Consider the following 288,358-nt stretch of genomic DNA (forward strand, 5'->3'; position numbering starts at 1 on the left):
GATAAGCAGGAGGTGGTCCTTCAACTAGTCACTTTTCCAGAAGCATGATAATATCAAGAAAAAATGCAAAAACTCTGTCTAAGTTTGTTCCCACTGAGTTTCAGTCAAAAACAGCATTTGTTCTTCAGCACAGTTACCTTGGTGAGTTTGGATGGCAGTAACTCTGCAAAAATAGAAGTTTCATAATAGCAAATATATAGGCCATCAGAAATTCAGGCGAGCGAGTGTTATCTTTCTGTACATGTGCTAAAGCTATGGGTAGGATTTTAAGAAGTACATTGATCACTTAGGCAAAAAAAATAATTGCTATTGATTTCCAATGGAATTTACACCTGTAGGTCATTCAGAGAGAGATTTTCAAGATGTATTTAAGTAGGTAAACATCTAACAGGATTGAGAGAAACGAGGAGGTTATATTCTCAAGGGCTCTTTGGCATCTGCAGTGGCCAGCATGAGCTGCTCTGCCACCTAGTCCAACCCTTGTCCAGGCTTGGGGCTACCCCAATGTGACTGACATTGAGTCAGGCCACTTGTGTAAGGGAGCCCCAGAGACCGAAGAGCAAGGGGCAAGGTAAGCAGAGGAAAGAAAGCACCTACCCGAAACACTCATGAGGTGCCCACCCATCCTCCTTGTTATCCATAGTGCAATCACCATTTTATACAGAAATCAAGGACAATGGCATGAAAGGCAAAATATTTTCTTTTTAAAATTACTTTCGTAGGGAAACAGGATTTCCTTAGAATATTTTCCTTTCAAGGGTACATTCCTACCGTCTTCAAATACAACTCAGTTATGTCTCAATTTGTTGTGTAAAATGGTACTTAATTAGTACCATTAAAAAACATACATTAAAAAAACCATACATTAAAAACCACCTATAAAACACCTATAAAACATACATTAAAACCACCTATAAAACTTACTGTACATAGAGTTAAAAATTTATTTGTATCTGAGCTTTAAATTAAGGTTTAGCAGGCTTCTATCATCTGTCAAGCAATGTTTATAGAAGAAAAATACTCTTTCCAGTGCTGCATTTGAGGCTGGGCATAAATTCCACAATGCTTAAAAAATGTCACAGGACTAAGATTTGAAAAGAGAACATGAGCCCATTTCCTATCACAAGGCTCCTAAAGTGCCCACTCACATCTCTTACTAAATCTCTAGTTCGCAAAACTCTCATCAGACATATGAATATATTCATATCCAACTTTTCTTCAGTTTAATCACATCAATGAGACTTAATGTTTCAAAAAATCAACACCTTATCCAGGGAAAAAGACTGGATCACAAGAAAGTCTTTGTTTGCTGAAAACAAAAGGATGAAAACTTTTTCAGACTTAACATGAGATATCTCCCTGTTTTGTCTCCTTTGCCATGTTATGATTAAGGAATATGAAGTGTTTTGTTGCATTTTAATGTTGGCAAAATTAAGTACCTCATGGAAATTTGATACTCTGGGCAAATAAAAAATTTGACACAACAGTCTAGATCAAATGGTTCTTCTCTATAGTTGTTTGCTGCATCATGCAGTATATGATAAGCAGTCCCACAGCAGGATTATCCAACCTTTTTCAGCTTGTATGTCCCTAAATATTTTCAGTGGAGGACTATTACCAAACAAAAAAGTATACAGAACAGTAAACATAATGATAATTACTTTCCTAATTTATGTTTTTGGGATAACCAAGCTATTCTGCCTTCAGAAAGACTCTGTTTTTCATTCTTCTTGAGGTTAGCCACACGGTTCCCAACTTTCCTTTGACAGCCTCCTCAGCTGCACAGAGCAATTTCTCCCCCACCCAGGGTTATCCCCCTTGAGCAGCTCCAATTCTCAAGTTTAGGCTCAAGCCTGGATGGAGAATTCCAGAAAGCTGAACTTATGCCTTTGCTTATAAACCTGGTGTACAGCCTGTTTTGTAGCCATGCTAAAAGGTTTAGTCTACACCTACTCCTTACTGAGCCACTGGGAAAAAACCCATCATGTAAATGATCATATTTAAAGTATTATTATTTACTTGCTAATTATTTCCAGAAGTTTGCTTCCTTTCATCTTATTTCATAATCTGGGTTATGAGTGTAAAAAAAAGAAGTATGTATAACATTTCAGTGGGGAAGTCTCGAAAGTGTAGCCACATCCATGATTTTTATTTCAGATGGGCAATTCAGCACAGCTTTAGGGAGAAAACAAAGGAGAGCACTGTTGGGACACCAATAAAATTCAAGGCTGAGGTCTTCAAAATAGAGCATCAGCCTTGTCAGCTTACCAAATCCAGGATCAGGAGTTGCACAGCTGTATCTTTTAAACGAAATTGTCAGTATTAATTACTATTAAATATCATAATAGAAAAACAGGGCAAAAAGGGACTACCTAGTCCCTCTCACTTCAAGGTAGGATTAATTATACCTGCGAGCTTTTACTCACATCAACCCCCGATCTTCCTTGCACCAATTTAAAGCCATTGCTCTTATCCACCATATTTGAAGAAATAGCCTCTTCCTCTCTGAAATGGTCTCTATAGACTTGAAAACTGTGATCATTCCTTTTCTCCCACTCCCAGATTTTTCTTTCTTAATCTAGATAACCTACAAATAAAAGATTTTTTTAAAAGTTATGTTCTTTACTAAGGAGAACATGTTATTCTCCTCTGGATGCTCTCCAAGTGTGCCACATTGCTCTTAAAGTATAATATCCAAAGCCAGCCACAGTGCTCCAGCTGAGACTTGATCAAGAATGGGTGGAAAAAGGATCTTTCCATGTGTCTTGCAATCTATATTTCTGTCTGTATTCCCCACTCTGATGAGATTCAGGGGGAGTGTTGGCAACAGCACAGTTATGATTTATGTTTAGTATATTCCCAAGACCCTTTTCTGAAAAAATGCTACCTATTTATTTTTCATCCTCTGTTGGGGAGGAATAATCAACTAACAAATGTATCCCATCTTATTTATCTTTATTGCATCTCAGCCAGCATTTTTAATCCATTTTTCCAGATCTTTTAAATTCTAAATAACCCTTGTGTGCACTTGCAGTCCCGCCCACATTCAAGTCATCTTCACGTTTAACTCCCACTTCCATTGCCTAAGTCAGAGACCAAACGGATCTGCATTGAAACAGCCAAGGTGTCTCTGATGCTTCATCCCAGCTAAAAGGTCTGTTTCAGTGTCAGAGAAAGTCAGGTGGCCCGACACCTGCACAAGGAACCAGCATATGCTGTTACTTATTTCTTTGCTGTTCCCCCCATTACTTACCAGTCTTTTTATGTGTGGTCTTTCTAGGAACTGGCTTCAGGCTGGGCAATCTGCAGCAACCACAATCCTCTGCTTTTCCCATTTTTTTTCCTGAAAGACTTATCTCATTTGTCCCTTTTCAAGAGCTTTACCCATCTTCAGAAATATTCGTGGTGTTGTAACACAATTTTAGTCAGTTTTTAAGTATTCTAGGCCCAGCTGATTTAAAAATATCTAACTTAGGTTAAGAGCACTTAGCTATCCTTACTCTTGGAGGAGATCAGTACTTCAACTAACAACTGCTTTTACAACACATTTTGAAGTTATGCAAAAGCTATACATTACTCATGAAATTTGATGTTTGACTTCTGTAAGCATACATTATATTTCCAAAAGTACATAAAATACTGGTGGGACTCTATGCTTTCACGTTTTAGATGTATTCAGCAATTTATTAGCGAGTGAAAGGCACAACATAGGATTGTTCAACAGCATTCCTAAATTTTGATCAGACCTTCCTTGCAAGAATTAGGGTTCAGAATTAGCTGAACACTATTCTGAAAGCAGAAACCCAGTTGTTTACTGCCAAATCTATAGGCTATTGATGAGAGCAGAGAGATTTGTTACTCCATAGCTTGTCCTTCCTCCATATTTATTGATCAGTATCTAACAGCTGTATTATCACTCAGATTCCTTGCTTTGTGAAATGACGGATGTCTGCAGCAATTCTATCAATGTCTTTTATTCCAGTCATGAGAGAAAGGAAACCGGGGATGCTAGTCAAAGATAACATCAGAACTCAGTCTTAATTTAAGCATGTAATCTCTAAAAAGCTGTGCTTTACCCATTTATGAGGGTAAAGAGACGAACTTGGCACACGTTTCTGATGACCATTACTACTGCCTTGTTAGGTGACTGCTCCGAATACCTCCCTGCAGGTGATCCTGCTGCCAGCGACCACTGAGCATTGGTTAAAGTCTGGTGAAGTTGCAGCTATAGGATGCTCCAGATCCAGGGAACGGGCATAGCGGAGAGAAGAGGAAAACGTGAGTATTAAGCAGTGCCATCTAGTGTAGTGCACTCACCGCAGGGGAGGGAGCTGGCCTCCAGGCGTGGTTTAGCCTTTAACTGCAAGAGACTCACAGGACTAAACCCATACACACCACAGAAGGGTTTTGATGGCAAATACACGTAGAAGATGTTAGAGTGGTTTTGTGCCTTTTAAGTTCTGCCTGATTTGCACCCTGGCTACCCAGATCCTTTTTTTTTTTTTTTCTTTTTTTGATCTTTGCCTGAACTACAAAAAGGGGGAGCATGTCTGCATAAGCTTCTCTATAGATTTGAGCGTTCATGCTGCTGGCTTAAAAGACCCGTTTGAGCACTGCAATGACAGATGGTAAGAACTTGGTTGGAGGGAGCTACCAAACCAATTTGTGTACAGCACCTGGTACTGCAACGCTTTAAGGAAAGCTCTAGCAAGATTTGAAGCCCCTGATGGTACAGATGCTTTCACTAGTGAATTAGAAGAACGCCTACAGAAGAGGTTAACACACTCCCTAGTTTTAGGCACTGCCTATCCTATACAGAGCTCTGCATTGCATGGTGGTAAACTCTCCACGTTCCTTATTAGAGTTTACAGTTGCAACATAGCTCAAAGACAAAAATAGAGATAAAATACTCTATGAAATCACATCAATTGCTGTTAAAAGACAATGGACACACACCACAATCAAATCTTTCACATAGGTCAGCAAGGATTGCTGTAGTAGAATAACCTTTGCATCATCTGAACGTTTTCCACTCAGCAAGCATCTCCTCAGTCCTCTGTCTCCCTTGAGCAGACTGGCAGACTAGGAAACGTTTTCTGAGACTCTTCGTAAAGGGACTGAATCAATCACAAACATAACTCAAAGCCAGGGAAAATAGGTAAGCCAAATCTTACCACCTTCCAGCCCTCTACCATTACCTAGATAGCAGGCAGATCACCCAGTTTTGTTTGACAGAGCCTTATCCTTAACATGACACACTCTCTTTAGCTCTAGCACACTCCCTCCCTTAGGTAAGCTGCTTGTTAGCCTCATCAGCTGGGAGATAGCTGATTAGTTACAGGTAGAGGCTAAACCCATCATCTGAAAGCCCCATCTCACATATGACCTGATGAATTATTTTTTTTTTAAATGTGTGGAAAACGCCCATCTTCCTAAGCACATACTTTGAGAATTACAGGTTACTAAGAAACCGGGTGAAATTACGTGACCTGTGTTATACAGAACAATGGGCTAGATGAGAAATTGGCTTCTTCCTTCTTAAAAACTATTGGTTTTACTGGTATTTTTGTTTGAGCAGTACAAGAAATGCTTCAACTTGTGCCTGAGTTGTAAAACTATGTGCCCTACCACATGAGAGCATTATTGTCACAAAGAAACTGTCTCTTTAAAGGAAGTAATTTCTTTGAAAATGGTTATCATCTATGGAAACGGGCAAATTAAAGCTTTTGAAGTTTTCAGTTCTCAGTTTGGGCTTCTAAAGTAATCACCTCTGCAGATAAGTATAACTGTATGTCTGTCGCTATTCACAAAACAAGTATTTGGAAGTGTACTGAAAAGTAGAAGAAAGTGGGAGCGTGACACTCGAGGTAGGACAAGGGGATGGGAAGGGCGAAGCATGCAACGCCCGGTCGCTCCCCACCTGCTGCTTTGCCCCCAGCCCCACCTCTGCCCCTGCAAAGCGGGGAACTACGGGAGAGATTTCTTCTCGCCCCTCTGCTCTTCTGCTCCGCTATCCTGTATCTTTGCAGATTGGCCTGGTCTCCAGAGGGGCTGATCTTCGGGTTGGAAAATGCTGCCTTAACACTTCACCGGCCTTGGGTTGGGGAATGACAGCGTCACCGATCCTGGGAGAAGGGAGTGGCTGGCGCCTGCGTGCTCTGCAGCGGGTTTTCCAGCAGGTCGCGGGTGCCGGTGTGCGACCTGCCTCCCTGTCCCCTCAGAGGAAGGTGCACCCGTGCCCCTCGGCCTCGTTCGGCTGGGAAGCTGCAGGGGAGGAAGCCGCCAGGCTCGTTACACCCGGCTCTGGCTGAGGCGGGCAGCAATTATACTAAACCCCAGAAGAAAACGGCCTGACTTTATGCTGCCCGATCATTAAGATCTTTGAAGAGCGCATGCCAGTATTTTTGAAAATATGTCGTTTATTGAGAAATCTGGAAAAGATGTCCCATGTAATTCCATCATGGATCCCCTGTCAAATACCTCATGATGAGGAAACAGGGTCAAGTATCCCACTGTGGGCTCTTAGAAGGTGCTGCTAAGAGGAGGTAGCTTTGGCCATCCTGATGCCTCAGGGACCGCCTGGTAGACATGCCCTTAGATTTGCCTATAGACTCAAGGTGCAAGCTAAATGTGGTGGTGATTCCCTCATTTTATCGCTGTGTAATTGCAAAAGGCTTCTTCAGAGCCTGTGTAAAGCAGGCAGGCATAGAATCCCCCCAAGAAATTTTTCTGTACAATAGGTGATTTTTACCCATATTTGCTGGTGGCAATCCAGTTCCCAAGGCAGGTATGATAGTGGGGGTGGAGGTCTCAGAAGAGGCAAATCCTCATACCCGGTACCCGCCTCACACGGCATCGATAAACCTAAAGTGTAGGTTTGTCTAGCAACAGTGATTCACATTAGAAACTGGAGCAAGCTTCGGGGGGGCGGTGGTGATTGCAAAATTCCCATATAAAAAAAAGTTTTTCAAAGTTAAATGTGAAGCAGTTAAGTGTTAGCAGTGCCAGAGTCCAGCCTAGCAGGAATCTGCCAGTATCGCCCTGCATTGATGGTTTTTTCCCACTAACTGAAGGGTTCTGAGTGAGTTTATCTTGAACGTCCAGACCGCATTCACCTCATTGAGCACCCTTCTCAAAGGAATGGTTGTTCCTTCCTATTAGCAAGATTTCTGACTAAATATTTAGTGATCGCTATCAAAAAAATTCAGCTGGAGAAATAAAAAAATCAGGTCATTGTGGATGTCCTGAGCAAAATTACGCAGGATGTCATGTCAAACGCAGGAACTGCCCCAACAGCACCCTGATCTGGGCTCGCTCTCTAATCGCCTAATTGACCCAATATTGCAAATAGGTGAGGTTCTGAGTGCTTTTTTATTCTTCCAAAGTTGCTGTTACCTGTTAAATTGCACAGCAGATAGCAGCAATTTTCCCTCCTTCTCCCTCACCCTCCAAAAATCTCTAATGCTTTACAATGCATCGCCACTTATTGCTCATTTTGCCACCCGAACACTCGCAGAGAGCTGACTGACTAATCTCCCCTGTTAATGCACATCAATGGTAGTCAGATCACAAATATCGGAATCATTCGTACCCTGTGCAAGCAGAGTCTCATTCAGGTGTTTAAAATGCTAGTCCAAGTGTATCTCTACATTACAGTCATTTAGTAAATGAGCGATTGTTTTGGTCTTCAGAAAGGAAGGTGCGAGAGGGGAGTATTTTTGTTTTCTGTTACAGTGTTGCTGCCACCTAACTTGAACAGAAAAAAAAAATGACACCCAGTGTCTAACTTTTTTCTTCTCTTACTTTTTGTTTGGTTAAAATGGAAGTGTTTTTTTTTCTTTTAAATTATTTTCATTATATCTTGATATGAAGTTAAGAAAAGTGATTATGAGTTGATCTTTCTTCAGAAAGAGATGGTGCATGATTATAGCAAATAGATTCAACTTGATCATGGATAAAATTCACAAAAGGATATCTTCTGTGAAAGAAATAACTGACATCAATAGTTCAACCTGCTGATTCTTTTAACTATATTTTACTGCTATTTCTACCCATTTGAACTTCCAGACCTAATGTGGAAGGAGAAGGCATCATTTTTATAAACATTTTGTTTAAAAAAAAAAGAAAAAACAGTAAGAAAATCTAACAATTGGTTTTCTCACCTTTGCTTTAAAGTGCATGTTTTACTGTCTATGATCATTGCTTTTGTTTTATTTCTCAAGTACTCTGTGCTGTATGTAAAATCAGTTCTATTAACAATACTGTTTATGCAGAAAGAGTGGTAGCGCTGTGGCCACGGCAGTTCAAAGACACAGAGTTTGCAGGAAAAAGTAACTAACCTCTTTGATTAGAACAACTGTTACATTCGTTTCTCCAGCTGTAATAAAAGACACTCCTTCCCCTATCTTGACTCTTTTATATAGCTACGTATGTTGTAATGGCTTCAGATGAACTATACAGAACTGCCCAGAGCTACACTTTGAAGTAATGTTTATTTACAGTTCCCTGTATAGTCGGTCTCCGTGACTTACCATCAAAATATCGAAAGGGTTCTCTTTTTCCTCGTGAGCAGTAATTTTCTAGGTCAAGTAACATTTGCATTGAGCACTGCTCAGAGACAGACACTCTGCTGGATTTAGACCATACGGTTGGGAAGATCTTGGACAAGTACTGAAACAAAAATGCTTTGCCTATTTTAAAGTAGATTTTTCCTTCTTATTTCATACACTTCAGTGAAAGGTGATCAGGAATAGAGAGGTCCTGGTCAGAGAGGTCCAATCGTGTCTTACTTTACATTTAGTTCTGCGTAACAAAATCCACGGAGAACTATTAATTGGTATTTTTTGATCTTTTCAGTGTGGCAAATGCAGCATCATCTTGGCTCATCCAGTGGAATTCACTGAAATCCCGGTCAAGGTGTCTGCTGGCTTCAGCAGCGGCAGGACCTCATTCTTTAAACTGGGTCTGGGGTGTAATTTACAAAAGAGCCTGGAAAAATCAGGAGTTCACATTCCACCGAGAAGGACAAGGAGGGACAAGGCATCGCGCTTCCCCCTGCACCCCCGTGGCGAACTATAACCTACGCGCCTTTTGGAAACGGCTGCTGTCAATTAGACGTCAGCTCCTCAAGCAGTGGAGGAACGGTGGGGTGAAATGCGATGCTCTGTGCTGGAGGTACCCAGGCTAGGTGATGATTAGGGGTTCCCCAGCCTTAAAATCTTTGAATCCCTATGTCAGACAGAATGTCCCACCTGAACAGCAAGCATGTAGTTTATGTTATAGTCCTTCACTGTAAATTTCCCAAGGAAATGTAAATGAAGGGAAAAATGTTTGAATCATACTCACTAGTTACAGTAGGAGAATATAGGACATTAGCTATGTGGTGCAAGTTTATAGATCACAAAGCTGGAAAGATGATTTGTGATCATCTTTTTTTTTCCTGTATTACACATATTACAGGACTTTCTTGAATTAACTCCTGGAGGAACTAGAGCATTTCTCTGAGAAAATCAATCATTTTCAACTTTAAAATGTCTAGTGATGGAGAATCCATTACAATCCTTGGTAAATTATTCTAATAATTAATTACCTTCCATGTTAAAATGTGACTAGTTTCAAATTTCACTGGTTCTTGTCAGAATTTTTTCCACTTGACTGAAATGCCATATATTATCAAATTTCTACTCTTCTATTCTATTTCTACAGGGAGACGGGAAATTTATAAATTATAACCAATTCTCCCCTTAACCTTGTCTTTGTTAAGCTAAATAGATTGATCTACTTAAGCCTCTCATTGAAAGACATCCATTCCCTTCTTGTAGCCCTTCTCTGAACCCCTGTCTGTTGGCCACCAGACCCCGATGAGGGACCCCAGAAGCGAACACTACTTCAGTCACCACCGCACCCCTGCCGATACAGAGGCAACACAGCTTTACTCTGAGAAATCCTGCAGCAGATGCAGGACATTGACCCTTTGACTCACACCCTGGGACTGAAAATTTACATTTAGCAGATTGTTCACCATAACTCTTGATTTATTTTATTTTTTTTTTAGAGAGCTTTTATACATATGGACGAGACCCCAATACTATAAATATATATACCGAGCCCTGACATGAGTCTGGCTATCCTAAGCATAGTTATGCTCAGTCTGAAACGGGGCTGATCTGGCAGGAGTAGTGTGCAACAGAGAAAATGATTTCTTTGAAGAAAGGGGGCACGTCAACTGCTTCTCTAGATACACTAAACTGTGCCTCAGACATGGAGAACAAAACACAGCAACCCCCTTAACAGACTATTTTTCATGTGTACTCCAAGATCTATGACCATTGCTCTGTTTCCCAGATGGAATTTAAGATATTGGGATTTTTCTACAACACTCCACATAGTCTTTTTGGATACGTCTCTCTTCCTGTTTGGGAATGGTACCTACCATGGCCAGGACACCCAGCAATACCTGAGTTACAGACAACTGATATGTGGAAACGTCTTTTACCTTTAGTTATCCTTTAGAATATATTTCAAGCTCACCCTTTAAAATGGCCGATGAGAGAACTTCTTGTGTTGTGTCTGTGCTTTGGGAAGGTTTTGAGAACAGAAGCAATACAGTTTGCCTTCAACACACCACCATTTTTTCCTGCAGTATGTTCGCAAACCTGCTGTCTGTTTTCTGCATCTACAGATGGATTTATTGTATTTTAATTCATTCTCAGAGGCCTGTAGCAAGTGATGGGCTAAGGGATCACCTCTTTCATGAATCCAGATGTGTAAATAAAAATGATAGAAAAAACCAAGGTGAACAATTGGGCCAGCCAGCATGAGCTAATGTATGATGGACAAGTTTTGGTCTAGCCTGTGTTCTTTTTCTGTTTCCTCTGATTAATAAGCAAAATGAATGCACAAAATAGAAAGTCACTAATATGCCAACAGGTAGCTTTCTGCCCATGCTAAGCACAATAGAGTGGGTGGTTACAGAGCGAGGAGTCTTGCAGGTTTGGAGGCAAAGGCCGAAATGGCCTTTTCCTTCCCATCAGTACTTGACCTTACAGAGAGAGCATATAACCTTTTTTTAAAAAAAAAAACAGCAAAAACCAAAACAAAACCACAGCAGAAGCAGTAGAATAGCTTCCTAAGCTATCCTGCCTATGGCCATGCACATCTCTACCTCCCTGGTCTCTGGCAGGACTGGGAGTAGTGAAGGAAAGTTGTTGCTTATGAAGTTGAGTGCGTTACGTGATGAGTAAAATTACCCTACTGAGTCATCGTTTCTCTAGCATGTAGTATCTGTATAACAAGTTGTCCAGAATTTTAACACTGCATATGGCTTTTTCACACATGGACACATTTTTTATCACATATTTGTTTGAATGGGGATATCAATTTCAGAAAACAAAGTACACCTCTGGTTCAAAAAATGGCTGTGGGAAGTACAAGGAGCTCCAGTTTACTTTCTTTCATAAGAACCATTATGGAAAGTTCAATCAGAAGTGTATGAAAATATATAGAGCTTAACACTGCAAAGTTCAGTACGTGTTAAATAGAGTGAGGATTTTGCTAAGGCAGCATTGTTCTCTGTAGGCCAGTGGTCATAAATACAAATATTCATGCAATCCTTCACATTTCAGGCATACTGCTGTCACTGTCGAGGTTCTTCCCTAAGCATTTTTTTCTGTTTCAGAGCCCTGAAGCATTATCCAATGGGCTGTTTTTTTTTCAGATGGTCTTTTCCTTTTGGGAAGAGAGAAATCAAAATTATATAAGAGAACATACTGGTTCAGGTGAATCACTCAGGCTTTAGCAGCAATGGACAAGCCTCAGAGGTACCATGGAGACTTGTAAGTATCCAAAAGAGAAGGCACCAGGATCATTTTTGTTAAAGCCACTTTTGCATTGCTTTATATACTAGAGAGTGGTCATTAAATGGTTGGGGACAGCAGGTGGAGAAATGCCACTGCTTAAAAGGAGTTCTTCCTGAAACAAAACAGGCATTTTTGCCGCCTCGTGCTCCATCTCTACCTCTCTTTCCATATCCCAGCTCAGAGTGAGGGGTTGTATCAAAGGGGTGCCTGGGCAGAGTGGTCACGGTGATGTCTGGCTCCATCTACACTGTTGTAAGACTCTGGTTGTGGATTTTGTTCTGAGTAACACAAATACGGGATTAAGGAAACACACAGGCACACTGAGGTCTAAATAGACCTGCTTCTAACAGCAAATAACCTGCAAGGTCTTGGTATAGATAAATGCCATCATTCTGGCAGACCTCCACAGACAGAGCACAGAGGGGCAGTCCTGGGCTTATACCTCGTTTAATTCCTGAGTGCTGTCATCTTTCACACTTAGTGCCTCCTTGCCGCACTGCTTGCGGTAGGGCACAGCTGGTTAGAAATCAGAGAGCCACAACTATTTCCCTGCTGTTGCAAACTATAGTGGATTTTTGTCTCTTTCTGCAGGTTTCCAGATTGATATAAAGGGTTGGGAGAGCCCTGGATTGTGGGGGAAATATGGAATAGGCGTTTTGTAGACCATCCTTGACTAAGCGCTACAAGGTACCTACAGTAGGTGGGACCTGTGAGGAGGTCCTCTCCAGGCCTGTATTCCTAAGCTGGGAGATGTGCAGGACACAATGACAACTATCTCCAGCTCCCTGGGCGTTTTCTACATATAACGCCTCAAAATTCTCTACCTAATTGATTTGTGGCAGTGTCCCACTGCCCTACAGGTGGCAGGAACCATGCTTGGTCAGGGGTCCTCTCCTCACTCCTGAGGGGTGAGGGGTAACCCAGTCAGGCAGAGCACACAGAAAGTAGCAGACCGACAAAGAAACCAACCCAACCAGCCAGGAGAACCCTCCAAACCAAACCAAAACTGCTTCTTGGGTCTGAACCAATTTTATTTGCCGTAAACTAATGGAGATCTGCACCCCACTTCTATTTATAAATCCTCAGTTGTTCTGAGAATTCTTTTTATTTAATCAATTCAGTTGTTTGTGTCACTTTTTTAAATTAATGATCTTTCTTTTGTTGGTATTGTTCAGAATGGGGTTATACTGAGTAAAATTTATTCAGTAGTTTAACAGGAACAGAGAGACCAGCGTAAGGAGTGTGCAATAGATGAGCTGCATTTGGGGAGCGGGGAAAAGTCACATGAGGGCAGATACTATTTATACTGTTCTGCTGCTTAAAGTTGATGCTAATGGCACTGACTCGGTGTTTGGTGATAACTTTATTCAGGACATTGAAACGGCGCATAAATGTTACCAAGTCAAAAGCTACAGTCATGACAGTTTCTGAAAGGGCGCTTTTTTAATGACCGTTCTGGGACTCTACACATATAACCGCAAAATGTGCACAGTGTTTTCATTTAAAGAGTGCGGCCAGCTTATAGTAAAACTACAGTGGCAAAAATTTGGGAAGTACTTTAAGCAAATTTCACCTGTGAAGCAAGATCAATTAGGTTAAGGAGCTGAAACCCATCAAATAGTGAAGAAAGTAGTATCTGCAAGGAGGGGTGACACTAGTTTCTCCTTTTTTGGTCTTTAGCTAGCAATCTCTTTTATGTTGTGAAGTGGCAGGATTTTGGATTTTACTTTTACATCAGATGCAAAAGTAAAATTTGAATGGTTTTTTATACCAGGGAGGGATTAATGTTGTATTTTGCCAAATATTTCAGATTGAGTAATTCTCTTCTTCCTTTTTTGTTCCTCCACAGTTTCCTGCTGTTGTAAGGAGGACGGTGCCAGCTGGTTAACCACACTCCGCTCCACTGTTGGCTTTGTCTAGTAGTGCCGGACACGATGACTGTAGAGCCGTATCTGGAACTTTCTGGAAAAATTTCCAATTATCACATCTTCCTCCATGGCATAAAGTTGAGAACGCTAACAGAGATAGGCTGCTAGCATTTTCAGCACTGCCGTATTAGCCCTGGCTTGGTTACACAGCACACTGGGTGATATTCCAGTAGCTGGTTTATATTAGTGTTGCTTTAGCTGAGAAAGATACATTACCTGTAGAAAGAATAAAAAATCCTACACACAAAAAAAAATGCTTTGTGCACACCTTCTCCTTTAGGATAAAAGCAAGCAAAGTTGAATGTAAGGCATCAGTATAACATTAAAAAACATTCGATGCCCATATACAAACCTTAACACATTTGAAACGTTCTTTTTTTTCCACTGCATGTCCTCCTTTTCCTTTCTTTATTACTAAGGAAATGAGAACATTTGCATGAAAACAAGTTCTTAGATTTGTTAAAAATCTAAGTTTCTTAAAAGTTTGTCTATTCCTGCTTATATTTTCCTGCTCTGAAGGGATCAGAGCCTTCTGCAGAGGGTACCATAATTGCTTCCAACCCAACGAGCTGTGATGAATAAGAAGCAGGAACTTTTAAACAAAGACCCTGTTTTCATGCAAATATTCTGAGTAATAAAGCATAGAGTAAAAGAAATATGTGAAGTTATGTTTTGCAGAACTGCTACTTAAAGCAAAGCAGCTTTGTAGAACGAAGCCGAGTCTGAATTTTTCTAACTGCAGTAAGGGAAAGTGAGTTTGAGTATTTTCCATAGGAGATTCCAAATGTCTCCAAACAAGATCGTTAAAAGGCAAAGATGGACTATATCCCGATATTATTCTCATCAGCATCATCGACATCACTCTATGTGAACCGATCCTAACCAGAATCATGGCACCATTCTCTCATTTCTTTATAAACCCAGGAACATACAGCCTCTTTCCCCTAAAGATTTAGCAATCTAGTATGTTCTTATAATCCATCGCTGAGCCATTGCCTTGGTCTACCCCTGTTTAATTTTCCAAACTCAGCGGTTACCGACCAAAACCTACTGAAAAAAATAGAGAAGAATATTGGAATTGAAAACAATAGAGAATTTGTAGGAAACAATAATGAATAGTTTAGGCTTTGCTTCACCATAGCTCACTCCATAGATAAATCAAAAACCAAGAGCCGTTCATTTGCTTGCAGTTCTCATACGTTAATACCACCAAGTATCCACCTCTCTAGTTTCTGATCTTCTAAGCAGCAAACGCCTTGGAGTTAATCATTAAGAACAACTTTCTAGAGTGGTCCTTTGCCAGTAATATTAGTAGGTGGAAAGGTCACTACTTTCTCCTCACGGAAGCTGTGTCACAGCAGAGTCCTACCTCCCCAAATGTAATGAGGTGACTGATTATCGGGGGATTTTGTCAGGTACCCGAGACCAAAGGAAGACAGCACAGACAAGCCCATGCAGTGCGTGAACACCAGCTTCTGCCTCCACAAGCGTTAGGGCTGGCAGTGCTCATTGTTGCCGTAAAGGACGCGACAATAGAATTCCACTGAAATTCTCTCCAGAAGAGAGGAAAAGCGCTAGCAGGTACTCAGTTTTAAAATAAATCATTTGGAGTTGTGGTTTCTTTATTCCTCAGCACATCTTCTCTCAGTTCAGCAAGGATGATTTTCAGCCTGCAGAGAAAGCGGACTTTCCATCGTAACTCATGGACATGGCAAGTTAGAAGTGTCATTTTTCCAACTATGTCGGTGAACAAAAAAACAAGAGACAGAAAATTCTTACCCTCAAAGGCTACCCTTAACCATCCAATAACTCTGTATCAAGCACTGTGCTGCAATACGGTGCATGTTTTCTAAACTGGCAGAAGTCAGATGATAGATTTCAGCCAAAAGCCTTCTCTTTTTTTCAGCAAGTTTTAAAAACTTGAAAGTGTCTTCTCAGCTTTTTCTACGGACTCAGTGCTACGTCACCACAACGCTGTAATTTCATCTAGAAACATTGGTGACTTCAATGAGAGACATCAGGCCCCATTCTGCCTAAGTCTTCACTTTCTATTGCCAGTGGACTTGTTAGAGCTGATAATTCCAAAAATACAATATTTATAACTTATTCATGATTTATTTTAAACCTCTTTCACAGCCTGATGCACATGAGGCAATTTAAATCGCCAAACCTCTGTTTTGCAACTAACACTTCATTACACTGAATGGAAAAGTTCACACATCTGTTGGTGCTGTATTGTTTCGGGCTGGCTGCAGAGCAAACAATCCAGCAAGGCACAGATTTGCCGTAGGAAGGCTGTCTCCAGACCAGAGGAGAGAAGCTTTCCTTTTCTGACAAAGGCAAGCGAGTTCTGCAGAATGCAGAACGCAGAAGAGCCTCAGTCCATGGCATCGAAGAACCAACACAGCCCATCTCCCCAAGGATGCTAAGGGAGCTTCTTCAAGTTCAGCTGAGCAATGGAGTGTCACTTGAAGTCTTGACAGAAGGAGGGTCTGTGCAAGCCCTTTTCATTGTGAGGAGATTCCGGTCTGTGTTATCAAACCCTGTTAATTCTGATACCAAAAAACCAGAACGGTGAAGCTAACCTCATGTAATTTTCCTTATTTAATCTTATAGTACTAATTTCAGAGTCTCAGATGATTTAAAAATTGGAGATTAAAAAGCTGCATTCTAAACTCACCATATAAATTCTGCTGAAATTACTATAGACATATATATATATGGACATATGTAATGAGTATAGGTTATGCAAATATAGTCCACAATGTATATTTATATAAAAGTGAAGTCATGTACCATGCAATTGGCCTTATTTAGATCACCAATTCTTTATGGTAAGCATCATTTTTGTGTCCTATGCTGATCCATTGCCTGGCATGGTGGGGTTCCAGGACGCTCCCAGGACTTCTGGCCAGGTGATTAACGGAAGCAGTAATAAAACATTCATACCTTCCACCAATGCGAATCAAAAATCCTAACTGTAAAACAAAGAAACAAATCCAGCTGAATTAAATATTATGCTAGTTTCTACTCTCCATCCCCACTCCACACCACAGTTGGTTTTCATCCGCTTTTCTTTGTTCTCTCTCCTGCCATTAAACAGTTTGAAAAAATAGTGAATATTTCTGGTTTTTTTAAGGCATGGTCCAAACTCGACTGAATTTAGGAATTTGTCTCTGCTGAGAAGGCATATGGCTCTTTACATGATCCAAAGCGGTATTCCTGGATATGGAATTATTTTCTCATATACTAAAGCACTCCTGCTTATTTCAAGCATTTCACTCATCCACGCTATAACTGCCTGGATCACCACTCCTGGCTACATCACATCTTCCTTTCCCCCCCCTTGCTTTGTGAGCTTACTTTGGATTCAGGCACAGCACAGTATCAGTGTGATATGGAAGTTACTCAGAGACCCTCAGCAGGAGGTTGGTTTGAGAACAATCATCTGACAGAATTGTTTAGCAGTGCAGCCCAACCTACGTTATGACCCTTTCTCTAAATGTAGATATAATGGCACATTAAAGTAATGTTACATCTCATAAAGCCTGCTGGGTGAGGGAGCAGCGAGGTTCCCCTCGTTTCCCTTCTGCACAGCAGTTCCTTTGTTACTGCCTCTCCTCCAGATCCTGTGATGGACGGGAGTCCCGTGCTCCTCCAACACTAAAACGGGGCTGCCAAGATAATTTACGGGCCCTGTGGCCGACAAAAAGTCTCAGGCCTCCTTGGGTTATCTCTAAGTCCTACTTTTCTCCGCCCATGGTGCCAGATTTTATAGATGCCAGGAAAGGTTCTGGCAACACAAACATCCTTCAGCGCGCTGCTTTTAAACAACAGTCTTCTCCCGGCTTCGCCTGTGTCTGCGGCGGTGTTTCTAGACAGCAAGCAGAAAAGCAGAGAGTCAACACAGGACCGGGGTGGGGGAGAGAGGACAGGAGCAGAGCAGAGATGGTGGGCGCGAGTAGGATCAGGCGGGGAGATGGAGGCCGGGCTGAGGTGCCCACACGGGAGGCCGGCCGGATGGACGAGCGTGGTCTGGCTGGGGCGCACGAGGAAGGGCTTCTCCCGCCTCTCTTAGCCCCTTCCCTTTTTGCACTAGAAATCCAGGCTCGGCATAAACAGTTTTGCTGGCACCGCAGCCCACGGCAGCCTTTTCCTGCGGGGTGCGTGGTGGTGAAAGTGGAGGGTGCTCGTCCCTGCCCAAGCCTGGGCAGGAAAAATTCACAGCTGCCTTTGCAGCGGGTCCTTCCAGGCCCCGAGTGGCTGGAAACCCGGGCACAGGCAAGGTTTCTGCCACGGAAAGCGAGTTACAGCTTGGGAACCCCGCAACCCCCTTAATTTCAGCACAACCGAAGAGAAAAGGGCACGTGCCCGGGTTTAATTTGATATCGGCCTCCCCTTCCAAACAACCCAGCGCGACAAACGCCGAACCGTGAGGCGGCCGCCCGCGGCGGGGAAGCAGGGCGCGGTGCCCCGGCGCAGCCCGGGGTGCGATGCTGCCGCTCCGGCCGGCCCGCCCGCCCGCGGGGCCGCAACGCGGAGCCGGGTAGCGCGGAGGGTCCCGGAGGCGAGAGGCGATGCGGGAAGCGGGGGGGCGGGGTGCCCGGGGGGAGTGCGGCCCCCTCCGCCCCGCCGGGCGGGGGCCGGGCGGGGGCCGGGCTGCGGGGGAGGCGGCCGCCGCGGAGGAGCTTCGCTCTCCCTTTCCAAGGGACAGCCCGGCCCGGCGGCGGCCACGTGTCCCCGCAGCGACCCCCGCCGGGACCGCCGCGGCCCCGCCGGCCGGTGCCGCGCAAAGTGCGCGGTGCGGCCGCTCCTCCCCCGCGGCGTGCGCGGGCCGGCGGCTGGGGGGGGTGTGTGTGCGCGTCCGCCGGGGGCGCGGAGGCCGCCCGCCCCCCGCCGCGGCCCTGCGCGCGTTTCTTGCTCCAATAAGCAATAATTAGGTCCTAAGCTAATGATGTGTCAGCTGATCCGCTCGCTCCGTCTGCGCGCGGGGAGGGGGGGGGCTGCGCCCGGAGACATCGCCATGGAAACGCTGCCCTCGCCTCTCCCCTCCCCACCCCGGCGGCCCGCGGCCGGGTCCGCGCCGGCCCCCGCGCCCCGCCGCGCCCGCGGAGGCGGGGGCGCCGCGCGCGCCATCCCGACATGGGACAGCGCTGCCCGTCACCGCGCCGCGCCGCCGTCGCCACAGAAACTTTTGTCCCGGCGGCCAATCAGGGCGCGGGGGGGGCGCGGAGCGGCGCTGGGCCCGGCCCGGTGCGCCGCCGCCGCCGCCGCCGCCGCCAGCCCGCCGCGGAGCGCAGCGCAGCGCGGGGAGCGGCGCAGCGGAGCGCAGCGGCACGGCGGTGCGCAGCCCCCTCCGGCGCGCAACCCGCGGCCGGGCCCGGGTCGGACGCGTGCCCCAGCCGCGGAGGTGCCGGCTGCGGGCGGGGGCGCGGAGCCGGGCGCTGGATGGCGGAGGCGCGGGCGGGCGCGGCCGCGGAGAGGCGACGAGAGGAAGCGCCGCCGCGGCGCCATCCCCCCGCGGAGGGGGTGTCCTGCTTGGCGCGGCGGGGGAGACCGGGGAGAGCGCGGAAATCTCCGGCGTGAGCTGAAACTGTGGCAAAGGGAGGGGGGAAAAAATCAAGATTGCTTTTTTTTCTTCTTCTCCCCCTTTTAAAAAAAGGGGTTTTGCTCAGCTTCCGCACGCAAACTTACTTGAATGCCTTGTAGCCAGTTTAGCCCAGAGAGCAAAGGATGCCCCGGACCCGAGGAGTCCTACATGTGTGAGCACCATCATTACACTGGCAGAGCAACGGAGAGCCGCCTCCTTGCCTTTACCAACATCCTCCTGGGACTGATCTCTCTCTCCTCTGGTCCAATATCCGAGCCTATCTCGTATCTATCTGGTTTGGTGTTTTGTTCTTTTTTTTTTTTTTCCCCCCCCTCCATCTGCTGGGATTGCTAAGTAAATAAATAGAGGAAAATTCCTAAAAGGGCATCTGAAAATTCAGTGGGACTGAATATGAGGAAGTGAAATGCTCACAGACCGTTTTTTTTTTTTTTTTTAATTAAAAAATATGTACTTAAAACGCGGATCGGATGTATTAGGCTTAGAAAATAGCAGGTAAGAACTTTCTTTCTTTCCAGTACCTTCATGCCCGGAGCGGGGATATCTAAAGCAAAGCCGCCCAGCCGTGGAATAAAGGGGGAGCAAAGAGACCAGTTTGCCCTTCAGTGCTTCCTCCATCCTGCGCGGCGAGGCTGCTTTGGGGAGAGGCACAGCCCGCCAGGACAGAGACAGAAAGCCTTTCGAGAAGGCAGCCGAGGGCTGCCGGGGCGGAGGAGGGTGGGCTTTTTTTTCTTCTTTCCCTTTTTTTTTTTTTTTCCCCCCTTCACCTGCACTATCCAGAGTGAATCCGGGTGCAGCTGATGTATGGAAAAGAAGAAGGATCCGAGTCAATATTTTCTCTTCTCTTCGCTAAGCCGAGGGATAGGATTTTAATTATTTATCCACCCGAACCCTCTCCGGATAAGACGCTGCTGGAGCCAGTGGGATAGTCCTGCCTTGCACAATTATTAAAGAGACTGATCACGTACAGTGGAAGGATAAGAGAAGCCTCCACCAGACCCGTTTTGCCTCCTGTGAAAAAAAAAAAAAATGACGGCGAACATTGCCACACTATTGAATTGATTGCTGCCCCCCCTCACCCATCCCCCTCCGGGCCCCCCCACCCCCCCGAACCACCACCACCACAACAACAACAAAAAAAATCCGCTGGGATCTGCCTGCACCGGGACCTCCTTCGCTCCGGCTCGGAGGTGGATGCATTTTTCATGAGCGCTGGGTGAACAGGTGCAAAGTGCGGCGGGGCGGCCCGGCCCCGCACCCCGGCCCGCTGCGGGGCGGCGTGTGCGTGTGTCCGTGTGTCTGCGTGTGTCTGCGTGTGTCTGTGTGTGTGTGTGTGTGCGCCCCGGCGTGTGCATGTGTGCGTGTGTGTACTAGGAGATTATGGAGAGCAGCGACCGGGACATGTACCGCCAGTTTCAAGACTGGTGTCTCAGGACTTACGGGGACTCAGGAAAAACCAAGACGGTGACCCGTAAAAAATACGACCGGATCGTCCAGCTCCTGAACGGCTCCGAGTCGAGCTCCACGGATAATGCCAAATTCAAATTCTGGGTCAAATCTAAAGGCTTCCAGCTCGGCAACTCGGACGAGGTCAGTGGTGGTGCTGGAGGAGGGAAGCAAGTGCTGTACGTGCCAGTCAAAACCACGGTTAGTAGAGAATTGTCTTCCTTGTTCTATGTCGGCCGCTGCAGCCCGCTCCGGGAGCGAGAGGCACAGGGGGAGCCGCAGCCACAGTTGGCTCCTTCCTCCCTCTTCCCCCAAGTCATCATCACCATGTTGCGTTTGCCTGTCACATTATACACCGCCGAGGTCTTTGTGGGTCCTTTTATTTAAAGCGATCGTGCGCACAACACACCCCGCCGGGTCGGTGTCCTTCTCCTCCCCGTCCTCCTCCTCCTCGTCCCCCCGTCCCCCCTGGGCCGCCGCGGCGGGTTTGGGGTGGGCCATTGTCCCGCCGTCGCCGCCGCCGCCGCCGCTCCGGCCATTGTGCCGGGCCCCGCCGCCCCGGGCAGCGGCCCCCCGCCGCCGGCGGGGCTGATCGATGGCGCACGGGGGGAGCCTGCCTGGCACAAAGCCAAGCGCGGCGCCGGGCGGTGATTTGGGGGGGTTTCCCCGGGATATCAGTTGGTTTTTTTTCTTTTTTTTTTTTTTTTTTTTTTTATTATTGTTAGCCCGCAGCCCTTGAGCCGCCGAGCGGCACGAACGCGCCTGGCTGGCTGCGGAGCGCCGGCTGCGATAGTAACGGCGGCGGGGAGAGAGGATGCTCCACAAAGGCAGAGAGGGTTCCCCATGACCGAAGGAAGGGTGTATTTTGTTCCTCTTTCTGGGCTTGCAGGAATCTCGCAGTCATATCGCTTAAAACTCCGTTCGATGGTGTAGGGTAGCGTGGCATCCCCCGGCAGGCGCTGGAGCTGCAGAGCTCGGCGCAGGTCTGACAGCGGGAGAGCTATTATGCTTGGTGGTGGCAGAAGCGACAGATTTTCCTATTTAAGAAGATGGGGACTGTTGGCTGCAAGTAGGTTTTGCCTATTGAACTCTCTTAATGTATCATTATTCTTACTTCTTATGCTCTGGGTCACGCAAGCTAAGCCTCTTTTGTCTGCGTGGGGCGGGCGGGGAGGGGGAGGCGAGAAAGGAAACCCGGCAATTAAAAATACTCCTGCCTGGGCATTTGGCTTGGATGAGCAATATTCTCTCTTTTTTTTTTTTTTTTTTTTTGGAGTGGCAGGTTATTCTGACCTAATGGGAAGGTTGCTGGGTGGCGCAGCAAAGGGGGCTTCTTGGAAAGTATTCTGGGTTGGGTTGTGACGTAGGCTGCCGGGGAAATCTGCCTCTCTGCCTCGCTGAAGTCATAAACCTGGGCATTCCCGGGGGCCGGCTTATATTTGCCCCCTTGTCATCACCGCTATCATGGCTGTGAGGAGGCAGAGGTGGGAAATTAATTTTAAGGAGTTTACAAATATAAAGATTGAAAGTGAAAGAGAAGCTCTGGACAGAGTTTGTTCCCTCTCTATGGTTTTTATTCACCAAAGCGTTCTAGGTCTGCCTGTCGATTCAGGTTATTTGGCAGATTTCTGTTCTACTGTTAGATGACAGATTGCTAATCTCTGACCCCAGAGGGTAGATACAATTTATAATGAAAACGTTGTCTAAAGCAGAAGTCTCCAATTAGGTCAGTATTTTTTAATATCTCTTCTGCTTACTGGAATAATAATTTTGGAGAGCCAGTGGGCACGATCTTTTATTCTTAAGACTATCTTTTTCACTGCAAGTTCAAAACTGTAAGCAAATTCAGTAAAATTACGTTGACTATGCTACTAAATAAAAAGGCTAACCTTAATTTTACAAGATAGAATTTAAAAATGAAGTACTGTTCTGGGCCTCTGAAACACAAGACTCAGTGATGATCAGCTTGTCTATTTTCTCTCACCTTTGCTAGGCCATGAGAGCCTGGAGTCCCACCTCGCATCCCCTCTTCTATTTTATTTTCAGATCAAATAATCAAAATTTTTCTCATTCTTTTTTCCTTGAGAGATTTCAGTCAGAGGTCAAGCACCTTGCTGGTCTTACCTTTGTTCATTTGGGGAAATCATACCCTCAACTGTGAATGTCTATGTCCCTATATATGTATTTATATTCATACAGAAGTAACTATCTTTAGATAGCTTAAGCAACCAAGCAGGCATCCTAATAAAATAAGGATGCCTACTAATAAAATAAAGAAAGGAAAGTTAGCATGACCTATCTATAAGCAATTCCTGAATATCTGTACATTACTTGAACAATGACATATAAGCCCTTATGGAAAAGATCTTGCATGTAGGTAAAATTTCCTCCTGCTAGCCAACATAAATCTGTTGTCCAACATAAATGAAACAAGTTGATACTCAGCACTCTTACACAACAGCCAGCTCTGAGAAACAAATGCGTCCCCCCTCCTAAACCCATGAATCTGGTGTCACCATCCCATCACAAAAGGCAGGGGAGTATTTAAGTAGACCTGTGGGGTGGCAATGGTTTGTATGAGCTATTGCCAGGGCAGGGGCAGTGCCTGCCAGGCACTGAAGGCTCTGAAAGAACCTGTGTGACAGAACAGGGATGCAGCCCCTGGCCTGGAGAAAGCCAGCGGCAAAGCTCCTATTGACTTCAAGAGGCCTAGGATTTCACCCAGCCAGGAATGATAAGTTACAGAGGGAAAAATTGGATTTTCATCAGACAGTAATTGTTGGTAAGCCTTAAAAGCCCATTCCCTCATTTTTTTAACTCTTACTAATTATTTAAGAGTTTATTAATTTATGACCATTTAGAAACATCCCCATTGTTTTGTTTTGTTTTCCCTTTCTTTCTCGTCGTTATCCCATACATTTGAGCTCGTCCAGTCTGCAGAGAGAGCCATAAACAGTAACAGATTCCCAAACTGTGAATCTCTCCCTCATCCTCTCCCTCCTCCTGTCCATCGCTTGATCTCACCATAGGTAAAAGTAATTTCAATTTAAAATTAATCACTGCTGGCAGCGTGAGCACTCCCTCTGCAGTAACAGGATGGATGAAATTACAAGTTGGACTCTACAGTCACAAGCAGGTCAAAAACAAGCAAATATTCAAATACTTTGTTAGGAATTATTCTCTCCTTGAAGCTTTAAGATTTGCTGCTCAGCTTTGCTGTCAGCCAGAGAGATTTGCTCCTGATGGTGCTGTAATCCACTGCTGCTGGTAATTAGACATCATTACTGCTGCGTTAAAGGGAAAGAGAGAAGGAGAGAGGACAGGCTGGGGCTAATTAACTACTTGATTCTAATGAAAGAAAGAGAGCCTGATAGCAACTGGGAGGTTGCACCGGAACAGGCTAGATGTACAACACAGACTTAATTGAAGCAGGGGTGCCTTGCAGTCTCACAGTAGCAGAGGCTTGGTCTACTTTCATATTCTGTGGGCAGCAGCGCGCGAGGTATTATCCTGTTTTTCCCTTGCCTGGTTGGTAAGTAGCTCAAAATCACAGGCCTATCTTCAATATCAAGTTTAAGCATGCCAGCAAAGAGAATGTATAGATGATTATGTGCTGGCATAATCTGTTTTACGGGTAGGGCCTCCTCAAGAGCAACAGGAACAAATCAATTTCTGAATGTTCACATCCCTCTGTGACCTAGGAGATGCACTTTTGGTCACCAGGCAACAACATCCCCTGCAAAACAGCCATTTTAGGTCCAGAGTAGGACAACACACAGTAAGGTATTCCTATATGGGAATATTCCTATTCCTATATACCCAGTGAGTATCTGACTTCTGCAACTTTTCAGATTGCTACTGTTATCGTCCTAGGTTTTCTTTCATTAAGCCCAAGCTGCACTTGATGAAAAGTAGTGAAATTATGCCTAGCCTAGATGCACTGTATAAACGTGTTAGGCCAACAAATATGCCAAATGGCTGACGGTATCGACTTTTAGTGGTTGGTACTCACAATCCATAGGGATGCGTGGAACTAATATTTCTAGTATAATATCTTTTCCAACCATATACATGATTTTTATGGTGGATTTTTTTGTGTGTATTTTCTGCATAGATCTTTAACTGGAACTATTTATTGATCGGCAACTTGAAAACAAATTTCTTTTTACCATTTTTCTTTCTCTTGCTTGATGTTGTCCATAGACACAAATATGGCCCCTAAAATCAGTCTTGATTTAAAAATAAGTTACAAAATAATGGCCCAATGTATCAGTGGGTTCTAAGCAGAACTTTCGTTTAAAAAAGAAGGGCCAAAATGACTGCAGGATACGTCTCAAATATAGAATTTACATGGTATTAGCAAACTAATAGAATATAATCTTAAAGGCCAAGTTTGGATTGCTTTTATGTCATTATTAATTTGGAACAACTCGACTGACTAATGAAATCACAAACCTAATGTATGAGTTTTCCCATGTCTTCTTTTATATTTTCCAATTATAAGCATAGAATAAACTTTCATTCAGAAACCAAATTTTGTTGAGTTTAGTTAAATCTTTATATCCTCCAGGAGGATCCGGTACCTCTTGGATTGCCCCTTGCAGACCAGCGAGGCTCTCCCCAGGTGCAGGCCTGTTCTACCAAATCTGATTAACAGGATTTAGGGCTTAAAATTACAGGCCAGTCAGTTCTATGGAACAGGCTGTATCCCAGCCCACCTCTTGTTCTGTTAGTGATGAAGAATAGTAGATGGACGTATGAGTTTATGGTTCATTTGATTTTATATAAATTACTTTGTTTATGAACAATAGAAGAAACAGATCACAGTACAAATAGCTTATCTATCAAAATATGGTGCTTTAAATTATCTTATGTTTTAAATTGTTCATTATTTTAGGGCATTTTATAGCAATCTGAAAATATGCAGCTTTGCTTCATTGCGTTTCTCCCCATTTTTGTCACCATCAATATAAAAAAGGAATAAAAGAGTTTGTCAAATATATATTGGTAGCTCTGTAGCCTACTGAACTGCCAACACATAATGGCAGTAAGTACCACAGAAAGGTGATGCTGAGGGTGAGCTATAATTTATCCCAAGGTACAATTCTGCAGTAGTTTACAGTCCCGTTAAATGCACCTTCCAGGCTCAGAAGCGGTATTCGAGCCCTGCCGTATCCGTCCCGTTTTGACAGCTCACCACATTTTCCTTAACCCCTGTTCAGGTCTGCAGAGCGTCGTCTCCTCCCGTTACCCGCGGCCTCTGCCCTGCCGTTTGCAGACCTCCCGATGGACTCAGTGAGGAGGGATGCTGGTGAAGCAGGCAGACAGTGCTGGAAAATGGTCATAGCAGATGGAACAAACCCCATTTAGTTGGCACCTCTTAATGCAGGCATTCAGTGACGTGTTCATGAATAAAGAGAGTAACTCTGTCCTGAAATTGAAAAATGTTAAAGCGGCCATATGTAAGACGCCGTCTCCACATGCGTGTGTGCGAGAGAGAGGCAAAGGGAGACGAGGATCTGAGATTTCTTGGTAGCAATGTTGAACTAGAATTTTCCAAAGAAACATGAGCCAAAGACAGCAAGTTTTTAAAGAGGGAGCATTTTAAAGTGCTTCTTCTGTAAAACTAGAGACCGTTAATGTTACATTTAGAAACATTAAATAGGGTGTAGCAATACTGTAACAAAAGCTACTACTGATACACCCATCCCATGCATATAATGAGGCAGGATGACAGATTCAGTGCTATACCCTGGTAAAGGCCAGGCTCGTAGCTCGAAAGCCCAAGTCTTTCCAGTGATCCAAAATAAAACCTCCCAGTTTAATTTTCATGCTGCTGTGAACCTTTGCCGAGAAGACTGAGGCGATAGCGAACGTGGTTCTTCGGCGTCTCACCCTCAGCCTCTTGTCGGTGAAGGGGCACTGGATTCAGTCATGCTGCAGCGCGGTAGGGCCTCCAGCTCAGACACACCAGCCCTGATTTTCTTCAGAGGTGCTGCGTGTTGTTTCTGTGGCTACGTAGCTGCGTGATCAGTGAGAAACAAGCAGGCATTTGCTAGCAGGTTGGTGCTAAAATGGGCTGATAGGCATCGGTACAGCATAATGGGACTTTTTCTGATCTTTTTTATGGAGACAGTTTGTTTCTTTCACTAACTTTTAGGGTGATCAGGATTGTTCTTGTTCAATCCTCTAGACAGAAAGGAGACACAATCCAGAGAGACTACACACGCATATACACAGAAAGACTCTGTGTGGAGAGGGCTTATCATGAACACAGGCCCCTGTGAGAAGGCGGCTAGTGCTAGTGCTGGACAAATGTAGGAGTTAATGATTCAAATTTCATTTTACACTACAGAAATAAATCAAAATTGGCTGACACTGAACCATGAGTTTTGGTCTGCTGTTGAAAGGAGGCAACCAGCAGCTGTTGGGTTTGGTCTGAAGGAAGCTATTTGGGTCCTGATCTTTCCCCGTTGAGAGTTTGCTGGTAAAAGAGGAACAAAACAAGCAGGGCAAATGTTGAAGAGAGATATAAATGAAGTAGATGTGGAGAAAGATCATGAGACAGCGTGGCAGGAAACCCTCTCCAGGAGGATCCTACCAGATTCTGCAGCCTCCCACGCACCACAGAGCATCATAGGAATCTCTTGATTGTTCCTTGTTGAGTAGGTTGACCCTGATCAACACAGCCTCCAAAATGAGTAGAGCTTTCCAGGACATAAAAGATGTCTTGATCTTGTCTATGTTGTTTTAAACCTGCCAGAAGCCTCTCTGCCTTTAGAAAACTCAGGAGATACTAGCTGGTGCATGCGAGTTGTTTGCATTGTCCTACGGCAGCAGTAAAAGTGATCCTGTAGCTTTCTTAAATTACCTTTTTGTTCTGTTTAAATAGATGAGCCTCAAAACCTTACATTTCTACTAGCAAGGTATTTTTTTAATGGTTTATAAACATAAAATATCCAGGTAGGCATTGCCAATATCCAGGAAAGACTTGCTACAAGATATGGTGTTGAACATTCTTCTGGATGCAAACGGATTTTCTTAGCGATGATCAACTTTATCACAGATAGTTGTACAGGCTTCTAACTGCTTATTCAATAACTTGGCAAGCTGCAAAACCTGACAGTTACTATGTGCATCTGCAGGGATTAAAACTAGTTGTTGAAATTGAATTGTAGGGTTTGAACCATTTAGTTGTGTATGTGGATACTCTTCAACGTAAGGGGCTATCTGTAGTGAACATTTTACTTAATAAATCTGATCTATGTTAGACTTAACCTCAAGTAAAGACTTTTTTCAGCAATAAATATTCTGTATAGACTTGGAAGGACAATTTTTATTAAATGACCTATTTGAGCCTAGGATGAAACTCATTCAACCTTTTTCACTTGAGAGCCTGTAATTAAGCTCCTCTGGGAAATGAGAGGTTATATATATTATATTGCCAGTAAGATCTGTGTGTCTGGAAGTTTTGTAAATTTTGTTACCCCAAAGTTTTTAATACAAGAAGAGATGGATGCAATAACATTTTGACTGTACTTAGGAAAATTTAGGAGGTGAGATCACTTCCACTTAAGTGACTTAGATGACTCTAACTCACCATACAGTTCTCAAATGTGTACGTCTTGTGATTGCGCTCTTTGTTGCCTCCGGACTTAGGCATACCACTACCAATACTGCCAGGTGGGTTTTGTAGAAAACTTTTGTTCAAGGCAGATCCGGAGCTGAAGTAGCTGCCACTAAATCATGACCTATCTGTAGGGTAACGCAGCATGGCGTTGGCATGTGGGAAATCAAACTTGTGAATGGACTAATGCTCACTACCCTGAGCTGATAGCAGATGAGTAACAAGCAAGTAGTTATACAGGTATTTAGATACAGTAAGAGAAGAACAGCTAAGGTATGGCCAGAGGTTTCAGCAGACAGGAAAGACAAGGAGTATAAAAAGGTTTCACAGAACTTCATTTTTCAGCGTGTATCTTCTTTGTTGTGGGTGATGAGGAAATACCTGTCCTGGGATTACATTTTTCAGATGATGAAACTGAAGAAGGGTCAGAAACAGAGGAATAAAAAAAGAGGTGATGGCAAATCAAGATATTAAATCACAGTGCATCACCAGGACTAATACAAATCCAAGAACACTAAAGAACTTAAGAATGAAGTAACTAAAATATTATTAAAATATATTTAAAGTAATTTAAAGTAAAGATAGTTTGTAGAAATGACAGACCAATGAACCATATTTCCACACCAGAAAAAAAAATTAATACGAAAATCATTAAAAATAGAGTTGTTAAGTGTTGATATGAACTATACCTGGTTGGTGCAACTAGTTTGGATTTTGTAAGGGTTAATTATGTTCCTCTAACCTGTTGTGTTCAGAAGTCTTTTAAGTAATTTTCAGGTGCAAATTTGGTTCTAGCTTCCTTCTGAAATGAAACCAACCTGATACTGACTTTACTAAAGCAGGGTTGAAACTTCGGCTATGATGACAAATTAAAGCTGGTGAAGAGTTGGGAAGCCACAGGAAGCGTTTGAGAGCAATACAAATGCAGTCCAATCTGCGTATGTACACACAGAGAAGTATATATGTGTACATATATACACATAAAACTCAGACAAATGAAGGGGTTTCAACACTGAATGGAAATGCAAATTAATTAGCTTAAGCAAGTCAAGAAAGAATTGGGAGGGAAAATAGAAATATCATAACAAAGGAAAAAAGGAGAAATCATGGCAGGCAGAATTCCCTATAGACCATTGCCAGATAATTTACATTTTATGCCATTGTGACATTAGCTTTTTGAGAGGAAAGGAAGAATTCAAGCTTTTCAATCACATTTAAAATATATAGAATTAGTATAACATCTCAAGGGAAATATTTAGGAATAATTTCAAACAAATCGATAAGCATATCTTCAATAAGCATAGCAGGGATAACAAAAATTGGCATTAGGAAAAGTACAGAGAATAATACCGAAAACTTACTCTTCTTGTTAATTTAATGGTACGTCCTTGCCTTTAGTAACATGCTTAGTGTATTTACCTCATCTCTAAAAGGTCATGACAGATGAAAGGTCCAGGGAAGGTAACTAAGCTAATTAAAGAAATGGGGTACTTACAAGAGAAATAGATTTTAATGGTTATATCACCTAGAAAGATGAACGTTAAGAGAAGATGGACAGTAGAAAACAGACATATAAAGAGGTAGAAAGAAGCTGAGAGAAATGGTATGGTGTAAATACTGATGAACAGCAGAGAGAGAAAAATCAGCAGCCACCCTTTTTAATCTTATTCCATCTTCTAAGACTCTTTGGACAACCATCTCAAAAGGTAAATTCAAAGCTAGGCCATTGTTTTATAACCCGTAGTGGTGGGAATGGAAAGTCAGCATTGCAGCCCCTAGAGAAACTCTGATTGATTCAGCCAAAATTTCTTCCAAGAATTTAACAAGAGAACGGTAGCTCCATGGCTCTCGTGAGGATGTAGTGCGCTCTTTACGTCAGTTCAGCTTTGCTGGCTGGAGCAGAAGTGAGGACAAGGTGACGTTCCTGCCCTTCCTTCTCTCTTCCCCTGGGAGCGCGGGCATTGGTGATGGCACTTACCTGCTGCCTTGCTGTTACCTGGCGTCTTGCAGCATCTCCCCAGGTGTTTTCCTGTAGTGCATCCACCAGGGTTAGTCACCTTCCAGCCCATACAGTCAACGCAAGGAAAGACTTGTGGAGCATGGTGAAATCCCAGCATCTTCCCTTCCCCTTTGTACTGAATTTTAGTATTGCTGGTGGTCGCAGCCTTCATGCTCTTGTTTCATGAATAGATTATTAAGTTTTCGGTGTTATTAGGTTGGCTGAAGCTAGTAGAGGAAAATAACTTGGTCATTATTGCACAATGTACCCGGATGCACCGTGTTTTGTTTAGAGATTTATTTGCTTATTTACTAATTACTGAGCTCTGAAACATGTTTTGCAGACTCCCTTGGAGACTGGGACTAGATGGTTCGTTGGTTAGTTTGACTGTAGCAGTTTCTATGGCTTGTTGCTGTAGTGATATTACTAGTCTGGAGGAAGGAAGGAGACCGTCAAGTTTCTGAGCTCCAGCACTATCCTGTGTGGACCCGTGCATGAGATTACAGTGATTTACACAGAAAGTTTGTGATGAACCACCTCCGTTTTCCAATTTGCTCCACTTGTGATGAGAAGTAATGTGCTGTTTTCACCTCTGTATTTGTGCTTGGATTTTATTTTTTTTCGATGCTTGTTGCAACTATTACCAAACTCTTACTAGGGTGGGAAGAAAAGAAAAAAAGAGCAGAATTACTAGAGAATTAATTGCAAATATGAGAGGAAATTAGCTCATTCAAATTATGACAATTTCTGGAAGACTTTGCTTTTTGACCAGTCTGACCAGCAAGTGTGGAATGTATCTAATCAGATGACTCGTCCCATTGCATTTCTCAAGAAACAGTAGTGGAAAACAAGAATGCAACTCATTCTTTTCTCCCTTAATCTAGACATGGTCATAATTTTTTTTAATGACATCTTTTGATAACCTTTATCTTTTTATATTCTGAGAGTTCAGCAAAGCCCCATGGCCATGGTTGCCATAATACTTAAGTATTTAATTCATAGCAAGCAAACAGCTCAGCTTTCTTTTAATGAGTGCTGTATTCCAATTCCAGGCATCCATCTAAAACCTGTAGTTCAGACAGATCACATCTATTTACCCCTTTTTGTCTCAATTTGAGCTTATCCAACAAGGAGATGGGATAGTAAGTTCTGTATGGATGCAGCAGGAAAAACCAGAACTTCTCAAAAAGACCTAAACTCATTGGACTTTGACCCTGCTTTTTTAGAAAACCTACACAAATCCTCGGCTTTGTTTTACCAGTGCACAAGGCCTGGTTATCATTGTTTTCGTGTAACTGAGAGCCGAGTTGGGCATATGGTGAGCGTCCAAGGAGTTAAATTTGCACCAAAGCAAACAATAAAGCAATATAAATAAAGCTAGGTCTAGAGCTGAATAAAGCTGGTTAAAATAAAACTACTTTCTTCCTTTTTAACTGCCCTTCTGCATAGCAAATTCTAATATTATTCTCTTCAAATCAGCCCAACTTTGGCAAGATACATTAGACTTTGAGGAAACTGTGGAATTGAAAATGTTGTTTTACCTGTATTCCTACTTGAACCCCTACATTGAACCAAAAGGACTGTTTTCAAAAACTGAGTAGGAAAAAGCATTCTTAAATAGGTGAAAGCAGGTCAAATTTTATTAATAAGTAGAACAATTTAATTAATAGAATTCTAATGAACTATGTCTTTTCTGCTACTTATTGTATTAATGAATTTATAGGTAATTACCAGTTGTGTTTTTTTTTTAATTTAATTCTCAATAAATGTAAAGTCAGGAAAATATTCACATATACAGGCTTCAAAAAATTTAACAAATTTGCATTATCATTCTTGCTGTAATTTGAAAGCAAGCAAATAAAGTACAACATAGGTGGTTCTGTGAAAGTATTTTAAAGTGAATTGTTCAGTTGCCTAATAGATCCCAAGCGTGAACTAACAGACCTACAAAAGAGCTCAAAAACTGTAGCTGTAGGAAGTTGGAAGGAGTCAAGCTGGTGAAATCTGTGAGGCTTTGAAGGACCAGTTCTGTCATCCTAAATTGCGCTGGATGAAATCCCCTGCTGGGATAGGACCAGCAGAAGTCTGTGAATCATTTTTTTTGGCACAAAGATTATGCCCCTATTTTGAAAACATAATGCACTCCTTGGGTGATGCTTCGGCTTTATAATGGCCAGTGCCCAGGGGAGGAATCCACCCACAAAGCATCCACCGCGTGCACTCAATACCCCAATCAGTTGATACCGGTTGACTGGGTGGCAATGACCGAGTTCTCAATAGGATACGTTCAGATAAAGTTCTTCAATTTGTAAAGAATAATTTGCCTGTAACTGCTATCTGGTTTTGCCACAGTATATTCCAATGTGCTAGACCAGTGCTTTACAAGGGTATAAACACATTTATAAAATGTTTAAGAATATCTAGAACGGTTTTATTACAGCAAGGCCAAATTCAGCTGTAAAATAATACTAGCAGCACCCTGCTCCCACCTCTTTGGTTATAATCTTCTGCAATGCCAGAGTTGCACTCATCTCAATACACTCTACAGACAGCTCTCCATTGTAGAAATCCCTGTATTCTGATTGTTTAGGGAGGGAAAAACCAATCTGGAGAACAAGCTTGATCTTAGTCCTTTAAACTCTCCATATATTTACGTCGATTAAAAGTGCATCTCTCTTCCTTCCCCCTTCCCAACTAAACATACACAACACATACACTTACCCTCAATTATACTGTTGAGGTCGTTTGTTTGCTTGTTTTTAAATATTCTCCTTTTTCTATGGATATTGCATTAGGACATCTGCTATGGGGAGAATTCAGATCTCTTTCCCTTTTCCCTGTCCCTTTGAACTGTATTTGCATTAGAGAAATCCGGCTTCTAATAAGAGTGGAAAAAAAGTGAGATGAGAGAACAAATGGAGTAAAGTGTTAAAGCCAATCAAGTATAAACAAACTTTGGCCTAATAGCTCCCTATGAGCTCATCCTAAAGCAAGAAAGTCAGCTTTGGGAAGAGCAGAGGCTGGGCAAAGTAAAATAAGCCCAGAAAACATGTATCACATATTTCACAATAATAATAATAATAATAAAGCTAATGAAGTAAACCAGGTAAAAGAAGGCTGATGCTTCCTGTTAATTTGGTAATAAAACTACTACTGATCTTCAAAACCAGTATTTAAGCAGCTAAGCATACCTGTTGGCCACCTATAAGCACATAACAACATTAAGATATTAACTACCTAACAATTAAAACTGCCTGGAAAATGTGAGGAAGAGGAAACATGATTTTTTGGGGGGCATTTTTCATGGAAATTTGATTTCAGCGAAATTTTGAACAAATTCTATGTCTATTCCCCAGCATTTATTTCAAATTGGAGTTTATTAGTCAACATTGAATTTAATGAGTATCACAGCATGATATAGCAGAAAGTAGCTAAGCAGAATGTCGCTGGACACCAAAAAGCTTGTCGTTATACAAATCGGCAAATAATTAATATAGATACACCTCGCAATTTGAATTTGAATGTGTTTGCCATTGTGTCATAGCCCCAATATCTATTTGATGTCCACAGCGCTACCCGTTTTTTTCGATCCTTCCCATTTGTCTTTGCTGCTGCAGATGATTATTTACTAATAGGCAGAGAACCGTTTTTTCCCTTGTGTTGCCTTTATTTCCAGACCTCGAGGCCTGCCGTTTCTCATTTTGAATTCCAATCCAACGGCAGGTGCCAAGATTCAAATGTATATTATCTATGGGCAGTAGCATCAGCCCGTTTGTGTAACATCAGTTGAACTGAACCACTCACTGTGCTGGCTGCATTTTAATATTTTTAATCTTTCTTTGGAAGGCACGCTATTTTGGTGAGCGACCAAATGCAGTCTAAGCTACACACAAGAGGAGATCTACAAATGGGTTTCTAAATGTAGGCTTCTGTAAAATTAAAAAAAAAAAAAAGCAAAGCACAAAAAAACTTAAAAACATGAAACTGGAGAATCTATTAGGTTCAATCCACCCACAACCATCTGGAGCAATGTTATCTATCTTATTTATCTAAACAAAACTTTGGACATGACATGAGCAGAAATGAGGTGAATAAGTTGAGCTGAAATAATTTGTACATTAATCTTTTAAAACGTCCAAGGCCAAGAAGGCCGATTTTAAGAATTGCTGAATGACATTACCATAATAATGTGAAATAGACCATTTTAAAGGCAAAAACCTGTTCCCACTAAAGTCAATAGCAAAATCCCACTGACTACAATAGTAGTGGCATTGGTCTGCTAAGTAGCAAACCATGCTTTAAAAAAATCAATACTTCAATTTTACAAGGTAATATGGATAGCAGTATGGTTGCCTATTATCAAACTCCATAGTCTGTGGATTTTATCGCTCTAATAATACCGAGGTTCAGCACCTATCTTATGAATCATTGAGAGGAAAGACATAAGCCATTTCAAAGCATTTCCCCCGCCCCTGGCCGAGAAAGCTCTCCAGAGTCAGGATGCACTGCTCCGAGCATGCCTCCATCAGTGCCGCGCAGCAAGGATTACTCCGAAATGAATGACTGCTTCGCTCGAAAAAAAATAGCATTAATCGCTGTGGATCTCGCTGTAGTGTTTGATGCCCAGAACGTCAATTCCAACTCTTAATACATGTCAACAATAACCAGAAATGCCCCGAAATGGGTCAGGTTTTCATCTCAAACCACACCACAAAAAATACTGGTGACATTTATTTTTATTTTGCATTTTCCTCTTACGTTTCAAGCGTTGCAGCATTGTGATTCAAAATAGAGCTAGATCCCATACATTACACAAAGGATATACATAGATTTTAACAGAAATAGAGAGACTTTGGGGAAGGGGCTGAATTTTTCCTCGCCGGCAACACAAGAGCAGCCAGACCACTCTATTTTTATTCCCCGGAGCTCAAGCCGCCCCTTGCAATGCAGAGGGTTTTCTGGGTCCCTCCACTCCGGGGCACGCCGTACCCCAAAATCTGCGTGCGATGGGAGCTGCAGCGGCGAGAAGCCGTTGTGTGTGTGTGTCTGTCTGTGTGTGTGTGCCCGTCTCCTCCCCGCCCCGGGGCGGCGGTGCGGGGAGGCGGCGGGCTGGGTGCCGGCGGCAGGCGCGGTGACCCTGACTCCGTCGGACATAATGAGCGCAGCGGTTCGGCAGACATTTCCTTCACCCCTCCCCCTGCAGCCATATGGTGCCGTAAACAACCGGGGTTAGGATTGTTTTGTTGTTGTTGTTTCCCCTTCTCCCCGCGTTGCGCAGGCCGCGGGTGTCTCCCGGGGGCGCCGGCCGGTGCTGCGAGGCGCCTCTCCCCGGGCGCACCTCGGCGGGGACGGGGAGGGGGCGGCGGGCGCGGAGCTGCACCGGCTGCGGAGGGGCCATCTGCCGGGGCCGCCCCTCGGGGGCCCGCGTCCCGGGGTCGCCCCGCGGGAGGCAGCCCGGGCCGCGACGCCAGCTGGGTGCGGGGGCTGCCCGGAGGGGCGAGGAAGGGGCCGGGGCGAGGGCCGCGCCGCCGATCCCGCCCCCCCCCCTAGCCCGGTGCCGGCTCCGCCGCCGCTGCGGCTCCATTAATTGATTCAGGGCCTGGGCTGGCATTGAGGGCACGGGGGAGGGGGAAGCGGGGAGAGGGTGCGGCTGTGCCGCCATCGCCTGCCCCCGCCTGTTCCTATGGTAACAGTGAAATACCTCCGGGACACACGCACACGCACACCCGCTCCTCGCTCCCACTCGCGGAGGGGGGGGCCCGGCCGGGCACGGCCACTGCGCCCTCGGCACCGCCCCCTCCCGCCGCGCCGCGCGGTTCCCATGGCGACGGGCTGCGGCAGCACCTGTGCGGCCGCCGGCGCTCGGGCGGCGCAGAGCGGCTCCCGCCTGGCCATCGCCCCCTCGCCCGCCGCCTCCCCCCCGCGCCCCGGCCTGGCTCCCGGGGAGCCGGCTGCGAGGCTGTGCCAGCCCTCTAGAGAAAGGGTTGCGGTCGGCAGGGGCGGAGGGGGATCTGACCCGGCCCGCAGCCGCCATCCTACAGGCCGCCGGGCCTCGGCCTGCGCCCCCGCGGCGGGCACCGCCGGCCCCGCGCAGCCGTTAGCCGACACCCGCGCCGTTAAATGTGGGTGCAGATAATACGTGAGGTAAAATAGAAGCTCCGGTGAATTTTCAGTGCAGCAAATGCCCTGTGCCTGCCCGGCATGGTGGTTACTGCTGGCACTGGTAGCACCCAGAATAATGGTAGCGCTGGAGGTAGGTGAGTGATACCCTCCTCTGTCCAGAGCAGTTCTGTGGGCGGCCGTGGGTGGATTTCTATGCTAGCCTGCCCTGTTCCCGGCAGAGGATGGGTGCTGGTGTGCGTATGTGGTGATACGGGTGGTACCTATTTCATCCGAGCGGTCCCAAATGCCCACAGCACGCTTGCACTATGGCCATCTAGCCCGCGGACATCACGGGCTTCCAAGAACTAGCGGTTTGACTCAGGGAAGCCCTCGTCTTTGGAAACAAGCCCCAAGTCTCTTAAGTAAATTCACCGTACTGTGATGTGATGCCACATGAGACCCCGCTGGCAGATGTAGGGCTGCCCAGCGGCACAGCAGCTACAAATACTTGCTGTAAATAGCAGAGTGTCATGGTTGGCATGATTTGAGGTGCAGGGAATGGAAATAAAACCTTACACCACAGTCAGTGCTGGTGTTCACCCCCGCTTTCTGCTTTTGCCAGAACCCAGCACTTGAGACACCTCTTACTTACCAGCCCTGGCACTCTCTTACCGTGTGTACGTACCTATATGGTATGTAGCATAGTATATAGTTATAGCTATCGCTGAAAAACAGTGTTGCTCAATTTTTGGCCCTCAAGGTGCTAAAATGGCTATTACAGGCAATAAAAACATTTGCCTATAGTTATGATGTGAAAATGTGGTCTTGGGTCCCCGACGTGCAAATATTAATCTGATACATTTTGAAGCCAGGTCTGTCCCTCCGAAGAAGACTTTATGAGTCCCTTCCTCCAGTGGCTGAATGGGGCAGCCCAGGAATTGGGAAGAGGGGGTGGATAGGAGGAATGTCCTTAGCCCCAGGTACTAGAAGAGGTTTCTTTTTTAGCCATAATATGAGAAAACTGTTTTTTTATCAGCTTCACTAAATGCCAGATTGTGTCGTAATACAGCTGGAGGACTCCCGTTGTCTTAACAGAACACAGCTGAGACCTAAAAAGATAGTAAAATACCTGACCAATAATAACATCACCCATGAAAATAAAAATTGAATTCCTTTGTGAAAAACTAACCACAAAACCGCATCTGTATCCTAAAGATGTTAATGTAAAAAAAGAGCAGGAAGCTTTCTCTTTCTTTATAGATGTTAAAATAGCTTAAAAATGGAGTGCTATCAACTGTTACAATTTCATTGAGAGTCCCATGGTGTTTGTCATTTTTTCTTGAAAAATCCCATCTCCAGTGAAATGCTCATGAAAATTCTACTTTTGTGTTAAAAAAATCAGACAAAAATCGTTTAGTAATCCCTATAGCTGTATAGAAGAGATTGTCAGTCTTAGCAACAACTCCCTTATCAATTCTCAAAGTCTCTCAAGGACCGTGGGTATTTCATTATCAGCCTTTTGACTGATGAGTGTATAAAATGCTAGTGGTTAGTGTGGTTCTAGAGACCGACACTGTTGATTTATAAACCACAAATAGTCCTACAGGCTGCTGTTTGAGAACTTTAACTTTAAACTCTGCAAATGTCCCAAGTGGACTCTGTAGATGTAGAAATCAGTAAACAAAACAAGTGTGTTTTTTCCTAAATCATAAATTTTTTCAGACCGATTTAATGATTTTCCATACCCTATTTCATTAATTCAAATATCAGTTGAATAATTATTCTTAAAACAAAGGCCATAAATACGAAAGATGAGAAAATGAAGGATAAAATTTCAGCAGAATCCTTTCAACATAATGCTTAGTAAGCTCTTTGAAAAGAATTTCAGAAGGTGCTCAAAATAACAAAAACAGACTAAATTTAATTACAGAGATAGGAACACTGAATACGTCTTAAATTATATAAAGCTCAGCATCATAATAAGGGAGTCTAGAAGCTTCAGTTTCTGAAGTTTACAAATCAGATTGTAAAAGCTTAATATGAAAAAAATTGCATGAGCATGCTGCACCATAAAGCAAGCTCTGGAGAAGGAAAGCATTCTAGTAAATGGCTTGCTGAAGACCGTGTCTCCCAGGTGCCATCTCACCACAACCAGGAGGCATTCCTTCTGCTGCTGTGAAGGCAACATCAAAGCCATTATTTCTTGGCCCCATAATTCTAACAGGTTGAATTCTTGGGACCAAAAATACAAAATAAACAATACCTACAGTATCAATAACTTCCAAGAATTAATTCAGAGGATTTATATGGCTTGAGTTATACATAGCATCAGTTGAGTTGATCATAATGGTTCCTTCTAAACCATTATGATCATCACCACCATAAAAAGAAGCGTGGCCAGAAGGTCAAGGGAGGTGATTCTGCCCCTCTACTCCGCTCTGGTGAGACCCCACCTGGAGTACTGTGTTCAGCTCTGGGGTCCCCAGTACAAGAAAGACATGGACCTGTTGGAGCAGGTCCAGAGGAGAGCCACAAAAATGATCAGAGTGATGGAAAACCTCTCCTGTGAGAAAGTCTGAGAGAGTTGGAGTTGTTCAGCCTGGAGAAGAGAAGGCTGTGGGGAGACTTTATTGCAGCCTTTCAGTGCTTAAAGGGGGCTTATAAGAAAGATGGAGAGAGACTTTTTACCAAGGCCTATAGTGACAGGACAAGGAGCAATAGTTTTAAACTGAAAGAGAGTAGATTTAGATTGGACATAAGAAAGACATTTTTTACGATGAGGGTGGTGTGGTACTGGCACAGGTTGCCCAGAGAAGTTGCGGATGCCCCATCATTGGAAGTGTTCAAGGTCAGGTTGGACAGGGCTCTGAGCAATCTCATCTAGTTGAAGATGTCCCTGCCCCTGGCAGGGAGGTTGGACTAGGTGATCTTTAAAGGTCCCTTCCAACCCAAACTGTTCTATGATTCTATGATTCTCTCTCCATAGCTCATGATACCCAACATAACTGAGGTCTGGGAAGGATGAATGCAAACAATAGGATGCTAGACTGGATGCTGTCATCTTAATAGATTTCTTTATTTCAGTGAATATGCAGAGCTGAAACAGATACACTGAATGGAGAAGGAATGTCTATAAGCTACAAGTGGAAACAAGGAGTTAAAAAAAAAAGACCAGAAAAAAAAAAGGAGCAGCTGAGCAGAAAATCTAATAGGAGAGAATGAAATGGAGCAACGTTTTTGCCTCAACATCCAAAGTCTGAGGAAGTTTCAGAAGGATTTTTTTTGGGTATCATCAGAAATCAAAAAATGTGTTTGTCAAAAAGCCTGAAGAAGAAGTATTCCTGACCTCTGGAAAAGGAGAGTGCAATAATGGCATTGTGTTGTGAAGTACCCTCAGATGGCAAGTTACTGTTAAAAATGACTGAGCAAGATGGGAAATGGACTGTAGTGGTGAATAGATAGATGGGATAAAACCCCAGATACAGAATGAAACCCCATCCTAAATACATTGTACCAGCTGGTGACAGCTACCTCAATGGTCTGTTCGATTTTCTCAGGCAATGTTTAGCCAGCTTGCCATGCCAGTAAAGTATTATTGAATCAAATTGAATTTAATTTCACACACACCCATACGTAAAAACCAAACACACATATTTACCAGACATGCAGCTGTGCCTGATGTCTCCCCAGAAAGCAAATTCCAGGATACATGCAGAATACCCCCAATGAAAAGTTATGCTACAAATGATTTGATTTGATGGGAAATTACTGTGTCATTTCCTTTTAAAGACTGTAGCACTCAAAATATACTACTGTAATAGGCTATTTGCACAGAACAGAACAGGACTTGTCTGCATGGCCTTCTTAACATCTTGGTGATCCATGCTGATTTGGCAGTTGTAGACGTAGGATTTTGAATTTAGAGTTTTCCTAGTGAGGGAGAGCTGGCCTTATATGTGGTTTGGGTAGCAGGTGTGATTCATCAATAAAGTAATAGCATATTTCTTTTAGAGCAGACAGGGCTTAAATGATGTAGATAAAGTACATATTCAGTCCACATAGCTGACTCCATCTGTTGGTGCAAGTGCTGCAAAGCCTTTTAGGTTATTTGGAGATAGTGGTTGCTATAAAGTGCGAGCAAATGAGTGGGTGCAATGTATTTACAAAGAGAGAGATGTGATACAAGAATTCCTACTACACTGGCATCCTTGGTCTTACTAAATGTTTCACGATACACGTGATCTCCTGCAGTGTGCCTTGGGAAATGTAGTCTAAGGAAGAATCAAGCCCGATGTAAGGAAAAGGTGAAGGTTTGAGAAGAAAAATTGCAGCTTCCTGTAGGCACAGCAGCATCTCAGAAGATGCAGTTTAATGTTGAATTGATGCAGAAAGAAACAAAATACTGCATTTTCAAATTCAGTCCTTGTTAATGTTTTGTTCAGCAGAATAAAAATGTTGTCGTTCATGTTGTCAGCAAGATGAAAATAGATGTTGGCTCTCCTTGTAACATAGATTTGAAGCTTTATACCCCTAGCCATCTCTGACGTGTCTGTGAAACTGCGATCTCTGTATCTGTATCAGTTTTGCTGAGGAACTAAAATTGATGATGGTGTGTCCCTAGTCCTTTGCAGGCAGAGCATCATTTTAGAGACAATAGGACAATTTGGGAGCTTGAGCCATAGTTTATTAAAATCAACACGAGTCTTCAGTGGGATTTTTAATTATGTTATTATTTGTGAAGAAAGAATTTGCTGGACCCCTTGCAAGGGAAGCTGCTTTTGGCAGGAACAGAGCAGGAGTTGAGAGCTACGCTGGGAACAAGGTGGTGATCTGGCAAAGCCTTAGGGAGGTGATCACCTATTTCTCACTGCCACTGAGAGGCCCTTGCTTACTCTTTCTCAGCAGATATGATCTAGAATGGCAGAGAGACTCTGTTCCCCAAATGAGTCCTAGAGAGTGTTAGTATCGTGTCTGTCTTCCAAGTGAACATAACTAAGGAACAGCAGCACAGCAGTCTGCAAACCTTTTGTAGTGGGCGGTTGGCGTAGGCTCAGCCAAAGGTTTTGCATTTACCTCTACTAGTCTGTAAAACAGTCTCTCAGAGGCAGTGGTGAAAGCTACCTCTGAAGAGTCATTTAAGAGAAGACAGAAGAAAGTACATCATGAGCAACATAAGACAGTCCCTATTCTGTCAGGGGATGGGCTAAGTGACCATTTGATTTTTCTTTCATCTGTAATATCCCTGATTTTGTATAGTACTATTCATCCCAAGAGATCCCGTAGCATGTTGCAAGCTAAACTGTGAATTACAACCGGCTCTGGGCTGGATGGCTGTATCCATCAGTCAAACTGTACACAGCATGTGTACGTAATGAGAAGAAGAGAAATATTATTGTCATTCTTATTACTGAAGACATCTGAGTGCTGTGTCCCATTATCTTAATACAGCCAGTACACACAAAGGAGCGAGAAAATGGGCAAGTCACTTAATATTGATGAATTATGGTTTTGCTACAGTTTGAACACACTAGTTTAAACTAAGATATGAGGAGACAGAGCGCCAAATTCTGGTGAACCTGATGTATAATACAGTCAATATACTGTATTTAATACACAATTGAATTCTAATGCTATGTTTCAACTTTTCTTCCTGTTCTGGTAAACAGCTGAGAAATTTAAAACTTTATTCTTTTTACATAAAGAGAGAAAGGGCAACTAAGGATACATACTCAAAGAAAAAATGTTAACATAGTGCTTGGTTCATGTTTTGAGCACAGAATTGTACTAATAATTATGAAGATTCGTATAGTTTGCATATTAACTGTTGCAGATATGAAAGAATAATCATGAACTTTAATTATACGGAGCAGACTATTTCATCTGCATCTTTCCTTTTCTTTCATCAGCTGTGCTTTATGTATACTAATATTAGCATGCGAAGCAACACTGTATGGTAGTAAATTCATGGGCATGCCTAGATTAAGGCAGAGACTTGCAAACAGCTGATTAATAGGGAGTCTTTAACTTGCAAATACTCTGATTTCCTATCTTCTATCATGCATTAGATGTTGGGTAAATCTGGTTACCTACTTATTCAAAACATCTATTTTTGCAGTACTGTTGAGGAAACAATATGCTTTCCTTCATTGTTTGACTGGGTTTTAAAAATTCTGTTAAAAAAAGAAAAGAGATGGTGGACAGCATCATTAGTGGTCAGAACTGGGTCAGAACTTACTCTTACCTTCACTAAAAAATTAAGAAGCTGACATTTATAAAAATTAAGAAGCCAAATTTACCTGATAAACCAGCATTTGCAAAGTCAATGTTGTAATTTGTAATTACCATTGTTTTGAACTGTTTGCTGTTTTGGGCATGCTCCAGATTTGATGCATGAGTAAAATTTGTGTGATGGAAGATCTAACCCCTTTCTATTAGGAGTTCATGGTTCAGACATCTATGTCTTTTTCGGCTTCAAAGCAATGTAATAAAGGAAGGTACTTCCATTCACTCTCCTGTTTTATAATCAGTGATACATGTGCATGTTGGATAAGACTGCAAAACATTTAAAAGAAAATTCATGTATCTTTTAAGTATAGGCTTTAAGTATAGGCAAATCTTTTAAGTATAGGCTTTCGAAGAAGGTGATTGCTATGGAGTAAAGGTCTGAACGAAGGACACAGGGAGCATGAACCCACTGAATTTCCTTGCCAGTGGCAGAACAGACACAGATTTTGATTCCCAGCCTTCAGATGAGTGGTGCCTGAGCATGCCTGAGAGAACATGCACGCAGTCCCTGTGGAAATTGCTAACCATAAATCTGTTTAAGCCCTGAAAAAAGTGTTTGGACTGCATGAGGAGCTGCAAATAGACTGAGAGAGGAGCAAGCAGGGGGAAGAAGTAGAAAGTAGTGGGGAAAATGCATTTTATCTTACTGTTTCTGTAAGAAGAACCAATATCACTCCCACAAACATTTAAGTAGAGTATTCTCACTGCTTTCAGAAGGGCATTAAGTAAGGCAAGAAAGACTTACGTTTTTATAGTGCTTATTGAAAGAAAGGTTGATAGAGTTTATTTAGAGAAAAACTGAGTCTACCGGGTTTTCAGAGTTCAGGAGACTGTTTTAGATGGTTGTATTCTCTTAGTGCATAACCCTACAGGCCAAGTAGAGTTTGGTGGGTTTTCTTGAAGGTTCATCATGTGTAACATTAGCAAGTGTTTTCTATCACACAAACAGCTTCAATATATTTGATACAGAAGTATTTTCCTTCTAAAGGAGATTACAAAAAGGGTTCGTAAAGGCTCCCTTTTTCAATCACCGCCACCATTTTTCTCTTAGATTCTTTTTAGATATATATTTCATTTACATCATTGTAGCAAGAAGTAATTGGCAAGGTGAAGCTGCAGACCAGTGTTGAAAATTTCTCCTAAGCAAAGTCTGGCTAATATTGACTTCAGTGTACAGTAGCAGCATGTTTGTGCTGAATGGTGATATGAACTCTCCATCTGCAGATGTCAGCCTCCTAACTATCATGCTGGTCAGGACTGAACATATGGTTGAGCAGTGTTTTTCAAAACTTGGTTCTGCTGGCAAGGATTGGCCTCTTCATGCTGTGGACTTTGTTTATGGTTGGGGAAGGGAGGAAGAAGAAAAGGAGAAAAAATGGGTGTAAATGATCTGACTATCTGCAACAGTGCTTCCTCACAGAAACACAGGTTTTTGTGTCTGGCACTTGTTCTTGCCTAGGTTACCCAGGAGAGAAAAGTGCTGTTGTAGGAGTGAAAAAAAATAGAATTAGGGAAATGTAATTTAATTAAAGAAAAAGCCTACAAATAAGTTGTTAAGGAGCCCCACATAAGTCTGCTGAGGTAATTTCATTTTGTAAAACTTTATCTGTGCACACACACACAAATATTAACAAAACTAATAAAAAAAAAAAAGCAATATTCTTTATTTACCAACTAATTTAGTTTGATACTTTTGAGTGCACAGGCCCTCCCTCGGGTCTGAGATAGGATCAAAAAACTTGGATTTTTTAATGTGTTTTTGGAAGGATAACTTTTGCACCCCTCATAATGAATTTTCGTGAAGAACATGGTTAGATATTTGGTTCATAGCATTTGCTGGCTACACTGAAAACTTGTTGCCAATATCTGACATGACATTTGCTGCTTCTGTTTCAGATCTGGTGGAGAGACTGTGTATCCAATGTTTTGCCTGATTCTTCTAGGTACTGTGTTGCTTCACCTGAGAACAGATTTCTCCCTGCAGTTCCTACTTTGCTTACGTTCGTAGATCACCAGGGCTGTAGCACCACTACTGCTAAAACTGCCTGCAGGCAGAAGTCCGTGTGCCAAGCACAGACCCATACATTCAGTTTTGTACAAACCTGACTGTGCTGAGTCGCCAGTGGCCTGTTTCCCTGATCAGGTAACATTACCTGTGCAGTTAGAGCGAGCCCCTTCGTAATCCCTGCCCATTTGTCCTTGCAGAAGTCTAGAGGGACCTCCATTAGAGGCTGTCCTCTACAGCTGCCCTCTGGGAACTGTGCTGATACCGTGCACTCGTTTTGTATGAGCAAGAGAACAGCTGTTGCAGAAACATCGATGGGAGAGATTAGGTCACACACTTCATCTCCCTGCCACCCCAGGGCTATTCCTTGCAGTACGCAGCAGGTGGAAGGTGGAAGCAACTTTAAGGGACAAAAGCCCTTGCTGGAGCTGAATGCAGAGATCTAGACAGAAAAACACTATATCCCATTAGCAGTCTTCTGATCCGTCCTGTTCCCCTAACTTTTTGAAGTATTTTACCAATTAACTAGGATTTTGAAGCAATTTATTATGTTTTTAGAAGTTTTGCACTGAGTTGTGTTGATTTGTGGTGTGGTATCTTCCTGGCACCTGATTGCGGTATGTAACTCTTGGCACTTGCATATCGCGTTATTTATTAAAAAAGCTCCCTCTGCGAACACCCTTGCATCAGAGGCTTATGAGTATTTGGAATATGATTTAAAAATATACATTTAATTTCACAGGCAGCACTTTGGGGTAATGAGTGCTCATTATTTAAGCTTCACTTTAGTGTTAGGTTACTTTTGGCGTACAGTAGTTGCATTTCATCAGTCTGAAAAAAGGTGGCATTATAGATCTACATTGCATTCCCCTACTGCGTGAATACCTGTAAAGTATAGCATACTTTAAAATATAATTGTGTAATTGTTCATTTTTGGGACATGATAGGGATGGTAAGACTTAACATTTAGTTAGTAGCTTGCCCATTTCTTTTTGCTGAACTGATGACAATACCAGATATTATAATTCAGAAAAAAACCCAAAACATACCAAACAGGTCCACTCTAGGATTCACACCCATTCATTTTAAACTCCCCTACAGTCAAAAATATTTGAAGAGAATTAGTTGTTTTATCCTGGTAACCTTGTTTGGGAAAGGCAAATCTTTTCACCAAAGTGCTATATAGATGATACAAAGAACTGTCTATTTTGAGGTGACAGTAAAACTAAGTTTTGTATGTATTGTCATTGCTAGTAACTTTTAGAAACAAAGTTTCATGGAAATTAATGTACAGTGTGCTGAGTTGTCAGAGCGGGGAGCTTAAGTTCCTTCCCTTCAAAAAAAGCTACCAGGAGTAGCTGACCCTTCCAGATTACCTCCGAGACTGAAAAGGCAGTTCCCCTGCGAAGCATTTAGCATTGTAATCTTCTCTGGAAAAGTCTTGGAGTAACTGTTTACAGTTTGGCAGGTATAATTATCAGATAAAATGTATGAAGAGCAGAAAGACATGACATGTACACTTAGTGCTCACTTGTGCTTCGCTGAGTTGTTATCCTTCTATTTTTTGTCTTAGTCTGATGGTGTATTTACCATTTTTTGAAAAACTGAAGAAATCTGTAGACAGAAAGATTACCACCAATGTCAGAATCACTTCTTTGAACTTTTTTTGGTGTCTCTTAGTTAGAAGAAATCTTATAGCTATCCTAATACTTACCTCTATGTTTAGTTTTACTTTCAGTAGAAGAATAACATGTTGCTTTAATGGGATGAATTTTCACACATTTTCATCCTGTTTCATGGTAGAACTGAAGTCTTGGCAGTTTTTTTAAGCTTAAAAACTGCAATTTCTTAGAATTCACACAATTACAGAAAATTCTGGTAGAAGTTCCTCATACCTAGATGAATCCTCTAATGAGTCATCGAGAAGGAATGAATGCATTAAAACTTTGATCATGAATGTAAGCTCAAATAAAAACTTCAGTTAAATTTGGCTATGTTACACTCCTCCTCTGTTCAATTATCCTTAATGTCCTAGCTAGGTTTATTAGCTCTCAGCTGCTTAACAAACAGTGAATTTGAAGTGAGCAAGTGGAGTATGCTGGATATTTCTAGAACTGTAGTGAATATTTTCCAAAAAAATAGACTTCAAATTCAAAACTTAATTATTTCTAATAGAAAACTAACCCTCTAGAAAAAAGCATCCTTCAGGGAACAGGAAATAATACAATCTGGTTATCAAAAAAAAAGAAACAATTATAGTGCTTCTCTCTTAAAATATAGACTTCTGAACAAACTATTCAGAAATGGCCTAAGATCAGAAATTATTTTCTAGATTTTTTTTTAAATGAAGAATTCATTGGTAAATTATAGTTAAGTTCAAATTAGCCACAAAAAAATTGCAATTTGCTAATTAATTTTTTTTTGGTGTTAGAAATTGACCAAAATTGTTTACTTTGAAGTGCAAACTGCCATCTCCCCGCAGGTGTTATATGTGCTTTTCTTCCCTCTGTCCAATTCTGGCTTTGATTTAATTGGAATTGTCCCATACTTTTCACTGAATATGATGCATTTAATGCCTGGTTTAATTGTTCCTATATTAAATATACCAACTCAACATACTTTTGTAGACAGAATACAGCATTAATTTGCTTTCCCTGACAAAAAAAACAAAGAAAAGCAAAAAACTGCCAGCTGTAATAAGAGCATGCATCTAATGATGGAAGCATCATCTGTCATTTTAACAGGCTAACTAGGCAGGAGTTTGCTGGAGAGGAAGGCAGGTAGAGGGAATAATGGGGCAAATATGGTTTCCATGTCGGAACAGGTGTTTGTTCAGCTTCTTTCTGTTCTCCCCAGTCACATCAGTGCAATGTGGGTCCTGAGCTGGATGCTTTAGTATCTTCCTCATTGTGTTGGGTAATGTTCATCCCAATGCACGTGTGTGAAAAATCCCATCTCGTTGTCTTACTAAGGAAGCTGTGGCTGCATCTGTACTGGCATTTTAATTTGGAAAAGGAATGTGCCCTTGAAACAAAACTCCTGACCATGCTCGCTGTGCTGCTTTTCACACTGCAGTGTTTTTTTCAGTGCAGGAACTGGATTCCTTTCAGTAAAAGAAAACTGGCATTTGTTCCAGGCATGCACCTACTGGGTTGCAACCAGAAGTGAGTGTCCAGTGCAGGGGACCAGGTTAGAGCTAGCCTGAAATACGGACTGTGTGGAATCAGCTCCTTGGTATCAACTGCTTTGCTCTACAGATCTGCTGCTCCTGCGCTGCCCTGCTTGCTGACATAGATGCAGCTCATGATGTTTGGTTAGCGTGCAGCAACAGACTTCACAAATAGTAAAATGTGGCCTGTCTTGTGACCCGTTTTTGTTCAGAATGGTTGCGTAAATGTTTAAACACCTAAGGAAGAAAAATAATCAGGTGTTAGTGCACTGAGGGAAAACACTATTCAGACCTCAGTTAAGAAGTAACTCTTAACTATGAAGAGTAAACTGCAGCCAGGGCTCTGCCTGTCCTGTACTTCTCACTGGGGTCTTCTCTTGCTGTTCCTTCAGGGCTCTGAGTGCATTTGATCTTGAGGCGGCTTTTTGAAATTGTCTTTTGCCTCCCATATCCATGCTTATTTTCAGTAGGAGACACAAGAGTCCATAGACACATTCCACATTTCATTTCTAAGCTCTTCTCCTGCACTAACACTGATGATGATAGGTCTGCCTATCCATCCGCACTTCTGAAGAAAGATGAAAAAGGAAAGTTTCTGCCCTTCTCCAATATGGAAAGAGCTTTAAATATTTGTCTCAGAGACACTGGCCAGGTTATTACCCTGTTCATGCCAAAGGGGCCTCTGAAGGTACCTTGTCTATCATGAAATAATTTCCAGGCCCATTTTACTACACTTCAGGGAAAGAAAGGTGATAGACTTCCCTTTGCAGTTTGGCAAGTTGGGTTTCACAACCCATTATCTCTAATTGCCAGAGCTTAATTTAATAGATTCACACCAGATGATGGCCTCACCTGAAATGACTTGGTAGGATAGTCCTTTTAGGTGGGATCTTTTAGAATTATATGGCAGTCACCATTCACCCGTTGTTGTTTGTGGACAGAGATTTTGCTTTGGTGCTTTCCCATTATCTGGACTGGTCCAAGAGATAAAGGAGAAAGGGACTTCTGCTCAGTATTGATTTGCTCTTCCTTATCTTTACTGGGTCTCTTGAACTCCCTCATCAAGAGAGACAGAGGACTTTTTCTCACCTACAGCTTTCATAAAATCCCCAAACTTTGTGTCCGTTGTTTAGTTTTAGTCTCTCATCTCAAATGGCATATTAATTTGCCATTTTACTTCACTTTATTCTCTTTATTTTCATGAACCATTTCCACAATTAGTTTGACTCGTTGCTGCCATATCCCAGCTCAGTGGTTTAGTCTTTGTAGGGTTTATTGCTCTAAAGGTTCCAGAGAGAGGACTTGACAGCTGGAAATGGTTCTGGTGTGTATCTGCCTTAATATAACTCTGATTTTTCCTGTCTCCATCTGCTGGTAAAAGATGAGATTTGCTGTTCAAACAGATCATATAATGAGTAACAGAAACTATAAATTTAAAATAATAAATATCCCTTTCACTGTTAAAGACACTTTCCATTAGGAACTGGATAGAAATGCTCAATTTATTTATTTTTAGGCTGCTTAATAATAACTATCAAATACTAATAACTTTTGATCTGTTGTGGATTTATACTGCGCTGACAGAAATGAGTTAGATATTCAAATGGATGTACTAATAATCTGGGAATTCAAATCAGTGTGCTCATGAAACTAGATCCGTTTGTTTCTATGGGAGTAAGAGACATTCTAAAATGGTCGTCCCTCTTTTTAAATATTAATATTTTTACAGTTACTGAGCAAGCAGATAAAGGAAATAATGTATAATGGGATTTTCAATCTGATCATTTATTTTATCTTATTTCTGCAGACAGGTGTATAATGCTCGTGTTCTACATAGACTACCACTGGTTCCTCCTAAGTTACAATACAAAGGGAATAAAACACCTACATAGAATCATGTCAGGAGCCCATTGTGTAAAACCTAACAAGGCGGGGTTTATGTGCAAAACTTTTTGTGAGGATATAGTTCATTCAGAGCACAATGTTTCAGTCAGCAAAAGACTTTGCTTCCCATCCAGTGGAAATGCAGCTTCAAGACTACAAAAGGCGATACTAGTCAGCAGAGGTGTGGTGACACTAATGTGCTTTAATTCTGCTGTCGTCTGAACTGGTGTGTATCAGAAAAATGTTACACATCGTATTTCTGCATTCAAAGCAGTCTTACATTTGTATGTGATTTGTGTTATGTAATGAAATATTTAGGTTGATTGTTATTTCCTAATGTTTTGTAGATGCTTCTGGCTTTGATGCTTTTACAGCTGAGGTTTTTATAGACCTGAACATTTTCTATAAAACCACCAACCAAGCCTTTACTTTTATTTTCTATTTCAGTCTATCATGTATTTATAGGAATATTTTTCAAACACTGTAAAGATGCTGATAGTTATATTCATTCACGAAACATGAGGGTATTTTATGAGACCTATTTTCCCCCAGAAATTTCAACATGAGATGGTCTAGGTATTCTCAAGCAAGGAATTGCAAGCACTTTTGTTTCAGTAGCCTTAATTTTAAAGGCTTGTATTAAATTTTGTTCTCTGTAAAGTAACTGTAAAAATGACAGCCTTACATTTAATAGATCTTTCTGCTGTCTTGACTAAGAGTTTTATCTGTTTGCTTCACTGGCAAACTTTTTTCCCTTCTTTACTCCCACTAGTCCTGTAGGTTCCACCTCAATAAAAGAGACTGACTCTCTCCTCAAGCATCCTTGTTCAAAGGGATCCTTAGCACTTTCTGAGAGGTGCACAACTCTCTGTAAAAGATACTTCTGTCCAGAAATTTATTCTTTGTGTAGATATCTAAAAACAAACAAACAAACAACTTTAACAAACAACTCAGAGTGCAAATGGAATTTGTAGGACTGAAAATGAAAAGAAACATCTATTTATTTGTATCCTAAGAATACAGGAAGAGTACTGAATAAACATAAATCCAAGAGCAAACAGGAAACTCTGCAATGCAAAGAGTAAAATTAAGTAACTCTCACTGGTAGAGATTGAAACCATTCCGGCAACTATGAGGAGGAATTGTATTTTGGCAGTGCCTGTCATGCTGCTGGCCAGAGAGGAATCTGAGACAACTGGTTTAGGTTAAGGGCATACCTCAGTGATGGCTGAAACGAGTGGGATGAAGCTCGGCCTAAAAGATTTAAGAGTCTAAGTCCAATTTTCAAAGTGAAACATTCAGCAAGGCTTCCATTCCTAAGTCATTTTTGAAAGTGGGGCTTGGACACTTGCCATGACGAATGCAAGTACTAAAAATACTTCAGTGATTTATAAATATCCTCCTTGCTATTCCAGAGTTGTTAGTACCCAAGTCACTTTGAAAATGGCATTTAAGCTTCTCAGTTGTAGAGTTATCAAGAAGGAACTCAATTGATATCTAGTCTATCCAAGACAGGATTTACTCAAACTATCCCTGACAGCTATTTGTCTAACCTGGTCTCAAAATCCTCCTGTGACAGAGATGCCACAGCCTCCCCAGGCAAACTATTGCTGTACTTGACTATCCACATCAATAGTAAGTTTTTCCTAATGGCTAATGTAAATCTCCCGTGCTGTGGTTTAAGCCTGTTACTTGTCCTGTCCCTTGTGGACATTTCATAGCCTTTCAGACATCTGAATAGCATTATCACATATTCCATCATTTGTCTTTTTTTAGCCTTAGCTGAGGCTAAAGAAATGTCCCCTTAGGCACCGTGAAAATTTTTACCTAAAGCCAGCTTGTAAAGTAGCACTGCTTTGTTAATGCCTTTATCAAATAGCAATTTCAGGATAAAAGTGTAGTGTAATGGCATATGGCAGGAAAGCCTGATAGAACTGTGTCCACTTCAGAGACTTCATGGTTTAAATGGAGATTTGGGGTTGTATCACTTACCCAGCTTTTTACTTTCTGGGATGTCAGTATTGGGGTATCAAAAGACTCAGTAAGTAGCTACCTTGTCAAGTTACTCATCTGGTGTATTGCTTCTGCAGCTAAGGCTTACATCTCTGCACAGCATTGCATGTTGCCAGATGGACTGAACAGCTTACTCGCAGCAACTCAGCAACTTCTGCAGCACTGCAGGCTGTCTGAAACAAGGTCTACCTTACTGCCTTACACAATACCAAGCAGAATGAAGCCTGACCTAGTCATGTCCAGGCCCACAGACAAAGTTATGATGAAGTTACAAGTAGAGATGTTAAGGAATAGTACTGTCTTCCCCTGAAGCAGTTTCCACTCACTGTAAACCATTTTTTTCCTACCCTTTTTGACTGACAAGATTTGGAAAGTTTGTATTCATTTTCTGGCACTTCAGTTAGGAGGCATGACAGAGTTTGTGCAGATTTTACTTCATTGTATTTTTAGAAGTAGTAGCAATGCTTACTGTTTCATGCAGCTGGATGGAGGAACGCAGCTTCAAGAGCGCACCCACATCATGCCTGCCTACCTTTGGGTACCAGTGTCCGGGGAGGGGGGTAGGAGAACCATCAGAAAAGAGCACTGCACACTATGGCTGCCAAAAGCTGCAAAATGAGTTTTGGTTTTGAGTTTCTTCTTTGAATGTATTCCTCATGCTTGCCTGTGTCAGCTCCGCTGAGGTGGCATCTCAGGTTTTAAATTAATATTGTTGTAATGCATTTCTCTTTAATTAAAAAAGAGAGCTCCCCCGTAGGAAATTTCCTAAAACAAAACTCATTAGTAATAAACAGATTAAATCTTTATCAGTTAATCAACACTATAAACTTCTGAGTGTTCAGAGAGCGACGTGAGATAACACTGTCGTCATAATAAGAGTGTTTGAAATCATTAGGGATCCCACCGTGCCGTTTGGGTGGTGAGAAAATAATGATTGAAGATGGGTTCATGTGTGAATTCCCCTAAAGATTAAATCTGCAAAGATCTGGTTTTTATGTTGGTCCCATCTCTAAAGCATTTTTTTTTTAAGTAGTGGGCAAGAGTGATGGGCAATATCAAGCAAATTCTTAATGATGCTGATACTAGAACCTGTCACAATGCCACAAAATTTTTGAGCTGGTGGTTAGTGAAATTTTAGGGACTGTTCCTGGGATGGGAGCCTTGCCGCCTTCTCAAAGCAACTCCTCCCAGTTCATCTCTCTGAGGCTTTGACCTCTGCACTACAAATTCCTCATCTTCCTCCACCCTGAATCCTCAACACAGTCACTTCCGTCAGGTCTATGGCAGTCCTCTCATCACGCACATGAGGGAGTTCTGCTCTGGTCCAGCCGTCTCCTGGGGATAAAGAGCACAACCTGCTGTGCAGATGGAAAGGACAATGTAGCTTTGGGCAGCGACCTCTTTGATGAAAGCTGGGGAGAGGCAGGGGCATAGTGGAGCAGGACAGGACAAAACTTGTATGGCTGGTAGTGTATCAACACCTCCTAACTTGGTAACATTTGGAGTCATACACATTTAGGAAGTTACGCTATAGAGGCACTGACATTTTCTCCATCACTACGGGGAATGTGTCAGAGCTCCTCTGTGTCACCCTGGGGTCTTCTTTGGAGCCATTGGGATTATTTGGGTTCTTTCCATGAACTCTATGAAAAATAAAAGTAAAAGTGGGCTGGAATAAAAATAGGGGCAGTGAGAAAAATAAATCATGTTTGTCCACATCAGCAAACTTACTGAAATGGGTTAGCAAGAAGTTATTAGCAGGGGAGCGGCAACTGGGAGTCATACATAACTATTGCCTTTTCATTTCTCATCTTTGGTCTTTATTTGGGCACTGCAGCAATAATTGCATGTGTTTTGTCTTTTGTCACAAAAGGGTCAGTGTAAATCAGTTTTGTTGTGGCATGAATTACGGCAGCAGTAATGGTATTGTCAAACGTGTTAAGTTTTGAATGCATTTATTGCTTAAAATACTCATTGAGGGTTAGGTGACACTGTTGCCTCCAGAGGTCTAAATTCAAATGCTGTGTTGGAGTAAAAGTGAATTGGCCATCCTCATTTTGTTCTTCACATACTTATGTTGTATTACAAAGCACAGCCTGCTTGATAGATGCCTGCTCTGGAAAAACTTCAAGAGTCCCAGTTCCTGCCCCTTCATTAGAACTGAATCCATAGACAGCTGTAAAACAAAAAGAAACCTCATATGGATGGTCCTATTTAAAAGGTGGGAACTGAACTGCACTGATTAATTTCAGAGACATTGGGGACTGTTTCTTTTTTAGAAGTCTTTAGCTACCATGGCACTATTGCTTTTGAAAATCAGATGGTAGGTGTCCTCACTTTTCTGTCACTTGTTCCAATTGGACATCTGTGTACAAAAATCACAAATTTTAAAAATATCCCTTTCTTTTCCTCATATTGTGATATGTCTTCATGTAGTATATTTTCAAGCAGGTTTTGCAGGGGTAAATTGTTTGTAACAACTTCCTTTGTATTCATAATTACAGTCAGCTCTGTCACCTGTGAATTAAAACCTTTTATTAAATACCTTTATGAAATGCTAGGTACAGATTTACTGGGAGGGGAATGAGAGGATAAAAGAGCTGTTGCATTCTTATTAACAGCCACATAATGCATTTCTGTGCCACGTGTTTGGAACTGCCTCTGCCTTTGAATCTTGTTTGTGCATTTGGTGAAAGAAGCACAGATACTTTTTGTTTTGTTTTTTAAATACTGGAGTGAAAGATCACTTTCTATCAAGAGACCAAATGCCCTGGCTTGGCAAAATGGACTGCCTGCGAGGGTCCATATGATCTGTCTGATCATACAGCTTTCCTACAATACTGTGTCTGTCATCCACAGGGTGGGTGACCTTCAGATCTCAGTGGAAGGGTCTTTAACTCCCTGCTAAAAAAGGAGAACGCGTCCCATGATTATCATAATTTATCTATTCATCCTGTCCTCCTTACTTTTTCTTTTCTCTTTTTTTCTTTTCAGGATGGAGTAGGTGTAGATGAGAAGCTGTCTTTACGGCGGGTAGCCGTGGTAGAAGATTTCTTTGACATTATTTATTCCATGCATGTTGAAACTGGGCCTAATGGAGAACAAATCAGAAAACATGCTGGACAAAAGAGAACGTATAAAGCAGTAAGTAAAAAAACCCAACCAACCAACTAAAAGTGAACGTCAGTCTCTAAAAGCGTGAATTATTTGGGCTTAGTCCCATGGCATGCGATTTGTGTTTTTTCCAGCTGGATTAGTACTGCAACCCTCACCCTCAAATTTATTTCAGAGATCTTTCAATAATGCATGAAAACATACCGTTTAGAAATCCCATTTTCTGTGTGATAAGGACCAGATCCATTGGCTTCAATAGAGATTTTCTCATTGGTACAAGCAGAGAATTTATTCTTTCTATAATGGTTTGACAATTTCTCTAGTAACTCTGTACTAATTAATTGTTATTAAATGGATGAAGTCTTAAAGAAGGCTTAAAAGGTATTGCCAGAACTTTGCTAAATGAGGTGCTGTACTTCAGCATATGAATGAACTTGCCTTATAGTTTGTTGCTGCAGACTAAGTATAGTTAATGGTTTAATGGTATGAAAACTTGTAAATATCCTAAATTCAAAAGGCCGGAAAGCTACTAGGTACAATGAGGGAAGTATTGAGAGGGCAGCTCTCACACCTGCATAAACTAGCTGAGTAGAGAGAAGTGATTATTTCTAAGATTTTTAATTGCACGTTGTTGCTTGACCTAACCAGTTCAGCCACTGCCTTAAAATAGCTATAAGTAGCTTTTGTCGTTAGTGGCACAAATACACCACTTTCTTTTCTTACGGAGAACTAGTGAAACATTCACTGCACTTTCCCAAGGTGCTTAAAATGTATGTGCTTGCGTGGATTTGCATGGCCAAACTTCCATGCGCCGGGCTCGTGTCTGATAGTGCCAGGCACGCTCAGTTGTTGTTCTTGATCCACCTGCCCAGCTGTTTCCAGCTGCTGAAGCACTGCGGGCTCCCCCAGGGCGCCAGGGCAGGGATTGCCAGCCAGGGCCGGTCCCACTGCCCTGACCAGGGCGCAGGGCATCCAGGGCACCTCTCCACATGGCTCCAGTGGGACGGGGCCAGCGGGGGGCTGCGCACAGGGCCCTGAGGTGACCTGTCACCCTGAACACAGTGTTCTTCACCTTAAAAACAACCTGCAGTCGTGTCAGCCATTTTTTGTCAGAGGTCACCAAAATGCGTTGGAACTCCAGGTTTCTGATATCCACATCTTCAATTTTAGCCATAAGAAATAGCTATTTTTCCATTTCTGTTTTTTTTTTTCAGGTATATAACAATCTTTACTATGTATCTATGAATCCCTTCACGGATATTTTATTTATAGGCTATTTCAGACAGTTTGTTGCGGGATAAGCTCTTGGCAAGATTTCTTATAATTTGTTCCCGGTGGTATTGACCTTAAGACAGATATATGAAGGAAGACACCAGTCATCTGGGTGTGCTTTGTAAGGCTTGGAGTGATATTTCAGGGTGAACAAACACAAACTGTCTAAATTAATTTTAATCTGTCACCTCGGCCATTTTGATATTTGGTCTTCTCTTCTAGAAAACATTAGAAAAGTAATATTTTCATTGACCTTTCTCTTTCTATTTTGTTTTACTTCAGTAAGCTGTTCAAAGGTATAGGTCACAAACTTCGTAGAATAATATACAAGTATAAGGAATGCTGCCAACTATAAATACAATACTTCAAGTCATCATCCTACAAATACATGCCAAGTATAATATTTACTACTGTAAGAGTCCTGTGATTCCAGGTCAGATAAGAAACTTGTTTATTGTGAACAGCATGAAAGACAACTAGTGTCTCTTCTGTGAAGAGAACTATTTGTGCAGATTCAATAGCCTACACAGTAGTTTCATTTGATGTTAACTTTTGTTGTAATTGAGACCTAAGCTTATTACATCGTTATGAGTAGAGGATAAGGATGCCCAAACGTAACTTTGTGTCATTACGAGAGTCTGCATTATTTGTGCATTCATTTCATTTATTAAGGGCATTACGTCATATTTGCCAAGGACAGGATTCATATATATAATTTCTAAAGATTTCCATAAATTAAAAAAAGGAAACAAACTAATACCAGAATAAACTAATATCAACCCTTGCTCTCTATCCCAGTATGAGAATTAGGTTAAATCACAGGCCTCAAACTCTACCAGACTAACTGGGGAAATGCATGCTCCTTTACTGGACCTGTCCATGAAAGTGCTTTTGCTAAAAATGATGAGCTGTAGTGTTGGTCTGTTTAGCAAGCCACGCAGTATCTCCTCCTGTGGCGCTGCAAGAGGAAAGAGGTAGTGTCTCGGCTAACTGTCTCACAAAACATTGTACCCTAAGAGCTTTATAAATCAAACTGAAGTACTTTGGCGGGGTTTAATTTTATTAAGTGAATTGGGAACAAGATTAATTTAGTCTTGTTTCTTTATTCACATGTCAGAAGTGAATCATCCTTGAGATCTGTGAATATATTTATCATGCATAAGTATTCACCAAATAGTTTGAGTGAACAATTTTTACAGGAAGGATGGTTCACAAACTGTATGCTACAACTGCTATTTGTTATTCATAATTCCTGGCATGTGATGATCACATTGCTTCTGCTCTCTGACTGGATAACTGAAACATTTTAACAGAAAAATGATGGGGAGAAACCCACCACCAATTTTTGGTACAAAATTGCTAAACTTCTGAAGTTCGTAAATATTGTCATGGATAATTCAGTACCTGAGTATTTCTAAAAAATGACTGGGCACAACCCTAAGAATTGCAACATATTGATTTCAAGTAATTAATTTGCTTATGTATGCATGAGTCTTTATTTTCAATAGTAAACCTGCTCCACTCAAAATTTTGAATAGTACTCAAGCATGATTAGAAGGGTAATGAAATTGTCAAAGGTGACTTAATAACTACTGTGTACATTTACATGGAGTAACAACCTTGGAATAGGTAGGGTCTTTTTAATTTTTGATAGAGTCACCCCAGATGCTGGAGTGCTAAAATACATCAGTATGTCTCGCTGAAAGCGTGTTCAGAACAGCTTACAAACTCAATTAGTGAATCTGTAATCTGCACTGACTTGTTTGTGTTAACTGTGTGGAAATGAATGGCATTTTTACAACTGATTTCTGTGGGACTCCCTACAGTGGTGCTGCACAGGAAGATAAACAAGAAGTGGTGCTTGGTACCTCTAAAAGAGCAGTGTATTGGAAGAGAGCCTTTATATTTTAATTGGGGCAGCAATGTACCAAACTCAAACTTTATGATTTCTTGGCACAAACCCTATAGATTAATTAGGAAAGCATCTGTGCTTCAATATTTAAGTTTAGAATAAGGTCCCATTTTCTTCTTCTCTGCACACTAACAAATGAGAAAGGAATTGTACAAAGTCTATGTAGATGATGTGAGAGAGTAACCTTGAAAACACGCAAAAAAGAGTGAGCTTCCCATTTAACTGGCAGGTTTTGTGCTCATTTCAAGTGCCCGCCTTGTATACAATATGAGATTGATGGGCTGTGTTCCTTGCCAGCATAACTGTAGGTAGATCTACACCAGCAAAAACCCGACCTGGCTCATATATATAAAATGAAACCAAGAACTTTAAATCATATCCGGAGTACGCCAGACTGAAGGAATACTTAATACGATGTTTATAATCTCAGCTAGTTCCCCAGTTCCCGGGGAAGTTTACAAACAGAGAAGACGACGAGGGCCTTGATCTGGGAGATAATTCCCTCACAAAGGCAGGATATGTGACACAAGGCCCGTCCGAGTCGGTTGCTCAGCAGGGGCACAGGTGACGAGGAAGGTGCGGAAGGTGAAAAGAGCATGTTCCTTGGTGCCAAGGAAAGCAGCGGTGCCCAAACGGGTCCCTGCTTGTCCTGCATTCCCCCCGGGTCCTCTGCCGGGCTCCACAGGAGGTGGAGTGAAATGTGCTGATGCAAGGAATTGATTAAGCGGTCAGGAGAAAGTACCGAGGATCCTCGTAGGGGTGACTCTGCTAGCACTCGCTGCTACAGCTCAGTGTCCTAGAGGAACTGCGTTGCTTTGGGATAGTACTTTTCACTCTCTGTCCTAAAGGACTTATTTTTGTATAAGCATCCCACCCTGAAAGGAGAACTGAGGTGTCAAAGTGGAGATGGGGATGCACAGGAGAGAAGTGTTCAGGAGAAGAATCCGTCTGGCATATTGGGAAAGGCATTCAACAAGCGCATAGCTGGCTTTCTGTGCCTTTGCAGAGCTGCATTTCTTGATTTAAACTATTCAGCTGTGTCTAAAATTTAAATTCAAATGCTGAGGGGTATACCAGAGGTGGGAGTAACTGGGAAGAGTTGTGGCTACAGTAACAGCATAATGCAACAGGCTCAAGCTGTTAGGACAACTCTCTGTGATTCAGTGCAAACCAGGAAAAAAAATAGCCTTATTACATTTTTCAGGAAACTCAAATGGCCTCCTCTCAGGCCCAGCTATGGGTACAGGTAGGCCAGATTTAGTGATCAAGCCCTGTGTTTCAGAGTAGATTTTATTTTTAATATTCTTAAAAAATGTGTTAGATTTGCATTCATTTAAACAACAGACTATGAAGAGTAAGTGCCTCACCTTTGCATGTTATATCTGGACAAAGTTGCCCATAGCTAAGTGAATCATCTATCTGAGCACTGTTTGTGTAAAAGTCTTGTAGCGACCTTAAACACCTTAAATTCTATGTGCATATTTTACTTGAGTATTTTTTACCTGTGAAGGGTGATCTAATATCTGCCTGTTGAGCCTGCGTAGCTGCCATGCAAAGCCTTGAAACGTTACAGCAGTGAACTTGAGTTGTGAGTGAGGGTTGCGATGTCTGAGCAGGAGAAATGGGTCAGTTAATAAAATTCCCAACCCATGAATAAAAAAAGAGCACTGGGCTCATGAGCTGGAAGAGAAGCAGGCTTGTAAAACATGGGGGAAATATTGATGTGTCAAGGGAAAGCAGCTTGAGGCAAGACTCTGATCAGATAGGTAGTACATAAATATATAACATCTGAGGCATAACAGGAGTCTATTAGGTGTGGGGCAATATCTGGGGTCCTGTGCTTCATCCAGGAAGCACTACTGTGTTGCAGTAATAAATCTTTCTTGGCTTGGGATCAGGCTGTTGAATTGCCTCCCTCTTTCCTGTCACCCTAAGATCATGGAACTCCTCAGATTGTGGAACACGCCATGACGTTTTTCTCCTCCCAAAACAAGAATGTGCTTGCGAGTCCCCTCTGAGCATCACAGTGAATGTGTTTTCCTCGGGGAGGAATTTTTTGACAGGTCACACTGTGCAATAACATCGCCTCCTTCCAGTACAACTTCCCTGATCAAACTGGGTTAAAGCAGGTTTGGGGCTTGGCTGGTTTCCGTCCAGGGCAGACCTTGTCCTCAGGGAAGCAGAAGAATACAAGGTTTGTGCAGGGCCCTAACACGCTTAAATCCTTGCATCCATGCTGTTCCTGTGTGCACGGCAAAAGAGCCAAGTCCCCTGCACTTTTACTCTATGGACTTGTTCTTGCTTCTTTGCAAAGGGCGAGCGTCGAGTGTCCTGGCAGTGGTCCCGCTAGCAGGTGCTCCCCATCGCTTCCCTCGCAGAGAACGGCGTCTGCTATGCGGGAGGGAAGGGAAGGGAAGGGAAGGAAAGGGAGCTGTGAAGCGCATGTTTAGCACAAGAGGCAACAGCATTTTCCCCAGTATAGCAGGGTAGCGAGCTCTTGATAAAACTACCAGCAGTAATATATCTGCTTTCCTATGTCAGCCTTCTATTCTGACCTCTTGCTGAGGAAAGGAGAGGGCTTTCCTTGGCTGGTTTGCCCTCCTGTCATCAAGAAACCAATTTCTGCCACCTGGTTTGATGGCTGTGGGCCCAGGACAGATTACCATCTTCACTTTCTCTCCCTGTCTCTCTCTCTCCTCTTGGAAGTCTTCTTTGGATCATCTTCCCCTCCTTACCCTCCTTAATTAAAAAAATATATGCACACACCAACAAAAAAATCTCTATTCTGACACATTGTATCTTCCAGACTACACATACATCCTCCATGTTAATGCTTTAAGGGTTAATAGGTTCACTTGCAAAATTTCTCTCCCTCTCCTCACACTTGTCTTCCCTGCTCTGCCATATGTGTCCTAAAATCTGCCTTTCAGTTTAGAGCTTGTTAATTTTCCAAATAAAAATGTAGCTCTGAAAGCTACATCATCACAACATCCTGCACTTAAATCATCTGAGTATTGGAGAGCATAAAGGAGACTTTGCCCGTTTTCTCTGCCTGCAGTGATGCCATAGGAATGCAATACGCTTCTTATAGACAATTAGGGCATGCATCACTTAGCTCCAATGTAATCAGATTACATGCTCAGGTACTGGATTACTTGCCTTGTAGTAGTTGTGCTTTTCATGGGATCCAGTAAACAGCATATAGGTTAATTATAGATCTAGATTATAGATCTAGATTATAGATCTATAGATTATAGATCTAGAAGGCCTTCGTTGTTGGGCGATGTTTTGGATGGGATGATATATGTCAAATTCTATTATACTGTAGAATTTTTGTGAACAGTGAAATAACATCATAGAAGTTTTGACTCTGAAATCGCTGAAGTCAACTCTCTTTTCCTCTGAGTTCAGAGTTTAAACGAAACATGTGTAGGTGCACATGGACTGTATTGTTAGGAAATGTTCTGCTTCTTATCCTGTGACTTCTGGGGCTAAAACAAACCCTATATGATTTTGGCACTCTTTGCTTAATGCTCCAGATGTCTAGTTTCTTCTTCATCTAATTTTTTTCCCTTTACAATGTAAAAAGCATTCAGCTGTAAAAGCTATAACTCGTACACAATACCTAAACAACAATCTGCTAGAATCTGGTTATTTTGTGATTTGTCCATGATACAGAATACATCCAGATACAAGATAACACATTTCTACAAGCAGCAGAAGATACACTAATGTGCAATAAAACCACTAGTAAGAAGAAGGAATCACATAAGGATACTTCTAGAGCATCATATTTGGAAAAAAGTATACTTATAATTTTTTTAGAGCAATCCAAGCAATTTTATCAATATGGTAAATCAGCAGTGATTGTTCTTTGATTGGTATAGACACGTGCATGAGCAGTTTCTTGTAAGTCATGACAAAAATATGCCGGTCTGCATTGTCAGTGTGCGGAATGGAATATCCCCCACTTCAATTCACTTTTCTGGCTTTATTTTTACTTAAAATGTAGAAGTGTGTGGGTTTGGGTTTTTTGTGTGGAATTGCAATAAAACAATATTCTTTTATTGCAGCACATCACTGAATGAAATGGTCTGGCTATATTTTTTGTTAGCACACGGCCTTGAGAAGAGAGCTAGGAGCAGGGCCACTGAAGGCAGTGAGAATATATAGCATCAGTGAGGACTGAGTCATTATTGTTTCTTTCAGATAGAATAGAGGACAGAAACAAATTATCCTGATGAAGACAGACCACTGTCTAAGGTATTTCTGTATAGTGACTTAGAAAGTGTCATAGGCCTCCAGGTTGTGCTCTGAAATACTCACATGCAAGCCAGCTCCATGTACGACATCAGCCCAACCTTGCGCACAAGGTGGTAAGCTCTGCTGAGGGGTGAAATATAGGATACGGTGTTCAGCCGTGAGCTAATTTGGTTAGAGATCTTCCCAGCTACAGCTGGTGCTAAGCCAGCGGGTTCAGAGCACGGCCAAAGCGAGCAAGTGGTTATCTCCATTCTATAAAGTAGATGCGCCCCTCTTTAATGAGAAAGACAAACAGTAGTCTGCACTCTTGGGGGTGTGAGGTTTGGGGTTTTTTTTGTAAGCTTTCTGGCACTGAAAATTGGAAAGAGCTTTTTGTGTATATTCAAGGAGCAAGAATAAAGCAAGCTGTGGGTTATGTCCTCTACATATCTCTCTTAACATGATAGCTATTGTGTTATGCCAATTTGTACAGGCTGAAGTCTTGGACTGTAAGTGATTTGATTCAAATTACAAAGTAAACAGGGGAGGAAGTTGGTGGAAACTGGTGTTATTTAGGGAAGGGCATCCTTAAAACTGTGTTGCAGTGGGAGGTTGGAGACACAAGCATCTGCTATGTGGACAAATTTAGTTATAAAACCCGGTTCCCTTATAGTCAGTGGAGCATACCTGTCAAATCTGGGACCTAGCTCACTTGCTTTCCATGGAGGATTTTCATCTTGTTTGAGCAGAACTGGAATTTTGACAGAGATGCTTGATTAGGATAAATGGAGCATTCCTATCAAATGCAGGCAACTAATGAATCCATGGGTAAGCTCCATTAATTTCAATACAGTGCTAAATGTGTTAAAATGTTATGAGAGAGAGGTTGCTGCGTATGTGCACTTACAAATTTCTTAATGCTAAATTCTAGCTGATTTTAAGTTCTTTTTTTAGATTCCATAAAGCATGAGTATAACCAATATTTTCACATTTAGAAAAGTAAATAAGCATCTGTTCTGGTGTATAAAAACCAGGAAAAATAATCTGAAAATTTTTTTTTGGTAAGATCTCCCATTCAAAAGTAGCTACATTTAGTGCCTTCATTTTCAGTTAAATTGTTTCAGGCCCAGAGAAAATCTTTGCCAATTTGCATCACAGAACAAATTTTGCTTTTATACTAATCCGCTTCTCCCCCCCAAAATAAGATTTCTGTTATATAAGAAAACAACAACAATAAACAGCCTAAACAACAATACCATAACAGGATGATATAATTTGCGTTGTTGTTTTACAATGCATCATTTCCTGTGTATTTCCATGACTTATGTCACAAACGCTAACTTAAACTCCACCTTTCCAAAAAACTGTCACTGATAAATTTGGTCCATGGAGTTTTAGGAAACATAAGCTTCAACATAGGGTAGGTAGGTGACAAGCCAAGGAGAAGAGTGTAAGAGGGTTGTAACAGGCCATTCCTCCTCCTCTTAGCATCCTTGTGAGGAGCATGGGTGATTTGCACAGTATTTAATCCCATTTGCACCCAGTTAAAGAAAGGTATCTTGTCCTTTCTATATCCACACTTTCATACACCCCACCTCCATTGTGCCAGGTCCTGCACTTCGGCCACAACAACCCCAGGCAACGCTACAGGCTTGGGGAAGAGTGGCTGGAAAGCTGCCCAGAGGAAAAGGACCTGGGGGTGCTGGTTGACAGCCGGCTGAACATGAGCCAGCAGTGTGCCCAGGTGGCCAAGAAGCCAATGGCATCCTGGCCTGTATCAGAAATAGTGTGGCCAGCAGGAGCAGGGAGGTGATCGTGCCCCTGTACTCGGCACTGGTGAGGCCGCACCTCGAATCCTGTGTTCAGTTCTGGGCCCCTCACTACAAGAAGGACATGGAGGTGCCGGAGCGTGTCCAGAGGAGGGCAACGAAGCTGGTGAAGGGCCTGGAGCACAAGTCTTATGAGGAGCGGCTGAGGGAACTGGGGTTGTTTAGCCTGGAGAAGAGGAGGCTGAGGGGAGACCTCATCGCGCTCTACAACTACCTGAAAGGAGGTTGTAGCGAGGTGGGTGTTGGTCTCTTCTGCCAAGTAACTAGCGACAGGACAACAGGGAATGGCCTCAAGTTGCGCCAAGGGAGGTTTAGATTGGGCATTAGAAGAAATTTCTTTACTGAAAGAGTGGTCAGGCCTTGGAACAGGCTGCCCAGGGAAGAGGTTGAGTCCCCATCCCTGGAAGTATTTAAAAGACGTGTAGATGAGGTGCTTAGGGACATGGTGTAGTGGGCATGGTGGTGTTGGGTTGACGGTTGGACACGATGATCTTAGAGGTCTTTTCCAACCTTAATGATTCTATGATTCTATGATTCCATCTTTCTGCACTTCCTACAGAGATTTGCATCAATGCTTGATAGGAAATCAAATCCTGCTGTAGGTTTTACAATAAGGGAATACAAGTAAATATCAGATGACTCTTCTTTTAGTCTCTCTTGCTGGGACTTTGTCTTTTTTTGGGGATTATCTCCACTGCAAGACAACCACCTTGGTTGGGAAAAGAAGGGCTAGAGGTGCCTTACAACACTTGCAGTGTTCGGTGAATATACATAAACTTCCATAATCACAGAAAAGCCATGGCTTTGCCTGGTAGTGTCTTGACACATCCAAGTTTGGAGATTCTTCCACCCATCTGGTAAACCTGCTCCGGTGCACTGGCCTCCTAGAGAAGTTTTTCCTAGCGTCCAGTTTGAACATCCCAACCCGCAGTTGGTGGCTGTTATACCCTCTGAAGAATTTCTCTCCAAAGTTTTTGTATCTCCCCTTCAGGCAGTGGTGGGCTGCAATTAGATCTCTCCCTGCCTCGTAACCTACTCTTTATCATACGAAACAAATCCAGCTCCCTTAACCGCTCCTTCAAGTCACCTGCTTTAGGCTCCAGCTGCCATGGTGGTCTGCCACAGAGCCCCCTCCTGCTTCTCAGCAGCCTTCTTGAACTGTGGAGGGGAAAGCCAGGCACATTATTCCATCTGCTGTCTTACCAGCACTGAGTAGAGAGGGTAATAACTTTTCTTAATCTGCTGGCCGTACACTTAATGTAGCCAATATGAGACTTGCTTTATCTGTGATCAGGGAGTATGTTGTTGGCTCATTTCCAGCTTGGCACCAACCGTCACCTCCAGGTCCTTTTCAGCCAGGCAAAAATGTCTATAAAGATAGACGCATCCTTGGGGAGGGGGATTGCAATCTTTAAAACCAGCAATAACTGCTTCTTCCTCTACCCTTTCAAAAAAGAAAAAAAATCCCTCTGATGCTTCCTTGCGAGTATGTGGTTGGTAGGAATGATAATGTTGAAAGGAGGAAACAACCAAAAAAATCTGTTGTTTTAAGATGTCTCCAGGTAAAGCAGTCTCTCTAAAATCAAGCAACTCCTAAATTCTGTAACTGTTAGTAAAAATAACTTCTTTACAGTATTAAATAACAAGCTTTCCAAGAATATTTTCGCAAAACATTCAAATACAAAGTTAAAATAGCAAGGAGACTGTCATCGCTGCTAATGCACCGAGTCCTGTATCTATCTACGTATTGTTACAATAAAAATAAATAGAACACATAAGCCAAACGCTTTTTTTTTTTGGTATTAGTTGTAAGAAAAAGGTTGCTTTTCAACTTCTTCTAAAACCATCCCTCAGTGGGATGCCTGTTATGTATGGATCTTTTTGGTGAAAGGAAATTGAAAAAAACCTGTAAACAGAAAACGAAACCCCTTTTGATACAAGTGAAATTTTGTTCAGTATTGACTATTATTAGCCATTAGATATAAGTAGGCAGATTGGACAGATGTTTCTTGAAATCCTACATAGTATGCAGAACATGCTTTCATTGTGCTTCCTGGCATTATAAGATAATATGCCTTATTTGGAAATACAATGATCAGTTCTGTTAAATCATGTTCAATCAGCTTATATAATAACACCTATATTTTGTTATTCATTTCAGATTTCAGAGACCTATGCCTTCCTACCGAGAGAAGCGGTGACACGATTTCTAATGAGCTGCTCAGAGTGCCAGAAAAGAATGCATTTAAACCCAGATGGAGCGGATCATAAAGGTAGTTTTAGTGTCAAATAGTGGGATCTAAAGTAATTTTATTTCTAATACCAATTTATATTTTCCTAGCTTAAGTGAGGGTTCATAAAAATTTGGTAGACTGGAACAGTTCAATAAGTCAGATCATCTTATTTACTTAAGCTGGAAGGTAGTGAATCTTCTGCTTTCGCTTAAGGATGGAATGTAATACCATATGCACCCTCAGTAGAAAGATGATTTTATCTGGAGGAAATAATTTATTTTGCTATGGAAATGTTTATATGGGGGGTTAAACATAAGGAATAGATAGGGTGCACGTGCTGTAGTCATTTAGGGTAGAAAACTCATCACTTTTCAGGGTTTGAACTTGATTTTCATTTTTCTTCAGGAGACTTCCATCTGTACAGCCTACAAGCAATTGAAAATGCCAGAGTTAGAACTGAATGACATAACTCTCTGACTTTGCAGAGTAGATTCAAGTAGCCTCCACAATTAACATATAATATGTAATAAATATTTTTATTGCAGATAATGGAAAACCTCCAACTTTGGTGACCAGTATGATTGATTACAACATGCCAATTACTATGGCTTACATGAAACACATGAAGCTGCAGCTACTAAATTCACAGCAAGATGAGGTAAAACCTGAAATCTTTTGTTTTTCTCTTCTCCTGTGTTCTTTGGTGCTTGCCTTTGTGGTAGCCAGGAAATTGAACTGAAGATGATTATTGATCCCATCTTTATAATTTTGTTGCTAAAATAGTGAGTCTGAAACCAAACCAAGGCTGTTTGCAAGTAATCAGGTTGAGAGAAAATGTCGCGATTTACCACTCTTCCATGGTTGGGGGTAATATGCTGTACTGCTTCAAATTACCTGAAGGTGCCCATTTACTGTCTGGACCAGTGGAAAGGTTAAGGGGGGCAACATGTTCACCCCGGACTTAGTGCTGTGCTCAGCAGTGACTTTCGTTGTCTACTTCTAGAAAGCAATACCATCAACAGCTGAAATGAATGGCACAGTGTTCTTAAGGTTAGCAGCCAGGATGCTAACACATTATAGCGAGATAGATGGAAGCCCGGGCAACAGAATCAAAAAGGAAGAGAAGTAGGCTGAGAATTAAGCTTCTTCAGAGAAAATTGGAGTTGAATTGCATTTATTTCTTCTCAAAAATTATTTTCTTTCTGTGATTTATTCACAGTTTTTCCAGATCTTAAGAAGTGCTTCATCAATTGGATGGCACCTACCAAATTATTTGTAATAAACTCATTTTGCTAGAAATGTGTTCATTTACCATTTGAGCTGCCAAATAGTTAGAAGCCCGGCTATGTGCCAGCCAAAAAGCAGTCCTGCATGCTGTGTCCTTCTGCCTGACTACAAGATTTTTTTTTAATAAAGAAAACCTTCAAAACTAACCTTAGCAGCTGGATTATGTCAAAGATCCTGACTAAATCCTGACTTCTGTGGAGTCAGCCAAATTTGGTTTCATAATAAGTAGATATGGGCTATTGGTGGAGATTTATGAATTATTCAACACCACATAGAGCAGGGATTTCATCACTCTTCTAGAAATATCAGGATCCTTGTTTCACTTTTGCCTTTTTTTTTAATTGTGGAGGATGTGAGTAGAGATCCCCTAGTCTTTGAGGATCCCCTAGTCTTTCCCTGGCTGGGACTCAGGGAAAAAAGGAGAGTTTATCACCTTTGGAAGAAGGGGCAGGCAACTCAGGAAGAGTACAGGGATCGCGTTAGGTCGTGCAGAGAGGAAATTAGAAAGGCAAAAGCCCGGCTAGAACTCAACCTGGCCACTGTCGTGAGAGACAACAAAAAATGCTTTTATAAGTATGTTAATGACAAAAGGAGAGCCAAGGAGAATCTCCATCTTCTATTGGATGCGGAGGGGAACGTTGCCACCAAGGACGAGGAAAAGGCTGAGGTACTCAACGCCTACTTTGCCTCAGTCTTTAGTAGTCAGAGCGGTTATCCTCAGGGTACTCAGCCCCCTGAGCTGGAAGACAGGGACGACGAGCAGGATAAACCCCCCATAATTCAAGAGGATGAAGTTCATGACCTGCTATGCCACCTGGACGTTCACAAGTCTATGGGGCCGGATGGGATCCACCCGAGGGTACTGAGGGAGCTGGCGGAGGAGCTTGCCGAGCCGCTCTCCATCATTTACCAGCAGTCCTGGTTAACTGGGGAGGTCCCGGACAACTGGAGGCTCGCCAATGTGACTCCCATCTACAAGAAGGGCCGGAGGGAGGATCTGGGGAACTACAGACCGGTCAGCCTGACCTCGGTGCCGGGGAAGATCATGGAGCGGTTGGTTTTGAGGGTGCTCACGAGCCATGTCCGGGACAACCAGGGGATCAGGCCCAGCCAGCACGGGTTCATGGAAGGCAGGTCCTGCTTGACCAACCTGATCTCCTTCTATGACCAGGTGACCCGCCTAGTGGATGAGGGAAAGGCAGTGGATGTGGTCTACTTGGACTTCAGTAAGGCCTTTGACACTGTCTCCCACAGCATTCTCCTAGAGAAGCTGGCGGCTCACGGCCTAGACAGGTCCACTCTTCGCTGGGTAAAAAACTGGCTGGACGGCCGAGCCCAGAGAGTTGTGGTGAACGGAGGTAAATCCAGTTGGCGGCCGGTCACGAGCGGTGTTCCCCAGGGCTCAGTACTGGGGCCGGTCCTGTTCAATATCTTCATCAATGATCTGGACGAGGGGATCGAGTGCTCCCTCAGTAAGTTTACAGACGACACCAAGTTGGGCGGGAGTGTTGATCTGCTCGAAGGTAGGAAGGCTCTGCAGAGGGACCTGGACAGGCTGGATCAATGGGCCGAGGCCAACTGTATGAGGTTCAACAAGGCCAAGTGCCGGGTCCTGCACTTCGGCCACAACAACCCCATGCAACGCTACAGGCTTGGGGAAGAGTGGCTGGAAAGCTGCCCGGAGGAAAAGGACCTGGGGGTACTGGTTGACAGCCGGCTGAACATGAGCCGGCAGTGTGCCCAGGTGGCCAAGAAGGCCAATGGCATCCTGGCCTGTATCAGAAATAGTGTGGCCAGCAGGAGCAGGGAGGTGATTGTGCCCCTGTACTCGGCACTGGTGAGGCCGCACCTCGAATCCTGTGTTCAGTTCTGGGCCCCTCACTACAAGAAGGACATGGAGGTGCTGGTGCGTGTCCAGAGGAGGGCAACGAAGCTGGTGAAGGGCCTGGAGCACAAGCCTTATGAGGAGCGGCTGAGGGAACTGGGGTTGTTTAGCCTGGAGAAGAGGAGGCTGAGGGGAGACCTCATCGCGCTCTACAACTACCTGAAAGGAGGTTGTAGCGAGGTGGGTGTTGGTCTCTTCTGCCAAGTAACTAGCGATAGGACAAGAGGAAATGGCCTCAAGTTGCGCCAAGGGAGGTTTAGATTGAACATTAGGAAAAATTTCTTTACTGAAAGAGTGGTCAAGCCTTGGAACAGGCTGCCCAGGGAAGTGGTGGAGTCACCATCCCTGGAGGTATTTAAAAGACGTGTAGATGAGGTGCTTAGGGACATGGTGTAGTGGGCATGGTGTGTTGGGTTGACGGTTGGATTCGATGATCTTAGAGGTCTTTTCCAACCTGTATGATTCTATGATTCTATGATTCTATGAGTTCATGCACAAATACAGCCTGGTCGTCTTTCCCTCCTATTAGGTCTCCCCTCTGCATGCTGCCCCTTTTCAGGAATCTGGCAGCGGGATTTCAAGCAGCAGGAGAGAAGAGGCTTTATCCCTGCAGTAGCCTTAGGAGTTAAAGAACTCCACTTCCTCCCTTTGAGAATTACTCCTCCCACAACAGGGTCAAGGGCTCATGCTGGATCAGGGCCACCTGCCACAGTGCCTTTACAGCCTGAATGTTTAGATGCAATCTTTCTGGTCTGATGACTGAAATTTGCGTTAAACCAGTTTTTCATCTAGATGAACCAGTGGAGATATGGTAGCAGCAGGAAGCGCCATTGCTTGGTATCTGCCTGCCCAGCTCGGTTTTGCAGCTCTAATGTTACTGTGTATGAAATGTTTCTAGCACTGGATTTATGAAGATAAAAGTAATTTTTGATATGTTTTAGTAATAATGTCTTTGCCAGGGCAGAGTGGGCACAAGGAAAGTTCTCAAGATAATCTTTATATCTTTTCTCAAGGCAGTTTTGCTAAGAATTTCTTTTTCCTTCGGGCTGTCAGAAAAATAGTCAGAACCCTGTCAGTTCTGTTTTTGGCAAAAAAAAAAAATTAATTGGAAAAGTATTTTAAACTGATCTTCAGGAGATACAAAATTATTTGCCATATTTTTCTTCATGTTCTTTAAAATGCTTTTTTTCATAACAGGAGTGATTATCTCAGAAAAGTTGTACTGAAAATATATCACCTTAGGTTTGTATGTTGCCTCAGCAGCTTACAGAACAAGACTTGTGGATGCTTAATTTTTAATCCTTGAGTGGGCGCATGAACTTCAGCGGGACTGAAACAAGTGATGTTAAACATGTATGTGAACATTTGCTGGACTAGGTCCAAAACTGTTTTGCTTTTATAAATGGGGACAAAATATTTGATCGGGACTTTCACTTTTTGCCCTCTGCTATCATCCCTAGTAGATGCTCTGTAATTAGACTTGATGGATAAATCATATTAAAGATGTATAACGTAGAATAAATTTTAAGTGATTCTCATGTGATTATATTACTTTGGTTTGCCATTGACTGTCATTTGAACATGCTCAGAACTTCTATAAGCTTTATCATTTTCATAGATGCTTTTTTAAACACAGTAGCAGTGTAAAGGTGACATGACGTCAAGGGAATTTGGTTGTGGATTCTTATTAGGTCAAGTTGCCATTCGGAAATATCTTACTATGAGTGGTCATCACGGGGTTACCCACCTCGCTTGGGAAAGATAGAGGATTCAGGCAGGGAATGTGGAGAGCTCTCCTCAACCAAATTTGAATAACGAGGACTTGGTATGGGGTCTGTAGTTACTAGCCCTCTTTTGCAAAATACTATGGAAACAGTTACAAGAGTGCGGTAATGGAGTATCCTCATAGTTGAACAAATTGCATTTGTCAGATTATCACATCACATAAATGCCGTGTTTTCCTTGCTCTTCTTTATGTGCTCTGCTTGTTTGCTTGTATACACAAAGATTTAGCATGATTACACTTGTCGTGGTTTAACCCCAGCCAGCAAAAATAAACCCCACGCAGCCGCTCGATCACGCCCCCCCTCCGGTGGGATGGGGAGAGAATCGGGAGGGCACAAGTAGGAAAGCTCCCGGGTTGAGATAAAAACAGTTTAATAATTGAAATAAAACTAAGTAGAACAGTAATAATAACAATGAGAACAACAACAATAACAGAATACACAAAGCAGACGATGCACAATGCAACTGCTCGCCGACCGCGTGTCAAGAACGGGGGGCGAGCCCCCCGCCCCCCACCTGGTTTTTATACTGAGCATGATGTCCCATGGTATAGAATACCCCTTTGGCCAGCTGGGTCCACCACCCCGGCTGTGCTCCCCCCTCCCGGTGCAAGCATCACCCAGCAACAGCCAAAGCATCAATGGGCCATCAACGCTCCTTTCACACCGAACCCAAAACACAGCACACCCCCCAAGCTACTGGGAAGAAAGTTAACTCTGTCCCAGCCGGAACCAGGAGAACACTCCACACCAGGTGTGAGTGAAACAAACGGGAATGAGTGAACTGCATATATAATGTGAAGAGTGTACGATGTTTTCTTACGCATCTGAAACTTTCCATTTGCAGGATGAAAGCTCTATAGAAAGTGATGAGTTTGATATGAGTGACTCAACTAGGATGTCAGCCGTGAACTCCGACCTCAGCTCAAATCTAGAAGAGAGAATGCAAAGTCCTCAGAACCTCCAGGGCCAGCAGGATGGTAAGGCTCTTGTTTCGTACAGAAAATGCGGTATTGCCTTGTCTTTTTCCCTTCATTTAGTACCTGCTGTGTCCTTTTCTTCATAGTGTGTTTCATTAGGTAATTTGAAATGTATGTTCCCTATGTCTCAGCATGGAGAGGATGAAGTTGGTTTTTTTTTGCGGGTTAATTTATTTGTTGCTTAGGCAACAGGTGAGTCCTTAGACCATTATATGTTAAGTATTATTATTTTACTATTTTTATATATGTAGTGTGACCATACACAGGCATAAAAGGAAATGAAACTCAAACCTTTCTGAGGCAACCCAGAAGGCTAAGAAAGTTGGTTTTACTGGTTGAAATGAGGGAGAGGGGTGTGACAGAAGCATGGTTATTTGAGAGCTAGGAAATGGGATATGATATTCAGAAGAAAGCATGAAGAAGACAAACTCCGATAGGGAAATAGAAGTAAAAGAAGAGAAAACAGAATGAGCAGCATTGTAAATTTGAATTTTAATTATTTTTAGGTTAGTTACAACACAAAGCTAATTTATTGGTGAAGGAGATGAAACTTTTACTTTGCATAGAAAGTGCATAGATGTGTGCTCTTTGATTTCAGCCCTTGTTATAGAACAAATTAGATGGGCCTGATTTGGAATGGACTTTCTCCTTGGCTATGGAGCTCACAAAGAGCCTGTCCACTACAGACTGCGACAGTGGCTCGTGAGCGGCATGTGAATGCTCAACACCCAAAGTGCAGGTCTATTCTATTGCTATTAGAAAAAACATATTGGTATTCTGTTCCTGTTACTCCGTAATTTCCTGATCATGTGTGCCAGTTCAGAATCACTTTTTATATTTCTCCTGAACACTAAATATATGGGATTTGACAGTTAAGCTGGATTCTTTCCACTTTATGCATCATGGTCAACTGCTAGCTGGTAAGCCATTTAGGTGAGAATGGGCGTACTGCACAGTGGCTGATAGGATCCGGTGATGGGTAGGACCTTCTGCTGTTTTGCTCTCCGGACAAATAAAGGAGGAGGATGTCTATGATAATTTGGTAGGCCAGATTCTAACCACAGCTGCCTTTTGTCTGAGTGTCCTCAAGCTATCACAAAATTTGTGCAACTTTTGACTTAATTTCTATCTATGTAGGTTCACTAAAGGAGCAGTTCTGATGCACAAGATGTAGGGAAAGCCAGTTTACTTTCCCATTGAAGTTTGACTTTCCAGGGCTAATATACTGTAATAATACTGCTAAGTTAAAGTTTTCAGGGATACTTTGGAAGGTGCCATTTTTATGTATCTGGCTTTTAGTGCAAAACTGTGCTTTAGAGGTTTTTGCTTACCTATATGCTCAGTCTGTTTCACATATATAGAGTGTTTCTTAATAGTAATTGTGTGCATGTATATGTCTGAAATAAAAATTATAGCTTAGTACAGTAACTTATGAAGAAATGCCTGTCATACATGTTTTAATACCTGTCGCAACCAGATTCATGTGCCACATCTAATCAATATTAGAACGTAAGTACGAATGATAAAATGCTGCAAATCTGTCACTTGCTATTTAAAATGTATGGGAAATAAATGCACTGTGGTTTTTGAACTGCAGGTAGTGTGATCTTGCAGAATTGCTTTAAATCTCTCAGCTTTCCTTCCCTTCCTCCCAGATGGTACTTGCTCACCTTCCTAAGGCAATCCTAGTTTTGCTGCATCTTCTGGCTAAAGCATCTGCCGGTAGAGAGATTTGAAATAGCAGCTCTTCCTGCTTCATGGTTTTCCTGTGCTAGCTGTTGTCAGGTAGCAAACCTGAGCATGTCTAGTTATAGCAACACTGCTTTTTCAGATATGGGAGAAGAGGCTGAAGGAGGAACTGAAAGACGTTAGAGAAGAGGAGGAAAGAAAAATGATAGGAGAAGGCAGGTAAAAAGAAGATTGGAAGAAAATAACACAGGGATAGAGGGATGGAAACGGGAACAGGAAGGAGGGAAGACAAAATGAACTCAGCAGTACAATCCCGTTTGCTGTCACAGCCTTCACTGTAAAATTTTACAAATTTAATACTAATTATAGCACATGCACACCAAAATGGTTACCAAAGCATGAATTTGTGTGTCTAAAGTGATTCCTGCCCCCTTCCCTTAAACATTCTGTATGTTCATGAGAGTTTATGTGAGCCACCGCATTCTGTCTACAGATAAAGACACTTGGCATTTGGCTCATCTGAAATGTCTTTGCTGCATTCTGGGAGGTGAAAACTTACCGCTGCGAAAGGGTGCCTGTGCACACAAGATTGGGACTGGTGTCTGTGGTGGAATGGGACAGCACAGGTCTTCTGCTGCCCCAAGCATGCCCTCACTGGGAGAATGATTTGCTAATGGGAATCATTAGGAAAACTGCTGCCTGGGGTGGATTAGTGACAGCTCCAGTGTACCTAAAGATGATGTGTTCTATCACTTTGCTTACCTGGCTTTCCATGTGAGGTGTCATGAGAATATTTTGGGACACCTCTTGTTTTTTTTCCATGGGTTTCAACTGATTTGGTAGTAGGATATAAACAGAGTCCGTGTACCCTAGAGGAATGTAATAGTGAGCTGGATCACGCCACTGAGGGCTAGATGGAGGCTTCTCTTCCAGTTCAGTTTATCAGAGCATAGTGGAATGCTGACACTATGTACATAAAAGGAATAAGATGCTTTCATACCTTCTTCCCTTGGGGCTATATCTGCATTGCATTTAGACAGGCGTTTGGCTTTGGGACTCCATTGCAGAGCTTATACTAGAAAATTTGACCTGAGGTTTCTCAATGTCTTCCAGTCTAGTACTCTGTGTTTTCTGTTTCTCACATTAGGTTTTTTGAACCTAAATAGGATAAAGGCAATATGAGAGCAACCCACAGTATCAGAAAGCAATAGACTTCTTCACCCAGAAATGTCATGGTAGGTAGGAAAAATGCTGAGAAGGAGGGCACAGAGAGGGAAGGTGCATGTTTGCTCACAGTAGATGGGTGCTGGTACCGCACAAAAGTCCTGGGCTCTGCAAATGTGCTGAGGCTTCATGAGATTCCTTGTATAAAGCATATTAGATTGAAAGGGAACAGAGAATTGAGGAAGAAATGAAAAGTGGGGAGAGTTGTGAATTGTATCCATAGTACAGAAGTTGCCACAATACTATGAAGGACAGTTCCCACTTCAAATTAGCCTTTGTACGCTTTTAAATAACAGGGCCTTGAGTCACACCTGCTGGTGAATGGCTGAAAATAGCATCCTGAGCACCTGCAGGGCTGCTGCAACGATGGGGGAGGAGTTGGAAAAGAGCTGCTGCTCTTCCCTGGGGAGTTAGAAAAGGAAAGCAGCTCTAATTTGCAATCGGTTCATTCCCCAGCTGGGAATGGGGTAGGGCTATCTGGTTATACCAGTGCCTCAGAGCTGCTTTCCCTAGCAGCCAGCTGGGTAATAGGGCTGCAAATTGCTGGTGTGTTCCTTTCTCTTTTGCACCCTCTCCCCTTGCTTGCCCCTATTTTCTTGCTTCCCTATATGTGCTACAGCTCCCTTGTCCTAAGCTGGTTCTTTGGAGCGTGCCCTGCATACCACTCATCTGCGGGCAAAGCTCCCACTCGAGAGCTGTCTTTAATTCTCCTTTCTCCTAATAACGCTCTAGGGACTCTGATGTTGCTGGATCAAACCCTTTTGCCCTTGTCTCACACCACAGACAGCAGGTAAGGTTTGCAAACTGAGCTGGAAATAAAGGAGCTTGTCTTTTTTTTAATTAGTGCTTCAACCTGTACAAAAATGATTTTTGTAGTGAAAACTGACCTCTAGATAGGTGTGCCAGAGGGGAAACAAGGGCTTCTACCCTGAGGGAAAATGGGATGCTTGTTGCCCTTGCCTGTTAGCTGGAGCCCTGTGCAGAACAGCTGAGTGTGTTTGTTCCCTCAATGTGGTGGTTCATTAGTTACCAAGACCTGAGAGAGGTGTAGGGGGATTCTCTGATTAGAGGAAATCAAGAACATGCACAACTCTAGAAGTAACAAGAGTTAGGTATAAATTTTATGCTGATTTTTTTTTTCGATTTTCACTGTGTGAGCTATCAATTAAAAATCAGGGATGAGACTATTTGACTGTAACTCAGTGCAAGATGCAGAATTCATTTATTTTCAGTATTTCTCACTTTACTGAGCTACACCAAAACATATCAATGCTTTGTCTGGATTTGGATGGAGGGACTATGTTCTCTTCAATCTAGTTTTTAGAAAATGATAGTTACATGTTTATACATATTTATATAGAACTCCACCTCACAGGCACTGTATGGAGACTGTGCTTATAGCAGCTAGCTGTGACAAAACATGTCATGATTCAACCTTTGACAGGGGTTGTGCTATCATCTTAGGTGGGGAGATTACTAATAAGCTTTTCCTGTTTGTATTTTTTTCAATTTATAGAAAATTGAGCAATAGTACTGTAATGCAATGGAGGACTATGCCTTCAAGTAGTTTGTGGTCATTTGGATGGTGCCAGTTCTCTTTCCCTGGCATGTTCAGGTTGCCAGGCTTTCCACAATATCGATGTAGGAGGTGTGGTTGTTCACATTAACTATTCTCGTCACTCATTTTATGTTTGTGGTAGATACAAGTATTGGAGTCAGTCATCTAAATACCTGTCTTCTGCATCGAAGCTATAATCTTTACTCAACAGCTTCACCTGAAACAAGTAACATCAGTTGATTAAGTTGTCAAAACTGTGTGTCTGTGCAAGGCTGCAGAGTTTGCTGTACCCGTGCTTGCCGTTGGTTTGTTCGCTCTGAACTGAGTCCAAGCCAAGTGTTTAATCCATCTTCCCATTCTCAACCGGTTGTACTGTCGCACTTCTTTCTGCTTTTGTCTTTATTCCACTAAAACCTAGACTCCCTGTCTTAAAACATTGACTTTCCTTTTTCCACAAAGTAATTTAAGTGAGATGCATGGGTTTGAACACCAACTGCAGGCCTAAGTGAAGACAGATTGGTGAAGGAGCATATTGGAGTAAATCGTCTCTGCTGTTGCCTATGTTTTGGCCCTGCTCTTGATGTTGAGTAAAGCGGGTGGTAACAAAGCCAGCATGAAAGCAGACGATTCCCAGAGCTAAAGTCATGGCAACCTTTTTGCTGCTAATTAAGGATTTTCAGTGGAAATGTTATTTTACATTGATTTACAAAATTAATTTACATTAATGGGTATTGTGCCTTTAATTTCTGTTCAAGCACTGAAAGATTTTACAAATATGCTTGTTTTGTATGAGGACTAAGTCCACTTCACTTCAGTAAAGGCCTACTAAAGATCAGCTGAAATGTTTGCAGAGTTTGGGTGTCTTTTACTTAAAAACTTGACTTCTTTAGGCTTCAGAACAAAGCACCTGACATTTCTGTGGTATAGGGGATGGAGTGAAATTACCACGTGAAGTTATAAAGCTTTAATAACAGTATTAAAAATAAAATAAAAAGCAACCTGCCAGTTTTCCTACATGCAACCTCACATACTTTTAGAAAGCCTTTTCATTTTGGGGATTTTCTGTGGCTTGGCTGGTTTTATTTGCAATTTGTAGATCCCTACTAACATGGCTATAATGCTATAAAAGTTGCTTATTATTCTTATACGTTATACAAGACATTGGACATGCAAAGTTAATAAGCATTTTGCTCTAAAGCAAAAGGTAATTTTTGCTTAATAGCGAGGTTTGGGCTGATTAAGAATGAAGGAGGTAGCACTGTTAGCTTATAAAGAGTATAGAAAATCAATTGCTGCTTTAATTTTTTTTTTTTTTTTTTGGTGAAATGGCAGACCATTTAAAATTACATTCGAGCTGGGGCCAGGAGAACTGACTGAATTTTGTGATATATTCAGACCTTCCAGTCTTGCTCGAGACAGTGAAACTTGTGACATTTTGGGCAATAATCTCACTTCTTATGACTAAGGATGAAACAATAAATACTAGTTTTCTGAAAGAGATCTAAGATACCTGTCTGTCTCATGGCAGTGGGAAAGAAGAGAGGAGTACAGTAACACCCAGGCCATGCTAGCAATACAGCACCTTATGCATAGTCTTTTGTGATCTTGCTGTAATTTCCCTGAAGGGGAAAGCCCACCTGTATGAACAGGTTTTACCTTTCCCCAATTCTGGGAGATAGAGCAGAGGCAGCACAGGCTGAATGAGGGCAACAACCGCGTCCCGAGGACGAGGGCTGAGACAAGCTGGCAAGAGAGAATGAGGAAGGTCTCTGCTTCAGCTGCCCAGCAGTCTGTTCTGAGGGTAAGCAAAGGTCTCCTGTCTCTGCAGCTGTCGATCTGCCACCTTTTGCAAGCGCCAGCTTCATTACTGAATAAAGCAAAAGACAGCACAGCCACATATGCATGTTTCTGCGTAAGTCTATGGGCTGCTCTAAAGTGTTATCTTACACATGTCAAAATCACAAAGGTTTCTTTAGACAGGGGGTTTGTTACAATATATTGCTCTACCTGAGAAAATTAGTATCATCTTCACTTAAGCAGAGTTAAAGTGAGAACCTGGCATATAGTACTGGTATTAATTTGCTTCAGTGGAGCTACACCTGGGGTGATTTGGCCCATCAGATTTGCTTTGATTGATATTATTTGCATAAACCAATACATTTAAGAAAGAGGAAGAAAATGATGAAACAAGAACAGAAAGCCAGAGAGTTGTGGAAATCTAGTTTCAGTGGCGTTTTAATGGCTTCTTTAGAGATGATACCCTATCAGTGCAAAAGGCACTATGAGTGACACGGTAATGACGCCCAAGCAGTGTTACGATGTCAGTGATAATGTATTGTACTGAGCCTGGGCAAGAGCTTGAAATGTCGGTGCAGCTGCGTTAGAAACTTTCAGTCCTTAACATCATTAAGGAGAGCTGGGTGGAATTTTCAGCAAATCAAGTATTCTAATGTACTGGCTGCTGACGAGGCAGCTGGAATGTGCATTGTCATCAGAATACTGAGCTGATACATGAGACACTTCTGTTGTACGATAGATAAAAATCTTCCTTTGACTCTCTATACGACTCAAATTTGATAAGAATTAAGCATCAGTGTCTCTCCTGTCTCTCTATGGAGAGCACTCCTTCTTTCCTCCAGATTAATGGAAGGAATTTCCAGAACTTCACTAACTCAGTGGACCTGCCTAATCAGACAAGGGTCTCAAACCAGGATTTGGACATGAGCACCCCTCTCACTGAAATGTAGCAAATGGATTACTTTTACAACCGACTCTTAATATCTAGAGTTACTGTATTTTCCTGTGCTAGTTGCAAGCATCTTGTGAGTTAGCTGTGCTGAATGTGTCCCCTCCTGCTCCATTTTACTTCTGTGTGTCTTGTCTCATCTTTTAATAACTTGTGTTCTTTTTTTTGACATGTCTTTGTTTGTTTTTTATCTTATACTGTAATTTGCTTTAGAGACTAAAATATTATTAAACATGAATTATGCATTGAGCAGACTCTCTGCTAGAGTCTGACTGGTCTGTTGCAATCAGAGAACAATCCCATTTCCCGCACCACCCTCCCAGCTGCACAACTGTCACTTTCTATTATGCTTGCCTTGAACAATTGAGTGTGGCTTGTAATGACAATAATTGCCTCAAAATTGTTTGTCATGTTTGCCTTGTTAGCAACAAACTACTAACTGTTGGTTACAATCAAGTTCTCAGCTATTACTCCATAATTACATCAGGGAATACTTGCAGCCAATAATAGCTGAGAAATTAGAATTATCTTTTCACAAGTAATGCTAAAATGCTTGCAGACCATTCACTCTATTCACAGGCATTCTTTTTTACATCAGCAATTTAGTGGTAAGTGAAGCCTACCCCTGTGTAAAAGGCTAGCCACAGACCTGTATCCTTTTGCACCTTCAAAACAGGTCTGCGGGTTGCATCAGTGTTGTACAGGTCCTCTATCAATAGATACTTCACTTTGGCAGTAATACTAACCAACCAAGCTATCTCTTCCTCATGCAGGTACTGAAGGGAGCCAATTTGCTTTTGATTTCAGTATGCAAGCCCTTGTAACTAAGCTTAGTGGGATTTCTGAAAGCGTTGGTTTGGTTTTGGTTGATTTTCTTTGTTCTTTTCCCTTATCTTAGCATCTTTCAGGCTTTTCCCTCCCATTTCTCTGTAACATCAAAATTAAGGAGGGGCATTCTGGTATAGGGATTTAGTTTTGCTTTCCAGTACAGACACTTTATCCAGTTTATCCTTTTGTATGTACCAGTTGACTTTAGCAGGGGCTCTGTGCACAGATTGCTTGATTCAGTTTGATCTACTTCCTTAGTAGAGTTTTTTCTATATCTACTGTTAAAATGTATGCTAGGCATTGACTCCACTTTATTTTTTCTATTATGTTTAATATAGAATAATATAATAGAGCATTTTTATTTCAGTAAAAGAAATGTAAAACAAATGTAAAACAATGTGCTTTAAAGAAAATTAAATTTAGCCATTAATTCTTCACTGTGTTATATTTTAATTAAGGAAGCTATTGATTTTTTTTTTCTGAACAGGAAATTCCCTGGAGACGCTGGGCTGTCTTGTGAAAGATATTTTTTTAAACGGAAATTTCTTTAAAGTGTTTCTTGTTTCATAAAATATTGGTAGTACTTTTTTAACCAAATGCAAATACTTTGATTACAAAAAGAGAGTAGTACTTTTTCAGCACTATAGAGTTTGGTAATATTTAACACATAGGAAGTGGTTATACATATTTCTCTGAGATCTGTGAAGCGGTGTTTTCAGATAGTTGATTTAATGTTGTCAAATAGTAACCATATTTGTTATTCTGAGGCAGAGGGACACGCTATCTCTGGCACTTCTTAATAACAGGATGGAAGAAATGATATAATTGTTCTGAAAGGTTCAGGATAGGCTGAACTCCAGCGGTGTCCTCCAAGTATTCGTGAATGCTGATAGCCTGGCTATTGTGAGAAAGATGGAAGTGATGATTTGCAGTTTGACTGGAGACAGAAAAATACAACAATTACATTCAGCATCAACACAGATTAAAATACAGCCAGGCTCTTTTACAAGTTTATTTAGCACTTGGTGACTGGTTAACAGCTTGCTGGGAGACGTGCGAGGCTTGAGCAATCTCTCCCCTGCTGCATGCCAGCTGGGCACTGACCAGTGCTGGTTGCTGAAGGAGCAGCCTTCCAGACAGACAGACAGACAGACTTTAGTAGCTACTGAAACCCACTCTGGGGAAAGATGTGAAGGAGCACACCCTATTTAGTTGCCTTTGTGGTCTGTACTGTGTGTGATGCTGAGAAACCAGCCCAGAACCTCAACTGTAAGGGTTGGCATTACCATTAGAATAAATTCAGATAAAAGCTAACATAGAGGAAGAATCCAAGTTTATATGATATACAATTTTCAGACTTAGGTGCACAGAAATGAAGAGAAATTGATGCCTTAGGTCAGCTCCAAGCTTTTCTCCATTTCCATCAGATAACAACTCATTAGTATGCTAGTCTTGCAGCTGGAATGTGTTTTTCCAGCAGAAATACTGCCCTGAGATCAGTCTCTTCTGCAAAAGTTCCTGGTTGTGGGGATAGTTGCATCTTTGTATCTTAAGTCCTTCCTCAGTGCTTCAGTTTCATTTCAGAGTTTTTACAAGCTTGCTTTCTTGTGAAATGAATCAAGTAGTCAGCCTAATGCCTCTCCGAGAGAACTAGTGACTGCTTCTACCAAACTTTTAGCAGTCTTGAGGTCCCGTGTGCTTTACTGGGTAGAGTTGTTCCGTAAGCAGGAGGAAGAGTGATCCTTGTTAATAACTGTCCCGGATCCCTGCTATAAACAAACTGTTAAACTTGCATAAAAGGAATAATTACTTCTGACTGGAAAGTGGAGTTCAAACCTCTGTGTTTAGCTTTTTGTACCCTGAAACTTGGATTTCACAAAAGCATAGACATTGGCATGGAGATTTAAATGAGATCATAAACCAGAATAAAGCATGTGGTTCACTAGCAGCTTTTAAATAAGGCAACAGTAATAGGTACTTTGGGGCAATAATTGATTAGAAAATTTGATTTTGTGCTTTGAGAAACACTGTGATAAAACCATGATATCAACAGACTAGTCTAAATTCTTAGGAGTGATAATTGCTATTACTGCTTTGATGGGAAAAGAAATTAGGAAATACAGACAGGGAATAGGTTGTTTTTTTTTTTTTTTTCTCTGCAAGGAAAACAAAATAGAGAGATGACATTTCAGTTACACAAAGTTACTGTTCCAAAAAGAACCAAAATATGAAGCGTACTAAAATTTTAATGACTTAATTGGCAAAGACATGCAGTGGGTTTGTTACATCACGCTGTTTAAGTGCCTCTTGGATGGTTATTCTGAAGGGAGCTGATGCTGTAGCCTGTCAAAGAGAGGATGAAGAGACGGAACTACAAGACTTGAGAACTTTTAATGTGAATTACCTGCAATGGGAGAAATAGGCCCTCTTCAAGAGGAGGTGGTACAAATAGTGAGAGCAGACAGGTGGTCTAGAGAGGCAGAAAGTAAATGGAAGCAACCAGTGCTGTCAGATCTCTTTTAAAAGGACTCCTTGTATGTGTATGAAGGATTGATAAATAATCTTTGAATAGTTTACAGGTCTGAATACATCTTCTTTACCAAAGAAGGCCAGGATTTCTGTCTGTCTAAAAGCAATTGATAACTTTTTAAAAATATCCCTCTTAGTTAACTGTCCAAGGGCTGTATTTTTATGAAAAGTTTCAAAGAACTTTGAGATTTAGTGACTTGGGTTTTGGAAATTGTATCCAGCATGATCATGTCCAAAATATATGGGTGCAATTAAAACCTTACTAAAATCTATTATAAGAAAGTCTACAACCTTCAGTGGAGACAAGGTTTCATCCTTCATGTTTTCGTAATAGGTTCTGGTCAGTTGAACTGATTCTGAAGTAGTTAATGTGGGTGCTGAAATTGCTACTGGTTCTTCAATTAAACTATCAGTGTAGTTTATGCAGAGATTATAAGCTTTAATTCAGTGAGTTAGCCAAGCTCTGTCTGTGTTCCTGTATCTTCCTTTCTTCTTTCTGCTACATTTCTGTGATTCTGTACTGGTTATGCGTGCTCTCTAGGAACTGTGCATCTTAGATTCCTGGATCAGGCTATAATCCCTGGTTATTCCTGTACATCTGTAGTCACAGACTTGCAGCTGCACATATTGTTATATCTCCTGCAAATATGCCCTATTTTAATTAAAAGCATGGATGTTGTAAAGCCTGTTAGAAAGGACAAATATTTTTCTGTTCTCTGAATCAGCTACTCAGCAGCACGCTTCTATTCAGTCCCTGGAAAAAAAAGGGCCTAAAATGATTGCTTACGCCAGGAGGTAGGGAAATGGTGGTGACAGCATTAAAAGGCATGTGGTATGGGTGGATTTTGAAGAGTAAGATGACAGCCTGGCCAAGTTCTCCACAGTGATTTAAGAAAGAGTGTTCCGTGGCAATTCTTGAACTTAATTCTCTCTGTTGGCACTGTAAAGTGCTGATTTCAACAGAAACTTACTTAAATGCAGCTTTGCAAATGAGAAGGTAAAACGATCATTTTTTCTCAGAAACAATTCTTCACCACCTAGGAAACTGTACAGCTTCTAGCCTTTTACAGGCAGCTCCAACACCGCCATGTCCATGCAGAAGAACAGGTTCCTTTCAGAAGAGCTTCTACTCCACAGATAATTGACTTGAATGGGTAGTGGTAACCTATTAGTCTTTTCTGTTTCTTGGACCCCCTTCCAGTTTTCTGCCTGGTTTTGAGTAGCCCAGATGGTGCTCTCTGGGGCAATTCTGTTCTATCTATGGCTTTTTTTTAGGATGGCTTTGATGTCTCCTAGGGCATCTGCTGTTTTTGTAGATTCTTGGTATGAGCCTCTGCAAGTAGAAGAGGATGCTGCAATGTGGCTTCAGGGGGGAGGACAACTGGGGTGTCCCAAATCAGGCATGTGGCCCACCAAACGAGCATACTGTAATAGAACAAAAGCCCATTGCTTCTTAGCTGAAGTTACACAAGGACCTTGTGTAACAGGCGAGCTGGCTAACACCTGGGTGTGAACATTCTAGCTAGTAAGACCCCAAACCTAACCAACCAAGTACACGTGTATGATGGAGAGAGCAGGTGTTAGCAGTACTAATATCTGGGGTTTTTTCTTTGTATACAGATAGAAAGGAAATAACTATTTGGTTTTTAAAATGTTCCTGTCCTGCAGAGTAAATTTCTCCGAATAATAATGAATTTCTTTAAAGATATTTCTGTCTTGTGGGTCAGGAAGAAATGTAGTCTCCCATGCTGTCTGACTCTTGGGAATACTGCAATTAGCTACACTTTGAACCTGAAATAAAAAATGAGGAGAAAACCACTCTCCTGACTCTTCCATTATTTCTGCTGAGAGTGAAAACTGTCCCCCTTCAGGACCCTTGAAGGCAGGAAAATTTTACTTACTCTGCTTTCCTATATGAGTATGTGATGGATGCCTTACTGTTGTTTCTCACTGGCTGTACACACAGATGTAAACAGAAATCAGTTCTGAAGAAAAATCCAGAGAGTAGAGGGTTAGGAAGACTGCTTAGGGAGTAGCAGAAGTTGAGCTTGCCAGCTTGACAAGGTTATTTTTCCAACAGCATTTATTAAAAATAAAGTTAGCATTGAGTTGTATGTTGGCCCTGTTGTATATTTCATTACACAATATGGAACAAGCACAAAGCTAATTCAAGTGTACACAGAAGTATCTATTACTAAGAATAGATTTTCTATTTGTATGTTTCATAATCATATTTATAAATCTATTATTTCTCTTGTCACATATATATCTTTTTCTAAGTAAACTGAAATGATCACTGAAGAAAGGCAGAGCTTTATGGCATGGGAATCAGTTATTAAGCAGATGATACATTTTCCTGTGCTCTAATTAGAGACCATCTCGGAGAGTTCAGAAATACCATGGGCCTGAATTTCTAGAAGAGGCAATTCTATGAAGGCTAAATCCAACCAGAGCACTATAGAATCATAGAATAATTTGGGTTGGAAGGCACCTTTAAAGGTCATCTAGTCCAACCCCCCTGCAATGAGCAAGGACATCTTCAACTAGATCAGGTTGCTCAATGCCCTGTCCAGCCTGACCTTGAATGTTTCCAGGGATGGGGCATCTACCACCTCTCTGGGCAATCTGTTCCAGGGTTTCACCACCCTCATTGTAAAAAATGTCTTCCTTATATCTAGTCTGAATCTACCCTCTTTTAGTTTAAAACTATTATATCTGTCCTGTCGCTACAGGCCCTATTAAAAAGTCTGTCCCCATCTTTCTTATAAGCCCCCTTTAAGTACTGAAAGGCTGCAATAATGTCTCCCTGGAGCCTTCTCTTCTCCAGGCTGAACAACCCCAGCTCTCTCAGCCTTTCTTCATAGGAGAGGCGTTCCATCCCCCTGACCATTTTCGTGGCCCTCCTCTGGACCTGCTCCAACAGGTCCATGTCTTTCCTGTGCTGAGGACTCTAGAGCTGGACGCAGTACTCCAGGTGGGGTCTCACCAGCATGGAGTAGAGGGACAGAATCATCTCCCTTGACCTGCTGGCCATGCTTCTTTTTATGCAGCCCAGGATATGATTGGCTTTCTGGGCTGCCATCACACATTGCCAGCTCATGTCCAGCTTTTCATCCACCAGTACCTCCAAGTCCTTCTCAGCAGGGCTGCTCTCAATCCCTTCATTGCCTAGCCTGTAAATGATACCAGGGGTTGCCCCGACCCAGGTGCAGGACCTTGCGCTTGGCTTTGTTGAACTCCATGAGTTTCACATGGGCCCACTTCTTGAGCTTGTCCAGGTTCCTCTGGATGGCATCCTGTCCCTCAAGGCCTGTCAACTGCACCACTCAGCTTGGTGTCACCTGCAAACTTGCTGAGGGTGCACTCGATCCCACTGTCTATGTCATTGATGAATATTAAACAGTACTGGTCCCAATATGGACCTCTAAGGGATACTACTCATCACTGATCCCCATCTGGACATTGAGCTGTTGACCACTACTCTCTGGATGTGACCATCCAGCCAATTCTTTATCCACCAAACAGTCCATCCATCAAATCCATATCTCTCAAATTTAGAAGGATGTTGTCAGGGACCGCGTCAAAGGCCTTACAGAAAGAAGTCCAGATAGATGACATCCGTAGCTCTTCCCTTGTCCACTGAAGTAGTCACTCCATCATAGAAGGCCACTAGGTTGGTCAGGCAGGACTTGCCCTTGGTGAAGCCATGATGGCTGTCTTGAATCACCTCCCTGTCCTCTATGTGCCTTAGCATAGCTTCTAGGAGGATCTGTTCCATGATCTTCCCAGGCACAGAGGTGAGGCTGACAGGTCGGTAGTTCCCAGAGTCCTCCTTTCTACCCTTTTTAAAAATGGGTGCAATGTTTCCCTTTTTCCAGTCTCCGGGGACTTCACCTGACTGCCATGACTTTTCAAATATCATGGAGAGTGGCTCGGCAGCTACATCAGCCAATTCCCCCAGGACTCTGGGATGCAGCTCGTCAGGTCCCATAAACTTATGTATGTTCAGGTTCCTCAGGTGGTCTTGAACCTGATCTTCTCTTACAGTGGGAAGGACTTTGCTCCTTCAGTCCCTGTCTTGCGGTCCATCCACTCGAGAGGTGTGGGAAGAGAGATTGCCAGTGAAGACTGAGGCTGAGTACCTCAGCCTTCTCCTCATCCGTTGTTACCAGTTTGCCAATCTTGCTCATCACTGGGAGTACGCTTTCTTTGACCTTCCTTTTCTGACTGCCATACCTGTAGAAGCCCTTCTTATTATTCTTTGCCTCCCTTGCCAAGTTCAGCTCCAGCTGCGCCTTGGTCTTCCTGACCCCATTCCTACACAACCGGGCAGCATCCCTGTACTCTTCCCAGGATACCTGTCCTTGCTTTCACTGCCTGTGCATTTCCTTCTTGTCCTTTAGTTTGACCAGCAGGTCTTGACTCATCCATGCCAGTCTTTTGCCTTCCTTTCCTGATTTCTTACCCCTGGGGATCGAGAGCTTTTGTGCTCTATGGAAAGCATCCTTAAAGATCTACCAGCTCTGTTCTGCTCCCTTGTCCCTGAGGGCAGTTTCCCAGGGCGTCCTATTGACTAACTCCTTGAACAGTTGGAAGTTTGCTTCCCTAAAATTCAGGGTCCTGACTTTACTCTTTGCCTGTCCCATATCCCTCAGGACTGTGAACTCCACCAGTGCAATATCACTGCAGCCCAGGCTGCCTCCAATCCTGATGCCTCCGATTAGCTCACTTGCGTTGGTGACCCTCAGGTCCAGTAACGCATTCCCTCTGGTAGGGCTGTCTATTACCTGGCTTAAGAAGTTATCCTCAATGCATTCCAGGAATCTCCTGGATTGCCTACAGCTCGCTGTGCTACTTTCCCAGCAGATGTCGAGGTGGTTGAAGTCCCCAGCAGAATGAGAGCCTGCGAGCGCGATGCCTCCTGTGGCTGGAGTAAGAAGGCTTCGTCAATAGGCTCCCCTTGATCCGGCGGCCTGTAGTAGACACCAACCACAAGGTTCCCTTTGTTGCCTTGATCTCTAATTCTTACCCATAAGCTTTCAACCTGCTCATGGCTATTCTTCAGAGACAACTCTTCACAATCTATCCATTTCTTGACATAGAGGGCAACCCCTCTGCCCCTCCTTCCTCGACTGTTCCTTCTGAACAGCCTGTAGCCATCGATAGTCACACTCCAGTCATGGGATTCATCCCCCTGAGTTTCAGTAATGGCAACTAGGTCGTAGCTTTCTAGCAGCACAGTGGCTTCCAATTCCTCCTGTTTGTTGCACATGCTGCCTGCATTGGTGTAGAGGCACTTCAGCTGGGCTGTCGGCCGTGTCACCTTCTTAGAGGAAAACACCTTAATTTGTTTGAGGTATTTCACCGGTGTTGGCTTCTATTAACTCATGAGCCCCTGGCTTATCTCTGTAAGACTTCGAGTGTGCTCCAGTGTACCCAGCAAATCTCAGAGCAACAGGCTGAGTGCCCTCGCTAGCACCCCGTCCCTCTAACCTTGACATGTCATCCCAAAATATTGAAAAACCCAAAACTGTGGTGGTGACACCAGCCACGGAGCCATGTATTAATTGACTGGGTGCATCTGTTTCTTCTAATATCACTGCCCGCAACTGGAAGGATAGAGGAAAAAATTACCTGTGCTCTGGATTCCCTTACCAACTGTTCCAAGGCCCTGAAGTCTCTTTTGATCACCCTTGGACTACATGTTGTGGCTTCATTGCCACCCACATGGAAGAACAGTAATGGGTAGTAGTCTGAGGGCCGTACCAAGCTGGGAAGTTTCCTAGTGATGTCCTTAACCTGGGCCCCAGGGAGGCAGCAGACTTCCCTGAGAGGAGGGTCTGTCTGGCATATTGGACCCTCTGTTCCCCTCAGAAGGGACTCACCCACAACTATAATCTGTCTTTTCTTCCTCGTGAAGGTGGTCATGATACAGGGGGTAGGCCTTTCTGACCTTGGCAACACCTCTGGTATAGATGGACCCTCATCCACATCATCTATTGACTGACCTTCCACACGCAGAGCCTCATACTCATTGTATAGAGGCACCTGGGAAGGCAAGGTAGGCAAGGAGGGGGTTCACCTGCCACCTCAAGCGTAGACTTGACTCTATTCACTCCTTTCCTTTAAGCTACTGCCTTCTGCGTGGCAGGGGGAGGATACAGGATCCCCTGGATCTTGTTTTTTTTCTGGTGGATGTTCCTGTTTCTGTCTTGGGGAGGGCAAAGCATGGTTCCACCAGTCTATGTCTTTCTCAGAGGTATATATACCAATACCGCTTGAAGCTCCAAAGGAAAAAAAGAGTTTGCATCACTTGCTTTCTTGTTGTTTTGGTGCGGGTGGAAAAGGTTTTGTTTGTGTTGCAAGCAAATCACAAGGTGTGTGCCATCTGAGCCAGCTTGTGTTTTCCTGTTCAATAGGAGCAACAGCAAGAAACAGTGGATGTCAGTGTCTGTAACTCCTATCAGAATATTAGAGGTTATATCTGAGGGGCAGCAGTAGCTACAACAGCTTAACAGCACATTCTTCTTCCAGGGAAGCAACATAAAAAATAAATTTGGATGGCTGTCTCTTGTAGAAGCAGGTTCCATATATGTATATACATATACACACACATATATATGGAACCTATAGGGAAGTTCTTTCCATCCTTCAAAGTGTTTTCCTTATACAGGACAGTGCCCATCTTAGGGGCTTCCTCTCAGAGCCATTTCCAGTGGTGCTTTGCGGGGCAGGTCAGAGATTGAATGGAGAACATAAGACTGGTGTGGACTTGACAATTGGTATTGGTGAGTAAATGGTCTGCTGAGGGTTCTTCTTTAGGTGGTTTCATTCTTAAATACAATGAGTTACAGTCAATGGCTCAGTGTCCAAGTGGAAACCGGTAACAAGTGGTGTCCCTCAAGTGTCCATATTGGGACTAATACTATTTAATATCTTCATCAACAACGTAATGGGATTGCGTGCACCCTCAGCAAGTTTGCAGATGACATCAAGCTGAATGATGCAGTTGATTCGCTAGAGGGAAGGGATGCCATCCAGAGGGACCTTGACAGGCTTGAGAAGTGGGCCTGTACAAGCCTCATGAAGTTCAACAAGGTCAAGTGCAAGGTCCTGCACCAATTGCCAACAGCCATACAGGCTGGGGGATGAATGAATTGAGAGTGGAGAAGGACTTGGGGATACTGGTGGATGAAAAACTGGGCATGAGCTGGCGATGTGTGATGGCAGCCCAGAAAGTCAGTCGTATTCTGGGCTGCATAAAAAGAAGCGTAGCCAGCAGGTCAAGGGAGGTGATTCTCCCTCTCTGCTCTGCTCTCGTGACAACCCACCTGGAGCACTGTGTTCAGCTCTGGGGTCCCAGTACAAGAAAGACATGGACCTGTTGGAGCGGGTCCAGAGGAGGGCCACGAAAATGGTCAGGGGGATGGAACACCTCTCCTATGAAGAAAGGCTGAGAGAGTTGGGGTTGTTCAATCTGAAGAAGAAAAGGCTCCGGGAACACCTTGATGCAGCCTTTCAGTACATAAAGGGGGCTTATAGGAAAGACGGAGAGAGACTTTTTACCAAGGCATATAGTGACAGGACAAGGGGCAGTGATTTTGAACTGAAAGAGGGTAGGTTTTAGATTGGATGTAAGGAGGAAATTTTTTATAATGAGGGTAGTGAGGCGCTGGAACAAGTTGCTCAGAGAAGTTCTGAATACCCCATCGTTGGAAGTGTTCAAGGTCAGATTGGACAGGACTTTGAGCAACCTGATCTAGTTGAAGATGTCCCTACCCATATCAGGGGGCTTGAACTAAATGGTCTTTAAAGGTCCCTTCCAACCCAAACCACCCTATTGTTCTGTGGTTGCGGTAATCAAGGTGAGAACTCATACACTCCAGCTTATAAGGCCTGTGTCAAAAAAAGAAAGGAGATGTCTGGGTCATTATTACAGGTGGAAGATTATTTATTTTTGCTGCCGTGGCTCTTTGGGCAGACAGTAACATAGAATCTTGAAAGGTCCCAAAATTGAAGAGTGGGTTGAATAATTTAAAGCTGCATGTTCTTGTTACTGGAAGATGATCAGGAGGCACTTCCTTCCTCCTACCACGTTTCATTTGTCCGCCTTCATTGTTAAAAGGCTTTTTATCCTGCTATTGTATAAACATCAAGACAGCTGGAGAAAGAGATGGATTGTGGAGTGAAAAGCTTTGTGCATTGGTGTCAAAGTGATAAGAAATAGTTTTTTCCATAGGTTCATGTAGTTATTGGGGAAGAACACTGAGGCTTTTTTTGTCTCTAAGGTGTGGGTTTTGGCAGTAGAGAAACAGTTTTCATAATAAACCTTGGTTCTCAGTCTAAGGAAGTCTGAAATATTTCTCCTCAATACTTCGTATTTGGTTATTTGCCAGCTGAATCTATTTCATACCAGAGGAGAATGGTAGTAAAGAAAAGAGTGCCGGTGGTTGAAAGGCATGTACTTCCATGAGAACGGACTGGAGTAGAGCAAACAAAAAGGTAAGCTATCTTCATGATGATTTCTGGCTTGGATTCTGAGTATGAGAAGAGAAAGTCAGTTTTAGCAGCAAGGAAAAACAGTTTTCCAAAGAGTTGTCTGGCAGGCAGGAAGAGAGGCAGTAGTGAGGGGCTTGGCAGAGCGTAAGCGGTAGTTAGACCTCTAACTCCTGCAGAGAGGTAGCAGGAGAGAGAGCACTCTTCTGCCATTTGTGCCTTTGAAAGTGCTGCTCTTGGTGAAGGTTTGCAAGTTCTCTTCTAGTCACTTCACAAAGAAGCTGTTTAAAAGAGTATTACTTGCCAATGTGTGAAAGGAAAATGTCAGTGCAGGCAAATTTAGATGTCTTGCATTATATTCTCAGTCGGCCTACACTGGTTTATAGCAAATGAGGTCCTGACCTTGTTAAAAACAGCTATTATTTTCTGTCTGCAATATTGATTTCTGTGATAGTTGATAGTTGTCAGTGCATCCCTGTAAGTATGAAAAATATAATCTTAACTTCATTAATTATTAGGCACAATTTAAAAGTCCAAAGTGCAGTGGTAATAAAGAAAACCTGCTGATGTCCACCCACTATCCATTCTCATCTTCAAATGGTGAAGTAACCACATAGATGTTTGTGGTAAACGCCTGCCTGATGTCAGTACAACAAAATCTCTTCTGGAATACCAGTGAGTCAGTAGCACGGCATAAGTGGCGTGCCATATTATGTTGTCTGTGTTCCAGAAGAGACGCTGTCACCTCTTCCACCCACCCTCTGCATGTGGAGTATCTTTTCAAATCTGAGGGTGTTTGCTTGTGCATTTAAATTGAAGGCCTGATTGAGTAGTTTTATTGTTCTAAGTAGTAATACTAAAGGAAGCATTTTCAATTGGGAGCATTTGGGGGAATATTACCATCTTTGTTAAATGTACCCATCCATACAACAAGAGTGACAGCCATTTCCAATGACTCAAAGCATCATTAATCCAGAATGTTTAGAGCTATTAGCAGGGATAGCAAAGCTCAGAAGGGTTACTCTCCCATCTCCCTGGTTAAATCAGAAGGCCAATGGAGCTGGGGAAATGAGGCAAGGTCGGGTCTTTGACAGAAGAATGTCTGTTGCCTTGACTCACAGCAATATATATTATTTAGAAGCTGGAGGTAACAGAAATTGCCAGCAACATGATTGAAGGCCAGAACATAGCTTGCAGACTGTGAAATAAAGAAAACAAAATAGTCCAAAAGATGTGGTTTAATAAATTGAGTTACCAATTTGGTGATGCTGGAATTTATTGACAGCTCTAAGTGATGTGTCCAGGAACTCTGGTGAATGGGTAAAGAAGACGGAGGACATTACTGTCATATTCCTCCCATCAGAATGAACAGAGGTGATGGAGGTTTTTTGGCAACTACAAGCTCTAATGGGAGGGAGCTGTAGAGTTAGTGGAAAAAATTCCACCTTAAGTTAAATCTGCACTAGTCTTTAATGAAATGTGATCAACTTTTGGAAGGAAAGGACGGTTTTTGGCCCTGAACACTGGAAATGATTTGTATTTGTTTTTTTCCTGGATGTTCACACTGATTCAGCACTGACTATATATAGAATTTGTTTTTTCTTTCAACAAATCCACTCCTTTGATACTAAAGAGGAGCAGCTTTTACACTAAGCCAGAGATCTGAAGGGTATTTTAAGATCCACCTACATCTTGTGAGATAGTCTTTACTACTCTAAATTAGATTCCCTAAACGTGCCAGATATGAGAATGGGTAGAACATACGGATTGGCCAAAGGTATCTGAAGTAGAAGTCTTTTCTTTCTGCGTGCTACAGCTCAGCTCAGCCTGAAGTGTGACAGGCACTTTTAGTGACATGTTCACGCAGGAAAGGAGAGGATAGCTGTGAAGATAGGCCAGAAGCTTTCTCTCTGGTAAGAGCTCTGCTGGCTGCATGACATGATTACATAAAAAGATGCAAGGAAGCTGTGAGGTGCTAATGTTTTCAAGGTAGGGCTGAGGCCTTGCTTTTGGATTTTGAATCATGACGTATTTCTCCTTATACCTATATAGATCCTGTGCGGGCAAGCTTTGGCAAAAACACGAAACGCCAGTGAGTTCCTTTGTTCTTTGCTTTAAACATGGTCATCAATGAACCCTTTAAAGTCCTCGTTTGAAAAAAATAAATGTCTGTGACGTTTAAGTTTGAACCCAGGTTCCAGGTCTTTATTAGCTAGTGTTGGAGTCTCATGAATCGCACATCCACATCCTTAGCCCAAACGAGTTTTATAGAGTTGAAAAGTACCAATGAACCCGGCAACACACAGAGGATTTTGGTAGCAGAATCAATAGTGGATAGTTTCACCGGTTACTCTGATTCCAGATCTTCAGTCTGCTGCAGGGTCTGCCTTAGGCTGGAGTCCCCTCAGGGTCAGCTGAGTCCAGAAAATGCCTTGAACTCACAGCTTTTCATTATTAGCTGCTGACACTCTGACCCTTCTTGTTCCGTTTCAGGACAAATTCAAACACGTACGAAAGGGGTTCAAACTTACTCCATTTCCATCGAGTTTGCCACTCCATATTGACTTCACGTTACGGTAGAGACACTTGTGTGCTTAGTTGCAATGAGAGAAGCTCAGTTAGATGATGCTGTTCCCTATTGTGCGGCTTCCCACTGCTCTGTTTCCAAAGAGACCGTAACTAAGAGCATACAGGAAGAGCCGAAGGTTGTCCAGAAGGGCTGGCTCTTCTCAGCTTCTGGCTCTGAGGAAGCTTCAGAGGAGCAGGGTAAGGAACAGGAATTTTAACTGTTTGGATGAATGTTTGTCTTGGCAGGATGAGTCAAGAATCACCTGAGCTGTAAGCTCATCTCATTTACACACAGTACACTTCCTGGGTTTGTAGGATCTGGCTGATATACTGAGAAAGCAAAATACTATTTTAATAGATTGAAGAATAATAAACAGTGCACTTCCACAGTATGTTCAGATCCTGAGAAGTGTTAAATACTGGGAACTAACGCACTTTTTAGTTTCCAATTTGTAGCTGTTTGCTCAGCAATGCAAAGAATCCTTGTAAATAAATTAACCAAATCACCTGGGGCTTTTTTTTTGTTTTTTAAAAAAATACTTATCACTTTTCTTTGTATTGCTCAACCAACTTTGCAATGGCAGGTTCTCTCTGCTAGCACATGGCACAAAGTTTCTGCAGAGCAATATTGCTTCCAGTATTATCCAGGTTGCTCAGCCAAACTTATAATTAACAAGTTTGGCAACACCGTTAGGCAAAGAGATGATTTGATAATGAACAGCCTTCATCATCCTATCTGAATAGACAGCTATTGGACATACATAGACTGCCAAGAGATCATCTACTGAACTATTTGAAAGTATGAATGCCTAGCTGCAAATGTTTTAAACTCTCTTTTTGAACTGCTTAGCCTACAATAGTCAGCCAAGAATAGCTTCAATGAGTGTGCACTGGAAGGTCTTCCTCGAGGGAGAGATTTTTGCTCTAGCACACACATTTTACATCACTGCGCTTCCCTGTGTGTGCTCAGATCTCTTTGGACTCACTTCCACCGTGTTTCTTTCATTCAAATGATCTGTCTTTGATTATGTAGACCTTCAATTCGTTTTTAAAATCCTGCGGCATGGTAAAGCTTCAACCTTTAGAGAGTGTTGTGTTTTCTGTCTTTGTGTACGCAAATAAGTGTTATGTATAGAAGATATTTTCTAGATACTATTTATTTAGGTTCTAAGCCTAAATAGGTGGTGCAGAATTACATTTTTGAAACCATTTGAGGCTGTGAAAGTCACCTTGGCACAAAGGTCCATCAGAAGGCAGTAGATTTCATGCACAGGTGCACATGATTGTCCTTTAAATAAGAATCGACTTTTCTGATTGTACATATGATTAATCATTTTTTCACCAGCATATGAAGGAGTTCACACCAAAAATCTCGTGAACAATTTTGACCTAGCAGACTTCTTTTTATTTAGTGGTTTTGTGAAGATGCAACACTATGCGAGGAAGAGGAAATGATAGCTACTCTGAATCTAAAATATATCTGAAAGATGTATTATGTGCAAACCAACTAAAATGGAGCCTCTTAAATGGGCAAGTGGAAGGCCTTCAGGCAATGAAAATTTAATTTTCGTTCTGCTTTCTAACTAAGACTGTAAGATTCCAAGTGTATCTGCTTAGGAGACAAAACCCCTCAATTCCCCTTGGACTCCCTAAGAGAAAAAGGTAGTTAATACTATCTAAAAAAGCCATTAAGTGTTTGTTAGGCCTAAATATCACCAAAGCCTTTTAACTAGTCACATGGCAATAGTAAGATGGCCAACATTCAGATATGTTCATATAGATTGTCCTCTTATTCTCTTTGCCTTTCTGCATTTGTTGAAAGTCTGACCCTTTCGTTTTGAGAAGTGTGGGAAAGATAAAAATTTTAAATGTGTACCCAGGCCCCTGAACCGCCTCTTCACATAATGCAAGGAGATGTCGTGTCATGACAAAAACTCTAAATTAGCAAACTAAATGAGCAAAGGCTTAAACTTTTAGGCTTGAGTGTCCCACATTCAGGCATCAGATCCACAACTTTGATATTGCATTAAGCTAATGCAGCCTGATTTTTCAAAGGTCATCAAGGCCTGCCCTTTACTGGTTCCTTTACTAAATCATTGCAGGGATTCCCATCTGTTTTACACCTGCTGATAGGCACCGAAGTGTGACAGTTTAGCCAAAGTGAATGAAGAATCATTAAAATGAATATTTTACCAAATACCGACAGTGGCTGACTGTAGCTATGGCTAGCTTAGAGTCATGCCTAGCTACACCATGTGACAAGGTTCTCCTGTCCCACAGCTCCCAGTCCAGACTGGGGACTGTTCCGAGCCCTCTGCAGACCGCTTCCAACTTGCAGGTCTGTGGTCCTGCCCGGCAGCGAGCAGAGTGAGGAGGGATGGTGCGTGGACATGGTGAGGGCACGTGCCCCCGCTGGGGAGCGAGGAAGTGCTTTCTTGTCCCTTTTAGGACTCAACCTGTAAATACCTCCCTCAGAGTGTTTGGCAAGTATTTTTGAGTTAATCTCAGGAAATTTTAAAACGTCCACTGCTGACTCAGATTTGGGTTTTGATGACTAGATTTGTAAAGGTATTTAGCCGTGTAATTTTATTAAAACCAAGGAGAACCAGGCCTCTAAATACTTGTTGGATAACAGTTGTTAAATAAGACCTTTCTTATGTTTTTTGTACTCTAATAACATTTTGCTGCAGTTTTGCTCCTATGTTTTTTTTTCCTGTTTTGTTTTCTGAAGAGAATATTTAAGAAAAAAAAGTAATGTAATCATCAGTTACAGTAATAGCCACTAGAGGTCTACTGATATCAAAATTCTGCCAACATCAATTATTTCTGCAAGTATTAAAAATCTTTCATCCAAAAGAAAGTGCTTCTTATTAAACATTAATTGTTTGTTTTGTGAGGTGTATCATTTTAATTCTCTGAATTTTTAACCTCTTAGTGTTGTTTTTAATTAAGTAGTATTTAACTGAAGTAGGGAAGAGTTGCAATGTAAAACTCACAACTGAAAAGAAAAGTGACTTAAAAGATTGCCAACTATATTCACCAAGTAAGTATATTATAATGTAATTCACTGGATAGAATATATTTCTTAGTGGTTAACCTTGCAGCAAACAATGTTTTAATGAAATTGTTCTACAATTAATGGCTTCTTATAGTATTATTGAATTCCATCTGTCTTTGAGGATTAATTTTTATTTCTCAAAAAATAAAACAATCTTCAAACCCTCTTTTAAATGACCTTAGTATGATGCTTTTTAAATTTCTCACAAGTAGGAATTAGATTACTGTATTTCCTGGAGGCCTAGTTATTCATCACAAGAACAGGAATGTATTTGTTGGGACAAAAGGGGGGACATGTTACATTAATGACTTTTTTCCAGAGGCTTCTTTGCAGTCAGGTGACAAATACTGCTTCTCAGCCAAAACAAACACAAAACAAACCAACCAAACAAAATTGGTAAGTCACAGTTGCCCTGTGATTCATGAGCTCCTTACCTAGAGTTTGTAGGGAACCAGGCTGGGGCATGAGAAGATCCCTTTGAGACCTGGCTGATGGATAGAGTTAGACATCGCTTTATCTGTTCCTGCTCAGCAAAATATTTTTACATCCTCTTTGTCGTGGCCTAACAAGTCATGAAACAGTAGCCTGTGGGTCTCATAAGAAGTGTCAAACTCCTCAGATTTCATCTGACAGTGCTTCCTGTTTGGTGTCTGACAAGTGGGGATACTTTTTTTTTTGCTTTTTTTTGAAAGAAGGTGGTGTCACAGGTAGTGTCGTTGAAATCAGCTGCTGTGCTAAGGATACAAACGAGGCCCGGTTCAGCACACTTGCAAAACTTTCCTGATACGTACTTAGCTGAATCGGGTGCTTTGCTGAACTGGGATGAATGTCAGTGGAAATACTGATTGTGTGTTGTGTACTGTATTGGGTCTTTTAATGATATATTTTCTGTGTACTGACTGTATTGTGACTGCTGTACTCCCTTTCTTAGCCTAGCACTCGCTGTTTCCTTGCGCGTCGTTTTCTTCACTCACTGAAGGATGAGGGCTGTGATAGTGTGGTGACTTCAATTTGTTGTGCGTGTGAAGTCAGTAGCTGATGGCTGGCAGCTGAAGAAAAGGAAAATCTATGAAGTCTGTCTTTTTTCAGACTGTTTATTGTAACGGAAAAAATTCTGATGGCCACATCTGTCAACCTTAATATTTGAAGGTATGAAGGTATCCAGACGTGCCTCTTATGGTTGGAGTGCTTGGTATAAGTATACCTCTTTAATGAGAAAGGAAATCATTAGTGTGATAGCAGAACAACTCAGGGTAAATCATTAAGGGATTTGGTAAACCCGTGTATGAACGGCCACTGTGTACATAAGTCATGCCCAAGATGGTTCTCACTTATTGCCTTTTATGGCAATATTTCATTTTTCTCCTTCTTCACTTTAAAGAGGAAATACCACATGAAGAGAGCAATTCTTTCCTTAAGACAGACCCGTGAAATTAGTTCTTTTAAGAATGTCCTTGCTTTCTTCATTGAACAGTCAGAGAATCACTCAGGTCCTTTGTGCAAAAGGCGGTGCTGGGAGGTGTAATCACGTCTCCCTGCACTGGTCTGGATTCAGCATCCCGACAGGGATTCCCCGCCAGGGAGAGCAGGTGGTGGAGCTGCTCTGCCTTCCCTGGGGTTTCGGGGGAAGGGTGGTTTTAAGTTGCTGTCAGGACTCCAAAGAAATCTTGCCAGTGAAGCTGGATAGAGCAAAACAGATATAGCCAGAGTAGCTGGGAAATGTGAGGACAAAGGGTTCATTCTCCTGCCATTTGTCTATCCTATTCATTATTGTCCATTCACCACCTCATATTTCAGCTCATGAATGAAGAATGATTTGATCTATCTTCATCTATTATTGAGAGACATGGTTGAAAAAAGCTATAGATTATTATTATTGTTATTATTATTAATTATTATTATTGGGTTTGTTGTTGTTATCATTACCATCATCATCTCTCTCTTCATAGTCCCCAGAAATTGTTCTGGTGCTAGGTCCCCCCAGGCTTTGTGATGACAGTAGCTTCTGTACAACCCCGAGCTGTTCTTAGAGTACTGGGCAACAGGCAAAATACTGTCTGGCTTTCCTCCTGAACATCCCATACTTGGGAGGAATGAATGTTGAAAATGATTAGTGTGAGGGACAGAAAAGATACAAGATATATCATGAGCATGGGCTATTATGTTTTTCATATTTAAGTAAAAGCAGATGTAAGCTATGTGAGGCTAATGGGGCATTACTTACAGACTCTCAATGTAGCAAAACTAATGGAAACATTTTTCTTTTTAGCTCTAAAATATAGTGTTTAAATGGAATTATATGGCAGAAGGGGTGGAGCCAGCATGGCATTTTTTCCAGATGTTTGAATTCCTAGTTATCCTTGCCCCAGAATAGGCAATTCACTTCTTCAAAGCTTTATTCCCTGTATCTATGTCAGCAGTATGTGAACACCTTCACAGCTTCTTTTTTGTTTCTGCAAGTAGTAGATTTCAGGGAAAAAGAAATATCTGGACTAGGAAAAGGTACCTTATTTCTTCTTCTCTTGGGCAGAATGTGGCAAATGGCCATCCTCGGCCTTCCTTTCCCTGCGAGGAGAGGATGAGAAGTCAAATGACAGTTTATTAGCACTAGCTATGCTCACCACTGTCTCAGGCTGGGACCTCAGCCAGAAACACAATTCAGGCATTAGAAGTAAATGAGAGGAATATTGTTCATTGCAAGATTCCCAATCCTTTCTCAAGCTCGCAGATATAGCCAACAGATTTGACTGAATTCGCAATGAAAGCATCCTTAGGAACATAAAAGCTTTTTTTTGTTTCATTTTTTGTTTCAATTCTGCAGAAAATGTGGTTGATTTTAGGAGAGCTGTAAGCAGAAATGCTTATTCAAGCAAGACCCAAAGAAACACCTAAATGAAATGCAAAAATCCATTTTGCTAAACAAAATACAGATTTCAGGATATATCTATAGCTACAAATATATGTATGTTTTCTCTAATGATTTTGAGAATTTTGGGCTTGTAATTTGGGGCACTTGATATCATGAAAGTGAAACTTATGGATAAATAACTCAAGTTTCTGGAGTTCTTTTCACTTTATGTGTGAGACCAGAAACCTCAGCAACTTAAAGTATTTAGATACTGTGTTCATATTAAATGCATTAATTAATACCAGAGACTCAGTGAACGGGATATGGATAATATCCTGGAGAAAGCCATCTATGGTGCTGGTTTTATTAACTGAATCGACATACTTTGTATTTTACTTAAGGCTAGGGTGTCTATAAATAGAATGGCCTCAGGCCTGAGGCTTAGAGACAGGACCTGGGTTTGTGTGCTGCAAGCTGGGTGAAAGAAAGCCTTGGAAAGGGTTTCCCTCTGGTATTGAGTAATATACGTATAAACATGTGCAGGGAAAAGATCGCTTTTATATGTACCATAGATTCAGTGGTCGGAATACTAATATCCCTGTACCTGGAGCCTTTACTTCCCGTGCCAGCCTAATGAGACACTGACAGTGGCTGTCTGCTTGTCCTGAGTGAACGTCCTGCATTATGTTGTTTGTGTTGTACTGAAGGATGCTGAAGTGAGGTTGTCTGACTGCTGTCCCCTTGGGAGGCTCAGGAAGAGATGTACTGAATCTCCCATGAGGCTATCCTCAGAAACAGTTTTCTACCTAAATAAATACCATCTCCTGGGGATTTTCTAGAATAGTGACCACTGTATATGACTGCCAGTATCTTTTCATACCATAAAAATATAAAAACCTGAACTATAGCATCTATAATATGGAGGCACAGTTAAGATGCAGCCCCTTTTTGATGCTTTATCATTTACTGACTGAACAGCGTTGGCTTCCTACCTGTTTGTATGTGTAACTTCAGTTATGTACACTTCATACTGTTTGGGACTAAGCCTCCTTAGGGACTTCTGCTCTCCTTATTTACCATACAAAAGCTGAGGTCATCTGTGATGTGTTCTGTGATATTTCTTAGAGGTATGTGCTAAACAGGGGAGGGAATAGTTTAAGGCATACTGCTGTATTCCTGTGGGGGATTTCTTAGCTGGAAAAATATATGTGTATCCTAAAAGTCTGTAGTGTGAGTCTAGCCCATCAGACCCACTGACGTGGGCTTTACAAACAGCTTGTATGTTCTTCTGCAGAAGAATCTTCATAGAAGCCCTTTGTGTTTGATAGCTTTATATTGAAGAGTAGCAGATTTGAACTTCGCAATCTACAGCTCCTAAATCTCTTTTATACATAAATTGAGCTTATCTTTGTACACTTATGAAGAAATGTTAGCTAAAAATTTTTGCTGCTTCTTTAAACTCTGTTTAAACACTACAGAAAAATTTCATACAGAATAAGAATTCATTATCATATTATGTTCTTTGTGCATCCTTGAACTTTATTGCATTATCGCACCTTGAACACTGATGTTATAAAACAAATACTAGTACAAGATGATCTAGGTTTAGAGAAGACACAATGAGGAAAGACTTAAAATAGAAGGTAGTGTGGAATGAAGTGACATTAAATAAACTCTTGGACACTTCAGTTTGGAAAAAAAAGATATCTGAGAGAGGGGTATGACAGGGTTCTATACAGTGGTAAGTGGTGTATAGCGGTAAACATGGTATTATTCTACAATGTTTCTCATACTGTAGAAAATTGGGACACAATAAAATGATTGGGCAGTGAGATAGTAAGAATCAAAAAGACATTTTTGCACACAGGACATCATTAAGTTGTGGTATTATTGTCACAGAACGCTGCAGAAGCTGAAAAAATGAACAGTTCGGAAATGGAGTGAACATAGTCCTGAAGCATAGATCAACTGATGGCTATTCAATACAGTTTTTAAAAATCTTTACTCAGAGAAGATCACAATGTATTGATTGCTGGAAGCTGCAAGGATGTACCAGGAGAAGTATCATCATATTTTACTGTTTATATGGTCTTCTGCTCAACATCTGCTTAGAATTGGGATACTTCGCAAGATGAATCTTTGCTTAACCCAGTGTGATTATTTGTTCTTGGTTTTAGATTTCCAGGCATCACCTCTATATGTCAAATACTTAATAGTATACACTTCATAACAGCAAGCAAGCAAGCAAAGTCCCAGAGATAAAGGCAGTTGAGGGGATTCCCTTCCCCTAACAGAGCATCAGAGAGACAATCTGTAGCAAAACAGGAAGAAAAGGCGGTGTTCAGCTGCATGCTGCATTGCAAGCCTGCTGTTTGATTTTGGGTCTACATGGTGCTAATTATCATCATGAATCAACATAAAGGCTGAGTGTTACCTGAATCTCAGTTGTCTAATATACTTTTTGCTATCAGGTGAAGTAGAATTCTTCACTGAAAAGTATCTGATAGTTTTGTGGAAACATGATCAGTTCAGCCATCCTGAGGCCTTTTAGAGTTTGTTAGTGCTGACGATTTGCTACCTTTTTTTTTTTTAAGGAGAATATGTTATTAGCTGCACCAGTGGTTACACAAAGAAACAAACAGGTCAGACAAAAATGAAGTACCTCTGAAAAAATTAATCTTTTTGGGGTGGTAGAAGAAAATAGCTAGGCAGCAAAAATATCACTATAGAAGCAACTGATGTGAAAGCCCTGCTCTGCTCATGAGAGGAGGGGATGCAGAGCTGGGATTCAGTGGGTTTGCATTTCTTTCCTAGTTACCTCTGCCCTGGTCAAGTTGCTTGATTTCTCTCTGTCTTGTTTCTTGTCTGGAGAGTGGAGGTGATAAATGGATTTATAGAAATATTACTTTCTGTCTTGCTTGATTAAGCAGTAAGCTTTTAGGCTAGGGAGTTTATTACTATGTATGGGTACAGTGCCTGGCGTAATGGTTACCTGATACAAGTCAGTGCATGTTAAGTGCTAATGCACTTACATGGGTATGTACATTAAACAGAAATACCTAAACAACCAAACTAACCAACCAACCAAAAGAAAAACTACTTGAAGACAAAGAATAGGCAAGTCCTTGGCTCTTTACTTCTGCCCTTTTTTCTCTCTACTTCCCCTCTTGTACTCTGCTGACACTCTCTCACTTTCTTTTCCTTCACCTTTCTCAGATGGCAAGAAGAATCTCTCTAAAACGAAATCTGACTCTGTTTGATGGTGTTCTTCCAAAGAAAAAAGTAAACTGTGAGGGAATCACAGCCTGAACTGCACGTGCCTGCCTCCTCCAAACACGCACTTGGACGTGATGCTTAGGCGTGGTCCTTAACGGTGCTCTGTGCTGCAGCTGGACCCACCAGCTTGGCTGCTTGTGCCACCCTCATCTCTGTCTTCTGTGCAAAGAATGACACGCTCGTACGTGCCTTGGAGGCAGAGCTCAGTGGAGACGCAGGTGTTACAGGCAGCCCTGCAAGACATGCCTACTGGCAACATCAAACCAGTGTACCAGCTTTGCAAAAACAAACCAGAAGCACACATCCATCCTTCTCACTGGGGAACCAGTACCCCAGGATGCTGGCTTTAGAAAGTGGTTCCCTGCATCCATGACCTTTAGTGATTTGGTGGCAGGAAATGAGAACAAGACTATAAAAAATAAAATAAAAGGTGCTTCGTTCTTTCAGTGAAAATCTTTAAACCCAAGATATAGGGGAAGAATGTTGCCATTCTCATTCTGATGCAATCAAAGCCTTTACGTAATCTAGCGTTGGTGGGGAACAATCTTCCCGAATCGCGTTTACCAGTGGGAGTTTCAGAACTGATGCATAGGTGGGAACTAACAATAATACCCCGCTCATCTCACTGCTGCGCTGCATGGTTGGGGCTAGGCTGGTACCAAGACTAGCCATCAATGTTAGCCTCACCAATTTTGACTCGCATAGGAGGACATTAGACTTGTTAGCATTTCTGTTTTAGAGGGACCAGCCATGGGATGGAGGATTGGGAAGGAAGCGGCACTTGAATTCCTTAAGATATGGCTACCCCCCCATGCACTTAGTATAACTTTGCATATTTTTCATTTCTTAAATTAGAAGGTCACAGCATTGGAGACAGATAAATTATGCAGGACCCACATGAGCTGCTGTGCATGACTGGGATTCCACCCCCTCATCCTGGCCATGCACTTCTCACCGGAATCAGTTTTTGCACCATGGGATCCCCATACGGTTTTGTCACTGCTTGTCACTATCCTTTATAGTGAATCTCAAATCATCCTCCCCCTCTGTATCTGAAGCGCTTGGACCCTGATGCAAACTTTCATAACATCAGTGGACTAGATCTTCAGTAAGCAAGGTTAATCAAGGTATTCGGAGGTCGCATACACAGAATTTATTTATGTTGTTGTGACTAGAGAATACAATTAAAAGCATGTCTTTGCCTTTTTCACGGTGAGCAAACTGTTACCAGTTAGAGCATTGATGTTGCAAGGTATACCATGTTCCAAGATTGCTGAAATCACTGCAGTAATTCCCACAGATTTTAATGGACTTTGCCGTAGGGCATTTCCTTATTATAAAAGTAGTGCTTTATCTGATAGTGTACTGCAGACCAATTATGCACCATCATTGGGAAGAAGCAATAGGGAAAGTTTTCACTTCAGCTGAGACTTAGAGACTATTTAATTTTTTAATTTGATATCTTAGGGTAGACAATCCATAGAAGTTCATTCAGGTAGTGCTGTTCCTTCCTTTTGTGCAACCTGTTGGTGTTTGGTTTTCACAAATTCACTGATTAAATGTTTGTTTTTCTCAAAGCAGGAGAGGGAAGAAGATATCTATCACTGTCTTGACATGGTAGTTTTTTTCTGCTACCTTACTAGCCACATGGAGAATACTTTGCTTTGAGCATTAGAATACCCTGTGGATGTGATATCCCTTTTCCTCCACTTTCCTCTTCTGCAGTGAAGGCTCTTAGATCAGTTTTATGGTGCCATCTCCATTCTGTCCCTATTAGATGTTCCTCAACTTTAATGTCTATTTGTGAGAATTAGCTAGCAGATGAAGTAAGCAGCCAAGATGATGACCCAGATAATGCCCTCATGTCTCAGCTTTTGTTTATTTGTTTTTCTTATCTGCAATACATAAATGATTTGCTGCAGGGTGGGTGTCCTTGGAATATTTTCGTCATATAATTCTTTGAGTCTAATGCCAGCTGAGATATTGAATCAGTCAACTGCTGTCTCTTCTGGTGAGAATTTAAATGACAGTTTCATAATTCCCATCTGGAAACTGAGTTTAGCTGTTGCTCCTACCAGGGCCAAAGAATTATTATTTATATACCTGCTGATGAAACTTAACAGAGCTTTGGAACTAGGTGGAAACAGCAAGAGGAAGTAAAGTTTTCTTCATACTCTTCGTCATGTCCTCTTAATGTGCTATTGCTTCAGCATCTCATACAAGTCTTCCAGAGATGCACCTTGGAGCAAAGTAAAGAACTGATACAGGTATTCCAGTACAGATCACCTGTGCTTAAAATGTCTTAGATCTACCTGTCTAACTGGGTTTTTGAAAAGCATCTGTTTTACAGCTTCCACATTCTTTAGCTCCACCTTATTCTCTTCCCCATTTTTCAGTCTACCAGCCATGGCATAATATTGGTAAATTTCTTACAAATATACTGACATATACTGAACCAGAATGAAAATTTGAGCATTCAACTATTTTCCCGTACTGTGTGTTCCTTGATTATGAGGCTTTGTCAAGCCAGAGTTGGCTAGCATATCTTTTTTGCCTCTTTTCATAGTCATGAAAGAAAAAGAACATAGACTGCTTCACTTTTGATTTTGGTACTCTTGGTCTTATACCAAATATTCATCCATAGTTTTTAAGAGATAAATAGCTGGGATGCTTTTTTGTCACTTTGCTGGGCCATTAACATGGTGACACTTTTCTTGTTTCCTCATCTTGATTTCTCTGTGTGTCTGCCATAAATCGCAGCTCCTGGAGAAACATCATCAGCCAATATGTTATGTAAACTTTGTTATTTTCTGTGATCTTTAAGATAGAAATTACTTAAAATATTTTCTCCTTCTCTGAATTTGTAAAGCTATTTAGGGAGCATTAAATAGAACTTCCTGCCTGGCATGATTGGGAAATAGGCATTTTTGGTCTTTCAAAGCTGTTTGGTTACGGATCTTTCAGTCATCTTGCTATGTGTTGTTGCATCCTATTTCCAGCTTTTTTTAATATCGGTATCTTTCTCCTTAACAGTAACTTAAATTGATATATGGAAAAAGAAGCTGTAAAATTCTAAAAAGACCAAATATTATATCAGGGGAAATCAGACTTCATGTTACACTGAAAACAGACCTAAACACATTCAAACACAGAAATGCACAGTAGGTCATCCAAAGCACTGTAGTGCCATGATTTGGAGTAATAGGAAGGAAATTTGATGCAGCTTCTAAAATTAATTTCATTTGAAACCATAAGCACTATAAAAAGCATTTATCATACTGATAATATCTACTGCAATTGCATTATGCTGTGGGATTTTTTTTTTCTTTTGAGGTAATGGAAAATAATTTATGCATTCAGAAGACCCGTTTCAGTAGAGCTATTTCTGCTCCTGGATAGGATATAAACAGGTGGGAAATAAGCACAGAAGAGTGAGACAGGAGAAGAAAGCCCTAGCGTATTTACTAGTAATCCTTAAAATTAATCAATATCCCGTAATATCATAAATATCAGCAAAGAAGCAGGAATTACTTTTATAAAGCTAATTTAGATTAGGTTTTCTTTTCTTGACTAAAGGTAGTATTTGAATTTCTTCAATGCTTGAACAATAAACACTTGAACTTCCTGGATTTTTAAAATTAGCTGAAAAGGCCAGACTGAATAGCGTGTACACTTTAACATAGAGATACTGCTTTCTGACCAAAATTATGAACACTAAAAGAAGAAAGCAATAAATATAGTGATCATCTTAATATTATTTTTTTTTGTCTGGCAAAGCCAACCTGATGCTAGCCTGTCCCATTTGGATAGATTATGCACAAAGACACAAGTTTCTAGAGCAAAATTCACATGAATAAAGCTAAACAGAAATCAGTGAGCTTCTTTAACATAAAGTTAAATGTAAATATTAGAAGTAACAGATACAGAAGGGAAATAAATTAAGAGGGTATACTTTTATACTGTATAATATACAGGAATAGCACTGAACTTGGAAAACATAGATTTGGAAATGGGCTCTGTTGTCTCAGAGTGTGAATAGGTTTTACGTTACTGAACATTTTCATTTGTCCAAATTTACATGGTGCTGAACGCAACCTTTTTGTGATAGTACCCATATCATATTTAATTTAAATATTTTAAGTGCCTGTGCCTTGAATTTTCTGTTTGAGAATGTATAGCTTAATGCTCACACTTACATTTAGGTAGATACAAATGATCTGACTTCAAAGTGTCTTGCATTGAAATGGAAGATAGCAAATGTGAATCTTTCAGTGTTGCAGCTGGTATCCAGGGAACTGCAAATGAAAAAATCAGAGGTCTTCACTGGTCACATCGGTAGAAACTACCCTGAAGAACAGGGCTTCTATGCAGGAGCATAATAACGCAATGTAGAAATACAATGTACTGAGGAAGAATCAGGAGCTCAAACCCGTAAGCGTCAAAACTATTAGTGTGTGAAAGAGTCACTGAGCTTGTGGGTGGTGTAGGGTACATCTGTGTGCTGAACAGAAAAGGGTCAGGGGCTGCCATCTTGAGCACTGGAACGCCCAAGCATTCACTCAGTTTAATTGTTAGCTCTCTACAAGGTCGGTGCTGGGCCATTTCAGCTTGCTTGCTCCAGTGCAAATCTGTTGTAAAGGAGGGTAGCCCTCAACAACGGGGATGAAAATGCAATCCATCTGGGTTTCCTAAAGGCTTTTATCAAGGCCCCTCCTAAAGGCTCTGTAGTATCTAAGTGGTTGAAAAATCAGAAATGGAGAATATGAATAAATATTTAGTTTTTTCAGTGGAGAGAGGTCACCAGTGGAGTTTAAATGGATTTGCAGTAGGGCACTTACCGTTCAAAATATTCATAGTTGGAAAAAGGCTGGAGAGCAAGGTGACACATGCTGTTGACAAGACTAAGTTACTGAGGATCATAAACCAAATCCTGATTGTAAAGAGATATAGAAGAATCTCATGGTACTGGGTGATAAAATGACATAAGAAATTCAGCTCTGGTGAATGTAAAGTAATGAAGAAACGCCGTCCTCAATTTATATAAGTCTACAGGGGTTGTGAATGGCTGTTACCACCTTGAAATAAAATCTGGGGGGTGTAGTAAATAGATCTGGGAAAACATTATCTCAGTGCTCGGTAATGGTTGACAAACAGATTGAGTGTTAAGAATTGTTTGAAGTAGCACTGAAGGTACAGGTTAAACAGGATTTGTAGACAGATGTTAGTCCAGATAGTGGAAAAAATAGTGTTATGAATTGGTAGAAGTAGTGCTAAAGATATGAGTAAATGGGAGTTGTAGGTAGATGTTAAATCAGCTAGTGCAGTGGGAAAAAGTACACAATCCTTTTGGCACACAGACCTTGATGAGGTTGCAGATAAGAGGAGGACACTTCAGAGCTTAATACAGATGAACAACAATTGGATCCACTAGGAAAGAATTAAACAGCAAAATAGTGAACAGCAGCATCTCCTTTTTCACCACCGTTAAAGACAGGATATTAGGCTAAATGGAGTTTCTCTGACCCAGCATAGCAATTCTTATATTCCTGTCACATCCCTGTGTAAATTTATGTACCTACAGTGCCATTCTGCCCTCCCTTTTCCAAAAAGTATATAGAAGAAAAGGTATGGGGAAAGGTGATAAGGAAGATCAAACATATGAAATTGTCTCCATGAGAGAAGGAACTACGTCAACTATGACTCTTTAACCTGGAAAAAGCATAATTTAAGAGGACGTGACTGATATTTGTAAAGTCATGAACGGCATGGAGAAGATTAAGAAGGGCAAATTATTTGTTGTCTCTTATAATACAAAATGTGTGGGCTATCAGATGGAATTAACAGAGGTCATGACCAGAATAAGTAAAAGAAGATACATTTTTGGGCATCACAAAAGGATCTCGTAGATGCCAAATGTTTATACAGGCTCAAAGAAAAAAATAGAAAAATTAATGGAGGGAAAATCCTTGAAGAGCTTTAAAAGGCAAGAATGAGTCTTTATATTCATTGGCTTTTTGCATTTTTCAGACCCAGGTCTGATCCCCAGATCATACACACCATTGTCCGTGCAGTTCAAATTCAAGTTCCTCTTGGGAACGTGACAACCCAGTCCCTCCAAGGACTTGGACATCGCAATGCAGTGTCATTGTTGTGCTTTTACAACCACTGCTGTGGAGGACTGTGCTATGCCTGTCTCATCATGTGGTTACTTTGGGGTTACCATGCAGTTGAGACAGGTTAAGTGTTACGCAGTGCGGACAAAGCTAGTCCTGCCCTGAGCAGCATGGACACAAGTCAGTCTGCTCTAGTTGGTCTGAAGGCCAGAACCTACTTCCTAGTGTGGTCCACAAAGCTGACAATGTAGCCAAGATATATTAGGAAATGTCTGACCTAAAGGCAGCTGGGTGGTGGGAGGGTACGCCGGGGAAACATGCTCACTCTGTTCTCGGTCATGCCTATAGGTGTTGCCTGGGTCAGGGTCAGGAGAGTGTATCCATTCTTATCCTCTTTCAGGAGAGCGGTAGGGGCTCATTGCTGGAAATGACAGTGTATATTTCAAAGTCACTGTTATTTTCTATAGATCATCTTTCTGAATAAGAATTTCTATCAGACATAAGTGTGGTGTAATCTTTTATTGCTGGTCTCGCTCACCAGAGACTATACTGACACAAAGTAGCCTGTGTAAGTCACAGAATCGCAGAATAGTTGAATTTGGAAGGGACCTCTGGAAATTGCTCAGTCCAACCCTATTGCCTGTTTAAGAAGGTTATGAAATTCAGTTTTTAGAAGATGTACAAGCAACAGACATTTGAAAGAGCATTTTTATCTTTGCCTTGCCTTTCCACCACTCCCAATCTGATAAACTAATCTTACAGATCTAGAAAAAAGAGCATCTTACTGTATCCTCTGACCTCATCTTGCGTGTATAATTTCAGCGTAGAAATAGTTTTGTTTAATGTTGCCTGCGTCTCATAATGGGGTAGCTTATCCCTTCAGTGAGTACTTCTACATTTGGCACTACATTCCCAAAATGTGAAGGATTTGCTTAAGAAGGCAAATGATATTACAGTTTTACAAGTACAGGCTGTTTTATTTTTTCTGTATAAATTACTTCAGCTATTAGAATGAAATCGCCATAATTTTTATCATTTTGCGTATTAAAAAATCATATCTCCTGAAATGTGTCACTACTTACAAAACCATTTGATTCAAAATTCCTGAACACTGATTCTGCTAATACCTGCTCCTATTTGTAAACTTTGAGTGAAGTCAGTGAATTGAGAGGAACCAGAGGTGGAGAAAAACAGTCTAAGAGGTAGCAGAAATAGGTCCTGTTTGCCTATATGATCCAATAGATAAAATTACAGGAGGAAAATGCTTAATTATATGTAACGTTTCCAAAAAATAAAATAAGATTGTGTTTAAGAACAGTTTTGTTGCACTCTTGAAGTGCAAAAGCAAAAATTTTCATTTTCATATCTAGGTGTATTCTGATTATTAGCTCTGCGCCATTAGTTCTGTGCTTAGAATATGAAAACTGAGTGTTTGCTGTCAGAAGGTGGTGGTACAGCTTGCACGGTGTAGGCTTCTCATTCTTGATTTATCACTGCACTAGGACTGAAGGTCACTTGGTGTTTCATATCAGGAATTCATCTGACAAAAGCAGGATCTGAGTTACCGAGATATATTTAAAGAGAGAAAGGGAAGGATAGGGAATTAGGGGTTTTAAAACCTCAAATCACAGGTTTGATCATGTAAAGTACTGGGCACTGTTGCTTGGTTTCAGCAAGCCTTGCACATGCTTAAACCTTTTGTTCAGGGCTCAGCATTTAGCACTGTTTAATCTCAAATGAATAGTTCTTAAAAAGAAGATTGCTATTTCCTTTCATCCACAGATTTCAAAGGACTCTGTGAACAGCTATGTACAGAAAATATATAATAAAAATGAGAATTCAATGGTGATTTCACAGTTAAGCATAGTAAAGAAAAAGACAGGAAATCAAAACAGAAACCTTCACTTTCTCGTGTCAACTTTTCAAGTTGGACCTATATATAGTTTTATTTTCCTGTCGTCTTTCCTGTTTGTTTTCAACATGAAATCCTCAGACTCCTCATTTGTGGCCAAAGCTGTGAATTCATGCAGAAACGTAGGACAGGATGTGTCTTCTGAGCTCCCACGTCTTGTCTTTAAACTGTGGATGTCCTGTTGAGAGGAAAAGTGGCTGTTGTGTATTGACCTCTCATCCCCCTCCCAAACAAGAGGGTAGACAGAGGGCAGAATTCAGACTCCACTCTTGATAAAGGTAGACTCTACCTTCAAAAAAGTAAAGCAGGCATATGAGAGCAGTGGGAGCAGCTTGGTACTGCTGAGGACCTAGAGGTGGTTACTCTACTCGAGCCTTAGAAGCATTCTTCTCTGCTCCTACTACTTTACAGGTACGTGGTGTTCCTTAGAGTAGATTGCTTAAATACATGTCGTCACCTTTCATTTTATCTTATTCCTTGGTCTGGCAAGCTCCACCTGGAGCAACTAAAACAGTTGCCTTTCTCTGGGTATACCCAGGGATATTCATATGCAACAGGGATACCTGTGAGCTCTTGGATGTTCCAGGAGATCTCTGAACTTTGCACATTTTAAAGTGCTTCTCTTTCTCCACGTGTGTGTGAGAGGGTGTGTTCCCACTGAAGGAATGATTGGGGCATTCATCTGAAATAAAACCTAAGAAGTTTCAGCCAGAAATGGGAAGAAGATGGTCAGGGTTACTTTGGACCCATTTTAGTAACTGGGTGCTACTTGTTTAGGGTGCCGGCTGGGGAATCCGTTCCCTATCCAAGGACTAAAGGAATATAGTATTTATGTTTTGTATTTGGGTGAAAGACTGAATTTCGAGAAACACAAGATTCAGTATTATTAAATAGAAGTTCTGCATATGAACATTAAGAAATGAATGTTTGCATTCTAAGGGCAATATTTACTGATTTCTACAATCATAGTTTGTGAAACAAAAAAGAAACAGAACTTCGCTTTCATTAACCATAATAGTAGCTTAGCTATTTTCACAGCATTAATCTTGCTGTTAAGTGTTCTTTTCACATTGTGAGGAGACAGCATATGACAGGAAAAATTTGTAACATCATTCAACATCTGATTATATGCCCTTTTTCCTCAAAACCAATTTGCATGCCTACAAATATCAGTGTTTCCCAGTGGAATTGAAGGTGTAAAATATTGTCTCAAGCTGAAAATTATTTAGCCAAAGATTTTTCAGTATTTGGGAATTCTGGCTGGATGGTTTCAAAAGCAAAACCATATGTCGCTTACATGATTTGGCATTTCTCCAGTTGCATAGAACATGAGTGGAAAAGTGGGGGGAAAAAAAAAAGAAAAACCTAACACTAATTAGATGATAATAAATACAGGTGCTATATTGTGTGGTGTAATTTGCCTTCATAGCAAGCTGTGGGATGAGTCAGAGCCAGCAGATTCAGAGGGATACTGTTTTGTGCATGTATATTCCTGACACATGCTAAGATCCAAATTAAGGTAAAGCTGAAAGGGTTGTGTAACACTGAGATACTTTTCAAGGTTACAGAAGTGCAATATTGCCTAGCCCTGGAAAATAAATTGTATGCTTTTTGTTTGGTTGGGTTTTGTCTGAGGGCTTCTCACTGTAAATGCAATTAGTGTAGCACCAGGAAAAAACCAGTGATTTGATAATAATTTGGAGATCCTGACCTGGGCTTCCCCATGCCCCTATCCCCCAAGACCTTCCTTACCCATTCTAGGCAGCGACGTGCCTCCCCGAGAAGGCACCTTCCCTCCCCAGCCGAAGCCTTATTCCCGGCCATTTGTGGTTTCCCAAGACTAAGTTAGTTGGGACTCGCCTGCCAACTCTCCTGTATAACTTGCTGTACAGGGAAAGCTGTTACACATCTGCCCGCTCTTTTGCCTGCCCCTCCCCTACCCATAGGAGTTCTGGCTAAGTGCAGCCTCTGGGCTCTTCCTCTTTCATGTGTCAGAGGCTGCCATGGAGGTTCTTTTCTTTTAAAATTTCCAGAGAGAGAAGTGGATTCAGATGGTGTAGATTTGACTCATCTACAGCTCTTTTAGTGCTCAGATAGGGCAAGCCGTTACAGGTACTGAGGGGACTGGTGTATCTTACCTACTGATGGGGTGTTGTGTGTGTAGCCACACAGGTTACATGCTTGAGAGCAAAGGCACAAAGGAGAAATGAATCTGATCTGTGCAAACGGATGGTTAAAAACATGATTAGAGACTGGCCTTACATTCTCAGTTGCTGCTTCTTTAATGTGAAAGCTCACGGAGACACGCTTGTGTCTGAAATAACAGGAGAAGACACAGTCATGCTCCAGCCTCCAGGAATTTACTACAATAATATGTTGTGTGGTTTTGTAAGAGAAATTAAAACACAAAGAAAATCCCTTTGCATTAAAATTTGATTGAACAATTAAAAATGTGTGAATAATTGAAATGCAGAGGCTATAAAAGCTTTATATTATTCTCATTGAGAAAAATATTTAAAGCATAGGATCCAGACATTATTCTGGGGCAGTAAATAGCTGATATTTACAGTATGGATTACTCAATTTTCTTTTGCCTGATGAACAGGGCTCCCAAAGCTTATTGTGGCTGTTTTGTCGTTTATATAAGACACGTGGCTGCTGTGATTTGCTTTTCTCGGTATCCCCTCCCCCATCAGCAGAAACCTTTGAGCTTCAAACACAGATGTTATACTGTGCTCTTTGTGTGCATGTATGTGTATGAGTGTAAAACCATTAAAGAAAGACCGCGTGGCTAATATGCTGGAAAACCAAAGCTGAAGCGCAGGACTTGGCTTGTGACTTTATTTCTTTTTCTTTATTACAGTGAGATGTTAGCGTGGACTAAGTGTAGGACTAATGTGTATGAACAAGTAGCGGTTTAAAAGCAGCCACGCTGCTTATTAAATCAGCAATTTAACGTGAGCAGGAATGGCAGTTTCATTAAATAATGCTATGATCTCTCAACCATATTCTTAACTAGTAATCTCCCCATAGCAAAATACATAGCTAATCAACCTCCTAGCCTGTCAGTAAACTTGCAAGGGAATTAAATCCTGGAGGAAAGAAGCCCATAGCCCCAGAGAAAGGCTGAGTGCATGTTTCACTGTCGTCTTTTCAGCTCATCTCAGTGGTCCCACTGCTAGAATGTGCTCTGTTGTCATGGCAACCCCATCTCCTGCTTCCTACAGGAAAGATTAGCTCGTACTGTGCACTGGAGAGAATTTAGGGGAAGTCAAGCTAATCCCTGGGTGCACTGCGAGAGAAAGGTTGGACCTCGCCTGAGGGATGCTGTATCTGCAATGATAGAATTGGCCTGCCACAGACACTGGTATTTAAGTTGAAGAGCAGAATTCACAGTAAGTGTCAGATCCTCCAGAGAGGAATATTGAATGAGGTTTTCTAAGTCTTGGTGAAGACTGTCCCATGCCAACAGTGGAATGACAGCAGGAGGCTGTGTGTGGAATACCAATATGTTTCACCCGTTCAGGTGGTATTTCAAATATAGATTCAAAGTCTCAGTTCCCTGGAAACTAGATGATAAAATTTTAAAACATCATTGTGAGATGTGCACCTAGAAACCTGAAGCATGTCTCATTTGGTGCATAAAGCTGAACAAGCGACGATGAGCATGCCTTACAAATTGTGTATGCACTGTGCGGCGTGCTTAAGAATTCCTGTGTGCTGAAAAATAAGCGGGAAAGCGTGAGGAGACCGATCTGTGTGTGCTGCAAACTCAACTGCAAAAGTGCTGAACTATCAAATTAAGCATGAGAATTTACAACTCCTGATTGAACCTTGTTTTTTCTTCATATTAAAACCCAAACAGAGAAAACATGAGCTATTTAAAGGTATAGTCATAATACAAGCTTTTCTTTGAGGAAAACTCATTTTAACATAGCTAAAGTAAGGTGGTGTGTGACATGATGCAGCGTGTGAAATGTGTGTTTGTTTTCTTGCTGGTAAAGAGAGGGTATTCTCGCTATTCCATTTCTGGTTATTGTAATGCTCTGGCTTTCTTTGATACGGTCCTGTATTTCACGTTAATAGATGTTCAAGACTCCCAGCTTTAAACTAGACTGTTTGTAGTAAGATTTTAACTGTCTGCTTTTTATTACTGTCAGCTTTTCCTAAACTGATTTTTTTCAACAGTTTATATGTTTAGCCTATGTATTTTTACATTTTTAGTACGCATGCTTTTTTCTGTTGAGTTTTTAATCAAAAAATAACTTTATCATTATGTAATGGTTATTTAATATATAGCAGTATTCTCTAACTTAGATCTATTTATGCATATTTGTATTTTACATGTATAAAATGTATGCGTGCATGTGTGTTTCTGCAATACATACATGCATATACATATGCAGACAAATGGAGTCTTTGTTTTAATGAGGCCTGTTAGTGATTCATGATAATATAACACCGAGGAAGTAAAAGACCTGTTTTCACCTTGAAGATAGGTATTTTTCTCCTATCTAAAATGTTTATTGTTGCAAAAACCTAATAAACACACTCAGTCCGCTTAAAGAAACAGCATATGTTGTGTTTCTGTGTGTGTCTATAGAGTAGAAAGGGAAAGCATCTTGAATGATGTGATGAAAGAGCCCTGTGTTGCCTTTCCGGAGACCTGGGTCCATGGAATAGGTAGTGAAGGGACATTTGTTTTCTCTCCTCCCTCCCAGGGCAGCTCAGAAAGAGTCACGCGTAAGCTCCGGATTCGTTAGTATAAGAGCAGTCTTCCCTGAAAACTTCCTTTTTTTCGCTGATTTACCAAATAGTAAAAGCATTGATAATCAAAGACAATGTCTGTCTTCTTTGTAGTTAAAGAACTCAGTAGCTAGTGTACATCTATTATATGGAGGACTATAGAAATAAACACAAAAGGTATGGAAGCTTTAAGCCATTATTCAGGCTGGCCCTTGAATCTGTGGTAGACATACGAGTGGCAGGGAATCCACACAAGTGCCAAGCAAAGCGAGGATCAGGGTAAGAGAAAATTCTTCAAATAAATGTTTTTCATTAGAAAGAGCACTAAGAAATTATTGTTTGTTATCCGTCAAATTAAATTACTGATGAAAAAATCCCTTCTGTGATAAAATAACACAAGGAAACATTTATCAGAGAGTTCATTGTATATTATCACCACCTCCACGTGGAGTGACACCTTCTAATATAGCTGTTTACACCTTTTAAAAAACTTTAGATGGTTAACTGCACCTCATGTTCCTACCTCGTGTGTCCTTTTATTAAATTAAATTAACCAAGATGTTGGATTTTTTTATCTCAAGGTCATGATTTGTTTCCCTTTTCTTCTCCAGCATTTAACTTGTGTAAGGAATAACGTTGGCTGGTCAAACATTGTCTCAGCTTTTTCTGTCTTCTGCAAAATGTGTCATTTTAGGAAGTTGGTCCAAGTTTTATTAGGGCTGAGTTTTCACAAAGGGACTGGAATTCCTTATCTGTATTTCTAGATAACTTTAAGCACCAACTGTAAACATGTGAGTTTACACGTGAGGAAGTGCAACGAGGCTCAAAGCATGCACCCAAGCCCATAACCTGTGTTGCATTCTCTTCCGAGAACAGGATGTGAACGCTCCTTGTAGCAGTGGGACTGTATTACACCAGGGCAGGTACCATTGGTAGAGACTGCTCACGCTCAGGAGTCCAGGCCTCCAAACTTGAGGGAATTCCCATATAAACTCTGTGTTTTGATTGAAGAAAGTTCATTTCCTTGAGTTACCAGAAACTAAAAAGCAGAGGTGACTCTACTGTATAAAAAAACCACCCAGAGTTCCTAAATACCTAAAAATAATAGACATAGCCTGTTCTGCTAGTGCTCCTCTACAGCACTTTCCTGTTGCGAGAACTGTTGGCTTCCCCACAGGAGTGGGTTACTCCTCTGCCCAGCCTTTTCTCTTCTTTCAATTTTTGCCCAGAGTTCCTGCTCCCTACAGGTATCGCCCTCTTCCTGAACTGCCTTCTCCTTGTGCCGCTGTGTCCTAGTGTTCAGGCTGTCTGCTGGCTAGATGTTGAACTGGCTAACATAATGCTCTCTGATGTGTCTTTTTCGTGCACAAAAGTAAGTAGGATGATTTAATGTATACACTGGTTCACCAGATAGAGCTTCTGAATTATGACAACTATCAGAAAAATATTAATAGTTTATCACTCTCTTTCCTTGAAACATTTCTCACTGTTGCAAACCCCACCCACCCCCCCAAACTTGTACAGCACAGCTTCTGCCTACAACCTGAGATGTTCCTCCGTTTGGAATTCTTGGGTAACAATTTGTCTCTCTTTTATTCAGATATTCATTCAGGAAAAAATAGGTAGGATGTTCAGCACTTCCCGGGTGGTATGCTGCACTTCACAGAACCGGGCTGCCTGTTAACATACACAAATACGATAAAATCACAAACTCTATTCTGTCCCAGCAGGGATCTTGCTGCTGGTATTCTCATTAAATCAATAACAGAAATCACAAATTTATACTACATATACTACATACAAACTTTAAACACAATGTATGTGTCTCTCCATATCAGAGATTCATCCTTCACATTTTAGTAAGAAAACAGTAATAGTGATGATATTTTTTCTTGTTTGCAAGGCATTTGTTTCCTGTGGCATCTTTGTCTCTTTAATTCCTTTGAAATGTACATATATATGTCATGTTTCCGAAGAGACTATAAATGGCCAATTTGAAGGTAGCAGAAATGGCCCTCAATGATAGAAGTGTATCTTCAGTTGAAAAAGGAAGTTTGAATCTATTGAGATTTTGTTTGTATTTAAACATAAGCTTAAATATTTTGATTAATATTTGTATTTTTCTTTGTTTAAGCAAATCTGCAAGGATTTAAAAAATACCTTTTGATTGACAGTTTGCCCTAATTTGAAACAGTAATAGCCAGCCACATGGGAATATTTTTATTATTTTAAACCTCCTTTATCTTCCTTTTCTCCTTAAAAGTAAAACTCTGAAGCCACTAATTGTAAGTAAATTGCATGAATTTAATGGACTAAATTATTTCCCAGGTTGCACGCACTGGCTCCTGTTGACTCTAGTGAGATTAAGATCGTATGCATCCAAAGGTAGATTTCAGCCCTGTGTATAGTGTTCTTCTGGCCAACTTTGTAGCAGTTAATAAAAAAGTGCTTTCTCGGTGCTGTGCTGCTGGTTTTGTGGCTTTCGTGTAGTAAGTTCTTTATATTAGCTGAAGAGCTAAGCAAAACAGCAATGTTAATTTTCAGCAGAGCCAAATACAACGGGAGACAAACCAAGATTTCCTGGGCAAGTTCTCTGCTTCTAGTGGTAACTGAGATACTACATGCTGTCTGGCTGACAGCCCTAATACTAAAGGAAGTGGAATTGTTCTTGTTGCAGCTCCATTATTCTAGTTTCGTATGCTTCCAGCCATAGTAAGCTGAATTGTGTAGTCTTCTCCAGAGGTCGTTTGTGAGGCCATGACAGCAGGTGGCTATAAGGAGCATGAGGGGCATACATGCACGCTGTAAGGCAATGCTGAGGTTTATTTTAGATTCCAAACATCAAAATATCAAATGTTAATATCACTATCAATAATATAAAAATTGCAATTGTAGTAGAAAGTTATACAATGGGAATCCAGGGTTTCTGTCGTTCTGTTGGCAGAAGAGTCCACCTGAGTTTTATGGGGAATAGGAGAATGAATATGAGCTCAAGATTTGAGGTGATCATCTTTTCATATGTAGTGCATTTTAATTTTTCATTGCAAATTTATTCTTGACAATTAGTTATTGTATCCTGGTGTGGACCCCTTTAATGGTCTGGCTTTAGGTGGATAATCGGTCATTTTGAGTTTGTCATTTCTCTAGCCATTATGGTTGAAACATGCTGAGGAGAAGACAACTAGTGTATGTGTGGGTTGATGGCACCACCAGCAGCAATCCTGATTGCATCTGTGATTTGTGAATGCTTTCAGCCAGCAGCAAACCAAATGGGATCTGATCAAAACTATGTCCAAGTGCAAGAGTGCCATGATATTCACTAACATCCTTCCATTCTGCTCTTTGTTACCACCGAAGATTGTTTTTAACGGCTCATATTGTGGTTACCACATGATGTAGAAATTGCATTAACAGTACCAGTCCTTTTACTGTCTGCAAATGTGCTGTCAGCATAAGCCCACTTCTGATACAAAAGCTTAGCTTCTACTCCCTGTATTTTATCTTAATTTCCTGCAGCAGCAGCTGTGGTGTGAGTTTGGCAGGTACTCATAGTGTAGCAAACTCCAGAAACTGCAGATTTCAGTGATGAAGTTAAAAAGAAATGCATTTTGGGAAAACAAACTGCTTGAGAATCGGGTGATGACATCTACAAAAAAGGGACTCCGCACCAGTGATTTTCACCACACTTGTCGAGTGGGTTTTGCCATTCATTAGAGACATTTCAAATTAGAGCTGTCTCAGGTGTTCTTCAACAGATAGAAGATAATGTTGAAATTAAAGCAGCTCTGACAAAATTTTAATCTTCAAAGGCTTCTCAAGTTCAGCCTGAAAGATTTTGGACCAGAAGTCCAAAAGCTTCGTAGAACATTTTTCCTAGGGTTGAGAAATGCAGGTTCAAGCCTCTGATCTGAATCAAGTAGTGCAGTGACTTGAATTTAGGTATTTTCTGCATCATTGATAATTGCTCCATCTCCATCTTCTTTGCTCTATTGATAATGTGTATACAACAGGTTATTCACTGTACAGGAGAGAGGCACTGACTCTGTACCCCACTGTACCGGGACTTCAACTAACATTGGGTAGACAGGAACTTGAAAACCTGTCTTTATCTGTTTGGATAAAGGGGTATGCCAAGAATATCTCTGAAGTATTACAAACTTTTCTAAAGATGAAGATGATATCCTTAGACTGCTTTATAAATGCTTCTCTATTGGAGCTGCTATAGTTGACACAGGGTAATAAAGAGAGGGTTTTTCTTTTAGAAAGCCTGTCCTTTGACTTCTCCAAAATGTTTTTGTTCACGTGTTGGAGAATCAAAGTTGGTAACCATTTCTTTGCTTAGACAGCTGAAACTTTTTAAAGTACCTGAACTGACATATATAGTATCATTGGTCGTTTTGTGTCAATATTTTTCAGTATGTTGGAGCCTCTCACACTCACTTAATAAGGTGTAATAAAATTATGCTTTCCCCAGATAATTTTGTAATTTTTGGACTAATTCAATATCTAGCTTTGAAGTTTTCTGTTGATCCCTACATTCAGAATAAGGAACAGTCTCAGAAGCTGTCATACCTGGAGCACCTCTAGGTGCCATCAGCAGCAAGCTTTCCCACCCAAATCTGTGTTGAAGTGCAATTAAATAGATTTGCTCAGAGTACATTTAACATTGCCAGCTTTCTCTTAGTTGTTTTTTTTTTTTGTTGCATTGGTTGTATTATTTCTTCTGATGGCAGTTATTTTCAATCGCAGAAAAGGAAAAATCTGCTGCTCTTCTGTGAAAGAGGGCACACAAGGCATTTCATGCTGTTGAGTATCAGTATTATTGTTTGCTTTTGCACTGGATATAAAAGGTAACAGCCCACCAAGATTGTAATAGTTACTGTAAATAACAGTCTATTCATGATCAAGATTGATACCACGTGTTTCATTTTGCAGCATGCATTAACTTTTCCGCTTGATCCAATGGTAGCAACTTTTCACCCAGAAATAATAAGCTTATTCTATTCTCAAACCCAGCTTCAGATCCATGTTCTGATTCTAAAGATTTTAAACTAAGCTTGTGGAAAACACACTTCCTTCAGAATTGGTACATAATTGTTATTTAGGAAGGAAGGTGATCAGTTTATGAAGGTGATGATAAGAATTACAAAGCAATGACCTGAGATTTGAAAGAACTTCCCAGGATTCTGTTGTTTTGATGGGCATTTACAATTTATTTAAGCAGGAGAAAGACTATCAGCAAGTGTTGCTTATTGTCTGCATTGCTTTTTGGAAACACTCTCTTTTCTAACTTCTCTGGAAGCTTGGGAAAAGGTTTGCCATACAGCTGTTTGTCATACAGCTGTTTCTGTTTCTAATGTGCATTTCAGTTAGATTAAAGTAGCTATACAATGATGATCCCTTCAAAATACAAAGTGTATCGTGGGCCAAATAATCTTGTTTACAGATTTTAAAGGGAAAACAAATTATATAGCAGATTTTGCAATATCATTGTCCTTTACCTTGTTATTTAAAATAACGCCAAGCACTTCTGTGAGTGCTCTTGCCCTAGGCTCCCCCTTCCTCCCCTAGCTAGCTTTGCAACAGAGAACATCATCTGTGGGCAGGATGCTTTGTTTATGTTGTGGTTTAACCCCAGCCGGCAATTAAGCACTACACAGCTGCTCGCTCACTCCCCCCCAGTGGGATGGCGGAGAAAATCAGGAGAGTAAAAGTGAGAAAACTCATGGATTGAGATAAAGACAGCTTAATAGGGAAAGCAAAAGCCACGCACACAAGCAAAGCAAAACAAGGAATTCATTCACTACTTCCCATCGGCAGGCAGGTGTTCAGCCATCTCCAGGAAAGCAGGGCTCCATCACCCATAACGGTTACTTGGGAAGACAAACACCATCACTCTGAACGTCCCCAACTTCCTCCTTCTTCTCCCAGCTTTATATGCTGCGCATGACATCACATGGTATAGAATATCCCTTTGGTCAGTTAGGGTCAGCTGTCCTGGCTGTGTCCCCTCCCAACTTCTTGTGCACCCCCAGCCTCCTCACTGAGAAGCAGAAAAGGCCTTGACTCTGTGTATGCACTGCTCAGCAGTAACTAAAACATCCCTGTTTCCAGCACAAATCCAAAACATAGCCCCATACTAGCTACTATGAAGAAAATTAACTCTATCCCAGCCAATTTACCAGGAGCAGCCTGCCAGTTTCCACACACGGATCTATCCACGGGCCAGCTCAGCAAATGGTCATTTCTCACAATTTTATGTTACCCTTCATTCTTAACCAGTCCCATATTACAAGCAGGTATTACAGTTGGACTCTTTGGTATGGTTTTTTCTTTCCTTTTCTAGTGCTCTGACCTTCAACAACAATCTGTACATAAATAGTTGTTGGAATTTTAGTAAGAATAGGACTGAGAAGGGCAACGAAGCTGGTGAAGGGCCTGGAGCACAAGTCTTATGAGGAGCAGCTGAGGGAACTGGAACTGTTTAGTCTGGAGAAGAGGAGGTTGAGGGGAGACCTCATCGTGTTCTACAACTACCTGAAAGGAGGTTGTAGCGAGGTGGGTGTTGGTCTCTTCTGCCAAGTAACCAGCGATAGGATGAGAGGAAATGGCCTCAAGTTGCACCAAGGGAGGTTTAGATTGGACATTAGGAGAAATTTCTTTACTGAAAGAGTGGTCAGGCCTTGGAACAGGCTGCCCAGGGAAGTGGTTGAGTCCCCATCCCTGGAAGTATTTAGAAGACGTGTAGATGAGGTGCTTAGGGACATGGTGTAGTGGGCATGATGGTGTTGGGTTGACGGTTGGACTCGATGATCTTAGAGGTCTTTTCCAACCTTAATCATAGAATCATAGAATCATAGAATCATACAGGTTGATAATGATTCTATGATTCTATGATTGATTCACTGTGATTAAAACATTCTTAAATTTCATTGGCAATGGTACCTCATCAATAGTGCAAAGCACAGGAAAGGCACGTGCTGCAAATACTCTGTGTGTGGACGGCCCCATTGCTGAATCCTGCTGGGCTACCAGAAGCCTTTAAGTGAATTAGAAACATGGACCGATTATTTTATTTCTTAAGAAATCTCTCCAATCTGCCAAGAACTGCAGAACAGTTCATGGATTCTCACTGAAGGATCGTATTCTGTTTGCTCTACTTTGTGGCCTTGTTGAGTAATCTGGTTTAGCTAGCTCTCAGTGATGTTTCAGCAAGGGCAAACTGACTGACTTTAATGAGAAGAAAATTTTTGAAAGTCACTAACATAGTATTATATCCAAGAACTTGTAGTGTTTCTGTTGACATTAGCTTCTCAGAAAGGAACTGTAAAATGACAGTCTTCATGCAAAAGTTTTCAAGCACAAATAGTTTTCAAGTTTTCCCATCTTTCCTTTACATTTTTGTTCAATGCACCCTCTCATACTTGCGCTGTTCCCCACCCGAGCGCAGTCCACTGCATTGCAGTGGGAGGGAAAGTTCGAAACGAGATGCATTGCTTAGTCAGGTGGTTTGACAGTGAAAATTTCAAGTCCACAGCTCTGGTGAGGAATAGCATTGGATATGCTGGAACTATCTATCACACGCTTTGGGCTTTGTGAAGTTTCTGGGCATTGAATCATAGTTACTTGGTTTGCCAGAGACATTGTGCTGACAGGCCATCTAGCAAAATCATTCTTTTTTGTCTTCAGATACCTCTTATTCAAGTCTATTTTTAGACGATGTGTGATTTTGGGAATTGTAAAAAATTTATTGACTTCGATGTCTGTGCCGAAAATAATTTCTGATAATGAAAGAGCATGTTTTATTTTTGCTGAAAATAGTTTCTGAAAAGGAAAGAGCGATTTTTTTATTAGGAAAGAATATTAACTGTTGTAAACTTCCAAACTGATTCTAATGCCTTGCCTATGATAATGCCTGTACATCTCTCACGGCAGTTTTGACATTCACTATGTGAGAGAGATTTTTCAGACTCATCAAAGGGAGGCCAATCATCAGCACTGTTCATTTTTCTTCCTTTTGTTTAATGCTTATAATTTTAATCAACATGGTAGGGAGACTCCAGATACGCTTATGTCTTTTACCTCAGTGGCAATATTTTTGTGTTCAGGTAAAGCTTCCTTAGCATTGATGATTGCTGTCACCTTTTGCATTCTTTTGCTGGTGTTTGGGCTGGTGCTTAGCCTTTGTAGATGCTGAATATTTTTAACTTTCACTTGATAAAGTGAAAAATAAAATTAGGAAAGCATAATGGATGTAACATTCAAAAATGATTGCTTGCCAGATGGAGAAAGGCCATCAAGTTTGTTATCAAGTATTGCCCTGTGTGACCAGAATACTGTTTTCATTCCAGCAGTGAGGAGACCGCTTACTGTAGTTACTCAAGGCATGTTCAAATCAGAAATATAGCAGGCAAATCCAGCAATTTGTGCTGGGGGGCCCAAGTAGGAGTTTGGGTTAAATGTTGCTAAGGGTGTATGAAGCTCAAAGCAGCCATTTCTGTTTGCTCTTAAGGCTTCTCCCCTCTTTCTCTCCCAGTCTTACTGATGGAGGGGGTATAATGAGCCTGAGGTGGTCCTCCTCTATAGCCTTGTTGCCTTTATCATCACTATGAGCAGGCAGCAGTTTGCTGAGGGGTGCAGGGCTGTTAAGCGATCATTTGTCTTGGTTATGCTCAGGGCTTCACCCTTCCAGAAGGAAGTACAGACTGATATCACTGTGTGAACCCACTCAACACACCAAAGCTGGTAGGCTAAATTTTAGACTTTAAAGGGCTTTATTAAATATGCCAGTATTTGTGGCGTCCAGTCAGCAGAGAATTTCCTCTACTGACTCCAACTTGATCTTTCCTCTTTGCTTTTGTCTTCTGGCAGATCCTGATGAAGTAAAATGTGACATCGCACACATGCACTAGGTCTGAGTGGCAGATAAGTTTAACATAATTCCTTTCAGCCCCGTTTGGGTTGACGTTTAGGCACCAAACATGAACCTCATGTTACTCTTTTGTCTGTTGCTGGCACAGCAACCAGACTCTTCTTGCTGCCAGGAATGGCAGCAGCTGCTGCCACCCCTAGCAGCCATTAGCTAGAGCAGCATAAGCCTTTCCAGGCTGGGCAAGAAAGAGGAGAGGGTAAGATCTCTTAGGTTACCTCTTTTTACTTTAACAAAAAGGCTTCGTATTTCTCCTTCTTTTCTTAACATGTTGCCATCTCAAATGTCTTTGTTGCTGATGTGTTCTGTACATGGTTGGAATTTCAGTGATTCTCAAAAGTCAGCGTTAGTCTGTCCTGAGCCCTGCTTGCCTGCCTGTCTTCCAGCCTTCCTTAGTTCCTAGCTTCATATCAATAAATTGCTCTGAAGTCCGGAGTCCTGTTTGGGATGAGTGTAAGGCAATACCACTGGCATCACTTACATGTTATCGGGCTGAGAACTTGTTCCTGCAATGCTTGTCCAGAGCTGGAGCTCTAAGCCACAATTCTCAATGCCAGATGACATTGAGACATTCAAATATGATCCCATAGGCAGCATAAAAACTTTTAGAAGAATTGCAGGTTTTCTGTATTAAGAACTGCTTGATAGAGCCTTTGCCACAAAAAGTGCCCTAGAGGTTTGTCCAGAGTAAAGAGAAAATCAGAGATTTTTCTCCCCAGGGGCAGTGAGGGCTATGTCTTTTGAAGTGGAAATACCAAAGCACAAGTAAAACTAGATGCATAGTGATAATAAGACTACTGTGCACCCAGTGAGCTATTCAATTGGTCATTTACATGTGCAGTACCCTCCTAATAGCCATTCTGCTTCATCTCCTTGTTGTATATCTGCAGGGACTGTAGCTCTGCAGGCAAAGTAAGCATGCAATCACTCATGAAGCTTTATAAATGAGCCCTTCTAGAACACTGAGACTGACAGGGCAGTATTATTTTTCTGATAGTTGCTGATGTCATGGAGTGGCAGTTGTTCAGTGTTCTGTTATTTAATGTTATAATTGAATAAAATATCTGCTTGGTTTGTGCCTCCAACAAGAAGAGACATTTATCCATGGAAAAACTGTGAATTACTGGGGGCTTTGTTTAATAATGAAATAAGATTTACAGCCTGACTAATGCTGATTCCGCTGTGTATGTGCATATGTATATCAAACCCATAAAATTTACTGTACTCTTGTTGACAATACTAAGGATTAGTTTTGTAGTTTGCTTTGTTCCTTTTTCTTGTCATAAACACACATGCAGTGAGTGATCATATGAAGTAGCTCCTGACTTATTGCTCCACCACTGAAAACAACAGCGACGGATTCGTTGGTTGGCATCGCACTGAAACTGATGGACGTTCCAGGTTCAAATTTCAATGCAGCAAGTTCCGTAGCTGAATTCACAGAAGCCAACCACATCAGGAAAGCTACATGTATCAAAAGGAGATGAAAAATTGTTAACGTTCGTGAGGTTAGCTGAAGAGGACAATTAACACATATTCTTGAATGGAGCAAATGCAGTCTCACTGCGAATGAAGGGACTGAGCTCCTTGCACATTGCTGCGCTCCTGTCCTCTGGAAAGGCTCTTGCCCGCCTCTTACTTCCTGTTCCTTGTTTTCTTGACACAGTACTGACATTTTAGTGGAAACAGAAATAGTGGCAGTAACTTTTTGGAGGAGCAGAGAAGAGTGCTTGAGGTTTACGCAGGTTCAAAGAGAGACTGGATATTTGCATGGAAAAGAAATCTGTTGAGCATCAGTATGTTACTAGAAACCACATCCAGCTCAAAAAGACCTTGAGTTGAAAATTATTAAGGGCTCAGCAAGCCCTCAGTAGGAGGAAGAATTGTATATGCTTGCCTTATTCTCTTCCGTAAACACCTCCTAATAGCCACTGCTGGAGATAGATAGGATATTGGACTAAATGGATTTTTGATCTGACCAACTATGGCCATTCTTATGCTTTATGAATCGGGCAATAATAGAGGGTCTGAAATCACCTTTGTACCTCCACTTGTACCACTGTTCTTTATCGTAATATGAAAGGCAATGGAGAAGATGAATAGATATAGTTGATTTTGACTGGCTTTTAAGTTATGTATTGAACTTGTGCTTGAAACATGACTTGTGATGTAAATGAAGCATAACCAAATACATAACTGTGACAAATTGGTATTAAACGGTCATTGTGAAAAGTGGTGGGTGTGAAATGTGACCTCGCCTTTTTATCGGTTCTTTTAGAAAAGTCTCTGTAATTATTTCATACTACGGAAGTTTCCATGAGTCAGCACTCTACACCACCTTTTGTCTGATTCATGGTGCCTGCTGCCAGTTGCCACCAGTAGAGCATTTTTTCAATAGCTCCTATTGAGAAGGTGTCGTGGTTTAACCTGGCAGGCAGCCAAACCCCACACAGCCGCTTGCTCACACCCCCCACCCCCAGTGGGATGGGGAGAGAATCGGAAGGATAAGAATGAGAAAAACTCGTGGGTTGAGATAAAGACAGTTTAATAGAACAGAAAAGGGAAAATAATAATAATGATAATGATAGAATATACAAAATGAGTGATGCACAATGCAATTGCTCACCACCCATGCTGACCAATAACCACGTAGCGATCACTACTTCCTGGACCACACCTCTTATTTATATACTGAGCATGACATCATATGCTATGGAATACCCCAGCTGGGCCAGCTCTCCCGGCTATGCTCCCTCCCAGCCTCTGAAGAGTCCTTGACTAGCAGAGTACTTAGCAACAACTGAAAACATTAGTGTGTTATTAACATTCTTCTCATACTAAATCCAAAACACAGCACTAGGAAGAAATTTAACTCTATCCCAGCCAAAACCAGGACAGAGGTTTTGCTAGCATACCTTGGATTTGTGGAATTACAGAAAGAATGTAACTAATTTAGTTTTAAATATTTGTTCATATAGCATATTATTTTCATTAAAGTTGTATTTTAACATAGGAAAAATAAAGCACATGCAATATTGAAGCCAAAGGTTAAAGAGAACAGCATAGTAACTGAAAACTGGTCTGGAATCTGTCTGCAGCACTGTCTCTCGCAAGTGATCCTGTTCAAATGAATGAGATCGCTAAGGGTGTAAGGTGGTGTTGAGCAAGACCCGGGCTGGTGGTATATGGTCCAAAGAGATTAAAGCAACTTTCATCATACATGACTTTGGTAGGCAATCTTTAAGAGTGGGTTTTATGACAGCCTGCACTTGCACAGCCAGCAGCTTCAGTCTCACTCATCCCACTCAACTCATTCACATCCAACCTCCTCCTTTTAGAGGGAACAGTTACCCATCTTACAGTAACTGCGACTCTCAGAGATGCTCTGTCAACAGGCAACCCACTCAAAATGTTCATTTAACTTGTGTGCATGCTACCTTGGAGTCTGCAAGCATCAGTGTCTGTTTGGGCTGCATATGTCCCCCTCTCCCATCTCAGCTTCTTAGAGCAGGATGAACAAAGTGGCCCCAACAATTGCCGTGTTCATTTGGTGTGATTAATCGGACTCATTACACCAGGAATGGTTTTGGCTTGTGGGATGCCCTCATGTAGTCAGAACGTCTCAAAAGAGCCAAAGGTGCTGTGAGGTTAATTGCCTTTCCCTTGTTTTTTGCCTGCTTCCTAAGTAGGCTATCTGCCTTGCTTCATGGCAAAAAAGGGAGCTGTGTTAGAGCTGCTTTGGTATCATGGGGCTCTTGCTTCATTCTTAGTGTTAATGAGTGGGCTCCTTAGCTCCCTGACCCATCACCACGTCTGTCCTTTCAGCAGATCTGAGCTTCCATGTGGCTGTACGGTTGTAGGACTGTGCCACACTACTGCTGTTAGAGCTGAAGGCTAACACTATGGATTACTGACTAGTAAAATATGCAGTAAGAGAGCTGAAATCTCCACTGTATAAACTATTTAAGCATACTCTAAATATTAATTAAATTCTAGCCTGAGAATTAATTTGAGAGAGGAAGAGGATTTATTCAGAGATCTGTCTTTATGTAGAATGGCTTGTTGACTCCTTCGCGACTTACCTGCAAGGAATATAAAAGTCTGGGTGATTTATAGTATGAAATTGATTCTAAGAGTAATGCAAGAGATCCTTTAAAACATCTGGAGATTTTTCTTTCAAGGAGACAAGTGAGAGTTGAGATTCACAGAACTTCAATGACACTTATATCAAAGTTCAGATCTTAAATTTGTGCTCTCAGGAAACATGTTTGCGGGACTTGTTATTCCAGCCAGATTTGGTGCACACTTCAATTTGCTTTCCTTTAAGAAAGCACTCTTGCTGAGAACAGTGTTGAGCATTTGACATATCTGGTCTGAAGACAGTTCTCTCTGGGCGGAAGAACTGTATTTTAACCTGTAACAGAAGAATCTCTAATTCTAGCAATATATGTTGTTTGCCCATTCATAAATCTAGACATTGTTTGGTAGGAGAACATAATCCTATAAATTAAGACCTGGTTTCCTGCTCTGAATCAGAGTGCCCTTAAACTATCAACTGTCACGGAAATCACGTTGCAAAATCCTAGGTGTTAAATACAGAGAAACTGGGTTTTGACAGAAGTGTAGGCCATGATAACGTGAATGTCTGTGGCAGATAATTGAAGTGAACAACAACACAACAGTTCTGAGAATCAAAACTCATATTCAGAGCATCTGTTTGCTTGGGCTTTCTTTGGCATTGTCTTTTCTTCCACCATTTCCAAGTTTCCTTCAAAAGCAGGGGGAGAAGCTAACACAGTGGTGACTGCAATGAGCCTGGAAAGTTCTCAGGGAGGAGCCTGGGCTTCTCAAGTGTGCAGAAACAAAGCTGGAGTCACTTTGTGTCTAGTTGGCCTCAAGGTGATCTGGAAGGATGAGGGAGGCAATGTGATGAATAACAAGAAACTAACTTGAAGTAGGAAAATTACTGCAGTTCTTGTTTTGAGAATTACCCCTAACACAGAGAGTACTTGGACTGAAGGTGCCCAGAGGGTGTTGGTCAGAGCAGAGGATCAGCGCGGAGCTCTGTGCAAGGTGGGAGAAGGAGGTCTTGGCATCAGGAGGTTTAAGAAATACCAGTCCGTGAGTGAGAACTCCATGCCTAAGCCTGGACAGTGCTCCTTGCTTCGGCTGCTGCCCGATCCAAAGGTACCTTCCCTCTGCTCCTGGAGTTTTTCTCTGAGGGGTAATGCTCTTCAATCCCTGGAGAAGGATCTCTGCATAGGTGAGGCACCAAGCTGGCTGTTTTTTAGAAGTGAAACACATACATGTTTTGCAGTCAGACTCTCCCTTTTCAGGCTTAAGTAACAAAAACGGTTGTAGATGTGCTTCCAGTCTTCCAGTATGCTGGGGTAAGGGTTTGAAAACTCCACAGTTCCTGTGCATGTGGCCTGCCCTGAGCAAGCAGCAACGTTTGATGAGGCCATCATTTGCTGTCATGGCTGATGCCTGTGGATAGCAGCGGCCCTGGAAGGTGATGAAGACCTGAGCTCATCCCACAGCCTCTTTCGTGACTGCCCCGACACCCAACGCGGGGCAGGGAAGCCCTCTGCTCCCTCCCCTCTCAGCTCCCAGCGCCTGTGGCATGCTTCCCTGGAGGTCTTCCTATAAAACCCGCCCTGTGGTGGTGGTTCAGACAAGAGGCATGTTTTGAAAACACACTGTCCTTGCATCAGTGGTGCGATCAGTACCAAGTACCCAGATGTAGGCTGATGGCTGTGGAGTTCTATTCTCCCCCCATCAGCCAGCTGTGGGAAGGGAGCCTGGAGTGACTGCCAGCCAGCGGTGGTGCCGAAGTCAACCCAGGGAGGGCCGCTGCAATTTGCTCGGCCTCCTGCAGGAGGGCAGCCCTGCAGCGGGTCAATGGCTGCTGCCCCATGTGCGCGGGGCCGGGGTGGCCCTGGCCTCCGCGGGGTCCCCGGCAAGGGGCAGGGGTCGGGCCAGGCCCAGGCAGCCCCCAACTGCCACCATGATGTCAGCAGGTCCCAGGGGTGCCACCATGTTCCCCAACTGCACTCCGCTGCCCCAGGGATTGGCCCCTGGCCTCTCCCCCTCAGTGCCTGCCGTTACTGGTGCCCTTGTCCTGAAAGAGGAGCTGTTGGCAAGCTGCCCCGGAGAAGCACTTGCCGGCGGCCATAGCTGGGCAGAGCCTCGGCTCCCCTGGGCCTGCGCACAGCCCTCCCCAGGTCACCACACCTCTGCCTCTGTGGGATGGAGGAAAAAAATATTTGGTAAGAGAACAGGCTTTCAGCATTAGCAGTTTATTTTCACTGAGGTGTTGTGATAAATAAAGGTGAGAAAACTGCAAGCAAACTGCCAGTCCCTACCCAGGCCCCGGCTTAGGTGCAGCCCCCGCTCGCCGGGCGTAGTGAGGAGGCGAGATCTCACGTCCTGCCCCCTGGAGAGGCGGTCGCCACTGCAGAGGGTGGTCTGAGGGACAGGCCTCCATGAAACCAGCCTTGCCCCTTGGCAGCTGCGTGGCAGCCGTGCGTGCTTGCAGTCCTGCGGGCCCGGGAGCGGGGCGGCTCGGCCCAGCGGCCGCGAGCAGGGCCGGGAGGTGTTGGGGCCGTGGCTGCCCATATCCGAGGGTGAACGTGCCTTTCCTCTCCCGGGCCAGACCCTCCTGCCTTTTTCCCCAAAACCAGTTGTTCCTGATGTGGTCTGTGTTTCTGATACCTCAGAAACTCTTGCTTTAGAGTAGCCTTATTCTTGGCAAAAATAGACCAGCTGCCCAGGGATGAGAAATGTACTAAACCTTGTAATTTAGTTACCTTGGTAACATCTGTAAGGAACTACGAGTGCAAAATCAGTTTTTTTTTCTTGATTTCTTTTGTGGCAATGCATATTTATGTTTACTTGGCAAAAATGTGATTTATAGCCATTGTAGCCATTCTCCTGAACATCATCCTGACAGACAATAGTTCCCGTTTCTAACAAGCAAGGTTAAATGACTGTAAAAGCAGGTATTTGACTTTGTAGTGAAAACTGAGATTTGCCATCAAGTAACTAAGCATTTGCTAAGCAAAGCCAAAATCGTGTAAATACTGTATTATTGTTTCATATTATAATGCTTGATCACATTTAGTCAGCACAGGTATTTTTTCCATGGTTGTGTTTTAGAACAAGTATTTTCTTTTGCATTGTAACATTCTCACACACATGTAAGTTTTAGTTGTCAACCATTCATTGTACAGGGAAAAAAAAAAAGAAATAGAAGCATTATTGCATATGATTACGAGCCAAAACTAACAGCCTTGCTTTGGACTTGGTTGTTCCTGGATCTGGCTCTAGGCACAGCTCTCTTCCTACTCCATCATTCCCATTTAGCCATCTATGTCCTGGTAGTGGCTCCCCTGCACGGCGCAATCTGGGACACTCGCGTGCCGGCACACAGAAGTTCGTTAGGGATCAGACTTGTGTGCTGCAGAGTAGGCAGTGCCCCCAGCTTTTAGGTGGCTCTTTGCATCCTGTGGTTACTCACTTGTTTCTCTCTTTGCTCCCAACAGCAGGGAATTTTCTGAGCCCTTCAAAGGAAGGAGCATCCCTCACTCGGTGACCGATTCAGTAATTGATTTAATTAATTTGAAATTAACTGTCACTTGTTAAACTGATAATCAAGCAGCCAAAATACGAATCAGTGATAACCAAAGTGTTTTTCTCTCTTAAATAAAGAAATCTGGATTTCTTTCTGATATTTCAGAGCTTTTAAAATGAGTTGTAAATATAGCTATTTTCTTTAAAAAATTAAAGACCCTGTATTAGAATGCCATTTTCTAGTTCAGAATAATAAAATTGCATATTTATTTCTGAAATTGTGTTTAGAACTTTAGCCTTTTTAATGTGTTATGCCCTGCAAGACTAAGTCTCAGGGCATGATAGAAAGTTTATTAAGGATAAATCCTGCTCACCTTATTCATTTATGTAGCTGAAATCCTCAAGTAGCCCCAGGTTTTTAAATCGGAACATTTCCATTGCTCTGTTGCAAGCTGGGTTGGTGTACACATTTAGAAGTCTTATTCTAGGAATGTTATGCCTTTTATTGTATACACATTTGTATTTGTAAGAGATAATGTAAAAGTGGTACATACCAAAACATAGCTTTATTTTTTATTGCAGCCATTAATTATAAAGCATTTTGTAAAACAAAAAAATGTTCCTTAAATAAAAGCATTTAAATTATGATTTTTATTATGTATTTTCATGAAACTAGATTTTTTTTTACAGGTTTACAAAACAGAGCAATTTAAAAAAATATGTTCAGAATGTGTGCCCAGTCCTGTATACTTTATGACATAGACGTGTTGGATGAGTACAGCAAGCAAGCCACTGATGTATGATGGCTTATCTATGGCTCTCTAAGTACTTAATCGAATTAAATCATTACCCATTTATACAATATTTTCTTCACTTTTAAAATTCTGATCTCAGGGCAGTGAATAGTTGTTTTGTACTATATTAGTGATGGAGAGTCAACAATTTGATAAATTGTGTAGCTTCAAGCATGAGTATTTCTGACCACATCCTGTTAAGAATGTGTCCTGATGTTTTTTTAAATTCCACGTGTATATAAATGTGTTTGTTTCTTTTTCATGGAAGTTGTTTAGAAGGGCCTGAAAGTAGATGGTATATTAAGGTCCATCTCATCCTATATCTGTACACGTTTCAATCTGTACACGTTTCTGGCTGCTAACCCCCCAGTTTTGTTTCCAGCTTCACTGTTTGCGATAATCTGCACCATTAGCAAAACCATGTAAGTCACCAAAAAAGAGGTGCTTTAGAGAACAAGAAGTAAGCAAATTGGGGGCCGAATTCTGCTGCCATTTAATCCATTGAAGGATGAATTGTTTTACTAGATAGCCTGTTGACCAGAAGATAGTTTAAAAGTGCTGACAAACACAGGATACACAAACCCATAGGCATGTGAAGACACGTTAATCATACATTTCAGCTGTAAAATCTTAGGGGTAACAACAACACATCCAGAGTTTTCAGATGTAAGTTTCAGGTTGATAACTGAATCCTTTATTGAGCAGTATTTTTAAATATATTATGACACACAATGAATGAGCGAAGTGAATGAGCACCTGAACAAAATGAAGAGATGATCTCTGTTTCTGGAGTCGACTTTTCAAGTATAATCTCTACTGCCAGCAGTGAATACATCAGATGTGTTTACATCATATCTGTGCGAGAGGATGTTTATGGATATGACATATGCTGCTCTGTACCCTTAAAACCTGAGAACTAGATTCTCTCTCAGTGCCATGTGCATCTCTGTTGATTTCAGAAACATGCAATACTGCAGTAATGAGCGTGGTATAAGAATCTAAATAGATTCATAGACACATGGATAGACAGATGGATTAAGGCAGACTTTGTCCCTAAAAATCCTTTGTGATACTTATCTTTTGTGTACACAGTGACACTAAGGTGTCAGCCCAGATAATTTCCCTTAATTTAGTAATATTTTATGGATTTACATAAAGTTTTTTTACTTGAAAACGTGGAGGAGTGTGTGTGTACATTTTGCAGAAATGTACTGGTGCTAGTAAAATAAAACATTTTCATTCTATTTTGAAAAACATTGTGAAGGTATAAATTATGTTTGAACTGGACAGAGATGATGATGTGGCATGTGACTGAAAATATATATTTTTTAATAGATGATTCAGCCGCAGAGAGTTTTAATGGCAATGAGACCGTGGGACACAGTTCCAATGCTTCAGGGGGAACACACTGCAGGGAGATGGCAGAAACCAACAGTAATGGCAAAACAAATCTGGAGCAGGATGAGCAGCCTCTGAACCTGAGTGACAGTCCCCTCTCTGCTCAGCTGACTTCAGAATACAGACTAGATGATCACAGCAGTAATGGAAAGAACAAATACAAGACTCTCCTAATTTCTGATCTCAAGATGGAACGGGAGGCAAGAGAAAATGGAAGCAAGGTAAGATGCTTCCACATGCTCCAGATATGAAGTGTGTAGCTTAGAAAAGGAAAGGGTTTGTGAGGCCATACCAAAGGTTATTCCCAGCTAAGCACTTAATGCAATGTGTCTAATGTTTGTCACATCATTACTCAAATGCTATACATAGATTTGTATGCTCTGTTATACATATATGATGCATACATACATTAAGTGTATGTGGATATACATGGGTGAATACATATATATAGGCATATATATTGTGCTGACACACTGACAAAGACCAATGCAGTTCTCCATCAGGCATGAATTTTATCAGTCCATTTATTGAGAACTGTCTACCCATTTGAAATATATATATATTAAAATATGTATATAATGTAATACATATATATATGTATATATGCTGGGATACATATATCTATGTATATTTATAGATGACCATCTCATTATATGTATTATGTATCCGTAGAATGAATCCGTGTCAATGTTAAACGAGTGTATGCCTAAGCCAATTACTGCATGTGAATTATCAACATCTGAAAGGAACTGATTTGGTTCCTTCCTGATTGTTTGTGTTATGCAGGCACCTAACCTGAATTAAAACTGACAAGTTTGCTTTAAGAAGCTGTAATACCCTGAGGGCTTTTCTCTGTAGTTTCCATTATGTGAGTAAGGAGAAGCGAGGGTGGTTATATTGTAGATAAAGACAGATCCTATAGATTAGATAGCTTGCTTTCTAGGAAGGTGTTTGTCATGAGGGGATACTGTAGGAAAGGTGAAGAAATGGCCTTTATCGTAGAATTTATCCATTGATCTTATTGGTGACAAGTTCCTGGTTTTTATCTGGTAACTCCCAACAGGATTACCACTTTTACAGCAGCAATAATAGGATGTTAGTACTGGATCCAAATACTATTTATGCTAGTCACTGACAACATAGATGTACTTTGAATGACCACATTTTTTTCAGGGCTTTGAAGTAGGAGTGATATGGAAAATCACTTTTTCTAGGTATATCCAGAAAGGGATTTTACATGACTGATGTCTAGAGAACAACATTTATTTATGCTAAAGTTTTAACTCCTGTCTTCATTGCCTGCAGAGTGAAAATAAAAACTTGAAATGTTTTTTTAAATCAAGTGTCTGGGTTTGGTGGGTTAAAGAAAGGGAGACCAAATGGGAGATTGTTAGTCTTTCTCTTTCTTGGCCATTCCAGTTTAGCAAATCATGTATCCCAAAACCTACTCCATACAATCTTTATGAAAACCTGTTTATCTGCATGGAATATTTTTGTTTCTACAAATTTTCATTTTATTGAAAATGTTCTGAATAGCTCTAGTCTCAGAGTAGAGCTCTCTCTCACTCCAGTGCTGGATTTACTCGGTACTTTGTTGCACAGTGAGTCCCAAACTGGCTAATATGAACGGTATCTTCACTTGCTCCAGGGCACATTCTTCCAATGAACCTTTCATAAGCCAGTCACCCAAATACTGATAGACGCACAAGCTCTTTTGCCTGAGGTCCATTGCTGCTTCTGCCGTTACTCTTGCAAATACACAAATAAGCTTGGTGAAGAAAGAGAGGAGTCTTAATGCGGAACTCATTTATAGCTAAGACAAGAACATAGCCTAATGTTACATTTCCAATTTTAATCATTTCCAACTCAGATGCAAAGAAAAGTATCAAAAAGTGTTAAAAACCTGTTTCTAATGAATTGAGATGACAATCAAAGCCATCTCATTCTTTGTTATTCTACAAATTTTAAAAGGCCTGAATCATCCTCCACATCGATATATTGTTTCATCACTCACTGTCATCCTACCCACTCTATACTGCCAACAATATGCAGATTTGTCTCCCCTTTTTGTCCTAGTGAAACTCATGTTGATGTTTACAGTTCATTTAAGTATATGATTTATTAGGTATGCAGTAAAGATTATTAAATATGGAGTGAAGACTTCAGGAAGAACACACTCCTGGAATAAACAAAAATTTGTCAGAGATTTGTAAGCTGAGTAAAAGAATGTTTTTGTGGCCAATTTCATATTTTACAGATTAATTCTACTCTTACTTTTTAAATTTAAAAAAAAATTGTAGAAAATTTTTAGAAGGAACAAAAACAATCAGTGCATTAGAATAGAACGGGACTGTACAGCATCTCAGTGTTTCATATGCATACATATACACTCATATAAATCATTACTACTGTTTTACCTTAAGTGGTATCCTACATGCTAAAGAGTCAGAGAATGTTTTACAAGCCCCAGACCTGATCAAGGAGGTCCTCTTGCCTTCCCCTGGTGATTCAGGTAACTGGGCCCCTCCAGAAGAGTGTTCTGGCTGATTACTGAGCTGATTAATTTTGAACAATGCAGAAGATCAAACTCCTAGTTGTGTGCAGTACCCACTGGATGCACTTGGGCAAGGGTATCACAAGGAACTAGCCAGAACTCTAATTCTCTGCCAAAAATGGAAACAAAATAAAGAACAAGTAAGGTTAACAGAGTACTATATTTTACCAGGAGCCACCTCTCACATATCCTTTTTACCCAGAATACACCAAGTACGTGGGTTGTTTTTTGAAGTCGTCTAGCAATTCTCCCAGTGCTCTCGCAGCATCTAACTTCCAGCCATTCACAGTTATACCGTTACAAAACATGATTAGACCTGAATAATGGCATCATTGGTAGTGATGGATAAGCAAATGTGTTTAGCGTAACCTCTAATCATGTTTTCATGAGAAAAATCATCTGCAGTGTTCACCAAATATCAAAGCGATATGCCACTTCTTATAATGTAGTATTCTTATGGTATCTTTATGTGGCAAAGAATTGAGAAAAGTTATGTGAGAAGTTAATGAAGAAAATATCTGGTTTCTAAATGAAGGGAAATGTATTTTGATTATTGGGCAAGCATTGCAGGAAGTAATACATTATGCTTCCTCCAGCTTCTACAATGGCCCATTCAGCCTGCAGAAGATATTACTTGGTTGAAATGGCCAGGACTCTGTGAAACCCACAGTCAAAGGGCTGGAGCTGGGAAGATCCGTTGGCTAATGTGTTCCCTACCTGCTCTGTCTGAGTCTCCTTTTTGGATACTGCATAATATATGTTTTATTAAATTTGAAGCCACAGTTTCTCTGGTCAACCTCCATCCATTCTGACCTATCGCTAGATTTAAAAATAACACATCAGAGCTGAATCTAGCCACAAAAAGCCAAAAGATTACTGGTTTTGGTTAAAAATTATCAACACATTATACCTCATCATCACAGATTTTTTATGGGAGTTTATTTTTTCTGGAAACAAGCACTTTTGTTAAACTATATTATAGGTATTGGCCTGTACAACACTGTTTACAAGAACAACGCTTCCTTCACGTGTGTAGTGGTGGGCTCCACCATTTGACAATACAGTTCTGATTGATAATTTTGTACATGCTGCAGAAATATGATCAGAAGAAGCAGTTAGGATAAAAATTGTAGTTTTTGCATCATATTTTCTTTGTAAATCTGACAGCTAATAGGTAAATGTTTTTTGAAAATGGTTACTCCTTTATGGAAGTTCAATTTTTAGAATATTCATCTTGTCAATACCTATTTGAAGCAATTATAAGCTTATGCTATATGGAAAGTTTGCTAGATAGTGGCCTCATTCTGTGAAAGTGTCTTGGATGTCAAAACAGGGATACTTAACATTTTTCTAAAATCAGGCTTCTCTAATGTACACAGAGGAAGTCATTAGTGATTTGTAAGAAATGTAGTTTTTTGGGAATAATAAATCAAGTTTTCTTATCTGAAAAGACTCTGATGAATAACTGGAGATTAGATAACCCTGTGAATAAATTTTAATTCAACTTTTCAAACTACTAGGGTATATTATTTGAAGAATGCTCTGTTCAGTCACTTCAGAAGATGACTTTTAAAACTGATGTTGATAACACTTTTTAAATAAGAATCGTGTCAGTGGAGAGTGTAACTTTACTCTTTGAATCCTCACTTTCAGGCAGTGGGTAGTACACGACCTTCTTTGTGTAAAAATACCACATGCTGAGTGCAGTGGAGGGAGGTGCCAAATTGTAACATAACCTTAAAATCTGGCCCAAAATGTTTTACCATTCACTAAAAAAATGTTATGCAAGGAAGAAATAGATTTTCATAGTGTTTTATATATATATAAAAGTATATGTATGTATATATGCATATGTGTATATATATACTTTATGTATATGCTTTTATTAAACTGATATTAGGGAACTGATCCTCCAGTAAGACTCAGATGTTCACGGCAGTGGAACTTTCTACAACCATTTAGGGCTGAACTGAAGTCAGTGAAATTTTGTATAGCTGCAAAAATATATACATAAATTTACCTTAACAGGGCTGGGTCTTTATACTACAAAAGACTTATAAAGTACTCGTCTGTAAATGCTCTGCAAATGCAGTTCTATGAATTCAAATAGTTAAGTGCACATGTAAATTATTTTAGATCATTATATACTTGTGTGTGAGACTGCTGGGTTTCTGTATGACCATGGTGAAGTCTCTAGCACTGAGATTTTTGATTTCTGATTCTTGTGCTATTGCTTTTTCCTAGACCATATATTTTACTTTGAAAACTCATTATATAGCTTTATCTCTTCCACATCATTTATTTCATGAAATATAGCAAGCCCACTCCTTTTAAATGATTTTGTCTCTTCTGCATTTAGATAACAAAGTTATTGTGATACAGTATGGGAGAACAGGTTTTTGAGCTAACCAGCCATACTTATATTGTGCCATGTATTTTACCTGGATTAATAAATAGTTCATTATGTCGTATTGCAGAGGACATTCATAATATGCAAAACTTCTTTTTGGGATTTCCCAGATAGAAACATGTGCTACTGATCATGAATGCCTAGGAGATGCATTAAAGTGAGGTAACAAGTAGGACACACACCATGTGTCCATTTTGTCCAGATACCTACTAATTGCGGACAGTTGGTTAATATCTTCTTTCTTTCTACCAGACAAAGTTTCTGATAGAAAAACTGGACACCTCCAGGCCCTCTGGATGTATGGTAGGCTAAGTTAATATGCATTATGTTTAGCTCGAGTATGTAATTGGGTGCATGGAGAAAATGCACAAGATAAGTAATTTTTCTCTAAGTCTGAAAAGAAAAGCACAGTTTTAAAGGAGAGAACAGTAAATAATGATTGCTGCATACAGTGACCTTTAATTATAATACTGCATTTTAATGTGCATGTCATTATAGTTACAGTGGTTCACAACAAGGCAGAGCTTTCATGTAGTTTCTAAAATGAAGATCTTACTTTCTGTCACTCCTTTAATGCTGGGCTTTTGAAGTGTTTCTCAAGCTTTTTTTCTTCAGCATGATGTAAAAAACAGTGTTATTGTCACGGGCCGCTGCCAGGGGCTGTTTGCTCCCAACTATTGCAATTTCAAACTGGTGTTGTAATGGATGCATTTACACTATAGCAGGTTAGCCTGGCAGGCTGTCCACTTTTAAGACAGGTCCCGCTCTAAGAAGGTATTTAAAGAGTGTAACCTTGCATGTAACTGAAAGACAGAACATATGTGAGATCCTGGGTGAAGAGTTATTTGAAGTTCCTGCACGCTGCTTGTCGTGGTTTAACCTGGCAGGCAGCCAAACCCCACGCAGCCGCTCGTTCACTCCCCCCCCACCCAGTGGGACAGGGAGGGAATCGGAAGGGTAAGAGTGAGAAAAACTCGTGGGTTGAGATAAAGACAGTTTAATAGAACAGAAAAGGGAGAATAGTGATAATAAATAATGATAGAATATACAAAATGAGTGATGCACAATGCAATTGCTCACCACCCGCGCTGACCGATAACCAAGTAGCAATCGCTACTTCTTGGATCACACCTACCATTCATATGCTGAGCATGACGTCACATGGTATGGAATACCCTGTTGGCCAGCTGTCCAGGCTATGCTGCCTCATCCCAGCCTCTGCTTGGTATGGCATGGAAGCTGTCCTTGACAGTGTACTCAGCAACAACTGAAAACATCATTGTGTTATCAACATTCTTCTCATACTAAATCTAAAACACAGCACTAGGAAGAAATTTAACTCTATCCCAGCCAAAACCAGGACACTGCTCTAGTTAAAACCTTAGTCATCTTTGGTGGTTAGTCCAGCAGTAGCATCTTGTAACATCTGCTTTGCTAGAGTTCATCATTACTGAAGGAAACCGGGCACAACTGTCCAAGCAGCCTGACCTGAATAAACAAATATACAGATGAGCCTGTTGTAATCTGATGCTGCATTATGAATCCAGCTCATTTCCAAAAGTGCACGTGAATTTAGCCACAGATAGACACTGTCTCTGAGGAGTAAGGTAGAGTTTCAATGTGTTTCTTTCTCACACTCTCTCCTTTTTAAAGATACGGTTGTATCTTAGTAAAAAATGAAAGGTCATTCCTAATATCCAGTGAACATCATCACATCTGACACTGTGTCTCTGAGGCATGTGAAGTCACTGTCTGTCTAGTTCCCCTCTGCCTGTATTTTTGTCTGCAGGTTTGCTTGGGGAAATACTCAGAATATAAGGGGGCATATAGCTTTTTCCAGAGTCCTCAGGAGCTACACTGGGCTTTTACGTAGACCAATAGTAGCTTATTGAGTCACTTAGGAAGGAGTTTATTAAAAAAATTTCTTAATGAAATGTGAAACAGGTGTGCATCTACTTGAAGCAAGAGGTAAAATGCATACCGTGGGAATTTGGCATGTTGAAGAACAGTATTGGAGAAATTATTTATTTTTTCATTTTTTTCTTTCTTTTTTTTTTTACTTCATAACTAAAACATTTCTCATTTCTTTTTGTCGTGGTTTAACCTGGCAGGCAGCCAAATACCATGCAGCCGCTCACTCACTCCCCCCACCCCCCAGTGGGACGGGGAGAGAATCGGAAGGGTGAGAGTGAGAAAAACTCGTGGGTTGAGATAAAGACAGTTTAATAGAACAGAAAAGGGAAAATAATGATAATAAATAATGATAGAATATACAAAATGAGTGATGCACAATGCAATTGCTCACCACCCGCGCTGACCGATAACCAAGTAGTGATCGGTACTTCCTGGATCACGCCTACCCTTCATATACTGAGCAGGACGTCACATGGTATGGAATACCCCATTAGCCAGCTGGGCTGGCTGTCCTGATTATGTTCCCTCCCATCTCATGTACCTAGCTCAGTCAGTAGGCACGGGAGCTGTCCTTGGACTAGGAGGGCACTTAGCAACAACTGAAAACATCAGTGTGTTATCAACATTCTCCTCATGCTGAATCCAAAATACAACATTAGGAAGAAATTTAACCCTATCCCAGCTGAAACCGGGACACTTTTCTTCTTTCATCATCATGCATTATTTATATTCAAGTGGCATAGATATGTTTCACCTGAATTGGAGCATTGTCATATTGTGCTTTTATGAAATGGTTACCTCAGATCTAAGCAGGAAGAAAAGCTGGAAAGGGTAAGATAGAAGTGTCTCCGCCTCTTTTGAGAATACCATTAGACTCTACATGTTGGCTTTTTTGGAACGAAGAAAATACCCTTTTGCCCTTCTAGTTCATGCTGCCAAATGCCCACATTACAGATAATGAACCTGGATTAGGAGTTAAGCCTTTCAGAAAGGAGTTTTTGACTCCAACTCACCCTCTCTGCAGAACTTCTCACTCATCTCTCCTGCTTGAAGTTGGATCTCACTACCTAGGTATGGCATAAGAGGAAACTAGATTTTTTTTGTTGTTTTAATTTTATTCATTTCATGAATAAATAATATTTATTCATTTTATTGTATTTCATTTCCATAGTCAGATAGAAAGTGTTAAAGCAATGCCATATTTTACTGACTGCTGTTTTGTTAATGCAAATATCTTAAGAGTCTGCAGTCCAGGTGTTTGACAGCCTTATTCTATGGCTTAATTGTTAAGACTAGGAAGAGGCTTAGCATGAAATCCTGTTTGCTACTGTAATCAATAACCTGTGAGGAGGGAAGCAAAGTCTGGTGAAAGGTATAGGCAGGACGTTAAAACAGTTAGTAGCGTACTAGATTTTGAGCAAACAACAACATAAGGGTGGGGCAGAACGCCAAAGCCAGCATGATACGCACCCTGTGGAGCAGCAAGACATCAGCACAGACTGAGCCTGCAGCTCCACAAGGGTACAGCCTGCTTCCACTGTTCCAACCACAGCACGGGGGAAAGGACGGTGACTTCTTCCCGCTGTGCCTTAATTGTTATCTGATGGATTCCATCATTGCTGCTTTTCACTAAATCCTTGGGAATAGTTTTTACTGAGATTCAAAAGTAAAAATGGTAAAAGAAGTGAACTGAGGGTGAAATCCACCCCTGCCGCCATGTGTAGGTGATACAAGGCTACAACATCTTTTGGCTTGCATCTCACATCTTTGGTGTGTGAAGGCATGCTCAAATGTTCTGTTGAAGTATGAATCTTTTTCTTCCTCTGCTATACTCAGGTTTGTTCAAAGGTAGCAGGCCAGTGTTTTTCACAGCTCCTTGGGGGGTAGATATACTACAATGGAAGGAGATAGGACCCTTCTCTTCTATGCATGAAGAACATTAATGAAAGGAGAACAAAAAGTGTATGCAAGGAGTTTTGTGATCTCCTCATTTTTCCGTACCCACTCACCTACACAAGAGTGAGACAAACTAGCCTGTTTTCTCTTTCCCTGTTAATTCCTACTTCATACATAGGGTTTTTATAGGTTGGTCTTATTGTAAAGACTGAGTCCTTTATATTTGGCTTTATCATTTTATCAAACTCCTTGGCTTTACTTTTGCCTACATTTAGAAAATGAGAAAGCTGAGAAAATCACAATTTTCTAGCTCCAAAAGTCAGTTTATTGGTTGTTTGGAGAAAGCAGTATAGTTCTATGAAGAAAAAAAGGTCTGTCTTCTTTTTTGCTGCTCTTTGATAGGGGAATTGTTATAGGCCACTGAGAAGCTTTTTGGTACCAAATAACTGATGTTAGTTTAATGGTTTAATAAGCCTTTTCCTTGAAAAAGAAGTTGAATTTATAAAGTACTGTTTTTTCCAGACTTGAATCTTCTGATTTTGGGGGTTACCCATAATAAATGGCTAAATAGAATGCTGTTATGAAGAGAGACAACTACAGGTGCATGAAAAAATCAGTGCAGTGTTTGTCAGAAAATATGAATGCTCTAGCGTTCACTAGCAGTCACATTCATCAAAGTCCTTTGTCTATGATAACATCGGTTCTATGTCTAATTCCTCCCATTGGAAGTACATTTAGTAGCAGGTTTTCATGTTCAGTGAAAGCTCTTGAAAATGAAATTGGTTTCCTGCAGGGCATTCATTACAATGATGTAAATCCAGATCAATTAAACTGAAGTTGATGATGCTACTCCAGATTTACATATCTGTAACGGAGAATACAATCTGGCTCCATATGCGTATGAAATCCCAGCTAATGTAAAACTGGCATGGAAAAGAATAACTTTTAATGTGACCTTTTATAAATTTTCTCAGAAGTTTTTTTTTAAAGGAACAAGTGCACATTGGTCAAGTATCAGACAGTGGTGCTGTTGATTCCAGACTGCATGTGTATTACTCAGATCCAGCTGTCTGTCCTCATTCACACTCACCTTTGGAGTCATTGGTCCCTCATACTGAAACAGAAGCAGTTGTACCTGGAGGGGATGCAGGACTTTGTCCAACATGGTTTTAGTGGCTGGACATCTGTTCAGACAAGACAGAAAGCTATCAAGTGCATCTGCAATCAGTGAGGTAAGGTGTATGAAATTACTACTTCCCTCCCTGTTTACAGCCAAGAACTTTTTATAACTCAGCAGCCTGGGAACCCAAGTCTGTATCTTTCAGGCAAATTCTTGTTGACTTCAAACAGGGTTTGTTCCTGACAGATACCTTCAAGGCAGGGCCTTGTTATGATGAATATCTTCAATCCCTAACTCTTGCTTTTGTGGTTTGTTTGTTGGTTTTTTTTTCTTAGGAAAGAAATTGAATTTGTGTTGAAGTCCTACCAGGTCAAATGGTTCACTGCAACTTTTTCTTCTTCTGTTATCACATATGCCGCTCCTCTACCAACTAGAAAAAGACTGAGAGCAAATCTTGCTCTTGGAAGATTAAATACTATTTAATGGTAAATTGAGCAAGACATAATGGGGCAGCAATAATTGCTATCTGCTGCAATTGTATTTAGTCTTAATATTATTTACAGCTAATGAACTGTCATTTTTTTATTTTTCAGATGACAGAGGTTGAAGAGCTGATCCTCAAAACTAATCTGTGATGAATGGCTTGGTAACTGGCCACTTTCTACAAACGTTACACTCCTCCAAAACTATATTGTTATTCAAGAAGTTGATAATCCTGAAATGTTACCCCTAATTTTTTCTTCTGGTATTGAATTATTTTCTATGTACCAACTCAGCTGTTGAAGAAAGGGAGCAAAGAAGTCAAAGATTTTTTTCTTTTATTCTTCAATGACTTTTATAACAACATATTGTTGAGGTTTTAAAATAAATATAATTTTTATTAATTGTCTTACAGACATCTCCCTTTCTAATCTTGTTTTTTGTTGAATGAATGCCAGTAGTCAAATGTCTTGCTGAATACTTGATACACCTTCAAACTGTGCTTTTGTGTGCTCTCCATTTTACCTCTATAGCAATTGCTGGGAATAATTAGGTACACTAGAACACTGAATGCTTTTTTCAGATACTTACTTACGTAAGTAAGTATACTTACGTAACTGGATTTGCAAGGTGATGTGAGAGAAGTGAATACGTCAATTTTTTAATAGAGGAAGGAAGGAGAAGTAGAATTCAACTTTAAAGCTATTTATTTTTTTCTTTTTCATCTTTCTTTTTGTTGCTAGTCTTTAAACCCTCGTTTTGCTGTTTTGGCTTTTTCTGTTAATTCTCCTCTGTTCTCCTACATTTGCTTCCAAAGACTCCTAGGAAGACCTAGCTGAAATTTTGTTTTTAGGAACAAAATAGTGGATGTAGGTAATAATATCAACTACCAGAAAAGAGGACTGTAAGGAATCACCTGAATTACTGAATCCAGTCCTTTGGAAATGGCAACCTAGCTGATAGACATTTACTCCAAGAGGATCTGCAACAGTTCAGCTCACTAAACGTCGCAATGTCCATGAAGTTCTGGTTAATAACTTTTGGTCTTATAGGAAACAGCAATGGTGCAGCTGTAATATGCCACAGGAAAAAAGTGAGGTACTGGAATCATTGCTGATGTCCTAGATCCCTGCAACAACAAGGGATTTGCTAGGTGGATTTCTCAGATGGTCTCTAGCAATATCTTATTCCCTGCAGAAGAGGGAACAAAAAAGAACAACCTCCAATAATCCCTATCGGTCTGTTTAAGGTTTTGTCTGCCATATGTTTCATCAAAGCATCCTGCCTTATATTTCGCCTCTAACAGTGACTGATTTTGAATACTTCAAAGAAACAATTAAAAAACCAGCATCTGCATTCGTTATTGAGGCAGTGAGGGGATGGTGATGTAGGTAAGCATTAAAAGCTGTGAAATGTGTACTATGTTTATTAAACACAGTCAAAAGACAGCAATCAAATAATTCTGCAAAATGTGTGGTAATGAATAAGCCACTGACTGTTATGAATATTACAGAACAGTATTCTTGCGCAAGCAGCAGAAGATCCTGGAAACCGGTGTTTGAGAACTGTGTAAACAGGCAACATTTACTTTTCACTGGGCACTGATGAAAAAGTATGAGCGAGTATGAAAATATGCAGCCAAAGGTAGGACTCTGCAACTGGTGTGAGTTTTCATTCCACTCATGTAAGTGTGGCATATCATGAAACATTTTAATACTGGATGAATTCCATATGCATCTCTAGAGTTTTTACTAAGCTGTTGCTTCTTGGAGCTCACAGTGTTTCAATGAAATACTACAGCTGTTGCTTGGATCTTGGCATGGTACAACTGAATATTTCCCATACAGATGATGCTTCTCATCAGCTGCTTTGATCACAGACTGTCATTCTCAGTGTCCCTTCACACCTATTCGGTCTGTGTTTTCTTAACTGTTCTCATTATGAATACGCCATGAGCTACTCCCTGGATCCGATGGGTAACGATACGTGCTGTTCTCTTCATATACATACACACACACACACACTTTTTTATATATATAAATACATACATAAAAAAATTTTTTTTATATATATATATTCCTTTTCTCCCCTTGTCTGATGAAAACAGTCCTGTCCAGTGGCCATGATCCAAAGTTGATAACATCATACAGATGAATCAGGAGCATACAAAGAGCTCATATCTCTTGTTGAGGCACGTGCAATGACACACACCTAACCTTTGTGTACAAGTGCTCCAGTAGACAAGAATGTGTGATTGTCTTTCATATGTGTTTTAATTAACATCAGGATGATATCTTGTATGTTGCTTCTGACTCCATTTTATATTTGGTTAGAGGTCATGAAGTAATGTGCTTCCTCCTCTTGTATTTCCCATGGCATTTGGGAATTGTCTGACTCCATCAGGAAGATCCCTTGCAGAACTATTCAGAATTTCTGCCCTGTACCTTCTGCCATTGAGCTTCTGGGCTGTGCAGTCTCAGGATGGATAAGAGAATCTGCATGAAAAACAGGGAAAGGTGAGTTCATTTCCTTAGGAGTTACCACAAATAGCCCCAATATGACGTGTCCTCAGTCCTCAACATATACTATGAGCTCTGTATCAGCTCTCAAAAAGACACATGGATATTCGTTGGGTCTTTTGTACTGAATCAGTGATATATAAGGTTTTTTGGACCCCCTCTGAATGCATGTATCTTTTTCTCACTTTGTACATTTAGTCAGATCCTCTTAAAAAATCTTTTGCAGATGGAACCCCGTGGGACTGGACCTGTATCAAAATCTGTATTAAATGGCTAAAATAAAGGTTTTAAAAATTCCTGTTTCCCCCAGTGTGTTGCTTAGAGGGAGTAGCTGTGTTTAGTGGAAAAGAAGTCACATGAGTCTGGGGCATGTGTGCTACCTCATACCCTCTTGGCTCAGCTGGGAGATAGAGGGATGGAGGAATGAGATACAGGCATCTTTTGGAATATGCTTCTTGTGTCAGTTGCGCCTTAAAGATGACTGTCTCACAAGGTTGATGCTTCTGTGTGGTTCATTAGATGCTTTTTAAAATCCACCTCTATAGGTAATCATGCAATGAAGTGTCCACCGTGCCTTCAGGAAACACATAATATACAGGTTTATGTAGTATTGAAAAAAGATACTGGAAGATATAGTGGATTTGAATAAGTGACAAAACACCGAGGAGCTGAAAAATTTACTACACAAACAGGGAATTACCTTGTTAGAGATAAAGCAATGGCGACTTCACAGATATCACTGGTTCCTACCAATTAATAGATTGTCTTTTATTTTAGAAGACAAAGTTATTAAAAGACTCATCAGATGAAACTTAGTTTTTTTTAAGTTACGTTGGAATTGAGAGAAGACATTTTTATGATGATTGTAACCAACCATTCATATGAAAGTAGTTAATTATTACACAAAAATTTCTGCATAAGGTAGTTGTTCTTTTTATAAATATTTGTTCTAATTAATCCGCAAGTTATTTGGCATGATTGTGTTATTTAGGAAAATGGTGATAACTATTCCCTCCTGTTCAAGAGTTACCATGTGATGTTCTACAGTGCAGGCATTCTCTTCTGAGCTTAACATCTATGAATCTGTAGAAGTGTCTTGAATGCTTAAAGAGCCAAAAAGGCTTTTAGTCTCTCAGACTGCCAGTTCCCTGGCATAAGCTTTTGAAAAACCTGGCCTGGATGTCTATATTTCATAGTCTTTAGTACCTAGCCCTGTATAATTTGGTTTGGGCTATAAAACCCAGGACAGGATATTTTTTTTTCACTGCACTCACTATGCCAATTCAAGATCATTCTTATTAGTATAAGAGGTAAGTAGTTTTTAAGACTATCTCTAAACTCTGTTGAGATCACTTTTTATCATCTTCCTTATTTTTCCTTTTTTTATAGGGAATTGACAGGGAGTATGCTGCTTTGCTTTTACTCTGTTTCCCTGTTTATATGTTTAGATTTTTTTTTTTTTTCGTATTTAATACTCACTTTATGATGATGTTTACAGTACCAAGAACTTATATCTAGGGCTATATATGCCAAAAAGCAAATTAAAAAAATGAATTTAGGCTCTGTGAACCTACTGTTCAACTGTGAGACACTCAGTTATCTCTACTTGAACCATTCTGCCCATGTGAGGTAGGCAGTGTCAGTAGTGGCAGGATCTTCAAAACTTTTGCTCCACCTCTTATTATCTTTTCCTAGTCAAGAGTTATGTCCTTTAACTGTATATAATGCTGCAGTATTACTTTTTACATTTGTCATTTAACATCTATAATTCATACAGTTGATTTAATTTTTAGGATATACTGTTTCTAATAAGATAATTCTGTGCGTAATAACTTTATACACACAAATGAGATATTTATACCTTCGCCAATATGTTAATTGCCAGAGGTTCCTATATCTTAATTCTTTGGATTTACATAGCATGTTTGGGATTCTGAATACATCAATAAATATAAATCAGCTTAACATTGGATCGCTCCCGTGAGGCAAGCATATTCCATCACTGTCTATTGATTAGTAAATACAGGCATGACATAATTCATTGACTTTCCCAAATCCAAACAATCTGTGGGAAAGCTGGAGAAGTCATTTGTTTCCTGCGTGCTATACCTGAACATTAATCACAGTACTAATCCCTGTCCAGTATGTCCAGACATTACTGTTCAGTTAGGGTAGAGAGGCAGAGTCAACTTCAGTTGAATAGCTGTTGGAAAGTTTCCACTGGTTTTATTAGCATAGCTAAAATTCAGAGCAATTTTAAAAAATATTTGTTTTAATTTGTGCTTTGCTGGAACCATGAAGATGACAATTTCACTGATTCTCTTGATAAATCTATCCAGCCCTCATCATGAAAACATATATATGTATACACAAGAGATCGTATGGACTACATTGTTAATACTTATGTGAATAAACCTTAGTTGCCTTAAAGTTAGATGCTTTCCTTAAATTTAGTCATATAGCTTCCCTCTGTAGTGTATTTACATACTACAGAAGTTAGCAGCTGTGACAGTTCATCCTGGTTTTACATAGCAGAATGGGATTCAGTAGCATAGAGATGGGCATTTGGTACCCTTGTAGGGACCGTAGGGTAACCTGTGCCCAGCATACACCTCTCTGGAAGGATGTATCTCTCACATGGCCTTGTGTCATTTTTGCCAGCACTGTACAGTGCTCCTGTTCCATCCTAAAATAGCAATGGAGCTCAGTTGCCTTTCACCGAGTCATCCAGTTCCCTTTCAGACTGTCTTGCACATCCATATAGGCTCCTCTCTTGACAGTCCAGTAAGTTCAGAGTACTTTGGTACAAACTGCAGTTAATTCCATTGATGCTGTAGTCTTTTTTATGTTCCTGAGGATTACAGACCAACATTTGGCCTCTGAACTTCTTTAAACGTGTCTCAGAACATGGCCCTGACCTTGCAGAGTTGGAATGGATACAGCCATTAATTTGCTGATTCATTCATTGATTGAACTAAGTAATGAGTATGTAGCCAAAACTGAGAGAAGTTCAGGATGATGAGACTGTAGAAGTCTCATAATAATTGTCGGAAGCTATATAGCAGTGTGATTTCTTCTGCTTAATTATGAAAAAAAGTCAAAATTAATCATTCAAATCACTGAAGCATTGGACTTTAGATCTAGGTTTTCATTTATGTACAAAATATGAGTGTGCATGTGCATTGGTGTACCTGTATCAAGCAAGTTGTTTGACTTCCTCGTTATATATTACTTCTTACCATAGAATCCTTGTTTCACAGTGCTGGTATATATAGCTTGCTTGGCTGAGTGCTCTCCCGATTGCTAAATTTATGTCCTGCTTAATAGGCCTACGTACTTTCCATGTGTTTTCTGCAAGTGCTTTTGACAGTGTGCCTCTATACACATCTTTAAATTACAGATTCTTTTTCCAGCAGCCCATTTTCTAAAACTTATATGCTTCAGCCACCAAAACCATATAACTAATGTTGACACCAGCAGATCCTGCCGTAGCTTACACATACCACTTACTGGTGTTACAGCAGCTGGGCACTATGTTTACAATTCACTGTTTTTTGGGCAAGTGTTAACTGAAACGTGTAACATAGGAAACATAAAAAAAAATTAAAATTAAAAACTTTTTTACTTTAAATAGCAAGGAATATACAGAACTGAGGGCAAAAATGAACATCTGCTGGTGCTCCATCTCTTGCAGTGCTCTGCAAAGTCCTTCTGCTGCAGGTCAGAGGCTGGGTATGCAGGAGCCTCCCTCTTCCTTCCTTCTTCTTTGAAATGGCTTTGTCACCTGGACAGGAAATTTCCAGTGCCATGCAGCCATTTTAGGCCCTCGGTTCATCTGCCCATTCATCCTAATTGGCATAAATTACTTTTTATATTATTACCTCCTGTTTCCGTTGTTGTTGGGAACTCTTCTTCAATCAGCCTTACAAGTTAATCCAAGTCATAGAATCATAGAATCATAGAATTGTTTAGGTTCGAAAAAGACCTTTAAGATCATCAATTCCAATCATTAATCTACACTGCCAAGTCCACCACTAAACCATGTCCTTAAGTATCACATCTATATGACTTTTAAATACCTCCAGGGATGGTGGCTCAACCACTTCCCTGGGCAGCCTGTTCCAAGGCCTGACCACTCTTTCAGTAAAGAAGTTTTTCCTCATGTCCAATTTAAACCTCCCTTGGCGCAACTTGAGGCCATTCCATCTTGTCCTATAACTTGTTGCTTGGGAGAAGAGATGGACGCCTACCTTGCTACAACCTCCTTTCAGGTAGCTGTAGAGCGCGATAAGGTCTCCCCTCAGCCTCCTCTTCTCCAGGCTAAACAACCTCAGTTCCCTCAGCTGCTCCTCATAAGACTTGTGCTCCAGGCCCTTCACCAGCTTTGTTGCCCTTCTCTGGACATGCTCCAGCACCTCCATGTCCTTCTTGTAGTGAGGGGCCCAAAACTGAACACAGTATTCGAGGTGCGGCCTCACCAGTGCCGAGTACAGGGGGACAATCTCTTCCCTGCTCCTGCTGGCCACACTATTTCTGATGCAAGCCAAGATGCTATTGGCCTTCTTGGCCACCTGGGCACACTGCTGGCTCAACTGTGTTGTGATTTGCTACATAAGTGCTTATTGAGATAATTCAGCTTGAAAAGTGGATCCACTCTGTATGGTGATCTTCTCCTCATACAGGATTATCCCAACAGATGATCTCATGAATTTCAATATCTCTTTTTACACTTGTGTCACAGCAGAAGTTTCCCTTGTTGCCTCTGGTACAATATATGAAGGCAAAAGCCAACAGAGGAGTCAAAAAAGCTGCCCATTCAAAACTCAGTTCAGAGTCAGTTTTACGTTACCACTGCCTCAGTTCAGTGACCTTTTCTTGTTGTCATTCATTTCGGCAAAAAAGGCTCAGAAAGACAATTTATTGACTAGAACAAGTGATGAGATTGGCAAGAACAGAAGACATTCTCTATCTGATCTTGAGAGCACACGTTTCAGGTCATTGCTTTACCTTTGAGAAAGTATCAAAAAGGGGAAAAATTCTGAAACTGTGGAGAAACCAGTGTAATGTTATGGAGACTTTAATTTAGCAAAGAGCATGCAAAATGAAATTAGTAGCGTTTTCACAGAGCAGATTTGCTGTAGGTTTTGTTGAAAATGGGACTAGATTGGATGCAATAGTACTTTTATATTGTATTTTTGAAGATGCTATTCCAAAAGCTTTTCTAAGTAGAGAACAAGGAAGGAAATGATCCTGTGTGTAGCAGTTCAAAAGCAAGACTGGCAGCAGGGCACTGAAGGGAACTATTTCTGCAAGTGGCATGTCAGTACTTAGAGCAGATTTGATCACCAGCATTGTCGGAGAGCAGCAAGAGCAAGGCTTCTCCATAAAGGAAGGCAGTCAGGGAGCTGAGGGTGGCCATGACCCAAGGGCAGTGCCCTCTCTGATGCAGACGTAGCCCGGCAGCACCCCACAGCCTGCAGGGTAGGGCTGCTGGCAGTAGCAGGTCCCACTGACACTCCAGTGACCAGCAGGCAAGCAGGAGGGTGTGGGCAGGTCCCAGCTCAGGGCAGGAAGGGCAGGCAGCCAGCCAGGAGCAGCCTGGGACACCACTGGCCCCCACCTGCCCTCGGCATAGCTCAGCTTCAGTGGGTCTCCTGGGAAGGGGCACAGAGGTAGAGGTCCCAGGGGAGGTGGCCAGAAAAAATAAGGCCCGATAGTGCACTCATGGTCCTGACAAGGGTATGGATTAATGACAGAAAATGTAAGAGGGTTTTAAGTGGCAGTGGTAAAAAATGACATGTTAGCTTCAGAGCCCATTCCTATCTCACATGGGAGGACTTGTATTAACTCTGCAAGGGCAAATTTCCATAGGCTGTGCTCAGGTTACAACCAGCTATCTTACACAATAGAGATGTTTACTTCTGTCTTTGATGGAAATGCAGAATCCAAGATACGGGAAAGCAAAACGATGGCATTTAATTTCAAAAATTAATGGGCCTCACTAATCCTGCCCTAAAGCCTTTCATCCTTCAGAAAAAAAACATGTTCTTACCTTGAATTAGTTAATTGAGGGCAGTGCAGTTTTAAGTGATCAGATCAAGTGAAGCACTAACCAAGGTAAACCATTTTTGGTGCGCTAAGTTAAGGATAAAGAATGTTTCCATAGCTGCAGTTATTTAAAGACTGTGAAACATGAGCTCTGCAAAACATAAGGCAGTAAAGCCTTAAGTTTGGTCCCATGATCCTCCTGTCAGCTGTAGATCTTCAGAGATGTGCCAAACCATGCATTTGCCTGTGGTCATTAGGACTGACCAGTGCTGCTTTTTTTTAGGATCAAAAAATCATTAAAAAATACAGAAATACATTGTAGAAGTGTCGGGTTGGAGGCTGATTTATTTGCACACAAAGAATAGAAAAAAAGAGAAGATAAATAGGCTTCAGGTTTATTTCAAGGCTTTTTATAAAACAACTACTGAAATATTGACCTTGGAAATAGTGAGTGTAGTCCACAAGTTTCCTCTTGAGAAGAGAGTCTTCCAACACTTCAACACCTTTTGTGATGTATGTGCAATTACGCTATATTTGCTTCTTAATTTTAACGAGATGATAAATAAGGATTATTTGCTTATTTAAGATATTAACATGAACATAGTAGAAAATATTTTGGGAGTGGTAGTAGGGGAAATAATTTCTTGTGGTTAGTTTTCAGTGAGGAGCCATTGGTGAGGAGTAGTGAGGGATCAAAACAGAAGTTTCTCCGGGACTCTGAAGTCTTGCAACTGGATGACTTTGCTCCACCTTCTTTGCAAGGTGAGCGCAGACTGCCAGACTCCAGTGATATTTTTTGTGATGCCACTTTTGGCATCCTGAAGTGGAAGGTTGAAGAAAAAATAACTTCCTTCATCCCCCCTCTGGAGTTTGTCTGAGGAATGGCTTGCAGGGAATTCTTTTGCAAATCGAGAAGTCTGAGGTAGGAAAAAGGGAGTGGTCTGGCAAAAAAGGTTGTAAGCTCTTCTGTAGTTTTCTCACACTGATAACGCTATTAAGGAGAGTAGTGTCTGTGTCTTTTTCCCTGACTTTTGGAAGGCTGAATGGTAAATGGTAGAAATTTTTGCTTTCAGCTTATAAACTTGGGTTTTTGTAGTTTTAGAGAAAGCTAGGGTTGTCTTAAAACTTGTGGAACTTTGATTAAGCATATAATGCAGAATTTATTAACAATTAAAAACTACTGGATGATCCATTTGTCACACATGATGTCTTAAGAGCAGGGCCTTGGAAGGCAGTGCGTTATAAGGAATATGGCTGTGCGCAGACATATTGCTTCATACATTAGTTAACTTCTCATAGGCTTGTTAAATAAAAGTAGCTACTTGGAAAGTTGAATCTTTTTAAGAACATCACCTTATCAAATCATTTTCATGAAATTTATTTCATGGCTTCAACAGATTTTGTATAACCATCACTTTACATTTCTTGCCTTCAGTCAAGCTGTGACGTTAAATATATTAAATAAATTAAAAAAAGATTCTCTCCCAGCCTTATTCAGTATTATGAACTACATAATAATGCCACAGAACATATTCATACTTGTACGTATATCCAGAAAATTAATAGTACATGCTTAAAGTGCTATGGAAGTGGCTAATAAATATGGGATTCTTCTCTGTATGGAGACTTCCCACATACCATTTTGAAATTCATTCTACCTAGAGCAAGAATTTGCAAGATACTACTTAGATCTTTTCAAAGTATGACTTTCCATAAAAATACGTTTAGATGCAGTGTTGTTTAGAGATTTTATGCCAGACTCTTCCTGTTTTACTCATGTCCCAGGTAAGAAACGTTTTTTAAAAATCTTGGTTACAAGGAAAGTTTTATCCAGAAAAAATACCGGTTTGCTATCCATATGGTGCAGTTTATTCTATCAATGTGAAAAGATGTTTGTTGTGGTGCTGATCATTGCCTTGATTTTGTTTCCTAAGGAAGTGTTTTATGCTCTATCAGTTTGTCTGTCCCTGCCTAACCTTTGAAACTATTGACCAGTTTCAAACTAATTTGATGCGGTAGGAATCTTGACAACATTGAGTTGCTACAAGTTCTGTGAAAATCTGCATTTGACTCAAGCAGAAAGACCCAGATTACTGCCTTCATGAGGGCCTTTCATTTTGAGAGGCAGAACTCTTGCCCTATAAGAACTGGGAGAGATGTGGAGTGAAGTGGAGAAGGCACGCCAGTGAGGACCTGGGGATCTAGGACATAAGTCAATAGGATGTCAGGTTTCTTCAGTTCTACTTTTTGAAGATAAACCTGTTTAAGTATAATATACTGGATATTTCTGTATAGGAATCACTGAGCAGATATTAAAGCTACTCCTTTACAGCACTCATAGAGATAAGCTATGACTGCCAGAGTGAGTCACATCCCTGTATTTTGTTTGTCGCTTAGGGCACTGTTGAAAACACTTACGGCATAAAAAAATTCAATAGTTTGAACCCAGACAATCGCATTAATTTAAAAATAGTGGTACTGGAGTTGCAAAATTTCTTGACAAGACTGAAGAGGTCATATTTACCAGAGAAAACCAATTTCTGTATACTTTCATTGCCTGCATGGTGTTACTTTTTAATAATGGAAAACAAAGCTATTAGTGTCCTATGCCACATGTGAACAGATCCTTGTGTTCAAATAGAGCCCTACTATAGGGGTTGTAGGCCCAGTCTGTACAAAAGGAAATCCTGTTTGTTGACTAGAAGATTGACAGGTAGTTTAGCAAGTTGGAATTGAAAGCAAAATATACAAAGTAATATTACAGACGTTGTCTTACAGACAAGTAAACATTGCTGGTTTATAAATTCTGGCATTGCAAAGCTTGATGGTGTATATACCTTTAAAAATTGCACTGGTACATATGTGTTTCAGGAAACCTATCTGGGGACCATTTTCTGAGTCATAAAGTTTTTGTTTGGATTTTAGAAAATCTGCCTGTAATCCCTTAGCTACAAAATAAATAACACTGTAGCCTTTTCAAACCCCCTGCAAATTCATTCTGGTGAGCTGAATCACAGTTTCATTGAGAAATCTTACATTTAGAGACTCATGGCTCCTAATGTCCAGTGCCTACCTAGATAACCAACTGAGATGCTTTCTAGATGCACACCAGGGAATCTCAAAAACTCTTGCATGCAAAAATCAGTAAGACAAGAAGAGCAGATGAAGTTGTTTTCTGTTTTGTGCAGCTATCTTTAAATCCACAGAATGTAGACTGTACCCTAATCCTTAGCACACACACTGTTGACGTAATCAATCATAAGAAACCTGTGAAGATCCTGGGATGAAAACTCTTGGTGTTTTCTTGGTACGTAATCACAGTGCAAATCCTGGCAGCTAAACCAGATTCAGGTATATGGGTGCTTTTTTGACCCCACATGACCTTCTGCTCTAGGTAATCTGTTCTGAGTTGTCCCTGAGGCAGCTGACTGGGCAGAAAGCAAGTTTCATGCAGGGAAGTTCAGAGAGCTGCAGGGATGCCAGTGCCAGCTGATGATGCTGGATGCATGCAGCAGGTCTGGCACACAAATGGAAAGACTGCACAGATAGTGTACGTGCAAAAGAGATTATTCTACTTAGGTTCATTAAATCTGGTTACTCGCTAGGGAAGGGGAACTTTAGTAAAGTTATCCTTTCCTTTCAGTTTTTAAAATTAATTCCTGCTCACTGGTTTCCTGCTCTGTGGCCTGGCCGCACAACAGAGCAGAGTCAATGCCACTTCCAGTGACAATGACGGGGGTTGTTCACAGAAAACTCTTCTGTCGCTCGCATTCGGTGCATCTTGTATTTGGGTTTAATAAAATGCAACAGGTGAGGGTTATGTTCCCCATTCGTACTCCAAAAGGATCTCCTAGCCTGTAGATCACAGCACTGCATGTCTTGAACTCAGGTAGAACTCTCTGGAAGGGGAGAATGGGTGAGCACACAGTGTAGGCAGTTGCACAATGAGAGGGGGGCCACTTTCTTGAACTAGACATATGGATGACTTATGTTGATTTTTTAAAATACATTCTATTTTGTTTTCCTCTTTGTTCTTTCAATTTCATCTATGGAAGCTAAGGATAAAGTAGTAATCATATAACATAAGAAAGCAAATAGAAACGGACACAAACTTTTAAAGCTTTAGGCCAGTTCAGATCTGGATCTGAACTTTTCAGCTAGTTCTCTTCACGCGATAAGCTGACTTAATATAGGATCAAATCCCTTTTCCCTGAATTTGGGGGGGGAAGATTACATCATTTGGGTTGGAGCAAGATACAAAGCAGTTTTTATAGCTATTCACTGCTCCATAGTCAGGCATTGAGTTGTGGTATCAATATGAGAAAATGCACTGTCTGCTCTGATTTATTCCATTTTTCTGGTATACTTCTAGCTGGTTTTCCTCCCAGAACTCTTCCTCTACAACAATTGGATTGAACATGTTTTTTGGAGGAAGTGGCATATTGCCAAATAGGATTTTCTAGTCTGCTAGGGCAATTCTCCATTGCTGGATGGTGATAAGAGTTGAGCCTTGTGCACTGATTTAGTAAGCTGAAGTGAACACATGTAACAAAGTGGTCCCTAGCATTTACAACTGAAGTTATCTCTCCTAATAGAAGCTGAAAATATTGTTTGTTGTAAATGAGTTTGAGCTTTTACAGACCAGGTCTATTAGATCATCTTGGAAACTTCTGTGCTGCTTGATGGCTGCATGGTTCCCTCTAACTGAGCTCTAAGTACCAATATGACAGAAACATTTTGCAGTAAACAAAGATTATGCAACTACAAGAAATCACAGAGACTACTGCAGCGCAGAGTCAAGTTTGGAAGTGCCATTTCCTTGCCAAACAACAGCTGTTCTGGGAGCTTACACTATGGCAAGCTATCCCAGAGGAAGGAGGATGATTCTCTTCTCACAAGTCTGAGAGTTTAACAGGCTGCATATAAAATCCCAGGGCTCATTTATAACCAGGCCACCCAAAAGTTCTAGGTCATTTTTGTATCAAATATATACTAGTGTTCGTACAAGATAGAAAGTGCTGTACCATCTCGAGCAGGCAAACTTATGGATTACAGTGAGGGTTTCTGGTTTCTTCAGGATGGTACCATGAAAGCTGTGATCCAATAGAGATACTTAATTATATTGGTAGGGATTTAGGAGGCTACTGTGATCTCTCTGATTCTTCTGGGGAGGAGCATTTGCTCTTCAACGCAACTGTGTTGTTTGCTAGAATTGGTTCCCTGAATAGTTTGATCAGGAATTGCCTTTTCTTTTGGGAGTCATCTTAAATGCTTTTTATAACATTGTCCTCCATCTCCTGCTCCCAAAATGTCAGAATGTGTCTTTAGCAGGAGCACAGCCAGTGTGTCTTTAGGACTGAAAGTTTATTTTGTTGTTTCTGTTTCTTGGTGCTCTTTTTGTATCAATCCTAACGATGCATTGGTCTGGAGAACTAATGGGTAGAGATTGCCTTTATGAGCAATTCTCCTGCAATATTCTTACAGTTGCTGTCATGTGCTAACCTTAAGCAATACATCTGGCTTACTCATATGATAAATGCTTTATTTCTCCTTCTCTAAATAAGGAGGGTCAAACTACAAGCATTTCTTGGAAATCAGTCTAAAGATTTATTTGTGGTAGATAAGTGGGGAACTAATCAGTAATCTATTCCATCAGCTTCATCTACAGACATCTCAGCTGCTCCTCTGTCACTCAGACTATTGCAAACCAGGAACAGCCTCCCCCCAGTTCAGGAGCCCTGTCTTCATCTGTCCCCTCTTGATTGGTTTCAAGTTCTAAATCTCCCCACCTGGCCCTTAAGCAATAATTAAGGCAATTAGCCTCTGCCTCCCAGGGCTAGTTGCTAACAATCCAGCTGATTTCCCTCCAGAGACATTTTATAAAGCTCAGCAAAGAAAAAAAGGTTGCTGCTACAAGCAGATAGAGGCAAAAGGCAGAAAGGAAAAGCAAGAACAAGCTAGTCCTTCATTCTCTAGTTGTGCCCTGTATTTCTCTGTAAGCAATATGCTCCTCTCTTGCATATGCAACAAATTTGTGTGATGCCCCTCTTGCATTCCTAGCTTTCGCCAAAGAAATCAATCTTTAATATGTCATCTTATTATTGGGATCAGTTATAAATGGCTGTTCAGTACTGAACAGATTATTTTGGGTTGCATGCATGTCATTAATCAATTGGTTTGGGTTTTTTGCATGAGTCTGTCTCTCAATATGTTACCATTACTGTTTTTTTTCCTCTAATCTGTACTTCTGAAGATGTTAATGGTCAGTCAGACTCTTATGGTCAGAAGACAAATAGTGACAGGACTGTCTCCTCTGACTTATTCTGGCATATGACTGTAGTGACTGAGCAACACAAACTGAAGGAGGGAGAGCCTAAATTTGTCTCAAATGATGGAGACAGTTGAGTTGGAGTTTCCTCCTCCACTGTCTCCACTAATTGTTTTTTAATCTCCTTCCCAAACATTTGCGCTTCTGCTATGCTCAGACTAGAAAGGAGAAAGGTGGGAGAACCTCTGAAATGCCATTGTGTAGGAATGAAGTAGGAAGAGGAAATCAGCGCAAGGAAGAGCTTACGATAAATTCAGAAAGAGTGCACCAAAAAGGGTCCATTGTTAAACCATTTTCCTCTCTTGTCCCGATCATCATTTTTAGTTCCTCATTATTTCCCACTTTTGTTCTGTGCACTGTGTTCTTCTTACTCATATGAGTTAGGATAAAAAATGCTGCTCCTCCTTCCTTATTAGAAAATAGAGGTCCACAGCTCAGCACATCATAACTATGTGTTTAATAAATCCAGCTGCTGTGTAGCCTTAGACAGACTTTACAGGGAGTTGCTGAGTTGCTGGACCTCAAATAGCACTCTTTTGCCAAAATCCTGGCAAGAATAGGACAGAGGCATCCTTCGTCTTTGTTGCTTTCTTTCTCTTTGCCTAGTGAAAACAAATGCTCTTCTCCTTTGCTGCTGGTGCTCTTGTGACACACAAACCCTGCAGTGCTGATGTGTTATTATCCTTACCTCTGTCTCTGCTGTTACTCTCTGGAAGTTTCTTTTGAGACTTTGTACAACCTGGAAACCTCTTGCATAGCTTCCATCTCCAGCTTTCCTGGAATACACAGAGACAGGGAAGCAGCGTGAAAGTAAGTGTCAAAAAAAAAAAATTCTTATCTCCTGCCTTCCTGATATAACTTGAACTCTGCAAACGTGTTTGCTCCTTGGGAACATTGCTCTGCAGATAGAAAAAGCTTGCATATACCTGAGATGCTATGGAGGAGTAGAAAACTGTCATAGTAAAAAGTGAGAAGAAGAAAAAGGTGGTGGAGTAAAGGGGCAGGTACAAAGTCTTTAGGTTCTCTGTGGTTGTAGTTCTCTTAGCAAGGGCTTAACCTGTAGCTGACAGTTGTAGACTCAAGGGATGTTGTTCACAAATAAGCACATAATTTCCCAGTGTAGATTCATGCTTTGGGATTTGAGAAAATAGCCTTATGTTTCATGTTTGCAATTGAAGAAGAAAACAGGTTATTGAACCCTTTTGGTGTCACAGCTTAAATTTATAGCAAGAGGGAACAGGGAGAAATTTACGGAGGAAGATGTGAAGGAAATAGTATGAGAGTCAAGAGAACAATGCAAGAAGAGAATGAAGCAATAAGAACTAAGGCATAATGAGTTCAAAGGGAAAGAAAAGAAGGAAAGATTTTAGGAGAAAGCAGCTTGGAAAAAAATGATTTAAACTGAATCACTGAATCAAGGGACATTAACAGAAGGAATAGCAAAGGAGGAAAAAAAAAGAACAAAGATTGTGGCAATTGTCTAGTTCATTGTAGATGTTTGACAAGGGACCCATGACTAAACCAGTGAATTGCATATGTTTCGTATTCCCTGGTTTGTATTCCTCACTGGTAAAGTGAGGAAGGGGATTCTTCTACTTAGGTTTTCCAGCAGTAATGCGCTTAAGATTAAAATAGAGCATGTGATGATGCCATGTTGACAGGTAACCCTGCTCTTCTGTATTTGCGATAACATTATTTCCCCATATAAAGATATCCCTAAGAAATGAAAGAGTAAGCTTAAGACACTTAAAATACCACTCAAGAAATTATTTCACTCCTGTATCTCAGTTCCTGCTGACAATAACTTCATACCTAAGTCAGACTTCAGAGGCCATGACTGCAGTTGTAGTATTCAGCAACTACTTTTGTTTTGAAAGCTAGTAGCAGTTTGGGATATTTTCTAACAGTGGTTAGCACTGCTGGCCAGTAAGTGGGCGCTTTGAAGGATAGATTGAGTTTTTTCAGGGGTTCTGCTGTTTCCTTGCAGGGGAGTTCCTATGAATCTTGACTGTTTGTTGTACCCCTGCTGAAAAGCTCAGTTATGTCTTACTCTTCTGTCACTTAGAAGAGGACAGGCTGCAAAGAGAGGGGTGAGAGTCTTGAGGCTTAAATTGTGATTGTCATTGTGATATTCAGGTTTATATAGGTCTTCTCCATCTTAGTTACTTCCTCAATGTGTGAGGTTTCATTCTCAATTTAAATAGAACGAGAAGAAATTAATAGCCCAATGTTTTTGCAAAATAGTTTGTGGCTCTTACCAGCCAGTTCTCCAACAATTGACCAAAGAATTGGTGGTCAAAAATGCTCACTACCTGTCTGTAATGTGAACCTCAGTAGTCACTGAAGTATATTTCATGAGAAAAATGTTCCCTAATCCCCATATAACCTCTCACTATTTCATATAAAAAAGAAAACAAAAAAGAAAAAACCCTGGCAAGTGGAAGGCTGTGGAATCTGGGTGGAAACTGTAAAGGTTCTTGGCAAAAGGTCAAAATTTCACCAAAAATTAGAAATGGTAGTTTTCCAATAGAAGTTTTTGATTGATGCATTTTGACAAAAGCAGAAGAACTACACGGGGCACTCCCAGGCTCTTGGCTTCACAGAACTATGGTAGTACCTGCAAAGTATGCTAATGCTGTCCTTAGGAGACCACTCAAGAGGTTTCCTTACCTTTGATAATAAGGTAGGTTTTTTAGTAAGGTAGGCTCTTACAAGAGTATAACGTCTTCATTCAGATCTTCTGGTTTGATTTTGGGTGTACTATAGGAAATGTTTAAATCCTCTATTGGCTCACGGTTTGCAGAAATCCAGAAGTTTGTGATGGCGCTTTCGTATGTGGCAGCCTCTGTTTCTCAAATTCACAGAAACTCTGTCAGATCCTTTTAAAGCTTCAAAATAGCGGTGTATGATGCCAAAAATAATTTAGGCTTTTATTTGAGTCTGTCACCATTTAGCTTTGACTTTTCAGCTCCCACAAAGGACATTGTATTTTTGCCAAAAACACAGCAGCCACATTTTGCAATATGACCAGTTATTGGGGGTTATATAACTAGGGTTTTTTAGTATTTGGTTGAAAATACCTGTTTTCCTACATCAGTGACAGGAGTTCTAGGAGTCATTAATAAAACAACTTTGTAAAGTAAAAGCTGTGAGAAGTAAGCAAGTCTCCTGCTCTGTTAAATCGGCTCTGCCCTGGTACTCTCGACGCTGGTGGGCTAGGGAGGTTTGGACACACTTATTCTGATCCTCCAAGAATTCTCCCCCTCCAGAATGGCTGGGGAAGGAGCAGGAGCCTTCCTGAAGGTGCTGAATCAGGTAAGAAGAGACCGGTTGTGGACGAATTAGAAAGAAGCTCCTTAAGCTATTGCCTCTAAATACACTTCATTCGTCTGCTTGACTGAGAATTCTCAGTTGCCTCTCTGTTTTTACTCTCTACTTAATTTCTGAGGTTATTTCTATTAGGGCAAAGTGATGTATTTCAATAATGTCGGTCAATACCAGTGGGGATAACCTAGGGTAGACTACATTTTAGCTAAAAGGAGAAAATACATCACAGGAAGATCTGTGTTTCAGGGGTTTTTTCAATTGTTTCTTATCTTTCAATTATCCAAACTTCTATCTATCCAGATAAATGCTATTGGAATGGAAGTGTCTGGATAATTTACAGTTTACTTATTGCTAATAAATGTGCTTCTGGTGAAAGGAATATTATAAGCAAACAGATAATATGATACAGACTGGCTAATTACTGAGAAAGAACAAGTAGGTAATCTTAGGAACAGTCACTATTCTCTCAGTGACTACTGTAAAAACAATTACTCTGGAGAAAAGACCGTGTCAAAGATATTTCAGGAGAAAAATCTTTTTATTTCTTAGTTCCTATTGTAAATAACTGAACAGTTGTCTTTTTGGAGCTCACATGGTTAACACAGAGCAAACAGAAAAGATATTTTAGTATTTCAGTGTAATACAAGTTTTGTGTAAAAATGTCTTATACAATCTACTCCACAACACTTTACATGTTAGATAACACCTTTATAGAGTCACACCTATGAAACCCTAGATTTTAGCTCTCCATTCTTCCAGTAAAAATGCTGTTATCCTCATGCTCCAAATAGCAGAATTATACACAATGACGCCTTCCCATTATCAAGGGTGAAATTTTATGAAGGAGCTGGAAAGGCCAATTGTGCTGTAACAAGGGGAGCAAACTGGTCATAGTCAGATGCAAAGATATGGGTAAGATGAGCAAATGTGTGACAAGTTTATAAAAATGAGGTTAATTGGATCTTGAAATAAATGGTGAGATGCTGGAATTGTATTTGAGACTTCACAGTCTTTTCTGTAATGAGAAAAAAATCATGGGCAGTAAAGTTCCACACACATGACAATATGAACGTTTAAAGGGGCCATGTAAAAAGGATAATAACAGTAAAGTCTGGAAGAGAGAAGGGCATAGGATTTAAGAGGGATTATGGAAAAAATGGCTTATTAATGAAAAATAATAGAGAGCTGGATGTCTACCTATAAAAACTGAAAGAGGACTGCTTAGGATAATAGCTGAACCTTAGTTTTCCAGTTATGCCTCCTGCTTTACTGTTTGAATTGAGGAGAAAAAGATAAGAATGTTTGAATTCATAGTTTAATCTCTTTTAATACCGAAAGGGCATGTATGTGCCAAATGTATTTTATGTTTTCTATTGTGTTATTTATATTGCATATGTTATCGATTTAATGTAAAAAAACCCCCACTACCTCCTGTAGGCAAGTTCCGTGCAATATGGAAAATTCACAGTTTGTGCAGGAAAGAAAGTGGAACTCTAAGAATCTAATATTAATTTCAAATATAATTTTAAGGGGAAGATATAGGACGTAAATTTTCCCTTAACCTTACAGGCTTAACCTTTAAATTTTGTTTATATGTCAAATAAAATGCATGCTTCTTACAGTCACTTCACCAAAAACCAGTGTGTTACACCTTTTGCAAAAACCTTGTCGTATGTAGAATCAGTTAGAAATGTAAATGTGAAATAAAAAATTAAAATCAAGTTCTAATTTAATTGACAATTCTGGGAAAAAAAAGTCTTCAAAGCAGTCAAACCTGGTGTCATCAGAATATTCTAATCCCTTTCTGCATCATAGGAATGGTTTCTATAAAAATATGTATACACAACAGCACATGGGAAAATACGCGGAAAACCACACCTAATTTGCAAGAGTAATTGCTGAAATTGTAGACTTTTGTGTATTCAATGGTACATGGGGAAAGACTAAGATGTAGAAAGAGAAGGAAGAAAGGATTGGAGGTACGACTGAAGGGACAAGCAGAACTCTATCAGCTTTAGATTATTTTTTTATTTACTCATTAAAAAAATTTATTTAGTAACTCTTATAGATGTGGAGGCAGATTTCTAGAAGAGAATCATGTATAGCCAGTAGAGTATTTTCATCTCTGCCTACCAGTAAATACTGTTTCACAACTCCTTTCCTTTCCATGCAGTATGGAAACCTGTGCTACTGTCTTGCCAGCTCTTCAAATCTCCAAATCTCTTCAGCTCACAGGAGTGCTGTGGTTTATGAATGTCTAATGTAACAACTGAAAGAATTATATACTATCCAACTAAATGTAAAACTATCCAACTAAATGTAGATATAAAATATAATGTAAATGTGAAAGATGAAGCTTTGTTTTTAAAAAAAAATTAGGCTTCCTTCAGAGGCTTTTTTTCCCTGAAAAGATGGAGTCTTTTGTTCCCTTTTGGCATTTTTAAAAAAATCACAAAGCCATGATTTTTCCAGGTTTTGGTCATTACAAATAACCAGCCTCAGTAATTAACTTTTTGGCACTGAATAGCTTGTGGTCCAGTAATCAACAGCCGCCTTTGTACACTTACTGAGATAGCCAAGAGTCTCTTGCTGTCAGTTGCTGGGGAGAAGCCTCCTGCAATGACTTCATGTGGCATCATCCTCCAGACCATGTCTGATGGCCGTACACCAGTGTCTGAGCTTACCGGGCATTGGGGCACTATGGTAGACTTCATATTTATTAATGTTCTGGATTACTTCTGCTTTATTTCTCACAAAATAACAGCATGACTTTTGTTGGCAACTGTGGGGTTTCTGCATTACTGTCTTTTGCATGTATGGGGCGTTCTTTTATCTTGCAAATAAAGTTATAAGCTTTTTCTGTTGTAAGCATATTAGAAATCAGTCAAGAAATAAATGAATATATTTTCCATAGAAAGGCCTCAAATGGAATACATTTTGGAGTTTTGGGAGTTGCTCTTACAGAATGTTTCAGACCAAATAAAAAACATCCAGAGCAGACCAGTAAGAATGATTATGAATCTGGAAAACATGAGTTTCATAGCATGAATGAATTTATTGGGAAGAGAATATTGAGGGGAGGGGACATGATAACAGTCTTCAAATGTCTGAAAGATTCTTGTAAAGAGGGAAGAGAACACTCTCTTCTCCAGGTACGCCTGCCCTCCATTGTGATATGTGGTAGATAGGTAGAAAAGAAATAGGCTTAGTACTGATTCTGAAAGTCAGAGGTGGGTGTTAAGAATATTTTAATAATTCTGAAGACAGTGAAACACTGATGCAGATTGTCTGGGGGATGCATGGCATCTCTGTCACTGGAAGTCCTAAGATAACAACCAGACAAACAGGGGTCAGGAACGACCTTCTGACCTTGTTCTGTGGCAGCAAGATGAACTAGATGACACAGTGATGTCCTCCCAGGTCTTTTATTGTATGATTTGACACTTACCTTACTTCAGGTGACTTTTGATGCTGACTTGTAATGTATTGGAAATACGTTGATATTTCATGTCACAAGCTCCTGAAAGCAGGTTGTTAGGCAAGGACCTTTACTTTAATTTTCATAAAGCAGAAGTGTCTAATACTTATTATGGCAAGGAAGAGATTAAAATAATGAACTCGGAACCTTCAGAAAAGGGCGAGGACAAAGTGGCCAGAATATATCTATCAACATCTCAGTATTTTTAAGGCAACTTTACAATCATCTAAATGTTTGGAGGAGGCAATGTTCTTGGCCTTAGCCTTGGCCTCATTTGTCCTCCTTGAATAATTTCTCATTTTACATTGCTGTCACTTTCTTTTCCAACCCACGTTTGTAAGCACAAAGGTTTCACCTGTGAAACATCTTGTGTCTACTAATGCTTCCACTCCATGATTGCTTTGATCTTGCATTGCTGTCAACAAGAGACATGTATGCTCCCTCTATCCCTTCCATGTTCACACTCTCCTGTCAGCACAAAGGTTTGTACTTTCAGGTGGTGAACTGGAGCCAAGAACTGATTCTGGTCTTAAACAGACTGGCAAAAGGAAAAAAAAAAAACACAAACCCAAAACAGTTTAACTAGGTTCACTTCTCCAGTTTAGTTCACTGCAAGACCATAAAAATCTATGTGTTGAAAGGTGTACAGGAATCTGAATGAGCAGGTTCCTGTCTGGCAAAGGTGAGAGCAGCCCTTTGAAAGGACAGTGCAAGACCTAAAATTTGGTGTACTGAAGAAAAGTTGTCCTCTGCTGCCGACTCCATGTTTGTTTAGCACTGTAGCTGCTTAATAGAGTACCAAAAGAAAATGCTTATCAGCTTTTGCACAACTGCAGGGTTGACACAAGTGAGAGAAACAGTCTGTCCTTCTCTGACTCAATATTCATCTGTGTAGAAATACAAAAAGGTAGAAATTTTATTCTTAATTGAGCTTTTGTAACCTCTTCCCTCAGTTTGCTGACGCAACAGCTAGGAAAAAAACACCTTTTTTCATGATACTGTACACAATCTTCAAATCCACGATGAATAAATATGGATTCCTGCCATGCAACTTTCTCAGAGTATGTTATTCTCCACAGTTCATTTAAGATGCTAAAGTTGTTCTTGAAATAAATGTTTTGGAGAAGACATTGGACAAAGCTTTCTATGCAAGGCTTTCTTTAAAAAAAAATTACAATTGCATTTTTGAGAGACATAGCTAATCCATTTTGGCCTGAATTTCTTTCCTTCACAAAAGCAAATCTCAGTCCTGGTGCATAATTTATGATCTTGGCATCCAGCCCAAACATATGTACATACTGAAATCAGTTTTGCATCTGTTTAACTTTATGCACATGAGTAGTCTAATTGGATTTAGTCTGATGAAATGACTCATGCGAAATCAAGTGTTTGCAGAACAAGGGTTTCAGACAGCAGGGTTCTTCAGGGCAGTAGCTTCTACAGCTTTATATGGCACCTAGCACATGAAATGTCTTTTTGATTATCTAGAAGCCCTCTGCATGCTGTATAACTGTAGTACGAGGTGAAATGAAGAAGTACAAAAGAACAAGTCTTGCAGTCTAGGTCAGATCTTCTACTGCATAGCACTTGGACACAATTACAATAATTGTAACAATTAATTAATTGTAACTTTCTTTTTTAAAAATTTTCTTCTGGGAATCTCTTCAGGATCAAGGAAAATCACTCTTCTTATTCCTTCATAACAGGCTACCAGGCTGCAGCTGTTGGCCTTCTGGTAGCCATTGGCCAGGTTAAATACTGTTGCTTATATATGCTAGACACTCTGATAAGTTATAGCCATCATCTCCTATCAGGATGGAACCATACTCTGCTGGAGCCTGATATTTCAATGGATTCAACACCTTCTGCAAGGAAGAGTTATCTGAATGGGCAGCAATGTAGATATTCATCATCTTCCCAGAACAAAGTATCAGTGTGTCATGAAAAGGAACAGGTTTTTTTGCTGCTCTCCCAAGTCTTATCTTTCCATGCCATCTCACGTCTGCCATTCTGAACCCTGGCTAATTTCTTGCTTTGTAACTGTGCAGTCATAGGCTGTAGGAAGAGAGGAGGTGATGCTGAGCTTGCTACTTGTTGAAGGTGTTTGTATCCAGAGACTGGCTCTTCTGTTTTCTTTTGATGTTTTCTCATTCTCCCCATGTCTGCTGTAAGGGTCTACGGAATAGAGAATGGTCTAGAGAGTGAAGAGACTCAAGGAAGGGGATGAGAGGGGCTGCAAGATCTGATGTTAGGAGCATTAGGGATTAAAAGGTGGAACTCCATGGGATTTGTGCTGTGAGAATATGGTCTGGGGAGGATAGATAAAAAATGAAGGCTTGGAGTATGAGTGCTGTTAAAGCAAGGCAAGGAAGTGTGTGGGAGTGACTCCAAAAGTGATGCTGTACAGAGGATCAACGTACGATGGAAATGAAAATAGGGAAAGAAAAAAAGAAGTTGGAGTAAGAATATAAAGCAAGAAGTATACCTTAAAGATTAATGGGTTTGTTGGCCTTTTCCTCCTACCTCACTGCCTAGCTACAGTCTGTGATTGGTGAAACACCCTGAAATAAAGATAGTTTTAGGAAGCTCAGAATGTAGATCAAGGCATGTGATTTCAAGTATTTGAAATGTATTTTTGATTGAGGCATTACACTCCTGACTTTTGGTGACATTTAGGCAGGAGGCACCTAAAAAAAGCGTGTATGTGAAGTTCATCGTGTAGCACCTGAATCAGGACTCTCTGAAGTTAATAGGCTACAGTATGCTTTGAAGCAAGAGAGCAAAATATCAAAATATTACAGGATTAAAATATTATAGAAGTAAAATTGTGCTCTGAATTACCTAAACGTGAATCTGATGTCTCTGGTGAAGATACCCTCTGATACTTTTGTGTGACTGGGGGAAAGCTTTGATCCTAAAGTGTTAAGCTGTAGAAGACTTTTTATTACTGATGTCTTTTTGTGGTCTGCAGTTTGAAGTGTATGCAGAGGAAACAGGTAACTGAAGTCTTAATATTGCAAGGAAAAATGCACAGTATTGACTTTTGGTAATTGAAAACTTTTTGGTCCTACAAGTGGATACACTTTAATGAGATGGTCATCTGTTTTATCCAGCAAGCTGAATTTCTGCTCAGGGGAAAATTCTGAATGCTGATACGCAAAGAGAAAATGGTTTTACTATATGATTCTCAGAAGAGCATTCAAAATGTTAACAAACCTACACGTCACTAATTCATTCTGGGGTTCTGCAAGTGAAACCAGAACATAATCATCTCCATGTTATGAATAACTTACTGCAGCTCTTGATAATATTTCATATTGATTGGATGAATATCAATGTTTCCTATTTAAATCCTCTTTGCCTTAAAATGTGTAATTTTTAATCCTTTAGAGTTCTGTGCAAATCAACTGCCCCTTATTTACATCTTGGCTAATACAAAGAAGTTGGTATTTTTAAGAAACTTCTGTATGTAGTACTTAAGCAAGGCTGTATGGCAAAGTTCTCATGTTAACTGTAATTATCGTAGGCAATTCATTTGTTAATTGATTTTGAATTTGCAGTTGGTCACATTTTTTAAAGTACTGAAATGAATATTATTGTGAATTGTTTGCTCTTACAAGGATTATGAGCACTTTATGTTAACAAAGAATAAAAAGAAATCATGGAATTCTTTAAATATTTATAAAGCATTTTTGATGAGTAGACCTTATTTCCATGGTGAATTTTTACAAACATATTCTTTTTGTCTATTTTCAGTCCCCTGCACATAGCTATTCAAGCTATGACTCTGGCAAGAATGAGAGTGTAGGCAGAGGTGCTGAAGATCTGTCTCTGAATCGAGGAGATGAGGATGAGGATGACCATGATGAGCAGGAAGATCCTGAGAAGGTTAATGAATCAGATGGGGTAGAAGCTGAGCGACTGAAAGCTTTTAATGTAAGTCCTTTTGCACTTGTTGTCTTGTTTACTTCTACTATTCCTTTTACATTGTTATTTATGGGTAAGTTTGACAATATTAAAGGCACGTTAATTTAATTTGCAGGATTTATTTCAATTATTATTTTAGTGCACATTAAACTCTTGCCAACAGATGACAGATTTACTGTGTTTTATTTAGAATTTTAAGGCAGAGTGCCATCTTTACCAGTGAGGAAAAAAAAGCTTTGTTCTGTATGTGTGCGTGTGTGCCCGTGTGCATGGATGTGGATGTGTGTATGTGCATGTTCACCCATTGAATGCAAAGAGGCTGTAGCCAGTTTATCAGAAGACCATTCCAGTGGTCAGCTGTTCTCTATTGCTTTCCCAATGTATGTAATTATGCATGAAAACACAAGCAATTGTTCAAACAAAGAAAAAGTGAGAGTCAGTTCAATAAAATGATTAGCAATCACAGCTTATTGTTAATAATGAAACTTAAGTAGTGCCGATTTTCACAATCTGTTCTGGTTTATCTCACAAGTTCTGTATCCTATAGACTATTCTTTTCTTGTCTTTTTTTAATCAGCCCCCCCAAAATAACCCTTTAAAGAACTGTTTGCTTAATATTTCTGGCTTCCCATTACAAAGCTCTTCAGTGGATAGAAAAAATGACTTCCTATCAGTAATCAAGACAGGAAGCTAGGAAGAGAAGAGAGCCACCCTCCAAACCCATCTCCTCTGTCTCCCTCTTGCCAACAGATGTTTGTCAGGCTGTTTGTAGATGAAAACTTGGACCGAATGGTCCCAATCTCTAAGCAGCCCAAAGAAAAGATCCAGGCTATCATTGACTCATGCAGGCGACAATTCCCTGAGTATCAAGAGCGTGCCAGAAAACGCATACGTACTTACCTCAAGTCCTGCAGGCGGATGAAAAGAAGTGGTTTTGAGATGGTGAGTTTTGATTTAAAACCCAGCCCTAGTTTCCATCAAAACCCCATATGTAAATCCATGGCACTATTTTGTTTTCATCTTAGTGTCTTTTTTTTGTTTGTTTATTCTTTTGGTAATACCAGGTCAGAGGTTTCTTTTCCCCTCCTTCATTCTTCCTGAATTTATTCCCTTTGTTCACTGGTTTTAAAATGCTTTGAGACACTAGAGTTCACAAGATGAACTAGTATAGGTATATAGGAAAAGAAGAACAAAGCAAGGCATAAGGAGGGAAACCAAATGATGGCATATATAGTGACTTCTTTCCTACTTTAGATTACAGTTAGAGATTTTTTCCTAGAAAAGTCTTGCAGTAAGATGGATTTTTCATTAAAATGCCTCTGCTAACTGGATTTCTGTAAGCTCTGTAAAAATTAGATCCTGCTGGAGAAATGCTATACCCAAGAAAATGCCCAGTGTAGTAACACATCACACTGGCAATGGTTTTGGCTTTGGGTCTTTTCTTGTACATTTTAGCCTGTTACTTACAAGTAAAAGTTACTCCTTTGAAATCTTTCAGTTGATATATAGGTGCGCAAAACACATTAAATGGTTTTAAAACACAGACATCAAGCTTACAGTTTGAGCATCCCAATGGTTTAGTAATTGTAATTGAACCAAAACCCATGAAAATTATGATAGTATACAACTGCCAGTGTTTTCAGACATTAACATTTTAATATTACTCAGTAGCACAAGAATGGGTAAATAATAAGTCTTCTCACCAATTGACAGCTTCATTATCTCTAAAAAACTTTTGTACTTCCAAAACCCAGGGAAGTCGGAAGAAACTAGGTAGCTATACACCTTATGTTTGATGTGTCTTAGCTACCTCTCTGGCCTTTAGATGACAATAAAATCACCTCATCATTACAAATAGATATCATTTAGTGATTAAACATATCATTATTTTTTTAATGAATCATCTGCAAACCCATTGATTACATTAAAAAATTACTGGAGATGATTGAATTTTACTGTTTCTCTCTTTCTCTCTGTCTTTCTCTTTCCTGCAGTCTTTGCAGAATACTTACGATTTCCATATGTTGTTTAAGATGTTAGCTGACAGTTTTAAAAACAAAATATCAGGTTTATTTGTAGGGTAAGACCACTATTGGATAACACAAAAAGCAAAGACAGAAACTAAATTTTTGTGTGTGTTTGTGATACTAATTGACTGCATGGTTTTATTATTTGAAACATTGGGATAACACTGTTTCTGAACAATGGAAACACAGATGAAGAGAGACAGGTAGAATAAAGGACATCTGTACAGATAAAAGTGCCAAAGATTGACTGGTGGCGTGTACATGTCAGATTGTATAACCTTCCAAAATAAAAGATGGAAAAATGGAAAGTAAATATTTTCTACGATACACTAAGTAGCATCAAATTGCATCTGCTTACCCTGGCTGAAAATAATTCAGCAACATCAAGTTCAGCTTTCATGATGCCAAATATTTTTATTTTGCTGTACTTTCAATTGAAAATACTTACAAAATTAGCCGATGCTAGCAAGTCTCCTCACTGCTCCAATTTATGGCCTCTTTGCTGTCATTATTCACACTGATGAGCAGTTATGTAAACTGGCTCATTTTTTGTCATCTGAAAGACTTGTTTATCCGTTTTGCACTATGAATAAGGGGCTTACAGTCTGACTGACCCATAAGAGCTAGGTTAGCTTGAATTTAGTGCACATTTGCAAATGTTATTTTCATATGAATAAAGGTTGCAGGATCAAATTTATTCCTGAGAGGGGAAAAGGAGCAGAGATTACCAGAAACATGATCCAAACAGGCAATTTTTATAGTTCAGAAATATTCGCTATTTTTATATGTTCCATGACAGTTTATGATGGGCTTTATTTCTTTTTAAACAAACAAATTACCCTTTAAAATATTGACTTTGCTTCCCATGAATGGAAGTGACAAGGCACTGGACTCATGCCAAAGATTTCAGCCCCCTTGGGCCTGAAGGGAAATCTGTCCTGCTTCCCTGTTTGCAGGTAGGAACATGAGCCAAAGACTATCCAAAGTCTTTGGAGGGCTCCCATTAACTTCCTAAGAGAATAAGTGGTGTTTTATGTTTATGTCTTGAATAAACTTCTGAAATGTAATACTTATTCATTTGTTGGTTTTAATTATTTTCTGATTTCTAAATTACTGTATCAGCATCTCCTGATTTTAAGCATTTTTTAAAAATGCTACCATGGACAGAGGCACTTGACTGTATGATTATTTTAGATGTGCTTACCATTTTGACAGTGGAAAAGAATCACTTTGTCTGGATAATAACATTTGTTCAAAACAATCATGAAGGGACATGTTGGTGTTGATTTGAATAAGGTGCTACCTTCAAATATAGCAAAACAGGATAATGATTTCCTCAGGAGCAATAGTGCTACCGTTGTTACATTAAATAGGATGTCAGATAACAATCTTCACAGGAGATGTCTTTTGCTATAGACATATTAAACACAAGTTTTTCATTTTGTTCAGGTTCAGAATGCTACATTTTGAGCATCTAGTTGCAAGAGAAAAAGAGAATAATCTCATATATGGCATATGACAGTTCAGACTGTGTGTGGAACAGTGCAGCTATCTACAGCGTCACATTGTAAAGTGAAGAGAAAATGTAAACACTAAGTTAAATTAGTGTAAGACTGCATGGTAAAGATGAAAAAGCATGCCGGAAGCATGCTTCTGTCAGTTATTTGCCATCTGTAATCCAAATGACAGTTCTTGCTGCATAACAGGCCAGTTCTAGCTCTGAGGCAATGGGAAAGGCTCAGTCTCATGAGTGTTCATATTGTTAATTAACGTGGTTCTTAGTATTAATATTTTTAAGAGATTGCTTGTAGTTATTCTGCTTCTACTTATGACAGCTGGTTGTCCATGGACTCCAAGGCAGCTTGCATAGCTTCTTGTTACAAATATTCCTCTGAGGATTTCCCTTTCTACATTGGAAATGCTTTCCCCTTTTGACTGTTCAGCTTGTAATTGTGCCATTTTCATTCTGACACAAGCATATTCCTCAACAAGGCACTGTCAAAGTTTTTCTCGTGAGTTGTAAGATTGTTTTTCTCCTCCCATTGTCTCTTGCATATGGACTGTTGAGAATGTTCTCTTACTAAATTCTGTGATCTTGCTCAGAATCTTTCATTGGGAAGGAAGTCTGTCAAGTCCTGAAATCACTGGCTTTTGGATGGGATCTCCAGGTTGTCCTTCCACCTGCGCTACGCTGTAGCACTTTGTGAAATTCTTAAAGTTCTTGATGTTCTTAAAGAAATCCTTTCTTTTTCTCTTCATTAGCCCATAAGCAAAAGAAAAAAAAAATATTATTGCCTCTTTCTCAGGGACTGATATTAATGAGAATTCCTGTATACACATTAAGTGTTTTGTGACCTACATATGCTATACGAGAGGAATTTTCTTCCTGAAATGGTCAAATGACCTGTTTCACTAATGTTTTTAAAATCTGCCCTTTAGACTTGTCCCAGCTTCTGTATCTATAGAAAACTGCCGATTAAAAAAAGATAGTAGACAGCTGCTGAGGATATGTGGTATGTATTTATTTAGGTACAGTCCAGAAAAATTTTAGATACTAGAAATAATCAAATGAGGTTGAATTGACTTAATAATTAAATTTTCTTACTACTATCTGCTTCGTTCCATCTTCATGATCTCCTATCATCAGTCTTACTGCGTTCAGTTTGAAACTGCATCTTACAGTATCTTTTTCACAGTTATGGCATTTTTTGGATGTGCATCCCAACACAAGAGCAAGGTCTTAAACTCTCATTCACAAAGAGATTCTTCCTTTTGTTCAAGCAAAAGGAAACCCTCCTTCCTAGGCACTATTGTAATACAAAGCAATAGTATCAAAGAGCAATGTGTTCTCATGTATTGAAGAGAAAAGGCTAATCACAAATGCTTTTCATTGTCCGAAGACAAGTTTGGATGTGTCAGAGAGGAAGAGTCACACTATGCCTGAAGACAGTTCCTCAGTTAGATCCCAGTGTTGTTCATCCCAGCTCCTTCTGTCCTATTGCCAGCCTCAATAACAAATAACTAAGCTCTATATCTTTCACTGCTTCTGTCATTTGGTTGTGTCAATTGGCCGTAAGAGATGTTTTAAAGGTTTGCAACTGTGCACATGTTGATCGACGTGTTTTAAATGTGTCTAGTGGCTTGGAGTGCTTCTATATTGTGATTGACCAACTTTGGTGGGGACTGGTTTTCAGAAGGGGGTATGTTTTCTGAAATCTGCCTTGTTAAGATTTCTTGGGATGGATATCTAGCCTTTATTTTTAAGTTTTAGCTTTAGAGAGAGGAAGCTTTCATTATTTACTGAATTTAGTGCTGAATAGTCCAGCTGCCCTCGCAGTTGCATGGCTTTTAGTCCTCCAGGGCTTTTATGGCTGGAAAGGTCATAAGCATTTTCAGGAAGATGAGGGTCTGTTGGTCCAGGGATGCATACCTAATCTTGATTAACAAGCTGGGAAGCATTAAGAAAACTATCACAAGATCTACAAATAATAATAGAGTTGTTGGTTTGTACTATACCCCAAACTCCGTTGACTGGTCGCTTTCTTTTCTAAGCATCTCCCCCTTGTTAGACGGTAGTTAGCTTATGTAAGTCTGATGGGAAAGCTGGTTGAAAAAAGGCAAAGCTACCCTCTGACAAACTTTGACATTTTGCATTAGGTCTCACATATCCTTAAAAAAACAATTTTAGAAACAGTTTCCCTGAGGCTCTTAAATATTTTTTTCCCCCACAGAACAGTTAAGTGAATACTAATGTGATTTTTCAGAACCGCTTTTTCAATCTGTCTCAGATACCTTTTGCTTTTCAATAACTTTTGCAAGTATAGCAATTTCGGAAAAGTGAGTGGCAGAAGAAGTTACACTTTTTCCAGTAACCTTGGAAAATGTGAAGAAGTTAGCTTTGAAAAAGGCATGATATTTGGAAAAAGACTGAAAACTAAAAAATGAAAAATACCTAGCAACCTGATAGTAATTAGTCTTTTACATTCTGTGAGAGAGGAAAAGATAAGAATGCACTATTGTCATTTGTTTCACTTTTTTATTGAATTTAGAAGAAAACAATCCCCTCCAAAATGGCAGTAAGTTCTGACATAGAAAAAACCCCTTTTTTATGGGGAAAAAAAAAAATCTGCGGTAAAAGAATGTTCACCCTGATTACTTGTAAGTTTGAAATCAGAAAAAAAATAGTAAATATGGCAGTTTTTCTTATGCTGTGATTCTGACTTAGATTGAGACCTCTGCTGCAATGTTATTTGATTAGCTGGTTTGTGCCAGTAGCTTAAGGGTAGGGAGCCAGTTCAGTGTATTTGTTTAGGGGAAACAGAAAATAATATTAAATCAGATTCAGTTTTTCCTAGTCCTCTGGAGTTTTGCTAGTCAACTGTTTGCTGTTGGAGTGTCCAATCCAATCCCCACCTAACTCAGAAGGAATTAGTTCAGTATGACAGTTGCTGGGGTTCTCTGTCACTCTGAAATACCAGATAAATTGGGATAAAGGTAATCTTACCTAAGTTTGCTAGAGAAATTAGGTGACTTGGACTCCCTCAGCAATCAGTGAAGCGCTTAGATGAACTAATCCAGAGAGATTCATCCCCAGCTGTCTCATGAGTCAACTTCTGGAGATACCTGTCTGAATGAAACAAAAAAAGAAGCCTAGATGACTAGTTTAGACAAAATACTTGCATTTTAGGTGGATAAAGTCAGATGGATCTTCTTTGTGTTGTTCACATAAGTCATTTAAAATTTCCACTAGCCCCACTGAAACTGCTCTCAGACTTAGCCCTGTATGTAGGCATAGCAGCGGCAGCAGCCGTAGCAGAACAGTGGTTGATTGGAATGTGTCTCTTGCTTAACATTTAGACAGGAATATGGATATGTTAAGATATATATGGATATATTTAGGTGCTGTCATAATCAAGGTGCAACACGCAATGTTTCAATTAAATGTACTTTAAAGCTGAAAACCTAAAAAAGCATTGTGAACATCACTCAACATTTTAAAAAGCCTCTTCTGCCATTTAAGAAAATATTTCTAGTTATTTCCTTGAATTCTTTAGTAGGTGTTACAATTGAGTATTTATCAAAAGACTGCAAGACTGAGCAAAATATTTCAAAACCCAGCCTGAAATGAAGTGCTACAAGCATTAAAATGCCAGTCCAGTTGTTCATATTTCGTTATTCTGTACTAACTAACAATTATAAAAGTACATCCAATAGAGTGCAGTACTGTACTTCAGTCTGTAAATTTGAAAATACTCTGTGGAAAGGTTTCTGAATCCTTTGTAACCGTGCAGTGTAGGGCAGTTCTGTGTCATACATTTCGCTGCATTACACTGAGTAAAAAATCTCATTTGAAGATAATGTGTACCCTGTCTTGTTTTGGATGTTTTCTATGAAAAAATGCTGTTTAGGTATTGCATACTGTTATAAATATGTTGGGGATTTTAACACATGGTGTTAGATCTTAGTAAGTTATTATGAAAGACTTGTGGCATATTTGCAGTATTTAATTTTGGAAATGAACTGCCTTACGATACCTGAGGAAAAAGCTGACATGCGGGAGAGCACTAGGGAGTATCATGTTGTTAGGAGCCCAACATGCAAAGACGTGCGTAGTGGTACCTCTGGAAAAACTCGGTTACTGTCAGTGAGGCATCTTAGGCATTCATCTTCACCTTTGGATGCCAAACCACTTTGGAAAATTTGGGAGGTTTTTTTTCAAGTTTGAGTAATAGTTAAAATATTTTCTCTTTCACACATTTATATTAGAGTTCATACATTTATATTAGGGTCTCTGTGAACAAAATGAAGTAACTTGTATATGTATGTGCTTGCAACTATCTTATACTGAAAGATCTCCTTTTCAGTGCTAATTGGCCTAAACTAGAAGGTAGTATCTATGCACAAATGTCAGGTTATAAAGTTTGGTATTTTAGCAGGTGTGCATGTTTGTCCATTATCTGACATAATAGATAGCTGTATTTTTTCAGAACTGAGTCAGACTGGTGTAACGTGTAAAAGTATCTAGAACAAGCTTCTGTATGACAACTTTGGCTTTTATTTTTAAGTAAATATTGGATCTCACAAAAAATGCCAAGATAGTAACTTTAGAGACAACAGATCTTTAACCACAGGACAGCACGTACAGCAGATTGCAAACTTCTTTTTGGTGAATATACTGCTCCTAGTGGTTTAGACTGAAATATAATCCATCTGTTATATCAATAACTGGTAGATTTATACTAAAAATGTACATTTGAAAGTAGAACACAGCAGTTTTTTAGATTCCATATAGAAATACAGGAATTGTGAATATGCCAAAAAGGGTATTTTATGTTTCCTATGAAGATACTGCAAAGGTACCTCACTTTAAACAGATGATAGTATAAACCTCACTTTGAATCGATGGTACTGTATACAGTGGTGTACTGCAAATGAGTATTTTACAGCATGTTGAAAGTGCTAGTCTCTTTTATGTTAAGAAATCAGAGATTATACTAATAGAGTTAATTTCTAGAAAATCTGGGCCAAGGATTTCTGATTTCAACTACTAAAAAATCAGCAACCTTGCAGGACTACTCCATAACTCCAGAAAGGCTTGTGGTAAGATGCTTTGTTGAGAGCCGGATCTAAAGACCACCAAAGCCATAGAAGGATCTTCATTAGCTTTAAAGTTCTTTGAAGCAGACCAACAGTTATTTGACGACAAAGTATTAGCTAATTTGATTTTGCATTAAGAAATCTGCAAAAGTACATCTGACAATAATTTGTACACTCTTCAGAAAGAGATAAGGGGATGAGTGTATAAAGTGTTCGTATCAATATGCACAAAAATGACTTCTCTTAAAACCGTGCAAATGTTCCTGTCCAATATGGTGGCTAAGTGTGCTTGTTACTTTGTCATCCTCATCATCTACAGGCTCTGTGGTGGTCTCAAGAATCAGGTTTAAATTGCCTTGAAATGCAGTTTCAAATATGAGAGGACTGGAGGTGGTTGGTCATCTCCCTTGGGCTACTGAGGGAATTTCAACCACTGCCTGAATGTCAGTCGCTTCAGAAGATGTTAAAAACAGAGGCATCTGCATGTACATGAAATCTAGCAGGTTTTCCTTACATCTTTTGTCAAAATGCTCTTCACCTACATCGTGTTAGAGGCTGAATGTTAGTTGTGTGTCAGCTGAAGAGATGTACAAAACCAAAGAACGGTATGTGTTTAAAATGTGGCTGCTGTCTTAGTGCAGTCACAAGCAGTATTGTGTTTCCAAGTAAATAGGAAGGAATTCTGTATACTGCTGCTCTGTGATGGAGAGAGGCATATAGTCTTCTCAGAAGGTCAGTAATAAGCTGTTTACCAGATTCCCTCTCAGTTTCATTCATCTCTTCACCTGAAAGTTACTATAAAATTTTCACATGCCTCTTTTCTATCTGTCATTGTTTCGAAACGACAAAAATGTTATCCTACCTTCTAATTTTGCTATGTGAATCGCTTATTTTGGTAGACGGAAGTTTAGAGGCTTGCTTCTTTTCTGTTGTTTTACACATGGGTAGTTCCAGTATAGTTATTTCCCGCTTTGCATCATTGTGCAGTGAAAGAAATACCAGACTGGGTCTGTGAATTTTATGTATCAAACAACACTAGGTGTATTCTGCCAGTTAAAGCTGGTCAGGAATTTTTTGATAATGCCCTTTTTTTTTCCCCTTTAAGAAATGTTAGTTTGTCAAAGGTTTTCTGTTTTGATGTACTCCAGTAAAATAAAACCTGTTTTTCTGCTAGTCCAGTGGGCAGGTTGCGGATCGAGGGATTGTGGGGGGAACCTGGGAGCCCTTGGAAATAAGGACTCCTTGGCTCCCACATTTCCTACTGTAGTCCCAAACATGCAGAAACCAGCACTCAGCTCTCAGCTCTGCAGAAGGGATCCTGGGAACCTAGAAAATGTTGGTTTGGCTGAGATCTGCAGGCTCCCTTCTGCCTGAACTGAATGATGTTGCTTTTGCCATGTTTCCCAAGGCTTTTGTGTCTCACCCTCAGGTAGGGAGTTGGGAAATGATCAGAACCCCACAAGGACTGGGATGCTTGAGCTTCTTACAGACATGGTTTTATAGCTGGTAGTCATGACAGAGATCATGAATAATCAGAAGTATAGAAGATGAAGAAGTTAAGCTAAGCCAGAAGGGGCCTCTGAGCTTAGAAGATGGGGCTATTAATTCAGTTTATTTAAAAACATCTTTTAAAAAGTGGTTACTTCAAAGCATTTTTTTCCTCTTAGGCAAGGCTTTTCAAAATTGATCTTTTTGACATTTCACAGATATGACATTTCATGGAACAGAAAAACTTCTTTTTAACAGCTCTGCTGCTAGTGACAGAGGACTCTGTTCGTCTTCTCAGTCAATGCCAAACTAGTGCTCTGCCCAAGTTAAGGTGGTAGAACCTGAACCTTAATCAAATTATTTTTCTCCTGCGCTTTGTTATAGCGTTTTGCTCCCCAGGTGACTCAACTGTGTATTCATTACATTCTCCCTAAGGTTCACCCTAGATAGTTCTTGACATGAACATATCAACAGCCAGCTGCAGTGATGAGTGAGAGAAATTATGGGTTAACACATTGTTTCAAGAGGAAGATACTCCATTACCTGGAGGTTTTCTCATTTTTGCAGGTACTAATTTTGAGTTTAATATTTCAACAGTGAACACTCCTTTTCAGAGGAAAGCACGCGACTGCTTGATTTTTTTGGTAACTCTTTATTTTTTATTTTATAAAATACTTCAATAAACCTATTCTCTCCCTTAAACAAAGAAGATGGAGGAACTTGTGTTCATTTTACTTTTTGTTCAGAACATTAATTTTTTGGCTCATATGTCACCTTCTAAAAATCCATTGATGTATAGGTATGGTTATAGCTCTAATTAAAGACCTGAGCTGGAGGAATTATCAAGGTGTTTACTCGCCATTTTTCAAGAACGTCATTGTATGGCCACTGCTAGAGGACCACACTGAGACTTCCATTCAGCCAATGTAGTCAATGTATCTTGAACACACATAAAACAGTGCCATGTACAGTGATACTTGGCCACCAAATACAGGGAGGGATCTATGTGGCTAAGTGATGCAATAACATGTTCAGAATAACATCACCATTCTAGGGAGGCAGAATAATAAATATAATGCTTTGTCAGTGAAAACCTTCTGCAAAGACTTACTCCCTCCTCTGGAACTCTGAGGAAGGTGTCTGCTTGTACGGCACTGTTAACTTCTGTAATGACACCAGGGTTTAACATCAGTGTCCCTCATCTTTTAGACTGATTTATTTTCAAAAGTGCATGGGAATGCATTGTGGTGCAAACTGGAAAGAAGTTCAATAGTTTGTTCTGTGAAATCAATCCAGGTATATTTTATTGTAGTGTTGCAGCCTCTGGTTGTCTTTCTTACACAGCTGTTACACTGACGCCAGAGAGCTTGCTCTTGGATGAGTGGGGAGAAATAAGCCTATTGCGCTAGTGAGGGAGACCCATAAATCCCTGTCTATTTCTAAAAGCTAGTTCAGCTTCTGGTCCCAGACAGACTGTGTTCCTATGCATTAGAGAAAGTACAGTGTCAGATACAAAAATTAGCATTCTGCAGAGCACATCCAAAGTCAATAAATGGACTTTAATTTTTAAAGGTAAAAAGGTAGTATTAGTAATGGTTGGCTCCTCAGTTTCTGGAATGTTATGAAAACCGTAAGATCAGTTGAGCCTATATAATCAATCTGTTCTAAGGTTGTGTAAGAACTGAATGGGAATACTTCAAAACTTGCTTCCAAAACTCAGTGACAACAACAACAAAACAAAAAAAAACGCCAACACCCCAAAACCCCTACACATACGGCCAGTTCCTCAGTAGGTATAAATTTACATAGAACTTTTGAGTTCAATGAAGCTTTGAAAATTTATGGAAGTTCAGAACCAGTTCAATAAATTGCAGTCTCTGGAATGGGCTTATATGTGTATCAGTATCTGTGTTATTATCCCCATTTTTTTTATTTTCTTGGTAGTTCAGATATATCTTCATATTAATGAAGAAGATTAGTTTTATTGTGAGCTTCATCTTTCAGAAAGATTGTTTTGCATGTAATTAGGAAGAAAGGCGTGTAAATATTCTTCTTAATGAACTGGTAGGGAAGACCATATTGGAATTCATAACCAACAATGGATTTTAGCATTCCTTTGATTTTTTGGGATTCATTGCACCTTTAACCTAAAACATGTAAATGCTATTAAATTAGTAATGAGAGGTTTTGAATCAGAAAAAATAAACCATATCTAGTCAAACCACAAAATATCTACATTGCTGGAAGGCTGGCATAAAAACAGATTTTTTTAAGTCATTTTAATCACATCAGTCACGTTGCAGCAAGGAATGCAAATATTCATATACTACAGATTGAGACTGCTCTGAAATGTTCTGACAATCTGTTATATTTTGAGTGATGTTTCAACCCTATCACTTGGGGTTTTTTGTTTTGGTTTTTTATGACTATAAAAAACCACTACTCATCTCTGTCACATGCTGTACAGGATAAAAAGCCTTTCAGTTTTCTTAACAAGAATCAGACGGCCAGGGTGCTGCTGGAACGCAGAGAATATGCCACTGTCTGTTCAAAGTACAGCTTAATGAGCCAGACTAAACACACTGGACAATAGAGCTGTGGGGGGAAAGGGCTTCTCATGGATCTATGGATCAGCTGCAGCTTTAACATCTAACTAGTTTCATTTTTCATCTTTACAAGTTCCATTTCCCTGTTTTGTTGATATAAACTACATTTCAATGAGCGGACTTTCCTGCCTAGGTGATGGTATTGTGTGCTTTGAAAAAGGATATCGTGGATTACGCTAGAAATAATTTCTGTGTTTCTTTTTTCTCTCATAGTCACGACCTATTCCCTCACACCTTACTTCAGCAGTTGCAGAGAGTATCCTGGCTTCCGCCTGTGAGAGTGAAAGCAGAAATGCTGCAAAAAGGATGCGGTTGGATAGACAGCAGGTACTGTGTTGTTTGGGGGTCTACCACATCCATATTTATAAATGCACTGGATTCATTTACATAGGATGCCATGCAGAAGGGTGGTGCAATCCCTTATATGTTTCTTGCTAGCAAGAATAATTAAAATACAAAAGCTGTAGTTCTTTAAATGAATACACAAGTATGTTTTTGACTATATTTACATAAGCTGTATGAGGGTGCCTAGTATATAATGTCCAGATGGATAAAGCTATATATTTGCTTTTTAACGGTTGTAGATTTTGAGGGCAGATTGTGTAATCTGCATACTAGAGTTTAAAGGAACAGAACATACAGTATATATAATTTACATAAATAACAGAAATGATGCGTGTATCCATGAGTCAGTGTGTTTATCTGTGCACATATTCTCTTTCAAAATGTGTATGCATTTGTAAATGTAAGGTGAAATAGTGTGTTTCTGAAAATACCTATTTGGCTGAAACAGAAAAGTTATTGTGACATATACCAAAATGTTGTCAATTACCTTATTAGTGAGTTTTTAAAGCTCATATCAATATTTATTTTATTTTTTCTTATGTGATTATTCACCTATTCTAGTGCATGTTAGGATTTCATTATTTTTAATTTGCTCAGAATTGAATGTTTTCTTTCAATTTTTTAAAATCAAACTGGTAGCTTGTTCCAGGCTTTGATTATTTAGTTGCTTCACGGACACAGTGATTGTCTAACATTCTTATTGCAAAGATGATTATGCTTTATTTCTCTTCATGATTTTCATAAAGTCAAATATCTCACTTGTTCCAAAATATGCCTCACTCATGATAGATGAACTTTGTTTGTGGAAAAGAACATCTTTTAAATGAACATTTTTCTTTTATACATAGTCCATTGAGTTCTTTCAGATCCTGCCCTAACTGAATAAAGATTCCTACACTATCTTTAGAACATTGATAGCTTAGGAGCTGAGAGTGGATATTGCTATTTCTTTTTGCTGTTATTTTTTTTTATAGTATTGTCATAATTGCAGTACATTTGTTGTAAGATTTACAAATCACATGGGATGTCAAAGTACTGTAATGTTAAGTATGGCTTAGTGTAGAAGTGGTGCTCGTACAGTTTGTGCAGGTTTTATATTCTCTCATTTGTTCTCTGATTTTTCAGTAACAAAAAAAGAAAAAAGCTACAAAGTCAATGGGCTTACCTCAAGGAGAACTAGAGGAGACTTGTACAAACATCAGTTGCTTTCATTGCTTTCTCATTAGGAGACTAACCTGTCCTCAGTAATCACAAAAATAGTGGCTCAGTTCCTTGGTCCAGCCAGGGTGAGGCAGAGTTTTCAAGTGATTTAGATGAGTATCCTATAATACTCTCCAGGGAGCCAGAGAGCTGTTGAAAGAAAAACATTTTAAAAACTGTAGATAGAAGTAAAAAAGCTTATTAATAGGATTTTGTGGTGTTACTGTCACGGAAGGATTTAGTAGCAGTTATTGTTGCGGTGAGAGGTATGTCTTTGCTTTTCCTTACAGAATTCAAAATCTGTAGGCAGAATGGCTCCAAACTGATGATCTTAATTACAATTATGATGTTAAAGTAGCAAAGTTGCCTACGAGGAAGAGGTGTTGGGTTCTGCTTCCTTCAGCTCCCTCCTCTTTTTGGCAGTGAGTTCTGGGAACACTGTGGAGACAGTCGCAAATAGCACCAGGCATTTTATTCGGCAAGCAGTAAATTAGCTGGGTTGATGTAGCTTTGGTGCTTGCAAAACTATTTGGGAATTCAGGATAGGTGTGCTGAATAGTTTTGGCTGGAAAAAATTATGGGGATGTGTGTTAAGTAGCTTCATAAAACTTAAAGTGAGAAATTTACCCTGCAGGGCAGAATAGTTAAGTCATTAGAGAAGTAGAAAACCTTGGTTCTAGCCCCAGTTCCATTGAAATTTAATTATTTATTCCAAGTATGTGATATTAAAAAAGTATATTGAGAGCAAAGCATTCCAGAATATTTCTAAGTGGGGTATTTAACACACACTACTGTGCTTGTTTCTTATGCTGAGATGGGAAGTGGACCTCTATCCTCACATCCAGGGAGAATGCCTTATAGGTAAAAGGGCTCTATCCTTCTTATCTTCCTATTTTTTTCTTTTACTTGCTTTTAAATTTTCTTCACTTTTCTTACATATATCCAAAATGAAATATTTTCATTGGATTTTTTCTTAAACAGAGAAAGGTTGAAGTTCAGTTCAGCATGTTGTTTTTACTGTTCCATAGCTCTAAAAAAAAAAAAAAAAAAGAAGCCTTGTTTTCTTGTTAACATGGCTCTACTTTTCCTTTTTAAACATAAATTTCCAAAACTGGGCATTATACCAATGGGTGGACTCAGGCTTTGAGGACCCTTCAGTGGAAATTTGGGAGGAGGAAAGGGGAAATAAGATTTGGATAATGAAAATTACCACTTCATAAATTATATCAAGAGATCTTCTAATGGAGGACAAGCATTAGACAGTCCTGGAAAGTAGACTGTTAAGAGGATCTGGTAAGAGCACTCATTCAGCGCTTCCCCTCAGAGCTGAATGGAAGCGTTGCATTAAAGCTACTTTATTCCTGCATGCCGCACAGTGAAGATCTGCCTTTTATTCTCCAGAGGGGTGATCTGCCTCAAAGTGAGGTGTAATTTGCATCCCCACCACTACCTTGTTCAGAATATTACCCACAAAATGTGCATGTATTAAGAACACAATGACTGTTATTCCCAATCCTGAGGCTAAGACAAAACTTCACAGCTTCCCGAATTCATTTTCTTGCCTTGTTTATGCTCTTTCCTCCTCTTCTCCATTTCTCCTCCTCTCCTTAGCCCAACATGGTCCCTGAGCAAGAAGTTCTGAGCATGCTGCATGTAGGTCCCTAATGGAAGTCTGTACTTTGGTAAAATAGGAATTTCCAAACTTAATATGTTTTTGCCTATAGTGCTCATTTTAACAGTGGTTTGATGAAAAACCATCTCAATTATTGCTCAGCAAAAAGAACCAGCTTAAAAGTCAAAAATGTAGAAACTTCTAAAAGTTCAATTTTTCTTTTGAACAGATAGAGTATTGACCGTGCTTATGACTATTATCTGTTTCTTTCACAAGTATTAAACGTGAAGGGTTGGCTTTATATACTTATAGTCCTGTGCACAGATTTGTTATCTCTTCAGAAGAAACCTCTCCAATTGTGGGTATGTGTCTGCGCGCACACAAATACTGCATCTTATGAATGACTTTCTAGAAGTACTTCTGACTAATAGGTGGAGTGCTTAATATAGCCCTGATCTAGTGATATTAAGTCTGATGAAGTTAAGTCTGAAGCAGAAAGAAGCCATCCTTCTACCTATATGCCTTAAATTCCACTCACATGATCTTTGTCTTTCCTAACTCAAGGCTGAAAATTTCTGCCTGCAAAAATCCAATTTTAAAATAAGTTAATGAAAACTGGTCTCACTGGCATCAATTACTTATTTTCAAAATTAGTTTTTTTCATGGCAATAATTTATTTCATAATGGGAAACTCAATGGGATCTTGTCTGTCAGGAAACTAGTAACTTCCCATAGTTTTTGAAACTGCAACAATAAAAGCATTGTCATTTTCTGTGACTTCTCTATAAGGAATATAAATGTGTTTACTAGGTCATGGTAGCTTGGACTATAATGCTGTGGCTGTCTGACTGTGTTAGGTGTTACTCAAGTGCTCTCTTTAGCTTCAGTGCGTTTTCATTATCTTGAGATCAAGCTCTGTTGGTTGGCCAGTAGCTTAAGTGCCGAGAAGTTACGCATTTGGTACCTGTTTCCTGACTGAAGAGTTCTGTCACTTCCACTTTTTTATTCTTCCTGATATTAAAAATAATTTATTCCCTTACACAAATTTTATAGATTTATATATTGAAATTATATAGGTTTACTGATACTACTGCCACATTGTGAAATGCTCATGTCACTGGGCTGGATTTGGTTGATCTTTCCACAGTCCAGGTCAGGCAGTGGGTACAGAGGCAATGCAGAGCTTTTGTGTTGCTCTCCAAATCATCTCTGCTGAGTCTGGATACTGAAAAAGGGTAACTCCAGTCTTGAATTTTGAGGACTTTTTTCACCACAGGTGATAAAAAATGTAGAAACAATAATTGGATTGAACTTCTATGACTTGCTTCAGTCAGAGATAGAAGAGGCATTATCTGAATCCTTAAGATTTCCTGTGCTTTTGAGTGATATCTTGGGATGCTCGTCTGGGATGATCCTTCAAGATCTTTGTTACATCTCTAGCAATATTCAGTGTGAAGCAGTTGCACTGAAGTTCTGGACTACTATCAACAAGAGAGTCATGAAACAAATTAAGTAGAGCTAAAATACAGCCCTTTTTACATGCATTCGTTACACATGGTGAACGGGATGACTTCTTTTGTTGTGTCTTGGTTGGTCAAAAGAAGAATGGTTAAATAAGTGGAAAAATCTGGAAAAAGTCATTCAGTCATTACTGTCCTGGGCAGTGAACAGAGGTCAGGATGCCTGTTTTGTAGGCTGCCGCTGTAGAGGCCTCAGCTCTGTGGCTCTGCTTGTTGTCAGTCACAGAAATGGAAGTTTCATTTTAAGAGCTTAACCATTGTCAGTCTCTGCTGCTTCTGAACAGGTATGTGTGTGTTGTAGTTTTTATAAAAACTCATCATAAACCAGCCTGGAGCAGTGTTGGGCTATGCTACTCCATGGAAAGTGGAGGTGGATTAGTCTTGTTACTGTCCTGTCTGAAATCAAAAAGACCAGTGAAAATTCTTCAGGGGAAGATCTAAGAGGAAATAGTAGTTTATATACATTAGCATGCGAGAGGACCTGCCCCTTTATTTTTACTAAGGAAGATGAAAAGGTGAAATCTTCCTTTGGAAAAGCAAATAAGAGTGATACCAGGAAAAAATTGCCTTCACACTTACTTGGACACAAGTGGATTTTACAACAGCTGCCTTTTGTTTCATTGTTCTGTTGTTTAGAGTTGATTCTTTTTGCATGCTGTCATGTTGCAAAATTTACAAATGAGCATTTTTCTTGTAATTGAAATAAGAAGGTTTTGGCAATCTAGATAAAATGTGAGCACCTGGGAGAGAGGAGGGAGGATGAATACGGGAAAGCAGGAAAAGAACTGAATCGTAGAATACTATGTCTGTAGAAGTGTATGAACCTTTTTATGGACGTGTCGTGTATCGTTAGCCAGATCATTTAGAAAATTGATGTAGCTTCAGTGGCACCATGTTGTTTTGTACTAGTTAGGAATCTGGACCTTTGAGAATTCATTATTATATTTGTAGATAGGAGAGTAGTGGTCACATATGAGTGCAAAGCCAGTGGACTGGATTCTCTCCTGAACTTAGTCCATGTTATTTTAGCAATTTGACCTCCGTTTCAGTGAGTGGTGTCATTGAAGGGCTACCATAGCATGCAGAATTTTTTGGGTAGCCAAAGGAGTGAGCTACGTACACTTCTGTAATCGGACATGCAATGTATGATTCTTTTGTAGTTACATAGCAAATGACAAGTTGAGCCCAAAGAGAGCTTAAGCTCAGAGGAAAATGAAAGTTATCTTACATATCTCCCATCCTAACAAAGGCATTTCTCAGCCAGAGCTGGTGGTTTTTAAATTAGTAGGCTCTTTACAGAGTGCTTGTCAGTCAATATTTTCTAGAATATATATGATAAGAAAAAGGCTTTCTGCATTTTCATTTTTTAAAAATGTGAATTTAAAGGCTACAGTTTCTTTTCATTCCAGAGACTAGCTGAAAATAACAAGTCAGACAACTGTATAGCCTGACAAAGGTGTTGTCTTCATACCCTCACTGCACAGACATCAGAATAATATTTTTCTTGTAAAATTCGTAATTTCTTTAGTTTGACTTAATCCAACTATTCTTTATCACTATCTACAAGGCAAATGAGAGGTAATACAACAAAGCTATTAGGGTATGTATATGTCTCCATGTGTGCATGGGAGACAATTTCCCTTTCATTGAACAAACCAGTTATATGCAGACTAACTTGAATCCTTCACATGAGATCATATTTGGAGATGGCTGCAAGACAAATTCGCAGTTGCAAGAGTATTACTTACTTCATCTCTATCTCTGCTTCAATTATTTCACTCTCTGCTAGGCATCTCAAAAAAGTTCCCTCAATACAAATGTTAAATGTAAATTTTTTTTTTTTTTAATTATAAGGTTAAAAGATATGATGTAAGATTAGGATAAATAAGATCAGGATAAATGTGCAGATTATATTTCTGAGTCTTGTGGAAGCTACCAATTTCTTTAATTATGAAAGCTAAACTTAAGAGAAAAAAATCTTTGATTATTTGAGCTTTTCAAGTTGATAAGAGCAAGTCTATGCACTGTGCATAGAATATCATGCACTATGATGCTATGAAGCAATTCTTTATGATAAGCACTGAATGCATTTTTTAAGAAACCTCTCATCAAGATGACAGCTATAATTTTTTTCCATGCTGTGATTTGTAACCAGGCAAATTAAATATCAATAATCATCGTGGTGGAGTGAAAGATAATATCTAACCCCCAAGAAGGAGAAAGTTTAATGACCCCAGGTTTACACTAAAACATAAATGAACATAAATTTGCAAATAGGCACTTTAAACACATTCTTCACCCCCATTCTAGTTTGGGGAATAAAAGGAAGGCAGATCTAAAGTTTTCAGTGCTTTAGTAGCACATGAACAGGGTGTTAAGAATATTGCAGCATTTAGTGATTTTAATACTGCTTTTAGCTGTTGGAGGAGTAGGAGTACGTGGCTATTGGGTTTCTGACAAAGCAATTATGGCCTAGACACATATGCTGGGAGCTGACCTGACATTTGCCTCTGGATAGTTGTCATAGCAGCAACCTGAATAGAGCAGCTTGATACAAGTGGCGGTTGCAGACTGGATACAGGTGCTGTGCTAATGCAATACATCTGAATATTAATAAAAGTGCACATGTACTGCCACTTGGAAATCACCGCTACTGTGTTTCCTTCCATTTATATCTAATTCCTAAATGTTCGTTTTTAAAAAAATTGAGATTTGTAAGGAGATACTAATGATCTGCCTCCATACAATTTCTGGTGCCGTTTCTCTGCATGTGACAAGGGGGTTGACCTAAAGAAAGACTCTTCAAGCACAGTTTTACTGAAAAAAAAAGTCTGGCTGTTGCAGACCAGGAGCAGTTTGTGTCTCCGTTAAGAAGGAAGGAAATTACTGGTGGACAAATTACAGGTAATTGTAAAACTGTTTTGGAAGAAACTAATTAAAAATCTGAATTGCAGTGAGGGCATGGACCTCCATTTGAGGATCACTGTATCTGGCTTTCAGCAGGGAGGGGGAAGAGACCTTTAAACCTTCATATTTGAGGACAGAGAATTTGTGTTTCAGCTGTGCCACTCATGCACAGCTTCTAAATCTTGACACACTGAGCAGTTGTTTCCTGTGATATCCTTCATACAGCAGGAAAGAAGGAAGAAGGATATATATTTGTGTCCCCGTGTGTATGTTGTTGTTCTCTTTCCTGATCAATGCATGCTGCAGCTCCCAGGAGGAAGGAAGAAACAAATTGTAGGGTTCTTAAATGCTCTTTTTATGCTGTTGTTTATATTATGTGTTTTTGTATCAAGGGCAGATTTGGACAATATCGGTTACAGAAAAGGGAGATATGCAGAAATATCTCCCAGTGGACACTGGAGAATGCCCTGCTGAGGCAGTGCTTCTGTGGCAGAAATTCAGAGAGAGCACGAAGAAGCGGTTTTGTTTCAGGGAGATGGAGTCCTTGCCACAGCTATTCAGTATGCAGGAAGAGCACATCAACTATACACCCTTGTTAGAGGTGGAGGAAAAAGCATCAGGAGTTCCCTTCCTCTTGGGTTTCACAGAGCCTAAGTTGCTCTAGAGGGTGGGAAAGAAAAGGCACTTCGTCCATGCTGACCACAAGCGGCAGCAGTGAGGGATGGGGCTATGTCCTCTGTCTGCTGTATGTTTACATAAGACGTGAAAGATTCCAGCTCAAAGTGATTTTCTGTTCAGAATGGGAGGCTTGTGGAGTCTTAGATAATAGAAAAGAGCAAAGGGAAGCAGATAGTTCACTTAACATAAAGCAAACAAATAGAAATTGGAATCTCAAAAACCACAAGAGGCAAAAGTCACTTTAACTTGCAAAGAGCTCAATGCCTCTTATACTACAGAAGCTTTATTAATAATAGCTTTTTGTAGTCAGACATCTCTTTGTGATTTGGTATTTAATAGGGATCAGAGTGATTTCTGTACTTCCGTACTTTATCCTTTTTTATCTGTGTTCAAAATGATCACTACGACGACTGTAACGACCTTGGATACCCACATGCTAGTTTGCATTTCAGGCCTTGTTCACTTCCATCATTTTCCCACCTAATGATTATTTTACTTCTGAGTTGGCCTTTGGTCTGCTTTTGTGGTTCCAAATGATATGCTTTAACCACTGAGGCTCAAAATGTTATGCAGGCACCATTTAGCTGCATGTGGATTGTTGTCAAGAGATCAAATTATGTACTAGTATTGGGAAACTTAGCTTCCTACCCAGAATGCACTGGCCATATTGTCAAGAGGAAGAAAATAAGCGGTATGCATTGTAATTTTAAATCCTGCTGCCTTTCAAGTCAGTGGCAAAATTCCTGATTTCAGCAGCGCTGGATAGGATTCTGTTATTAGCAGATGCAGCTGGAAGGGACTGCAGAATATCACAGGGCAACCCCCCTCCCTCCACGTAGGCTCCAGCCCAACCTACATTAAATTTGCTACATGTATTGGAAAGGAATAATGTGCAAGGCATGCAATTGCAAATAATTTCATGCCTTGGATTTACAGTGAGGCCCTAAGGTGAGCAGCTAATTTTTCACCTCAACACAGAGATCATTAGATTAGAAAATGCTTTATTTTTCCAGGCTCTTCGTGCTGAGCATACATGGTTGAATTTCAAGCTGCTGATTTCAGAGAACACTTTAAACACCCCGAGCTGCAATAATATCTTGAATGTGAAGTAAAATTGATGCCAATGTAAGTTTTCTGTTCTGGAGGTTGATAAGCTGGAGGCTCAGAAATGGAGTGTCAGGTTGTTTCTTGGACAGGAACTTTTAAACAACCTTATCCCTCTTCCTACCATAGGTGGAATGAAAGTGAACAGGGACCAGAACAGCCTTCTTCCCTGTGTCTTCAATATCCATCTCCTGTCAAGGAGGCAGAAGAGGAAAGGCTGGTGGAAATGTAGATATAAAAGTTATCTCCTCAGGCCCAAAGATGGAGGTTTTGGAGCCAGGGCTTTTGTTCTTCCTGCTCCCATCTTGAAAGCCAGGAATAGAGAGCTTTTTACTTATGCCTCCCTTTCATATGGCAAGAAGATATTAAATGTGAAGCATTTTCTTGCCTGTCAGATGTTTCTAGCATAGAGACAAGTATGTTAAAAGCATGATTTTGTCTTTCCTTTCCTGTGTTTAGCTAATGACTTCATTGCACACACCCTCCTGCCTACAGCACAGGCAGCAAATAATGTTTCTGGTGAGTAAATCCCTGTTATCATGCAGAGTTTGGGCCAGTTTAATGAAATCAATGCAAACCCAGTGTGCATGTGCAAACTCTTATTTTTCAAGAGTGGTGTATTTGATTTTGGTTAATGAATTAGCAGATTTAGAAGACTTTAAACAATCGTAAATTACTCCTAAATTCAAAGTATCAGTTGCACAATGGATTCAGATGTATCCCCTATTAGAACAGTGCAATTCTGCACGCAGAAAATATATGTAGAAATGTGCGCACAGACTGCTTATGTTTGGTAGCAGGAACATGTTTATGATTCAACAACTGGCTTGATGTCCCTAAACTAAATTTAGAAACATATTTTTCTAAGAAAAAAATAAAAAATGTAATAAGCTGTGGGAGCAGGAGCTGAGTGAATTGCCTGGGAGCAGCACCAGCTGCTAAAGAGGCTAGGCACAGGGCAAGGCAGCCAAGCAGGCTGTGGCCAGCAGCCCAGGCATTGTGCCAGAAGAATCCTCCCCTGAAATGAGAATATTTGGGGAACAGATTTGTACTGCAGTGCACAAATTTCATGCTTATTACTCATGGTATTTCATATTAAGCTTCAGTTTTACTGTCTCCATTAATGAAGCAAATCAGAAAGTGCATCCTCCAAAGGCCAGTCAAAGTTCATTTCTTTGTTTCTTCCAATGGCTTATGCTACTCTGGTTTGATGATTGTGGAATCGAAAGGCCATAACCCAAAGCATCACTTGTTATCTACTGAATCTTTTAAAATACAGAACCCTCACAGTACTGAAGTTAAAGGATGTGCACCAAGTTCTGTCAAAAATTTAGAGCAGGTCTTCTTCAGTAGCAAAACATTTTCTTTCTACTAAATAGTTTGAGACAGGGTGGGGAGGTCAGGGTTTTTTTTAAATATCTTTTATTTTTAAAAGATTTTTTCTTTTTTTTTTTAAACGGCAAAAGTCACGTTGTACCTGAGGCAGTGTTCAAAAACAGACATCCTGCATTGAGTTCATAGAAAGAATTTTGGTTTTCACAAACATGCAGTTCAAGTTTTAACGCAGATTTGAAATAAAATAATTAGCAATCAAATGTATCAAACAGGGTAAAATATCTTTAAAATATCTGAACCTAATGTTGAAAACAAGAACCAGTCATTAAGTGCATGCAAAAAAGTAATTACTCACTCTCTAACAGACAAGAAAACTGGTTTTTTTTTAAAAGACAGCTATCTATAACTCCCACTAGAATTTATCTGTGGAAGAGACACCATACTGTAAATATGGCAGTATGCTGGAATCTCCAGCACGCTTATTTTTTTCCTTTTCAAAGCAGAACACAGACATTTTTAATTAGTTGAAACTGAGGAAGTTAATTCAACATTGACCTCAAATGCTTCATGTCTAGGCTATCACCTTCTCTTTCTAAATGAAGAAGAATTTCATTTAGAATCTAATATAAAGTGCTTTGGTCCATCACCCTGCCACAGAGTCCAATATATGTAATATTAAAAGAAAATGTGGGGCAGAAGAGAAATAGGAAAAAGCACTCAGAAGTCCAAATTATACCCTATAATTTTCCAATAAAGTCTTTTTGAGTAGTTGCATGTCCATACCCCAGAGCTAGCAGATGTATGGAAAGCTGCGTCAAGAAAATATGCTGTCAGTGGTGGGAGTGATATCAGTTGCAATGCAGTAGAAAAGGAGACCTATAGTGGGAGGTTTAGTTATGTTGACCATGATAATATTGTAGTAATAAATCTGCAAAGCTGGCACAAGCATTGCTCCAGTACTCCCACACACTTTCCCCTGCATGCTCCCTAAACATTTGATTCACGAGTTTAAAAATTTTCTCTGTTGGTGCTCTGGTGCCACAGTCCTCCTGCATTGAATGGAGTAATGCTGATCTAGCCCATCGTAGTCACTAAAAAATGGCATGTTGGCAAGGGGGAACAGAAACGTCTCTCCCTATAGGAGTGCCTCACTGAGATAATTTCTTGAGGACAGTACCCATAAGTATGAAAAATGCAGAGAAAAATGCTTGATTGTGGTCATAAAAGTGGAGCCGCCTGAGGCATAGCTGCCTGAGGCTTGTTCTGAATGAGAGGAATACACTGCGAAGGAGGAATTTCTCTCGCTTTGCATCCTTCTGGTTCAGCAGTAAGTACTGCTATGCCTTTGTCATCACGCATCAGTTTCAGCAATACATTGATTCATTCAGCACCATTACCTGCAGGCAAAACTGCTCTTGGGATGGGAAAAGATGACATTGTTTTCTTGCTGTTTGTGTTGTTTCTCTTTGGAAAAAAGGTCAGATGTTCAGACTCCTCCATTTGTACTGCCTGTCAATGAGGAAGCAGCAAAAATGATCAGTAGCCATGTTCTTCTGCAAGGTGCTGGCCACTGCAAAGAAATGGGCTTTGAAAGGACTAGAGGTCATATGCAGCAACATAAGATAAACATAAGATAACCTGTACTTCATTTCCACTGAAGTTATACCTTTATTTTCTTCAGATTTTCAGCTAATCTAATTTCAGCAGGGTCATCCTAGGCCCTGGAGTTCATTATGCAGTGCTTGACTTTTGGGATCAGGCACGTACCAAATGAGCTCTCTTAGGAGCAGGCTTGCTAAGACCTTGCTCCCATGGTCCTGTGCCTTGAGCTATCTTAGGTTGAGAGATCTATGGAGGTGGCACAGGGAAGGAAAGGACCCTTTCATATTCTCTCTGGTCGCACCCCCTGTGGCAGGCTGAAGGAGTCGGTGATGCAGTCTCCCGAGGGAAACTGGCTTTCCTTTGAAGGAAAATGTTGGCTGAGAGTGGGTGGGGAGGTGCAAATAGAGGGTGTGGGGATTCTCAGGGTTAGCTACTGAAACAAGGCCTAAATCAGTAACTTATCATAAGGCCCAAGGCATAACTCTTTAGGTTAGAGTTAAAATCGGCCTTTGTTTTCTGCCTGTCCTGAGAGGAAGAAATTCTGTATGAGGCTGGGGCCCTAACAAACCTCTTCTCTGCTGGTACAACAGAGAGGAGCAAAAGTTCCACCTGCCCCCTCTCCTCTGGTGTTCCTCTGCAAAGCAGAAAATGGTGGCCATGAAGATTATTCTGCTCTTTGCATGGCACCTTTGTCCCTTTGTCTGAATTTGGACCACTTTCTCCGTGGGAAATGTCACATGTATTTTGTGAAATAAGCCGTGAGCACATAGGAGTTTTGCCAAAACTCAAAGGCCTTGACAGAGTTCATGTATTCAAACCAGGTCCAGTTATGCCTCTTACATGCCTGTAGCTGTTTGTAATCTGGTGCTGGCCATTGTTGGACACATTATTTAAAATTGCACTGAGGAAGTCATTGCTGTGCATACCCTGCAGTGCACTATACAGCCTTGCACTATGCACCTGTCTTGTATGTTGAGACAACTTTCAATTAATAGTGGTGAAACCATTAGCTAACTAAATTTTTTCATACATTAAAATTCTCTAGAAGAATAAAGAGCATGACCGTGTCCAATATAACTTATGAAATAGCTTATGAAGGGTGATAACTGCAGCCTAAGACAAGAACAGCAGGAGCTATAGAGAAAGTTAACTTGCAGGACACTTTCCGTCATTAGTCCACCTCAAATGTGATTGCTACATTGAGTTACACTTTTTAACATTCCTTTGTCCCTGATGGAAAAAAGCGCACTTTTGAAAGTACATTCAAAAATCAGCTCTCTAGAACTTCACTAAAGAACAGTAAGTTTATCTCAAGCACCACAAAAAAAGATAAATGCTATCCTTTTCCATTTGGACAGAGAGAGACATGCTCTTTTAGAAGAACCCAGTTTCTCTTTCCCCAGTGACTTTGCATCACAGTTATCTAAACGGTAGGAATAGCTCATCCATGCTCAACCAGCAGCACTGGTGACCTCTGAAAGCTCATGTTGCTCTTCTGCTATCACAGAGGATAATGAACTGGCTAAAGCTGACAGGCTATGAAAAATGATCCCTCTACTTTGCTATTGCTCCAACAAAAGTGATTCTCTGACAACTCTTTGCAACAGCCATCTGAGTACCTCTTCCAAAAAAGTTTTCTGTTCTGCAAGTGAAGTGACAGTGGTGAAAAAACAAGACTCAAACACTGCAATGTGAAAACACTAACCTTTTATTTAAGGTTAACATACCCATTCCAGTCTATAAATAACGTGTCATTCTATCAGAAATGCAGAAGTCTGAGGTTCATTTTTGCCTCTTCTACACAATAGCACCTTTTTATTTTGATCTTCTTTTTCTGTGTCAGTCTCATGCTTTCATTTCTTGTTGAACACTGGCTCGTGTCATTTTTGATGCCTGGTGACAGCAGTGATGCCGGCAGTTCATTTCAGTGTTAATAACCTGAAAGCAAAAAGGACCTACTGCCCTTCTAATCTGAAACTGAAGCATGGTGCTTTCTTGGCTCTATACCCTGTGTCAGGAGAACAGTTTGGAGGTCCTCGAACTTTTGGCAGTTAACTTAACATTTTGATAGCCACTCTTCAAGTTCCCACATCACCATTGGCATTACAGGGAGTTTAGATGCCTAACTGGACTCCGTGTTACACCGATTTAGCTCAATTAGACTACATCAATATTTCCTCACCATCTAAAAAATTATGTTTATCATTTTTGATCTAAAATATGAAAACCATTTTGATACTGGACTTCATAGCAAAATCATCATTAATACCTAGACTTCTGGCAGTAACATGTTCAATACAGTTGCATCTGCATGGTAGGAGCACTTTTTCATATAATGTTACATCTATGCTAGAAAATTCTATGCTGAGACTGATGTGCTCTCCATGTAATGATGAAATGATAGACAGAAGCAAGGAGGGTGGGATACACATTATGCACTACTGGGTGACAGGCAAGGGAAAGGCAGCAATCTCTGGGTGTTTAAGAAGCGGACACCTTCCAGACCCTGCAATGAGAACCAAGAATCCCATGGCTCATCTTCCTTTGAACGCCCTGCTCTGTGCAGATGATGATGGCCACTTACCCTGGCATCTGCTTCTCTGCACAGGAGCCAGAAAACTTTGAGCTGAGACTGATGTCTCTCCATGTAATGATGAGATGATAGACTCACAGCTAAAGCATGAATGTTCAGCTTAGCTGGAATACCCAGCTCCAACTGAGCTACAAATTGAGTAGTATGTCACACAAGAACAGGCTTTCTCATTTTTTTACATACTTGATTTAAGTAAGTAAAAGTGAAGAAAATAATGCAGAGAGAGTGGTAGAGGAAAACATGGTCTAAATCTGATTACAGAGGGTGGGAAACAGAAAGCTGTGCAGTCCCCCTGCTGTTCCTTACAAGAGGAGAAATAGTGGGCATGCCTGAGGACAGCAATTATGGCCCTCTTGATTTCACTGCTAAGTCCACCCCTGAATTATCAAAACACTTCCCAATCTAAAAAATATCTGGCATGAGTTCTGTCATATTATTTGAACTTGACTTCGTGTTTCATTTTAGCCAGTTTGCTCAAATTTACTCTTAGTACTCCGGCGAAGACCTGGAATGCTGTTTATGAAGCACAACTAAACTTAAAGTGGAAGGAATCTGTCCAGAGGTGCAATTAGTTTTTACATCTGTCTGTCCTGATGATTTTGGACAACAGGTTATGGGACTGTCAGTGGATGCATCATTTTAAAGAATACTGTGACTAGCTGGAGAGATGGCATATATAATATATAATATATATATTTTTATATATATACACATTTGGGTATTTTGCCATCTCTCCGGCTATATATAAATATATATATAAAAAAATATAAACATCTGTCTTGGAAAGTTATCAGAGAATAACTTTGCCCCTCAGATAAAATATATCTGTGGTATGCTTTAAAAATTTTCCTAAACAGACTATAAAGATTCTAGCAATTCAGTTTTCAGGTTTCAGCTATGGGTCTGGTGTGATGAGTTGAAATCTCAGGTAGATGTTAATTTTGGATTAATAATGCCTCAATATAGGGACTGGAAATTTTGTAGAACTTCATTCAAAATAGTTTTGAGGTATGAAAGCATGATGCAGCATGGCAAACAGGTCACACGAATTAACTTTTCTGTGCACAAATTCAATAGGGAACCTGTAGCAAATGCTTGGCTTTTCTCATTGTGAGTACTGGAACTCTGCTGACTTCAGCTGAAAATTTGGCTTTTGCTCATTGTTGTAAGAGAAATAAGGCTTTCTGGGGAAGGTAGTATCTTTTATTACATCAGCTTTGGGGCACATAAGTTCTTCTCCTGGTCTAGGAAAAGGTACTACCTTTTTCTACAAACCTTACCTTACCTCCATGCTTAGATCACAGTTGTAAGAGCACCTCCTACAATATTAAAAGATTTTGTCCTTTTAAAGAACTATAAATATTCAGTACTTTAAATATGCAAAGGACTACTGTGAAGCTTCATTTGGATTTCAAACTCAGTGAATTATGTAGATCTATTTCATTTTGTTAAGGCCCCCCTAGTCTTGAACAGGTTTTATTTAGTCAGTAATAATCCCAACACAAACCTTAGCAACTGGAGAGGGGAGGAAGAATGTGCAATGGAAACCAAAACTAAAGTGAAAACTCACATCCATCATTTGCAGAAATACCATTTCCACCATTGCTAAGCACACTGAGTCAACAGCCTTATTGCAGTGTTAAAGGAAAATTTAGCCTACTGTGATAAGCCAAAATAATGTTTAGCTGTCTAGGCTTCCAGGATGTTGGTCATAAAATTAAAAGCCGGGTCAAACACTAGAGAATTAATTGAATGTAATTAAAGCTAATAAAAGATCCAGTGTTCTGTCAGAACAATGTGTGTCATCGAGCAGTTGGCAGTATCATCACTTATTAAGATTACCTGACGCTTCCCATTATAATACTAGGTATGCAGTTTGGTGATACCTTCATGACCTTCAGCCCCCCGGGATTACATTTACTGTTCTTTATGTCTTCCATCTGTTGAACTCTTTCAGAGAAAACTTCAGCCATTTTCAAGAGTGAGGAAAATTTTGTCGTTTAAGGGTAGTTTGATCCTTAAATGTATTTACCTGTGGTGGTGCATTCATACCTCCCCCTTTTCTTCCCTGGGCCACTTGTTGATCTGGGCCGCTTGTCGCGACATTACCATTCCTTAAAAAAAAAAAGGCTCTGTGTTTGGTCTTGACAATATAGTGGTGTCATTTATGCCAAGGATGTGACACTGGATGCACATGCTTACACGGTCAAAACATTTTAGTTGCCAAATTCCCAGATTATTCGAATTTCGGTGGGTGTGACTAGGAATCTGAGCTCAATGCAGAAAGGAGGGGAAGAGTGTTGGGGGTATGAACCATGGCAGGAGCAGAGATAACAAGAGATGAAGGGAGAGTGAGATTATGAGATGGGGTTGGATGAGGAAGTGAGTAGCTGAGGCTGGCAATGTGAAGGAAACCGGTCAGATGAATTAAAGAACTAGTGGTGAAGGAGGATCAGATATTACTAGCAAAAAATAATGTGGGTTGAAAACAGGAACTGCCCTCGCTAATTGTGGATCCTGGCTTTGCTCCCTGTGGGACAGGATTTTGGGGATTAGGAGACTGATAGGGGTCTGAGGAGGGAGAGGAAATCTTCGATGAGACCATCAGTGGATGTGACACTGATTAAATACAAATTAGGAAACGAAAGGGCTTGAGTTGCTGAAGCTGCTCAGGTATCAGGCATCAAGAGACTTGTTTGGAAAGGAGAAATTAGGATTTGCTAGGCAAGAAGACTGAAACTGAGATGGAGGGTAGAAGGTGAAACTGGAGAAGCAAGGAGGATGGGATGAGGAGTCAGGGATTTTGAAGAACAGTATGAAATAAGTTTGAAGAGACAGAGCACAAGATATACGTTATCAGGTCATGGGCAGGGAAATGGCAGTGATTTCCAGGTGTCTAAGAAGGGGCCACCTTCTGGGCCCTGCAATGGGAGCCAGCAATCCTGTGGCTCATCCTTCTTTAAACACTTTGCTCCATGCAGATGATGATGGCTGCTTACCCCGGCAGTTGCTTCTCTGTGTAAGCGCTGAGATGGGCAGAGAGCTCCCAGCCCCACAGCCTCCTACAGATTCAGCAGAGTGCCCCATGATGGAACTTCTGAGTTTCTTCCCATTATTTTAAAAATTAAGTTACACAAAGAGAAGCCTGTTATGTTGTTACGGTTGCAGAACTCAAGCGCTTTACATATTAGGTAATGCTAGCTTGAGGTTGCCTTTGTTGCCAGAATCTCACTATCTGAAAAGCAGTGATAAAAGTCCTATCTAACAGAAGTATTGTGCAGATTAACTGGGTATGCTTTGAAAAGTGCTACATGGTTTTATCATGTGTTTCTATTTATTTTACTTTTGATTCAAAAATCATAGAAATAAATTGGTGGGTTCCAAATGGGAAGAATATATGAAACATTATCTCCTTTCTTCTAAAGCCATACTACAAGCTATTGAGGCTAAAAAAACATTTAAAGCACATGAAAGCATGTTTTGTTTTTTCATGTGAATGAATTTTTTTTCCTTTGCTGAAAAAATGAAAGACCATATGCAAATATTGTGTCCCTGGCTTGCCTATCTGTTTGAAGACTGATCTGCATTTGAGTTTTCCTAACCTCAAAGTGGCATTCTAAGAGAAGTTTTTATTGACAAGAACAACAAGCAATCCACATTTTTCAGTTTAACATATTAAAAAAGAAAGTATCAAGAAACTTGAGGCAAAAATGTGTTTGCCTTTTTGTCTCATTTCTCATTGAGTGGGAAAAAATCACCTTGACATAGGGGCAGTTAATTTGTCAGTCTGGTAGACACTGCATTTCATGAAATCAGTAGCTGAACATGTCTCCATCTTTACCATTTTTGGAACATTACTATTTATATTCTTGTTGCAGAAGTTTTGTTAGCTTTGTGGTCAACTAGCATTGCCCATGTGAATTGGTCTGCATACACACTCCCTTTTGGGATTTACATTTACATGAGCCAAGGCAATAGCACCGTTCTCTCTTAATGGGAACACACAGAATTTCTGATACTTGTGTATATATGGGATCAAAACTCAATGTAGCACAGATTTGCCAGGGCTTTTTATTTTAACAAGCTATTACTTTTTTGTATGATTTTGGTGAAGGAGATGGGGAACAGAAAGGAGCAATGGTATTGTTAGGGTTGCTTCCACAAAGGACAGAAGAAGAAATGTGTATGCTGTGCCTCTGCTGGCATGGGGAACAGGAGGCTGGGATACTGCTGGTGAGCCTCGCTCTTTGTACCACAGTCGTGACACTTTGCACTAGTATCTGTGTTGCTGTGGATAGTATTTCCTTTTAAACTATTCATTAGCTGCTCAGAGTATCAGTCAGAGCAGAGCAGGTTTCTTCAACATACATGTTACGCAATAGTTCATGAAATCTTTTCTTAGTATCTACTGTCCTTAGAAGGTTACTTAATTGCTTCCATGACTAAAAATAAAATAAATTGCATCTATCTGCTCTTTTAAGGAAAAAATTGTGTTCTCTTAGTACAGACCTGGACATAAAACAGAGGCATAGATATCTCTGATGTATACCAAGTTGAGGATCACAGTACGTACTTCATGCTTCCGCTTTTTCAAGTGAACACATAACTTTGTATTTTAGCATGCTTTTGTACCTAAAAGGTATTTTTGCATTTCTGTGATTTCCATCGTTTTCCAGATGATATGCTCAAGACTTAAATTACTTCTGCTCCAAAATAAATTCAGAAGAGAAATATTGTTAGAAGGATGACTTAGTTCTATTGCCATATACAAAATGAAGATGGTATAAGTCAGATTCTAGATGGACAAATGTTTTATCCACATCTTGTTCATACTTTTTATTAAAGGTAAATCATAAATGGTTTAAAAATTGTTGGTTAATACTTCACAGGTTTTATAAATTTGTTACGAATTACAACAGCGTGTGTTGCAGATAGTTAGGTCAAACATATTAATAAATGGTTAGTTAATTGTTACTGATTATTATGAAATTAAAATATTTTTTAAAATAACATTGTAAATAAATTATTAAGCCTTTCCAGTGTAAACATAATATAGGGGGAAACAAGAAGTGCTGAAAGACTAACATAGAATATTAAAAAAATCTCAGTTCTGGAACAACACTATGTTTGTTTAATTTCTACATTAGTTTAAAAGCAAAGGTAATTAAGATGAAAAGAAAGAAGAGAATGAATCTGTGCAGAATAAATCTCAGCTATACAAAAGTGAATATGATATTCATGTTCTGTCTCCCCAAGAAAAAGAGAGCCTGGCTTCTTTATCCTTGGTGTGGCTGCAAGGAAAAAGGACACAGTTTGCCTTTTGAAGTACAAAACATTCCTGAAAAATGCTTAAATCCCAGGGGAATGTATGAGAGGTAACACCTAACCCCTGAACCAGGCTAATGGTTCATAATCCTATCATCAGTAGGGCTGACACCTGAGCCTGCTCAGAAAATGCTCACCAAAAATCCTGCCCTGCTTCTGCATTCAGTCATCCTGAAGCACTGAGCTAAGCACTTAGATGAGACCCAGATTTCAGATCTGAAATGTATGGCAACTTATTCATTATTTAGGTACAGGTGATTGGTCTGCTCTTTAAAAACATATGTAATATTTAGAGGAAGCCACCTTTTGTATAGTGGCCGAGAGATTAGTGCTCATATGCAGAACCAGGAGTCCTGGGCTCAGCATCCTCCTCAACCCCTTTCACCCCTCTGAGGAGTGCCTTCCCCACCAGGACACCTGGGCTACGCCTCAGGCCCCAGCCCGTGGCACACCACGGTGTTGCACAGGGCTGCGATTAGTTCGATACAAAGGTCCTCTTTTGGCAGTGCAGCCCTAGCCTTGGATTCCCGACCTCAGAGCAGCTTGTGAGTTTTGTGTTAGGATGTAGCTGGAAGGGAGCAGCGCTGGAAGCCTCCCAGGGCAGCACTTCTCTGAAAGGGAACTGAGTCATGCTCCCTTTTTGTTTGCTATCTCTGTAGCCCTATGAATTGTGCATTTCTTTCCACACAGTGGCACGGCTTCAGCTACGAATCCCACCACAGTTTTGCTTTGAGCCTGGTTGCTAGGAGATGGCAGCTCTGAGTTCAGGTCCCCTCCTCATCACAACTAGCAAAGACCTTGCATCCCAAATTTTCTGCCTCTTCACTGTGTATTGCAACAAGAAGCCAGTTCTCAGTCTCCAGCTTTTTGGCCATGTGCTCTAACACGTGGGCTGGTACGCACCAAGGTGCACCAAGTGCCCTTGCAGTGCCCTCCGGCCAGGCTCTGCTTGCTGTGCTCTACTAGAAGCTCAGTGCATCAGCTCTGCAAGAAACTCACTGTTAGGTTTTCAGTGCACTGACTAGAGGGGATCTGGAGGACATGTAAATTCAGGAGAGCAAATTTGTGGCTCCCAGACAGTCAGGATAAGGAGACAGGCCCTGAGATACTCTGCTCAGCTATAGGAGTTAGTCCCCTTTGCACTGCACCCCTTGAACACAGTCCAGTCCTTGATAAATCTGCAGAAGATCCCTTACTGATCTTCGTGAGAGTAAAATGAGGTTCTGAGTGAGTCTGTGGCAGGAAGTATCAGCTAGTTTTAGACATAAGGGTACAGAGCATCTCAGCCTCGAGAGTGTTAAAGATTTGGACAATGAGTTAAGCTTTATTGCCAAGATAGAACTTTACTGTATAGCTTATGAATATTTTCTCAGAGAAAATAATTTTCTCTTATAAGAGACAGCAATGACCTTTGGAGATAAAAGGTAAATGATATTAAAGTTGAATTTCTGGCAAAAATACATTGCAATTTTGGCCCTTTGTTTAAGCCTATTATTACTTAAGAAAATGCATAGAAGACCAGTTTGGCCAACTCTCTTAAAAATGCAAAGCTTTGCCTCAGCTCCTGTTAGTGCCCATTCTGATTGTTTATGGAATTAATTATCTGATGGTTCAGTGTTCTATATTAAATTTTAAAATTTCTGTTAATAATATATGCACCTTCTCCTGACTTATCTCAGTTGTGCCCAACTCTCTTTCACCAATAAATATCTACAAGACAGGGATATCTTCATCTCAGAAAAGTTGGTAGTGTGGAAGTGGTCTGAGAGGTGGAAGTGACGATTGTTCCTAATGCAGACAGGAAAGCTACTTCAGAACCCTTTTTGCCTCAACACAGAGACTGGACACTGTTTGAACTATTTGATCCCTGTGTGCTGGTATATACATTCTTATTTTTAAGTAAAAACTGTAAAAAAGGTTTGAGATATTTTATGGCATTCTTAATAAGTTTGGTATATTTAGCAGCCATAAAAGGGTTGTGCAGAAGAGAGAGGCATAAAATGGACAAAATCTTACACAAAGGGGAGACAATTCTAACAGATCATTTTTGAGTTAACTACTCTGAAAATGCCTGCAAACATTCTCACCTCTATTTTTTTAAATACTGATCTTCCATAGATCCATTTTATTTGAAATCACTGACACATATATTTTCATCAGATAAGAGTATAAAATCAGGCCTATAAAAAAGGCTACAAGTTAAAAGAAACAAAAAAGAAGTTCAAATACATTTGCAGACTAAATCAGAAATTCTGGCACTCAGGTCTCCCTGTGGTGGGCTGAGCAGTCACACACTGATAGTTTTCCTTGTTTCCAACTACTAAAACACATTAGATCTTCTCTTAATGCTTTTCTTTTTTCACCTGTATCATTACTAAAGTCGCCGCAGGGGCATTCTGTGATCATGAGCGGAGGTGAGGTGCTCTAAGCAGTAGCTATGGTAAGTGCAGGGGAAAAATACCCTTTCACCTGAAACACAATCTCCTTTAGGGGAAAGTTGGAGGGCTGTGGTGCTAAATCTTGTTCAATATTATGCGAGCATCTTAGAAGCAAACAGGGAGCATTGAGGGGTACTTATGGTCTACAAACTGTCACTGCTCATATACAGATTACAAATGCTTTCAGGTCACATTTGTAGAGGCATCTCTACCACTTGGCCCCTGTGTGGACGGACACTCACTCAGCCCTCTGCAAACGTAGGAAATGTTGTTTTATTCTGTTCGTCTATTCGTTCTGTCATTTCTGAGGCTGATACATCAAAAGAAGTAGTTGGTGCATTCTGTATTGGTTTGTCTTATCAAGAAAGATATGATTCTCTGGCTCAGAAGAGTCACTCGTACTCAGAAAGTAATGGCTTTTTTCTATCCTTTCCCATGCTAATTCTGGTCAGAGTTGGGTTTTGCAGGTGACTGTGAGCTCTTCAGGGTGAGAAGATGCATCTTCTCCTTTGAAAAACAGTATGGTTAGCTTGTGGAGCACAAACAAATGCATATTCTCAGATTTGTAGGAAACCTGTATTCTTGCTTATTTCCATTGTTTCTTTTCAGCTGATATTTGGTCAATCAGAAACACATCTGTGCTTATTTAACATGTATTATACTTTTCTAAAAGCAATAGATGTGGAGGTAAAATGTAACAATAATTCAAAACCTTTCCTTGTTTTTGCAGGATGAGGCTGCTCCAGCTGACAAACAGTACAAACAGGAGACAGCCCAGGTCACTTACTCAACATCAGCTGTTTCCAGCACACAGGAGGTGTTGTACATCAATGGAAATGGGACCTACAGTTACCATAGTTACAGAGGGCTCGGAGGTGGGCTGCTAAATCTCAACGATGCTTCTAGCAGTGGTGAGTTCCCTTACAAAATGTGCCTGTGTGTATATGTGCTCATGTGTATGTTTCCTCCTGCTGTACAGAAAGCTAGTCCAAGGGGTTCAATATCCATAGGCTATTATCAGATAATGAGCAGGAACACAATCCCGCAAACAGCTACTGCTGAGCAAAATACTTGCTCGCTGCATGCTAGTCTCCTTTCAGTTTCAAGGGACTAATTCACAATAGGGCGAGACTGAACCTGAAGTCTCCAACAAAGCTGAGTAAAAAAATGAAAATGAGATTTTCAGTCAATTTGCATGACTTTATGAGGACCTACCCTGTCATTGTTGTCCTCTCCTATACTGATCACAAAATGAGGCCATCAGTATCTTTGTGGCTGGAGTTTGAAAACACTGAACTCCATACTTTATAACAGAAATTAATTGACCTAGTTTTCTCAAATGGTCTCTCTAGCTACTTTAATTTACTGCAGATAAGGATCTGACATAGCAAGTGATAAAAGAGAAATCAGCACATCTATCTGTACTCTAAACTATAAATGTTGCAGGTAATTGTGTGTCACCATATGATTGTATGCCCCTCTGAAACAAACTGTGGTGTCATTTGTTTAGACAACATTTCTTTCTTCTTACATTAGCAAGCATCTGTAACAAACAAATGTAGGTTAATTTTATTATTTGTTTTAAATAGTCCCCCATATTAACTTATTACAAATTCAGAGCAAAGGAAACGGTTTGCCCATGCTGGTAACAAGGGTATTGTCTGTCTGTCAGAGAAAAGTGATTACTCTGGAAGACTGAAGGTCTCTTGCCTCCAAGAATGGTATTTAAAAAATGTTTCAGAGGATGGAGAAATCCCTGGGTTTTTGTCCTGGCTGATGCCTCTCTGGCTGAGGAGCATGCTGCTTCAGGTACATGGGCTGACTTAGGCAAGATGGTAATTGTTCAGCTGCAGCCTCTATATTCAACACGCTAAGCAATTTTCAAAACGCAATCAGGGCTGCAGCCTGCAAGGAGTTATTGGTATGTGGTGTCCTGGTGACCTTCAGTCATGTCTGCTTACTCAGCCCCCACCCCCAAAATCCTCAGAGGTCTGTGAATGATTTGCATTAAGTTTTCAAAAGGCTTTAAAAAGATAATACTTTAGTTGTCAAAAGACTTTGACTTAAAGAGAGTGAACGATGATTACAATTGTTTCCATATGCATGAAAAACACATCTGAGGTACTGAATATGATCTCTGATCAAATATTTTCATAAGAGTAAGACAGGCTGTGGAAATCTGGTTTCTTGGGAAAATGCACAAGAACTTTAAAATTGTCTTTTACATTGTGGCCAGAGAAGATCCGAGCCAGTTCCCACTGAAAACAGTTGGCATTTGCACTTTCACCCAACTAAGAGTAGGATTAAGCTCCCCATGTGTTATTTGTCAGCAGAAGCCATTAGAATTGTCCTGTTTTACATAACCTTAAACTGTGAGGAATTGCAACTGTTTGTGTACTTGTTCTTCCCTTCAAACCTCTTGTAATAGGATACATTTTCATAACTCCCATTTTTCACTGAAGTGTGGGATTTAGGCAAAAGTATTCTATGTCACTTCAGCATGCAATTTTAAAAAATGAGGTACAAATTCAACATCATAAATTAGTGTTGCTTTCTGATTAGAAGCAACATTTTCTTTGTACCTTTAACATAGAGGACTCCAGTGTTTTTTCACAATTAAAGCTCAAGATGGGTTTTGCAGGACAAACAGTGGTTATTATGCTGCGCAGCTAATGCAGCCAGGGAACTGTGCAGTGCACTGCATTTCCGTGTGTAGCATCGCTGGGGTGAAAGGACCAGTGGATGCTTACAGTTTGCATGCTGACATATGCTCAAACATTTCTTCTTCCTTGCCTTTCCCTACTTGCACTGGAAAATTTTGTCTGTATGTCCTCTTACTTTGAAAGACTAGCAAACCATTGCACCTCTCCCAGATGGTTGTTCATAGTTGGAGCATTGTGCAAAGGTGTCCGTCTTCTCCACGGGGATCCTACAGGATCCAAAGCACATAAGCTCCACAAACCAAAAGTTTCTGTGCCCGCACTTGGAAACCAGTTGTTGATACTAACAGTCTAGCTGGCTGCTGATTTGTGACCCACCTGCCATTTCAAGAAGATCATTGGAAAGTTGTGGAAAGGCAACTCCATCAATTTCTTAGTTTCATTGACACAAAAGCAATCAGTAGCCAACCTAATTATCTCTTGGCTATTGAGGGTAAAGTGCTCTGGCTCCATTAGCTGGTTTCCCTACAGGAGAAATGGGAGAACTTGGAGGCCAGTTCTTTGGGATCTGTCATTCCTCTCTGATATGTCCATGGATGTTTGCTTTTTCATTTGTAGACTAAGAGGAGTGGATGGAGTTGCAGTTGAGAGAGGTAACCATTGCCCTCCTACAGGCCTCACAGGACAGTTGTTTGCAATCGTTATTCTGTTTCAAGGACTCTTGTTCCAAACATATGCAAGGCTGTTACGATGGTTAATGAGTTCTCTTTCTGGAGAACAGGATATTTGCTTGCAAATTGTTTTCAGGACCTAAGAAGTAATTTAAGAATGCATTTCCTTTTCAATTTAGTAACTCATCGAATGTTCTCGTCATGTTTACAAATGTTCTCCTAGTGTAAAAATAAATATACACCTCAGTCAGGATGTGTGTATAAACAAATACAATCTGTTTTTGTGTATCTGCTAAAACAGAAAAAAGGAGAAGTTGCAAAAGCTAGCTAAAACGCACTGCTTGAATATCTATTTCTGGACCTTCCCCTACCGTAGTATAATGACTATGTCCAATTAGATCTCCTATCTAGTAGTCCAACTGATGCGTGTATTATGTATGCTGTGACTCATTTAATTTGGTTATTTCCTCTCCCATAAAGTTCACCCCTACTCAGATCCCATCTTGCAGACTTAGCTATGGGCTTACCCAACTGTTTGGTGGCTCTGGCTCAGGGACCTCTCTGTGCCTGCTGTTGCAGTGCTTCCCTCCTCAGCCTGTCCTTCCACATGGCTAATAATTACAGAACCATAATTAGCTCCTTACACAACTCTGTGGGGCAAACCTTCATGCAACTGCTCAATATGAGTGAGCAGAACGCAACAGCTTGTACAGTGATCCCTCCTTTATTGTGGACAGGAAAAAAGTACAGCAGGAAAAGGCTTGGGCTTACAGCACCAAGGTCTCTTTTTCCCCTGCTTTTAAACCCTTTAGGCCAAGCCAGCTCGGCTGGAAAGCTTCATCCTATCACCAAGCAATCTGTGGGTTGACAGAGCCTCTGTCAGCCTGTGCATGGGCTGGGGAGAAGCCTTTGGGCACGTTGTCCTTGATTCTTGTAGATGTTAAACGAGAGCTGCTCTTTGAGAAGGGTGGATTTCCATAGCTCTTTTTTAAGGCTAATAATTTTCCATAGCTCTTTTTTAAATTCTACAGAACGGAATGGAGTATCTCCAAGATGGGGTAGCCCAGTGGGTGTAAACAAAATTTGCCTACCAGCTCCTAGCCAGCCACAAAGGCTTCAGCTGGCCGTGCTCCATCACACCTGGACTGAGCTTGGAGGGATGCCCAGCTTGAGGGCAGGAGGGTGAGGACAGGGAGACAGGCTGCTCTGTTGGGAGCAAATCTCTATTGAAATCCCTGCATGCTGGCTGAGCTTCTTCTGACAGAGTGGGATTGCCCAGTCTTCCCACATGTTTCTGTCCAGTGGGTCGCCGTCTGCCCTCTCCCAATGACTGTCAGCTGTCAGCACTCTCTGAAGCCAGGACGGGCTTGTCGGAGCCTTGCTCTCCACAGCCACTTCATTTCCTGAAGTCCATTTTCCCTCAGAGGTGTGGAGGGGGTTTCTGCCATTGCTGGGTTTCCTGGAGGTGATTTGGGGCTGTTTCTTCTGCATTGTTGCCTGGTTTTCTAGGCAGAAATGTCAGTCATTTCCCTCTGTGTGTGTAAAAAGAGAGGGTGTTTCAGACTCGGTGGCAGGACATGCCCTCGTGTGATGGTAAGACAAAGCAGCTGTTGTGTCTCCGTTTCTCTACACAGATCTGCAGCCTACCTCCACCACAGCCACAACTCAGCACTGCATCCCAGGCACCACAAACGTCCAGTCCCCTTCCAGCTCAGGTGAGTCCTCCCGCTGAATCCAAATACGTGGAAGCAAGCAAATCCTGAGCCCTGGCAGGCTTCTCTTTCAGCCTCCTCTCCCGCAGGCGGGTCTGAAGACCATGACCGGTGGCCCCATGGTCCAGCCGGTAGCTGCCAGACCCCCACCACACCGCTCACCTCTCCCTGCTGCTCCCTTCCAGAGGCCCAGAAGGGCTGCGCTCTCCCAGCCGTTCCCCGCTTTAGCCAGGCCTCTTTACCACGTGCAAATCAGCCTTCCTGGTCCTTCTGCCTCCTGGTCCTTCAGGCAGTGCAGCCCTGCTGAAGATGACGGGGTAGCTGAGGGAAGCTCGCGGAGCTGATGCTGCTGAGCCCCAGCGATCAGCATGGCCGTGCTGCTCTGGGGCAGGGAGAGGAGGGCTGAGCACTCTTGTCTACTTTCGCAAGTGACAGTAGGGAGGGTGCCTCATTTCCACACCCTCAAATTTGGTTAAATTGTAACCTTCTGTAAAACCTTGGCATTAGCATGATCATTAGAGGCTTCTTGGCAATAAACTAGGAAAAAAAAAAGGTCCAGCTGAGAATATCCAGTATGTAGCTAATTCTTAAAGTGCTGACTGGGTTACCCGCAGCACGGCTGGCCATGATGTAGGGATTGAATGGGATTTTTGCTGTCATTGCTCTCTCCGGCTCTTCTTTATACCTCTACTGTTGCACAGTCTTCTGTGTTCTTAGTGCTACCTTGATGACATCAAAGTGGAGAGAGAGAGGAAAGGCAAAACAGCTTGTCTCTAACGCAGCTGGAGCCTGGGGCATGAAGAGACACAGAACAAGAGTGATAGAGTTAGGAACCTGGGAGAGTGTGCTTAGTCCCATTTAAAAAAGGCAAAATGTGGGGTTGTGAAAAGTTAAATGGTTTGACCTACGTCATGGCAAAGGTGGGAATTTCTTGCTGGGAAGTGCTGGCTGAATTCTATATTAAGATCATCCCCACATTCCTCTTCCCCCTTCCTCCCCCTCTTCAAATTATCAGATACATGGCATATGCAAGTATTAGTCTGCTCCCACCATAGTAATGGAGGTGGAATATCTGTGGATATATAGGCTTTATCCTATTTTTCTACCTTTGCACAAAGCTCAGGAGACAGCCATTAAGGCAAGACAGGTGTATGTCACATAATTAATCTCCTATGGTGGATAGGAAACATCACTGGAGGACCTCACATAATAATTTCATCACAAACCAGTGTGTTTGCTGATTGTTGAAAATGTATGATGTTCAGCGGCTATAGGCATTTTCCAATCTCTTTCCTCAGGCAACACAGCAGTTTTTTCTGCTATCTAAATTAGCTGAAGGTATGTTTTCCAGAGGGAAAGGTATAGAAGGGAGAAAGAATCTTAAAAGGTCCAATTCATTAGTCCCTGTTTTCTTGATCTGAGATCTCCTGGCACTTGAAACAATAGTTTTAGGCACATCTGCTCTCTGTTTGAAGGCAGGAGGAAAAGAAGCATTGACAGATGCATAATATCACAATAAAACATTCTTGCAATAATCTGATTTGGGAAAAGTAGCATACTTTGATAGTTGTTTCTATTTAGTTTTATTGGAGTATGTGAGGTTCTAGTACATATTTCTAAAGCCACTCACGGGGAAAAAAAAGGGAAAGGAGAATAGGTTCAGCAGAAAAGATACACAAGAGAGATTTCAAAGCATGGGCAAATGTATTTTTCTATAAATAAGTGCCATTGCTTTTTACATCTTCACTGATGAAAAAGGTTGCTTAACTATTAATGAAAACGTGGAAGCATAGATGCTTAAGTACATATAGCTTTTAAAAATTATTTTTGTTATTCTAAATTATTATCTGCAATAGTGATAACCATTTTAAGAGTCATTGACATATTTATTATTCTTTCAGTAGTTGTTAATTATAAGATTGGTAGCTACCCAGTGACAGCATACAGTTCTTAAGGGATTTTTGCCGAGACAGTTGATAATTTCTAAGCAATCAGTAACAGCACATCTACATCTGACCCATATTTTGGAATTTGATATAAATCGTGTTGCTAATGAGTAGTGCATGAGGCAATAACTAGTTCCATTTAAGTCTTGCAATTTACAGAAAAGGCATTTGTCCCACAGAGTGTTTAATGGCAGATATTCCTACCAGCTAATTTGATAAATGATTGTCTAGCACATGAAGAGTGGGTTTTCAGAGTTCTCATATTCAGCTTGATGTGGTTCCAACAAGAACAGTTTCACCTCACAGGGGAAATTAGGTCTAAGTAACTGGACTGAGGTGGTAAATTGAAAATATTCCCACATTAAAGTGTCAATCAGGTGGCCTCAGGAAGAGGTAGAGGAACAATACTTCAGTCTTCTGAAAGACTATAAAAGAAAGGATCTGTCTCAGCAATTTGTTTACCCCACTGCTTAAGAGAATGTTGTGCTGTTATAAAAACATGGGAGGTGACAATTGTGAGTTATAGTAGTATGCACTAAGAGAAATAAATAAATGAAAATAAATATCCTGTCTTCATCTCTGCAATATATGCTTAATCTTTGCTTGCACACACAGACATTGTGGAACCTGATAATGTTTGCAGTCAAGATTTTTAATTGTCCTGAAATACTCCAGGATAGGAAGCAGTATGCTAAAATGTGCAGTATCACCTTGGAGGAACCTGACACTGCAAAATTCATTGCAAAAATATTCAGATTTCCCTCTGTATAATGATACACTTCCTTGTTCCTGTGAAGACTGGCAGCATAATAAATAATGCTAAGTACACTAAGGAAATAGTTCTATTTAAAGTAAGGATAGTTATTAAAAGAAATGGTGGTGAAGCTGCTCAGCTTTCTCCAGATTTAGTCATCTGTAGTGATGGCTTCTGGAGATACAGGTACATGAAGTGTCTACCTTAACCAGCTATTTTAAGCCTTCAGAATATCTGTGATTTGCCTGGTTAAAGAAATGTGGTGGATATTTATGAGTAAGATTTAGGTTCCCATGTTTCAATAGTAATTTCATAAAATTACACAGGAAAAATCTACACTATAGGAATAAGATGCATTTATTCTTTATTTTCTGAACGACCAGGTATGACTGATGAAGCTATGAATAAGTTATAGCATTTTTAGCAAACAGCAGCCTGGACAACCTTTAAGAATAAGTAATACTGCCAGTGAGTGTCTATCATAGCTATTTAGCTATTAAAAGCTGAGACCAATATAATACATCCTGTGGCTAGTCTCTGAGTGAGGTATTCTCCCAGATATAAAGCTTGGGCTGTCACAGGCAAGCTTTGCAGGTGAGATGTAGGGGTCACATAACATAATTAAAAGAAGAACTAAAATCCTTATCCCCGCATCAAGCATGGCTTGTTCTCTTTCTGTTCAGCTCTCTGCCAGCACATGCAGCTTCCCTTCCTGAAAAGGCATGGGTGTACTCACAGTCCTGAAACCATGGCCATGAACACTTTTCTCTGTGTGAGGATTTCTTTGCTTTTTTCTCAGGGGCCTTTTCTTTGAGGGGAAGGAGGACAGCACTGTCACTTGTTAAGTACACGGCAGGAGTTGGGGAGTGAAGTAAAATCTTATTTTCCTAGTATATAGAAATAAAAAAAATCAAGTAGTTTCAAGTAGCTGGGGTAAGTTAAAATCTGAGATTTCTTATTTCCTTTGTATACACGAATTCTGTATACAACAGAAGTCTCCCAGACCAAAGGTTCTGGGTCCTGATGGTTCCTTGTGTATGCAGACTCCAGATTTGCACTTGCACAAAACTTTATTTCTAGTACCTTCAGGGATTCAAAAATATATACTCTGAAGAGTTAAAAAACTTTCCTCATGATAGTTAATCTGGACGTCTAGGAATATAGGGCCAGATCTTCAGTTTCTGTAAATCACTGTGACCCCATAGATTTGTGAGGAGTTGCACTGATTTATGCATGCTGGACGTCTTCTCCTTTCAGAGCAGTGTTTTCCTTTCAGAGCAGTGCTTTTACTTTGTGTCATCGATTTTTGTAAGGAAAACCTCAGAGATGTAAGCAAGAATATTTCTATGTATTTTCTACTTATGAGTGAAATAAACTTAATATACTATTCAATCACTTAAAAATCTGGATTACCAAATGAGAAAAGCCCTTCAGTTTCATTTCAGAAAAAGATGTGCTCTGCCGCAGAAGCTCTGTTCTGCCACATATTGTGTGTGTGGTTTTGGCTGTGACATGAATAAGAGTCAAGGAAAGAACATAAAAGTTAAAGTAGGTTCATATGGAGCACAATGCCCTCAATATGTCAGTGGTAGCTTTTTCACTACCGCCTCAATAAATATAGAAGTCTTTAATGGCTTCTTATAACCATTCAGTCCAGCTGGCTTTATGATTTGTATACCCTTCTTCTCTGTACTGGGTTAAGATTTTACTTAGAAATATCCTCTGAGCTTCTTCACACTGTGATCGTTTCCCTGCAGCGTGCGGTCACACTGAAACAAATTCGCGGAGCTAATTGTCCTTTTATTTATCCTTTGTACACTGGAAGTCATTTAAAAGTCAGTTCATTTATGCCTGTGTAAAACTGGATAATACAGTTGTAAGGCTAAGTGCTGTTCATGCAAGTTGCGTAGTAGGAAATAAAATCTAATAGGACTCTTTCTGTTTGAGTAGTTTCTTTTCATAGTCCCAGCTCTGCTTTCATTCGCTCAAGGGGAGATTTTCATTAACTTCAGTGAGCGTGGGGACATGGCGATCTCCACGTTCTTCGTATCTCTGCATAAATATAAAAGAAAGAAACATAAGTAAGGTTTATGACCAGAACTTCAGCTTCTGGAAATCAGTATATCTCTTTCCATTAGTGCTTAAGATAACGAGTCTGGTATTGAATCTTGTGATTCTGGTTGGATTATTTAGGAGAACCTCTAAAGTATGAATTGGTGCGTTCTGTATTCTACAGCTGAATATGCTAAATTTAAAAATTATTCCAGTCTTTTTAGGAAGCAAGGTCCATCCAGTGAGCCAATGCTGAGAAAGCCTTGGCATTGACATACATTGTCCAGATGAAATTGAACAGTGACATTTTTCTCATAGGAAAGCAAGATACATTGCTTTGGATAACTTGATCCCAATTTCCAGGAGAGCATTAAGATCAGGCTAGTCTGATCTTCTGCCTGCCAGAGGTATAGATTTGCTACACTGTCAAAATGACTGAGCAGTATTTTTCCAGATTTACACATAATAAACTGCTTGATAGGTATACTTGCCATCTGTATCCTTCTATGTTTAAAAAAGTCCTCAGTCTAATTCTACCTGTCCAAATTTACACTCCAGGAAGAAAAAATATATTGTGTTAAATGGAAAACACAAACATCTCATCAAAGCACCATACATCTTAGCTAATTAATAACTATGGTCAAACGACCAGGGAAATTCCACACAAAGCCGAACTTCATGATGGCAGATGGTTTTGCCCATCGCAGTAACCTGCAGACTGCCCTCAGGAGTGCTGTCTTCTGCATGCAGCGTACGTGGTCTTGAGGATGTTATTTGATAAAAAGTGCTAGGCACATTGGCATAAGCTGCCAATGCAACATGATGATTGCTGCAGATTCTCTTGTCAGTGTTCAGGCCTTACAAGAACCTTGCAATATATTGCCAGCTGTATGCAGCCCCCACAGATGATAGTGTACTCCTCACTGTAGCAGCCAGATTGTCACCAGCCTAATCTCATTCATGACCAGCTATTTATATAAGGGATCACATGGCATCAGGGCTAGTCAAGTGAATGACCATTTATCTACGTCTGTAAGGGGATTCACAATCTGGCTGCATGCTGATTGAAGCATAAAATGTGAAAACAGATACCTAGAGAACATAAGTTTGATATTCTGTGATAAAAACTGCAAGTGTGCGGATTGCCATGAAGGCTACGATGGCAGCTGGAGCTGGGGGAGGCACAGGAGATGAACCTTCTGCCAGCTCAGCAGCATCAGATCCCAAGGCAGTGTTGGGGTGCAAGTGACTTACACTGTTGCGATATCCCCCAGAGGCTAATTTTCTGCTGGCAGTGGATTTGCCCCTCGTGTTACATAAGTAGAACTTAAAGGGTGTCTGTCATACATAAATATAAATCGCTGTGGTTCTGTCAAGGCAACTGGTGACTGAACAGTTACTGCTTGTTTCTGCTACTGCTCGCTGGCACTCAGCTGAGAGCAGATTTTGCTACTCTGCATTTGTAGCTACAAACCTGTGAAACATCTCTGGCAGCGGATCTGAAGCTTCTTTTCCTTTCCTTTGTTATCTGCAGGTCCAACAGATCTCAGTATGAAGAGGCAGTTAGCAACCAGCTCTGGATCCTCCAGTAGTTCAAGCTCTAGACCCCAGCTGAGTCCAACTGAAATAAATGCAGTGAGGCAGCTTGTGGCAGGGTATCGAGAATCAGCCGCATTTTTATTGCGTTCTGCAGATGAACTGGAAAACCTTATTTTGCAGCAGAACTGAGTCATGTGACCTTCACACTGGCCTGGTCTTATCTCAGAGTTTCCACTAATGACATTTTGATTTCCCAGAGCACACACTTCAGTTACTGCACAGTCTTTTAGGAGAGTTAATTACCATAATGCCACACTGTTCTTGATCCATAAAGTGATGTGTTAAGGTGCTTCAAGTGAACTTCGACCTCTGGTATTTCTGAGGTACTTTACTGTGTCCAGCCTATTGCTTTTGTTTTAGTGTGTCAGCATAAATATCGAAAAAGTGGCTAGAAATTAACTCGTTCTAACAGTGGAGGAAACAGAAGATGCTGTGATGGTTTAAAAAAAAATGGTTCAAGATCCAAGTGCAATATTAGTGGAATGTGATACTGACTCATTGGACTTAAAGCTGCAGTATATGGCAAAACGTTGCCAAATGTCCTGTTGCTACAGGGCACAATTGCAATTAAAAGGATCTTGTATTTTAAAAAAATGTAATTTTTATAAAAAACAAAACAAAAGATTTTTGTTTTCATTCAAGATTTTTCATTTTTACTTTGGTAAACTTTTTCACTGGTCCTGAAAATGTTTTGAGGAGCTATTGTAAGTCCCCCCTTCCTCTCTTGAACCCCTGACTGTGCCCTTCTCCCCAACTTCATAATCTTTCTACAACGAGTAACTCTTGATGCTGGATAATTCTTCCCCCGTGTACTGTAAATTGTCATCTATGGAATACCTTCCAAAGGAAGCATGCATTTCCTGCATTCATACCATTCTCAACTCCATTCTGTAATATATTGCAGCTTTATTAGCAATTAATAAAGAGTTGAGGGTTTTTTAAAAAAGACATATCATTGAGAAGAAAAAGAAGATAAATTGATTTCTTACGGTGAGCTCATCTAACTCCATGATCACTGCTGCTGTCCTATACAAGTCCCTCTAGTTGTGATTGGATGTAGATGATGAATGTTAAGAGGTTGCAAGTGACAATCTGAAAATTTGCACTCTTGTGTGTGTTTATTTTGTTTTCCTTAATTTAAACAAAATTCTTACGGAGGAAGGTCATTGACACTTCTGGTATGATTTGTGTAATTCCCAGGCCTAGGTAAAACCTGTACAAAACTGTAAATGGATGCAGCTGCAACTATAATAAAACTCGTCTCTCCCCTCCCCCACTCTTCCCAACCCCTCTATTTCTTATTTTATAATATTGATTACACATTAATGGTGTTTTCTTTGTGCACTACGGCAGGCTTATTTTTAAGTATATAGAAAAAAGTACTTTAGTTTATGCTTACTGTACTATCTGTTCTGTTGTTTAGCTTTTGTTGAATAACAAGTTTCTTGTGCATTCCTAAATTTGCCTTATTTCATGTACAAAATTTTATGTAATTCCGTTTTTGACAATGAGTTTAAGGCATCAGTGATATTTTATATCTACTTGTTACATATAGTTTTTCAAGTAATGACTGTGATTGTGACCAAGTAATGTGCACTTTTTCTTGTAACTGTGGACATTGCTATGCTTTTTTTTCTCTAGTGTTTCTAGAATTACTGTTGCTTACATTTATGTAAAAGAAAAAGAACTTTTGTGATACTGTTGGTGAATATTAATGTGAAAAAGCCTATGAAATATGAGTATTTTGGAGGTACATAGATACACAAACATCTCTAAGTTGTGGACTGATGTTCACATATTTAAACGAGAATTCAAAACCTGAGGGCTGGAATCATTTCCTCTGTTTTGTTTGGGTAAATAAACAGATTTCTGTGTTTAAATACATGATTGTGAAACATTATAACATTTAAATTGACATAGCATTTAAAGCTATAAATATTATTCTCTTTAAACAGGAAAAAGGGACTTCCAGTCCAATTCCTGCAGACACCCAAACCTCATTTCTCAAAATTATTGAGTAAATCCAGTAGGCTGATCTAGCTGGAGCTTTGTTTTAATGAATAATTTCATCAATAAGAGTAGAAGCGGGTGGTCCATAAATCATGAAATATGAGTCACATTTTATAATTTTAAGTTGGCTGGAGGCAACACCATTTTGCCACTCTACATTTATTTTTAAAAATCTGTTGGATATCTTTTTAAAGGCACTTATTCTTGGATGTGAGAATATTGTTGCAAATTCTTACTGCTTGCTGCCCATCACTTGAGAGATGCATTTGCTCCTAACATCTTCTCACCATGCCTGTGAAAACCTATAGCTTGTCTGTACCATAGATGTGTGGTTCCCTTAGCTTTTGTCTCACCAGACATTCAAAAGTCTTTTTAGGAACCAAGTGCCTTTTTCTTCTCTTCCACTTTCAAACACCTACAGCTTCTTCTTTCTCTTGCATGCCAAGAGGGGATGAAGCAGGTACCTTGTGCCAGGTCACTACCTTGTCCTCATCCAAAGAAAAGCTCTGGCATACATTTTCCACAGAGAAGAGTGACAACTATGCCCAGCTTTCAAAGTTTCCTTAGTCCTGTTTTGCAGGGCAGTATGCCTCAAACTGCCAACTAAGCAGCAACCAGCAGTTTGTTTAAGAGGCTGTTTGCCAGCCAGGAATGCTCCTCAGCTGGGCAGCCTCACTGCTTTTCAAGCCGTCTCGCTAAATCCAGATGAGGACAAGAGGCTAGAGGAGGAGGAGGTAAGAAATTTACTTCAGTGTTCTACCCTCTGACTCCTCTTTCCTCTCCCCCAATTACTCCTTTTCTTGAGGGAGACGTAGGAAGGTTGGGGGTCGCCATATGACCTTCAAGGCCTATGGCTGGCCTCCCCTTTTTCCTGCTCCACCCCCAGCCTACTTTGATTGTTCTCCAAGTATGTCTTCTACAGCACACACATCCTCTTCTTCTGGCTGCCTTCTCTGAAATATTTAGGGCCTTCTTCAATTATAGGAGCAATTGATGTCCTTCTCTAAAAGCTCATACAGGATACTTAGCTCTCAGTCCTCAAGTGGTTTGTCTGTGCCAAATTCCAGCAGACTGATGGGGTTTTTACTCTATAGCTGTTTCCACCTCTAAGTATTGGGTTTACTCATCTCTTCTTTGGAACAATCATAGATTCAACTACAGTTTTACTTCCTTTTCTTGTAAGAGGGTACTGAAATTCTCCTTCCATCCTGTGAAGGAGAGACCATAAATCTCAGTCCACTTTTGTGTGTGCAAATCTAAATCCAAGCGTCACAATTAAATTTGCCGTCTTGGATCCATTATAGGTCTCAGAGCCACCTACTCTCTGCCTGCTTTGAACCTCCTAAAGAAGTAAAGGCGCAGGTGGAGAAGATCTTGCTCCAGCCATAGACTGAATCGGGTATCCAGAAACAACTTCTCTTATCCACATCTTCTGTAATCAATGCCTGATCACCTCAGCCTAAATATTGCTGTTAGGATAAGGTCTCTTCCAGCATGGGCGTGTCCACTGAGTATGCCTGCTTAAGGCTGCCTTCAGAAACGCGTTATCCTTATATCCAGTATCTTTATTATACCAGTGCTTCAAGCTGATGGATGTCTCACTACAGAACCTCATCAGTGCAGACTGGCAGGTGCTGGTCTTCCTTGAGACAGCCTTACATCTTCCCAACTATCCTGGAGTTTCCTTGGGAGTGATCCCGTAAGACCTTCACTCTTCATGGGGTTGCTGGAAAGGGAGGGATGGTGGGAGAATGTCCTATAATGTTCCTAAATTCCCATCCAGAGTTAAGTACCAAACTTGGCCATGATCTCAGCGGATTAAATCTCTTACATCCACACTGGGAAGACAAATCATTTATCCATTCTTGTCTCTTCTCTCCCTGATTTCCAGGGTGGTTTTCATTGACAGGGCAAGCAACTGTGGGTAGCAGCTTAAAATGCAACTTTAGGTTGTGGGAGTGGACAATCCAACCAGCTTAGCAACTAACCAGATTCGTTTACTGGTTTTGATGTCAGCTGGGAAACCAGAGTCAGAATACGTGAAAAGAGATCTGGGGTCAAATGTTTTCTTCCAGATTGGCACCGTGCTGCCTGTCATCGAAGGAGAACACCACCATATCGGCCATGAGGAGTACCAAATGCTACAGAAAACCAGTGCATAGGTAAGCAGGTATTTGACAGTTCAAAAGCTGCCCATCCCATATGGAGAATGAATTTTCTGAATAAGGAAAAGCAGATGAACTTGTAGATGACCACGGCTATAAAACTAAGTGGAAAACAGAGTTATACTGAAGGGACTGGATATTCTTGCTGTAATGACCTGAGTCCCTGCTGACTACAGTTTAAGTGGAGGTAAGTGTTGTTGGTAAAACTCCATTGAAACAAGGAGCAATTTCATTTCTCTCAAGTTCCTAGCACTGTGCTAAAAACTTCCTGTAAATTTGTTAAAACTCCTCTGAATTTGGTTTCGAGCAGCTTGTGAGGCATTCATAAGGAACTCATATGTTTTTCTATATAAAGAAAAGCTGATCTCCGTAGATCCTGGAGTGAGGATCTAGCCCTGACTCCAACCACCATTGAAAAACAGTTACCAGCACATGAAAATGGATTGTGAAATAATGGCAGAAATCAAGCAACGCCACACAGACGGTTACTGGAGTAAGTATGTAAGAATATATAATGGCTGTACCGGGCAAGACCAGTTGTTCACGTAGCCTGTACCCTGGTTCTGATAATAAATAAAACAGGTAAACATGTAGCTGATATAGCAGACCAGAAGCAAACATATAGCAGTGCTTTCTCAATGCACGTCCATGGCCTACAACAGTTCGCGGCTGCGGTGGGTTGTCTCTGGCTGGCAGGGAAGCCCCCACCCTGTCACTCAGTCACTCCCCACAGCGGCACAAGGAGACAATCAGAAGGGCTAAAGCGAGGACAAAGTTGGGTCAAGTTTAATAAGTGAAGAATACAAAAAGAAAAAGTGATGCAAAGGCAACGACTCACCACCTCCCACCAGCAGATTGATGCCCAGCCGGTCCCCGAGCAATGGCTACTTTGGACACACACCCCACTCAGCCCACCCCATGTTTTATTGCTGAGAATGGCATCATATGGTATGGTATATTATAAAAAAAATATGGGGGACAAAAGGCAAAGGAGTTGTTGAGGCCATGCAATCTGGCCTGAGCCAAGTCTGCCGACTCCTTTCCAATGTCCTGTCCCAGTAAAGCGCACTCCAGATGTGCCAAGTGCAGTACCTAAAGTCCAAAAATTGGATTTTCTTTTTCTGCTAAGCTGTCCTCAAGACTGGATCAAATGTTGGGGAAGAGGGTGCAGAAATACTTTTTTGCTCTAGCCCAAATAACCTGCTTAAATCTCTTTTTCACCACTGAAAAAAGGAGCTCAAAGGAGCTGGAAAGGCTGTGGAATTAATAACTGCTTTATTAATAGAAACGTTATGTTGTGCCACCTAATTCAGTCAATTTCTCCGAGTGTGGAGAAAGATATTTTATGCAAAGTTTTTTGTTCCCTTTTCTAATAATGTCTGGAAACACAATGGAAAAGAGTACTAATTATTGTGACTATATATATATAATTTGTTTTGTAAGTGCACCTTTGCTGTGGTAAGCCAACTATAAAATTATGGTGTAAGGAGAGTCGGGAGAAGGATCCAGCCTTCCAATTGCCGATAGATAGGATTGTCCTCATTTTCCCTGAGAGTCTAGGCAACCGTTGACTTAGCAGGGGGGCGGATCACAGTAGCTAGTTAAAAAGAAACAGGGTTGCTGAATTTTCAAGGTTTTTAGAAAATAATTTTAATTGAAGTTTTTCCTACTGCTCCCCTGGAAACTTAAATCAGATAATTTTCCCCTCTTTCCTGCAAGGCTGCTGTTTTGTTATTGCAGTGTTGCTAATCAGTTCTTGGTGCTGGTTTCTTTTTTACACTCAGTCACAACACGGTGAAGCACTCACAGCAGGAAAAGCACTAGGAAAAACTGGAAAAATAGAAAGGATAAGTATTATTAATTTTTCAAACATGTCTCTATTTAACTGTTTTAATTTTATTTGTGGTTGCAAACTCAGAGTGCTTTAGCACCACAAGCTTGACCTATTTATTTCCTCTCATATACTGTAGCAGGGAGGGAAGCATTTGCTATGTGGAGGAAAAGCTTCTAGCTGAGAAAAGCTCTCACTGCCCTAGCCAGCAGGCAGCCCTATCGGCGTTCATTTGCTGCCCCTGATATTTGAAAATTACAAGCTACAAGGCATGCTTAACTTGCAGATCTGTTCTCTAATGATTAGAGGCTATTTTTTTTTAATGCCTTTGTCCAAACTTATTTTTTTCTTTTCAATGCAAACATTAAAGTATAAAGAAAAACAGAAAAAAAATTATAGATTTAATATAAATCTTTAATACCCAGCATACAGTTGAGGTTCACATTCGGAAAACTTTAATAGTCTCAGTGCTAAAGTACAAAATCATATGATTGCTCCTTTTTTAAAAATTATTATTAATAGCATTTGTTTACAGTATATAGAGTCCAGATTTCTTCTGCCATGTGGGGAAATCCCTACAGTGAAAGTCCACCCTCTTCTTCGGCCCAGGGTGTCGAAGAAGGCAGTACACCCCTGTCTATTCTCCCTACCAAGCTCCTTGTCCCTCTGTTACTTTGCAAACCTTGCTGATGAAGGGCTTGAACTCAGGCTCAATTAAAAAACGACCACATAGTTATTGACTAAGGTTTAGTGGTTTAAACACCAAATCATTTAGATCCTGGTAGAATCATAGAACGGTTTGGGTTGGAAGGGACCTTTAAAGTTCACCTAGTCCAACCCCCCTGCCAGGGACAGGGACATCTTTCACGAGACGAGGTTGCTCAAAGCCCCGTCCAACCTGATCTTGAACACTTCCAATGATGGGGCATCCACAGCTTCTCTGGGCAACCTGTGCCAGTGTCCCACCAACTGCATTGCAAAAAATTTCTTCCTTATATCGAATCTAAATCTACCCTCTTTCAGTTTAAAACCATTGTCCTTTCTCCTGTCACTACAGGCCTTGGTAAAAAGTCTCTTTCTGTCTTTCTTATCTATTACAAGTCTGCATTAAGGTCTCCCCCGAGCATTCTCTTCTCCAGACTGAACAATCCCAACTCTATCAGCCTTTCCTCACAGGAGAGGTGTTCCATCCCTCTGATCATTTTTGTGACCCACCTTTGGACTCACTTTAACGGGTCCATGTCTGTCTTTTACTGAGGACTCCAGAGCTGGATGCAGGACTCCAGGTGGGGTCTCATGAGAGCAGAGCGGGGCAGAATCACCTCCCTCGGCCTGCTGGCCACGCTTTGTTTTAGGCAACTGAGGATAGGGTTGGCATTCTGGGCTATGAGTGCACTTGCCAGCTCACGTCCAATTTTTCATCCACCAGTACCCCCAAGTCCTTCTCTGCTCTCAATCTATTCATCCCCCAGTCTGTACTGGTATTGGGGATTGCCCTGACCCAGGTGCAGGACCTTGCACTTGACCTTGAACTTCATGAGGTTCACATTGGCCCACTTCTCCAGCCTGTCGAGGTCCCTCTGGATGGCATCGCAGAGGTATCAATGTCTTGACCCATTACTACAGTATGCGTAGGAGTATGCTGCTATGATTACTGTATGATACTGTAGAAAAGTTCTCATTCCTGATGGCCTTTTGGCTGGTAATTGCACTCCCAATATTTTTGGGCTGAAAACTTTGTGGAAAATCTCTGCGAAATGCTATAGCTCAGGTATTTTGGGCAGTTTGGGGATGTTTCAGTGGTATTTCAGAAAACCTTCCGGCGGCATGGTTTCCTATATCACTGTCACTGGAACTTCATACTGATATTTTAGAACTTGAAAGAGAATTCCTTTGTCAAGAAATTGAGAGAGAAATGTGGTTATTAGCTGTCACTCTGAACATCATGCTATATGGTACATTTTTGTGATGTAAAGAAGTGAAAATGAACCTTCTTTGCTTAAAAAGGGCCATCTACGCATTCTAGACACTATAAAAGGTGACTTTCTTCTTCTGTGAGGGAGAATGAGAATACTAACAGGGATACTGATTTTTTATTAGCCTTCTATTGCTCCCCACCAATAAGAGAATGTCATTGTTATGGTAATACAGTGTGAATGACACAATACAATGAAAGAAAGCAGTAGGCATTAGGTGCCCTGATGAGCACCAAGCCCTGAAAGGACTCTGCAGATCCAGATCTGTTTGTCTTAAGTTACTTGAGCCAAGACTCAGCTCAACACATTTTGAGTGGCCACAGTTTACTCTCCTTGTCAACATTTTGTTCACTAAATTTAGATTCGTGAACTATTAGAAAGACTTACCTACAGTTCAAATGTTGCAGATCCTGTCCCAGGCTGTGAATAACAGCTATTGGGGCCTCTCTTGAACGGGAAAAGATGGCACTTGTTAAACAGAGAGCAGCTCTCTGGCTAAGAGCTTAGAAATCTTTATAAAAATGAAAAGCATTCACCTAAGCCATAGTTTTACCCAGTTCAGGCTTTGGCAAACCTGACAAACAAGATGCCCTTACGGTGAAGTGGAATTTCAGTTGTAACTGCAACTAAAACAGTAAGAAAGATACTCAATTAAAACAATCAAATCATTTACCTGGATGAAGTGCAGAGTTGATTACACGTGTCTCATTATAATAGTTCTTCCAGTGATCACAGCCGAGCTGGGAGGCACATACCAAAACTCAACTATATGTTGCTTTCTAGAAAGCTGACAGCTCTAAGATGAAGGTAAAAAGCTCTTTCATCACTGACTGGTTCTCCTCCAATTCAAAAAAGGGTAAGAATTTGGTTTGGGTGCCAGAGACCCTATCTTCATTCCCTGAAACCTGCTAGCTGTTTTGCTAATGTTCACTTGTAAAGTTTAGTTCCCAAGTAACAGACTCCCCGTGAACACTAATAAATGGTAACCACACCGAAGTGGTTGCTGTTCGTGACAAGCAGGTACACTGTGGTAGCTTCTCCTTGTGAATATTTCACTTTTGATTTATTGAGAATATTGCTTTGAAACTGTGGCCAATGAGATAAGTGAAAAACTGTCCCGGACTGGCACCAACCAACCAGACCTGTGTTCTTGCAAGCTGCTGAGCAGCAGCAGTTTTGAAAATCAGTCCCTGGAAAGGTCCCCAGAAGACGGTAGCTGCTTTTCTCTTTGTTTGAGAAACACTTGGGTAATTAGAAATGGGATTTAAGGTAAGTATTTCCAATACTGGCTCCTTGTACTGCCTTCTCTTTTCCCAAAATGTATTTAAAGTAAGTGTATTTATGGTAGGAATTCAACAGAGACTGGACTTCCCCCCAGAGTAACATTTTGAGTAATATTTTGAGATACCAAAATAACGTAGTGATCTTGTCTCATTTCCTTCAAGAATGACAAGATGACATGGTGGAGGTGTGCTGTGTAAAACCCACACTTGTCAAACTCAAGAAGTTTTATTAACAATTAAGCAGTTTTGATTCTGTTCTGCAGATGGCAGTGCTTATCGCGGTGTTGTGTGGCATCCAACACTCAAGGCTTGGGTGATCAGCCCCTCCAAGTCAGATGCGCAGGAGGGTTTCTGTGTGGGTAGTTGGTGAGTTTGAGCTAAAAGAGCTCGGTCCCGTCTTGCCTGACTAGAGGTCACTCATGGACTCCTTGTGGTTAACCCTGTGCACTTCCATGGTGCCTTCTTAACCTCATGCTGCATTTGTTCTCACTCTTGTTTGGCTCCTTTACTGAATTTGTAGTGTTGGGTTTTTTCACTAAAAGGAAGTGCATATTCTTAAATATTTTCGCTTCCATCTGTCCTGAGGAATCCATTTAATAAGACTCCATTTATTTTCTCATATTAACTCTTTAAGAGTCTAAAAATTCAGTTGTAAACACAAATGCCTTAAAAACACAGTAGTAGCTTCAAAATCTGGGTTGCAAAAATCATGAAAAATACCTAGAATGGATTTACGTGATCCCTGGAGCTTAGAGCAAGACCTTTGCTGAGAACATGAAACAAGGGTAGACAAAAGAGGGTTTATACGTTTCTAACAAGATGTTATGCTTCAGTTTTCCTTCCCTCACTGAAGAGTAGCAAGCCCTTTTGTGTAACGTGGTGGGTTTTCTTTTTTTTTTGGCGAACACAATCTTTAAGGGCTAAGACAAATACAAAAAAAGAAAAACTCAAAACCCCAAACTCAAAACATTTTAACAGGTGCTTTCAATGGGATCAGGAGACATATTCAGGAGAAGTCATTAGGCCAGCAATCGGATCAAACTTAAAAACACTGCTACTTTATTCTTCTTAAATTGCAACATGTCTGTACGGGCAAAGGCTTGAAAATTAAACACCCTACCTGGCATTCGTACCCTCAGCTTGCATGGACGTCCGTGGGACCTGCGAGTGCCTGCTGCTCTGCAGGCTTGGGACGGTGAAGGTGAAAGAAAGCATGTGTCCTACCGTAATTTGCAGCAGCTCATGGCCGTGAATGCAGGTGTGCTTATGCTAAAACATTTTCCCCGCTCTCTGGTCATTTACCCCACTCTGGAATGTGGATATTAATAGGACATTCTTTCATGTTTATTTAAAGTATTTTTATGTTTCATCATCCTCCTAGCAGGAGGGAAGAGCAGGGGAAAAGTGTGACGTGCAGTTATAGTCATACTTTGCTATGATGCTTTTACATTTATTACTGCAACTTCATTGGGGCACAACAACGTTACTGAACGGGGATGATTCTAGCTAGCCCAGCCAGCTGACATATTACCATTACTTTTAATTAATTTCCCACATCAGACAGCTTTTTTTTTTTTTTTTTGCCAGAAGGATGAAATCAGGGTAGCCACAAAAATGGACATGGCGTGAGTGTGCTTTGATGTGTGACAAAAACAGCTAAGCGGACTGCTCTTAGATGTAGCAAATGTGTGCGGCATTCGTTTTGAATCTCTTTCTTCAAAGGAGAGGTTATCATGGATTTCTTCAGAGGATGTCACTCCTCAGTTACTTACCCACCCCATTATTAGTGTGTCCCACTGAAGGGCAGGGACAAGGGAAACAGGTATGTTACACAGGCATTAAAAAAACATCAATTGGGTAGTAACAGAGATTTTTATTTGCAGCGCACCCCAAACAAGGAGTCTAATGTCTGGGTGGTAACATCTAGCAAAATTAACCACCCTTTTAACCACTGACACCCAATAATTTAAATAAAATTCCATAAGTATTAGTGTTTATTTAACCACTTTATCTCCTACTACACCAAGAATTTTCACAGGTTGCTGTATCATGACACCTACTGGTAGAGATAACCAAAATAAAAGATGCAGCTCTTTCTGAATGATGAAAGAATGTTATCAATATGGTGATAGGCGCTTTATATATATAAATATAATGTTTCTGTCTACATTGGGATTTTTGTTTCACGTTGAAGTGATTACTGATGTATGTACATTCCCAGCACAATCACTGCGGCTTGGGAAGGGGTGAGGAGGAAGGGGAGGTGGTGTGTTCAAACAGAACAGTGTCTGCAAGGGGCAGGTGCACCCCGGATCGGTGTGGCCCAGGTAAGTATTGCAAACTCAGCTCCTGTGCCCTGGAGTCCAGACAAGCCACTTCATTTTGAGTTTTAGCTCCAGTTGAAGCTATAATTCGTTTCTGGTTTGTCCTAGTCAAGGGAGCAGAGCGATCATGTAAAAGACACCATCCCTACCTGAAAAGTATGGTTGCTGGTTTAGCCGAGGTTTTTGGAAAGCAGTAGCTCGTCACTGAGAAGCAGCTTTAACAGATGTATTCTACATGGGCCGCTTGAATTTCTTTTAACTGAGGTAATGTAACAGTTGATGGACTATTCTGAAGACACTAGGGCTGGATTGAAGATGCTGTGAAGAGAAGCGGTAGAACTGAGCTTTAAACCCTTTTGTATGGTTGTCATCGTCGGGGTTTTTTTTGACTTACAGACCTTCTCACCTTATATCATTTGTCCTTTCTTGGGGCAAAAATACCCATATGAACAAATACAGAAAACAGATTTGTATGAACTATAATCAGGCACTGGTGGCTTGAAATTAAAATACCGTATTTTACCGTACCATTCTATCAATGGGTGCAGAATTTCCCAAAATGTTTCTGAAACAAGCAACTGTTTGGCATGTTCACAAAAATAAAGCATCTTTCCATTCCTCAGTGCTAACTGCATTGGACTCTGACCCTTTCAACCATTTTATTCCAACTCAGACCCACACTCACACTTCTGTTACCACCTTGAAAGCCACCTGCTTCCCTAATGTGTCTTGTTTCATTATTGAATAGAATTTCCCTATTTGACAGCACACTGGCAGTACTTTCATTCCTCAGGATATGGTTTACCAGTGAGCTATTATCTATGTCTACTCAAGCTTTTGAGATCTAGTCTAGGTTTTCTTCTCTCATTAAATTACCGTAACAATGTCAGTTATCAAATTGTCATCCCTGTTAAGTTCTTCCGCTGTGCATAAATCCATTTTCACACTGCACAAGGCAGAATCAAGAAGCTTTTCCAGCAGTTTACAAGTGGTATGTCTGGCCAATGCTTCAGCTGCATAAATCATCTTATGTCAAAAGTGAATGGGAGCTTAGGTATATGTGGAGAGAGAGGAGCAAAAGATAGTAGGGATGCCAGCATTTCTCATTTGTTGTTTGGTCCTTCCTTCTCGGAAGAAGGAGCACAACTAAGGGAACTTTTTCTTATTGCAGCTTCCAAAGCAGTAAAACAGATGGCAGTTTCCCAGTAGGAAAAGTACCTTTTGCTTTAACCATTTTTGAAAACTCCAGTTTGAGATATCAAAATATTTTTTCCCACATGACCATCCCTTTAAAAGCTGTGATTGTGTTTTGGCTGCATTCCGTTGGATTTCACCTGGAACAATTTTTCAGTGTGTGTTTTTGTCTTAGCTAGAGAGACTCCTAAGCAGATACCCCACAGTTCTGTCAGGGACGAAAGTGCAGATCTGAATTTTGTGGTTAGATCCCTTTTTACTGCAGCCACGTTGCCTCACAGGTTTGTGCATGAGAAAAAAAAAAAAACACTTTCTTCATGTGTATTTTCTTTTTGCAAATGAGGACTTGCTCTTGGATGTTCCTTTCAACAGCATATTGCCTCTCACCTGAGATAAGACAGTGGCAGGAGCCTTCTTGTTAGATCAACCTCTCCTGAGACCTTTAACTGATGTATTTACTGTGCATTGCAGCTAACAGAGGCTGAGCCAGGAAATTTGTCTCTTAAATCTTTGTAGAAAGAGACTGGTATTTTCCATTAATTTACACCAGATAAGGTGATATCTAAGACATGTTTTTCCTTGAAAAAAGCTTAATTGGATAATTACAGCTGCAATGCCACTTCCACTGTCATCTTTCCTCCTGGGTAAAATTTTGTGCCAATTCACACAGACAAGTTACTTAAGAGGGAGTACCTCTCCAAGAACCAGCTTTTCAGCTATTTTGATGTTATGAGGAATCCTTTCCCAGTGCCATCCCCTATAGCAGCGCTACCTACAACCTTGAAGGATGGCTCGCAAGTTCAGTGAACTGAACGTTCAACACCATCCACATCCCCGTGCATTGGCATTGCATCCCTAAGCCTTAGCGAAAAAGACAGCCACCACTTTGGATGTCCTGAGGGTCCTCTGAGCATGGAGCAAAGCTCTTGCCTGGACTTGGTGGTGGAAACAGATCTAGGTGTTAACAACCACTACACACAAGAAAAAGCAAACAAATTCCATTTACACATCTACATTTAACTGTGTGTAAAGACTGCAGGCTGCATTTATATTTGATTCACTAATCCTCCTGCTTCTTGGTAGGGTTTTCCCTTTGTAAGTTTAGTGACTTAGTGGCCCAAATCCAACCAAATATATGCTATTACTGTGCTCCCCTTCCCCATACTTCCCCCCATGTCTGGGGCAAAAATGAAGGGAAGGGGACCTTCAGAGGGAGAATCAGCTCTGGGCTCCCAAACTCAGAGCAGCTCCACCTGCTTTTGCTAGGCATGTGGAAACTGTGCCCTTAGGGATGCCAGGCTCCTGAAGCAGCAACCAATTTTTCACCTCTGTTCAGGCAATCAAAATCTTAAGCTTATCCTGAACACACAAAATCTGGCGTTTCTTTTCTTCATGTGCCATTGTGTGTGTAAAAGGAAAGAGTGTGGATCAACAGCTGCCTTCAGTCAACACAGTCAATCAGCTTAAGAATGTAATCATCTAGAAAAAGGAAGGGAGGCTAAACTGCTGTCACTTGCTGCTAATAAAAGTTACAGCATTAAGCAACAGCAGGAGACAGGCTTTTGTTCACTCTAAGTGAGCATTTGGCTCTCTGTGTGCCTTATACTGTGGCAACGCTGTACACTGAGAAGGGCTTTTACAATGGAGGAAACTTGGAGGAGACATTTATTCAACGTGCTACTTACTCTGCCATTCATTTCCAGTGTCCCTGCTAGTTCGGTGAACATTAGTGCTTGAATAAAGCTTCCCTGTCCTCTACCATCTAATTCTGCATTGTTAGGCACAATCCAGTGGTTTTGTTTCTTGGATTTTGGGGGTTTTCTTTTTTAAACAGCAGCTGGTTGGGTTTGGCACAGTAATTACTGTAGTGTCATAAATTCAGCATAATGGCTGCACTTCACAAGCAGACAGGCTGTGAGGCAGCAAGCCCTTGCTTAAGCAAAAGAGAGCTTTGATGAATAGTAATATTGGCCAGGAAAATTATTAAAAAATATTTGCAACAAAGTATGGGCTCATTTACCTGACAGATACCGTATTTTAACATGCTTTTCCCTTTAAAATTATTTCTCTTAGTTTATTTGGGATTGTGGGTTTGAGGGGATTTTAGCCGACCTTACTTCTCAAGTAGCAAGCACTAGGAGGGATGCTAGAGTCCTGTCCACCCACAGAAGAGAAGAACATCAATTTAGACGACTTCATCGCCCGATGCGACTAAGGACTGATTTTATGGAAAATCAGCCACCTTGGAGCTAGTACTTATCTGATGAATCAGGTCTTCGTGTCCTTTCTGAGACCTTCAGGGAAGTTACCACTGTTGCCAGTAACTGTGATGTCCACTGTAAACTGCAAGAAGGGAGTAAAATCGCTTTAGATAGACACTGTATAGTTACCTGAAAGTTATTCCCTTTTACAGTATTGCTAACGTGCTGGGATGAAGCAAGAAAACCAAGGTTAAGACAACTCATGATCAAGCCATGACAAAAAATGAAGTTCAATAGCCAAGTACAAGACATGAAAAGCCAAAGCCAACATGCAAAAATGAAAAATATTCCTAACTAAAACAACAACTCTGGTTGAGCTACCGACTACCGCTAGTTGTTTCTAGGAGGAATCCCAAATCTAATGAGTTTTCTACATACTTTACAAATTAAGTAAATATGAAAACAGTGCTATAGCTGTCCACATTGTAGAAATTATTCAAAACTCTTGAACTGGGAGCAAAAAAGCTGTCCTTCCCGTACAGAATGTAAAAAAAGGAGGAATATTTTAGCCTCTCGGTGGACAAAGACAGACTCCTAGACTTTAGCTTATCATTTACATTCCTTCTTTCTCTTATATTATTGTTTGTAACATCATCAATAATTGGGGAGCTTGGGGCGACAATCTATTAAGATCCAGTTAAGCAAGTGTTTCTCTGCTCCTCTGAACCAGCTCCTGCGCTCCACTCTGAATACACTGCACTTGGGATTATTAAAAGCATTTAACAACAAGTGTTTAACGTAAGCCAGCGTTAAGTGTATCCAAGATGCTCTGATCAGCCCTTGAAAGAAAGCTAAGTGTGGTGTTTCAGACAATGTCAGATGTAAATAGTGGGTGAACGCAGACTTTAATTGTAACTCAGTGCGGTTTGCTGCCCTGCGTGGTGAGAAACCCCCGTCCGCGCCACAGCAGACAGCTGCTCTGTCAGACGCCACAGCGTGCCTCCAATGCCCCAAGGGCGACCGCAAAAGCAGCAACCAAAAACTTCTCGTTTGAGTTATTGCTGACCGCTCCGTGTTGGCCGGGTTAACGCTGCAGAGGCCTTTCTGCCAGCGGGGAAGGACAGGCAATGCACCCCCCAATAACACGATGCCGGAGTTCATCCCATGAGGGACACGGCCAAGCTGATGGCCCACGGAGTCTCAGGGAAGGGGCAATGGCATCGCAGTGTCCTTTGTGAGGTCTTGAGTTTTCTGACCCGAGCACTAAGTTGCTAATGTCTTGCTGGGGAAGGTACGCAAGGTAAGGGGTTCAGTGGCAGTCAGAGGGAAGCGTTCTTCAGCCCAGAAGTTTGGCACTTAGCCTGAAATCCTGAACTGGAAGTGACAGCCTGAGTCCGCAGAGCCGTTCACGGAAGAAAAGAAGAGCAGTCTTTAAGCCTGACAGTTATGTGCCTCCCTGGTACAGTAATACCAGAAACATGTCAGGGAAGATTTAAATAGAATGTGTTCCATTTAATGGGATTTTGGTCACAGTACTGTGGATCTCTTTAGCAGCATAAAAGGTACATTTGAAGCTCTGCCCCTCTGCCTTAAACTTCTGGCTCATTTTTCTTTGCCAGTGCCTTAATGGTGGGCACTTTTTTTTCAAAGGGAGAAATGATCTGCAGCACATAGACAATTTCATGGCTTAACATAATGCACTGCTGGCTGCTGAAGGCAAAATACAAACCACTGCCTCTTCGCTTTATCTGTGTTATATGCTAATTGATGTAACTGCAAGAAAAAGGAATTAATTATGGGAATGTGCAGTTAATTTCATTGAATAAGAACACTACACAAGACAACCAATATGGCACTCCTTCTTCAATTGAGTATTTTGTTCTCTGGCTTGTATTTTGCTGCTTCAAACTCCTTGTTACTCCAATCCCTTCTTACAATACTAAAGAAGATCAGGCTTCGTGTGTGAGACCTGACGTAGGGACAATAGAGGGGGTAAAACAGGCGAGAGAGAAACTGGCAAAGAGGACAGGGGAGGGGAAGGTTGATGAGAGGAAGAAGTCGATAGTAAGAGAGAAGGTATATCTCTACATTCCCCATCAGAGCATCCTTTGCTATCATGTACCCCAGTTCCAAGTGGGAAACAGAGTGATTCATGGAGGAGCTTCCCAGTCCCACCTGAGATAACCATGTCTCTTCTGTTCAACAACCTGCTCTCTTTTCTGAGGCAGAAAGCAACCCCAAGAGTGGATGCTGCTTTCAGCAGTGCTGCAAGACTAAAACAAAGAACAATTTGAATAAATTCAGGATATATAGTTCTTCTACAACCACAAATATACAATTCTTCATCAAGTCCCACCTACTGTCTAGAGCTCCTTGGAGGCCCTTCCACCCCTCAAGCCGGCGATACACTCCCTCCACACAAAAATCTGTGACAGTATCTTCATTTCCCCTCTTTCGGCTGGTCATTGTCCTCATAAGCAGAAATGTCTTCCTTACCCTATTCCACTGCCTGGTTCCCCTTCAAGACTGAAGCTCCTGAGGGAAGAAATTCCTTAAACCCGCTTCTTTCTCTGCCCCCTCACTGCCCCCAGCCAGTACCTTCTGAAGCAGAGGGCCTAATGGTATCACAGCAATTCTCCCCTTCCTCAACACCAACCATTATCCACTGCCAACACACTCTTTTTAAAGACCTTAAAACCAGTACCTTGTTTTCACTCTGAAAACTTTTCCTGATGCCTTCTACTATTTCTGCACATCCTTGAAGCATTTGCTAACATGCCTGCCATGAACAAATTGCATGTGGTCCCATGATTAAATGGTGTTTTTAGCAAAGCTAGTAGTTACTAAATGTTCAATATTTGCTTACAGCTATAACATATCTGAAATTTTTAAATGCAGGAGGAGAAACTATGTGGGATTGGTATGCAAATAAGTAATGTAATGCAAATGTGATATGCAAATTACACCATCTTTACAAAAATGATGGAATTGCCCCATAAATGATACTTTACACAAACACAGACATTTGGGGGTAAGAGCAAGGAAAGTAATTCCCAGTTCCAAGTGGCCCATATGGTCTGAGAAGAGGCACTGCAGCCATAGCTCGCACCTTACCTTTGGTTCTTCCCTAACTTTCAACATCTTGCTTTTTTTACTTCTTATGCCATATCTGTTTCGCTTTCCCTCCTTTCTCCTAACCTCTCAGCCACGAAGGCTGGGCCCCTGTAAATAGTTTCCAGCTCAATGCACCATTGTGCACACACGCAGCATGAAGCACATCTCCAGCCCATCTCTCACCAGCAGTAGTGAGAGAGGTCAGGCTCCATGTGCCTGTCCACATGCAGGAGAAGGCATTTAAACTGTAATTCAGCATGGACCTGCAAGGTCCCAGCTGAACCCCACTTTTGTCTGTTGCTTACAAATAATCTCATCCTCTTAGTCATTTTTGGTTTGATCTCCTCTCTTCTCCAGGTCAGTGTCCTGGAACTTGTCCGACTACCCAACATGTTTTAACACTTCTGCTGAACAGGTAAAAGGCTAAGTCTCAACTTTCTTGGGAGACCTGAGCCACTGCTCCCTTCCACTCTTGCAGCCATCCACCCTCCAGTGGAGGGGTTGGGCCATTCTGTAAAGCCAGAGTTATCCTTTTATAGCCACGGTGGGCAGAAAAAAAAAAAAAATCCTGTATACAAGGGCACTTCTCTGTATATGAAGCTCCTTCTTCCTTGATTTCTTGGTTCAACTGCAATTCATGCCACCAAATTCCTGTTCTCACAATGTGTTCCCACATCCCAACCCTGATCCTTTGCTCTGGCCTCCACGTGGCATAGAACTGTATTGCTAAATAACTGAAATAGATATTACTTTAGGCTGAAATAAAGTTAGGTTCTCTGTATTCTGCTCCCTAAACAAGTGATCGTGCTTTCAATCTCAGTGCAGGCATATTAGCACCACCTTCCACTTTGCCTCCTATCTTCCCATTCTTTTTGATGTCTCTCTTCGCAAGACACCCAGACACCATCATACACCAAAGCATTTTGCGTGCTTGTGATGAGCTGCCCTACGAACCTCCTCACCTCCCCACAGGAGTCCCAGCACCCTGTGGTTGGCTCCAGGTCCTCTGGCAATGGCATGCCTGAGAAAGGGGGTTCCCATGAACCATGCACGGCTGAGCTGCGTGTGCTCTGTGTTGGTAACAGTTTTCCAGCTCTTCTTCGTGATCAGCAAAGCCCCAGCAGGTGACACTCGCCATTTCCAGCGGTGACGCTGCTGAGGCTCTGTGTAGGCTCAGTGCTGCATCTGTTGAAATCTTTGTGCTCACTTCAGTGGGTGCAGTTTTGACCATCAGAAAAGGCATGACTGCACCGGGTGTATTTAATGCTTCAAAGACGTCCTTCTCTGCAATATGTAGTTTACCTTCCAACAGCTTTTGCTTGAGACCTCCTCTGATTAGTTTTCCTGTTCTACTTTGATCTTCGTCTTTATCGACCTCTGTTCTTTGCATTGATACATCACCTACTTCCAAAGTTTCTCTGTCCTGTTACCTATTTTATTTTTGTCTTTTATCTCATGCCAGCAACTGCATTTTCTTGAACTTTACACAGAAGTTCACCTGATGGCTCTATTTCAGAATGCCACTTTAAACTTTGTTTAAAAAATAAAAATAAAAAAATAAAAGTCACAATTCACAGCGTTTGTTAACAGTTACTACTATGTGGTAACTAGTGCAACACAGTTATTTGTCCTCTTAAGAAGAGCTACCAGCAATGGACCTTACTATCCCACTGAGTTATTGACTTTTTATAGGTTAGCTTATTTGATCCACATTAATTTTTGTTGCTCCGTCTTTCAGTTGAAATCTTGTCCCTTTGCCCATCTTGCTGCCACAGTAAGTGAAGAGATCATACGTTAGAGGGCAATTGTTAGCATGGATTTTCTTGATTAAAAATAAAGAAGTAATTCAAAAAGTCTTTTATTATCCTAAGTATTTTTTAGAAAAACTAAAGAAATCTGAATTTCATGGACGAATGACAGGGCAGTATTTCTGAAGTGCAGTAATCTGCACATTATCCTGTGATGGTCCTGTAAGTGCTACCTTAATCACAAATGGTGCATATTAATGAAGGTCCTCACCAGATGAAAGAGAATGTTAAAGAGTAGACGAAGCTTGATAGAATTAATACAACCGACTTTGGGTGGTGCTTAGATTGAGTCAAACAGCTTCCAGCTACATTTCTGCAAGAGGGGGAGGGGGAAATCCCAAGATGACAGGTGCTGTGCAAAGCAAAGCCCCTTCTAAAGAAAGAAATAAATCATTTATATACAGTATTCGCTAAAAACTGCAGGGGGCAAGAGACTGCAGGTTTTCCTTTCGATAAGGAAGAAAAACGCATATAGAGTAATTGCTGTTGCAAACATACACAGTACACAGACAATGAGTCCGGATAAGAGTCATTCCCTTCCCCATGAAGGAACGTGGTTAAGTTACTCCTGGGGTACTCATCTGCTAATAGTATTGGGATTCTCTTGTTGCAAAACCAAAGGGATCTCTAACTTTATCTTTTAAATTTGTGGAGTTCTATCGTTCAATTGAACAATCCAAAATGCGCAATTACCCATCTAACAGGCGTGTGCAGACAGTCCATCTGCCTAAACATGAGAAGCGGTCACAGAGTGTACACAGAGCTGCAGACAGGAGTGGTTGGAGGGGCTTTGCAGGAACGGGGGCAGATGGCTGTGCTGCAGCACTGTCCCTTCTGCTGAACTCATTAATTCAGTCAGGGCAGCGATGTAAGCAACTGTTGCCACAACCGTATTCTGAGTAAGTTTTTTGTTTTTCTTTTCAAAACAAAATGCAAGTCAGAACAGCAATCCAGTTTGACTGTGTCAAACTTCATAAAGCAGACCACCCGTTTACGTGCTTAAGCACACAGGAAAAATAAACTCTTACGGTCCGATGTATGGCAATGAATTGAAAAGCCTTCTACGTATTCGTTCCCTCTCCTCATGTTTTGATTGTTATTACTTCTGGTATTTCTGGAAGCTGCAGGACCCTCTCCCCAGCCGGAGAAGCCTCCCAGTGCGGGGGCTTCCCCACAGACCCGGGGCTCGGCGCTGCCAGCACCCAGCCCTCCCTCCTGCTCCTCCAGCATCTCTCCTGTGCGGAGGGCGGGAGAGCAGGGGCCATTTCTGGCTGGTCGATGGTCCCTTGAGGGCTATTAGCCACAGACATTGTATAGAGGAGCTCTAAGAGACTACTACTGATCTCTGGCTGAGTCACCTCGAAGAAGGAACAGCCTGTAACACTCTTGTGTTACACTTCTGACGGCAGCAGAATATCTGGGTGTCTCATGCACCGAAGTAACAGAAGCACTATTCATCATATGCATTCTCAGGAGTGTATTAATCATCGTAAGATATGCTTTTAAATATTTCAAAGATCTGATTTTTTCAGTGGTAGCATCTGTTCTTTTCAGGGGGAAGTTTGTGACTAATGACACTTATTGTACCAATCTCAATTAACAGAGCAGAGGTCATATACGCACTTGCAAATCAATTAAGTGGCTAACCTATAAGCCTGCCTGCCACGTATGTGAAGGAAAGAAAGCCCACCCAAAACCCAGGTTCCCAGGGGAAAAACAACCCCGTGCTGAAAAATTAGGCGGTGGTTGGCAGGCCTGGTCCATGTTAGGGCTCGGCCACGTGCATCGTACCTTTCTCCTGCCGTCAGCAGCGCAGCACCAGTTCACCCCATTTACAGACTGGGCCCTGTGTGTTTGAGAGGGTAAAGTCTGAAGCGGTTGTTGGTGTTTCTCAAACATCCTGGCCTCGCATCTGCTGGAGGTAAGGAAACACTGGCATATCTTATCTCTTCAGGCCCTTGCTGCGATAGCTGGCGTGCACATGTTGCTGTCAGCTAAACCCACAAATGGCTTAATGGCAGGTACATAATAGCCCGTTAGTACAGGTTTGTCTGGGATGCTGGCAGGTGTTTACATGAAATTTTGCCTTGCTTGTCATAGCATATAGGACAGCCAGCACCTGGCAACCTCCTACTGAACAACACATTCTTTAATTGCTCCGAAGCGGTAGCAGCAGCTGCCGCCAACCTTGTTAAATAAACAACAGGTTCTGCACCTGCCTGAGCAAAATCCTGACCCGGCTCCCAGCCAGCCAGCGGGCACGCAGGTAACCCTGCCTTCCCCCCCAAAGAGCGGCCTCGGGGATTAGTGGGAGTCTATCAGTATCGATTTGTCCTTCGGCTGCGGAGGTTTGCCCTGCCCTTCTCTCGGGAGTATTTTACTGAGCCGGGAGACGTGAAAATCTCCCTAATTAGATTTCTGGTTTATGGATTATTCTTGTCACATGCACACACACACAACCCCCCAGACATACAGGCACAATAGTAATGAAAAAAATGACTTTGGCACAATAGTCAAGTGCTTGTCCCTTGTAGAGCGCTTTGATGTAGTACAGAAAAATTCTGAGTTGTTTCTGAGGATTCAAAGGCTTGGTATGGGACAGGGCTTTTTATACTCCAAGGAGCGAAGCTGTGCAAAAAGCCAGATTTTTGGTAGGTATAGCCAGCAAAGACAAGAGAACTACCTATCCTGACTTGTAACAGGTGAGGTTGTACTCTCAAAGCTGTAAATTATTATTTTATCATTCCCCTTTCTATCAGGTTAATTAAATCTTGGTATCTTGTAAGATTCTGCAGTAAATACCCTTGCCTGGATCCATGAACTTACCAAATCAGGAGGAATAGCGGGAGGAGGAGTTACTTACCTGCTGCCAGGATACTTCTCCTCTGGTTTTTTATTTTCCCTCTCCTTCATGCTGTTGAACAAGACGTGCTCTGAGGGACACGGTGGCTTCTCTTCCAGCCTCCAGCCAGTGGCAGGTGCCTGAAGAGCCTGCACGTGGAGCACAAATGAGTAAAAGGGAATAAATGCAAAGCTCCTTGTTATTCACACATAAGACAAAAGCCACTGTAAGGGACAAAGTGGTTACAGCAAAGAGAGTGCAATTCCAGGTGAATGCTAGGGAAAAAAGCAAACAAAATAACCCCCCCCAAAAAACAGGTGACAAAAGATCAAGATGGTCCATTTAAAAGCTGTATGGGACCTGGTTTGGGGCAGCACTCCGAGAGCAGAGCACCATGCTAACTGGGCTCCGTTCTTTTGATCCATAGAGCAGGATTTCCTCCATTTACATGTTTTCTTGAAAATTAAAAGGCAGAAAATACTTAGTGGCAGCTTTTACACTACAGTTTTAATACACGGACACAGAAAGGACCATCTGTTGGGTCTCTCAGCTACAAGAGAAATGAAAGGGAAAAGGTGCAACAGGAGTGCTGCATCTATTTTGTAGTTGTATATCCACCCAGACATAGGGATATATTAACTGTGCTTTGGCAGCATTAAATTCCTGACAGGGACAAGTTATTTACTACTAACAGTCTACAAAAGCAAGCTGGCACAGCAAATCCCCTTCACACATACCAAGCTAAGAAACCATTAATGATTATCAAGAGACTATTATTTGCATTTAACTATTTTCCAATAAATTGCCATCAGCCTGCTTTGCAAACATAGCTGATAAATACAGTAAATGCTGTTAAAGCAAGACTGAAATGCCTACTGCCAGCAGTGACCACCATCTCTTCTTATGCTCTGCCTTCAAAAGCCATGGTGCTGCAATCACTGCCCAAGTAAAATGCTGTATTCTTAATAGATTCCTTACTAATCACACCTACAAGTGACAAAAGTGATTTTATTGAGCAGAAGTGCAGGTTTCAGCTTAAGTAGCTCCGAGGGGATATCGCCTTTGGCTGTTTGTGGGATCACGTTGCCTTCTAGTGGCTGGCCCCAGCTCCCTCCTGCCGGAAAGGTTTCAGGATACTCTTCCACAAACACATCCAGAGTCCAGGATATTTTCTTAACTCCTTCTGGGGGAGAAACAACTGTCCGACAAGACTCATGCTCTGTATTGCTTAGGAGGCAAGAAAGTCACAAGAAAAGCCCCCTTTTTTGACACACATTACAGTTTGTTTTGAGTGTCTTGTAGGACAAATTTTGAGCTCTCCACAACCTGTAGCAAGCCAAAGCAATGGAAGTTTGTCAGCTCATGGTGCTGAATAGGCCTGTCTCTCCTGCATGAGCACAGAGAAAGAAAGAAAATTTCAAAAATCAAGAAAAGTGAAGTAATTTCTTTCAAAATACTGCTTGCACAACACCCATGAGAACTGGAGCTGAAGGAGAGCTCAGGGATGAGGTTTGCCTGCTGGACTCAGAACCAGGGCGGTCTCCATCTTAGCAAGTGGGAAAAACCAGGTACTGCTGAAAAGCAGAAATAGGTGGGGAAATATTTAAGTCAGTAGATTCAGGAATACGGAAAGCAGGAGAGAAAGAGAGATGATAAAGCCAGATGGGGCAGTCTGCCCTCCCAGATTTGCTAGAGGAAGAATTCACTAGTGAGGCCGTTAACCAAAGCTCTTTTTATCTGCATGTAAAAACAATTTCATCTGAAGTGGCTGCACTTGAAAGGTGTTGGCTGCTTCAGCAAAATACTTCCTATGGGCTTGATGTTGATGGTCTGTATTACCTTCAGGATTATCTGCAGGGCTGGATCCTAAAATGCTTATCTGCAAATGCAAGAAAAGTCAGGAAGAGGAATTAGAAACGATGGCAAGAAAACAGTGACTAAGCTACATCACTGAAAGAAGGAGCCACATGAAAATGGCCAAAGCTGTGCACTGTTTAAAGAAACACAGATATGGAAGACAATTTTTTCCTCCTTTGATGTACAAAACTAAGGCTGGGGGGGAAAATAGAGGTTGGACACAAAGAACAGCGGGAGAGGAAATTAGAAGCAGAAGCCAAATCATTGGAGGAACAAACACTGGATCATCAGCTCAGAGGGTGAAAGAAAATGTGACAGTAAGTAAAATGTAAGAAAGAGGCCTGTTACAAGAGAGCTGAAGAAAATGGAAACAAAATGGCAAGAAATTTGAAGGGAAGACTTTCAACTGCACAGACTACAAGGAGCAAGTGGTCAATGACAGATGCATGGGCCTGGAGAGGAATCCAGGCACTGATGGGGTAGGCATTTTTTAAAATTCAGCACCCCACCAGCACCCCCCTGCTTCAACAAATAAACTGTTTATTATTGCAGAAGAAACAAGGCCCTCGGTATTGAGGACTACTGATTAACATAACTAAAGAAAAAAATCTTTAAATCAAAATGGGATGTTTCCCCTCAAACTATTATATGCACGTAGAGAACAGCATTATATAATGAGTCAGATTAGACTGTTGCAGTCCTCCCTCTTGGCTCCGTAATCTATGAATATACTTGCAACACATGGCTGTGTCATTCCCACCTGTTCTCCAAAACCCTGCTCATGCACACATTGCACCCATAATGGGAAAAAAGCAACACATATGTGAGCAGCAACTGCCTTCGATGCAATCTGCACGAGATAAACATGACAGAGATGAGTTAGACACATGAATACGCCATGCAAAATCCAGGACTGTTTCTTCTATTCAGAGCTCTGAGTACCGACTCTTGGGGAACTGCCAGTTTGAAGAACGTAGCTCATCTTCTTGAATATCCAAGCAGCAGGATTGGTGGAAATACAGTTTTCCTCTTCTCTAATCTATTCGTTATATAACTGCAACTCTGAATCTTCTGCAAAGTATAGAAACATTAATTGATATACATTCATATATATCTTTTTTTTAAACCCAATAATAAAAAATAAGAGGCTCCTCTTGTGAATTTTTATGTAGTGAGACTGCATGATTATTACAATCCCTTTCCCAAAGAGATTACCATCCAAGTAAGTTAAACACTTTGTAGAATATTCTGTCAGTCCAGTGAAGGAACAGATGCATACAAGACTGAATTCAACCTACTAATTGCCATTTTTTTTACACCAAAACCCATCAACCACCTTTTTTCTGTCTAATGTTAGATTCTTGGGTGACATCATACTGCATGATAAATGCAGGATGACTTGAAACACACAAATATAGTCTTCCAAATTGTCACCTGCAAACTCAGGTCACAAAAAGAAAGAGAAGGAGAAGGAGAAGGAGAAGACAGTGTTAGAAAAAAATGGTACTAGCGACTTCTTTATCGTTTTAGTGCTTTGAGAAAGTTGTGGGTCAAAACTTAACACCGTTTTGTAATGAAATGTCACCTAAAATATTCAGAGGGCTACGTCTTGGAAAGAGAAAATACCCCAGACTACTGTAATCACTATGGGCTATCATCTAATGAGATGATCCTGAAGGTAATATGGACCACCAACTTCAAGCCCATAGGAAGTATTTTGCTGAAGCAGCCAACACCTTTCAAATGCAGCCATTTCAGATGAAATTGTTTTTACGTGCAGTTAAAAAGAGTTTGGCTGTGGTAAACAAAAGAATGCATTTGGTATAGGGTAACTAATCACTGAAACAGTCTGCCACTAACTGGAATACCATCTCACCCTAAAAACAATAAACTTGCCCCTAAACTTGAGAAAACTATCCAACTTTAAAAACAGTAATTCCTTTTTCTTCAAGAAAGATAAAAAACTCCCCCTCCAATATGTTGATAGGCCTGATAAGGCAAAGATATTTATATTTAATAATTCTACAATGTGATCTTTCCAAAAAGTCATAGCGTAGGCCAAATGAATGGTATTGGTGAGACAGATTGAAAGTAGAAAAGAAAGTGGAGTTCAGATTTTAAATATGAAATCATTGGGATTCAGTTAGATGAAGTAGTGCCAAGGAAGAATTCAAAATTAGTTCAATATTCTTCAGGTTCATCATAGCACATTGAATAAAAATCAAAATGTCTGTTCCTTAATCTTCCAGAAAGGATTAATAACCAGCGTAGGCAACGTGGAACAATATTAGTGTTCGTGTCTATAAATTTAGATATTCACACCACCATTCTGCATTTCTAACTTCATTTATTTAATGAGAGACAAAAATAAATGCCGATAGTCCTTATGTCAGCATCCCCAGCTGTGCTTCACAGGGGCAAGGTTCCGTTCTCTTGCAGATAGAGGCAAAGGCTTTTTGTTCCCAAGCAGGTAGTTCTTGTTTTCCAGTGTAAACTGAGCTACAGCCGCTATGTAGCTTAGTGTGTATATAGCACTTCATTATTATTCTTCCCATATTGCCATCAAGACAAAAAAAATAACCTCCTGGTAGCCTGTGCCTGGAACCGTATTAGCCTCTCTATTTGCAAGCAACTGGAAGTTCATCTCAAGACCGTAAAATGCCATCTTAGATTCAGAAAAAATGACAGCATGTGGACGGCTGATTTCATAAAATGTAAACCAAGCAGCTTTTCTAGGAGGAATCCCATTCTAAACAGGGAGAGTTGATTCATCAGTTTGCTTCCTTTGAACTTAATCACTCACTCTCAAATTGAAGCGTTAAAAGAACATCATGTTTTTAAAAACCATGAGGAATTTAGTTATATCTATATGGCATTTTCTGTACTGTGATTATCTTTTCCTGCCCACACTTGGAGTTAGCTAGAAGCGAGTGAGCTCTGAATGAAAGCTAGACAGCCGTGCTTGCATAAAGCTGGGCCCAAGCTAATAAGCCTTGCTGAGAATCAAGTTTTTTTGTTGCTGTAGGTTGACAACACACTAACATGGCTATTTAGCTTCCAGCAAGGCTGTAGCATCAGTGAAGTAAGCTGATGTCTGCTCAGGGCATGTGTAGTCATATTCACAGACTGGGGGAATAAAAGAAGCAGAACAGAGGGTTTTATTCATTACAAACAATAGACTTAGTGCCTGTGCTGCAGTCATCCCCAGCGCACCGGTCAGCACGCTCAATCTGCTGTTAGTAAGGAAGCACCGACTAATCTTTCTTCGTCATGTCTCGGGGAGCATGGAGCCATATGACAGCTTCCAGAATCACAGCTCCGTCCCTGGTCTGCTCCCGAGACAGCCCAGCTGTACCCCTCGACTGCTGCAGGGGCCATGTTATAAAGCTAACAATTGGCTTATGATTAATCTTAATTTTCCCCTACCAGCCATAGATTTGGTCTTTTCTTTTACAAATATTGTAATTAAGGTGATGTGAATGCTTAGTAATCCTGTTTTACAATAATGACATATTATCCATTCCTAATTGCTATTCAATCCTAATTGTCTGCTTGGAACACGTACCTGATTAGAGCAAGTTTTAAAGGCAAGAACCAGAGCAACTGCTTGGGATCTCAGACCACGAGGACAGGGCCCGAGAAGGTCTGCCAAAGTCCAAGGAGGTAGCAGTGCAAGACGGCAGAGAACAGCTAGAAGAGAGACTCCACCGTGCCTCTGCTTCTGCCTGGAAACTCCATAGCTGTAACACCAGCTCTGCATCTGACGTTAAAAAAAAAAAAGTCGCTCTGGAGTGTGAGACACCACATGTCAGAAGTCTGCTGTGAAACATATGTTCATGTTTTCCCTTTAAGACAGAGTATTTCACATTTCATTTTTTATATATACTTTAGATTACAGATGAATCTATTGTACCAAAATATTGGCAGCTCCTTTCCAACATGGGAGACTGTCTTCCATGTTCAGCGAACTCTCCATGCTTTTGACTATAAAACATTTCAGCAGACTCTTGTATATTGATATTCATTACCTGTATGGTTTGCATACAGACACGCAAACAGCCCAATCAATAATATCAGCTCATATTGACTAGCTATTTCTACCCTGAAATAGGAATGTCAAGCTTCAATTGATTCACATTCATGTACTGTGTAAACATAATTTAAAATTAACATGTACAAGATAGAGCACATACTATCATTACCGTGTGGAGTAACCCGGGGGATGCACCGTAGCACAAAGCAGGTGCACTAGTCAGTAAAATGCAAGTTATAATTTGCCACCTAAATATCCCATAAACTCCAACTGCTGCTGGCTGCTACAAAGCTATATTCCATTCCTGTGCTAGCACCAGTAGCTCCCTGCAAGCCACAGGAGAGGCGGTGAGAGGGGTACAAAACATGGCTAACCTAGCCGGGGCTGCCCGGGAGGAGGAACTGTAGCTGCAGCTAGAAGACCAAGAAAGGACAGTGTCTGGGACAAAGGGGTGCTCTGGCTACCAAAATACCTCTCTCTTTCCTCTACAGCACACTGAAGAAACAGACTCCCACCTAATTGCTGTTGTGGTTTAACCTGGCAGGCAGCCAAATACCACGCAGCCGCTCGCTCACTCCCCCCGCCCCCCCAGTGGGACGGGGAGAGAATCAGAAGGCTAAGAGTGAGAAAAACTCGTGGGTTGAGATAAAGACAGTTTAATAGAACAGAAAAGGGAAAATACTACTACTAATAATGATAGAATATACAAAATGAGTGATGCACAATGCAATTGCTCACCACCCGCGCTGACCGATAACCAAGTAGCAATCGGTACTTCCTGGATGATGCCTACCGTTCATATACTGAGCATGACGTCACATGGTATGGAATACCCCATTAGCCAGCTGGGCTGGCTGTCCTGATTATGTTCCCTCCCACCTTGTGTACCTAGCTCGGTCAGTAGGCACGGGAGCTGTCCTTGGACTAGGAGGGCACTTAGCAACAACTGAAAACATCAGTGTGTTATCAACATTCTCCTCATACTAAATCCAAAACACAGCACTAGGAAGAAATTTAACCCTATCCCAGCCGAAACCAGGACAGTATCCACCCCTTATTCCATACCATTTACATTATGCTTAGGTCTCACATTTTTCGATACATTTCAATTAATCACCACTATCTTTCTTTTTATATATATACATATATATACATGCACACACAGATATCATTCCCTTAGTCTATGGACTATTCCTTTAAAATGTCCATTGAGTTCATTTAGTCCACGACTTTGGGCTCCATCTGTCATAACAGTCTTTCAGGGCCGGAGAGATAGGTGCGTGGTGTTGGGCTGTTGCGTCCTGAAGCCAGTTCTCATTTCGGTACAGCTGCGCTCGTCCAGTTCTATCATCATTGCACTTTGCTCGGTTTCATCCGAGTTAGTTCATTCTTCGTTAATCTGGGTGATTTTCACTGCTATACCATTGATAGCAACCATAGAAATAATGATATACAATATCATATAACAATTGACATCATAAAATTCAGTTCATTGGCTATTTTCACCCAAAATCAAATCCCCTTGAGGTACACACTGGACCTCCCCATCCTTTCACATCACCCACCAAGTGCACCCAGGTCCTTGAGCAAAAGCAATCCCATGGATGGGTTTTCCCTTGCCAGAGGCAGGAGTAACCCAGACTGTCTTCCCCAGCATATTTCTTATGTGCATGACAGGGACTTTATCTCCATCTACAGTACGTAAGAGTCTTGACTGGGCAGGGCCAGCTCGATTAACAGATCCCCTGGTATTGACTAACCAGGTGGCTTTTGCTAAATGTGTGTCCCAGTGTTTGAATGTCCCACCACCCATTGCTCTCAGCGTAGTCTTTAGCAGCCCGTTGTATCGTTCGATTTTCCCAGAGGCTGGTGCATGGTAGGGGATGTGATAGACCCACTCAATGCCGTGCTCTTTGGCCCAGGTGTCTATGAGGGTGTTTTGGAAATGAGTCCCGTTGTCTGACTCAATTCTTTCTGGGGTGCCATGTCGCCACAGGACTTGCTTTTCAAGGCCCAGGATGGTGTTCCGGGCAGTGACATGGGGCACAGGGTATGTTTCCAGCCATCTGGTGGTTGCTTCCACCATGGTGAGCACATAGCGCTTGCCGTGGCGGGTTTGTGGGAGCGTGATATAATCAATCTGCCAGGCCTCCCCATATTTGTATTTCAACCATCGTCCTCCATACCAGAGAGACCTTACTCGCTTGGCTTGCTTGATCGCAGCGCACGTTTCACATTCATGGATAACCTGTGCAATAGCGTCCATGGTTAAGTCCACCCCTCGATCATGAGCCCATCTATATGTTGCATCTCTCCCTTGGTGGCCTGAAGTGTCATGGGCCCACCGAGCTATAAATAATTCACCCTTATGTTGCCAGTCCAGATCCACCTGAGCCACTTCAATCTTAGCAGCCTGGTCCACCTGCTGGTTGTTTTGATGTTCTTCAGTGGCCCGACTCTTGGGTACGTGAGCATCTACGTGACGTACTTTTACAGTCAGGTTCTCTACTCGGGCAGCGATATCTTGCCACAATGCAGCAGCCCAGATGGGTTTACCTCTGCGCTGCCAGTTGTTCTGCTTCCACTGCTGCAACCACCCCCACAGGGCATTTGCCACCATCCATGAGTCAGTATAGAGACAAAGTACTGGCCATTTTTCTCGTTCGGCAATGTCCAAGGCCAGCTGGATGGCTTTCACCTCTGCAAACTGACTCGATTCACCTTCTCCTTCAGCAGTTTCTGCAACTTGGCATATAGGACTCCATACAGCAGCTTTCCACCTCCGATGCTTTCCCACAAGGCGACAGGACCCATCAGTGAACAGGGCATATTGCTTCTCGTTTTCTGGTAGTTTGTTATACAGTGGGGCCTCTTCAGCACGTGTTTGGGGATATTTCAAAATCTTTGCCTTCTAGCCAGTTCGTGATCACTTCCAAGATTCCTGGGCAACTGAGGTTTCCTATTTGGGCCCGTTGTGTGATCAGTGCGACCCACTTACTCCACGTAGCATCGGTTGCATGATGTGTAGAGGGGACCCTCCCTTTGAACATCCAGCCCAGCACCGGCAGTCGGGGTGCCAGGAGGAGCTGTGCTTCAGTACCAACCACTTCCGAAGCAGCTCGAACCCCTTCATATGCTGCCAATATCTCCTTCTCAGTTGGAGTGTAGCGGGCCTCGGATCCTCTGTATCCCCGACTCCAGAACCCTAAGGGTCGACCTCGAGTCTCCCCTGGTGCTTTCTGCCAGAGGCTCCAGGTAGGACCATTCTCCCCGGCTGCGGTGTAGAGCACATTCTTCACATCTTGTCCTGCCCGGATTGGCCCAAGGGCTACTGCCTGAACTATCTCCTGTTTAATTTGTTCAAAGGCTTGTTGTTGCTCAGGGCCCCGTTTGAAATCGTTCTTCTTCCGAGTCACTTGGTAGAGAGGGCTTACAATCAGGCTGTAATTTGGAATATGCATTCTCCAAAAGCCCACAACACCTAAGAAAGCTTGTGTTTCCTTTTTGCTAGTTGGTGGGGACATGGCTGTTATTTTGTTGATCACATCCATTGGGATCTGACGACGTCCATCTTGCCATTTTATTCCTAAAAACTGGATCTCCCTTGACCTTGACCTTACTTTGGTTTATGGCAAAACCGGCCTTCAGAAGGATTTGAATTATTCTCTCCCCTTTCTCAAAAACTTCTTCTGCTGTGTTGCCCCACACAATGATGTCATCAATGTACTGCAGGTGTTCTGGAGCCTCACCCTGTTCCAGTGCGGTGTGGATCAGTCCATGGCAAATGGTAGGGCTGTGTTTCCACCCCTGGGGCAGTCGGTTCCAGGTGTACTGGACGCCCCTCCAAGTGAAAGCAAACTGTGGCCTGCATTCTGCCGCCAAAGGGATGGAGAAGAAGGCATTAGCAATGTCAATTGTGGCGTACGACTTGGCTGCCTTTGATTCCAGTTCGTATTGAAGTTCTAGCATGTCCGGCACGGCAGCACTCAGTGGCGGCGTGACTTCGTTCAGGCCACGGTAGTCTACTGTTAGTCTCCACTCTCCATTGGACTTTCGCATTGGCCATATGGGACTGTTGAAGGGTGAGCGAGTCTTGCTGATCACTCCTTGGCTCTCCAGTCGACGAATCAGCTCATGGATGGGGATCAGGGAGTCTCGGTTGGTGCGGTATTGCCGCCGGTGCACTGTTGTGGTAGCGATTGGTACCTGCTGTTCTTCAACCCTCAGCAACCCCACAACAGAAGGGTCCTCCGAGAGACCGGGCAAGGTGGACAGCTGTTTAATTTCCTCCGTCTCCAGGGCAGCTATACCAAAAGCCCACCGATACCCTTTTGGGTCCTTAAAATACCCTCTCCTGAGGTAGTCTATGCCAAGGATGCACGGAGCCTCTGGGCCAGTCACAATGGGCTGCTTCTGCCACTCATTCCCGGTTAGGCTCACTTCGGCCTCCAACACAGTTAACTCTTGGGATCCCCCTGTCACTCCAGAAATACAAATGGGTTCTGCCCCTTTATAGCTTGATGGCATCAGGGTACACTGCGCACCGGTGTCTACGAGAGCCTTATCCTCCTGTGGCTCTGATGTGCCAGGCCATCGAATCCACACAGTCCAGTAAACCCGGTTGTTCCTTTCCTCCACCTGGCTGGAGGCAGGGCCCCTCTGGTCCTGGCCATAGTATCCATTTCTCACTTCTTGCAAACGTAAGTCAAGAATTCCTTCATTACAGTCCAAAGTAAGATCAGCCCTTCTACTCTGTCTGGGGAACTGTTCACTGGAAACTGGACCGTCATGAGACAGGTTTTTCCTGAAAACTGGAGCAGCATTTTTCCTGTGAGAACCCCCTTGTGTGATTGTTTTTCCTTGCAACTCACGTACACGTGCCTCTAGGGTCAAGGTAGGTTTTCCATCCCACTGCCTCATGTCCTCTCCGTGGTCACGCAGGTAAAACCACAGGGTGCCCCGTGGTGTGTACTTTCTATATCCTCTCTCTTGAGCAGAAGAACGCTGACTCTTAATGGCTGAGATACTGGTTCATACAGGTGCAGAATAGGACCTATCGTCTTTGGGTTGCTGGGGTTTGGGTAGTTGCAGTGCTTGTCATGGGTGTTGGATTAACTGTAGTGACTGTTGCTGGAGTTTGAGTGGCTGCAGTGCCTGTCGCAGGGGTTGGAGAAGCTATGGTGACTGTTGCTGGGGTTTGAGTAGTCACAGGGGTTGTCATGGGGGTTGAAGTAGCCTCAGTGCCTGTCGTGGGGTTTTGAGTAGCCACCGTGTCTGTAGCCGCCCCCGGGACCTGCCGCTCTGCCCGCCCCGAAGAGGCACCGCCGTTTGCCCTCTCTCTTTTCTTGTTCCTGAGGGCTGATCTCTGGACAGTATTCCTGAATAGTTGTTTAACCCTAAACAAGGCCTGAACCACATTCAGGAGACATAGTAATATGAACATACTTGTTTGAACATCGCAAGGATATTCAAAATTCTCAGGAAATATTGTGGACATCTTCGTGAAGAGGATAGAAGAAAAAGGAGTTTCTGACGATATGGAAGGGAAGATGAACAAGTGGGAGAAAGTGTCCCATCCTGTATCCCCCTTAAATTCATTCTCCGAGGAGAAAAAAGTGCAATTACTAATAATTTCTAAGAGGTGGTTCCCAAGGTTCAGAAATGACGGCAGTGCCGAATACAGATACCAGATTAGACTTATGACCAATGATTTTATCACCTCATAAAACAGCAGCAAAATGATAATCTTGGCCCAGTTCCGAATAATGATAAACAGCACAAAAGGGAACATATACTGCAAGCAAGGTATTACAGGACCCAACATTGAGAGCCAGCCCCACAACTTTGACAGCCAATACATCAACATTGTGACCAATCAATATAATGAATGCTTATAACAATTTTGTCTTAACACACTTTGGTCAGATCTATCGTTATCTCAACCCTTCGAGCCCCACATTGGGCGCCTAAAAAGGACTGTCGTGGTTTAACCTGGCAGGCAGCCAAATACCACGCAGCCGCTCGCTCACTCCCCCCGCCCCCCCAGTGGGACGGGGAGAGAATCGGAAGGCTAAGAGTGAGAAAAACTCGTGGGTTGAGATAAAGACAGTTTAATAGAACAGAAAAGGGAAAATACTACTACTAATAATGATAGAATATACAAAATGAGTGATGCACAATGCAATTGCTCACCACCCGCGCTGACCGATAACCGAGTAGCGATCGGTACTTCCTGGATGATGCCTACCGTTCATATACTGAGCATGACGTCACATGGTATGGAATACCCCATTAGCCAGCTGGGCTGGCTGTCCTGATTATGTTCCCTCCCACCTTGTGTACCTAGCTCGGTCAGTAGGCACGGGAGCTGTCCTTGGACTAGGAGGGCACTTAGCAACAACTGAAAACATCAGTGTGTTATCAACATTCTCCTCATACTAAATCCAAAACACAACACTAGGAAGAAATTTAACCCTATCCCAGCCGAAACCAGGACACTTGCACAACTGATTAGAAAACAAAACTTAGCTTACATGACATGGTCTAAAAATTTCATAGAATCATAGAATCATAGAATATCTCAAGTTGGAAGGGACCCATAAGGATCATCGAGTCCAACTCCCTCCAGCTCTTTGCAGGACTACCTAAAACTAAACTATATGACTAAGAACATCGTCCAGACACTCCTTGAACTCTGACAGGCTTGGTGCCATAACCACTTCCCTGGGGAGCCCGTTCCAGTGACCGACCACCCTCTCAGTGAAGAACTTTTTCCTAATGTCCAAACTGACTTCCTCTGACACAGCTTCATTCCATTTCCTCGTGTCCTATCGCTGGTCACCAGAGAGAGAAGATCAGCACCTACCCCTCCGCTGCCTCCCTGAGGAAGTTGTAGACTGCGATGGGGTCACCCCTCAGCCTTCTCTTCTCCAAGCTGAACAAGCCAAGTGACCTCAGCCACTCCTTGTAAGTCTTGCCCTTGAGACCCTTCACCATCTTGGTCGCCCTCCTCTGGACACACTCTAATAGTTTGATGTCCTTCTTATATTGAGGTGCCCAAAACTGCACACAGTACGTGAGGTGGGGCCGCACCAGTGCAGTGTAGAGTAGGACAATCACCTCCCCCAACCAGCTGGCTATGCTGTGCTTGATGCACTCCAGGACGTGGTTGACCCTTTTGGCTGCCAGAGCACACTGTTGACTCATATTCAACTTGCCATCAACCCAAACCCCCAGATCTCTTTTCACAGGGCTGCTTTCCATTGGGGGGTCTTGTCCCCCAATTTGTATGTTTAACCAGGATTACCCCGTCCCAGGTGGAGAATCCGGCACTTGCTCTTGTTAAATTTCATACATCTGGTGATTGCCCAGCTCTCTAGTCTATCCAGATCTCTCTGTAAGGCCTCTCTACCCTCGAGGGAGTCCACAGCTCCTCCTAGTTCAGTATTGTTGGCAAACTTATTTAACGTACATTGGATTCCTGCGTTCAGATCATTTATAAAAACATGTTAAAACTGAGCCATGGGGAAACCTACTGGTGGCTGGCCATCAGCCTGATGTAACCCCATTTACTATAACCCTTTGAGCCCAACCTGTCAGCCAATTGCTCACCCAACATATTGGACTTGTCTAGCTGCGTGCTGGACAGTTTACCCAGAAGGATACTGTGAGAGACAGTATCAAAAGCTTTGCTAATATCCAAAACCACCACATCTATTGGTTTCCCTTGGTCAACTAGATGGGTGACCTTGTCATAAAAGGAAATTAAGTTGGTCAAGCAGGACTTTCCCCTTGTAAACCCATGCTGGCTATGACCAATGACTGCGTTGTCTCTCAAGTGTTTTTCAGTAACTTCCAGAATAACCTTCTCCATAATTTTACCAGGCACTGAAGTGATGCTGACAGGCCTGTAATTACCAGGGTCTTCCTTCCTACCCCTCTTGAAAACTGGGACAACATTTGCCAGCTCTTTCAGTACCCTGGGATGAATCCCATCGGGCCCCCCATGCTGCGCATCCAGCTAGAGCAGCAAGTCTCGAATCACAGATTTGTACAACTTCATGTTAGATTTGGTTTCTCATGCTGCACACGCTGGTTTTTGTGCACGTTATGCGTAGGAGTGCTTCTCAGTTTGGGCAAGTGCCAGATGCCAGTTCAAAGAAGCAAGCTCTGAAGACCCAGGAAGACCCCACTCGCCCTCACTCTGAGGACCACCCTCGCTCTTTCCTCCTCGGGCGCCTGTCGCTGTCTGGTGCCTTTGTCCTTTGACCACCCCGAGGAGAGAAAGAGGGAGGTATGTGATCCCTTCTTTTCTTACGGTCAGCTGAGGCGTAGCAATTTCCCCAACACACAGAGGAAAAATGTGGCTGAGCAGTGCAGTTCTGAGTTAACTACTAGACCCCAATGCTCCTTAAACACACACACGCATTTCTGAACATCCACAGCACTTCTCTCAGTGCCTGCGCTGTTCAGTGATTCATGGCTCACGCTATGCAAGGCTTTGCAAGGCTTTGATGTTCTTGTCTCAGGAACCAGGGCTGAACAAAACGCCCAAAACATGTTTTTTCCACCAGTTTATATCCTTGCTTGTTACACTGGCAGCCTAGAGTTGGCTGTCCTGGCCCTCCCATCACTGCATCCTTTCTCTGCTGCCTTGGCAGTGAGCTCCCCAACCTCTGTATTCACAAGGTGGCCCAAGGAGGGATGTGGCAGAACAAACAGCCACTGTTTAGTTATACACAGAGGTAAAAAGATCCAACATAACTCTCTTTTAACTAAGCTACTATCAATTAGCTGTGGGGAGGGGAGGGAGGGGGCAAAAATCTCAAGCTCTAGAGATAATAAAATAGATAAAATTAAATCCTTTCTACGGGGGGCCACTAAAACCTATCTGGTACTGAAACACATTGTGAATCACAGGACAGTCACTAAAAGCTGTCGGAAGAATAGCTTTTTTCCTAGTCCTGGGGAACAAAAAGAAAAAAAATTTAAAAATCAGGATAATATTCACAAACTCCTCTAGTTTTCTGCCTCTCTTTCGGTATCACCACAAAACTTCTGACAAGATTTTCCAGCTATTTTCTCACCTGGGTTTCCCTGCTTTCTAACAAAGCAAAACCCATAAAAAACCCAAAAGCAAACTGCTCAGCACAAACATTACCATTATAATGACAGCCTGAATGAAAATAATAAAAATAATCAAAGAACTAAAAGTAGTTTGTTTTACAAAAAAAAAAAAAAAGAAAAAGGAGTTCCTTTGGCAGAAGAGAAAAAGGCACTTCAGCTGTCTTCTTGTCAGGTCAGGGCTCGACCCTGGTCCTGCAGCTCTCCAGTTTCACAAACAAGTTTCCCTGACACTCTCCGCTGGTGATGAGAGGGACCACATTTTATCCACCAGCACCCTGACGCTGTAAGATCTCTGTGCCCTACATTTTTATCTATTGAGGGCTCATCATCTAGTGTTTTCAAGGAAAAAGAAATGAAGCTCAATGATGAGAAGAAAAAGATACCATAGAGCAGCTGCAGCTGTAATTGGCTGAAGGGCTAACAAATGACCTAATATTCTTCTAGCTGGGATTTATCCAGCTGCTCACTGTTCTGATTAAATAGGACTAATCCATCAGATGAAAATTGCTTCGCTGGTTCAAGAAATAAACTTACCTGTTTCTTAATTTTTCTTTAATTTTATTATTAGAAGATAAAGCTCCACTTCTCTAAATCTAATGTTTGTTCTAAATTATTCATGGATAATTTTGTAAATTAACACATAAACCTACTCCCATAGAGCGCTCTTACGAAGCTGCTGTATCTGATCTTTATTTAAAGTTGTGAATTAAAATAAAGCACAGGATGAACCACTAAAACTCCCAGACTTCTCTATCAGTGAATGTATTTCATACAAACTACAGAGTTTTTTCTGGTATTTGACCTCTGAAATAGGAAGCTACCACAGTTACAATTAGCATCCAATTGATCACAATACACACATATCATTGTTCCACTTCTGATAAATGCTTTGCATTCCAAGATAAATATGCCCAATTAAACTGTAATCAATACAATTTTTTGAAGTCATTTGGTCCCCATCATGAGAAATAATGTAAAAGGAATGTTAAAAATGATTGAACCTTTGACAGTCCTCACCTTATTTCAGTTCTCTCCCTGATTCCACTTCTCAGCATCCTGCCATTAAATCCTGGCTGGCAGACAGGCTCCCTTTTCCCCTGAACATCTCGGTGTGAACCCACCAGCCACAGACCACCATCTTTTGGCATTCTGCTACCACAGCAATGGAGCATTTTCCATCTCATCACCATCTTTGTTTTAGCCTTCCTCGTACTAAGGAAAATAATGATTCAAAGTCCTGAGTGTGCTGCTATCAAAAGAACTAAAACTTTTAGTATCAGATAGTGTACTACAGTATATGATACACCTTTGGCTAATGTCACTGTGCTTCAGCAAACATTATGGGTCTAGTGCTAGTAAACGTCACTTGATCTGCTACTAAGTCCTGCCAGCAGAATACATATTAAAAAAAAAAAAAAAAAAAAAAAAGAAAAAAAAAAAAGGAGAGAGAGAAAGGGAGAAAGCAGGAAAACAGAACAGTACGGCAGCTTCCACTTAGAGGAGAAACTTGTTATGAATCCACTTAATTGAGCAGAATGTTCCTTTTCCAGTGACATTTGTAAAAGCCAATTTCCAACACTGCATGTTTTTTTGCACTGAAATACATGACAAATTTTCCCTATAAAGTCATTCAAGAGCTTAGCATGCATACAAACAAACAAAAAGTATTCACTGTGGCAGCATTTTCTTTCCCCCATTGCTCAAGTGACCTCCATCAATACCACGTTTCACTTCTGCTCCATGTGGCTGAGGTCGTGTTTCAGGATCTTGCTCCCCATCAGGGCAGAGATTGCTATAGCTTCAGTTCTGGGACAGCTTCGCTATTGAAACCAGGAAAGAAGATGAAATGCTGGAAGGTTCTTCAGATAGGACTGCTGGAATAGACCCTTAAAAGAAATAAAAGACCGAAGACTGCAGATTTTATGAATGTAAGATCCAACTTCCAAGTCTCTCTTCATTTACAATGTGGTTTAGCTACCAGAGAAATGGAACAGCAAAAAAAGCTGTAATGTGACTTGTATTTCACCAGATGGCAATATCAGAAATAGCCTTCACAAGATCTAACTGGCCAGATAAAAGATCAGATTTTGGTGGAGTGCTGTTTGCTGGATCTGACAGAGTTACCTTTTATAAGGTGCACGTCTCAGCATTAGAAGACTTCACTGTTTTCCTCTGTTCAAATCAATAATCACAAACTTACTACAACCTGATTGTTTGTAAGTATACAAAGAATCAAAAGAATCAAAGAAAAAAATATCAAAATGTTTACTCTTAAATTCAATTTATATTCCTGTTAATGAATCAAGAATGTGCGTTTTGGAAAAAAAACCTGCAACCTTCCTTGGTCTGATTTCCCATTTGCTCAAAAACAAAGGCAAACAATAGAAGATAGCATTAACGAAAGGTGCTATATATGTTAAATGCAAGTGAATATTATAACTGAAAGAAATGCATATAGATATGGTCCTTCAGGAAGAAACTTAGTCTTAAGCAACCTGCTGTCTCGCCTGAGGGACCCAATCACCAGCCATGGGTTCATTTAAAGATTTCTGACATTTGGTCCTGGGAGCCCCGTGGGACTGAGCCCTCCTGGCAGAACAGGAGAGGCGGCATCAGTTCCAGGGAAGGGGTTTCTCCTGGGTAGAGCGAGCATTTTCTAGTGCTAAAATTGGTGGCAGTCAGCAAACTGCTAAGATCACTCCCCACTTCCCATTTTCATCTTGAAGCTTACATGAAACCTGGGCTCTGTATAAGGCTTTAAAAGCTGATCTAAAAAGAAATGTCAAAGCTTTTACCGTCATAAGAAACAGAGGCTCATAAAATTGTGATCGTTAAGCCTCCTCAGTCAAGTGAAGCAGGAAAAAAATATATATCTAAAGGTTTTAGTAAACACATCTGAATTTGCCTTCTTGGATAACTGAGTACTGCACTAAAGTGCCAAGTAGAGACTAATACATACTTACATGTTACTAATTTCCTGGTTTCAATAAATCAAATATAATAAAATTGACAGATGCTATTTTACCTACTCAAGTGATTCATGAAGGGCCTGAAACTGTAATGCTGCAACAAGATATGCCATCTGTGCTAGGGTTTGGGGTTTTTTTAAATAAAAACAACTGACTGGCTGAAGAGTGGTGACAGCACAAGATCTGCCTAGCTCAAAATGAGAAGGTTGCCACCTTTACCTCTAGAGGGAAGAGAATTACTGGACTTGGCTACTACTTTCCTATCCATTGTGTACCCAGGCTGTTATTTTGCAAATGCTGAAAAGAAAGAAAAATAAATCAAAGAAATAATTGAAATTTAAAGCAAAATTAGATATTTTTTCATGTCTCCTTTTAAAATTATGTTAATTAGCATGCATTTTTAATGACAACATTAGGAGCGAGTAATAAAAGTCAGCAGGATCGATACATGGATAAATAACAACACAGTAATGATAATTACGTAAACCTTCTGTGTAGTGACATGTGGGTCAGGAACTGAATTTGCACTCTCAGATTAAATCATCTATCAGGCTCCCACATCATCGGTAACAAATGTCACCAGCAGGTTTCATTCTCCCGTACTCAGAGTGCTCTCATAGTTCTCTTTGTTAACATCCAATAAAAGATTATGTTCCAAGGCCAAATCTTGACACCTAATGGTACTTAACAGGAGTGTTGATTGCAAAAGGGTAGCAACACTTGAGTTTCAAAAAAGAGCTTATTTCAGAAACTTAGAGAATGTAATTTCTACTGTATATTTAGGCATTTAGAAGGCCCTTTCTGATAAAAAAGGATTGACTTATATACATGTGTTTATAGTTATATACCGGCATAACTGCCTTGCTGAAATAGGACCTTTTTTTAAGCGGGTAACTTTAACAGTGAAGATTTAAAGACTGCGCAAAGAGTTTCTGAATTACTGAGATCAGGCCAAATAGGGAATGATTGAAGTCAAATGGGAAGGCTGCCTTTAGTTTCACAGAAAATACAAATTTTTACATCCTTTTCTTTCGACATAATGGGATATGCTTTCTTGTCATTAAAGAACAAGCTGACAAAGTAGCTGAAAATCATTCTCATGAGATCAGAAGAACATGGTGCTTCCAAACAGGACTTTATTCTGTGGTACCAGAAAGCATTTGGCAGAATAAGTCACATAACACGGACTGTTTGGGAACCGTGAGAACAGCATCTGCTCTGTCTCGCTTTAGGCACAGGTAGGACAAAGGTTTGCTGACAAAGCCTGTGGTCCTGAGCTACACTGACATACGAAAAATAAAAACTAATCTAATACCTGTTGTATTGAGCATAACTGGCAGCATTTGGGAGCTGGAGGCCGCATGGGAGAAGGTCATGAATTGCCCTGAGCAGGTAACAGCTACATCCAGCCAGCTCTGAAACTGGTGTGAGCAACCCATTGCCTGCCAAAACTTCAACGTCGAAGGAGCATATGGTGCCTCTGCTCAAATGTGTTTCAGAAAAAGCAGCAGCCGCAAAGGGCAGGGGCCACATGGGGAGACGCTCTTGGGCAGGTGCATGGAGGAGGCACGGGGAAGGAGACATTTTGGGGCATAGACATGACCCATGTCAGAGCGGGGACAACCTCAAGGGACTGCAGCCTGTGGTGACCCATGCCAGGGCAGGGGCATCCCTGAGGGACCGTGGCCGTGGGTGGCCCTCACTGGAGCGGCAGAAAAATGAGCAAGGAGCAGCAGAAAGAAACCACTCGGCACAGGACCTGCCCGTGGGCTCACGGAATGAATAAGGAGTGAGTGAGCATAATCCACAGCAAAAAGAAGGCAAGATGACACTAATAAGAGGAGAGCAGAGATGTTTGCCTTAAGATGAGCCTGGGAAAGAGGAAGGAAAGTGGGTTACTCAAGTGTTTGTTATCTCATTTATGTGTGTCCACCCCAATACCTGAATCGGAAGATGGTGTTAACTGGCAGTAAATCAAATCAAGTAAATATTCCCCCAGTTGAGACTGTTTTGACCATGACATCTGTGTCTTTTCAGTTGTAGTTGTTGAAATAGAAAAGATCTAGTGAAATGTCCTGTCAATCTTGACTTATAAATTTACAATGAATGATGGAGAATCTGCCACAACTCTTGATGCTTCAAGACCTCTTTACCGTTCATCAGTTTCCTGTCATTGTTAAAAACGTATATCTTAAATTGCTTAGTTTAGCTTCCAACCAATAGATTTTGTTACACCTTCAATAAATAGAGTTAGCTATTAATAATCCATGTTCAAGTCACTTCTTTAGCTACCTTCAGTATTTAGATACTATGACTTTTAAGCGTCTTTTATCTTCAGATTTTCTAGTTTTTAAATCATTCTACAGTTATTTGGTAATTTCTTACCAAGTTTTCAATGTTATTCATTAGTTACAGATACCTGAATTGGTGGGTTTCAGTAGCAGATGCACAAAAGCCAAAGAAAGAGGTAATACAATCTCTACATTCCAATTTAAATCTAAACAGGATTGTCTATTGCCAATAAAAGTTACACTGATTTGTTAAACTCAGTCTATTAAATATGATGATTACACACGGAAGGGTAATATATTTTTAACTCAGTCTTTGTATTTGTGAATTTTACCTTGGACCAATATTTGTTGTGTTAATTTTATATGCTGTTACTCAGTTTTCATGGAGAAAATATCAATTTCTTTTCATAGATGGTGTAGGTACACACACAGTGGCGAAACCACAGTTTCCTGAAAGTCAAGCTATATTTTTGAAAGTTCAGTATGATTCTCAGAAAGGATAAATTAAAAATAGGGTTAATTACGTATCAAAGTGCAATATGCATTTAAAGTGAAATAATGGGGAAATGTAGCCAGGCAAATATTTCAAACAAAATGTAAAGAATTAGCATTTTCTTCCCAGAATAACCTGTCCACTTTTTTCTATTAGAATAGCTGTATTAAGTATGTATAGATCATTAATATAGCAAAAAAGAATGCATAAAATCTAACAGTCCAATAGAACACCTCTCACCTTTTGGATATTTCTTGACAACGTCAGAACTCCATCAGGATAACTTCTGATCTCGAGACGTTATTTTTATCCTGAAATCCTAATTCCAAATGTCTTAATAGACTTGAGAAATCAAAGTTAGATTCCTTAGCATGAACTAGAGAAAAAGCAGGTGATTAGCCAAACAAAATATACATCTGCACCTCCACTTAAATAACTTCCTTGAGTCCAGTCACCTCTCCCAAAGCAATGACAAGGCATCAAATAGAGGAAGAAATCATTAAGGACACCTGCTTCATTCAGCACTGTGTTTTAGGAGAGGCAGATTTAGATTTATTAGCCATTACAGCTACATGGCTAAAGGAATTTTAAGTTAAATTAATTCAGTCTTAAAGTTCGGTGCCTTTTTGTTACTTTAGAGCAAGTTTTATTGGAATTTACAGATCTCTGAACTGTGGATTGATTTTCGCTTTTACTAATGAAATCCTATGCAAACACATTTTTTGCAAGCATTTTTCAGGCTTACTTCTCTTGGATATAGTATATACCATATTCAAACTGATGATTTTTACCAGAAATGTCACCTGGGCTCTACCCATAGTTACCTCTTAAGCATACCAACCACACCTTGGAATCCTGCTCACCAAATGTCTCCTCGGGTGTTTTTGGAGGCCAAAGTGGTAGTTTCGACTCTTTTGCAAGCCAAGATTTCCTTTCAATGAAAAAAATCACAGGTGAGGCTGATGCATGACTCTAGTATGGAATTGGGATGTGGACAGGGTATGTATTCAGCAGCACTGGAACCAGTAATTTAGACGTAAATCTTGGTCACCAAGATTGATAGATAGGTTAATACCCAGGACAGCAACTCCATTGCCATATATAACTTGAATAGCAGAGTCCTGAGGAAAGCCAGAGACAGTATGAACAGAATGTTCATCAATGGAAGGTTCCTTCTTCATTCTTCACTGAATGTTCTTTCAGCAGAAAGTGGTGGGACCGTACTTTCACATAGCTCACATAAGCCAACAATAAGAAGTATCATGTTGGGACTTGTGAGACTGCAAAAACAGTTCTGGGTTTTTTTCCCAGTTCGTAATTGAGAAGCAAATAGAAAAAGGATATTCAAAAGCTAAACAGTGAAAAACAGAAGGAGAAGATGACAATAATAACTAATAACTAGTACTATTACTACTTGTAAATAATAATAATTACTAACTAATAACTACAAGAATAATACTATTTTCTTTATCGTAATAAAGTTTTAGCTTAGTGTTAGAAGGAAATTTTTTGTCCCCGATTCTTCTATATATTTTTCCATCTGACAGGTCTGAGGACACAAAATTGCAGAAACAGAAATCAAGCAGAGCTGGTATGTGGTTTTTATGTACTGTCATATACTGAGAAGTCCTATTCAGAGACCAGAATACAGTGAAAAGTCCAACATAAACATAAGAGAAAAGGATAGTCCTTATGTTAGAAAGATGAAATTACAAAAAAAGGATAAGACCCTGTTCCTATTCACAGAGGAGCTACTTGTTCATCCATGCAGACCTCCTGCTGGCTTTGCTTGATTTCCTATTTGTAGGGATGGACCATTCTTGAGCTCAGAGTAAGTCATCCTTGAAAATCAGCCAGCTTTCCCAGACCCTTCTTTTCTCCAAGGCTGTACCCCATGGGATTCTCCCTAGCAGATCTTTGGACTCGTGGATGTATAAAAGAATCACCCTTCATCTTAAACACATCAAAGTGGGTCTCCATTATCCTTTGGAGATGAATGTCATTGGGAAACGAGGACTTGTCTCAAAGACCAAACACCCCTTGCTTCCCTCAAAATGTTGGCAGCCAACAAGTGTTGAGCAATTAAACTCTGAGAAACCAAAATAATTAGAGCAAAGGCAGCAGATGCAGGAGACACAGCACCAGCATACAAGTCAGAGCAGTAAAATGAGAAGGAAAGTAGATATGGATGAGCTACAATCAGAGGGTTAGAAAAGGAACTGGAGAAAGGTTACATTCGTGAGGCAGAGGAGAGAGAATGAAAAAGTGAGAGTGTTTACACTATGAATGTTCTTACCTGGGGAAAAATCCAATATTGAGATTTTGCAGAAGACAATAAAAATTCCAAAATGCTTCATAAATACTGGAGAAATGAATTCTTTTCTTTATTAGAGCTCTCCATTTTTCTTTTTACCTTCTATGAAGTAAATTCTGGCTTTCAGAAGTACAGTTGACTAACACGGCATGTTTAGAGAGAAGAAAAGAACCAAATTATACCGGAATAAAGTTCAGGTGATAGATGTGTAATGCTGAGGCCAACAGTATAAGCAAGCCACATCTGTATTTCTCACTTGAGAACATTAGCACACTAAGCTGCTGGATGACAAAAACTACTGAGAAAAACAACAATAAGGAGAACATGAATAAAATCTGCAACGATGTTAATCTTACACTTACAGCTTTTCAACAAAGCACGGTAGCAAATGATAGAAGGAAGTGTATATCCTTAAGATCAAAAGACTAAAAAATTTCTTTGCACAGACTCAGCCCCACTCTTAGGGTTACCGTATTACTGCCTGAGATTTTCAGGCTAAAAGCGTGTCTGTCGCACACACGCAGCGAGTCTGATATGCCCAGGATCCATCAAATTTACTGATGACTGAGGTATGCCCATAAAAGTGATGCATCTCAAACTCCTTGTATGCTTGTGCCTTCACACATCACCTATGCAACTCATGTACTGGAAATAAATACTATACATCTTGACGGACACCTTGGCTACATCTATGATTGTGAATTAAGAAGTGTCCAGGACCTTTGCCAGCATTTAAACATGATCATGCCTACTAATACGCTATAGGAATACCCTCTGCTGAGGTTCTGGTCTGCGCCAAGAAGCACCGTTCCAGGAAAGTCCCGAGGCTGGCTCTGCCAACTGGCCTGAGAGCTCACAAGCGTTCCCCGGCGCAGGTAACTCAGTAGCTTAGGCAGAGCCAGTATGACCTGCTGGATAGCACGAAATTTCGGGCAAGGTCCTCCTATATACTAAGGTAATACTTTTCAGCAGAAAGAGAGGACTTTGTCTGGCAGATATGCTCTGTAACTAGGATGTAACTTATACGCATAACATACCCAAAGGCATACGTAATTAAGAAGTAACAGGGATTAGTAGCCCCCACCTACTTGGGGATAGTTCATGTGCTTGTGCTGTGTAATGCAGCTGCATTCCCCGTTACTTCAGTGTGAATGCTGTGAATTCGTGCACTTTGCAATGGGAGGATGAGTATAAAGTATGTTAATGACTTTGAGGGTGTAAGCAGGCAGACAACTAAATAGTACTAATTAAAAAATATAAGAAAAGTTTATTATGTAAACACAACTATATTATTAATAAAACCCTATCATTTAAGCAATAATAAGCCTACTTCTCCATGCCATCGATCTTCAATATAAGAAAATCCACGTGTATAAAGCCCATACTCTTTAATAACATTTTGTATCAACCAGCAGAAGGATTATTTCTGAGGCACAAACAAGGAGCGTTTACTTTTCTAAATGTCTGATTAGCATTTATTTCTTCTACACTCCTGCATCTGCCAAAGCTGAGACCTCTCATGCTTGGTGGAATGATAGAGAATTTATTTATTTTCCACAACAGCCATTTCTTGGCGCAGTGACAGGGGGCATTACTGCACCGGGCTGATAGCAGCGGCCGCAGAGTGGGGTTTGCTGCACTTTGGTTGGGTGTTCAAATTTGGGGTCCTTCTGCATATGCATGTCAGTTCCAAACAAATCTCAATCTAGTCTAAGCAAAAAAATCAGAACATAAATAATGCCACTGGGTTTCTTTCTTTTCTGTGTACGTGCTTTGAACACAAGTGTATCACAAATAAGAGTTTGTACTTCGTAATGTTTTTGCACGAGGTGGCTCAAAACCATATATTAATGTTAAAGGAAATAGTTTCTTGCTCCTTGACAAGTGACATAGATCTTTATGCAGATAAAACAAACATAAAATTGATCTAAAATACTATAATTTTGAGCCGGTACCCATTTACACTTTCTAACACTGGGGCAGATAACTATGAGCTTATAGCCACAGAAAACCAGGGAAAAAAATATTAAATTCTGCAAAATGTGCAGCAAGGTAACAAAGTGAAGCTAATGTTATTTCACTGTTTATGACAGGTGAAGTAGTCCTTTGAAATGTATATTTTGTAAAGCATATAAAATGGATTTAATCTATTAGGTTCTCTATTTTTAAACACTACAGACATTATGCTCATTATTAATTACTTCATTGGTTTACTATAGTTAGTTTTTCATCTCATTCTCTAATATTTAATACATAGCCCTCTTTTTTTTTCAGCACTAGCTGTAGCTTGATAAAAGCATGCTGTGCCAAAGTACTGTATTCTTCATAATGTGTCCTTATGATCTTAATGCCATAGTTCATCTCTTGTATATTGTATATTATTGATCTTGAAGATCTTGAAATCCATTTGATCTTTTAATTTTTAGAACTTCTTAATAATGGTTGATAGGTATTTTAATATTTATTTTAAAATGACCTTATGGACTGTGTTTCTTTTTCAGTTCAACCAAAGTTTTGAAGAAGCAAGTCAATTTTACTGCAGAGAAGGGATATCTATAGCCAGAGGACAACTTTTAATAACATTTTCTTTTCATGAGCCCTTCTTTCCTCGAGGAAAGGTAGTACACAGAAAATGGCAACCTGTAGTGCAAGCATGCAAGGGTGAAATCAGAAAGGCCAAGCACAAAATAAAAGTTGACCAGCAAAGGACATGAAAAACCACAAAAAAGTCTCTCTCGAAATACATCAGCAGTAAGAGGCAGACCAAGGTGGCAGCTGGTCAGCTACTTAATGGAGAGGGAAAGCCATCCCTAAAAAGGTCGACTATAATCAGAGAATTAAGACAATTGGTACCAGAGACAAAAGGGTACTATCTCAGACTTGAATAGGTTAGAGAGCACTTGTATGTGCTATATGTTTTAAAATGATGTGGGCATAATGGGCGTCATTGGAAGGCACTTGGAGGGGTAGCTGATTCAGTCACAGGGCTGTCAGGAGTTACCTTCCAGAACTCCTGAAAACGGGTGATGCAAGGAAGACTGGGGAAGGAGAAACATCATAACCACCTATATTTCAAAGAGGGAAAAGGAGGAGGGGAGGGAATTAGTATCACCAGCTTTATTTCACTCTCTGGAAAAATGCTAGCACAAGTTAATGGTTTATAAGCACCCTCAGAGATAAAAAGTAAACCAGCTACGGTCAACATGAATTTGTCAAGAGGAAGCTGGGCCAAACCAGTCTAGCTTCCTTCCACGGCAGAGTAACAGGCACCATGGGCTGAGGAACAGTAGATGTCACATCTCAACTGCAGTAAAGCTTTTAGCACTACTTCCGTGACATTTTCATAAGTAAACTGGAAAAATATGATCTGAAAAAACTGTTGCTCAGTCAAAAGTGGGTGGAAAACCATTCTCACACAGTCGTAGTGGCAACTATAGCAGAGTCAATTCTGGCACGGCTCCTGTTCCTTCCAGCATTTTAGTTAATGAGCTGGGTGATGGGACACCCAGTTCTGAGCAGGAGGCTGGGCTTGATGACCTGCTGAGGAACAGGAACTGTCTTATGATACTGTGGTCCTGTTTTTCTGAATTTGCAAATGATACCTACCTGGGAAATACTGTTAGCTTGTTGGCGGATAAGATTGGAATTTAAGATGATCCTAACAAGCTCAAGTTATGATTTAAAAGCTTAGGATAGCACTAAGTGCTGATAAATAGAATATTCTACACTTAGAAATAATTAACTGTTCAAATACAGAATGGGGAAGAAGCAGCTGGAAGCAGTTTTACTGGGAAGGATGCAGGGGTTACTGGGATCAGCCCGAGCCTGAGTCGAACAGGCCATATGTCCTGGTTTCGGCTGGGATGGAGTTAAATTTCTTCCTAGTGCTGTGTTTTAGATTTAGTATGAGAAGAATGTTGATAACACACTGATGTTTTCAGTTGTTGCTAAGTACACTGCTAGTCAAAGACTCTTCAGAGGCTGGGAGGGAGCATAGCCGGGAGAACTGGCCCAGCTGGCCAACAGGGTATTCCATACCATGTGACATCATGCTCAGTATATAAATAAGAGGTGTGGTCCAGGAAGTAGCAATCGTTGCTTGGTTATCGGTCAGCAGGCTGTGAGCAATTGCATTGTGCATCACTCACTTTGTATTATTATTATTATTATTATTATTATTGTTGTTGTTGTTGTTGTTGTTGTTGTTGTTATTGTTATTTTTATTATTTTTATTATTTTTATTTTTCTGTTCTATTAAACTGTCTTTATCTCAATCCACAAATTTCATTTTTTTTTCCGATTCTCCCCCCCATCCCACTGCAGGGGGGGAGTAAGCGAGCGGCTGTGTGGTGTTTGGCTGCCTGCCGGGTTAAACCACAACACCACAGACAAACCAAACACTGTTCTGGGACACAGAGGCAGAATTTTTGCCTCTAAGGCATGCAAACCAGTCCTACCTCTCTGCTCGGCCTCAGCTGAGATAACGTAGTCACTCTCTGGGAACTGAATGGCAAAAAGGATTTGAACTAACTGGAGGGAGTCCACAGAAGATCAATGAAAACAATAAAAGGTTGGAAAACATGACCTATAAAGAAAGGCTGAATATTAGGATTGTTTCACTTAAACAATGGAAACCCAAGAGAGAAAAATTAACAGCCTAACTATCTAATAGACTGCTGGAAAGAGAAAAGGAAAAAGTTATTTTCAATGTCTGTGACGCGTAGATAAGACTGAATGGGCTTAAACAGCAGCAAGGAAGATTTGGGTTAAACATGAGGATAAGCTCTCTTATTCTAAGAACAGTGAAGTGCTGTCTCCGTGACTGGAGGCCCTGCAGAGTGGGTGAGGCACGCCGCCATCCGCAGCAGTCTGAGCTTGCTGTGGGACAGCAGGGACAAGTTGGCCTTCAGATTTCTGGCAATCCTATTTTTCAGATTCTATAGGAATAAAATCAACCTTCATTTTGCAGCAACAGAAATACCCTAATATTTAATCCTGATTTAAACATACTTCATGGCCCACTTTCCTAATGCCTTACTCTCCTTCGGTAGTCCTTAAGTATAATCTTTTTTTTAATCATATCACAATTAGACGTCAGAGAGAAGAACCCCTTGTGACTGACACCTCACATGTATTTCTTTCTATTCCTCCCAAACATCATTTCATTTTCTGTCTAAGTCTCTATAAATCCTTTCTTATTAAATATTCAAGTACTATTGGCACTGATGCACATATCATTCCTCTTTACTGTCACCTACATACTCCATAAAGATCTTGATATTATTTCTCTGAAAATTTTGAAGATGCAGAATGGAGAAGGTCTGTTCCCCAAGTCCAGTAAAGTCCCTTGAATCGCATGGCTATTTTCACTGCCCTTTCATTTGATGTTAAAGGAACTGAAAAGACAAAGGCAGATTTTCCCCACCCAGATGAATTCTGTTCTAGGTAGCATGACATACTTACAGAAATAGGTGGCACTGAATGTATTTCTAGATTACTTTTTGAACAGTCCTACATGTGAAGAACATAAATGAGACTTGCCTGGCAATGCAAGCAAAGACTTTCAGAATCAGGAAACTAAAGGCTCTGAAATTCCTATTTTAGGAAACCTAAACAAAGACCCTTAATCTGAAAAATGCTGAGCATTCAGTAACTTTTAAATTTCCTAACTAGAAATACTGTAAAATACCCTCAAACAGCTATTTTTAAGAACCTAGCCATCAACTTCTGTAATTTTATACTATCAACTAGCTGTGGATCCATTTTTCCTTAAATATTTAAATTTCTCTCCCACCTCAGAGCTACAAAAGATGTTCTTAATATTTGCAATTCTATACAGATACTGAAATTTTAAAACAATTGGCAGGATCACTTGTTCCAAAAACATAACTAAACTTCTTTTTCACTAGTCTTATGCTGACCCTCTCCTTATCCATGCTTCTTTTCAGTGACAGACTATCTGTGTTGGCTGTGTTTTCCTAACACTCTGAGATCATTTTTTTGGACTTGTTGAACTGTAAATGCTCACTTCTGGATGGAACCCAGGACTATGGTCTATTCTGGCTGCTATGGGTCAGCTCCTGCTCACACATCAAAAAACCTGAGGCTTGGACTTTTCCACTCAATAACCTAAAGGAAGTCAAGGAACATATGTTAGGATTATTGTATTTTCACAGCTAATTTTATTCTTCCCCCCCAAGACTCCATACCATGCTGCACAATGCATAAGTAAATGAGTGAAGGATGAGGCACAGTGTACCTCACGCAGATTTGCTCGTTTAAAAGCCAGAAATGCACACATCAGTAGTAAAGATTCTGCGCAATGGATGTTGGGCTGAGAGTTCACAACCAGGGGGCAGGAAAAAGTGATTTGCAGGATGGATCTAAGCAGTTGGGAAAGAATCAAAGAAGCAAATAAGGCTCTTTACAGCAAGGCTCAATATTAAGAAAAAAAAAAAGTATATCTCCTCCTTTATATTAATATCAATAGCAATTTATTTACTCAACATAACAATATTTGCTATAATAAAAGTCAATTACACGGTATATTCAGCTTATTTTCAGATGTGCTTTTTCTATCTGGGATCTTAAACTGCCCTCTGCCCTGGGGGTAGATCCATGAGGATCTCAGAAACATTGGAAGAAAGCTCTCAGCTGTTTGTTGGAAAGACATGGAGATAAGACTCTGAAGGCTGAACTAAGCTCTACGAGACCAGGACAAAGGATACACATCAGAAGGGCTTCAGAAAAGTGACCTGTACACAGAAATTCACATTTATCGAGGGTGTCAACAGCTTCCAAAAAGTACAATCCAGGTATTTTTCCCCAATGGATATGTGAAACAACTGTTGTCTTCGTCACTGCTGGTGAGTCAATAGGCACCTCCCACGCTGGGAGCATGATCTTTCAGTACTTAAAAGTAAACGGTTGTCATTTAACTGAGATATAACAAACTCCTCTCATCAGTGTCTGTTACGTATTTGTAGAGTACCAGTGCCCAGGAGTCTGAATCTTCTCAACAAACGCTGCTTTATATCTCTGTCTAGCTCAGTTTCCATAAAAAACAGCCGTACTAATCACGTACTCTGTCTCCGCAAGCAGGTACCGGCAGGTATCAGTGCCTATGACTCCATCTACCTTCCTTATCACGGAAAGCTGTCTCCAAGGTGGTGGTGGTGCACAAAGGTATTGCTATCAGGTGGTCCTTCAGCTGCAAGCCATGTCATCACACCGAGCAGTGATAAATACCTTCATATTTATTTGTGAAGTGCCTCAATACAAAGAGCTGTGTCGCTGTCTCTCTCCATCCACGAGTGGCAAAGGAAACAGCAGGGAAAAAAAAAAGCCTCGGCTGTGGCCTGGGGAAGAATTTTTTCCAGCATATCAGTACTTCACTTCCATAGACTGCGCAACTCAGAGAGTGCCAAGTGCAGGAAAGGATGATGTGAGCTTCAGGGCATCATTTCTATTGAAAGCCAAGTTCCAGGCCTTGGGGGGGCGGCGGGGAGGAGGGCTTGTTTTCACTACAACTAAAGCTCCACGCTGAAGAAAGACAAACCCAGAAACCCTGTGTATTCGTGGTTGGGTTTCCCTGTGCTAAGAGGGGAGCAGCGTGCTTTCTCCTGATGCCATCTGCTGGCTGAACTCGCCTCTCAGCCTGGGCTGACCTAAGGCGAGCACACGGGCTTAAAAGAAATCACAAGGCTTAACTTAGTAATACTTAGAAGGTCCTTAGCAAAAGCCACAGAAAAGCCAAATATTTATTCCAAAGATGGAATAAAAATGTGCAGAAATATTTTACAGGTTTGAAAAAGAAAAAAGAAGGAAAAGGACAAAAGTGAATATTTAGCTAGTACAGATTTAAGAAACTGATTTGCATTCCATTGCTTAGATGAGAACTTGTGAAAAATGAGCTTGAAAAAGCTATTGCTGTCAGAAGCAGAGATGGTCCATGATGTTGTACAGCCCATGCAAAGACAAATATCTAAGCAGAACTTAACAAGTTAAATAATCTGCATGACCGTACTAGCTGAGGGAGTTTGTCAGGTGGGTACTGGATATGAAAAAAAGATCATTGGATTATAAACTACATAGGGTGGCACTGTCTGCTTTCTGGATTTGAACAGATTTTGGCAGAAGGGGCTGCCATTCGCTGCTAACGAGACTCCCAGATGGTACCACAACTGAAATAATAATGATAGGGAACTGGACAAAAGGTGGCGTTTAAGAAGCGCTGTCCTGATATTTCTGAGCAGGCCTGTGAAAAAACTATTTGTTGCCCACCCTCTAACACTTTCACCCTAACCACCAGGACTCAAAGCTCTCGTTGCAGGGTAAAATGCTGAAAACTTTTTTAAAATTTATTTTTAATATAAAGGCTACTGAATTTACATTTCAGGAAGGCCTTCCAGACTTCAAAGGCTAGGAACATAACTGGTTTGAGGAACATAACTTGGACTGGTAGCCTTTCACGTACGATGGACATTTAATTTCTTCTGCTGTGGGGATGGGAAATGTCGGAGGTGCATGCCTGGGTGCAGAGTTGTTAAGCACATTCTGGACAGGTTTGCAGATGGAGGCAAAGTACTAAAATACACCCGGCACACACTACCCAGAGCAATATAATCACTTTCATCCACAAACTATTCTACTTACAACAACTTAATATACAACACCTTGTTTTATTTTACTAGTATAAGATGATTAATACTCGAGTATCAGAAGTCATTCAGACTATGCCTTACATCATTGTCATCTAAAAACCCTTTACAAAGGACCGATTTTTCTCCCACATTTCTATTTCACCCACCTGTACATACAAAGGATGTGCACAAGCAGGATCTCCTGCCTAAGGCACTGAACATAAAATAAATAAACAAATGACAAATATTATTTTATCTCTTTATTTTTTTTTCAGAATATTTTAATATTGAAGCCCAAGTTGTTATTTTCAAGGGATAGGGAAGGGGAAAAGGAAAGGGAGAAGAGAGAAGTTATGAAGACAAATTATTTTATTTAATTTATGGTTTTGTGAATGGTCATTTCTGTGGGCAACAAAACGTTGTTTTCTTAAAAAAAATAAAACAAACAGCACCATTAAAGAAAGCATGATCCCTGAATTCTAAACAAAACACTGTCTTGAAACAAAAAATTGCTAAAATGCTTGTTTCACCCAGTCACGTCTGGTGGGGTAACAAAGCGAAGCATAACAGCATTGAACTGTAGCAATCCCGCTGAAACCAGCTACACCCCCTTCTGAAGATTCAGAGAACCACTTTCCGAGCTTGTCCTGTGGGAATAATATTTTCTTTGGTAGAGGACCGAAGGAGGGTATTTACTTCACTGAATGCGGATAGAAAAAATATCTATGCATGTTAGGGATCTCCCCAATAAATCTGTATTTCTCATGCATGTTAGGTATGAGTGGATTTCACATTGCTGTTATACTGCAAGAGTAATACTGCCCCATAAAGGCATAGAATGGCTAATGTCGAACAGATGTAAACATTCAGAATACTGACAAAAAAAATACATACACACAAAAAACCCTGTACTGAAAATGTGAATTGAGTTAAGTTTCCGTAAAGCAGAAAAAAATATTTTACAGCAGTACAAGAGAGTTATGGCAACAAAGTAAAGCACTTTTCTTGTAACATTCATGAACAGTACAAATACAACAAAGTTATTCTACGGACTAAATTATTCTTTAACTATCAAATATAGTACAAAGCGAAATATTATGTGCTATAAAAGAAGCAGCTCCTTAAATTAGACTAAAAAATGCCTTTTTTTTTTTTGTTGGTTTTACAGTGACAAAGCATGATGACCGAAGACAACAGGATTTCATAGATTCGGAAACATTTAGCTACACAGGTCCATGATAAATCCACTGAATATTTTGTTGCTTCCCCCCCCAGTGTTCTGCAGAGCCACAGAAGACGAACCGCTGCGCTGCTGCCAGGAGACTGCAGAAGTCATTCAGTGTTCAGAGCAGGGCCGATCACGTGTGTCAGCTAAAATGATCCCTTCTGGTGACACTTCTCAGCTCATCTTGAGTGTTTATCCCGGTACTTCACCACACCTTGGAGAAACTGCTAAACCAGAGGCTACAATAACGATTCTGAAATTGTGCGTGTGTTTATAAGGGGAAGGGGGTGCAGCATAAGGTAATTTTACTTCAGAAATTGCATTATAAAGCACCATATGCACCAGCTTAAAAACTGTGCAAGGAATTGCAGGGCCCTGAAAAACCATCTGCACGTTCTGTAGCTTACCCTGACAACATGCACCACCCTCAAGAAGAAAGTCTATAGTACAGAGAATATACCTTTTGCTTTATGGCTCAACCTTTATTTTTGTCTTTTAAATGCTATTATTTCATGTACTAGACCTTAGCAGATAAATAAAATGCAAACAGGGAGCATCCAGTTCACCATTTCTTAATTATTTTTTTAGACATTATTTCAAAGGGAGTTTCTGCTTGGAAGATTAGTTCAGAACAGAAACACACAAACACACACACTGCAAATGCCCTAACGTTATCTGCATATCTCACAGGTATGCAACTAAAACAATAAAGAGGGAGGAAAGAAAAAAAGAGTGTTTCTCCCTCTCACCCAAAAGTGCTGCTCTGGGGGTAGGAGTGGGGGAACAATTTTGGAGATTTTAAAAAAGAAAAGGTAATTTATACATGCTGGACATTGGGACACATACGTACGTACACGCAAACACAGAGCAGTGTGTTCTTAAGCAATTCTTTCATCACTTTTCAGTGCATAAACTATTAACACCCCACGGTGCAAACTGCATGGTCATTAGAAAACACAATGACATTGGGCCTGAAACCTGGATAATTAAACAAAAAGAGAAGTCATTCAAAATTAACCTCTAAATGTGATTGTGTTCTTACTGAAGACCAAGGGTCACTCTCCCCCAAGCATTCCTGTGATACCAGAATCCAAGTAAGGTTTTCAGTCACAACTAGAATTCAGTCCGGCTCCTACATCACCGCAGTTGCTTTTGAGTATTTTAATACCCTAAAACTATAATCTGTGACAACACTTTACGACTGTTGCTAACTAATTGGTCAAATTTATTCCTGGTGCAACTCCAATGACTCAAGAATGAAAGGAGTGGAACTGCACTATGGAAGAGTTTGGTCGGTTGTGTAATATAACATAGCACCATCCAGTCTAATGCCATTTTAAATAACATTTTATCGTGACCTCACACATGCAAGTTGCAATCCTGATATAAAAATGACAATACGACATGAATGAGTTACCTACCACATTAATCACACTCTTATCCTTTGAACAAAGTAAAACTATTTTGTGGTCGGAATTTATTTCTGTATTATGTCAGTCAATACAAGAAGTATTTCAAGATGCAAGTACAAACAAATATTGACTTATGTGCTGTGGACAGGAAAACCTGAGCTAGAAATAAGGATTCCCAGCAGGCTTATATAAACATAGGTTATTAGAAGTCTAAGACTGGTTGCTCTCTTTATTTTAAATAGAAGTATCCTACCTCTACCAAGTATAAATACAATGCAATACAATTCCGATACAAAGGCTCCTCAAATATGAATTTGATATGCATTAACTGACTACACTCATGCTTACTCACGAGTATTTTCCAAGTCACTGTTTTGCCAGCAGCTGGTGTAGCACTGGATGCTAATTTTGATGCGGTTACTTTTAGGTTTTTGCTTGGCTGGCTTATTTTCCTACCAGAAGACCTGAAAGTGCTGAGAAGCCGTTTCTTAACTCACATGTCATATTAAGGAGCACTTTTGTATAGAAAAAATATATTATTGTATCAGCAACAAATTTGTTAATGTAATTATAAATGGCCTTTGTACCACACAGTGTCAAAAATAATATCGATATGTTGCTAATTACAATAAAAGAGAACATCAAGGTGCACCATAGAGCTTCCTATGACAGGAATGTATGTTGTAGATATTCCAGCTCACTTTTAAGACAATAAATGGCATTTATCATGTTTGTGAAAATGGTCCCACAAGAAAATAAATGTGGTTCCTCCATTCAGTAGAACCTCACTAATATGCACCCATGTCAGGGAGACCGGTTACAGCTTATGAATAAGTATGCAAACAAAGATCATATAAAAAAAGTATAATGTAAAAAATAGTATACTTTTTATTTCCTAGATATAGTTCCACCACTCACATTAATACTTCAGAATGCAACAGTAAATGCATGATGAAATCCAAGCAGTATTACATCTCACACATTCTTACTACATTGCTCTCTGAAAACTGTGGAAGGAAAATCAGTTTTCTTGAGCAGACTGTAAGGTCTTTGGATTAGTGAGGTTCTACCGTAATGGTAAAAATAACATTTCTCTCTGATGCTGACATTTGGGCAGACCCAACACATATTGGCAGATGGATGACTTGCACTCCACATTTTGTGTTCTTGAAGTGGGAGTAAAAAAGCCCAAGGTATGCTCATCTCCCCAGCAACTGTATGTGCTTTATCCCTTTATAATATTTTCCTTTTAGGTGAATAGGGCCCCAAAATTATCGTTTTTCTTCTCTGCTGTTATAGCGGCTAGCGCATCTGGAATGCAGCTATAGTCCTAAATGTAAATACAGTACTGGATAAATACTGAAGGTTACTCTAAAGATGCAGTATCCCTTTTAAAAATGCCTTTTTGCTTTCAGATTTCTAAAAGGTAGAGTAAGGGGTCTGAATTCCTTTGAGAAAAAAAATGTCAGTGTTGTAAGTAATTCTAAAAATTACTTTAAATGGCAAAACTCTGAGATGTTGTTTAAATAGGGTAACTCACGTAAGAGGAAAAACAACTGATAATCTAATATTCAACCAATATGCAATTAGAATCTTTCCTTATTCATTCGTCGTAAGAACACATCATTTTTAGGCCAAGGAAAGGCTAAAACATCCAGAACCTATTACATAAGTCCGACCCTATGTATATATATATTTGGGACTGACAAACCAAGTGGACAGATTAGAGAGACAGGATATTTGAGTGGGAAACAGGAAGAGAAAACAGGTTTCTAATCCCCAGTACAGAAGTTACTTTCTCCAGACTCTACTGAAGCCAATGTGATTCCAGTGTTGGTCCCACTAACCCATCGCATATACAAATCTTTCTCAAGGAATCAACAATAAGACATGATGAGTCAGATTTGAGTTCCATAGTCCCTGGCAGGCATGTAAGGAAACTCTTCTAACAAACTAAATTCCTCTTTTGTGGTGTTTTTTTTTGTTTGCTAGGTGAAGTGACTATATTTTAGCCCTAGATAGTGAAAGGCAATTGAAGAAAACAATCCTATCAGCAGAAAAACTGCAAACCGACTTAGAAGCTACGATGGCCGATACCCCGCACCTTGCCATACCCCACTCAAAACAGTTGCTATTCAGTGTGTTATTCATTCTGCATAGTTACTCCACTTCTTGCAGAGTTATTCTTCCACTGATCTTTAACCTGCAGCTTGTATCAACTATCAAAAAGTGGAGAAAAAACGTGCTGCACTTTGTGCAAATAAATAGAAGCTACGAATGACATGCATTAATGCTTTTTTTTTTTAGCACAGCAAGAGAGCTCATAGAAGCTTCAGCAACAAAGCTGTCTTTTTTCTTTTAAACTACTTCTACAGGTTTCCTCTTCTTCCCAGAAAATGGCACTCAGGCAGGAACAACTAAATTCTGAAAGCACCACGTGGAAGAAAAAAAAAACAATTAAAAAAAACCCTCAATCAACTAATTGCAAACCATCAGTGGCCTAAACTGTTCCAATTTCTCCGTTCCTTTGTCCTGCTCTCCCACGCTGATAAGGGATACTGCATCTTTGATTCAGTTCCTACCGTACAACCAGACAAGCTACACACAGTTTGGAAGGCCCTATGCAGTCATCATGACAGAAGGCTCCGCAGCCTTTGCACACGATCATGGCTTTCAGCCTGCAAGAGCATTTCAGTTCCAGTTCATCGGCATTGCTACTGTCAGCAAATTTCTGAACCGGGATCTGCGCGTTCTGGTTAGACAGGCCTGTGGCAGTGTTTGAGCCACTTCCTAAAATCCCCATCGATTTCTCAATTGCAGATGCTGCCCTTTTGAAGCTTGTGCTACCGAAGTGTATTGTTGGGTAATTTCCACAGAGCTGCTGCTGCTGCTGCTGTGGGTGCTGCGTCTGTATTTTCTGGGCAGCAAGTTGGGTAAAAGGCTTCTGTGGCTCAGAAAGTAAATAGGAAGAGAAATCTGCATTTTTTAATGCAAACACTTTTAACTGTTCTTTCACTTCGTTCTGATCATAGGAAGCTTGTTTCATGCCCAGTTCGCAGCTGCTGCTTAAACCTTCCTCAAAAGAAATAGGTTCAGATTTTATATTGCTACAGATGCTTGCTGGCTGAGGCCAACTAAGTCTTTTAGTGGTTTCCATAGTAACTGTCGGTTGTTTTTGATCAGAGGGGACTTCTGCATTTGGGTGAGGAGGGGGAGGAGGTGGCAGGGGCGGAGGGGGAGGAGGGGGATGCACTAACGTTTTACTCTGCAGAGTTTGAGAGGCACTGGCAACGTCATCACCTTCCTTAATTTGAATATTAGGGGAAAACACACTTCCTAGCCTCAGCTGGTGAGCTGCTGTAGAAATATTCACATCTCCCAAGCCCTTCTGTTCCAGGTGTCTGCTAAAAGCAAACGCGTTGCAGCCAGGTGGGCCTTTTGAAGTAGTTTGCAACAAAGCTGCCGTAGGAATGGGGCCTCTTGCAGCCATGGACATTTGGTAAAAATGCTGTCTATGTGAGGTACTAGCTTCTGCATGAAAGCTGCCATTTTTATCAATGTGAAATAAGCTCTGCTGGAAACTGCATGAAGGCAACGGCCTCTTCTGCTGCTTGATCTCTGGGCTGTGAGCGATTCGGCTCTGAATGGCATGTTTGTTCAGCCACTCCTGCTTAAACGGCTGACCATGCCCTAGCTGATTCATGCTGGAACTAATTACACAAGGAGCCACTTTAACATCTGCGTCCACTGACACCTTCCCAGGCTCACATTTAATTTGAGCATGTTCCCCTACAGTCCTGGCCATCCTCTTTTTTGGATGGTTTTCACGCTTTCTGATTTGTAGCGGGGCTATGCTGCCTGCTGTAAATCCTTTACCATCTGGATTAGGAGAGTTGGAAGGATGTTCAACAATATTTCTCTCGGACACTGCTGTTTTACATACTGAGGTAGTTTGCAAAGGCAAGGGAAGCCTGTTAATTTCTAGTTTGGCTCCTGATCTGGGCTGCGGCAGCACTTTCTCTAAAGGCAGATTGCCTTGCAGTAACTGTGTCACTAAAGGATTGTTGGCCTCCACTGACGACAAGCGACAGCTAGAGCCCCCGGCACTGGTAACTCTCTTTAGGGTTTCTGTTGTCAGGGAAAGGGAGTCTTCCATGGAGTCCGCAATGGATGTCTTGGAGGTCTGCGGCGGCTGCGCACTCGTGGCTATTTCTGCAGTCTGGGCAGGCATTTCAGGTCCTGTAAAATCGTCAGTGTCCATCCTGAAGCACTTGTCAGACTCATTAGTTTCTGATTTAACAGGAACAGCAATGCTCGTCAAAAGACTCCTGGATTGCAGTTCTGACATTTGCGTGTAATTGGAAGGTTCGGTTTTGACATTTTTTAAGCAGTTTTGCTCTGCGTATTCCTTATGCTTACCGGAGTTAGGATGGCTGACCACTGGCTGGTCTGTACTCATTGCCTCTTCATCATGCCAACAAATTCTATGGTTAGTGTTATACTGATTGGCACCGGCAGCATCTCCTTCATTTTTAAATGCTGAAGGACCTCTTAATTGCTCAGCAAAACCTTGGCTGGGAGTAACCACCTCAATTAATTTATCTTGAGGAGCAAGAGGCACTTCTCGAAGACTTGAACAACCTGCCTGCAAGTTCTTGCTGTCCTGCTTTGCTGTAATGGTAATAAAGCCAGAACTGTGCTCAAGGCTTTCATTAGAGACCACTTCAGGCCTGCTTATGACAGACACCTGAGGACAGGCTATACTTTGTAAGGCAGCTTCTGTCCTTACAGGTCTGCTCTGCAGGTCAATGCTGTTCTCTGCATTTTCAATAGAAGAAGAAAGTGACAGACTGGAATTCAGATTTGTAGTGTGGTCAACAATGACTTTGCAAGGTATAGACCTATTCATGGCAGTTTGTGTAAAGCTCACTGGCTGAGATTTACCAGAGAGATCCATTCGGTTTCGTGCTCCAGAGCTTTTTTCTAAGAGATCAGCATTTAATTTAGTAGCATTATCATAAGAGCTTATTGTCACCATGTTACCAGTAAACATTGAAATGGGCGGCCTTGCAACAGAATCTGCCACTGCAAGGGCCTCACTGCAACTTAAAGCCGACCTAACGGTAGTGTGAATGGAGACAGTGCCTTGCTCGTTACACCCAGTTATGGCTATCTTATCAGAAGAAAATCTGTTGGTAGTCCCCACTGGGGGAATCAGTACAGAACTACCAGAGAGATGATTTGGCAAATTATTTGCAATAGATGAAGCTGGCACAGTGGCATAATGACTGGAGACTGCGTTATTCTCATTGCTACTTGGTATCGGCAACCTTTTGTCATCGATGGCATTTGATAAGACTGTATTGTCTATGGAGACCGGTACATTACTGTTATCAATACATTTTGGTCCAACGGTTATGCATGGAGTATCAGCCCCTTGGATGGTTTTCAGCATATTTATATTACAAGCTGAAACTGCTGTGTTTGCACTGTCAACAGACATTAAAACAGAGGATTTATCAACAGAACTTGCGAAAGAAAGTTCTTTAATTGCTCCAGACATAGCAGTGCTGCAAACAGACACAGAGACTGAACTTTTATTATAAAGCACTGGCACACTGTTACTTTCAGTAGAGGTAGATGAAATAATTTTCTCACACAATTGTGGCATAGGTATATTTTCATCAGAACTGTGCACAGATATCTCAGAAGCAGTTTCTGGTAATGTAGCTGTGTTAAGTGACTGCTGCAATAAAGTGGTAGTCTCACGGTGATGAGCAGACTTGTTGCTAGGGGACCTGCAGTTAGGATTAACTATAATGACACCGGTAGAACCTTCAATCTTTATGTCAGTAGAAGTTGGTATCTCCAGAGATGAGGTACTTTCCTTTGAGCTGAACTGCGACTTTGATTCTTTATTAGTCTGGAGTAAATGAGCTCTGGCTTGATGCTTTGCAAATAGCTTGGCCTTTGTTTGCTCCTTGATGTGTGCCAGTGTTCTTGTCTTCCCACCTTCGCATGGGGTCCCCATTGCTCCAGAGACTATGCTCGCAGCTGCTGCCACGGCTGCTGCAGCTGCAGCTTCTCTTTGGGCTCTTGCTTGCTGAGCTCTTGCTTTGATATCTGCAAGAGTTCTAGCCCCAGTGTTTCTCCCACTGCTGACCGATGTACTTGGGGAAACTCGAGGTTCTGGTTTAGAAACAGGTTGGCTCTTGATGATAAAAGGTGGTCCAATTTTTGAAAGCTGAATCTAAAGAAAGAAGAAAACCAGTAATTTTAATGAGATCATCGCCTCGCTAAAATCACCATCTGTCTCTTAAAGGGTCAGAGAAAGGTAATGAAGGGCATTACTGTTCAGTGCAGCTGGACATAAAAATGCTAAAAATTAATGATATTTACACTTCGATATTTTATCATCCTCCAGCATGAATAACTCACACCTGTATTAGCCTACTCACGTTGATCCTTCTGACAGGAAAAAAGATCAAACTGGATGACAACATGATGCTTACCTGATACAATTTGTCAGACCTGTTTTATATGCAGTGTATCTAACTGAGAAGATCAACAAACCTAGTGCAGTGATACTGGAAAAGAGCTTATGACTAAGCACTTGCTGCAAATGTGTGAAAAAATAACGATCATGTAGTGCTTTTGCTCCTTGGTCTCCAATGACTAAGACATTAGGAACAGACTGTCTTTCACTTATATACCAGGCAACAAATCTTGCCTTTAGATAGGATGTAGCAGTGTCTCCACTGAGCCTGTTTTTCATGTTACACCACAGAGCACTTCAGAGTAGTGGTATAAAAGAATTGAATCACCAAAGGATAGCCTTTCCCTTCCACACTCGCAATTTTAAGAGACTCGCTTTAGTACATCCCTGGGATACCTCCTACACAACTGCATTTCAAAAATGAAATCCTCAAACCTACAAATATTAAAAATGCAAATATTAAAGTTTTAAATACCTAAAACTTTAAGCAAAATAATAACCTGTAAAATCACTGGGATTATTAGTATGTTTCCAGTTAGGCACATCTGTTTTCAGGATTAGAGATTAAGAGTCCTGGAACCACTTTATAACTCATACACTCTCTCAGAATACCCAAAGGTTGGCAAAGAAACATTTCAATTTCTTAAAAGGGACATATGTTTATCAGCTGTCCACAGTAATAGGACTTAGAGGTTAATGCTGTGACTTCTCTTCTGAGAAGAACTGAGAAGAAAACTAGGTAGTATTTGTAGAAAAAGTAGTCATAAGGTATGACGGGAAGTGAGAGCCATATAGCAGAATGATTTAGGAGAACTGGGGTTCTTTTTCCTGTTTTAATTACAAAGGATAGAGGTTTGTTGGTGAGATGACCCAAGAGCCAAATATTTGTTACACAAAAAACATACTAGAATTGATTCTCCAAAGTTATTTTTCCAAATGCTTCCCAACATTTCTGTATTCTCATTCACTCGCTGGAGGCTTCAGGGAGATTCAATTCTTAAGACTGTGCAAGACTGACAGCATCTGATTTTCCGTAAAAGATCAGTGGATATCAATATTAAGATGGTATTGTAATATAAAACCATTTATATAACCATACAACTCTATGCTGGTCTGGAGGGCTGGAATACTTCACTTATGCTAGCAGTTAAATTTTTGGCTTATAAATAAACATCATGCCTAATATTGTGAAGCTTTAACATTTACATGAACATATTTTAAAGAATATCACAAACTCACAATTACTTCAAAACATTTTGCTTTCTGTTTCAGTAGCAACTTTTTTCAATTTACAATTTGCACCACCAGAACTGCTAAAGCTCTAAGTGCTTGATTATTTTTATTATTATAGTCATGACGTTTTTTTATTCCCTAGTGATCTATTTTCCTTTGTGCTTAGAGAGTGATTAGAATTTTTTAGGCTAGATAGAGACCTTCCAAATATGAAAGAATATCACTAAACTCAGAATGGGCTAACTTCCAATTGCATCACTGCTCATAAAGATAAATTAGTTGAAATATGCTGCTGCACTAGTGATTAAAGCAGTTAGCCTATTTGCCCTCCTGGCCATATTAACAATGTTCAGTGATTGCAGCAGTTAAAAATAAATGCAGAAAAGGGCATTTCTTAATAATCAGGAACTAGTATTGCAAAGTCAATGGCTTAAGTTCAGCAAATTGGATCTAAAACTTGGCTGATCTCATCATGTACAAAATTAAAACAGTCAAAACGCTGAGCCTATATATAACTAAATCTATAGATCCCTCTATTAGAGAAAAAAAAAGCTTTCAACTGGAATTTACTTTCTTACATAGCAGAATGATAAACATAAAAGCGTTTGCTTAGTTGGTGTATCTTTTTTACCTTTTGCTTTGCCATTAACAAAAATATCTATACATATATCAATTAGACACTTCCCCCTGATAGCCAGGTCTCTGTTTCCAATTAATTCTACAGGGAAATCTTATACTCCAGCCTACCCCAAGCCCTAGGCTTGCAAAGAGATCTCCAACTATTCTGACTCTAGGTTCTCTTGCTGGATTAAGGCACTGGTCGTTTTTCTTAGTATTGGTTATGGTAACATTTATTATTCATGCTTGCTGGAGAAGTCATCCACAGGAGAACAAGCAGATAATACAGTTGGGCAATTAGAAAAACAAGTAGCACTGTGTAAATGATGGGGAACCTCTTGAATTAGATTAAGCCATAGATCCTGGAAGACCTTCCCTCACACAAAAGCAATTTTGTAGCAAAGACCCTGCCTGAACAACCTTAGGTATATTCATATCAGAAGTAATTTGGCATGGTAGGAATGCAATAGTAAAGCAAAACCATCGGTACTAACACCCCTCACACCTCCACAAAAAATACACCACGCACTGTGTCTGCATGCAGTCTGTAGGAAGGAGATAATAAACCTTCAGTTTCCAAGTCAGCCTGTTTATTCATGACTTTACCTTAAGGGGTGGAACTCGGGGTTCTTCTCTGGGTGGCTGATCTTTATCAGATGGACTCGTTGATGAAGCGCTACGGTTAGGCTGATCATCATCTATTCTAGCTCTCTTCTCTTTGCAGATTCCAAAACTGTGCTGTTCTGCTGTTTTCCTCTTTGGGATCTCTGGGTCTCTACTTTCATTCCTCACTTCAGGTGATTTTGTGGGTTCTAATGACTTGGAAGAATGTGAACTTTCTAGACGGCTTTGGGTGCTGCCTGTTAGCTTGTGTGATTTACTTCTGCACACTTCAGAGAATGTAGCTTTCTCTAGAGATGAGGTATATAGTTTATCATGTGGCTTTGATGGAAGCAATTCCATATTTTTGCCTGCTGATCCTTCTGATAAGACAGCTACCTCTGATGGCAAGAGTGTACCTTTCTTGTCACCTCTTTGCTGAACACTGTGATTTTTAATTTTGATCACCTCTGGAGGAGAGTGTTCTGGGATGGATGCAATGTAGGATTTCTCAATTTCAGAATGTGACTTACATGGCTGATGACTGAGGTTTTTGCTTTGGGGCTCTTCCAATACTGAAGTATCAGATGTAATTGTTAGTGGACCAACTTTCATATTTTCAGGGGCACTCTGAAGTTGCTTTGGCTGAACAACAAGAGTCTCTTCTTGAACCACCTTAGGAATGGCAGAGCTTTCTTCTTTCAAAGTGGGAAGGGAGTCTTCCAACAAACACGGTGATTTCCTTTGTTGCAGAATAAGTCTTTCATTGCTTGGGGAATTAGAAATTGGAGATGTCTCTGATGGAAGAGGCAAACTATTTGCCACAGATGTTTCAGAAGTTAGAAGAACAGAAGATACTGAAGATGTTTCTGATGTTAAAGGCAAATCAGACATTGGAGATGTTTCTGATGTTAGAGGTAAATTAGAAGCTGGTGATGCCTCTGATGTTAAAGGTAAATTTGACATCAGAGATGCTTCTGAGGTTACAGGTGAGGTGGACATTGGAGAGATTTCCGACATTAAAGGTGTGTGCAAGTTTTCATCACTGGCCTTTTGCTGAATATCACCTTCAATGTTTTCAGTACTGGACACTTCAGATGAGCAAGCTGTTTCAAGAGATACTGGTGTACAGGGTTCCTCTGAAGCCGACTGAGTGTCTCCTCCAGGAGAGGCAATACAAACACACGGTCCTTCTGGACTTCCAGAGGAAAAGGAAGTTTCAGAAATACAAGCATTCTCAGACAACTGTTCCTCAGGGTCACTCTGAAGCTCCATGTCCACCGCAATGCCTCCACCAGTGAACAGGGAGCCTTCCAGAGCAGCATTTTGCATTTCTGCTGCAATTAGCTCTTTTGCAGACTCAGAATCCTTCTCTGCTGTATCACTGACAGAGTTTGTGGATGAAGCTGATTGTGCTGGTGATACACAATCCTCCAGCTGATCTATCACAACTGACATCTCCTCCTGAGGGCATTCTGACTTCAACTCCACTTTAATTTCAATGTGAGATACAGTATCAGTTACATCATTCATCATGACACAGGACTCAGTGCTGTCTGCAAGCTGCACTGCCTCTGTTTCTTCATTTGTGCCAGCTGGACTTACTGACTCCTCAGAAAACTCATGTTCTGTTTTATGGTTCTCCTCTTGGCATTCACAAATACTTGTCTCAACCTCTTCAGCAATCTCCTCCTGAATGATTGATTCTTCAGGTATCAGTATATCCTCTGAGTCTGCCGTTAGATCCTTGACAGGAACCTGTTCCATACTACAAAGAGATGGACAATAATCTCTCTCTGGTAAAGGTGGAATTTTAGCGCCTTTCTCTTCTTGGTCCTCAAAGGTTGCTTGCTTAGAAGGACCAGGTATGCCAGAAGATCCACACAAAGAATTGCTTTCTTCTTCATCATTGTTCTGCACTGCAGTGAGTTTCATTGATTCCCCTCTTGACATTCCCAATCTAAATAAAAACACACAAATTAAAAGGTCTTTTCATGACAGACATGATAAAGGAACAGGATCGTCTTTCTCGCCCACATCTTTTATTTACAAAAAGGACATATTTTCCAGTTTAAAACAGTAGTTTGGTTAAGTGGTGGCTGACTAATTTATATATGGTTTTATATATTTTGGAAACCTAATTACCCAGATTTTCCTAGCAGTGTTAAAAAACTTAAATGTTTTTAAAATAAGTAATCTATTATTAATTATTTAACTATTTGGCACTTCAATGAAACAAAAACGCAAGCTACACAGATTCACCACTACTCATACTCTGTTTAAATTGCTGTGTTTGCTTTGTTTTTTTTTTTAATACCAGCCCAACACTGCAATACTAATACAGCATGCATTGCAGAGGAGATGCACAACTAGATCTTCTTCCACCAGCAACAGTTCTAAAGGAAATCCTTTTTTTCCTGCTACACCTGCATTCAGGGTCAACACACTCAGCAATATGGCTTAAACACTGCACTTTCAAGAAAAAGCTGCACCTAAAACTAATAAGGCAAATCACGCCTTTCAGTTTTGTAATTTGACAGTAATTTCAAATTTTTGATGAAAATCAAAATAACTCCACTTCAGCCTCATTTTACAGCTCAAGAGACAATTATAAAGATTTCAGTTGACAGCTTGTGTGTTTTTGCTCCATTCTTTCAACAAACTAAATACTTCATTTAAGATAAAAACTATTTCTAAATAAACAGATCTATGTATATACTATTCATTCGATTTCACTATAATTCAAAAGTTGTTTAACATTCTTAAGAAGCTAAAAAGACACACGCTTATAATCTATGCATTCATTCTCAGGGATGAAGTGCAAAGGAACCATTCCTACATACACTTCTCTTCTGAAGATTTTCTTACCTTTGGTCCTGAAAATACTAGTTTAAAAGAAGTTCTATTACTTCAACAGAATTTAAAAAACCCACAACAAACCAAACCAAACCAAAAGCCAAGGGCTGAAAAAATGGTTATTTAAAAAAATGTATGCGCTCTAACATCCTCATTTCCTTCTAAGGACAGTGGGAGTACAGGTGTTAAGCATCTTTAGTAAGATTTTCTAGGCAGACTTTGTGCCTCAGTAATTCCATAATAGTAGAAAATACACAAAGCTTGGTTGGAGGCCTGAAAAGAAATTTCATGGTCTTAAGGATCTTCTAATCTAATCAATAGAAGTTTGATCTCTGTTCTCATTTTAGTCAGAAAACAAAGACTAATATGGAAATAAGTGAGCATAAAAGATTCTCAGAAGTTATGGAAGCAAAATAACTTGTTAATGTGCAGCCAGAGGATACAGAGATCACAAAGGCCCATGTATATGGAAGTACAGAATAAACATGTAAAAAACCAAAATCTGTGGTTGTGCATTTTAAAAATATTGAACAGATGCATTACAGTGATAGCTGTAAATGCAAAAAAAAAAAACCCCAAACCCCAAACAGCCTGGAATTGGTACCCCAAAAAGCACTCTCAGGGTAATTATTAATATTGCCTACTACTAGTCACTTAATATGCACAAAGTCTCCCTATGCCATCAATATGCTGAGGAAGGATCTTCTACAGAGCAATTCAGAACAGCAAATTTACATCTCCCACATTGAATGCATTTCAGAAGATGTGTCTTTCTTCTATATAGACTATAGGTTCCCTATATAGTTTAAGTTCAGGTTATAAGTTTAGGTGAGTAAAGTTTAGTTTGTCTAGGTTTAGGTGAGTAACTTCCTTCCTCTAAAATTCCTTATGTAAATGAGCAAAAGTTATCTCAGGAAAATGAGGAGGGGAAAGAAATCCACTGCATTACTGAAAACTGAATCAGTGGTCTATTTTCTTTAGCTGGCTTACATCACAAAAAGATACTGCCTGATAGTTATCTTTATGGAATGAAAATCAGCAAAGGAATGAAGGACAGTTAAATACACCATTAAAGGTGAATGCAACTGTCACACGGACACTACACAAATACACACATTCTAGTAACATACTGAAGAGGAAGAAGTGTAAGAAAAATAAGATAATGCAGGATTAAGGCCAGCAGAACATGTAGTGAATCTTAATTGGTTTTTTGCAGTATTGGAAATACTATCTTGAAGAAAATACTGCAGTGAAGAAAAAGGCTTTCAAAAGGAGAAGGCTCAAGACCAGCATGTTTAAGGCAATCTCAGACTGCAAGATAAACAGCTGATCTATCTTTTTCCTTAGGAAAAAAGACACCCAAAGTTTGCAAAACAGCACAAAAATATGAGAACAGCAGTGAACAGCCATCAGTGAAAGTGCTAAGGACAGAATTCAACAAATAAAGTAAGGGCAGTCAGTCATCAAATAAAAAAAACCCAAACAGCTACTCAAGGATATATGGATGATGATATTCTACTGCTGTGATAAGCAGTACCAGGGAAAATACAAAAAAAAATTAATGAAGGATTAAATCAGCAATAAAATTTAGAGGAGGTCTACCCAAAATTAAAGCTCTGATTTAGTGAGCTGGCAGTACTATCCCGACACGTAACTGTCTCAATATATTGAGACAATAGAGTATAACCCTTGCAATCCTGGGGCAACAAGCCAGAAGAATGTGGATTTCTGGCAACATGCATCAGCTGATCCTAGATAAATGACTGCAAAATGAAGTTTTTGTTTTTTAAAGAAAGTCAAAGAGAGAAAGAATGAACAACCATGAGGAAGTGGAAAGAGAACATAAATGGATGGAAGTAAACTACAACTGAGAGTCCTATGATAAACAGCCTGGGTACAGGTAAGAGCAAACACAAGAAACATAAT

The 288,358-nt window shown here is 40.8% G+C and overlaps 2 protein-coding genes across 3 annotated transcripts in view; one reads left to right on the forward strand and one right to left on the reverse strand.

Annotated features, from left to right (window-relative positions):
* The first annotated feature begins 20,116 nt into the window (after positions 1-20,116).
* On the forward strand, positions 20,117-219,396 carry NOL4 (nucleolar protein 4). 2 transcript variants are annotated; one of them, XM_075141908.1, is made up of 12 exons: positions 20,117-21,041; positions 54,919-55,068; positions 66,455-66,566; positions 67,073-67,185; positions 72,331-72,463; positions 134,685-134,968; positions 170,578-170,757; positions 171,499-171,690; positions 183,680-183,793; positions 206,856-207,036; positions 211,091-211,171; positions 217,455-219,396. In XM_075141908.1, exons 1-12 carry the CDS (start codon positions 20,775-20,777, stop codon positions 217,646-217,648), a joined length of 2,001 nt encoding a protein of 666 aa, XP_074998009.1. In that variant the 5' UTR covers positions 20,117-20,774; the 3' UTR covers positions 217,649-219,396. The 2 variants fall into 2 exon arrangements, with proteins under 2 accessions (XP_074998009.1, XP_074998011.1); XM_075141910.1 differs by lacking the exon at positions 211,091-211,171 and having other exon boundaries at positions 20,651-21,041.
* A 57,216-nt stretch (positions 219,397-276,612) lies between these two features.
* ASXL3 (ASXL transcriptional regulator 3) overlaps positions 276,613-288,358 on the reverse strand; it is a 135,077-nt gene continuing 123,331 nt past the window's right edge. Inside the window, exons 11-12 of the mRNA XM_075141911.1 lie at positions 283,583-285,536; positions 276,613-280,879 (exon numbers count right to left, since the gene is read on the reverse strand). Of these exons, the coding sequence (XP_074998012.1) occupies positions 277,208-280,879; positions 283,583-285,536 (5,626 nt within the window). The 3' untranslated portion in view covers positions 276,613-277,207. The remainder of the gene's footprint in view (positions 280,880-283,582; positions 285,537-288,358) is intronic.

The sequence above is a fragment of the Calonectris borealis genome, chromosome 2, assembly GCF_964195595.1.
Source record: "Calonectris borealis chromosome 2, bCalBor7.hap1.2, whole genome shotgun sequence".
NCBI classification, from domain to species: Eukaryota; Metazoa; Chordata; class Aves; order Procellariiformes; family Procellariidae; genus Calonectris; species Calonectris borealis.

Bases quoted from the DNA above. Each gene is read 5' to 3' on its own strand.
- NOL4 (XM_075141908.1), top strand. From the start codon at position 20,775: ATGGAGAGCAGCGACCGGGACATGTACCGCCAGTTTCAAGACTGGTGT. The intron at 134,969-170,577 runs GTAAGATGCTTC...GTCTATTTTCAG, and splicing joins CAAGAGAAAATGGAAGCAAG to TCCCCTGCACATAGCTATTC. The intron at 207,037-211,090 runs GTGAGTTCCCTT...TTCTCTACACAG, and splicing joins CAACGATGCTTCTAGCAGTG to ATCTGCAGCCTACCTCCACC.